General features: G+C 44.2%; 1 long non-coding RNA gene across 1 annotated transcript; it reads right to left on the bottom strand.

Moving 5' to 3' along the window:
- Nucleotides 1-46,064: 46,064 nt before the first annotated feature.
- LOC146784138 (uncharacterized) lies at nt 46,065-235,106 on the bottom strand. The gene is made up of 3 exons (XR_014970675.1): nt 234,985-235,106; nt 234,762-234,882; nt 46,065-46,223 (listed from the first exon to the last, which is right to left on the bottom strand). It is a non-coding gene; the product is annotated as an uncharacterized LOC146784138 (long non-coding RNA).
- Between the last annotated feature and the right edge of the window lie 53,252 nt (nt 235,107-288,358).

Genomic DNA, 288,358 nt, shown 5'->3' with positions numbered 1-288,358 from the left:
TACAGAGATCTGGGCCTGAATCCATCGTTTTTTTTATCACCATGCCATTCCAGTTTGGACCCAGCCATGTGCAAATCAGTCTTGACCCTGTTTCCAATGGAAACAGTCCAGCCCGAACTGCCAGGCCAGGTCCTCTCTGTACTGGAAACAAGGATCCTAGGACCGGTTTTGGGGGTTTCACCCCTCTTCAGCCAGGATAGCGTTCGGGCTAGACTTATCCCTTGAGGCACAGGGTCAAGACTGATTTGCATATGGTTGGGTTCCAACTGGAACGGCATGGTGAGCAACAAAACAATGGATTTAGGCCCAGATCTCTTTACTGGGGTGAATGTATGACATTGTTCTGCATTCTGTCCATCTACTGTTGTTTTTGTGTTTGTCACCCCGAGTGGAAAAGGTATGCCCAGACGTGGGTCCCGTGCTCTCCATGCCACTGGAATAAAGCTATCCTGGCTGAAGAGGGGTGAAACCCTGAAACCGGTCCTATAATGCTTGTTTCCAGTCCAGGGAGGACCTGGCTTGGCAGTTCGGGCTGGACTGTTACCAGGGTCAAGACTGATTTGCACATGGCTGGGTCCAAACTGGAATGGCATGGTGATAAAAAAAACGATAGATTCAGGCCCAGATCTCTGTACTGGGGTGAATGTATGACATTGTTCTGCATTCTTTCCATCAACTGTTGTTTTTTCGGATCTCAACTGGTAGCACGGCATGAACGTGGAATTAGGAATTGAGTCTGGAAACCGGGTTCCCTAGTGTGGGGCCCCAAAATAATTGCCTGGATTAAATGAGTGTTGTCCCTGAATCGTGGAGTCTTCAATACACATAAGCATGTTTTTGGTGGTAAGCAGATTCATTTGTTGTTGAATCCTGCGTGGCTTGCTTCATCGATCGTGTCCCATCTCTTACTTGCGATTCGCTGACTGCAAGCTCATTGCGTATGGTGTTCAATCCGCAGGTAGAGATCCTCGGGTAGAGGGTTTACCCATAAGAGTGCCTCATTCTACCGCATGTAGCACTGCTGAAATTGCATCTGTATGTTTCACCAGAATTGCCTTGTGCGACCAGTATCAATGTGCACCAGGCATTGTGCCTCATTTCCAGGGTGGTACAGAATTTGCAACTCTTCTTAGTGTGTGACCAGAACTGTCTGGGGGCAACTCAGAGCAACTGACAATAGACCTTGTGCCTCATTTCCAGGGAGGTAGTATGCTTGCAACTCTTCATTGTGTGAGACCGAAGTTGTCTGGTGCAGCTCGTATTACCGCACACCAGATATTGTGCCTGCTTTGCCTGGGTGCTGCTCTGTTCGATGTGTGCCCAACAGGGTGGCTCTTTCTTCTGAGAGGCCCCCCTGCTACATTCCCCATTCATCAATGCATCCCTTGTGGGCCCTAAGTGTGGGAGACAAATTGCCCTCGCCTCACCCAGGCCCCGAGGACATTGTGCTGCCAGGGATTATTGCAGGGATTGGGCCTGGGTATTGAGAGTGACTGGGTTAAAGGGAAGCTTCTGAGAACAGACAGAAGTGGGTCAAGAGACTGTGCAACCATCCCACCCTCTGAGCTTGTGCCGAAAGATACCTTGTGGAACCCCTTTGAGTGACCGACTCTTGCCCTCAGCACGCTTCTGCTCTGCATCCTATGGGTGAACTTCACGAGTGGTAGACAAACCCTTTGACGGCTGCTTCCTAATTAGTCCTGCTACTTACCCCCACCTTCTTACCTGGGACTAAGTGTGACTTTGGCTGAGTGCCACCTAGTACCCAGGGGAGGGCTGGTTGTCTTCAATTTGTGGGCGTAGGGTTATCAGGATGAGTTGGAAGGTGGATGGAGGCTTGGACCATGGGGTCTGCAGTGTGCAATCAATTGATCTGCCAGGTATCAGTTGCACCGTATTATGGTGCTGTGGGTGCATATGAGCAAGCGCTTACTGTAAAGACCTGCCTTATATCCGTTGCACCGCATATCGATAGTGAGTGTGTGTGTGAGTGGGAGTGACAGTCTGCAAAGCTGGTAAATAATGACACTGGCCAGCAGTGTCGCCTCACACGTTGATTTGTTGCCGGAAGAACACTACTTTTGACATTGGTTTTACCCATGCAGCCTGGGCCCGCAGTGCTGCTTAAAAGAGTTATAATTCTTTGTATGTACATATTTCTTATATCATTGTGATCTGGGGTGCACCCTGTAACTGTGTGGTGTTGAACTAGAAGAATTGACAAGGTGGACCTAGGTTTGACAAGGTGTTGCACCGCATAAGGGTGCTGTGATCAAACAAGGTGGGTACACCACTGATGTCATTTTAACAAAGTTGGGCCTAGTACTGCTAGTGATATTTCCAATTGTGATTTAGGCCCATAAATACATGATGTTCATGTTGTGTTGATTATTGTGTGTGTTGAATACAAACGTTATTTACATACATCAAGTGTGAAGTCTCTTTTGTGACACTCAGTGTATTTATTGTGAGTGAGTGCTGTGCGAATGCTTTACACATTGCCTCTGTGATAAGCTTGACTGCTCAGTGCCAGGCTACCCAAGGATGAGCGCAGGTTATACAGAGAGTGTCATAACCTGCCTGTGATGGGAGTGGTAGATTCTGCCTGGCGAGGGCATCGCCTCAGCCTAGCAGAAAGTGCCAGTTACAACATAGATGGATGGATGGAGAGTATGATGAATGATGGATCCTCAGGGCAAAGGAAGGAAAGACAGTCAGTGTATGGATGGAGACAAAGGTGGTTGGATAGGTGATTAATGAATCTAAGAAATAGTATGGATGACAAGGACAGAAAGATGGATGGGTGAATGGATGGTTGGATGGATGGATGAAAGGAAACCAGGAGGAGAGCAAGATGGAAAACAGAAATAACAGTCAAGAGAATGATGGAAAAAAGAAATATGATATAAAACAAATGAGTTGTTAATGTTGTAAGAACACGTGACATCTCATCTGCCACATGGAGTGTATGTACCGGCCAACACTTTACTTTCCTCTTCCATTGCAAGTTCAAGGTTAAGGACACAAAAGGAGTTGGCAAGAGCTTTATATACCCGGCTCTTACGGTCCCACTCTATGGCTGTGGGGGTTCAGGCTCCACCAAGGGAGGTGTCATGGCTTTCAGGGCTGAACTTGAGGATGGTGCTGCTCCTTGAAAGGCCTTGTGCCGTCCTGGGCCCTCCCAGATCTGGTCCAGCCTACTGCCAAAGTGGGTGTCTACTGCCTAAGATGCTATATATGGCAGGAAGTGAAAACAAAGCAAGCATGACCCTCACAAAGTGTGCAGCCGATTAGATAGACAGTAAATCTCTCTTCCTCACTGAGTTTGTTATTAGGTGAGTGTAGTTGGGATCGGAGTCCAGCACTCCTACTATGCTCTACCGGAGCATGAATGAAAGATGCTAAATCACCAGTGTAATGCAAGAACTCTACACAGTACATGCACTGCAAAGGAAGCAATGGCAAGGCGACTGGAAGCACCGCATCTAGCAATAATGTGTCTGGATCCTTATGCAGAACACATACTCCTGTGATCTGATCCTCAATATGAATAGTACTTTCTTCGAAAAATAAAGCAATGGATGACACAAAGATCTGTAATAGATGCCATTTATTGGGAAGGGTGAGCAGCATTACCATGCTGCACAGCCCAAGGTGGCCGCTTAAGTTCAAATGAAGATGCCAACGGTGGGCACATCCCTACTTGCACCCCTGCCACTGATCTATAGAATGAAATATGAGCGCTCCAATATGTATTTTTATGTGAATGTCTTCTCTAACGGCGAAGAAAACAGAGGCACTGTGTAAGAAGAGCAGAACACATTGATTTGCAACCTGTACCAAGCAACCATAGCGCGAAACCCATGTCAGACAAGGGCAATATTCAGTACAATTGTTAACGGTTCTAAAACGTGTACATTTATTGCACTAAAACATGTTGTCAAAGGTTGATGCGTTTGTCACTTGCTCTTTCCAAATCGTATGTATAAAATCTCACTTAATAGCTTCACAGCAAAATGCTAACTCCGTCTTCAGGCAGTTAGCAATTCAGAACACCTCTTTAGAAACTGCATTTCTTTGCAGCAGGCAGTATATTAAGAAGCAATTTCCCTTCAATGGAATGTTGTGACAGCCTAATGGCCTCCTGCCTCCATTGACTCAGCATAGACACCGTGCAGCAGTGGGGGATCATTATGCTGTCACAACATCCTCCTGGGTGAGGTTACACTTACACGGAACGCCTCTCTGCAATGAAACCAAACAAAAACAGCGTCAAGAGAAGCAATGGGAAGCCAGCAGATGCTCGGGGGTGGGAGAGCTGCACAGCAGCTTTGGATCGGCCTACAAATAATACAGAGAACATAAAAGGGACGGAGAAGCAATACTGGACGTTTACAATTTCACGTCAAGTCTGTCATGTCTATGGTTATTAAAGAACGAGAGCTTGAGCGTAGCCATGGCCCAGGTTATGACACTAAAAAACAGGAATATGGCGGACAGTGTTATATTTAGAGCCTTTGTTAGTGCACTATCTTCAAAATGACGTCGGGAAGGAAAAGGTGGGGGTTGTGGGTGAAGGGGGAACTTGGCAAGAACACTCTTGGGCCCATTCACAACGATTCTGGTGTGAGTAGGTATGACTTCCAATTGCAATGTCCAGGCATACTCCATAATTCACAGCAAAATATATTTATGAATAGAGCCCTGAATTTGTGCCATATTTATGAACACCTGGCAGGGACGAGAGCCTCGTGCACCAAATCAAAATTCTACTCTGAAGGTGGCCAAATCAATTTCTGCTATGTGAGGAGCTTGCTCGAGCACATCACAGCAAAGCAGCCTGTAATAAACGGGGGAACAGAAATATGTTAAATGTTGAGTGGCAGATATTCGGGGCCAGCCAGTGCTGTATGTAAAATTTGGGAAGAGAAGCAGGCAATGCATCACAATTAAACCATCAAAAAGTATGTGTGCGATGCACGGATGCATCTTTGGTATAATTCAGCTGTCAGAAAAGGATTTTGTTAAACACTGCACTTCAATAGTATTTGGATGCAATGTACACATGCCACACTACTAACCTCTGGCTGTTTGCAATTTGCATCTCTATGACAATGCTGTAGCACAAGGGGCCTTTCATAGTAAAACTAGGTGAAGTAATTTCACAAATTTATGAAAGGTGAAAATAGAGGAGTGGGTTCCATTCACAAATATGTTGCTGTCAGTAGGTGTGACATATTCTTGTTGTTCCCTTGGTTTACTTCAGAATTGAGCTTCTAATCCAGCCCTAATCCTAGAATTCATGTGTAAATCAGGAATTCTAGAGGAGTTAGTCAGGGCAAAATCTTTGTGAATTGGGTCCAATTTGTGTTAAGTTGTCTTGAATTAGGTTTTGGCCTGGATCACAGAGGACTTTTGTCTAAAGGTATTACTTGTCCATAGTGATAAACAGTACAGTAAGTACACATGTATGTCTGCATAGCATTTGCTTTAAACAATGTCTTGCATTGTACAATGAAGCATGGATTTGTGGTGATGGTATGGTGTGACTGCAACAGGGGTAGCTCCTCCATTGGAGCGGAGGAGCGTTGCCCCACTTAAATCACTCCCAAAGCCCCAGAGAAGAAAAATAAAATGGTAATTTATTACCATTTTGTGTTACATTCTCCATCCAGAAATGCGTCAGGACGGGGATATGGCCGCTCCTGAGTGAGTTTAAAGTGTGCATGGCATTTTGGCTGGCTGTCTTGCGATGGCCAGCCACACATGCACACTTTAAACCTCTCAACCCAGCTGACTTGAGAAAGCTGGGCTGAGAGTAAGTGCAGTCCTCCAGAGCGCTGTGGAGCACCGAGTGAGGCTGCTCACTCCAATCATGGAGCAGATCTCACATTAAGAGTGCAGCGCCAGGATTGATCAAAGGAATTTCCTAGTGCCGAGCTGCACTGCTCTGTTGTGCCGCTATACGCGCCGTGCTGGTCCCCCGTAGCCCCGCCCAACGTCTTGACGTAGACGCTGAAGCCAGCGGCTGAGACCGCCACCGCAGGACGCTTTAGGACGCCGTAGGAAAGACTGTAGTCGAGCCGCTGCGAGAGGGTATTCCCCAGTCGGACCGCACGCCGGTCTGCACGCCGGCTGAGCGTGACAACTGTTTTGGTTGTATAAAGGTTTTAAGAATGGCCCCCAGAAAGGCTAAAAATACCCAGGATCCAAAGATGAAGCTAAAAGAAACTTTAGGAGATCTGGGTGACTCTGTGGAAAGAACAAAGAGCCCAGGGGTAAGACCAAAAAAAAGATGGAAACAAAAAGGAAAAAGGAACGATGATACAAATATAAGCACAAGAACAAAAAAGGGGGACACAGCCTCAAGTTCACTGAAAGACTTTGTGGGGAAGCACTTTAAAAAAGCATTTTCACACGCAAAGGCCTCTGTAATAGATGAGGACGAGGCAGAGCCCGGACTGCGGATTGGGAATAGCTCATTAGCTTATAAGGAGTCTACTATGGAGTCAGTAAGTCCAGCTAACCAGTCTCTCCAATTTTTGGACTAAAATAGCTAATAAAATAGTTGCTGTTAAGAGTTTTATTGCAAAAATAGGTAGTACTATTATAGGTAAGATATTGTTTCCTTTAACTTGTATAATTGTTGCTTTATTGTTATTGAGGTTGGTGTGTTTGTGTTGTAAAAACAGGGGAGGGAAAAAGAAATTAATTAAAAGAAACAACGAAAAGAGAAATAAAAGGTTGAAAAGAGGACCACAAGAAATTGAATTAGAAGAATTAAGGGAGAGTGTCTACTTAGAAACAAAGAGGGATGATGAAAGGGTGTCTGGTGTGTAGTGTTGTATAAGGAGAAAAAGACATTTCCAATTTCTCCTAAAATGGGACTAAATTTCACTAAATTTTTTTTTTTGGGGTTATTTGGTGATAAAATCACCAAAGGGGGGATTGCTGGAGCAGGATTTTCTGATGAAAATCTATTGGGTTTTTAAGCTCTGGTTTGTCTATTTGTCATAATTAAAATGACTAATTATTAATCACTAATTATTTGTTTTGTGTATATGTTTAAACTTATCAACGTGAACTAATGAGAAGAAAACCGACACGAGGGAATGCTTTTGTATTGCTATTTAGTAAATGTGCATGTTTTATTAAATAAACGTTGCTGAGTGCTATTTATTTTAAAGCAGGAAACGCTTTTGAATTAATGCTTTTCTGTGTTGCAAAAGCTAGATAATTACATACACATAAGGGTATTAGTGGGGTTAACACTGTTTAATCACTATGCTGTGGTAACGTTGTTTTTGTCTCTTTTAATTAAGATGGTCCATTTTGGCCTAGCATAAAATGTCCGCCGTTTGCAGCCTGGCCTCGAGTGAGAGATTTGTGATGAGAGGGCCTTGCTGAATATGGTTGAATCATCTGACCACAGTCTTCGCCTGGTTAAAATTTTCCGTGAGGACAGTAGCAGTGCTGGGCAAATCTCCAAGAACCAAGAAATGTTTGAATAGCCTTGGAGGACAAAGGAGCCATAAAGAATGAACTGAATGGACTCTGAAGTCATCATGTTAATTCCGAGGAAATGTGGATGTTGAAAGATACATTTTTTAGTTCCTGTTCTGTCTTTTTATTTTTGTGATTTTTTCTGAGCGGAGATTTTCCAAATGTAGCGATGCTACATCCTTTCCTGCTCGCTCTGCTCAGCGGTTCGGCGGACGTGTAGAACATTTAATGTTTCTATAATATTGCAAGTTTCATTATAAATATTGTTAGCCTAGAGAGGGTGGGAGGCCACTTTGCCACTTCTTCCCAAACCTGCGTTGGTGAGGATCGATGCTGTGAGGACGGTGACTCGGGAGACTTCTATTGAGAGACTTGTCCTGATGACCCATTCTGACATTTAGCTAGAATAGGTAATTATGAGAAAATGATTTATTCTGATTAATTTCTTTTGACTAATTTTAGATAAAGAATCTGTTGGAAACAGCCCACTCCCACTCCGCAGGGTGGTGGTGGACCTTCCCGACACAATGGGGTAGCTTGGCTCGAGTGGTCAGGAAACAGGCGCAGTGCTAAGCATACAATATACCCATACAATAACCATGCGTGCATCCGTTCCAAAAACGACTCTACACCGTAAAAATTATGAAAATATGCTTTCTTTATCTTTTTCTCTTAGTTGCTGATTGGGAAAATAAATAAGTCAATCACAATATATACATTCTTAAATAGAGCAGGTCAAATAAATATTTGCTGTTTGATGAAATAAATAGGGGTGATCATAAATAACAGGGCATAAATACAAGTGCAATATATACAGACAATTAAATACTTTGAGGCAATAAATACTGTACCAATAAATACTGTACCAATAAATACTGTACACCAACAAGTCCTGTGGACCTATAAATATAGTGCAGCAATAAATAGGTAAAAATTCAATAAATACAGTACCCCCAATAAATAATTAACAGTATACAGCAACACTCCTGTAATCAGATGACACTTCACTTCTGAAGGGCTGATTCGGCCCAGGCACAGCTTGTAGGGTTGTGGTAGACTTGAGGGGTACTACTCCCTGGCTGAGGCAAAGGCTGAGGCCTAAACTGAGGTAGATCAAAGGGGGGGGGAAATTCCAATGCCCTGGCTTCCCTCTCCACACAACCTCTCTAGGTTAGTCCCAGTTTACCCCAGGCACAGTCAGGTGGGTTTCAGCACCTCCCTAGCCCCTTAGAGTAGTCTCTCAGGTCTCCACAGGGCCTAAGGCGCCCTCTACTCCACTTACTGCCCTTTTCTGATGTTCCGACGCCGCTGGAGTCGTGTCGACGCCGTGAGGCGGTTCCGGTTCGGTCTCGGCGGCCTCGGCACAATGTCAGTTCTTTGACGACGCCGGCAGGCGGTTCCGGTCCGATGTCGGTGGCCTCGGTTCGACCTCTACCTTCGATTCGACGGCGTCGGGCAGTCTCCACACGATGTCGACTTCGGGCGGCTCCGGTCCGATGGCGCTCTCGGCTCCGATGACGTCGGCCGGCCTGGCCTCGCTGTCGACTTCCGGCGACTCCGGGGTGCGATCCTCACCCCGACCTCCGGTGCTCCTCCTCACAGGTTCCGGGCGACTCCGGAGTGCGATCCTCACTCCCGATCTCCGGTGCTCCTCTACCTCGGTCTCCGACGACTCCGGAGGGTGGACTTCACCCTTCCGATGACGCCGCTCACTCGACCTCGGTTCACTTCCTTCTCGACCCTTGGTATTCCTCTCGACCTCCGTCGGCGCCCTCTTACGACCTCAGGCGGCTCCGGGTACGACGTCTGCTACCTCAGTCAGCGCCGCTTCTCCACCTCGGGCTCCAGGTCTTCGGCTACTCGACGCCAGACTCCAGGGAAACCAGTTCTCAGGTCAGAATCTTGCTGCTTTCTTAGTTCTAAGGCCTGTTCCTGCTGTCCAGGTCCTTAGGATGGTTTTCTTCTGTCTTCTTCCCACACAGGGCTATAGGCTGGGATCCATCAGTAGGGACAAGTATCAAGGGTGGGTTTATGGACCCCACTCCAGGCACAAGTTTCCACCCCTGCTGCTTCACTCCTTCCTCCTTCACTGTTGTGCTCCTCTCTCTTCACCAGTCAGGTGCCAACTGCCAGCTCCAACTGCCAACGGCCTCTCTTATCCTCCCAACATTCTAAACGGTTTCCAACTGTCACACAGTTCTGGAATCTCCTGGAAGGTTCTGGAAGGTGCTGGTAGGTTCCAGTGGATGCTGGTGATGTCACAGGAGGCCACCATTTTGTGCTTCAGGCCCTCAGACAGAAGTTTCAGGGGTAGCTAAAATGGCTCCCTGAATCTGTAGCAACACTAAAAAGTCTGGTGGTTCCCAAAAAGGAAAAATTCAAACAGGGTTTGAGGCACAAGTGGGACAAAATAAATAATGATGAGGAGGGACCACCCAAAGGGCTGACAGGTCTAACACGCGTCCCCCCCAGCTGAAAGTGGGGAGAGCTACCCAACCCCTTGGGAGTTCTCATCACTAAGGCGGAAATATCTTGAGAGACCGTCTGCATTGGCGTGGTCCACTCCAGGCCGATGTTCCACCTGAAAGTCCATCCCCTGTAGGGAAATAGACCACCTCAACAACTTGGGATTCTCCCCCTTCATTTGCATCAGCCAACAAAGGGGTCGGTGGTCGGTCTGAACCAGGAAGTGCGAGCCAAACAGGTATGGCCGCAACTTCTTCAGAGCCCATACCACTGCAAAGGCTTCACGCTCTATTGCACTCCACTTCTGTTCCCTGGGAAGTAGTCTCCTGGATAGGAAGACCACGGGTTGATCCAGACCCTCTTCGTTGAGTTGCGATAACACTGCCCCAATGCCATGTTCTGATGCATCTGTCTGGACAATGAACTTCTTGGAAAAGTCTGGGGCCCTTAAGACCGGGGCCTCGCACATGGCTTTCTTCAATTTCTCAAAGGCTTGCTGACAAGCCTCCGTCCAGACTACCCGTCGAGGTTGTTTCTTGGACGTGAGCTCCGTGAGAGGGGCTACGATGGTACCGTACCCCTTCACGAAGCGGCGATAGTATCCCGTGAGGCCCAAAAATGCTCGGACCTCAGTCTGTGTCTTGGGGGGTTCCCAGGCCATGATGGCCTCGATCTTCGCCTGGAGGGGTTGCACCGTTCCCCTACCCACCAAGTGTCCAAGGTACACTACCGACCCCTGCCCGATCTGGCACTTGCTGGCCTTGATCGTCAATCCAGCTTGTCTCAGGGCCTGGAGAACAGCTTGCAGGTGACGCAAGTGATCCTCCCAGCTGTTACTGAAGACGGCTATGTCATCCAGGTAAGCAGCAGAGAAACTCTCCATCCCGGTGAGGATCTGGTTTACCAGGCGCTGAAACGTGGCAGGTGCGTTCTTGAGCCCAAAGGGCATCACACAGAACTGGTAGTGGCCATTGGGCGTGGAGAAGGCTGACCTTTCCCTTGCTCCATTAGTCAAAGAGATCTGCCAGTACCCTGAAGTAAGGTCAAAGGTACTTAGATATTGGGCAGCTCCCAGCCGGTCAATTAATTCATCCGCCCTAGGGATCGGATGAGCATCAGTCTTTGTCACTGAATTCAGTCCCCGGTAGTCCACACAGAACCTCAGTTCTGGTTGGGCACCCGGTGGTGCAGCTTTTGGTACTAACACCACCGGACTGGACCAGGGGCTGCTAGAAGGTTCAACCACTCCTAGCTCCAGCATCTTAGTGACTTCACTATGAATGCTGGCCTTCACCTTGTCGGACATCCGGTAGATCTTGGACTTCACAGGTGGGCTGTCTCCTGTGTCCACGTCATGGACGCACAGGTGAGTCCTACCCGGGACAAGGGAGAACAACGAAGAGTACTGCCCCAGGACCTGGCGACAGTCCTCCTGCTGTTCAGGAGTTAGAGATGGGGAGAGAATCACTCCCTCCACCGACCCATCCTTTTCCTGAGACGCAAACAGATCAGGGAGAGGCTCGCTTTCCACGTCCTCTCCTCCGTCAGTCACCATCATCAAGATGACTTCGGGCCTCTCGTGGTGGGGTTTGAGGCGGTTGGCATGCAGCACCCGCAGGGGCTGACGAGGGGTCTTCAGGTCCACCAAGTAGGTAGCCTTACCCTTCTTCTCCAACACCTCAAAGGGTCCTGACCAGCGATCCTGGAGGGCACTAAGCTCTCCAGGTTCGATCACCCACACCTTCTGGCCAGGCTCCAACTCCACCGGGTGAGCGTTGTGGTCATACCACGCCTTCATTACTGCTTGGCTGGCTTCCAAGTTGTCAGAAGCTTGCTTCCACAACTTAGCCATTTGGCTCCGGAAGGCCAGCATGTAGCTCACCACATCCTGGGGGAGCTTTCTGGGAGTTCTTTCCCATCCGTCTCTCACCAGGTTAAGAGGTCCGCGTACAGGGTGCCCATACAGAAGCTCGAAGGGGCTGAAGCCCACTCCCTTCTGTGGCACTTCCCTGTAAGAAAAAAGTAAACAGGGTAGGAGGACGTCCCATTTCCTCCGCAGGCTTTCAGGCAGACTTCTGATCATGCCTTTTAAGGTTTTATTAAACCTCTCCACCAGACCATTGGTCTGGGGGTGGTAAGGAGTTGTGAACCGGTAGGTCACTCCACACTCCTTCCACATTGCCCGCATATATGCTGACATGAAGTTGGTCCCCCTGTCGGACACAACTTCCTTGGGAAAACCCACTCGGGTAAAGATTCCCATCAGGGCCCTAGCCACAACAGGTGCTGTTATGGTCCTCAGAGGGATTGCCTCTGGGTACCGTGTGGCATGATCCACCAGAACCAGGATAAACCTGTGACCAGCTGATGTTGGCGGATCTAACGGACCCACAATGTCGATGCCCACCCTTTCAAAGGGGGTGCTAACGACAGGAAGTGGTTCCAGGGGAGCTTTCAGCTTCACCCCTGTTTTCCCACTGGCTTGGCAAGACACACATGTCCGGCAGTAGGTATCGGACGACACTTTCATCTGAGGCCAATAAAAGTGTGGGACAAGACGGGCGAAGGTCTTGTCTTGCCCCAGGTGTCCTGCCAATGGTATCTCATGAGCCAACTCTAAAAGGAAGGCTCGATAACGTTGAGGGACTACCAAGGCTCGTGAGGATCCATGTAGGGGTGCCTTGGGTTCACTGTAGAGGAGGCCATCCTCCCAGTAAACACTGTAGTTCCCTTCAACGTTCCCTGCTGCCTGGGCTTCGGCCTGTCGCCTAAGCCCCTCAAGGGTAGGGCACTCCCTCTGGCCCTGGCAGAATTCCTCCCTGGACGGGCCTCCCTCCACGTGCCACTCGGCCGGGATGGGCAGGTTCTCCAGGTTGGTAACGTCCCCCTCCGCAGACTCCTGGTCCACCACCTCCGGTGGCCTATCCGTCCTACGGGGTGGAGACGCCGAGGCAGGCTCCTCCTGACCTCGGTTCTTCCCTTGACTGGCAGCTGGCTGGGCCTTTGTTCCAGGCTCCAGCCGGAATGAACTCCCTCTTCGGGTAGTCACGGACCTTGTGCTAACACAGGCCCAGTCAGGTGTACCCAGCATCTCGGTATGAGTCCGGTATTCCACCTCCTTCCAAGCGTTGTGCTCCATGTCATTGCCCAGCAGACAATCGACTGGCACGGCAGGGCTTACGGCAACTCGAAGTGAACCTGCAACCCCCCCCCATTCAAAGGGAACCTCAGCCACGGGATAGTGGCCGGTTCTGCCGTCAGCCATCGCGGCTGGGTGGAGTACATCGGGAATGACTTGCTCTGGAGACACCAGTTGGCTACGTACCATAGTCATACTGGCTCCTGTGTCTCTCAGAGCCTCCCCTCTTTGGCCGTTGATGGTGATCCACTGCCCATACTTTGCAGTATTTGCGGGCACCTGGATCTTAGGAACCATCTCCCGTTCTCCCAGGGACACTAAAGTGACACCCGCCCACTCCCTTCCCTTAGTTAAGGGCATCTCCTCCCCGAGCACTACACTAGCTACTCCGGGGGGCTTTCCTCCAGTGGGAGGGGGTGATCGTTTCTGACACTTCGGATCTCCTTTATAGTGTCCAACGCCACCGCACTCATAGCAATGGACAACCCTTGGCTGCTGACTCTGGCCAGGATTAGGGTTTCTGGGTGGGTTAGCCTTAGAGGTGAATCCTGTTCCCTTCCCTTGGAAGTTATTTTGGGGGCCTTTGGAGAACTCCTTTTTCTTTTCCCCTCCCTCTTTCTTCTGGGGGGCGCCCTGTCCGGCCTTTTGAGTATCCCCTCCAGTCCCCCTTGTGGACACCCGGGTACTAGCCCAAATGTCCGCCTCCTCAGCAAGCTTCCGGGGACTGGTCAGCTTGCTATCCACCAGGTGTTGCCGCAGTTCAGGGAAACATTTCTCGAGTAGGTGTTCCTTCAATACTAGGTCAAACAGCTCCTCGTAGTTCCTTACTTCACTGCCTTGAATCCAACCTTCCAGTGCCTTCTTTGCATAGTCCAGGAAGTCCACCCAATTCTGTGTGCCCAGTTTGTGACTACCCCTGAACTTCTGTCTGTACTTTTCCGGAGTTAGTCCAAACTTTCTGATGAGCGCCAGTTTCATGGTGGGGTAGTGGGTTTGCTCATCCTCTTCGAGGGCCAATAAAGCATCCCTACCAGCTGGAGGCATGTACTTATACAGTCCCCCTCCCCAATACTTCACTGGAACCCCATGGGCCCTCAATGAGACCTCATAGGCTGCTAGCCACTTGGCGATGTCGTCACCTGCCCCATAGCTCGCTACAATGTCCTTTGGCAGGTAAGGTTTGGATTCCCTGGTGGACTCTTGGTTTTGGCTGCCACCATTAGGAACAGGTTGTGCCCCGATTCTCAAAATCTGAAGATCTATTTCTTTCAGTCGCAATTCATGGGCCATCCTCTGCTCCTCTTTCTCCTTTTCCAGCCTTGCTAAGTCCCATGTGAGCTGTCTCTTCTCTCTCCGGTCTGCTAACTCCACTTCGGATAAGCCCCCACTAGAGACAGTGCTGCCCTTCCTAGAAAGTGTCCTGGGCCCTGCGGACAGGTTCCCCACCTCAGGTTGGTACATCTCAGCCCCCTCGGGGTCAGGCTCTCCATCCCTGTCTTCTTCCTCAGCCTTGCTTTCCCTGCGTGCCTCCCCCCAAGCCCTTAAGCTGGTTTGAAGTGCACCCTTCTTTGCTCCTGGGGGACAGTACACCCCCTCTCGCTGGCAAAACTCCCTGAGTTGGGCCACAGTGTACGTGTCTAGATTTTCAAGAACAAACTCCATCTTGCCCACTCAGGTTAGAGGACAGGTTTTGTGCAGTAACAATGCAGGGGGGTACCTTTAATAATACCTCCTCCCACCACCAGAGTAAATTTGGAAAAAACAAAAACCCACAATTAGGAAGGCCGCTTTGAGAAAACTCCCGGTGTAGGCCTATGGACTACCCACAGTTATTGTTGAGTATATGTAGGCACAGCTCTATCCCACCGCTGAACACCAATTTATGTTGGAAACAGCCCACTCCCACTCCGCAGGGTGGTGGTGGACCTTCCCGACACAATGGGGTAGCTTGGCTCGAGTGGTCAGGAAACAGGCGCAGTGCTAAGCATACAATATACCCATACAATAACCATGCGTGCATCCGTTCCAAAAACGACTCTACACCGTAAAAATTATGAAAATATGCTTTCTTTATCTTTTTCTCTTAGTTGCTGATTGGGAAAATAAATAAGTCAATCACAATATATACATTCTTAAATAGAGCAGGTCAAATAAATATTTGCTGTTTGATGAAATAAATAGGGGTGATCATAAATAACAGGGCATAAATACAAGTGCAATATATACAGACAATTAAATACTTTGAGGCAATAAATACTGTACCAATAAATACTGTACCAATAAATACTGTACACCAACAAGTCCTGTGGACCTATAAATATAGTGCAGCAATAAATAGGTAAAAATTCAATAAATACAGTACCCCCAATAAATAATTAACAGTATACAGCAACACTCCTGTAATCAGATGACACTTCACTTCTGAAGGGCTGATTCGGCCCAGGCACAGCTTGTAGGGTTGTGGTAGACTTGAGGGGTACTACTCCCTGGCTGAGGCAAAGGCTGAGGCCTAAACTGAGGTAGATCAAAGGGGGGGGGAAATTCCAATGCCCTGGCTTCCCTCTCCACACAACCTCTCTAGGTTAGTCCCAGTTTACCCCAGGCACAGTCAGGTGGGTTTCAGCACCTCCCTAGCCCCTTAGAGTAGTCTCTCAGGTCTCCACAGGGCCTAAGGCGCCCTCTACTCCACTTACTGCCCTTTTCTGATGTTCCGACGCCGCTGGAGTCGTGTCGACGCCGTGAGGCGGTTCCGGTTCGGTCTCGGCGGCCTCGGCACAATGTCAGTTCTTTGACGACGCCGGCAGGCGGTTCCGGTCCGATGTCGGTGGCCTCGGTTCGACCTCTACCTTCGATTCGACGGCGTCGGGCAGTCTCCACACGATGTCGACTTCGGGCGGCTCCGGTCCGATGGCGCTCTCGGCTCCGATGACGTCGGCCGGCCTGGCCTCGCTGTCGACTTCCGGCGACTCCGGGGTGCGATCCTCACCCCCGACCTCCGGTGCTCCTCCTCACAGGTTCCGGGCGACTCCGGAGTGCGATCCTCACTCCCGACCTCCGGTGCTCCTCTACCTCGGTCTCCGACGACTCCGGAGGGCGGACTTCACCCTTCCGATGACGCCGCTCACTCGACCTCGGTTCACTTCCTTCTCGACCCTTGGTATTCCTCTCGACCTCCGTCGGCGCCCTCTTACGACCTCAGGCGGCTCCGGGTACGACGTCTGCTACCTCAGTCAGCGCCGCTTCTCCACCTCGGGCTCCAGGTCTTCGGCTACTCGACGCCAGACTCCAGGGAAACCAGTTCTCAGGTCAGAATCTTGCTGCTTTCTTAGTTCTAAGGCCTGTTCCTGCTGTCCAGGTCCTTAGGATGGTTTTCTTCTGTCTTCTTCCCACACAGGGCTATAGGCTGGGATCCATCAGTAGGGACAAGTATCAAGGGTGGGTTTATGGACCCCACTCCAGGCACAAGTTTCCACCCCTGCTGCTTCACTCCTTCCTCCTTCACTGTTGTGCTCCTCTCTCTTCACCAGTCAGGTGCCAACTGCCAGCTCCAACTGCCAACGGCCTCTCTTATCCTCCCAACATTCTAAACGGTTTCCAACTGTCACACAGTTCTGGAATCTCCTGGAAGGTTCTGGAAGGTGCTGGTAGGTTCCAGTGGATGCTGGTGATGTCACAGGAGGCCACCATTTTGTGCTTCAGGCCCTCAGACAGAAGTTTCAGGGGTAGCTAAAATGGCTCCCTGAATCTGTAGCAACACTAAAAAGTCTGGTGGTTCCCAAAAAGGAAAAATTCAAACAGGGTTTGAGGCACAAGTGGGACAAAATAAATAATGATGAGGAGGGACCACCCAAAGGGCTGACAGGTCTAACAGAATCATAATTTTAAATACGGTGTTGGTGATTATTTCTTGTCAATTATTGAGTACTCTATTTGATTATTGTTGTATAGATTGTTTAGATTATGACTCAGGACAATTACAATAACTAGGTCTTTTCGACCTCAGTGTAGATATGGGGTGTTTAGGAGTTTTCTTTCCACAGGTTCAGTGCTGGTGGAGTATTTGAGTGTATGTTAGTGAAATGGGCCCTAGTGTATGGTGAGTGTATGTGTGTGTAACTGTGAAATTACTCTATCCGTGGAAGTAGGGAGATTTTGTACACCCCAATCTGCATCAGAAGCACCTCATCTAGCAATAATGTGCCTGGATCCTTATGCAGAACACATACTCTTGTGATGTGATCCTCAATATGAATAGTACTTTCTTCGAAAAAGAAAGCAATGGATGACACAAAGATCTGTAATAGATGCCATTTATTGGGTAGGGTGAGCAGCATTGCCATGCTGCACAGCCCAAGGTGGCCGCTTAAGTTCGAATGAAGATGCCAACGGTGGGCACATCCCTACTTGCACCCCTGCCACTGATCGATAGAATGAAATATGAGCGCTCCAATATGTATTTTTATGTGAATGTCTTCTCTTACGGCGATGAAAACAGAGGCACTGTGTAAGAAGAGCAGAACACATTAATTTGCAACCTGTACCAAGCAACCATAGCGCGAAACCCTTGTCAGACAAGGGCAATATTCAGTACAATTCTTAACGGTTCTAAAACGTGTACATTTATTGCACTAAAACATGTTGTCAAAGGTTGATGCGTTTGTCACTTGCTCTTTCCAAATCGTATGTATAAAATCTCACTTAATAGCTTCACAGCAAAATGCTAACTCCGTCTTCAGGCATTCAGCAATTCAGAACACCTCTTTAGAAACTGCATTTCTTTGCAGCAGGCAGTATATTAAGAAGCAATTTCCCTTCAATGGAATGTTGTGACAGCCTAATGGCCTCCTGCCTCCATTGACTCAGCATAGACACCGTGCAGCAGTGGGGGATCATTATGCTGTCACAACATCCTCCTGGGTGAGGTTACACTTACACGGAACGCCTCTCTGCAATGAAACCAAACAAAAACAGCGTCAAGAGAAGCAATGGGAAGCCAGCAGATGCTCAGGGGTGGGAGAGCTGCACAGCAGCTTTGGATCGGCCTACAGATAATACAGAGAACATAAAAGGGACGGAGAAGCAATACTGGACGTTTACAATTTCACGTCAAGTCTGTCATGTCTATGGTTATTAAAGAACGAGTGCTTGAGCGTAGCCATGGCCCAGGTTATGACACTAAAAAACAGGAATATGGCGGACAGTGTTATATTTAGAGCCTTTGTTAGTGCGCTATCTTCATAATGACGTCGGGAAGGAAAAGGTGGGGGTTGTGGGTGAAGGGGGAACTTGGCAAGAACACTCTTGGGCCCATTCACAACGATTCTGGTGTGAGTAAGTATGACTTCCAATTGCAATGTCCAGGCATACTCCATAATTCACAGCAAAATATATTTATGAATAGAGCCCTGAATTTGTGCCATATTTATGAACACCTGGCAGGGACGAGAGCCTCGCGCACCAAATCAAAACTCTACTCTGAAGGTGGCCAAATCAATTTCTGCTATGTGAGGAGCTTGCTCGAGCACATCACAGCAAAGCAGCCTGTAATAAACGGGGGAACGGAAATATGTTAAATGTTGAGTGGCAGATATTCGGGACCAGCCAGTGCTGTATGTACAATTTGGAAAGAAAAGCAGGCAATGCATCACAATTAAACCATCAAAAAGTATGTGTGCGATGCACGGATGCATCTTTGGTATAATTCCGCTGTCAGAAAAGGATTTTGTTAAACACTGCACTTAGTATTGGAAGGATGTACACATGCCACACTACTAATCTCTGGCTGTTTGCAATTTGCATCTCTAGGGCAATGCTGTAGCAAAAGGGGCCTTTCATAGTAAAACTAGGTGAAGTAATTTCACAAATTTATGAAAGGTGAAAATAGAGGATTGGGTTCCATTCACAAATATGTTGCTGTCAATAGGTGTGACATATTCTTGTTGTTCCCTTGGTTTACTTCAGAATTGAGCTTCTAATCCAGCCCTATTCCTAGAATTCAGGTGTAAATCAGGAATTCTAGAGGAGTTAGTCAGGGCAAAATCTTTGTGAATTGGGTCCAATTTGTGTTAAGTTGTCTTGAATTAGGTTTTGGCCTGGATCACAGGGGACTTTTGTCTAAAGGTATTACTTGTCCATAGTGATAAACAGTACATGGGCCAGGGAAGAGCATCATCGTTTGGGGTTTGCTTCATTCTCAGTCCCAGCTAGGTGGGGAGGAAGGGGCCGATCATCTGGGGGTTTAACAATTTGGGTCGCTACCCATCTGGGCTGTAGTCCTACTGTTCTAAATACAGGGTCTGAGGACGTCCAGTGTGTACTTTTGGACTGGCGTTCCGGCCTTCGAATGGCCTTGATTAATGTTTATTCAAGACCGGTCAGTTTTTCTGCTGAATCAAGGACCATTGAAGAGTTATCTACGGTACTGATCAATATTCCTGACGATACTCTGATAGTGGTGGGTGGAGATTTTAACTCTCACTTTGAACCACTCGAAGGCTTGTTGGACGCCATAAACCAGGAGGAGGATGACTTATGGAAAATTCCATCTGTCTCAGGCCCCACAGTACGAGTTTGGGCACCTTTGGCTGTCCAAGTTACTTCCCTAGCACTGGCTCACTTGATCAGAGCATGTAATGGACGAACAAAATCTGATAATCCCTCCAGGCCCACCTTTAATACATTTGGTAGGGAGGCTCGCCTTGATTACATTTTTGTCCAATGCAAGGAGTGGAGTCGAGTCCAGGACTTTAGGGTGCTCCCTAGAGGAGAGAGCGACCACAATCCCCTAATCTTGGACTTTCTACTACCAGCCTTGCGCAAGGGTGAAGCCCTATTCCAACCCAACAAAACTAACAGCCTTACTCTCTCTAACAATAGACGTAGGGTAAGATGGGAAAAATTGGAGAGTAACCAAGATGACTTGGCAAAAATATATGCTAGGGTTAGTTTAGCTCTGGAAGATATGGTTGCTCTCATGGAGGAACAACCCCAGTCTGATTTCTTTAGAAAACTGGGTGAACTTACCAAGGCACTATTTCTTACCCTAATAGATATTTTAAACCCCGTAGTTCCCAGTAGAAGAATTGTTCAAAGAAAGCACTCCTGGTATAACCAGGCATGCAGATTAGCGAACAGTGAATTGTTGGATGCTCTAAAAGAAAACTCAAAAAAGGAAGTCATCCAACTTAAGAGACGTGCTTATCGATATCAAATCCACCACGCCAAGCTTGAATGGGGTAATGAGAACTGGGCTGCTCTTACAACTGCCTTAGCTAATAGGGACTCAAGGAGGTTTTGGCAGATTGTGACTACTGGTTCAGTTGAACCCGATCCAGCAATTAACCCGAATATTGCTCCAGAAGGATGGGAAGATCACTTTAGCATGCTTTATAGGGGGGACCGTTCCTGTGGGGAGGTTTTATCGGCACGATTGTTGACGAGTGATGTTGCAGACACTCCAGTGATTACCTTTACCTTGGGTGAGGTTTTGACCGTTATATCTAGGCTTCCTGCTGGCAAAGCTCCAGGGCTGGATAGGGTCCCTGGAGACCTCTATAAACACCAGCCCAGGGTATGGGCGCCATATCTTTTAGCAATATTCAACGCAATTGCTGAGGGTATGTCGGTCCCCCTTACCTGGCTTGGAGCGGAGGTAGTCCCTATCTTTAAGAAGGGGTCGCCTCTGCTCCCGGCAAATTATAGGCCCATCAGCTTAATAGATGTTGGCCAGAAGCTTTTTGCGAGGTTGATTTTAGATCGTCTCCTGGATTGGGTCGAGGAATTTGAGATTCTCAGCCACTATCAGGCGGGTTTTAGAAAATGTGTTTCAACTACTGATCAAATCTTCAGATTAATGATGCTTTTTTGGAAGGCAGTTAAGGTTGAGGGTGGTTCCCTATATACCGTCTTTGTAGATCTTCGTGCGGCCTTTGACTTGGTCCCACGTATGAAGCTCTGGATTGTACTACGAGACCTAGGCATCCCACCATAACTCTTGGATATTATAATACGACTTCATACTAATAACTTTGCAAGGGTCAGATGTGGAAGAGATGGAAATTTATCATCTAGTTTCCCCGTTCAAAGGGGTGTCAGACAGGGTTGTGTCCTGGCGCCAACCCTGTTTTGTCTCTATGTAAATGGAGTCATCTCCCACTTGAATAAGGTTACCAACAGAGACGCACCAAGACTCGCTGGCATAGGGATCTCAGCGATCATGTTTGCTGATGATACCCTCCTACTTGCTAAGTCACCTATGGGCATACAGCGAGTCTTGGATGGCTTTGTCTCATTCTGTCATGAACGGGGGCTGGAAATAAATGCAGCCAAAACAAAGTTTATGGTTTTTAATCCTCCCAAGACCTCTCGCCCAAATCCGACTATAGATAGTGTAACCCTGGAAAGAGTCCAGATGTTTGAGTATCTGGGACTGACCCTAAATGAAAATTTGGCCTGGACTCAACATCAGATTAAATCTCATTTAAAGTTATCTCAAAAGGCTGGGGGAATTATTAAACTCTGGAATCAATTCCAGATAAAACCTATTGGTCCCCCACTTAAGATTTATAAAATCCAGGCTCGTGGGGCAGTAACCTATGGCGGCGAGTTGTGGGGACACGACTGTGCTCCTGCAATTGTTGCAACGGAAAACAAGTTCCTTAGGAATTTACTGTCCCTTCCTACCAGTTCCCCCCTTCTGCCTCTCAGGCTTGACTTGGGAATTAGATCGATAAAGGAGGAACTAGGCTTAAAGCCCTTATCTTTTTGGAGGCGTTTATGGGTAACCCCAGAACTCACCATCTATCGGCAAGAATTTGCGGAATTATTAAAATATCCAATTATTCAGAAACTCCCTTGGATAAATTACATAAAGAATGAGTTTCAGAGGTTGGGTTGTCCTTTATTATGGTCCAATCCGGAAGAGGCTTGTATGAATATCTCTCGTAAGAATTTGGACAGCATCTATTATGAATGTAATCTGTCTGTTCACCTATCAAGTGTTAAAACGGGCTCAATGACAAGCTCATTCCTATTGATGAAAGATTACTACAAGTTGGAGACAGTGTTAGATGACATTAACCCTATCGGTCTCAGGAAACTGTTCCTTCAATGGAGGTAAAATTCTCTACCAATCAGAACTCTTACGAGTAGATGGCACCCACCAACTACCTTAAATTGTCCTGCCTGTTCAGAAAAGTTGGAGAACGATATCCATGTAATGTTTTTCTGTTCCTCTTATATGAGGCCCAGGAAAAAGTGGATTGTTCCCATATGCAGAAAATGGGGGTTCAGGAAACATCTGGATGCATATCGTATTCTAAAATCAGATTTATCTCCATTGACTGTTTTTGCTGTCAGTAAATTCTTAGATGCTATATGGAACATTAGAAGAAGTTTAATCTCCCAATGATATTATTTTCATTGTATATGATAACAATGATGGAGTACTATCTTTCACAGGCAATGATGATGACTTTACTATTGTGGTCAACTATGTTATTTAATGTATATTGCATTGTGAATTTGTTAATGATTTCTGTTAGATTGCATTTAATTCTTTTATGACATATGTATGTCGAAATAAAGATAATATGATGATGATAAACAGTACAGTAAGTATACATGTGTGTCTGCATAGCATTTGCTTTAAACAATGTCTTGCATTGTACAATGAATCATGGATTTGTGGTGATGGTATTGTGTGGCTGCAACAGGGGTAGCTCCTCCATTGGAGCGGAGGAGCGTTGCCCCACTTAAATCACTCCCAAAGCCCCAGAGAAGGAAAATAAAATGGTAACTTATTACCATTTTATGTTACATTCTCCATCCAGAACAGTGCGTCAGGACGGGGATATGGCCGCTCCTGAGTGAGTTTAAAGTGTGCATGGCATTTTGGCTGGCTGTCTTGCAATGGCCAGCCACACATGCACACTTTAAACCTCTCAACCCAGATGACTTGAGACAGCTGGGTTGAGAGTAAGTGCAGGCCTCCAGAGCCCTGTGGAGCACCGAGTGAGGCTGCTCACTCCAGTCATCGAGCAGATCTCACAGTAAGAGTGCAGCGCCAGGATTGAGCAAAGGAATTTCCTAGTGCCGAGCTGCATAGGACAACATAATAGGACGGAAAAAGTCTTGTGTGTCTCAGGTGCTTAATTTTTTGTTTTTATTTGCGCTTGCTCGTGTGCGCGCACCCTCCCCTCCTCCCGGGAGATGCCAGTTGCCACTGGGCTAGAATGTTCCTGCACATTAATCAGATAAAGGTGCGTAAAGAGCTAAACACTAACACAAACCAGTCACTTTTAGCTTCTTCTTAACTATGCCCTCCTGTTCCCATGTCTCCACAAAGATAGGTGCTCAAGTGGTGGCCCTTCATCTAGAGTGCTATCCTGTCCACTTGTATGTGGACGATTGGCTGCTCTATGCTCCATCAAATGTACAGAACCGCTTTTATCTCGTAATCAATGAAAACGTATCTGTAGTAGTGGTGGGATCCAGTGAACTTGTCCATGTGTATTCTTGTTTACACCAGAACTTGTGTAGTAGAAAGCACTTACAGACGTCGCTGTGAGTGGCTTGGAGCAGAATAGTATGCTTTATTGTATTTGACTATTTTAAATCATTACAAAAATAAAAGCAATAGTATAAAACTGTTACAACTCTGAAAAAAATCTACATTGTATAAAAGTGTGCAATTCTTCAGATTGGTCATATGTCCAGTCATATAGATCTGTGAACCAATCGTAAGTCATTGTATTGAAAAAAACATGTTGATCTAACATCTTCAGTCTCATCAAGCCTCACCAATAATGGCTTCAGAGGTAATTATTTGACCAGTGTTCAAGGTCTTGAAAAAAAACTTGTGTAAGGTCGTTTTGTCACATCATCCTTCATCAACTTGTAAGTTTAGCAGTTATTCTCTAAACAAAGGGAAAAATTATAAAAATAACTATTTAAAACTTCAATCCTTTTAGCTGCAACCTTCACCTGCTTCGTCTTCCAGTCCATCATTTTTCGGCAAGTCAGGAAGCTAGCATTATGCATTAACTTTTATTCACTCCTTCTGAGCCACAAACACTTTAAAGTTCCATGAATCAGAACACTGAACTGCCACACAGATAAATAAAATCCTCCTGTCCTATATAATCCTCTTGTCCACTGTTCTCTTCCTCTTTTGCTTATTGCTTCTGGGCAAATAAGTATCAAATCGACAGATATTTGTTTTTAAAATATTTTGAATGTTTGAAAAGAATTTGGTGTGTTAATTGCCCTTTATTTAGGATTGAACTAATTTTTTTCATTTAACTGATTTTCTCACTTTATTAAGTAATCTTTATGTGCATAGGTTGCGATTTATGATAAGTAGGGAAAGATCGATATATAATGATTTACGTTGTGGGCATCCGTGCGTCCTTTGATGGAGGTGAGGGCAGTTTAGCTTTAATTGAAAAGAAGAAACACTTAGGGGTCGATTATGTTGGCGGGCGGATTGCCAGCCCCTGCATGGCAGTGGCGATCCGCCGCCAACATTCACCGCCAGCTTCTCATTTCCCCTCCGCCACATTACAATGGCGGGGGGACCCCGGCAGATGGATAGACCGTCCGCCGGTTTTCCGTGGGTCGACTCTCCGACTGGGCGGAAATAGTGTCTAATATGGTGGCGGTGTCTGCACGACACCGCCATCCATATTACGATGCAGGCGTTCACTCGCCTTTCCATGGTGGCATTGGCGCCATGGAAAGGCTTGCGGACTTTGCTGTTGGGGGCCCGTAGCAGGCCCCCAGTGTGTTGGGGGGGGTAGGTACCCCCCCCCCAGCATTTGCATGCACAAGGTGGCAGGGACCGCGCGGTGCCTGTCACGTGGTGCATTCAATGCACAACATGCATTTTAACCTTACGGCGGGCGCTGCTTGCAGCACCTCCCACCGCAATGTAAAAATTGCAGGATGCGCCTGCCAGTGTGGCGGGCGCATCCCAATGCCAACTGCTGGACCGCCGCACCTATGGCGGGCGGTCCCTTTAACAGTTGCGGTGTCGCAATAGACCCCTTAGCTTCCATATCGGAAAGGGGCATGCTTATGCCTCTGATGTTTTTGTCAGTTCTCATCTTTTCGTTTTGGAAATAGACCTTGTTTTTAAACATTAGGGCTTGTTTTAAGGGCTTATGGTGTACCAGGCAGGTATCCTAGCAATGCCCATTTCGGCTTCAATTGTTGCAGGAATCTGTGTTTAGTATGTTGAGAACAGTAAGGAGATGTTTAGAATTCGACAATAAATAAATACATTTTATTGGAGAACTGAATAAATATTATTTAAAAAAGAAGCAAGCTTGGGAAATAGATTGGTGACAATGACAGCACAGGAGTCTGGTGAAACAAGCCAGGAAAATATTATAAGGAGAATTTTCTCACAGGAATTAGAGGAGACAGTTCAAGAAACAGTAAAGAAAGTGTTCAGGAATAAAAGAAATTTAGTAAATGTGGATGAGGAAGAATATTTTTCAATTTCTGAACGAGAAAATATAGTAAATTAAGATCTAGGCAGCAAGTGTATCAAAAAAGGAAGGCATTTGGATTATGCAACAGAAAAGAAGGGAGTCCAAAGTGGCTCAAATAGATTGGATGTCCAAGGCAGCACGCAAGATGGGCAATTTAACTCTGCAAATGAGAAGAAGAATTCAATGTTTTGGAGCAGGCGGGTGATGTAACAGATTTGGATTAATATATTTTGGAGATGACATATAATGCTTGCTTAGATGATGAGTATGGAGATGGTGTAAACTTTGAGAGTAAAGCAAAAAAGGTAAATTATGGATCTATAAGGTAAATACATTTTGATCATGAGGAAATGCGACACCCAAGGGGTATATATTGGTGACCATTAGAACATGTAGCAGAATATATCAAAGATTGGTTAAGAAGGCCAATGGAAAGCGTAGAAAGAAATATTATGAGGGTTGATTGCTCTCACCCTGTGATAGATGAAAATGTGTATATGATGCCAAATTCTGATCCAGAATTAATTATATGCCTTTCTAAAATGAGCAGAGACTCAAGGAAAGGGTTAAAAAGGTCATTAAAACAATGCCAAAATAGATTTTGGTATAATTTTCGATTTAGTTGAGGAGGAATATTTAAGAGAGCTTGATTTGGACATTCACCTACTAAAAGGTTGGTGTCAGCGTGCAATTTGTTTCTTAGGAAATGCCAGTGCTGGTTTGTTAGCAGTAAGACGTAAAGCATTAGGCCTTGGAAGCACTCGTGGAGTTTTGCTCCACAGAATTCCGTGGAGCTAAAAAAAAACTATGCAAGAGTCCGCAGAGATCCGCAAACAGGTGGAAGAATGTTCGTCCGCCCATTCGTGCTGATTTTTCAGGCCGGTAGCACTTTGAAAATTCAGCACAAACGACGATCCCCATGGGTAAAGCCATTTTGTTTTACATGCTTTCTGATATGTGCATGGTGCTAGGCTTACTTTTATAATCTGATTTAAATCCATTCCAATCCTTCCCCTATCCACCACTCATTTTTTTTATCAGTGTGTGTCTTTGTGTTTGTGTATTTTACGTTTTGTCTTTTTTACTTTTTCTTTGACTTTTTGTACTTTTTTTGTTTTCCCTTTCTTCCTTGTGTTCTACTTCCTTTAGTTCTTCCTTTCTGTGTTGCTGTTATCTTTTTTATGCTTCTTTTTTTCCACCCCAGTGCCATGTCTGAGCAATAGACAGCAGGCAGCGGTGCCAGTGTGTCTGTAACAAGCCACACACCTTGCGGTTGGCAGCACTGCCAATAGGTGCAGCAATGCCCCAGGCGAAGGTGGCGATCCTTGTTTTTATGTGCAGAATCACCTTCCATCCATGCTGACAGCAGGCCTGGGAGAGGGTATGCTCTGCTGGAGCATCGACGGCTGTGGGGGAGAGTGCACCAGTGGGTGCACTGGTGCATGCGCTGAAGCACTAGGCTTCAGCCCACGCAGCAGTTGACACACTGCTGGGCCGCCCTGCTTGACCGAGAACAGGACCTGCTCAACCTGCTAAGTGTGTAGATTACGGTGAGTGATTTTTATTATTTCTATAAAAATATGCTAATATTTGTTTTCAAATAGCAAGCTGCTCACATTCAGAGAGAAGTTAAGTTTACATTACGAATAATATGTGATCCAGCTTGAGTTAGCCAGGTGCTATCTACCCATACTCATCGTGCTCATTTGGGCTGATTATTTAGGAAGTCCTGCAGACTCTTCTGTCCTCTCACTAAGATAGTGGTAGTATATCAGTAAGTTAACATTCTCTGTGCCTTTCTTTATGCAGTTCATACAGTCCAAATCTCCCAGTGATGTGTAGCATGCATCTATACATTGAAAAGAGAGACTGAGTTGGCCCACTAAAGAGGCTTGAGAAGGAAAAATCATTTGTTGCAATGCATTCGTAGTTCTAAATGTAATTTAGGTTTAGGAAATTAAGTAAAGGACTTAGATTAAGGAAATTAGGAATAGGTCAACTGAATGCTAGTACTATAGGCAATCTGATTTAGAAAAGTACAATACTACTGCATCCCCTTCTCAAAATAGTTTGGAGGAGAAAAACTGTACCGCTAATCTATTTATTTTAATCTTCATTATTTCTTACATAAGCACCCCACAGCAAGAGGGCATCACAGGCAGATAAAGGGACTGCCGCCACAGTGCTGTGGTGGGTGGAACCACCACCAGCTCTGTGGCTGATTGTTCTGCTGACCCCAGGAAGGCCTGTTATTATTATTATTTTCCTAAATTTTACCTCTCCCCATTATCAGAATAATTTTGCATTGTTTATTTTTTTATTCTTTCTCCTTATTTTCAACTCCTCTATCTAACGCTTGTTAAAATCTTGTTATGTCTTAATTTCCCTTTTTTTCTTTATTTCATGTTTCTATAGCTGTCTTTCTCTTGTCTATAATAGTTTGTACTTTTTCTGCTGTCAGTAAGCTTTCCCTATCTCCTTCTATATCTTATTGACTGGTACTGTCAGACTAAGAGAAGATATTTTAGGTACTCTACTGTGAAGATAGCAAACCCAGGTAAGCTTTTTTGCACATATTTGTTGAGAAGGCTTTCTTTTTTGTGCTCTTGCTCAAACAGTAAAATTAGATATTGGTCATGGTAGACCCCCTCCCCCCAATGTCGCCAACCAAGACCATATGTCCTTCATTGACCAATTTATTCCACCCTTTCATTGTGCTTAGTTGACTCAGAGTCATCATAGCTCTGCCAAACATTACAAAATGTTTTTGGTTGGCTTGACTACCTGGCTTTTCTAACATTGTCAACCAACAAAATGTTCAAATTGATATTTTTGATAAAAGATACTGCTAACCCAACTGTAATTATCTATTACAGTTGTATGTTGTTAAAACAAAATACGGGGAGGCGTAGCTGGGATCCAAAATGGGTATGATGTTTCTAGCTGTAGAGATCCCCAGTGCAAGGGCTAGCTGCAGCGTCTGCTCCTCAGACACAGAGGTGGTTGGAGAGGGAGTCACAGCAGAGGCAGAGATGGGTGCTGTAAGTCACATTGCTTGCTTATTGGCATCTACTAGTAAACTGACTGTATTTTCTAAGCGTGGAAGATATGTATCCCACCCACCATCATTCATCACCTTCCTGCTCATGGCATTTTGCCACCCATGATATAACTGCAGAATGGTTCAATTCAGCACTGCAGTGTTGGCTGTGCAATGTGTATCTGCTTTAGGTAATGCAGCATTTACAAAGTTTTCAATGCATTGAAACCGAAAACAAGGTGTGTTTCCTTTCCCACCCAGTGCCCACTAAGTCAGCTCCTAGTACTTCACTCCTTTATTCTTTCCTAAGTTCTGTTCAAGTCTACCAAAAAATAGAAAAATCTATTCTTGGCATGTGCCACATTTTTGGCCAAATGATTTATATATTTGATGTTTTCCTTAATGGATTTGCGCCTGTTCAAATTTTTCTCTTCTGACCTTCCTTGACTACAGTGACTGACTAAGCCAAAGCTTAGGCACATGATGATGACAACGCACTATTCTATAGCACACCTCTACCTACCCAGCATAATCCCTCTAACTTACCTTGCAATAGAGTAAGTTAAGTTCCCTTTCCTTAATGCAAAGTGAATGCATTTGTTGGAAATCATTTATGGTTGTTGGAGAGGCCTAGAAGGAAAGTGGGACTAAGTGCCTGATTTTGAGTTTTGTGAATGGGATACTCTGCGAAGAAGGTGTCAAATAAAATCTATACATCCTGTTTCTTTCCATGTACTGCACTGCATCATTTTCCCCACATCTACCTACTGCAGACAGTATATCCTCATTTTGTATGTAACATGTGTGATGTAGTTGTATAGTTATATAGCTTCCTATTTGGAGTCAGGCTAGACTTGAAAGGTATTTGCAGAAGAGCAGGGCCATTGGAATTAAAGTAAGATAATTGTCCATTGCAGCTGCCCCAGCTGCAGACTTCAGAGAGTAGCAATGTACCCGATGTGCTTGCTAGCATCCCTCCATTAATTTAGCACAACAAGAAGACTTGTGCTCCATAGTTCACCATGCCTTATTCATAAATAGGATGTCATTTATTTTTCTACACTATGAGCTCTATTACGATGTTGGTCGAAGTTGTCTCTGTGGGACTCTCTGGACCAACTGAGCTCTGGTAGGCCGTCCCAACACTGCAATCACAATGTGACCGCACATGGTGCGATCCTATACTCCCATTTCGCAATGGGAGCTTGTGCTGCAGCTGTAAACCAGCCGTATCACAAGCTCCCATTGATAAATAGGAGATTCTGTTGATCCCTGCACCGTAGGTGCCTGACACATGGTGCAGGGATTAACGGGTGCACAATACGAGCCCCCTCTGCCCCCATTCAGAGGCCGCGTGGAGAAGGGGGCCCTGCTAGGGGCCCCCAAACTTGCTTTCCAACAGGCTTTCCATGTTGGAAAGACCGGCATGGAAAGCCTGTTGGAAACAGATCATTGTAATCCCAACTACGGAAACGCCATCCATTGGGAGGTCCTTGAGACTGTTGGAATCCAGCCGGAATGACCAAAGGTTTCACTTTCGAATGCCTAGATTGTGATTAGGCAGTCGGAAGTGAAACCGCAATGAGGCAAAGAAAGCCTCTGACCTGCGGTCAGAGGCTTTCCAAGCCTCATCGTAATATGGCCTAAAGAGTCTGTTTGGATTGTAAGAAATCCTTTAAAAGAAAAATAATCAACCTTTAATCTGGTGTTATTTTGTGTTCATTCGCTTAAGCCAGTCAGTGCTTTTATCTGAGGCATGTGTGGGTAAAAAATGTTTCTGTGACACTCCTAATCACATCAACTGTGCCCACTAAATAATTTTAAACAAGTGTTTGCACAGAGCATTTTTACAATTTGTCTTTTTCTTTCATGATATAACAACTCCGGCTGGCCCACAACCGACACGGCAGAAGATAGAAGCCCAGCTGTGGTTGCCGAATTTGGAAGATATGTGGGCTGAATATTAATGGCTGGTGGCTCTGGAGGAGTAGGCTGAGGATAGCTGCTGCCCAGGGCCCCAGTTCCTCCAGTGAGCCAGCAGTATCTCCAACCTCCCGGCAACAACATTGCTAGCACTGCTGGCAGCTGGCAGCAACCCATACCTCTGCTGCCCACTTCTACTCAGATAACCAGCTCCAATGCTGCGTGCTGCAGAGCTGGCCCAGCTGTGGCATCAGATGGCATGTCTCGAGGCCCAACAGCAAGAACCACAACCCCGCATTTTGTTTTAGTGCGAGGGACATTTGTTGTGGGTGGAGAGGGTGGGAATTGTGAAGGGCAGCTGGGGCAATTTTGGACTCTGTTTAGGACTCTTCACTAGATCTTTGGGCATTGGTTGGGGTAATATTTATTTGAGTGGGAGATGAGTGGGCCTGTTGTGGGTTGAGAGGGTGTGGTTTATTATTAAAAAGTAAAGAGAAAAACTATTCTATCATATGTTATGCCCGAAGTATTTTTTTATGTTTTACTTTTACTTTGGACTGTTGCCTTTTCGCACAGCCTGTTTTTTATACACTTATCAAAGTATATACCAGCTAGTTATAGTTAGTTATACTCTTGTCCTACTATCCTCTATAACTGTAATGGCCATTTGGGGGGTATGCTGCCATTGTCTATAATGCCCACAATAACATAGACAAACAATTACTTATCTGCAGTAGAGGTTTGTTACTAACTAAACTAGCTCACTCACAGCAGGGTTTCCCAAGGTGCCTTCTAAATGGAGGAGGTAGTAGTAGCAGGCTAGTGCGTCACAAGCTAGGTCCCAACCCACCTAGGTGTACTCCAACTGTAAGATTAATCAATAGGATTATCCGTCAAAAGCAACTAAATTGAAAGAAAAACACAGAGTTAGTGGGTTATATTCATATCATAGCTTAACAATGACTGACACAAAACTACTACCAGAATGAAACAATAAAGAATGCCTGATATTATATCAAGCAATAGTAACTTCTTCTGAGAAATGGGGAGCTAATATTTAATTAAAACTAAAGTTACAAAATCCTTGAGTCAGGAAAAGTGGACTCAAAGTCTGGAGTGGACAATGTTAAACATTTATACAACACAAGGCCTGAATAATGATATTGATGAATGATGTTCTGTATCAAAAATATTGATCCCTTCTATACGTGGGTGGGTAAGTGGGCCTGGTGTGGGCTACTGCTCAGGTCATAGAAGATCCTGCAGCAAGTTTTGGGGAAAGGTGTGACAAAGACAAACACTAGACAGCAACAATATTCATCAAGATGATGAGCAGCACATAATCATCAATGTGTTGTGGAAGGAAATGAAGGAATGAGTATGACACAGTTCAGTTAAATGCATTGTAAACAGTCCTTCAGTCTTAGAGACCCAAGTTAGTGTTATGTATCTAAATGTTCTGTCATCTGTGTTTGAAAAATACAAATTATGGAGGAGTGAAGTGAACCCACACAGTTCTAAAAATTATAATTGTTAAAAGAAAAGTGATTTTGCATTGCCAAATTTGGCAGTGCATCTGCATTCTTTTCAGAATGTCTGTCACTTTTGGGTACCAGGTTAAACCGTTCTGGTAAGATAAGCAGTAGTTTTCTAGAGCTTTCACCTTTAATGCAAGAGAAGAGAAGGCATGTGGATTGTAAAGCAGAAACGTTATTGTAGAGTCAAGGAGAAAAACAGAAAGTAAGCTTCATGAGGAGTGTGCTAAAAAAGACTCAGAGGCGAAGCAAGAGCATAGGATGCTGCAATCACTCATTTCATTTTATGACTCATGTGTGATCAATTAACTGAGAAGTGAGAGCAATTTACATTCAATCACGGACAAGTAGCTGCATGTACCGGGCTGATCAATCTCACAACCATCATCACAACATTTAGCCGAGTGCGTGCATCATGTGATGATGTGGCATCACAAGTCTGTCTCCAGTTACAAGCAACAGCCCCTCCAACTACAACCACATAAGTGCAGTTTCACATTTGAGACAACACACACACTCAGCAGAATCTCCAAAGTTAATGCACCTCTCTCCAGTCCACCAGGGTGAGTAGACCCCAGAGTCATCATCATCATAGTTTCCCTTTGGAGAAAATAACTGGCTGTTGAGGTAGTCCCACCTTGAGTCATTTCATCTTTTTCCGAGTAATCAGTCCAACTCCATCCCTACCCAAGCAAGATAGACCTATTGTGCACTGTTGTTGAAGAACAAGAAGAAAAACAGAATTTGAGTATTTTGTGTAGATCTACGTTTGTTAACTAAAGTGACTGCTCTGGACTTTGAAGAAGACGAAAATAGGAGTGGAAGTGTGAAAGGACCAGTTACCTTCAGAAAAAATGATCACCCATCAGGGCCCAAACAATGCAAATCATTGAAACAAGTTTCCACCCTCCACACTGTCTGCCACCACTTGAATCATCAATCATCACTCACAGGTCTAAACTGAGGTGGCATGGTGAGCAAAAGAATGATGGATTTAACCCAGATCTCTTGACTGGGGGTGAATGTTTTGATTTGTTCTGCATTCCGTCCATCAATTGTGTGTCTTTTGCTTTCTCACCCTAAGTGCACCAGGTATGCCCAGACGTGGGTCCTGTGCTCTCCATGCCACTGGAATCAAGCTATCCTGTCTGAAGAGGGGTGAAACCCAGAAACCGGTCCCAGGATGCTTGTTTCCTGTCCACGGAGGACCTGGCTTGGCAGTTTGGGCTGGACTGTTCCCATGAGGCACCGGGTCAAGAATGATTTGCATATGGCTGGGTTCAAACTGGAATGACATGGTGAGCAAAATAACAATGGATTTAGGCCCAAATCTCTCTACTGGGGTGAATGTATGACATTGTTCTGCATTCTGTCCATCAACTGTTGTTTTTGATTTTGCTGTAAAGGCATATTTATTGTAAAGGATCTGTGGTAATGGTCATGCGTGGTAAAGGCATGTTCATTGTAAAAGGTGCATGGTAATGGACATGCGTGGTTATGAACACATTGTAATGACTGTTTCCCTCCAAGCTGATTGAAGCTACTGTGAAAAAGTTTGTGAGTCTAAAGTGCTGGTGCTTGAAGTCTTTTCTAGGTAACTGCCAGTCTCAATTGTATTGCTCAGTGGGATTCAACCAAACTGCTAGTGCCATACAGTACTTGGAATGATAATAATGGAGAGGGTGGGCCCTAAGATGGCAGGTTTCTCCTTGACTATCCTTCTGATTTAAGCTACAACTATACTAGTGATCTCATTCTCCTCAATCTCCTCCAGTGCTTTATCTGGTTGTGCAGAAGTTGCAAATTGAGTAGCTGTGCAAAAATCGCAAGTAAATAATTTTTTCGCTAGTTTGAATTGCTTAAAAGATTTTTCTCGGTAAAGTACCAGTCTGAAGTGCGTTGCCCTTTATGTGGGATGCCTGATAACAATAGAACTATTATCTTGGAGTTTTCTCAAAGCTTCCCTTTCAGCTTTGGTAAGATTGTCAGAATACCAGGAGCTCTTGTCAGCCCGTTTTTTCAGGTCTTTGATAAACATCAATTCAAAAGTGTCAATGTCATCGTAGTTTGTCTTGGGATTAAAGGTAAATTTGATTTTGAATTCATTGGGGCAGAGACAATTTCTGGATGACTTGGAAATTGAGCTTGAAAAAACTGCTCCAATACATTTTTCTGTGGAGTCCAGCGCTTGTTTTAGTAAACTCTAGGGGGTGGGCCAGGGCCCTTAGCGGCAATGCAGGACATCATTTGGGAGGAGGGGGACACATGGGCCCCCTCCCAAAGCCCTGAGAGGCCCCAGGGACCCCCCCCCCCATGCAGCTGAGGCAAAAAGTAAGAGAGGGGGACTCGTGGGACCGCATTCCCAAGGGCCAAGCAATTAAATATAGGGATGGTGCACAAGCCCCCCAACCTCCAGGAGCCGAATGTGGCCCTGGTGACTTCATCCCTAGGGGCTAAATGTTTAAAAAAAGGGGACTGTCCCCTCCGCAATACGTTAAAAGGCCCTGGGGACCCCAGCCCCACGGCCATCACTTCCTTTAAAAGGGAGAGACCACACAATGGCCCCCTCCCAGTGCCTTTGATGGCACTGGGTACCTGCCCCCTGGGGCAGGGTTGCTTGCTGGTGCAGGCAGGCAGGCAAACATTTGTTTGCACCCGTCCGATGGAGCATTATCAAATTTCCTGCCAAACAGGAGCAACAACTCAGGGAGAGGATGTGGCATAACAGCCCAAGATGCCGGCTTCTGGGCCCGTACAAAACAGTTTTGAGTCTTGGTGCCAACATCCTGTGAATCTGGACAAATACTTAATCTCTCTGTGCCTACAATTCAGTGCCTTGAGACACTCATGGGTGATTTTCCTTGCTTAAAAATCATGGAGTCTAGGGCCCCCTTTGTTTCCTCTCTGACACGGTTTTCAAGAGAAAAGTTGCAATATGCTTGGCGGGACTGCAACGGTACCATGAAGCATAATACTGCCTCTACACTGCCGTACCACCGCCAGTGAACGGCGGTTCCCTGGTGGTGGGAAACGGTGGTCTGGCTGCCCTAATTGTAAAAAGGGAGGTTTGGCAGTCTGTGGACTGAGAGGCTTGTAATCAGGCCTTAGGCTGCTTCCAGCTGGCGGGAGCTTTCAAAATGATTCCACCTGCTGGGAGCAGACATGTGATCTGTTTCCCTGCCCTTACTGATGTGAGCAGGGAAACGGAATAACTTTTCACTCCTGTCTGCAGGGAGCAGCATAAATATCTGCTACCTCCAGGCAGGAGCAATGCCGGCTCCCGCAGCATGGAGGGAACCAACTAGGTCTGCAGGGACCCTGAGACTCCCCTTGTGGTGCCCAATGTGTGCTTGGTGGGTTCCCTGATTGGGCACTGGGGGCACACATCAATTTAAAATTTAAGCCCCAGTGATGGGATTCCAGGACCCTCTCCTATTTAAAATAGTTATGTCCCGGGGGGGTGTCCCTAGGTCCTAAAAAGACTCAGGGAGGTGGGCTGTGTGGCCCCAGGCCCTTTATTTATTACTTGGACCAAGGGATGGGGTTTCCAGCGCCCAGGAAGGCTTAGGGAGAGGGATGCATGCCCCATCCCTTGTTTAATTGTATTTGGCCCTGGGGAGGGGGTCCCGCGGCCTAATAATGCTCAGGGAAGGATAGCCATGTGACCTTCCTCCCCTGTTTTATTGGCTTTGGTCCCAGGGATGGGGTCCCCCGGGCCTGATTAGGCTCAGGGAGGGGGTCTGCATGTCCCCTCCCTTTTATGTTGAATGTGACTCCCAGGGATGGGATGCTCAGGCTTTTTTTGGCTTGAGCAGATAGGTTTGGCCGCAGGAGACGGGGTCTCCGGGGCCCAAAGGCCAACCCTACATTACGTCGCCAAAGCCCTGCAAAGCGTCAGGATGGCTGCCTGAAGGGATTGGATGCAGGGCAGGCCATGTGCCCAACCCTGTGCCATTCAAAGCCAAAGGCTGTCGAGGCGTGGGGTTGGGTGCCGGTGGCTGTTGCCTGCAGGCAGGGCCCGGCAACCAACCCCTCACCCCACCTAGCAGAGCAGAAGTTCCTCCGCAGGGGGGATTGGGTTTATGTATAGTGATAAAATATTACTTTCTGTAGAAATTCACTGAAAAAAAAACAGTTTAAAGTAACATTATAGCCACGCACTGCTAATTACCCCAATATTACATCACTCATGACATATTCTATGACAACATTGATAACATCACTGCAACATTTGGTAATTATAATTACCCTAGCACACAAGTTTCAATTACTTCGGATAACTATAACTGATGAATTTCTGTGTTTTTTAGAGTTTAAAATGTTATGTTCTTACTGAACATTTCACCTAAATAAACGTTATTTATATATTATGTATAAACAATATTGTAGCAATTTTTTAAATATATTTAATATAAAATATTAACAGTAACGTAAAATTAAAATTAACAAATAGATATCTAACTTAGTCTAAACATTAAAATGAACTTATACAATATTTTATTTAATATTTTAAGTAAATGTATAAATTAAATATATACATTTTTACATACATTTTCAGAAAACAATATTTAAATGATTACAAAATGATAGAAAATTATAAAGATAAAAATTATATTAACAAAAAGTACATTTAGAAACATATCTTAATAAAATATATATATATATATATATATATATATTCACTGAAAAAACATAGGTTTTACAGACGTTATAGTTAGGAATTAGCATTTAAAAAACCTTAGAAATTCACTGAAAAAACCATAGGTTTCAGGGACATTACAGTTAGTTGGATATTTGACTCATATAATACCAGAGAAATTTGCCAGTTATAGTTAGTTAAGCTAACTATAACTTGCGCGCCCGCAATGCACTGCTGGTGACATCACATATTACATCACTCATGACATGGTCAGTGACATCACTTATGACATCACTGATGACATCTCAAATGACATCGCTGATGACATCATCCAGTGAATGTGTGTTTCTCTAAACTTTAAATATTTTTCATATATATCTATGCCAAGGTGTTTTGAAGAATGAGTGGATTTACAAGTGGCTGAAGGGATTATTTAGTAGGCACATGACTGACTGTATAAGTGAGTAAATGAACATGTCTTACTGAATGCATGGGTTAGTGACTAAACTGTGTGAAATTCTGTATTAGTCTCTCAGTTGGTGTGTAAGCGGCTGCATGCGTTGGTAAGCATCTACATAGGTGTCTATATGGGTTATTGATTTCTTGTCTGAGTATCTGTATGAGTGCCTGAGTGTCTGTGTGGGTCAGTGGAGGGGGGTGTGACTTTGTGCACAGATGTCTGAGTGGGTAATTCACTGGTTGTATGGATTCAAAAGTGCATCTGGGAAGGGCTGTATGGTTGACTTAGTGTGTGTATGGGTGTGTGGTGAGTGAATGAATGTCTCAGTGGTATATGTGTGAGTAACTACATATGTTTTAAGGCAGTATATGTGAGTGTTGGAGTATATAAATGACTATATGTCAGAGTAAGTTATTTGAAGAGTGGGTGTGTAAATGAGTGAGCTCAACTAACTATAACTGGTGGATTTTTCTGGTTTTATATGAGTCAAATATCCAACTAACTATAACGGCCCTGAGACCTATGGTTTTTTCAGTGAATTTCTAAGGTTTTTTAAATGCTAATTCCTAACTATAACGTCTGTAAAACCTATGGTTTTTACAGTGAATTTCAAAGGTTTTTTAAATGTTAATTTCATATTTTAATATAATAAAACCTATATTTTTTCTAATTGTTTATTAATATTTTGCAACTCTATTATCCTTTTTTAACTTTAAAAATGATGTAATGTTTTATATCTTCCCCCAAAAATATGCATATCAACCCTTTTTTTTTGTTGAGAAGACTACAGTACCGTACCGGTACTCTACCAACCTCGATCAGCACGCAAATCCTATCCACCACATTTAAATGATGCACATTTCGTATCTGACAGGTTTGTGACACCACGTCCCGCGTAACATGTACGTATGAGGTTGCGCCAGCTGCTACTTTAGTATGCGACGGGTACGCACTACCAAGCTGTGCGTTACATCATGTACGTATGGGGTCGTGCCCGTTGCGCATTGCGAATGCAACGAGTGCACGCTGCCACACCCTGTGTTACATCATAAACGTATGGTGTTGCGCCGCGTACGACATTCCCTCAATTATTTTTGCCACAAAACTATATCGAAATAACTTTAAAGTGTATATGAGAGCAAGCAATAATCTAACATATTTTAAACATTTAGATATTTCTAACAGTAATAAACTTATATTTTACCAATTACATTTTCTCAAAATCACGTTGGGTGCAGTCTCCTTGCGCACTAGGTGCGCGATTGCCATGTGACCCTTAAAAAAGCACTTCATTAGTTCATAACATTTCCCATTGTAACAGTTGGAAACCGCCACCCATTTTAGTCAATCTCTGTACTGCATTTGATGAGACACACCTCTTCTTCTTAGAGAGCTTTTTTCTAAACTTTTTGCAATGTACAGATATCTTACACTACACACAACATGCAACCATCATCTTCATCAATATTCATGGTCTGTAAAGTAGCCTTCCACCTGTGATAGCCATACACCTACAAGTTACATAACCAAAGTTTTCCCCACTACCAGAGGTAACATAGTTACATGCACTGCCCACAGCACAATGTAATATCATACAGCCCAGGGGCACTATCATGCATAGATAATGAACACACGGACACAGATAGATAGGGGAAGTGGGTATGAGCACATGCGCTCAACACCTTTTTATTACCAGGGTCGCATATCCAGGAACGTCTGTGGTGGATGCGCGAGTCAGTGTAAACCATTCCTCTAGGAATAGTTGCTGCTATCATCTACTACAACAGTAATCATTGGATCACACACAGACATTCAATAATAAAAGAATCAATTGTTTGTACTGCAGTAAGGTAGGGACAGCAGATGTGAAGTAATACAAAATATTCGATCGTAAAAGAAACACAACTTATGGTATACTGAGACACAATTAATAGATCTGAAATAATACACAAAACGATTTTATCATAAAGGGTCCATCAGTTTTAGTGCACTCAGAAAGCCACATCAAAATCATTCAGCATGTCAGCAAACAGCAATGATGTGTGCTGTAGACAGGACGGCCGTACTTGGAGTAATATCTGTTGCCATCAACAGAACATCATCAGCAATAGCAACTCAATCTAAATTGTGAACACTGCTGTCTACAGTGTAGGCCAGAGAGAGTGGTCAGCAAGGGCCAGCAGCTACATAAGGTGGAATTCAGCTACACAATTTGTCGTACGCGAAGCAACAAAAGCGTGTCTGGAGCCTGTAATAATACACATTCATGGTGTAGACAGAGCGCACAGGAGCAATGTCTTTTCCTACAGAACTGCATCATCTACAAGACCAACTCGATCCAAATTGTGAACACTGCTATCTGCAGTGTTAATTGTAAACAGTACTCACACAGACATCTATGAATACTTTCTCTCACTTCCTCTTAACTAAAGACAACAACATCAATTGCAGAAAAATCTGCAATAAATAAAACAAAACAATTCAAATACCATTATTATTATTATTATAATTTCAAAAAATGTCTTCAAAGAAGTCTACTAAAAACATAATATGTATATTCCAATAGTCGTTGTAGTTACTTGACTATTGGATTCTATAATTAAACAATCAGCTCTCGATCTGAATTGTGAACACTTTTGTCTGCATTGTAGACCAGACTCACTATTCATTAACACCTGACAGCCATGTACCGTTCAATTCGAAAGCATGGACTTGCTTGCAGCAGATCAAAATGGGTACACAGAAATAATATCAAACTTCAACTTCTGACATCCTCAATAATACAATCAAGACCCCATTTCACTGTTCGGACCTGCTGTACCACAGTGTACTCCACCGACTAGTGTCAACCAAGCACAATAATTATGTGCAACAGTTAGCTACGGAAACACCGAGTCTGATGCACCTCAATGGAGGGAGTTCTATGAAAACCAAGCAACAAGTAATATCGGACATCTCCCACTGTGGAATCAAGACACTGTTCCACTGTTGTGCCCTACAGTTGCTTGCAACTGGTCGAAGGGAGTACCTTCATCTCCACTCTCAGATGAAGTTCTAACAGCCTCCATTGTCAGGTCAAGACACCGTTCCACTGTTGGGACCTAGAGTTTGATGCACCTCGTCAGAGGGGGTAACACAAATTATCACAAACTGTAACTTCTGACATCCTCAATCATAGAATCAAGACCCGTTCCACTGTTCGGACCTGCTGTACCGTGGTGTACTCCACCAACTACAGTCAACCAAGGCCATTAATCATGTGCAGCAGTTAACTATGGAAGCACAAAGTCTGATGCACCTCAACAGAAGAACCTCTGAAAACTCACCTGCACGTTATATCGGACATCGTCCATTGTGGGATCAAGACACCGATCCACTGTTGGGACCTAGAGTTGGTTGCACCTGGTCAAAAGGAGTACCTTCATCTCCACCCTCAGATGCAGTTCTAACATCATCCATTGTGGGATCAAAAGACCATTCCACTGTTGGAACCTACAGTTCGTTGTACCTGATCAGAGGGGGTACACAAAAATCATCACACACTTTAACTTGTCACATCCTTAATCACAGAATCAAGACCCCGTTTCATTGTTCGAACCTGCTGTACCACGGTGTACTCCACTGACTGGTGTCAACAAATCACAATAATCATGTGCAACAGTTAACTACGGAAGCACAGTGTCTGATGCACCTCAACGGAGGAAGTTCTATGAAAACCAAGCAACAAGTAATATTGGACATCTTCCATTCTGGGATCAAGACACCGTTCCACTATTAGGACCTAGATCTGGTTGCACCTGGTCGAAGGTGTTACACAGAAAAAAACACAGACTTTAACTTCTGACATCCTCAATAATAGAATCAAAACCCCATTTCAGTATTCAGACCTGCTGTACCGCGGTGTACTCCATTGACTACACTCAACCAACCCCAATAATCCTGTACAGCAGTTAGTTACGGAAGCACAGAGTCCGATGCACCTCAACAGAGTGAGTTCTGCGAAAAACAAGCAGCAGGTAATATCAAACATCATCCATGGTGGAATCAAGACACAGTTCCACTGTTGGGACCTAGAGTTAGTTACACCTGGTCTAAGGGAGTACCTTCATCTCCACTGTCAGATGCAGTTGTAACATCATCCATTGTGGGATCAAGATACCATTCCACTGTTGGGACCTAGAGTTGATTGCACCTGGTCAGAGGGGGTACTCAGAAATTATCACAGACTTTAACTTCTGACATCCTCAATCATAGAATCAAGACCCCGTTTCACTGTTCGGACGTGCTGTACCGCATTGCAAATTCAACTTCATGCATAGCAATGGCTGCTTCATTTTCCAGTATTGCTCGTCCAAGAAGATCTTGTCTACATGGACCACTACTTTCACTATCTTGAGAACTTTCATTACTAATTTCAGCTGTAATAGTTTTTTTCTGTTCAACTTCATCATTCAACATTTTTAAATATGTACATGCAATGCTACTTTTACATGTATTACAAGAATCTTCGTAACAGTCAAAGTCTCCAAATAATTCACTTTCACTACACCATGAATTAAAGCGTTGCAGAAGTGCTAAATAGTAAAATTCTCAATTATCTAAACTTTCACAACTAACTTTCTTGTTGTTTATGAGGCTACTCTTTGCATGTTTTCCTAAACAACCATGATATCCAACTACTGCATATTTTCTTTCTTTTTTTCACATTCTCTTTAACATTTCAAGCTGTAATGTTGAAGTACATCATACAGACATAGCTGTTCCAGATGTTGACTCCTTTTTGGTTAGTAAGTGTCCAACATATTAGTTTTAAGATTGTCTGTACTGTCTGCTTCATTTACTGCTAATTCTTCAATTTCTTCAAATCATTTCAAGACTCCATTTTGTTTGCAGGCAAGACCTAAACTTACCCAAATGATTCCTCGTGACTTTGAATGTAAACTTGAATAGCACAATCAGTCTGAACATCCATACAATCCAATTTCTCAGTGGGAAAGCATTTTCAAAGTAAAGCTGTACAATACTTTACTAAGGCTTTTCTCTTGTGTAATTTCTTCCCACAGTTCTTTCATCTCTATTTTTTCAGATTTTGTTATGTACGATGTAACGTAACATGCAACAGCAATTGAGTTATCTTAAACATACTGTAGTTATTCTTTTGAGATTTCCGAGTTATTGTGTGCCTTACAGAAGAAAAAAAAAATTACTCTTCCTTTACTAATGGCTGGACAGGAGAAACCAAACCGACATCTGGTGTAAAATTTTCCTTTAAAGTTGTAGTTTCTTCTGCAATACTTTCAATAACTGTGACTTTGGAAACGTAAAACTTGCTATCTCAAGCTTCTATCTCCTTCTTCTCTTGGTATCTCACATGTCAAATACTATTCAATGAAGGACAATACTATTTCATCAGAATCATTTCCAAATTTAGGTTCATCCTTGATCCATAGTAGCATATGTATATGAGGTGCACCTCTTGCTTGATACTCCTTTCTCCAAAAGAAATCAGTAACCTCTCCAAGAGCTGTATTTGTTTTATTGCAGATAAAAGACATTATAGGTTGAAACCTATCATTACAATATCTGCACACATATACAGGATCCAATGAACACAGTTCACCACGAGTCTTTATTTCAACATTTTTTATATTTGAATTCGCTTCTCTTAGAAAGTCAAGCAAATCTTCCCATGCATACTCTGCACAGCTAAGTGAGACAAACCATGTTCTTGTACCTACGTTCCGGAACATACACTTGAGTTCTTCATGACGACAATACCAGTACTCACTTGTTCCACATTGACATGCCATCAAATTGATTAGGGGTCCTTCTCAATTTTCATTTCTTTCTTGAAGTTTCCCCACAAATTCTTTCGCAGAAAAAACTTATTGATGAACTTTAGTTTTAAGTATGTGGTTCACTGCATACAATAAAGAAGACAGATCACTTTCAAACAAAAAGGTGAACTATGTATAAAATGCACTGTCGAAATCCTGGATCTTCAGAATATAATCTGAAATTTCAAGTGGTCAAATAGAGAAAGTGGGCAAGTCAAGGACTTAAGATATTTATGAACATTACACAATATGTCCTTTGCATTCAAAAGAAGTAAAAGGAAGCAGCATTGAGTTATTTGAAATGAAAAAAGCACAGGAAACTCCAATAAGTGTATGAGAGAAAACATTGCCAGGTCATTATTTTCCACAGCTGTTTCCTACAGGAAAAGGTGGACGGTAGAATGATCCACCTGTACTGATTTCAGCTTCAGAATATTGATCAATAAGATTCATCTTCTAAACTTATTACCTGTTCACCCACATTTTCAGTTTTGTAATAAATATTGTTCAATATCAGATATAAGGTAGGCTTTTCAACTTTATTAACACCCACAAAATCTTTCCATATATTCCGACTTTTTGTTACTACAACATTTACTAGAATTGCTACTGCCTAATTTTCCTCTTTCACTCCAGCAATAAATTCAATATTTTTCTTAAATTCCAAAGGTAAGTACACCACTCTTCCTTCAAACCTCTATGCAAGTCTGTTGGTGACAGTTTACATGTTTTAGGTTCCATCTGAATTATAGTTTGAAAATAATTAACACATTGAATTAGAACAGACTCATATGTATTCAATTCTGCCAGTTCCCCTGGAATAGCTACTAATTCTAAGTTATTATGTACTGCTCTAAAAAGGCATTTTGTTCTCTTCTAATTTGTTATAACAATATTTACATATACGTTGACCACTACCTAACTCAAATTGACCTACACCAACAAGTAAATTGTAAATTCTACACACTTACCATTGTTCTCCTCTTCACTTTTCAAATACAAATCAACATTCCTACTTTGACTTTTATAATCAGTACTTCGACAACAAACACAAACATAGTCTCTTATTTCACACCACACTACATTAAACTTTCCAATTTCTTCTCCAAACTGATCAGTGCTCATCACTTTCCCATCTCCTCCAACATCTGTAATTGTCAAACTTTCACATTCTATGAACTGCTCCTCTGAACCAAAATATTGCATTTCAATATCATCACACTTTTTTTTAACAACTATTAAAGAAGCATATAAAAGACTTGTACTCAGTTCACTTAAAAATAATGCAGAACTTTTTACATAGTACACTTTCCTCACAAACTTCCGCATTTCTGAATAACATACTGCTAACATCCTCAACTGATAAAAAACACTTATACAAACTTTTCTTCAAAGACAAGCCAGAGAATGCCCATACTTCTCAGTATATTTTCTTACGTGACATAGATCTAGTCCTTGTAACAACTTAATGTTCTGGTTAATACTTTCTCTTCAAAATCACAATGAATAACTTCTGTTTTAAATTGAAAGCGGATGTATGACGTTACAACGCACACTTTTACAACGCATGCACTTACAATGCATTTTTTACAACGCATAATCCATTACAACGCATGACATTACAACGCATGACACTACAACGCATTTTTAAAAAATACCTTTACAACACACTACCATTACAACGCATACTACCTTTACAATGCATACCATTACAACGCATAATATTAAATTACATTTAAGGTAAGTATTAGATAGTATAGGGGTAAAAATTACTATTCTAACTCCAGGGTGTGCAACAGTAGGGTAAGTGTTGGATAGTATAGGGGTAAAATTTACTATTCTAACTCCAGGGGGTGCAACAGTAGGGTAAGTGTTGGATAGTGTAGGGGTAAAAATTACTATTCTAACTCCAGGGGGTGCAACAGTAGGGTAAGTGTTGGATAGTGTAGGGGTAAAAATTACTATTCTAACTCCAGGGGGTGCAACAGTAGGGTAAGTGTTGGATAGTATAGGGGTAAAAATTACTATTCTAACTCCAGGGGGTGCAACAGTAGGGTAAGTGTTGGATAGTATAGGGGTAAAAATTACTATTCTAACTCCAGGGGGTGCAACAGTAGGGTAAGTGTTGGATAGTATAGGGGTAAAAATTACTATTCTAACTCCAGGGGGTGCAACAGTAGGGTAAGTGTTGGATAGTATAGGGGTAAAAATTACTATTCTAACTCCAGGGGCTGCATCAGTAGGGTAAGTGTTGGATAGTATAGGGGTAAAAATTACTATTCTAACTCCAGGGGGTGCATCAGTAGGGTAAGTGTTGGATAGTATAGGGGTAAAAATTACTATTCTAACTCCAGGGGGTGCATCAGTAGGGTAAGTGTTGGATAGTATAGGGGTAAGAATTACTATTCTAACTCCAGGGGGTGCATCAGTAGGGTAAGTGTTGGATAGTATAGGGGTAAAAATTACTATTCTAACTCCAGGGGGTGCATCAGTAGGGTAAGTGTTGGATAGTATAGGGGTAAAAATTACTATTCTAACTCCAGGGGGTGCATCAGTAGGGTAAGTGTTGGATAGTATAGTGTAATATTATGCGTTGTAATGGTATGCGTTGTAATGGTAGTATGCGTTGTAATGGAATGCGTTGTAAAGGTAGTTTTTAAAAATGCGTTGTAGTGTCATGCGTTGTAATGTCATGCGTTGTAATGGATTATGCGTTGTAAAAAATGCGTTGTAATGGTAGTGCGTTGTAAAAGTTGCGTTGTAAAGGTTGTTCCCCATTGAAAGCACTATCCACTATAGTTTCAATACGCTGTTTCTCTTTCAATTCAAAAACATTCCTTTTATATTTGAAGCATTCTTTCATTGAATCCTGAATCACTCTAGATCGTAAAAGTCTCTGACGATTTTCATGAAACTCCTTTTGTCTCCGAGTAACAGATACTATTTCTTTATCATCTTTCCTTTTCCTGGTATTTGAAATTGAACTCTGCTTCACCTTACTTGAAAAATTCCTATTTTCCTCTTGTGTGATCCTTTTTTCATCTTGTACTTATAGTAGAACAAAGTTTTTCTGTACTACTCCCATTTTTTCCAAATACAAACTTTTGTCTTTTGCACAAATATATATTTTTCTTCTCTTCTCTTTTCTTCTTTTTTTTACTTCTTCTTGGCATTTCCAAATTTTAATCTGAACGAAATAATTTTATGAAAAAAAAAATAGATTCAATTATTTTTCACATTTGTTCACTATGTTAAAATTATAACATACAATTACAAAACTTCCACTAACGACTTCCACACTCAGTGCTGCAACGTGATTGAACACGACAGAGTAGGACTAACATGACAAGTAGTGCCATAGAACATACAGCAAGTATTTATTTAATTATTTACAAACACCTTTACAATTTATATGTAACTGCACTACCTCGTACTTTGCACCTCTCCGCCGCACCCCACAACCCCACACCACTCTCTCTGCAACCCACGACAGACAACTTTATAGATAGTATTTTTTTAAAAAAATTAATCTATGTACTTAAGATGATATTATCAGGCAAAAAGCACACACAAAAATTACCATTATTAGCCTACAATTTTATCTACAACTTTCCAAACATAACACTGCCCCCCCAGTTTTAAGTGCAGGGGGGAGGGGTGTCTGTGGGTGTCTGAGCAATAGCACATTATTTTAGGTGGCCTTGAAACAGGTCTTTATGGGGTCTAATTTCAGGCCTCGCAAACCTCATCCCTTTTTCTTTTTTCTTTATTGCACTGCAGTGAGACTGTGAGAGTCTACACATTACTCACTACTTAGAAGTGCAGACAATATGCCAGGTGACGCGCATTGTAGGAGAAGGGAAGTCCTTTAAAAATACACTTTTTTCTCAGAATTTCCCTTCTCTTTTTGCAACACAGGAGCAACATCATCGTGGGGTAATTAGCAAACACACCACCAGGCGCACATCGCCAATTGCCCCGGACTCTCTCAAACAGCTTCCTGAGCGCCAACACACACACTGCCGCACCCGACTTCTTCACAGATTTTGAAAAGATCAGTTTTTGGTAAAGAAGACTCTGGTCTTTTTCACCCCTTTTTACAGCCCCTACATCCCCATCTGCCTATTGCTGAGAGGCTCCCCCAAAATGTTGCTCTAGTTGCGCCTCTTGAGACGACCACAAGCAAGCAACTCCCGCACGAACCTACTCTGACCTTACACAATCTCTTGTTTTAGGGCTACGAAAACACATGCTTTGCCTGCCTCACTTAGTTCTCACACCCCCTCTTTATTATGAACATAAAATCTTTCCACTTACTTTTATATTCCTATACTGTACTTCACATAGAAATATAGAAATCAACGTTCTCACCACCCCAAATTACCTCTCTGGTATACTTTCTCAAATGTAAGAAATACAGGTATTCAGTATCTGTCAGTCACGGCCACTTTTAAACAGTGTACCTTTATACAACTGGACAAAACATTATGTTTCTAAATTAACGTCTTACACTTAAAAGCTCCTTACATTTCTTTCGCTATATGTACCTTTCTTTAAAACACCACCAGAGAAGGATGGTGAAGTATGCTCCACAAAGAGAAACTCAAAGCTTTGTTATTCTTTATAAAATAATCTGCATGTCAATGTTTTTCGCAAACCTTTTCGACCCCTTAACAGGCTGGATGGATGAGTATAATACATCCTATTTAGGATCGGGGCAGACGATGCCCGATAAATAAGAACGTATAGTTGAATAAAAGGCGAGTGGATGCATGGCCAGATGCATCAATGCATATATACATAGCTGATATTACAAGGCTTTATACCTGCTTACACCACCAGAACGGGTTGAAAGCAGTCAAATGTTTTTTAAACAAAAGGGCTCCAAAATTTCACACGCACAACATCATGTTATTAAAAATATTGATTTTTGTTTACACAACAATATGTTTTTATTCTCTGGCAAATTGTATCAGCAACAACACGGTACCACCATGGGCATGTGCTTCGCCCCCAGCTACACAAATCTATTTGTGGGCTGGTGGGAGAAGCACGTGGCCTGGGGGCAGGCAAATTAAATCTGGCTGGATAGTATTCTTTTATGGGCCAGGTATATTAACGACCTATTTGTTGTATGGAGGGGAAGTCGCTCCTCGGCCGAGGAGTACATATCCTCCTTGAACAACAATGGGTTAAATTTGGAATTTACAGGCCAGATCAGTGAGGTCTCGGTGAATTACTTAGATTTAGAGGTTTTTATCGAGAAGGACACTTTACAAACTAGACTCTTTCGAAAGCCAACTGCTGGAAATGCGGTGTTACACACTGCTAGCCATCATCCTAGAAGCCTGATTAGGAATATCCCGTTTGGTGAAGTGTTGCAAATTAAACACAATTGTTCTAACAAAATTGATTTTAAATCAGCCAAAGATGCAGCAATGGAAAGATTTAAAAGATGTGGATATGGTAATTCCATCCTAAAACAAGCTGAGGCTAGAGTTGAAAAACTGGAACGAAGAAGTCTATTGGTGGCCAAACCTAAAATACCTGACACTCAGGACAATAATGTGTGAATGATCACTACTTACAATAGCAGATCTAATGTAGTGGTGCATATTTTCCCCAAAAATTGACATATTTAGCAGACTGACAACATTTAAAAAATTTACTTACCATCTCGTCCTTTAATAACTTATAAACTTTGCCAATCTCTAAGTGACCATTTAACACACAGCTATTTTGATCCCATTATGACAACTAGAAACAGGTTCAGTGTTTCGGGATTTTATTCGTGTTTACGCTGTAAGGCTTGTAAATTCAGTAAAAAAACTACTACCTATATGGGAAGGCCAGGGGATCTCAGACCGATTAGAGTAATTAAAAAACTTCTCAATTGTAACTCAGATCACGTGGTATATTGTCTAGAATGTCCATGTACAATGACAAATAAAGATGCGAGCTATGCAGTGGCACGTCACTTCGAACAATTCCATCACAGTGACCGAGATCTCCTAAAATATTATTGTATAGACCAGATAGAGAGAGGGGAAAGAGGAGGTGATAGGACTAAAAGGCCACGCATATTGGAGTCCAGGTACATCATAGATCTCCAAACAAAGGCCCCAATTGGGCTCAATAATGACGAAGAGCTCTGGGTTTATTTGGAGGCATAGGATATGAATTGCGAATGAGTACTACTGTTGTAAAGATACTTTTGTAGAGAGGATTGTGGCCTATTTATGACTAATGGATCAGAATAGAACATTGTGCCCATTTGGGCGAATTAAAACGTGGGTAACTCAAATGCACTGAGAAATGAAATCGCTGCTTGATAAATGCCCATTGAGGGCGCAATTATGATGTAGTTGGGATTCGAAAATAAAGTATAAATACACAGATGATTTTTAAGGTAAAAGGTAATGGCTTGTTTAATCTGCCAGCAGTCTAGAAATTGTATAATGAATTTTTCATATAGACATAACTTGGCAATGTAAATAGCTGGTAACCTATATGAGTCAATATGGATCCCAATACACAATGATTTTAAAGTTTGATTAACTTTCTGTATATTTATTTTGACTATTGCACTTACGCACTTTTCTGTTTGAAAGAGGCAGTATAGAATTCACAAGCTAAATACTATGCTACAAGATGGCCACCAATTGTTGAAGCTGGATATAGTAAAATGATAGTGCATCATTTATGTCAATGATAAGTCATGTGACACTTTGTTGTGTGAAATACTGCCATTTCCATACAGGGTAACTCACATTGAAAAAGCCACAAGGTGAAATGCGTCTGTCAGGGGGGGGGTCTGCACTAATAAAGTATTTGATACTTTAATCCACTGTCCCCGCGTGTGCTTTCCACCCGATATTGAAGATTGTCCGATACCTGTTGTTGCAATATACATAGATGGATGTTTCAATGTATGAATGGAAGGATACATTAATATAGGGACCAGTACTTACGAAAGACTGGTGGACTGATAGATGCTTAGGATTGGTTATGGGACAGATGCATCTATGGATATATAGGCGTATGACTGAATGAATGACACAGTGCATCTATGAGTGCGCTCATAGATGCTTAAGATAAGTGCAGGAACAGATGTATGTATGTATATAAGTAGGAATGTATGCATCAATTAAAAGATGGTTGGATGGTGCAGTGCTTAGGATAGATGAATGCTAGGCTTTAAATGGGCCGGGTCTGAGGACTAGCACTTATTTTCAAGGAGCCTCCAAAAGGGTCTCTATAAGGTTCTATTTTCATCCCTCGCAAACATAGTACATTTTTTTATTGCACTGCAGTGAGAGCATGCACATCGATGTACGCATGCTTATTTTGCTCACTACTGAGAACTGGAGACATCACGCTACGTTACCCACGTTGTAGAAGGAAGGGAAATCCTTTAAAGAATGTTTTTTTCCAAACGTAGGATAATTGGAGAGGATTTTTTAAAGCACACAATGATACTTATCTTGATTTAGACCACTGCCCAACTTGCATAGCCCACACCCCTTTAAGAGCTTTGCCCCGCCCCCTTTTAGAGCACCCCCACTTTCTGAAACGCTCATAAGCAAAGCATATTAAAACATGCAAATTTGCGAGTAAAACATATGCCATGCCACACGGCACTTTATAAGTGCTCCCAGTGGTACTACTTCATCTTTATTAGTTCGACATCTGCACGTTACTGTATTCTGTGTTTTAATCAGAAACATACCCACCTCCCCCACACCCACAAACACTCATGCCCTTCTTTAACTGTGCAAAATAAAAAAGAACCACCCACCATTCCTAGTAGCACCACTATACCCATACACAGGCTTAATTTTAACAGGTGTGTGCCGGAACACTTCTCAACAAAAAGTATTCAAACATGCAAATTCGCTGGAAAAACATAGACAATACCATAGCATGGTTAATAAATGGTCCCAGTGAAACTACATTACCTTTACTAACACCACATGCCCACGTTACAAATGTCCGTCTTATAATCAGCAACATACGCACATCCCCCACCCCCACCCATACCATGCTTAACCTTACGAAATCAAACAACGAGCCCCTGCACTCCCGTTACTGCCACTATAGACATACATAGACTTAATGTCAACAGGTGTCTGCCGGAACGCTCATCAGCAAAAGCTATTAAAACCTGCAATTTTGCAAATCACACATACACCATACCATAAGACGGTTTATAAACAGTCACAGTACCACTACACCACCTCAACACCTGCCCTTGCTTAACTTTACACAATAAAAGAAAGAGCCCCACAAACGTAGAAGCGCCACTATAGCCATACAGAGGCTTAATTTCAACAGATGTCTCCTGAAACTCTCATCAGCAAAACGTATTAAAGCATGCAAATTTGCGGGTAAAACATATACCATGCCATATGGCACTTTATAAGTGCTCCCAGTGGTACTATATCACCTTTAGTACCTCCACATCTGCACGTTACTATATTCTGTGTTTCAAGCAGCAACATAACTACCTCCCCCACACCCACCCCTGCCCTTGCTTAACAGTACAAAATCAAACAGAAACCCCCAATTCCTAGTAGTGCCACTATACCCATATACGACGTTAATTTTAAGAAGTGTCTGCCGGAACACTTATCACCAAAAAGTATTCAAACATGCAAATTGGCGGGTAAAACATAAACCATCCCATAGCACGGTTTATAAATGGGCCCAATCGAACTTCACCACATTCACTAGCTAGATATCTATATGTCATGAAAGTCGTTTAAACACTCTGTAGAGTGTATAGCAGGGCATGGGGAGAGTAAACAAAGTTCTAATTCCTAAACTTTTGATATACAGTCCCTTTACTGTATCTATATTCAAGATATTAAATCCAATGAATAAATTGACGAATGTCTCAAAAGGGATAGTGAAGCTCACCATCAGTAAAACACAAACCACTTCAACACCTACATATATCCGCCAAAGCGACACAGCATGACAAATAGTATCACTTATAATCACATGAAGTTCTCTAATGTCAACAAAGTCATACAGAAAATATAACACACATTTACATTTTTTTTATCTCTCACACATTTATAAAACATCTCTTCTAAAGAAACACTACCCAACTACTTCTATTCCATAAGAACAGACAATAATTAATATGTTTACTACCATATATTTTAGTATATCTACCTTTTTATTATTCACTAGTCAGAAACTACAAAAACTATTAACTATACCCAAATGCAAAGCAGAAACCATGGGCCATATTATCAAGGATAGCGTTAAAATTATTGCCGCTTTAGCGGCAGTTTCCTGCCGCTAAAGCGGCTATAATGGGCTTGATAATATGCCCTTGTGAATTCCCATAGAAGCCCATTTTCCGGTGTGAATTTTAACGCCGTCCTTGATAATATGGCCCCATATTCTTATTATATCTCAACTTAGTATCACATGATTCAAACTATGCATACATATAAAAGGAATGTATCACGTTCCCTATCTCCATCTCCTCTCCATGTAATCTCCAAACACTGTACACGGCCACACTGTACAACAACCTACCCTGACTTACATTCAAACCTACCTCTCAGTGTCAAAAATAAGACCACAGCCTGCCCACATAACATTTCTGCATTTCATTTTATCGCTTTTAATTTAATAACACACACGTCTCCTACCACCACCCCCACCCCACTATTTCCCCAAAAAATATTTAAAAATGTGCAAGATTTTCTTTATCTCCCCAAATACATTACAAACTCAAATTAACGCTGTAACAAATTTTCAAAACAATACAGTCCAATAAAGATGACAAACTACAATTCTTCTCTATGAAAAATTCCTACACATATATAAAATACTTATATAACAACAACTCAAATTTTATGCATATTTCATAACCAATATCAAACACCACACTTTACTAACACTATATTACTTTGAAATAAAAATACTTTCAAAATTAAAAACATCACCTCAAATACTTAATCAATACTATAAAACACATAACACACCTTGTTCATTTGTAACTCACCTTTGTAGTTGTTATCCAGATTTCAAATGACACACGCATACACTTCTCTCTTTCTCACATAATACATGTAAAGCTCCGACTTCATCAAGAATGAAACCAGGAATGGCACAATTTCTCTGTGGCTCCACACATAAATACATGTAAAGAACAAATCAGAATACTTCATTCCTTCAACGACATTCCAAAACTTACCTCCATTGTTTAATTTTGAATTTTCGTTCTGAAAAGCTACTTATTATTCTGCGCCACATACAGGTCAAAAGTTCAACCTATTTTATCACTATACTTTCTGGAACCTTCTACGACACCTGCAGGTTAAAAGTTCATCATTTTTTTTTTTACCTAACTATATACTTTTGCAACATTTTAACGAACTTTTAACGGCACATACACATAAAAAATTCACAATAGGGGTCAGTGGTTCATCAGCTTTATTCCCAGCTCTAGCAGCACCTCACCTTATGCCCCCAGCACCATCAGACCCGTAGGAGTCAGTGCTTTCCACTTTCCAAATACCAAATTCATTTCATACACACAAATTTACCTTCGCACTCCCTATATAACACCCCCTAAGCACCATACACAAGTTACAATGTTACGAAACAAAAGTTCCTCCAAGTAGCTAAAACTACATGCTGACACTACTTGCACAGATGTGGCACAGCGGCCAGAGCACATTACTTCACAGCATATGACACACAGTTTGGGCTCACGCTTTCATCCCCGACTCCGGCAGCAGCTCCGCTTAGCTGCATGATTTTCTACACACTACCTCACATATTTTCCGTACCCCAGAACTTTCAGACCAGTACGGGTCAGTAGTTCATCCTAGTAGTTATAAACACATGCTGACACTACTTCCACAGCACATGACTTCACAGCATAAAACACACAATTTAGACTCACGCTCTAATCCCCGAGTCCTGCCCCACCTCACCTTAGCAGCATCACACTCTAGGCAATACCTCACTTAATGTTCGTAGACTAGCACTTTTACACCGGTAGGTATGAATAGTTCACTTTGCACCCCCTCTATAGCACACCCTAAACACCCCACAGAGGTTACAGTGATCCTATTTCCCACTTTTTTACCCTTTTTTACCCTTACTCGCTTCAACAGAATCACAAAATGGCAGCCAACACTTCCTCCTTCCATGAGACTCTAGACAATACCTCACATATATTCCGTACCCCAGGACTTTCACACCACTACGGGTCAGTAGTTGATCCTAGTAGGTATAAACACATGCTGACACTACTTCCACAGCTGTACTGCAGCGGCCAGGGCACACGACTTCACAGCATGAGACACACAGTGTGGGCTCACGCTTTAATCCTCGAGTCGCGCACAAGCTCACCTTAGAAACATCACACACTAGCCAATACCTCACTTAATTTTCGTAGCCTAGAACTTTCACACCAGGAGGTATGATTAGTTCACTTCGCACTCCCTCTATAGCACACCCTAAACACCCCACAAAGGTTACAGTGCTCCTACCCTCCTCTTTCCCACATTTTTCGCCCTTTTTTCCCCTTACTTGCTTCAATGGAATCACAAAATGGCCAACACCTCCTAGTTGCAAACGCTTGCAGCGCTCGCAGCCAGTCAGCAACAAGCGCGTGCTCGTAACGCCTCAGCCAATCAGATGGCAGAATTCCCAAATATCGATATCTGGAAATTTCGATATTTCTCAAAAACTACAGAATGGATTTACACCAAATAAACAAAAGCGTGTTTTCTAGAACAAGACCCTTCTCCCTGCCAAATTTGGGGTAATTCCGTTCACCCATTCGACCTGTAGCCTTGTCTAAAGTTTCCTAATGAAATGAACATTGAAAAACATGTTTTGGGATCCCCTTTTTTCTCGGCCCCCCCTGGACGAATCACCCCCAAACTTTCAACATAGAAGCTGATATCAACAAAGAATTTGTTTTGAAAATTTCACGAAGAGTCATCAGTCGGAGCCAAAGTTATTGCGAATAGAATGTTGCCATTTTCCTATAGTAACTAGGTCCTAACTATAACTACCTACTGGCGACTGCCAGTAGGTAATATATATATATATATATATATATATATATATATATCCTACTGGCAGTCGCCAGTAGGTAGTTATAGTTAGAACCTAGTTTCCATATGAAAAGCATTTTTTGATTTGCTAATAACTTAAGCATCGTTTGACGAATGTTCACGAAATTCTCCAATAAAACAGGTCTAGCCAGGAAAGCTCATATCCTTAAAGTTTGGGGGTGATTACCTCTAGTGGGGGCTGAGAAAAAGGGGGGTGCCAAGAAGTGTTTTCTCAATGTTAATTTCCATAGGAAATTATATTATACACTACAGCCCGAACTGCTGAACTGAATTACACCAAATTTGGCAAAAAGGTAGAGCGTGCTTCGGAAAGCGACCTTTTTTAAAATTGTGTAAATCCCTTCAGTAGTTGTTGAGAAATTCAAAAAATAAAAGTTAAAAAAATCAATTTCCCATGGGAAAATTTAACCAAGGCTACAGCCCAAACTGCTGAACAGAATTACCCCAAATTTGGCACAAGGGTAGTGCTAGGTTCATAAAGTGACCTTTTTTAAAATGGTGTAAATTCGTTCAGTAGTTGCTGAGAAATTAAAAAAATAAAAGTTTCGATATCTAGGGCAGCGGTGGATTCGCGAACCCTCCTGACCACAAGCTTCACTGTGATTGGCTGCCAACACTCCAAACCAGTCACAAGAAAACAGTAAAACAAACATAAAAAATAAGCCTGAGCAAAGCACCACGCTACGCTCGCGTAGTTTGCGAAGTTTGCGCTACTTCGCACAATGCGAATTGCACGTAGCAGAGTGCAATCACGCGTAGCATAGCGTAGCGTAGTGCAGCGGTCAGTTTTTTGCTTGCTCGCGGTCCTCAACGTCAAGTTGGCGACCACGAGCAAGCAAAATGACTGCCTGGCGAGACTTTTTCCTCGTTCGCGATCAGCAACATCAAGTTGCCGATTGCAAGCGTGGAAAATAAACCACTCGGCGAGATTCTCAACGCGGGGAGGTCAGGTTTCTCATTACGAGTGGTCACGTATGCTCGCGACCACTCGCGATGAGAAACTACCAGACGGCGTTGAGAAAGCTGCTGCTCGAGTAAATTCTACTTGGGCGGCAGAAAACTACAGCTCGCACTGTGCAAGATGCCATTTTCAATGATTGCACAGTGCCGGATGCTTGTCCGCACTGTGCAATAATTGAAAATTGCATCTTGCACAGTGCGAACAGGGTACTACGCAGTTCGCGAAGTGCTACGTGTGAAGTTCACTTTGCGTAGCTACGCGTAGCGCTACTTCGCGAACTACGCCTAGGGTTAATAAAAAACAAGAAAAGGGGGCAGGGTAGAAACACCCTGACCCCCTAGGCCTGCTCAGGGGGTCCCACAAGGACCCCCAGGGCCAAAAAAGCATTTTTTTAAATACTTTTGGTGGAATTCATGCTGGGGTCGCGAATCCCGCCGAAATTACAATTTACAATTTGTAATTACGGGGTCAGCGGGGGTCCCAACATCCCTGGGGACCGCCACCTCCCCGGGGCTATGCTAATGATATGCAGGAGGGCACTCAGCCCTCCCACAGCCCCTGGGACCGCCACCCCCTGGGGCTTGTTTCTTAATGTGTGGGGGCCTCCAAGGCCCCCTCAAGCCCCGGGGACCGCCACTCCCAGGGGTTTTCTAAATATTCATGAGGGCACAAGGCCCCCCCACAGCCCTGGGGACCACCACCCCCGGGGCTTGTTTTTTATTGAGTGGGGGCATCCAAGGCCCCCCAAGCCCCAGAGACTGCCACCCCCGGGGCTTTTCTAAAATATTTGCGGGGGCTCACGGCCCCCCCACTGCCCCAGGGACTTCCACCCCGGGGGCTCTTTTTAAAAAAAATTAATCCTCCCCGGGGCACTAAGTATGTAAATTTGGGAATCTGTTACGGACCCCCAAACCCCGGGGACCACCACCTCCCTGGGGCTTTAAACACATTGGGAGGGGGCCGTGCGGATCGATCTATCCAGTGACTCACCTAGTGCAGCGCTTTTTGACAACTTTGATCTTCAGGATGACTTTAAGTAACTATTGGTGAAAAACCTAATCCAGGTGTGCCATCTATGCCATACGGTATGGCTCCACGCTGGAATTACATGCTGATACATACATACTTTGACTGGTGACTACACATCGTGGATTTGGATCAATCCTATGCCTCAACGAGTAATCCAATGCCACGATAGCCCCAAAAATATATCCTTCTTTCATCAGTTCCATCTCATCAATTGGTTGCTTCCCAACCTGCGTCCTGATGATGACCCTGTCTGAATTGTATGCATGGTGTCGAAACATTGACACAATAATAGTGTACTGCTTTTATTTGATTCTGGAACATTTCACTCTGTGTCAGAGTATGTATCAACCACCTTTGCATCCTGAATCTGTCACTATTTATGTACATAGACTGTATAGCACCCATGCACTTTACACTCACCTATCTCATTTGCATTGCACCGCAGCACCGTTTTACAAATTGTCTTGACTATGAAATGGCGATTTTTTTCTGGTATTGAGCCAATTGAATAAAACTGTAGTGTTCAGAAATGGAATGAATCTGTTGATGGTTAAACGATTTTTTTCCGTGGATTTAGAGGCTCATACTTCCCCCTAGAGCGACCACTGTTTTTCTTCATTACATTCTGGTGTAGGTCACCAAAAAGGCTACGATATCAGTATCAACCCCTAGAGAGATTATTAATGGAAATAACAGGAGTTCATGCTGTCGAACGTAGAAATAAGATCCATGAACGCTAAATGATTACTACCCGACCTTGCACCATAAATATATTAATGAGTGAATATAGGTTCAAGGCCTGATCCATGTACTTTTCCCTTGCCTAAAGCCTCTGTGTTTTTGCAAGTATTGCGCCTAACTTGATGGGGCTAATGTCAAAAACAATGTTGGTATGAAGCTTTGATTCAAAATATGGCATTTTAGTAATGTTCTCAACAGCTAATAGCGCGTTGCCCCCCCTCTCTGCCCCCGGACACTGACCTGCCCTCCCGGCCTGTGTGGGGAGACCTGGGCCTGGCAGCCACTGCCCGGACTCATACTGCCGGCCCAGCTCCCTCCCACATGCTGCTTTCCTCCTCCCCGGGACTGCTGCACGGCCTATCTTGCTCTGCTGCTTTCCGGGCCTGCTGTTGGGGTGGGGCGCCCGCAACATAACTCTGCCTAAAACAACCAGGCACACACCCCGGCACTGCAGAGCCTGCCGTCCTGCTCTGTTGGTCGAACCTTCCGACTGCCCGTATTCCTCCGGAGAACCCATAATACGTGACCCCGCCAGCATCTGACCAAGATGTCCGCTCGGAGCTGATGCTCCAAAGTAAAACCCTCTTACCAGCTTCCAGAGCAGCATTCCAACGCGCTGTTACCCCATCCAGAACAGCGTTTTCGAAACCGGAATGCAGGCCGATCACATGAAGCCTGAAATCGCCTATCTCCGACCTTGCATCCCGGAGATCTGAACCCCGGCCCCGATGCTTGGGTTGCGGAAACTCCTGCTGACACTTGTGAACTTTTGCACCCTAACTAGCCCCCGCTGCATGATGCTGGGTGTGCGGCAAGGGGTGCGGCCTGCGGTGCCAGTCCTGCCCTGCGCTACTTGTTTCATCTCTACGTCCTTTCTTCCTCCTACCCCTTTACCCTATCCCCTTACCCTTCCTTGCACCTTTAACCTTGTCCCCTATGTTCTTTAAATGCTTTTCTTGATACTTATGTAACATGTCACTGTTGTAAAATTGTAACATGAGTGTTCCTCATTTAAAACGCTCGCTCCTATCCCCTCACCCCCGAATCTCTCCCCTTACCTGCTACACCGCCTAGCCCCCTGTCCTTTGTGCCCTTTGACTAAGCACTCCTTCTCCCCTTGTTGGGGAAAGATCCAATATTTATAATCTGGAGTCTCAGCGAACCCACTGAGAGAGTCCACAGCACCAAGGGAGCCACTCACAACTGAGGTATGTTATGGCCCCCCTTGCCAAAGCACTCCCTCTCCCCTTTTTGGGGAAGGATCTAGTATGTAGGCCTTGGAGTCTCAGAGACCCCTCTGAGAGAGTCCACTGTGTAAAGGGAGCCTCTCGCAACAGAGATGGGGAAATGATTCCACTTCCCCTATGACCACAGCTTACTGGACTTTGGACGCAGCTTTGACTCGTCTACCGGTTTGTGTCCCCATCGCCCTACCTCCCCTCTTTCCATGCTGTGTCTCTCCCCCTCCCCTCCTCTTTCCCTTCTTCATTCTCTGTCTGCTTCCCCTGCTCCTTACCCCCTCCCCTGAATTTCTCCCCTTGCCTGCTTTTTCCCTTACGAATATTTGCTTATTGTTTATCTTGACCTTACAAGTAACTATGTTGCCATGCTCTAATAACTGTGTAACCTTTGTAACGATGTAACCTGCAACTATGATCTTATACTCATGTAAAGCGCTCTGATACCTCCGGGTCTAGCCAGCGCTATATAAAACCTTTAAAATAAACAGCTTGATTGATTTTCTTAAACTTTTGCTCACTTTCATGTGACCAAAGAAATTAAATATTCTTTTTTATCAAGTCTCTTAATGGAGCACTCACAGTGGCTACATTGCGTATATATCTTGAACAGTAGTTGGCCATACCAAGGAATACAAGTAACCTGGAAGCATCTTGTCAGGGACTGGCAGTTAACAAGATAAGGCCAAAGAATTACAGCTTTATCTTATTGAACTCACGTTTCTTAGCATTCAAAGTTAAACAGGCATAATTGAGCAAACTACACACTTGCGAGAGAGGTTTATGATCTTCCTTCTGAGTAGCTCCGAAAACCAATATTTCATCACTATAATTAAAACATTCATGACAGGTTGTATGATACATCGAAAGACCACTTGAAAAAGCTTTGCAACTGATGACACACTGGAACATAAGACCTGTTTTAGATCTCAGCGGACAGGTTTCTCCATCACAACAGTGACAGATATCCCGTCCGCTGAAATATAAATTCTGTAGGATATAATGGGATTTATATTTCGGTAGACGGGATATCCATCAACAGATCTACATCAGGCCCTTAGTCTTCTATAATGAAACAGACCAATATTTGTAGAATAGGTTGTAATGTAACTGTAAATCTTCTCTAGGTCCAACAGATGATATCCTCTGTTCAAAACAAGGTAAGAGAATACCTTCATGTCATTCAATTGTGTCATCATATCAGAAATGTGCATACCTGGATGCCGTTCTCTTTCAATTGCATTGTTCACTTGATGCATATCCACGCAGATCTGTACAGCTCTTTCACTGTCCTTTTTTGGGTACTACTACTATGGTGTTGGACCAGTGGAAAGCTCAATAATATCATGTTTCAGTAAGGATTCAAGTCCTTTTTCAATTGCTTTCTGTAAATAAAATGTAATTTGTCTCTGTCTTTTTAGCAATGGAATGGACATCGTCATTAATGTGTAATTGTATTTTCATAGTCTTTAGATTTCCCAACCCGTGTAACAATGAAGGGAATTGGCTATTTCATCATGAACATTCATGTTAGAGTGCACCGATATCCCATATCAGCAGCTGTGATGAAGCTGAACAAACAAGCATGTGATGCTGTACCTTGAAGTACATGAATGGGTGCTTGTAGTTTTGTTTTCTTGTGTTTCTTTGTTGCTACAAATGAACCTTCTCTTTTTATTGGTGTCTATGCTGCCCATGTATACACTTTAGTTTTCAATGGTGTAAGTCAGTGCAAAGGAGATAGTTCATTTTATTTATCCTCAAGCATAATGTTTATCAATGCACCACTGTCGATAATAAAAGGTATTGAACTGTTGTAGTGTGATTTTCAAACAATGTTTGCATGACATTGGTGCTTTGTCATGTCAACCTTTCTTTGACCTGTATTTTTCCTTACGTGCTGGCCATCCAACATGCTCTCATTTCTCTGAGGTAAACATTGAAATGGCACAACTATCTTATTTGCTTTCATTTGAAAATAGAACTAAAGAACTTTTTGATGATGATTTAGATGATGATCTACTTCATTTGGTGTCGACTTGCCTCAGCAGGTCCTGTCGCTTGGCCTTGCGTCGAACGTTGGTTCCTGAATGTTGGGACAGCCATTTTGTCTTCACGCCATGATGCACTTACTGTTTTCTTTGCCTTGCAGGCAATATGGGTTTCGTTCCCACAGCATTTTCAGATCTGTTCAATGGCGGGACATTTACCTATGTGTGGAAACGAAAATCCACACTTAAACACAATTTCTTTCTCCATAGAGACATCACTCTGTTTTCTTCGTCCCTGTGATTTGGCCTATTTTTCATGCTCATGACTGACTCACTCTGGGCACCTCCGGCCTCCATGCAGCAGCTTGTTGATCAGCACAATTTTCAGATCTGGCAGACATGAGAACTTGATCCAGACTAAGGGTTTATCTCAGCATTAATCGTCTGCATGAATCTGACTGGCATCCATTAGGAACTCTGAGGCATATAGTTTCCTCATCATTAAATTAATTGAACTTACAGTGTTTGATGAGTGTATCCAGTCTCTCAACAAATTTGGCGAGGGTTTCACTGACCTTCTGTCTTTCTTGACTGAAAATGTATCGTTCATAATCAACATTTGGCATTGGATTGAACTTGAGATTCAGGGCTGCTCTGATTTGACAGTATGTGATTTCATCAGCTTGCAGTATTTTCCTTATGACTTCTTTTACACCTTTACCAGTGATCCAGTGATCAGAGATCGATCATTTTTCACTAACATGGGCTCATTTACACTACCCAACTAATCTCTTCATGCTGGGGTTCAGTGTGATGCAAGCTTATACCTAATTTACCAAATACACTATAAAACCTGCATTTCTTCTTACAAATGTATATAAATGTGGTGATGAAACTTTTGTATATTAAAAAGTTGAGAGCAATAATATGTAGTCATCAATACTACTAAATAATAACAGACTCAGTGTGTAATTTATTATGTTTATCGAGAAATAATGCAAAAAGAATGATCATCAAGTGCCGTCATACAATGCAAATCATGAACCATTACAGAGAACATATATTAGCAATGAATAGAAACAAACTAATTTCAAATAAACAATGCATTGATGGAGTGGATAGGCGTAGAGAGAAACGTTTCAGAGACAAAATACATTTGCAAATGAATCTGCAAAGTCAGAATATTATCTATACTAACCCAAGTAAGATGCAGGAAAATCTACTCTCTGGCCAAAGGGTAGTAGGGCCCTCGAGAAAAGTCGAGTGGCAAAGATTAAATCAGGAAACAGGTAGGCCTCTATCTGGAAACAGCAAAAACGACGACAGCGACAACCTACCGCTAACTAAACACCAGCGGACCTCGTAACCACACCCACCAGGGACCATCAATTATACCCTAAAACCTAAATGTCCAACCCACATTTGTTTCAATGTGAGAGCAAACTCCATCTCTCATTGGCTAATAATGGGGGTGCACTGTCACATCACTCACATCATGACCATTTAATTCAATGTCTTTTGTCTTAAACTTTCAGCAGTACGACAGATTCTTCCCAGGAAACAACTTTGAACACAATCATAGTACATCTTTCCTAGAGCACACCCCATGTTGCAAGTCTCTGCACTTCCATTGTTTGCCTCTGCCATCTCGAGAAGGAAGTTGTGTGCCTTCCCTGATTATCTCAATTTCTTTTCCATATCTTGGCAGCCACACAGTACGCTATAAAGGTCACGTTTCTGACTTTGCATTCTCTCTTCTTCATTCGAAACCCTCTTTTAGTCATTTAATTTCTCTACCAAATATTAACTCCAGACTGGCATACAGAAGAGTAGGCCCATGCTTGCTTTTTCTACAGAAAACAAACACATAACATTTATTATTTTCATGAAATGTAATTTCATTACACACCATCCCAGCATTGCACTAACCCATGCTCAACCCGTGTATTTTTGTTATTTTCTTGGCCATCATTATTAACGTGCACAAAAGCAGCACTAGTCTCTTAATCAAAGCACTTGCAGCCTAGTTTTCATGCATTAGTACACGCATGCGCAAAGCATTTCCCCTTAATTTAATTTTCTTTAATAACATTTTCACAGCACGCTTTTAATATATATTACTGAGAGGTTTAATCCGAGCAAGTTTTATTTTCACAAAACCCTACTCCATCTGCCGCAAGATTCTTAAGGTATTTGATAATGTTCTTGATATCTCCTTGTTCTATTCCATTGATGAAATCATCAAATGTCTCTATACAGACAATCTATCTGCCACCAATATTTTCCTTTTTGGCGGTATCGAATTGTGGTGGTGATGTCAGGAAGGCGGTGGGATTGTAGCCTTTTATGAGATTGGCTGACACTGAGATTGGAGTTATCTCCAACACTGTCCACTAGGACCTGCTTCATCAATACCATCTCTAAGGCCCTTTGCTGTGCTGGCTTTGAGGTCATCCTGGAAAGTCTTTAGACCCAGGATCTCACTCTTGATCGCCATTGAAGTCCTTCCCCTTTATGGAGACCTTTGGTGTTATTCTGAGCCGTCAGCTGGCAGCTTTGGTGGTATGCTGCTTCTGATATCAACAGCTCCGTCAACACAACCCCGGACTTGACAAAGGTCTGTAGAACTGGGTCTGCTGGTTGTGCAAACAAATCAATAGAACTTAAGGATGCCTGATTGCTCTTAGAATAGGATGTATTAGCACTGGGCCCTAAAAACCTCTCCAATCTCGAGCTTCCCAAGCCTAGCTCTTCTTCCACATATGATCTCATCAGCTAATGCCACCACCATAGAGGTCAGTCAGATAAGACATAATAGAGAAGGAATTCATGGAAACTCCCCTATATGTGGGCTGCATTAGTTGTGGCACCTCTGCTAAGGCAGAGAAATGTCTCTCCACTGCTTGAAGCTGTGAAATAAAGAAAACATAAAATGATAATAACTTGTTATTATCATTTTGTGTTTCCCTGCTGCACTTTTGTGGGCGGGCAGGTGGGGCTGCTTTGCTTACAGAGCAGGAGAGGGGAAGAATTGGTTTGGACTGCCTACCTGCGCATTAATGTTTGGCCAGCCCGTCATTCATTTGCACATTCCCTGTTCTCAATGCAGGCTGAACTACATCCTCATTGGGAACATGCCCAGGCCGCCATTCCCTTGCTGAACAATCACAACACTGCATTGCAGTGTTGTGGTTGGCTCAGGGGAGCCTGGGAGCTGGGCTCTTCCTCCTTCCCTGTTTCGGCTGGAGAGACGATGGAGGGACGACAGAGGAGAGACCCAGTAATCAGGTAAGTTTAAAAAAAATTTTTTGCCTTCTTCCCCCCCTCCCCCTGACTCCATCCCCCCGCCTCCGATCCCTGTCAGCCGCCACTGGGTTGCATACAAGCAGAGACTGCTTTGCGCTTAACCATAGTAATGTTCCTCAAGCCTTCCTTATAAATACAGATCATAAGGGTTTGCCATGGACCAATGGAGTGAACTGCTTGGCCTTGATGAACTGAATACTCACACTCGATCAGCCTTAAAACAAACAAACACCTCAGAGGTAAGGTTTCAAAGTACCCCAAGAGGGGGTACCAGTGGCTGAAAGTAAGATTTATATGGCTGGCCAGTAGAGAGAAAAGCCCAGGTGAAAGAGATGGAGCCCAACCTATTTAACTCCAAGCTCTAACGGGCACAGATGAGTGTGGTCTTCATCGGGGCACGTCTGCGTTATACCCACACTGCGTGCTACAGGTCAACTTTAAGTAGCCCCAAGTGCCAAGGAAAGTCAGCCCCACCTCCTCCTCTGACCTGTAGCACTGTGGCACTGTGTAGTCCACCCATTTATTACAAGTATAGTAAAGTAGACTTTATTAAACACAATGATATTCTTAAAAACGAAACTATGCACAAAAACAGTGCTCTTTCCTTAATTATTCTGTCCCACTATATTTTTGAACAGACGATATTTTGGACTCGAGATCCATGTCACACAGTATTCTGAAATCAATAGTTGGGCCATTCACCTCTTGCACATAGCACTTTCCGCCGGATTCTGTGTTAAATGAAAAGTCAGTGAAGGAGCATCACTGCTGAGGTTTTTAGAACCACAAATAAGATAGCTGCCTTGTTCTGCAGCATTTGCTAATTTCAATACTCCCATTTTCTCTCGACCAGCATAGATAGAAGTACACGAGTTCAGTCCAGATAAATTAAACAAAGGCTCTTGTGAGTTCAATAATATAATTGTTCTGTAGGAATAAGTGCAATTTACTCAACCTGGATAGGGAGTCTTCTTTTGTCTAATTATTTGTGGGAAACATTATGCCATTGTTAAAGCTATGCAAAACATTATAATTGCTTTCCCCGTGGCATGACAATTGTATGGGGTGATTTCTTTTAATCGTCAGGGTATTTTCATTCTGGTAAATGTCACAACTCTTTAGGCATATGGACTGCTAATGGCTCATATGAAGATACTTTAGGAGATAAGGGAGATCTTATAACAAAATGTGGTTTTCATTTATTAAGTAAAATGTGTCCCAAGACAGACCAAGGATGAACTGTTGTTTAAATATTGATGGGAAAACGGATAAATATCAATGTGAAGATTTGGCAGTCAGCCACAAGACCAGAAGGGACGTAGATATTCATTGTGCAGCAGGTGCAGTGGCTCCTAGACCCAAAGCCCTGGTGGGCTTTTCGAACCTGGAATATGCTGTATTTTACTACCCTGACAGCTGTCCCAGGGGTCATTTTTCTTGCTTGCAACACGGCCCATGAAATCCTTTTTATATAACTGAAGACCAGAGCCTGGGTTTCATTTGAAGATCAGAGCCTAAGCCTTAAAACTGATGGAACTTTAACCTGGTAGCAAATAGGCTTTTGTGACTGATCTTCGACAGCTGCAGACCGAGAAGCAATGCAGAATGAAATATAGGTGCATCTCTCATCTTAGTACACGAAAGACATTCCAAGGAAGATAGAAATAAGCGCAGAACTATTTTAGAGAAAGGATCTTCTCTTTGATACAATACAAATCAGAATTTATGAACCTGACAGGCTTAAGAGAGAGGAGGCCAGACAATAAATATACAGTAAATCATGTGTGTTTTCTGTCTAGTAAAACCATATGCAAATCTGTATGCTAATATGCAAAGCTGTGTCTTCAAATTAATGAATTCAGTACGTTTCACATTCCCACTTCTTTAGCTCCTCTCTCGTTTATTATGAATCCCAAGCTGTGGGTGAACGTTTTTGTGACTTGAAGATTACTAGCCTTGTGCACTATCGAACACAGTTAGTCTAGTGATGCCTTTAATGTATTATTTATGGTGGAAATCACATTGATAATCCTAATATTGTGTATAGTTTAAATAAAATTAATATACCACTGTGACAGAGTAACATATTAATATGTGATGCAACCATATTTCACATCAGTGTTACATATTTCCCTCCTGTCCTTCCTTCACAAATTCCTCAATCTTGAGTTGAAACTGCTTTACCAGACAGGCACCACACTGCCTGCTAGAAAAACAGTTGGTTCTTTCTTTTCATCCTACTGATCAACCCCCTTTTTCCTCGAAGGGGAGCAGTATAAAGGAATCCTTCCATCCTGAGCCCTCCAGTATTGATCTATCGCTGTGAAAGACAAGCATGTCATGAATGAGTCAGTGCAGACAGTCACTATACAGACAGTATCCAGTACATGATCTTTAGAGTGGAGGATCATCTCTCTGGGTCAAGAACTTTACATCTAGGTGAGGGTGTGGGGAGATTCTTTCCTCCTTTTTAGGTCGAGCCTAGAGCAGCGTATGTGCTGCTTGCAGCTCAACTTTTAGTAAGGGGGTTTTAAAAGTGCTACCCACAAGCTTTTCTTGGCCTAAAGCTTGAGTGCACGCTCGCGTGCACGCGCGCAGCCTCCATCTGCCCGCCATCTGTCTTTCTTATCTCGTCCTCCGCATCGCTGGCATGTACTTTCACTTTCACGGCCGCGCGGCCATTGCCTGTTTTACATATTCAACTCTGCACCTACGCCCACTGCTCCAAAATATGGGGTGGATAAATCTACCCTGCCCCCTCATGATTCCTACACCATACGCTGATACGGCACCTCACTAATCAGTGCATGCAATATTTCTAAGCACAGCTGTGTAGTATAAAAGCACTTAGTGTGGAAAACTGAATCTACATTTTCCTCTGTGTTAAACGCACCACTGGGTGCACGCGTACTCCCCTCCTCGAGCTCCCCAAGCCGCACCAGCTGCGTTCACACGCAACGTCTGCAGTTATTAATAAAGCACTCGGAATCACCCCCAGTGCCAGCCAATGAGAGGAGCCACCGTCACCCAAGCCAGTGACAGAGTGTGCAAATTAACCATTATTGTATCCATCCAATAAAAGCACTCCGGTGCTCTCCTTGGCTCAGGCGTCCCTGGTAACAGGTCCGATGCAAGCGTAGCTCCTTCCCTCTGTAAGAGAGTCACGTGTCATCGCTGCAGTCTCTATGTAGACGATTTATTTCAGCCGTATCTCCAGCTGGACCTCCACCCTAGCCATATGTTGAGTGTCGCATGTGTGAGTGAACAGACTTTTGTAACGCTGAACTGCAAACTCGCCCCTAGCACAGGCAGTCGACTCATACAGGTTTATACTTGGATCAGTCCTGATGTTGAGTCCATTTCTAAGCGTGCCGATTTTGGAACTGGTGAATCATCATGTTCGAATCTTGGCGCCGGCTTAGCATCCTGTGATAATGGGCAAATAATTTATTCTTGCGGTGTAAACAAATCATGGATGTGTCCTTGTATGATATAGCTGGTGTTCACGTAAAGTGCTCCAATGCTTTCGGGTCGAGTTCGAGCTACATAAAACTACAAAAGAAACGGCAGAAATGCAGTTTGTAGCCAACGTCACACCATCTGGGAAGGTAAGTTATCGTTTAGGATTCTGTGGCAAAGTCTGCACTAGCCTCTTAGCACTTGAGATTTACAGGTTCTTTCATTTTCATCCTGTTCAGGATTTTCTTTGATTTCTGATACTTGAAGCCCCGTTTTTCCCCATGACTGAATCAGGATTACAACTACATTCAAACCTCAAGTATGAGCGGCTGAATTTGACACTAGCTCATGGACCAGGGAAACTTTCTGCATTTTATTACCATGCATTACTACAAAAAGACATATTGCTGTATTTGGGTGTTTAATTGGTACTAACGTAATGCAACCAATGCCCAGAAAGTGTTAACAAGTTTCACAAGCATTGGCATAGCCAATAGGTCTCACCTTTGGGACCTTATAAAGTATTTAGTTATGCAGCACAATATCCTTGGTGCAACTACATCAACTGTTGCATGGCTAAACACTTATAAGGTCCCAAAGGCGAGACCTATTTGCTATGCCATTGCTTGTTGTCTTTGCAAAGGGGGCCAGGAAAATAAAGAAAGGACCCGATTTGTGGTTCTGGGTTGGGATATGCTGATTCAGATAAGTGCTTTAGCCTCACTTCACCCACAGTCAGGTGATACTCTGCAGTAGTTTTGCTTCCCTGCATAAGAGTGGAGGGGCCTTTCAGGCAACTGTAATCATACATTCAGCAATCACTCGTATGGAAAACCCAGAGCACCATTAATGCCACCCGATATTGGCATTAGTTTCTGAGGCCATGCAACACTTCGAGTGCCTGTTAGAGCGATGAAATGAGTAGTTCGTTGTGATTCAAATAGTTCAGAAATGAGAAGAAAGTGATTTGAGAAAAGCTGCAACTCCTCAAATTCGTCTTTTGAGAGTTATGCAAGTTACTTTCACCTCCCGGAGGGTCAAGTGATGGAAATGAGGGCAGACAATGCCAAAACCTAACATTATGTGAAGAGACAGAGGGGTACCAGAGCTATTCCACTGACAGAGGTTGCTTTTCTCTCAACTAACACTATGAGGGCATACTGTAGCTGACTAGCTTAGCAAGACTTCTTGTTCACCAAGGAGCTTTTTTTGCAAAGACAGAGATTTGTTTGCCAAAATCAGCTGCCAGTTTTGTAACCTGGTTATAAACTGGAGCACCTGTCTGTAGAATACCCCTCAGTCGTGCTTCTGCTCTTGATTCCAGGAGTAAAGAGGAGGAGAGAGATTGAGGGTTGGAAACTCCCTCCCCTACCAGTAATGATCAGATTTTGAATCTAATTGTTTTGGGGTTCCCATCTGTGAGATTAGTGGTTTCCTTTTCAGATAGGGCATTGTGGAACACTCTGCACAGGGGACAGACAGTCGGGAGGAGTCATTTGAGGTTTTTCCTCTTGCCACCCCAATCATACTGGAGGCTGCAACTGCTGGTCTAGAGTTTGAAAGATTTGGGCTCTAGAGAAATGAGTTATCCATTTTATGTAGCAGTCCAGCTCCCAGAAGGACATCTGATTTAAGACATTTGTCCAACATTAGTCTTCCATTAACACGTGGTGTGAGCCAGTAGAATATCACACACGGACATGTGAACCTCATGAGCTCTTGGAGTTAATGCACAGAGGGTTTTAGCTGGATTTGACCTTGTCCATATTGAGAGTTCTGCTGGTAGCTTAACATTGCTGCGTAACATATTGCATGAGGTCCCACCAATATAGTAGGCTTTGTTTTGCAGCCACCTAACGGGTTATTGCTCGCCACTCTTAAGGTTTAATTAACTGTTCTTTTCTAGCACCTTCATTTGATCATAGGTAAACTTTGGCTAAGGCCATTGCAATCTGGAACTGAAATCTATTTACAATGTATTTCTTTTAGGGCACCATTCCTATTACCCATTAGCACTACTAAACATAGGCAACAATTGAGGTAAATGTATATATGGCCTCCTATTTAGGGTGTTCCTGGACACATACGTTCTCTTTGGTAGTCCATGATTTGTCTTTAAAGTTGTTTCATCTTTTCATAAAGACTTTCTGGTCATGTATTTGCATTTTATATTATGAAGTGAACTGATATCCAAGGGTGTCCTGGCGCTGCAGGATGTGAGGGAGCATATACAATAGAAGGAAAAGGAAGAAAGGAATCCAGAGATTCGGTTTAAAAAGATATGTTTTTATGAATTTGCAGAATTTTAAAAGATGAGCCTTTGTACGGATGGCCAAAGACAGGTCAGGGTGGTCTGGATAGAAGGAAAGCAGACTCCCAGCCATGTTCTATGGACCCTGGAACCAGGGATCACATTAGCTGTAGAAGAACCAAACCTTCTAGATTGAATGCAGTTGATAATTAAGTGATAGAGTTAGAAGGAGGGAGGGTATTAAAATGTCCTTATGACAAAAGTATAATTACCAGCCAATGTTTTTGGACATGGAGCCAATGTTAATTGTTCAGATTTGTGTGGAAATTCTGGCCTGTTTAGGCATGCCCATCAAAAGCCTGGTTGAGCATTCTGTATCAGTTAGAGTTTTTATTTTTTGTTCAAATAATTTTTATTTTCATATAAAAGAACAAATTAAGTGACAACAGTATATCATACACTCTTGTTACAGCACAGCTGGAGAGAGAAATGCCATCGAATATCAGGCTTGATGAGTATGTTGGGAAACCTACTAAGATATAGCCAGAACCGTAAGCAGTGCGAAATATAAGATGTAACAATGTAGTACTATGTATCCTGGCTCAACAGGAGTGTAACTTGGCAAATAAATTGGCTCATAGAGGAAGAGAGATAGAAATATAGGAAAGTCCAGCATGAAGAGAGGGAAAAAGAAACAGACAAGAGAGGGGCACAGAGGGGAAGGGAGGCTACTCTGGGATGGACCTGCACTTAGGACTGAAATTGCCGTTTGTCGGGTGCATGAGTCCAAAATAGGTGGGGGAGGCCTTTGTTGGTCTGTAGAGTGAGGTTAAGGCTTGGGGAAAGTTCAGGGTGGTTTGCTTTCTTGTAGGTATTTGTCTAAGGCATCCCATAGACGTATGGGTCCAGTGGAAGTGTGTAGTTTAGAATGTAGTACATTGTCAGCGTCCCGGATCAAGCATAGTTAGTTCCTCCTTTTGTCAAAGGAGCTTGTGGATGTCTTTTTCCAGTCTGCAAGTACAGTCTTTGTCCCCAATGATATGAGGAGATCAACTAGTAGTGCAGTGTTTCCAGTAATTTCAGAGGAAAGGGGATTATTATAGAAGCCCAGTACTGTCATCAAGAAGTAAATTTCTATTGCTGACCCTGATGTTTTTTGTATCAATTATTGTATTCTAGACCCCAGCAGGAGAGAAATGTTTCAGTTCAGAAACATGTGTTGTACTTCTCCTGTGGTTTCCTCTCATCTCCAGCAAAGGTCCAAATCTCTTAGACCCCTTTTATGCATTCTGGAGGGGGTCCAGTACATTTTGTGACTTGACCAGAACCTTGATTGTGCAAGGGCCAGTGTGATTTTTGCAGAGAAAGGGGACTGCCATATACTACCCCATATCTTGCCTGTGAAATCCGCTGGGAAGGATGAATTTATGTGTAGTCCCCATTTACGGAAAAAGAGTCTCAATGACAAGGTTTTGGGTGACTTGTGAGGCAGTGTGACCCTCTCTTCTAAGTTTTCTAAGTGTTTTTGGTAGGTCTGGGTAGTGTGGATGCTTCAACCTTCACAATGCGCCTTTCAATCTCAGGAGTCTGTAGAATTCTTTGTTTGGAAGATCGAAACTCTTCTGCAAAGATTAGAATAGGATGGGGTTTACACATGAGCCCAGGCCAGTATTGAATTGATAACTTTCTGAGCCCATGATTCCCAGTATATTGTTTTGTTTCCTACTTTGATTCCACGGTTGTACCAGAGGAAGGCTATGGTGGACGCAGATGTGAGGTAGTCTTATCGTTTGTCCAGTAGTAGAATAGAGGCAACCATATCCATAATGATGCTCTTGGAGTGTTCTAGGGAGAGATTTGACAGGTTGTGTATTGTATGGAAGGAGGAGAGAGGTATAGGGTAGATTAATTCAGATTCTATAGCAAGCCATGGGGAGATCCGCCCTCATGCGAGCAGAGCCTCCATGCGCCTTGTGAGATCAGAAATGCCCTTTGATATTGGGTATAATCCAGGAGTTTTATGAACCAGAGGGCTTATTCCTCTTCAGAGTTTTTATGGATTCTTAATTTCTTCTCTTTCCAGAGAAAGTCAGAAATGGCTTTATCTAATGATATAAAGAAGGTGGGGGAGTGTGTGACGGCAAGCGTACTTGGGATAAAATTGATGTGAGGGGTGATCTTCATCTTTATAGTGTCCACCCATCCCCACCAAGTGAAGTTCTATGGGGAAAATGCATTAAGGAGTTCTTTGATTTTGATGAGTATTTTCTGCTTGTTGATGTTTCAGATCTGAACCAAACCAAACGTCAAGGTACTTGATAGCATTTGGTAGCCACTGTAGACCGACATAACCAATTACAGCTGAAGTTCGATGAATGCTTAGGGGGAAGACTTTGGTTTGATCTTTGCTGAGAGAATGCCCTGCACAAATGAATATCTCTCTATTTCTTCAATGATAATTGGGATGGCTTGTGGGAAGTCTTCAGTGAACAAGAGGACATTTTCCACATAAGCCACCTCCACTTGTCTATCAGAGCAGAAGTTGATGCCCGGAATACCTGGGTTATCCCTAACCTTTGAGATTAAGGGTTCGATGGCAAGTAGGAAAAGTAGGGGAGAAAGGGGGCAGCCCTGGAGAGTGCCATGGGAAAGATTGAAGGGTTGGAAAAAAAGTCCATTGACTCAGACTGTAGCTTTAGAGTTGGAGTAAAAGGCCATAATCATGCAGATAAGATCATTGCCAAGGTTATATATATAGAGAAAGCCTTGCAGGAAAGGCCAGGAGTATCCTTAGTATCCTGTGATAATGGGCCAATAATTTATTCTTGCGGTGTAAACAAATCATGGATGTGTCCTTGTATGATATAGCTGGTGTTCACGTAAAGTGCTCCAATGCTTTCGGGTCGAGTTCGAGCTACATAAAACTACAAAAGAAACGGCAGAAATGCAGTTTGTAGCCAACGTCACACCATCTGGGAAGGTAAGTTATCGTTTAGGATTCTGTAGCAAAGTCTGCACTAGCCTCGTAGCACTTTAGATTTACAGGTTCTTTCATTTTCATCCTGTTCAGGATTTTCTTTGATTTCTGATACTTGAAGCCCCGTTTTTCCCCATGACTGAATCAGGATTACAACTACATTCAAACCTCAAGTATGAGCGGCTGAATTTGCCACTAGCTCATGGACCAGGGAAACTTTCTGCATTTTATTACCATGCATTACTACAAAAAGACATATTGCTGTATTTGGGTGTTTAATTGGTACTATCGTAATGCAACCAATGCCCAGAAAGTGTTAACAAGTTTCACAAGCATCGGCATAGCCAATAGGTCTCACCTTTGGGACCTTATAAAGTATTTAGTTATGCAGCACAATATCCTTGGTGCAACTACATCAACTGTTGCATGGGTAAACACTTATAAGGTCCCAAAGGCGAGACCTATTTGCTATGCCATTGCTTGTTGTCTTTGCAAAGGGGGCCAGGAAAATAAAGAAAGGACCCGATTTGTGGTTCTGGGTTGGGATATGCTGATTCAGATAAGTGCTTTAGCCTCACTTCACCCACAGTCAGGTGATACTCTGCAGTAGTTTTGCTTCCCTGCATAAGAGTGGAGGTGCCTTTCAGGCAACTGTAATCATACATTCAGCAATCACTCGTATGGAAAACCCAGAGCACCATTAATGCTATCCGATATTGGCATTAGTTTCTGAGGCCATGCAACACTTCGAGTGCCTGTTAGAGCGATGAAATGAGTAGTTCATTGTGATCCAAATAGTTCAGAAATGAGAAGAAAGTGATTTGAGAAAAGCTGCAACTCCTCAAATTCGTCTTTTGAGAGTTATGCAAGTTACTTTCACCTCCTGGAGGGTCAAGTGATGGAAATGAGGGCAGACAATGCCAAAACCTAACATTATGTGAAGAGACAGAGGGGTACCAGAGCTATTCCACTGACAGAGGTTGCTTTTCTCTCAACTAACACTATGAGGGCATACTGTAGCTGACTAGCTTAGCAAGACTTCTTGTTCACCAAGGAGCTTTTTTGCAAAGACAGAGATTTGTTTGCCAAAATCCGCTGCCAGTTTTGTAACCTGGTTATAAACTGGAGCACCTGTCTGTAGAATACCCCTCAGTCGTGCTTCTGCTCTTGATTCCAGGAGTAAAGAGGAGGAGAGAGATTGAGGGTTGGAAACTCCCTCCCCTACCAGTAATGATCAGATTTTGAATCTAATTGTTTTGGGGTTCCCATCTGTGAGATTAGTGGTTTCCTTTTCAGATAGGGCATTGTGGAACACTCTGCACAGGGGACGGACAGTCGGGAGGAGTCATTTGAGGTTTTTCCTCTTGCCACCCCAATCATACTGGAGGCTGCAACTGCTGGTCTAGAGTTTGAAAGATTTGGGCTCTAGAGAAATGAGTTATCCATTTTATGTAGCAGTCCAGCTCCCAGAAGGACATCTGATTTAAGACATTTGTCCAACATTAGTCTTCCATTAACACGTGGTGTGAGCCAGTAGAATATCACACACGGACATGTGAACCTCATGAGCTCTTGGAGTTAATGCACAGGGGGTTGTAGCTGGATTTGACCTTGTCCATATTGAGAGTCCTGCTGGTAGCTTAACATTGCTGCGTAACATATTGCATGAGGTCCCACCAATATAGTAGGCTTTGTTTTGCAGCCACCTAACGGGTTATTGCTAGCCACTCTTAAGGTTTAATTAACTGTTCTTTTCTAGCACCTTCATTTGATCATAGGTAAACTTTGGCTAAGGCCATTGCAATCTGGAACTGAAATCTATTTACAATGTATTTCTTTTAGGGCACCATTCCTATTACCCATTAGCACTACTAAACATAGGCAACAATTGAGGTAAATGTATATATGGCCTCCTATTTAGGGTGTTCCTGGACACATACGTTCTCTTTGGTAGTCCATGATTTGTCTTTAAAGTTGTTTCATCTTTTCATAAAGACTTTCTGGTCATGTATTTGCATTTTATATTATGAAGTGAACTGATATCCAAGGGTGTCCTGGCGCTGCAGGATGTGAAGGAGCATATACAATAGAAGGAAAAGGAAGAAAGGAATCCAGAGATTCTGTTTAAAAAGATATGTTTTTATGAATTTGCAGAATTTTAAAAGATGAGCCTTTGTACGGATGGCCAAAGACAGGTCAGGGTGGTCTGGATAGAAGGAAAGCAGACTCCCAGCCATGTTCTATGGACCCTGGGGCCAGGGATCACATTAGCTGTAGAAGAACCAAACCTTCTAGATTGAATGCAGTTGATAATTAAGTGATAGAGTTAGAAGGAGGGAGGGTATTAAAATGTCCTTATGACAAAAGTATAATTACCAGCCAATGTTTTTGGACATGGAGCCAATGTTAATTGTTCAGATTTGTGTGGAAATTCTGGCCTGTTTAGGCATGCCCATCAAAAGCCTGGTTGAGCATTCAGTATCAGTTAGAGTTTTTATTTTTTGTTCAAATAATTTTTATTTTCATATAAAAGAACAAATTAAGTGACAACAGTATATCATACACTCTTGTTACAGCACAGCTGGAGAGAGAAATGCCATCGAATATCAGGCTTGATGAGTATGTTGGGAAACCTACTAAGATATAGCCAGAACCGTAAGCAGTGCGAAATATAAGATGTAACAATGTAGTACTATGTATCCTGGCTCAACAGGAGTGTAACTTGGCAAATAAATTGGCTCATAGAGGAAGAGAGATAGAAATATAGGAAAGTCCAGCATGAAGAGAGGTAAAAAGAAACAGACAAGAGAGGGGCACAGAGGGGAAGGGAGGCTACTCTGGGATGGACCTGCACTTAGGACTGAAATTGCCGTTTGTCGGGTGCATGAGTCCAAAATAGGTGGGGGAGGCCTTTGTTGGTCTGTAGAGTGAGGTTAAGGCTTGGGGAAAGTTCAGGGTGGTTTGCTTTCTTGTAGGTATTTGTCTAAGGCATCCCATAGACGTATGGGTCCAGTGGAAGTGTGTAGTTTAGAATGTAGTACATTGTCAGCGTCCCGGATCAAGCATAGTTAGTTCCTCCTTTTGTCAAAGGAGCTTGTGGATGTCTTTTTCCAGTCTGCAAGTACAGTCTTTGTCCCCAATGATATGAGGAGATCAACTAGTAGTGCAGTGTTTCCAGTAATTTCAGAGGAAAGGGGATTATTATAGAAGCCCAGTACTGTCGTCAAGAAGTAAATTTCTATTGCTGACCCTGATGTTTTTTGTATCAATTATTGTATTCTAGACCCCAGCAGGAGAGAAATGTTTCAGTTCAGAAACATGTGTTGTACTTCTCCTGTGGTTTCCTCTCATCTCCAGCAAAGGTCCAAATCTCTTAGACCCCTTTTATGCATTCTGGAGGGGGTCCAGTACATTTTGTGACTTGACCAGAACCTTGATTGTGCAAGGGCCAGTGTGATTTTTGCAGAGAAAGGGGACTGCCATATACTACCCCATATCTTGCCTGTGAAATCCGCTGGGAAGGATGAATTTATGTGTAGTCCCCATTTACGGGAAAAGAGTCTCAATGACAAGGTTTTGGGTGACTTGTGAGGCAGTGTGACCCTCTCTTCTAAGTTTTCTAAGTGTTTTTGGTAGGTCTGGGTAGTGTGGATGCTTCAACCTTCACAATGCGCCTTTCAATCTCAGGAGTCTGTAGAATTCTTTGTTTGGAAGATCGAAACTCTTCTGCAAAGATTAGAATAGGATGGGGTTTACACATGAGCCCAGGCCATTATTGAATTGATAACTTCTGAGCCCATGATTCCCAGTATATTGTTTTGTTTCCTAATTTGATTCCACGGTTGTACCAGAGGAAGGCTATGGTGGACGCAGATGTGAGGTAGTCTTATCGTTTGTTCAGTAGTAGAATAGAGGCAACCATATCCATAATGATGCTCTTGGAGTGTTCTAGGGAGAGATTTGACAGGTTGTGTATTGTATGGAAGGAGGAGAGAGGTATAGGGTAGATTAATTCAGATTCTATAGCAAGCCATGGGGAGATCCGCCCTCATGCGAGCAGAGCCTCCATGCGCCTTGTGAGATCAGAAATGCCCTTTGATATTGGGTATAATCCAGGAGTTTTATGAACCAGAGGGCTTATTCCTCTTCAGAGTTTTTATGGATTCTTAATTTCTTCTCTTTCCAGAGAAAGTCAGAAATGGCTTTATCTAATGATATAAAGAAGGTGGGGGAGTGTGTGACGGCAAGCGTACTTGGGATAAAATTGATGTGAGGGGTGATCTTCATCTTTATAGTGTCCACCCATCCCCACCAAGTGAAGTTCTATGGGGAAAATGCATTAAGGAGTTCTTTGATTTTGATGAGTATTTTCTGCTTGTTGATGTTTCAGATCTGAACCAAACCAAACGCCAAGGTACTTGATAGCATTTGGTAGCCACTGTAAACCGACATAACCAATTACAGCTGAAGTTCGATGAATGCTTAGGGGGAAGACTTTGGTTTGATCTTTGCTGAGAGAATGCCCTGCACAAATGAATATCTCTCTATTTCTTCAATGATAATTGGGATGGCTTGTGGGAAGTCTTCAGTGAACAAGAGGACATTTTCCACATAAGCCACCTCCACTTGTCTATCAGAGCAGAAGTTGATGCCCGGAATACCTGGGTTATCCCTAACCTTTGAGATTAAGGGTTCGATGGCAAGTAGGAAAAGTAGGGGAGAAAGGGGGCAGCCCTGGAGAGTGCCATGGGAAAGATTGAAGGGTTGGAAAAAAAGCCCATTGACTCAGACTGTAGCTTTAGAGTTGGAGTAAAAGGCCATAATCATGCAGATAAGATCATTGCCAAGGTTATATATATAGAGAAAGCCTTGCAGGAAAGGCCAGGAGTATCCTTAGTATCCTGTGATAATGGGCCAATAATTTATTCTTGCGGTGTAAACAAATCATGGATGTGTCCTTGTATGATATAGCTGGTGTTCACGTAAAGTGCTCCAATGCTTTCGGGTCGAGTTCGAGCTACATAAAACTACAAAAGAAACGGCAGAAATGCAGTTTGTAGCCAATGTCACACCATCTGGGAAGGTAAGTTATCGTTTAGGATTCTGTAGCAAAGTCTGCACTAGCCGCGTAGCACTTTAGATTTACAGGTTCTTTCATTTTCATCCTGTTCAGGATTTTCTTTGATTTCTGATACTTGAAGCCCCGTTTTTCCCCATGACTGAATCAGGATTACAACTACATTCAAACCTCAAGTATGAGCGGCTGAATTTGCCACTAGCTCATGGACCAGGGAAACTTTCTGCATTTTATTACCATGCATTACTACAAAAAGACATATTGCTGTATTTGGGTGTTTAATTGGTACTAACGTAATGCAACCAATGCCCAGAAAGTGTTAACAAGTTTCACAAGCATTGGCATAGCCAATAGGTCTCACCTTTGGGACCTTATAAAGTATTTAGTTATGCAGCACAATATCCTTGGTGCAACTACATCAACTGTTGCATGGGTAAACACTTATAAGGTCCCAAAGGCGAGACCTATTTGCTATGCCATTGCTTGTTGTCTTTGCAAAGGGGGCCAGGAAAATAAAGAAAGGACCCGATTTGTGGTTCTGGGTTGGGATATGCTGATTCAGATAAGTGCTTTAGCCTCACTTCACCCACAGTCAGGTGATACTCTGCAGTAGTTTTGCTTCCCTGCATAAGAGTGGAGGGGCCTTTCAGGCAACTGTAATCATACATTCAGCAATCACTCGTATGGAAAACCCAGAGCACCATTAATGCTATCCGATATTGGCATTCGTTTCTGAGGCCATGCAACACTTCGAGTGCCTGTTAGAGCGATGAAATGAGTAGTTCATTGTGATTCAAATAGTTCAGAAATTAGAAGAAAGTGATTTGAGAAAAGCTGCAACTCCTCAAATTCGTCTTTTGAGAGTTATGCAAGTTACTTTCACCTCCTGGAGGGTCAAGTGATGGAAATGAGGGCAGACAATGCCAAAACCTAACATTATGTGAAGAGACAGAGGGGTACCAGAGCTATTCCACTGACAGAGGTTGCTTTTCTCTCAACTAACACTATGAGGGCATACTGTAGCTGACTAGCTTAGCAAGACTTCTTGTTCACCAAGGAGCTTTTTTGCAAAGACAGAGATTTGTTTGCCAAAATCAGCTGCCAGTTTTGTAACCTGGTTATAAACTGGAGCACCTGTCTGTAGAATACCCCTCAGTCGTGCTTCTGCTCTTGATTCCAGGAGTAAAGAGGAGGAGAGAGATTGAGGGTTGGAAACTCCCTCCCCTACCAGTAATGATCAGATTTTGAATCTAATTGTTTTGGGGTTCCCATCTGTGAGATTAGTGGTTTCCTTTTCAGATAGGGCATTGTGGAACACTCTGCACAGGGGACGGACAGTCGGGAGGAGTCATTTGAGGTTTTTCCTCTTGCCACCCCAATCATACTGGAGGCTGCAACTGCTGGTCTAGAGTTTGAAAGATTTGGGCTCTAGAGAAATGAGTTATCCATTTTATGTAGCAGTCCAGCTCCCAGAAGGACATCTGATTTAAGACATTTGTCCAACATTAGTCTTCCATTAACACGTGGTGTGAGCCAGTAGAATATCACACACGGACATGTGAACCTCATGAGCTCTTGGAGTTAATGCACAGGGGGTTGTAGCTGGATTTGACCTTGTCCATATTGAGAGTCCTGCTGGTAGCTTAACATTGCTGCGTAACATATTGCATGAGGTCCCACCAATATAGTAGGCTTTGTTTTGCAGCCACCTAACGGGTTATTGCTAGCCACTCTTAAGGTTTAATTAACTGTTCTTTTCTAGCACCTTCATTTGATCATAGGTAAACTTTGGCTAAGGCCATTGCAATCTGGAACTGAAATCTATTTACAATGTATTTCTTTTAGGGCACCATTCCTATTACCCATTAGCACTACTAAACATAGGCAACAATTGAGGTAAATGTATATATGGCCTCCTATTTAGGGTGTTCCTGGACACATACGTTCTCTTTGGTAGTCCATGATTTGTCTTTAAAGTTGTTTCATCTTTTCATAAAGACTTTCTGGTCATGTATTTGCATTTTATATTATGAAGTGAACTGATATCCAAGGGTGTCCTGGCGCTGCAGGATGTGAGGGAGCATATACAATAGAAGGAAAAGGAAGAAAGGAATCCAGAGATTCTGTTTAAAAAGATATGTTTTTATGAATTTGCAGAATTTTAAAAGATGAGCCTTTGTACGGATGGCCAAAGACAGGTCAGGGTGGTCTGGATAGAAGGAAAGCAGACTCCCAGCCATGTTCTATGGACCCTGGGGCCAGGGATCACATTAGCTGTAGAAGAACCAAACCTTCTAGATTGAATGCAGTTGATAATTAAGTGATAGAGTTAGAAGGAGGGAGGGTATTAAAATGTCCTTATGACAAAATTATAATTACCAGCCAATGTTTTTGGACATGGAGCCAATGTTAATTGTTCAGATTTGTGTGGAAATTCTGGCCTGTTTAGGCATGCCCATCAAAAGCCTGGTTGAGCATTCTGTATCAGTTAGAGTTTTTATTTTCATATAAAAGAACAAATTAAGTGACAACAGTATATCATACACTCTTGTTACAGCACAGCTGGAGAGAGAAATGCCATCGAATATCAGGCTTGATGAGTATGTTGGGAAACCTACTAAGATATAGCCAGAACCGTAAGCAGTGCGAAATATAAGATGTAACAATGTAGTACTATGTATCCTGGCTCAACAGGAGTGTAACTTGGCAAATAAATTGGCTCATAGAGGAAGAGAGATAGAAATATAGGAAAGTCCAGCATGAAGAGAGGGAAAAAGAAACAGACAAGAGAGGAGCACAGAGGGGAAGGGAGGCTACTCTGGGATGGACCTGCACTTAGGACTGAAATTGCCGTTTGTCGGGTGCATGAGTCCAAAATATGTGGGGGAGGCCTTTGTTGGTCTGTAGAGTGAGGTTAAGGCTTGGGGAAAGTTCAGGGTGGTTTGCTTTCTTGTAGGTATTTGTCTAAGGCATCCCATAGACGTATGGGTCCAGTGGAAGTGTGTAGTTTAGAATGTAGTACATTGTCAGCGTCCCGGATCAAGCATAGTTAGTTCCTCCTTTTGTCAAAGGAGCTTGTGGATGTCTTTTTCCAGTCTGCAAGTACAGTCTTTGTCCCCAATGATATGAGGAGATCAACTAGTAGTGCAGTGTTTCCAGTAATTTCAGAGGAAAGGGGATTATTATAGAAGCCCAGTACTGTCATCAAGAAGTAAATTTCTATTGCTGACCCTGATGTTTTTTGTATCAATTATTGTATTCTAGACCCCAGCAGGAGAGAAATGTTTCAGTTCAGAAACATGTGTTGTACTTCTCCTGTGGTTTCCTCTCATCTCCAGCAAAGGTCCAAATCTCTTAGACCCCTTTTATGCATTCTGGAGGGGGTCCAGTACATTTTGTGACTTGACCAGAACCTTGATTGTGCAAGGGCCAGTGTGATTTTTGCAGAGAAAGGGGACTGCCATATACTACCCCATATCTTGCCTGTGAAATCCGCTGGGAAGGATGAATTTATGTGTAGTCCCCATTTACGGAAAAAGAGTCTCAATGACAAGGTTTTGGGTGACTTGTGAGGCAGTGTGACCCTCTCTTCTAAGTTTTCTAAGTGTTTTTGGTAGGTCTGGGTAGTGTGGATGCTTCAACCTTCACAATGCGCCTTTCAATCTCAGGAGTCTGTAGAATTCTTTGTTTGGAAGATCCAAACTCTTCTGCAAAGATTAGAATAGGATGGGGTTTACACATGAGCCCAGGCCAGTATTGAATTGATAACTTTCTGAGCCCATGATTCCCAGTATATTGTTTTGTTTCCTACTTTGATTCCACGGTTGTACCAGAGGAAGGCTATGGTGGACGCAGATGTGAGGTAGTCTTATCGTTTGTCCAGTAGTAGAATAGAGGCAACCATATCCATAATGATGCTCTTGGAGTGTTCTAGGGAGAGATTTGACAGGTTGTGTATTGTATGGAAGGAGGAGAGAGGTATAGGGTAGATTAATTCAGATTCTATAGCAAGCCATGGGGAGATCCGCCCTCATGCGAGCAGAGCCTCCATGCGCCTTGTGAGATCAGAAATGCCCTTTGATATTGGGTATAATCCAGGAGTTTTATGAACCAGAGGGCTTATTCCTCTTCAGAGTTTTTATGGATTCTTAATTTCTTCTCTTTCCAGAGAAAGTCAGAAATGGCTTTATCTAATGATATAAAGAAGGTGGGGGAGTGTGTGACGGCAAGCGTACTTGGGATAAAATTGATGTGAGGGGTGATCTTCATCTTTATAGTGTCCACCCATCCCCACCAAGTGAAGTTCTATGGGGAAAATGCATTAAGGAGTTCTTTGATTTTGATGAGTATTTTCTGCTTGTTGATGTTTCAGATCTGAACCAAACCAAACGTCAAGGTACTTGATAGCATTTGGTAGCCACTGTAGACCGACATAACCAATTACAGCTGAAGTTCGATGAATGCTTAGGGGGAAGACTTTGGTTTGATCTTTGCTGAGAGAATGCCCTGCACAAATGAATATCTCTCTATTTCTTCAATGATAATTGGGATGGCTTGTGGGAAGTCTTCAGTGAACAAGAGGACATTTTCCACATAAGCCACCTCCACTTGTCTATCAGAGCAGAAGTTGATGCCCGGAATACCTGGGTTATCCCTAACCTTTGAGATTAAGGGTTCGATGGCAAGTAGGAAAAGTAGGGGAGAAAGGGGGCAGCCCTGGAGAGTGCCATGGGAAAGATTGAAGGGTTGGAAAAAAAGTCCATTGACTCAGACTGTAGCTTTAGAGTTGGAGTAAAAGGCCATAATCATGCAGATAAGATCATTGCCAAGGTTATATATATAGAGAAAGCCTTGCAGGAAAGGCCAGGAGTATCCTTAGTATCCTGTGATAATGGGCCAATAATTTATTCTTGCGGTGTAAACAAATCATGGATGTGTCCTTGTATGATATAGCTGGTGTTCACGTAAAGTGCTCCAATGCTTTCGGGTCGAGTTCGAGCTACATAAAACTACAAAAGAAACGGCAGAAATGCAGTTTGTAGCCAACGTCACACCATCTGGGAAGGTAAGTTATCGTTTAGGATTCTGTAGCAAAGTCTGCACTAGCCTCGTAGCACTTTAGATTTACAGGTTCTTTCATTTTCATCCTGTTCAGGATTTTCTTTGATTTCTGATACTTGAAGCCCCGTTTTTCCCCATGACTGAATCAGGATTACAACTACATTCAAACCTCAAGTATGAGCGGCTGAATTTGCCACTAGCTCATGGACCAGGGAAACTTTCTGCATTTTATTACCATGCATTACTACAAAAAGACATATTGCTGTATTTGGGTGTTTAATTGGTACTATCGTAATGCAACCAATGCCCAGAAAGTGTTAACAAGTTTCACAAGCATCGGCATAGCCAATAGGTCTCACCTTTGGGACCTTATAAAGTATTTAGTTATGCAGCACAATATCCTTGGTGCAACTACATCAACTGTTGCATGGGTAAACACTTATAAGGTCCCAAAGGCGAGACCTATTTGCTATGCCATTGCTTGTTGTCTTTGCAAAGGGGGCCAGGAAAATAAAGAAAGGACCCGATTTGTGGTTCTGGGTTGGGATATGCTGATTCAGATAAGTGCTTTAGCCTCACTTCACCCACAGTCAGGTGATACTCTGCAGTAGTTTTGCTTCCCTGCATAAGAGTGGAGGTGCCTTTCAGGCAACTGTAATCATACATTCAGCAATCACTCGTATGGAAAACCCAGAGCACCATTAATGCTATCCGATATTGGCATTAGTTTCTGAGGCCATGCAACACTTCGAGTGCCTGTTAGAGCGATGAAATGAGTAGTTCATTGTGATCCAAATAGTTCAGAAATGAGAAGAAAGTGATTTGAGAAAAGCTGCAACTCCTCAAATTCGTCTTTTGAGAGTTATGCAAGTTACTTTCACCTCCTGGAGGGTCAAGTGATGGAAATGAGGGCAGACAATGCCAAAACCTAACATTATGTGAAGAGACAGAGGGGTACCAGAGCTATTCCACTGACAGAGGTTGCTTTTCTCTCAACTAACACTATGAGGGCATACTGTAGCTGACTAGCTTAGCAAGACTTCTTGTTCACCAAGGAGCTTTTTTGCAAAGACAGAGATTTGTTTGCCAAAATCCGCTGCCAGTTTTGTAACCTGGTTATAAACTGGAGCACCTGTCTGTAGAATACCCCTCAGTCGTGCTTCTGCTCTTGATTCCAGGAGTAAAGAGGAGGAGAGAGATTGAGGGTTGGAAACTCCCTCCCCTACCAGTAATGATCAGATTTTGAATCTAATTGTTTTGGGGTTCCCATCTGTGAGATTAGTGGTTTCCTTTTCAGATAGGGCATTGTGGAACACTCTGCACAGGGGACGGACAGTCGGGAGGAGTCATTTGAGGTTTTTCCTCTTGCCACCCCAATCATACTGGAGGCTGCAACTGCTGGTCTAGAGTTTGAAAGATTTGGGCTCTAGAGAAATGAGTTATCCATTTTATGTAGCAGTCCAGCTCCCAGAAGGACATCTGATTTAAGACATTTGTCCAACATTAGTCTTCCATTAACACGTGGTGTGAGCCAGTAGAATATCACACACGGACATGTGAACCTCATGAGCTCTTGGAGTTAATGCACAGGGGGTTGTAGCTGGATTTGACCTTGTCCATATTGAGAGTCCTGCTGGTAGCTTAACATTGCTGCGTAACATATTGCATGAGGTCCCACCAATATAGTAGGCTTTGTTTTGCAGCCACCTAACGGGTTATTGCTAGCCACTCTTAAGGTTTAATTAACTGTTCTTTTCTAGCACCTTCATTTGATCATAGGTAAACTTTGGCTAAGGCCATTGCAATCTGGAACTGAAATCTATTTACAATGTATTTCTTTTAGGGCACCATTCCTATTACCCATTAGCACTACTAAACATAGGCAACAATTGAGGTAAATGTATATATGGCCTCCTATTTAGGGTGTTCCTGGACACATACGTTCTCTTTGGTAGTCCATGATTTGTCTTTAAAGTTGTTTCATCTTTTCATAAAGACTTTCTGGTCATGTATTTGCATTTTATATTATGAAGTGAACTGATATCCAAGGGTGTCCTGGCGCTGCAGGATGTGAAGGAGCATATACAATAGAAGGAAAAGGAAGAAAGGAATCCAGAGATTCTGTTTAAAAAGATATGTTTTTATGAATTTGCAGAATTTTAAAAGATGAGCCTTTGTACGGATGGCCAAAGACAGGTCAGGGTGGTCTGGATAGAAGGAAAGCAGACTCCCAGCCATGTTCTATGGACCCTGGGGCCAGGGATCACATTAGCTGTAGAAGAACCAAACCTTCTAGATTGAATGCAGTTGATAATTAAGTGATAGAGTTAGAAGGAGGGAGGGTATTAAAATGTCCTTATGACAAAAGTATAATTACCAGCCAATGTTTTTGGACATGGAGCCAATGTTAATTGTTCAGATTTGTGTGGAAATTCTGGCCTGTTTAGGCATGCCCATCAAAAGCCTGGTTGAGCATTCAGTATCAGTTAGAGTTTTTATTTTTTGTTCAAATAATTTTTATTTTCATATAAAAGAACAAATTAAGTGACAACAGTATATCATACACTCTTGTTACAGCACAGCTGGAGAGAGAAATGCCATCGAATATCAGGCTTGATGAGTATGTTGGGAAACCTACTAAGATATAGCCAGAACCGTAAGCAGTGCGAAATATAAGATGTAACAATGTAGTACTATGTATCCTGGCTCAACAGGAGTGTAACTTGGCAAATAAATTGGCTCATAGAGGAAGAGAGATAGAAATATAGGAAAGTCCAGCATGAAGAGAGGTAAAAAGAAACAGACAAGAGAGGGGCACAGAGGGGAAGGGAGGCTACTCTGGGATGGACCTGCACTTAGGACTGAAATTGCCGTTTGTCGGGTGCATGAGTCCAAAATAGGTGGGGGAGGCCTTTGTTGGTCTGTAGAGTGAGGTTAAGGCTTGGGGAAAGTTCAGGGTGGTTTGCTTTCTTGTAGGTATTTGTCTAAGGCATCCCATAGACGTATGGGTCCAGTGGAAGTGTGTAGTTTAGAATGTAGTACATTGTCAGCGTCCCGGATCAAGCATAGTTAGTTCCTCCTTTTGTCAAAGGAGCTTGTGGATGTCTTTTTCCAGTCTGCAAGTACAGTCTTTGTCCCCAATGATATGAGGAGATCAACTAGTAGTGCAGTGTTTCCAGTAATTTCAGAGGAAAGGGGATTATTATAGAAGCCCAGTACTGTCGTCAAGAAGTAAATTTCTATTGCTGACCCTGATGTTTTTTGTATCAATTATTGTATTCTAGACCCCAGCAGGAGAGAAATGTTTCAGTTCAGAAACATGTGTTGTACTTCTCCTGTGGTTTCCTCTCATCTCCAGCAAAGGTCCAAATCTCTTAGACCCCTTTTATGCATTCTGGAGGGGGTCCAGTACATTTTGTGACTTGACCAGAACCTTGATTGTGCAAGGGCCAGTGTGATTTTTGCAGAGAAAGGGGACTGCCATATACTACCCCATATCTTGCCTGTGAAATCCGCTGGGAAGGATGAATTTATGTGTAGTCCCCATTTACGGGAAAAGAGTCTCAATGACAAGGTTTTGGGTGACTTGTGAGGCAGTGTGACCCTCTCTTCTAAGTTTTCTAAGTGTTTTTGGTAGGTCTGGGTAGTGTGGATGCTTCAACCTTCACAATGCGCCTTTCAATCTCAGGAGTCTGTAGAATTCTTTGTTTGGAAGATCGAAACTCTTCTGCAAAGATTAGAATAGGATGGGGTTTACACATGAGCCCAGGCCATTATTGAATTGATAACTTCTGAGCCCATGATTCCCAGTATATTGTTTTGTTTCCTAATTTGATTCCACGGTTGTACCAGAGGAAGGCTATGGTGGACGCAGATGTGAGGTAGTCTTATCGTTTGTTCAGTAGTAGAATAGAGGCAACCATATCCATAATGATGCTCTTGGAGTGTTCTAGGGAGAGATTTGACAGGTTGTGTATTGTATGGAAGGAGGAGAGAGGTATAGGGTAGATTAATTCAGATTCTATAGCAAGCCATGGGGAGATCCGCCCTCATGCGAGCAGAGCCTCCATGCGCCTTGTGAGATCAGAAATGCCCTTTGATATTGGGTATAATCCAGGAGTTTTATGAACCAGAGGGCTTATTCCTCTTCAGAGTTTTTATGGATTCTTAATTTCTTCTCTTTCCAGAGAAAGTCAGAAATGGCTTTATCTAATGATATAAAGAAGGTGGGGGAGTGTGTGACGGCAAGCGTACTTGGGATAAAATTGATGTGAGGGGTGATCTTCATCTTTATAGTGTCCACCCATCCCCACCAAGTGAAGTTCTATGGGGAAAATGCATTAAGGAGTTCTTTGATTTTGATGAGTATTTTCTGCTTGTTGATGTTTCAGATCTGAACCAAACCAAACGCCAAGGTACTTGATAGCATTTGGTAGCCACTGTAAACCGACATAACCAATTACAGCTGAAGTTCGATGAATGCTTAGGGGGAAGACTTTGGTTTGATCTTTGCTGAGAGAATGCCCTGCACAAATGAATATCTCTCTATTTCTTCAATGATAATTGGGATGGCTTGTGGGAAGTCTTCAGTGAACAAGAGGACATTTTCCACATAAGCCACCTCCACTTGTCTATCAGAGCAGAAGTTGATGCCCGGAATACCTGGGTTATCCCTAACCTTTGAGATTAAGGGTTCGATGGCAAGTAGGAAAAGTAGGGGAGAAAGGGGGCAGCCCTGGAGAGTGCCATGGGAAAGATTGAAGGGTTGGAAAAAAAGCCCATTGACTCAGACTGTAGCTTTAGAGTTGGAGTAAAAGGCCATAATCATGCAGATAAGATCATTGCCAAGGTTATATATATAGAGAAAGCCTTGCAGGAAAGGCCAGGAGTATCCTTAGTATCCTGTGATAATGGGCCAATAATTTATTCTTGCGGTGTAAACAAATCATGGATGTGTCCTTGTATGATATAGCTGGTGTTCACGTAAAGTGCTCCAATGCTTTCGGGTCGAGTTCGAGCTACATAAAACTACAAAAGAAACGGCAGAAATGCAGTTTGTAGCCAATGTCACACCATCTGGGAAGGTAAGTTATCGTTTAGGATTCTGTAGCAAAGTCTGCACTAGCCGCGTAGCACTTTAGATTTACAGGTTCTTTCATTTTCATCCTGTTCAGGATTTTCTTTGATTTCTGATACTTGAAGCCCCGTTTTTCCCCATGACTGAATCAGGATTACAACTACATTCAAACCTCAAGTATGAGCGGCTGAATTTGCCACTAGCTCATGGACCAGGGAAACTTTCTGCATTTTATTACCATGCATTACTACAAAAAGACATATTGCTGTATTTGGGTGTTTAATTGGTACTAACGTAATGCAACCAATGCCCAGAAAGTGTTAACAAGTTTCACAAGCATTGGCATAGCCAATAGGTCTCACCTTTGGGACCTTATAAAGTATTTAGTTATGCAGCACAATATCCTTGGTGCAACTACATCAACTGTTGCATGGGTAAACACTTATAAGGTCCCAAAGGCGAGACCTATTTGCTATGCCATTGCTTGTTGTCTTTGCAAAGGGGGCCAGGAAAATAAAGAAAGGACCCGATTTGTGGTTCTGGGTTGGGATATGCTGATTCAGATAAGTGCTTTAGCCTCACTTCACCCACAGTCAGGTGATACTCTGCAGTAGTTTTGCTTCCCTGCATAAGAGTGGAGGGGCCTTTCAGGCAACTGTAATCATACATTCAGCAATCACTCGTATGGAAAACCCAGAGCACCATTAATGCTATCCGATATTGGCATTCGTTTCTGAGGCCATGCAACACTTCGAGTGCCTGTTAGAGCGATGAAATGAGTAGTTCATTGTGATTCAAATAGTTCAGAAATTAGAAGAAAGTGATTTGAGAAAAGCTGCAACTCCTCAAATTCGTCTTTTGAGAGTTATGCAAGTTACTTTCACCTCCTGGAGGGTCAAGTGATGGAAATGAGGGCAGACAATGCCAAAACCTAACATTATGTGAAGAGACAGAGGGGTACCAGAGCTATTCCACTGACAGAGGTTGCTTTTCTCTCAACTAACACTATGAGGGCATACTGTAGCTGACTAGCTTAGCAAGACTTCTTGTTCACCAAGGAGCTTTTTTGCAAAGACAGAGATTTGTTTGCCAAAATCAGCTGCCAGTTTTGTAACCTGGTTATAAACTGGAGCACCTGTCTGTAGAATACCCCTCAGTCGTGCTTCTGCTCTTGATTCCAGGAGTAAAGAGGAGGAGAGAGATTGAGGGTTGGAAACTCCCTCCCCTACCAGTAATGATCAGATTTTGAATCTAATTGTTTTGGGGTTCCCATCTGTGAGATTAGTGGTTTCCTTTTCAGATAGGGCATTGTGGAACACTCTGCACAGGGGACGGACAGTCGGGAGGAGTCATTTGAGGTTTTTCCTCTTGCCACCCCAATCATACTGGAGGCTGCAACTGCTGGTCTAGAGTTTGAAAGATTTGGGCTCTAGAGAAATGAGTTATCCATTTTATGTAGCAGTCCAGCTCCCAGAAGGACATCTGATTTAAGACATTTGTCCAACATTAGTCTTCCATTAACACGTGGTGTGAGCCAGTAGAATATCACACACGGACATGTGAACCTCATGAGCTCTTGGAGTTAATGCACAGGGGGTTGTAGCTGGATTTGACCTTGTCCATATTGAGAGTCCTGCTGGTAGCTTAACATTGCTGCGTAACATATTGCATGAGGTCCCACCAATATAGTAGGCTTTGTTTTGCAGCCACCTAACGGGTTATTGCTAGCCACTCTTAAGGTTTAATTAACTGTTCTTTTCTAGCACCTTCATTTGATCATAGGTAAACTTTGGCTAAGGCCATTGCAATCTGGAACTGAAATCTATTTACAATGTATTTCTTTTAGGGCACCATTCCTATTACCCATTAGCACTACTAAACATAGGCAACAATTGAGGTAAATGTATATATGGCCTCCTATTTAGGGTGTTCCTGGACACATACGTTCTCTTTGGTAGTCCATGATTTGTCTTTAAAGTTGTTTCATCTTTTCATAAAGACTTTCTGGTCATGTATTTGCATTTTATATTATGAAGTGAACTGATATCCAAGGGTGTCCTGGCGCTGCAGGATGTGAGGGAGCATATACAATAGAAGGAAAAGGAAGAAAGGAATCCAGAGATTCTGTTTAAAAAGATATGTTTTTATGAATTTGCAGAATTTTAAAAGATGAGCCTTTGTACGGATGGCCAAAGACAGGTCAGGGTGGTCTGGATAGAAGGAAAGCAGACTCCCAGCCATGTTCTATGGACCCTGGGGCCAGGGATCACATTAGCTGTAGAAGAACCAAACCTTCTAGATTGAATGCAGTTGATAATTAAGTGATAGAGTTAGAAGGAGGGAGGGTATTAAAATGTCCTTATGACAAAATTATAATTACCAGCCAATGTTTTTGGACATGGAGCCAATGTTAATTGTTCAGATTTGTGTGGAAATTCTGGCCTGTTTAGGCATGCCCATCAAAAGCCTGGTTGAGCATTCTGTATCAGTTAGAGTTTTTATTTTCATATAAAAGAACAAATTAAGTGACAACAGTATATCATACACTCTTGTTACAGCACAGCTGGAGAGAGAAATGCCATCGAATATCAGGCTTGATGAGTATGTTGGGAAACCTACTAAGATATAGCCAGAACCGTAAGCAGTGCGAAATATAAGATGTAACAATGTAGTACTATGTATCCTGGCTCAACAGGAGTGTAACTTGGCAAATAAATTGGCTCATAGAGGAAGAGAGATAGAAATATAGGAAAGTCCAGCATGAAGAGAGGGAAAAAGAAACAGACAAGAGAGGAGCACAGAGGGGAAGGGAGGCTACTCTGGGATGGACCTGCACTTAGGACTGAAATTGCCGTTTGTCGGGTGCATGAGTCCAAAATATGTGGGGGAGGCCTTTGTTGGTCTGTAGAGTGAGGTTAAGGCTTGGGGAAAGTTCAGGGTGGTTTGCTTTCTTGTAGGTATTTGTCTAAGGCATCCCATAGACGTATGGGTCCAGTGGAAGTGTGTAGTTTAGAATGTAGTACATTGTCAGCGTCCCGGATCAAGCATAGTTAGTTCCTCCTTTTGTCAAAGGAGCTTGTGGATGTCTTTTTCCAGTCTGCAAGTACAGTCTTTGTCCCCAATGATATGAGGAGATCAACTAGTAGTGGAGTGTTTCCAGTAATTTCAGAGGAAAGGGGATTATTATAGAAGCCCAGTGCTGTCGTCAAGAAGTAAATTTCTATTGCTGACCCTGATGTTTTTTGTATCAATTATTGTATTCTAGACCCCAGCAGGAGAGAAATGTTTCAGTTCAGAAACATGTGTTGTACTTCTCCTGTGGTTTCCTCTCATCTCCAGCAAAGGTCCAAATCTCTTAGACCCCTTTTATGCATTCTGGAGGGGGTCCAGTACATTTTGTGACTTGACCAGAACCTTGATTGTGCAAGGGCCAGTGTGATTTTTGCAGAGAAAGGGGACTGCCATATACTACCCCATATCTTGCCTGTGAAATCCGCTGGGAAGGATGAATTTATGTGTAGTCCCCATTTACGGAAAAAGAGTCTCAATGACAAGGTTTTGGGTGACTTGTGAGGCAGTGTGACCCTCTCTTCTAAGTTTTCTAAGTGTTTTTGGTAGGTCTGGGTAGTGTGGATGCTTCAACCTTCACAATGCGCCTTTCAATCTCAGGAGTCTGTAGAATTCTTTGTTTGGAAGATCCAAACTCTTCTGCAAAGATTAGAATAGGATGGGGTTTACACATGAGCCCAGGCCATTATTGAATTGATAACTTTCTGAGCCCATGATTCCCAGTATATTGTTTTGTTTCCTAATTTGATTCCACGGTTGTACCAGAGGAAGGCTATGGTGGACGCAGATGTGAGGTAGTCTTATCGTTTGTCCAGTAGTAGAATAGAGGCAACCATATCCATAATGATGCTCTTGGAGTGTTCTAGGGAGAGATTTGACAGGTTGTGTATTGTATGGAAGGAGGAGAGAGGTATAGGGTAGATTAATTCAGATTCTATAGCAAGCCATGGGGAGATCCGCCCTCATGCGAGCAGAGCCTTCATGCGCCTTGTGAGATCAGAAATGCCCTTTGATATTGGGTATAATCCAGGAGTTTTATGAACCAGAGGGCTTATTCCTCTTCAGAGTTTTTATGGATTCTTAATTTCTTCTCTTTCCAGAGAAAGTCAGAAATGGCTTTATCTAATGATATAAAGAAGGTGGGGGAGTGTGTGACGGCAAGCGTACTTGGGATAAAATTGATGTGAGGGGTGATCTTCATCTTTATAGTGTCCACCCATCCCCACCAAGTGAAGTTCTATGGGGAAAATGCATTAAGGAGTTCTTTGATTTTGATGAGTATTTTCTGCTTGTTGATGTTTCAGATCTGAACCAAACCAAACACCAAGGTACTTGATAGCATTTGGTAGCCACTGTAGACCGACATAACCAATTACAGCTGAAGTTCGATGAATGCTTAGGGGGAAGACTTTGGTTTGATCTTTGCTGAGAGAATGCCCTGCACAAATGAATATCTCTCTATTTCTTCAATGATAATTGGGATGGCTTGTGGGAAGTCTTCAGTGAACAAGAGGACATTTTCCACATAAGCCACCTCCACTTGTCTATCAGAGCAGAAGTTGATGCCCGGAATACCTGGGTTATCCCTAACCTTTGAGATTAAGGGTTCGATGGCAAGTAGGAAAAGTAGGGGAGAAAGGGGGCAGCCCTGGAGAGTGCCATGGGAAAGATTGAAGGGTTGGAAAAAAAGTCCATTGACTCAGACTGTAGCTTTAGAGTTGGAGTAAAAGGCCATAATCATGCAGATAAGATCATTGCCAAGGTTATATATATAGAGAAAGCCTTGCAGGAAAGGCCAGGAGACTTTGTCAAAAGCCTTATCTGCGTCTATTGAGAAGACCACAGCTGGGGAGTGAGACAATGTGGGCCTCTATATGACATGGCAAAATGTTCTAATGTTATCAGTAGCTAGTCTTCCTTTGAGAAAACCTGTTTGCGAGTTTGCAATCAGGTTTTGAATAACCGGTTCCATTCTGTGGGCTACAATCTTAGCGTAGATTTTGCAATCAATGTTTATGAGTGAGATTGGTCTGTAATTTTCAATGTTTAATGAGTCTTTCACTCCTTTAGGGATTACTACGATTGTGGCTTCCATCGCCGAGCCAGTGATGTGCCCCGAGGAGGAGTATTGATGGAAGAACGCATGGAGAGGTCGAGAGATCTTGCCGCTAAAGGCCTTCTAAAACTTTGCTGAGTAGCCATCTGGGCTTGGAGCTTTCCCCATTTTAAGAGTCTGTATAGAAGCTCTGATCTCCTCTTCAGAGACAGGTTTACTAATATTGAAGCAATTTTGTTCCCATAGCCTGTGGAGGAGTCAGGATTCCAGGTAGTCGTTAATTGTTGCAAGCAATGTGGGGGTAATAGAACTGTGGTAAAAAGACTTGAAAGTGTCAAGGATACCCTGGGTTGATGATGTAATCACACTATTAGAGTTTTTTATCACGGTTATTAGACTTTTGTTTAAGTATATTTTAGGTAATTGGCCAAGGTTTTCCCTGCTCTGTTAAATATTACAGAGTCTCCCCACGTTCAGTGCGTCAATTCATTTATGCACCCTCTGACTCAGCATTTGATTGTACTCATACTGCAAGGATCATAGTTTGTTAAGGGCTACTGAGCCTTGCATGTATAAATATAAGTTTAGAAAGCAGATCTCCAACTCCAGTACCTTGAGACTGTTAGATAAATCTTTGTTTTTAGTGGTCATGAGCCTTATCAACGTGTCTCTCAGGGAAGCTATGAGGGTGTCCCAACTTATAGTGGGTAAATGTTTTAAGGAGGGGTTCAATGAGGAAGCATTCAATGGTGGTTGCAGTTTCTGTTCTGCTGTTAGGGTCATCTAGTAGTTTGTCATTCAATCACCATTTTCTAGGAGGAGGAGTTGGGTCATTGAGGGTCAGTTACACGGACATGCAAGCTTGGTCAGAAACCACTATTGGTTCTATTTTTAGGCAGTGGGCAAGATGCAGTAGGAGTTTGCTCTCTAAAATGTGGTCTATCCTCGAGAAGATATGGTGTGGAATTGAGTAAAAAGTGTAGTTGTATCCTGTGGGATTGTATTGCCGCCATACGTCTCTCAGATAATTGTTGTAGCAGCAGAGTTTCATCTGTTTGTGTGAATTATTGCCTATAAATTTATGAGCAGCGATACTGTCAAGGTTTCCATCCATTGGGAGGTTGAAATCTCCACCCAGAGTCACGCCCACGTTGTCTGGGAGTTCTGAGAGATGTTTGTCAAGGTCTTTCTAGGAATTAACGGCATTGTCATTAGGAGCGTATATATTAACTGTAAAGGACTATAGATGCCTTTTTTTCACTGTAGATATGAGCCACATGCCTTCTTTGCCGTGCTTGTGTGATATAACTGAGAAGCCTGCATTTTTTAAAATCTGTGTGATAACTCCATTCTTTTTTTGTGGAGTTAGAGTTTATGCATCCTGAATGAGGGGAGTCCAAGAAATTAAGCATTCATGTAATCCATCCTGCCTACAATCAGCACCTGGTTGAGAAGATGCCTAGCAAAGAGCCGAGTAAATGGTAGGATATTTCTCATAACCTTCATCATTACAGATACAAAGGCTAGTTTGATGAAGTGGGCTTCAAAACAAAGCTTGCTCTCAAAAATGTCACTGAGGTTGCATTAACTAGTGACAGGAGAAAGTCAGGAGTCCAAATCCTTAGTCCACCATGCTGGGGACCAAATCGAGGGGTAGATAAAACACCAATATGTCTATTTTATCTGAATTAATTATATAATGGAATTCATGTTCATCTAGCTGAAGATCTGAAAGCATACAGCTTTGAAAATGTTACTGAATGAACCTAATGTCACCATCTAGCCTCAGGATAATTTCTGTATCATCTCCTTAAGCAGAAACTTGGAGGACTAATGTGGTAATCATGTCGCCTGGGGAGCCACAAGCGAAGAAGCATGCAGCTTAAAGCATAGCAATGAGGTAATCTACATGGTAACCCTTTAAAGGTGGAGAGAAAGGATAGTAGCTGGACTGCCTTAGACTTAGACCTTAAAAAGAGGAGAATCAGACTAAGACATTTCCTCCAATACCTGAGGAGCAAAGTTTGCCCAGTAGAATTTTATAAGAGACTGTGTCAAAGGCTGTTGATAAATTCCAGCGAATCAGAGCTGAGGAGTCTTTTGCATCCAGTGTCATTTGAATATCAAAAGTGGTGGCGATTGACTTAGTTTCTGTACTGTCAAAACATTCAGCAAAAAACTACTTTCAATGTAGTGCGAAAGATGAGAGTTCACACAACTTTCTAACACTTTGCTGACAAACAAAGCAAGAGAGATGGGATGATAATTAGGCACATTTTTTGCTTGTGCTAATGAAATTGATTCATGCAAGGAGGCTAAAAAAAGACTTTGGTGATCCTGAAGGTGTGTAAAGTAAGAGAAAGTTCTGTTAATTTTTAGGGTTAAGACGATTACTCACTTCCATGTTGTCTCCTTCACATAGAAGATGTATTATCCAAGGGAATATGGTGATGTCTTTTTTGTAAATTATCGCAATCGCCCTACCCCCAGAACAGACAGGTCAATTGTCAGATTTAACAGCTTAGCCTAGCATGATTGCAAGCTCAAATTAGGAGCAGAGTCATCTTTAATCCATGTTTCCATGATGAAAGGAAGTTTTGTGGTCTTCGAGAAGGCAGCAAATTGTGAATGCATGTTTAATCATAGATTTAGCAGTTATGCAATGGAGAACCTTACCACAGCATACAGCCACCACAAAAGCAATTTGATTGTGTGAGAACCACTATTATCTCTCCAAATCCTTTAAAGACCTTTTGTAGCAAATCCGCCTTTCCTGCACAGTAATCCCAGATTTTTCTCCTTTTTTCAATAATCTATTTTTGCTGGCATTACAATTCTGTGCACTTTACCCTTGCTAAACAGAAGAAAAGTGACCGAGGTCTCCCTATCCAAAAGTCCTTAGTATATGATGTAGAAAGCAGACCCAGTTGCCACCTGTGGACTGTAGCATCTATTATGCCATCCATAGAGTGGACCGGTAAATCATGGCTTGCAGTTGGCCATGTGTAGTCTGACAGCAACAGCCTAAAAACCTGCTGTTCAACTGGGCAAATAAACCCTTTCTGACAGAACGGAAACTCTGCTTTTAAATATTAATAAGTCACCTCTAAGTACACCTTGTTGCCCACAAGGTAGGATACATGATATTTAGAAATGGAATATGCGCAAACTTAAATTTGGGATGTTCCTCCAGTGACTAATGTTTTATGCTAGCAGGTCTTTAGTGCAATCCTCTAAAGGGGAAGTACAGATGATAAACTCTAATCTGTAAGTTTTGACAGGAAATGGATGCACATTCATTCAAAGTCTATTTTTAGTAATTATTAATAATCCAATGGTAAGCGCAAAAAAGTAATACCATTTCTGCCTTAGGTCTAGTTAGACTAGTTAGCATTGACCTAAAACAGCTGGACTGCCAGTGCCTACCTAACATTGAGATGTGGAAACAATAACCTGGGTGTGTGAAGACCAGTTAGGGGGGGAACAGCAACTTGACTAACATGTAAAGGACCAAGGTGGTAGTTGCCTTTTCACAAGTAAATGTAAGGTTAGACATCGGCGAACACAAGATTGTGTCCCCTAGGCCAACGCCAGCCAGGCAGGCCTCACAATCAGTAGGATGGAAGCTGCCCCCAGAACCGATTCAGAGTAGATAGAGGGGAAGGAACTGCTCATTTCACTGGACACATCCCTGGGTGGGTACAGATTTTACATTTTTAAATTTTTATTTATTTATTTATGTTTTATAGAGCATGAACTTGACCTGTTAGGGTATCAGAGTTCTTTGCAGGATTACCAAATTGTATACAAGAGACATAGAAGAGGGGGTGGAAACATTTGGGATAAAAAACATGTAAATAGATTTTACGAGAACAAGAGATCCCACATCCCAGGCTGGGATTCCCGTCGGTGCCGGGTGGCTAGCATCCGCTTAATTCAAGGTGTGGCAGTAAACGGAAGTAGAACAAAATCGCTAAGGTGATCGCAAGGCAAGAGTTAGGAGAGGAATTTTCCCATTAGGAAGGTTTTGGCCTCCTTTTTAAAGCGTGCCAGGAATGGAATTCTTCTAATGGTGGGCAGGCGTGAGTTCCATATTCTTTGTGCCGGCCCAGAGAAGGCCCAATTAAAAGTTTTTTTCCCCCGCAAGCGTGCTGGTTGGAGCAAGAGGTCTCTGGCGGACCAGGAGTTTCTGGTTCCTGGGAAATGCAGGGAAATTTGAGTATAGATCATTGTGAGTGATACATGCCACTTTAAGTTGGATTCTGGCCTCAAGAGGAAGCCAGTTCAGAGCTTTCAGGTGTGGTGAGATGTGGTCGAAATTCCTTGAATCTGTTAGCAGTCTAGCAGCCGCGTTGAGACAGGCTTTTAATGGGGCCAAGGAGGTCTTGGGTAGACCCGAGAGGGTAGAGCATCCATATTCCAGTCTAGAGATGACTGGTGCCTGGACTGCCATTGTTAGGTGCAGAGTGTCAAGGAATTGTTTCAGTTTTCTTAGGTAGCTCAGGTGAAATCTGGCTGCTTTAGCCATCGAGTTGAGTTGATGTGGTCATGCATGTTCAAGCTGCAGTCTAGGGTATTTTTTAGGGATTTGGTGGAGTCCATTATGGTCGGTGGGCAGTTTAAGGCTTTGATCATCTTAATCCATTCCTGAATGTCAGGGTTGGTTTTGGGTGTGGAGATTTGGAGAAATTCTGTTTTTTTTGCATTGAGTTTGAGCTGGTTAGAGGTGAGCCATTGGACAGTCAACTTCAAGGCCTCATTCAGGGAAAAAATCACCTCAGTAGAAGAGATTTTGATTTAGATCTGGTTGTCGTCGGCATACATGTGGTGGGAGATATTTGCGGTGCGTAGTACTTCAGCTAGCGGTTCGAGGTAAAGATTGAAGAGGGTAGGAGACAGGGTTGATCCTTGGGGGACTCCTACCATGATCGGAGAGGGAGCAGACAAGTTACCGTTGATTAGGAATCTGTGTGAGCGTTTTTGGAGAAAGGACCTAAACCATTCAAGGACAGGGCCATCCAGTCCAATCCTGAGTTTGAGGTTTTGAAGGAGTTTTTCGTGGTTGACCGTATAGGATAGATCTAGGAGGATTAAGAGAAAAGCTTTGCCTTGATCAAGGGCTTGGAGGGCATCATCCACGATGTGGAAAAGGGTGGTTTCAGTGCTGTGCCCAGGCCTGAATCTGGATTGGAAATCGTCTAGTAAGTGGAAGTTGGTGATGTGTTGGCTCAACTGCAGTTGCACACATTTCTCTAGAACTTTAGCTAGGAGTGGGATATTAGATATAGGTCTAAAGTTGTCAAGGAAAGCGGGATCCAGGGTAAGTTCTTTTAAGATGGGGAGGACTTGGCTGGCTTTCAGAGAGTCAGGTATTGACCCCTGTAGAAGGGAGGCATTGATTATTGCAGTCCAACTAGGAATGATAGATTGAGAGGCAGTGGCTAAGCAGTTAGAGGGGAGTGGGTCATTAAAGTGGTTGTTCGGGTTTAAGAAGGATAGAATTTTCGAGACGGAATGTTTGTCATCAACTGTGAAGTTGGTCCAGTGCGCTTGGTTTTTGGGTGATGTCTGGGGGGGCAGCGCAGAGAGCAGAAGTAGATCTGGAAAGGGTTGGGAGCAGGTGGCGGATCTAAGTTCGTTTCCTAGGGCAGTGATTTTGTCAGAGAAAAAGGAGGATAATCCCTTGCATGATATTAGGGATTTAGGGGTTTCTTTAGAGGTTTTAGCCAGTTTGTTGGATTGGTGTTTGACCATTTCGAAGAGCTTGCGAGGTCTGTTCTTGGCGTTCCCCAGTTCTGATCTGAAGAATTATTTTTTTGAGTTGAGGATGTGCCTATTATAGGCATTTCTGGACAGGCGGAGAAGTTTTAAATGTGCAGCTGTGGGGTGCTGTCTCCAGTTTCTTTCTGCCTGCCGGAGGGATCTCCTCTCATTGTTGAGGGACCCATTGAACCAGGGGTTTCTCTCTTTAATTTGGGTTATTTTTAGTTTTAGTGGAGCAAGATCATCAAGAATGTTAGATATAGTCGCGGAGTAATGTTCAATGAGGTCGTTGACTGTTGTGATATGAAGCGGGGCAAGGTCAGACTTGCAGCGAGCAGCCAGTTCCCCGTGATCAAGGTTCTTGGTGTCTCTAACCCGACATTTCAGAATCACAGGTTGCGGTGCCCATGTCTTGTGGGTGCCAGGTAATAGGAAAGTGATAGCATGGTAGCCAGACCAGTCGCATAGGTCTATTGAGATAAGCTTAACCGCTGACTCCTTGTTGATGATCCAGTCTAGAGTGGCACCTTTCGAGTGTGTTGGGAGTGAGCAGACTTGGGTAAGGGCTTGGTTGGCCAGGAGGTCTTTGATGGCTTTGACCTGAGGGTCCTTGCGGTCGTTCCAGTGCAGATTGCAGTCACCAAAGAAAATGTCTTTAGAATTGGGGGGAGCCTTGGCTGTGATGATTTCCATGAGGTGGTCAGTGAAGGTGTCATTCATGCCTGTGGGGTGGTAAAGATGAGCAGTCTACACAGTTGGGTGGCATTGCTGCATTTGGAAAGTGCAAGGTATTCGCAGGAGTCTGTGGAATTTGTCAAAAGTTCAGTGACGGGAGGTTAGAGCGGTAGATGCAGGCAATGCCTCCCCCTTTTTTTTGGATTGCCTGTCCAGCCTTGCGATGTTATAGTTGGGCGGACTAAGAGGTCTAAGCAGGGAGATGAGGATTCATTGAGCCACGATTCGGTCAGGATTGCTAAGTCAAGTTTTTGGCTCAGGATGAGATCGGTGACATCAGCGGCATGCTTAGCTGCTGAGCGGCAGTTAATTAGGAGGCCAGACAGAGGGGGGTCGGAGAGAGTGTTGTGAGATGGGGCAGACAAGGGTACTAGTGCTAGGTTGCTATCAAACACTCCTCCGTTGTGGAGGGTAGCTGACCTGGTTGATTGCAACCATGCGGATAGCATGTTCGTCACTCACATCTAGTAGACTTGGTGTTACCGGGACAGAATTGCATGTAAGGAGGATGGCTTGAATTTCCTCTTCTTTGAGGTCTAATGGACTTGGGGTTACAGGGGTACATTTGTAAGTAAGCAGGACGGCTAGAATTTCCTCCTCCGAGAGGTGGAAGATCTGCTTGCGAGGACGATGGTGTCTCAAGGATAGAAGTAACGGGTGATGGGGTTCTTGCTGACAGGGGGGGAGTAGAGTTCAGCTGGAGCTCTAGATAAGGGAGGAATGGTTCTTCCGTCATGGATTTTAGGAGTAAGATGGACTGGATTTGTTTTAGAAGTAGAGCAAAGAAGAACTAGTGAAAAAGTGACTAGGGTAACCCCTGGGAACTTTTACAATATTGGTCAAGAAGGAGCCAGGAGTCATACCCAACCCCTAGCGAGGACAGCCTATAAATGTGACACCTCGAAAAACCCTCCAATAACACTTTCTGGACCTTAGGAAGATCATTCACTATTACAAAGTATACTGCAGTGGAGTCCAATCTGACCATCCTCCTATGATTGCTGATGAGGGACTGCCTCTAACAAGCATTATGTTACATTATGTATTTCCTGGATCCCACAACGACCCGCCTACTATGGAAAAATACTAGTAACTGTTGTAACAAAATGGGGGTACAAAACAGAGGTTTCAATTCCGCAGCCTGGTATGAGCTATCTACTACTTAATGTCATCTGGCTTATCCTCCCCACTAGATATGTGGGAGAAGGCCTCCATGTAATAAAATTGATATGTGTTAATGAGCAAGATTCCGCTTTGAAGAAATGAAACTTACCAAGGACCTTTTCTCGTAAATGATCTTGTAACAGTTTCGATTATAATAGAAAATGGCATTATCGAGAGGTAAAATGGTGGCACAGATGTCAACCTAACAAACGTAGCATCTGCATTTACTAGTTGCGTATACATACAGTATGCATATTTAATGTATTAGCTATATAAATGGTAACATAATATTAGGTAAAATAAGAGTAATATGACAATTTTATGTTTCAATTCTAACACTTGTACTGGACTTTTCGCAAGGTCTTTTCTGAAAAGCACTAAAAGTTCTAAGATACTCCTCTGAAGTCTATCAGCTATAGGTCAAAAGTTGAGGAAAAAAGAATTACCCCAGCAAACCTTTGAGACAACCTATCAGAGTCGATTAAGTGAAGGTGCGATCACACTGGGCTAATGAAACCGTTTAATCATGCCTAGAGCTTCTCTGCAGTAGCAAATCCATTTCATTAGACCCTCAGTGAGATGGCATCCAGTCCTGTGAAGCCCTTGTTGTCTGCAGTCTACTGCTACATTCTGTTGGATGAATCTGAGCTTCATTTCAGAAACTAAGTCCCATGGAAAAAATTGCAACCGGACAAAGGAGTTTGAAGTATCTGATGACGGTCAAATGTCGGAGGATCAGAAATTAAAATCTCTCCATCTCTGACCTTTTTATTTCTAAACCACTAGCATCAGCAGGATTGTGTCCGACAACTGTCCGACATCGGTGAGCTCTTCTCAGAGGCAGACTACTGCCTTGCCTCTGTAGGATTCAGAATTGAATTTTGCAGACTAAGGGCCTGATTCAGATCTTGGCAGATATGGTCCCACCTTCACTTTTCTAACTGTTTTGCCAACTGCCTACTTTAGATGTTGGTGGGTCCATGGATGAAAGACTGTTCGAGTGCTATTGTATCTATCAGGATTTCCATCCCGTGTCGATGTCGGTATAGGCAAAAGCGGCTGCCGGAGGAAGTCCAGCCAGGATTACCACCGGCCTAATCACAATATGTGTTTCTGTCAGGACAGCTGTGGTGGGGATCCTCCAAGCTTGAGTTGGTGGAATTGAAGTAAATGAGGTAATAACAAATGCTCCAGGAGGCCTGCAGCACTGGTTGTGCCCCCTAAATATGTAGCCTTTCAAATATCTAGGACCTAACACTGCAGTGTCTGTGCGCACATTTTTTAACTGCCATGTGTTCCTTTTGCCAGGCCATAACCTTCCCTTTTCTTATATGTAAGCCACCCCTAAGATAGTCCCAAGGTGGCACCATGGGCAGGGTGCAGTGTATATAAAAGGTAGTACAAGTAGTAGTGTGTTTTACATGTCCTGATAGTGAAATACTGACAATTTTGTTTTTCACAATTGAAAGGCTGTCTCACCCGTAGGTTATCATTGGAGCTGCCTTGTATTATTTTACAAGGGTAACTTTCAATTGGAAAACAATAGAAATTTGGACTTTAGGATTCCTGAACTCAGGATTAAAAAATACATATTTGTGGTAAATATATTTAGTCTTTAAATTGTGTGTTTTGAAATACCACTTTCAGGAGGTTGCCATTTTCTTGCTTTACAATTCTGTGTGCCTCTGCCTCCCTAAGGAATCAAATCTGGCTTTAGATTGAGAAGTGCTGTTTGTTCATTCACTCCACACACTCACTCAAAGGGAGCTGAGGTGTGCCCTGCATATCCTGATGGACCTTCTTGGGTTAGAGTGGTGGAAGGAGTTGTCACTGAACATGTGAATAGGCTACGCCCCCTGGATTGTGTCTGGACCAGAGAGGGCAGAACTTGGTTTTACTGAGCAAGAGAGACGTTCTTAAAAAGACTTCAAAGGGAAAATGGGTATAAATATTAGACTGAAAACCCCAGAACTTTAGATTACTTTTGGAATCAAGAGAAACCTCTGCCAAGGAAGAAGAGCTGAAGAGCAGGGAGGAGGAGTACTGCCCCTTTGCTGTGTGTTGCTTTGCTGGGTTGCCCTTCAGTTGCTGCTTCTGCCAGGGAGAGATCAAAGGTGGGACTTTGCTGTGAAACCTGCTTGATAAGAATTTCCCAGGGCTTGTCTGTTTGCTGCTTCCTCTTTTCTGAAGTCTCAGGGCCACAAAGTCTTCACCAACAGTTTCCTTGAACTCCACTGCTGGGAGATCTGACCTGCTAGGTGGTGCCAAGTCCAGTTCTGGGCCCATGGAGGTTGCTCCTGCCACAGAAACCTGTGAAGAACAGAAGATGCATCTCCCTTCTTGAGGCTGTTTTATTCGATGCTGCACCGCCGTGCGGGAGACAATTCTGACACATGGCCCTGTGCGGCCAATTAATCGACGCAGGACCTGTCAGCGTCCCGAAAAACCGCTGCACGCCGAGTCCTGTGCAGTGATCTCTGAAGTCCGAGTTCCCTGCACCGACTGATGCAGGCCCTGCTGTGCAGCTAAAACATTCGACACATCATTGGACCGCATCTGAAGAAATCAACGCAGTGCCTGCAAGACCGCCACTGCATTGACCTCCAGCATGTCTGGATTTCCACACAACATACCTGTGCACCAAATATACCTCAATGATGGGGCTGCAGTAAGAAATTCACACTTTACCTCCCCGCACAGTACGAGACTGACTCATCATCTCCTCTTCAGTAAGGACCCTGCGGGTCAGTCAGGAACCAATGCATCACCTCCCCTGGAGCAAGGAACCGACGCATCACATTACCTGCATGTAGGGGAAAAAAGCATCACCTTCCTTGCGCCTGTTTGGCTTGTGATTTTTAATGCATCCCAGACACTTTGCCACAAAAGTGACGCACCCATAGCATTCTGTGGACAGAACTTTCTTTACCTTTTAAAAGTCATATTTTTTTATCTGTATGTTGGATTTTTGTCAGTTTGGTCTTGTTAGGTTTAGATAAAGAAACTTTATTTTGCTAAACGGGTGTGGTGTCCATTTGAAGTGTTTTCACTGTTACTGTGTGTTATGTGCAAATGCTTTATACACTGCTTCTGAGATAATCCTGACTGCTCATGCCAAGCTACAAAGGGGTTGAGCAGGGGACATTTTAGGTGTGTAACTCTCTCATCCGGACTAGAAGGAAGGGTCCTTATTTGGACAGGGTGCATACCACTGCCAACTAGAGACTCCCATTTCTTACAATTTGCTTTAGCCTTGTGTACTTTTCCATTGCCCTTACATGCACCTTTTTCCTTATGTGCACTGCATTAGTTTTCATTTTACAACGTATCAATGTAAAATGTACACACCTATACTGAAACTGATAATTTTATTTTTGTTGTAGTGTTTGTGGGTGTTGCGTTGTGTTTGTGATGCATGTGGGTGTTCATCCAATAGTGTTTGTATGTTGTATGTGTGCTATGCTATATGTACAAAAAGGGTCATGACCATTATATTACCTACATATTTTCAAACCAAACACAACTTACATGTATAGTGACACATTTTTAAAGTGGTGCTTGCCAGTCTCTTCTCCACCAGGGACACTCTCGGTCAGTAGTCTGCCGCTATGACAATGCCGGCACAACTGGGAAACCTAAATTGGCTTGGCACAAACCCGCTGGCGTGATGGAGCACTGCTAACCAGCAATGGAGTCTGAAGATGAGTTCGGTGGTTCAGCCAGTCCACATCAAAATACGGTGGGCGGAACTCCATCAGCTTAATCGTATTAGGCCTGGGCGAAGCACTACGCTATGCTCGCGTAGTTTGCGAAGTTCGCGCTACTTCGCGCTACGCGAACTGCACGTAGCACAGTGCGAACACGCGTAGCGTAGTGTTGCGTAGTGCTGCGGTCATTTTTTGCTTGCTCGCGGTCCTCAACGTCAAGTTGGCGACCGCGAGCAAGCAAAATGACATCCTGGCGAGACTTTTTCCTTGTTCGCGATCGCGAGCATGGAAAATAAACCTCCCGGCGAGATTCCCAACGCGAGAAGGTCAGGTTTCTCATTGCGAGGGGTCGCGTATGCTCGCGACCGCTCGCGATGAGAAACTACCAGTTCGCGTTGAGAAAGCTGCAGCTCGAGTAAAAATCTACTCGAGCAGCAGAAAACTACAGCTCGCACTGTGCAAGATGCCATTTTCAATGATTGCACAGTGCCGGTTGCTTGTCCGCACTGTGCAATCATTGAAAACAACATCTTGCACAGTGCGAACATGTTACTTCGCAGTTCGCGAAGTGCTACGCGTAGCTCGCGTAGTGCGAACTTCACTTTGCGTAGCTTCGCGAAGTGCTACTTCGCGAACTACGCCCACCCTTAAATCGTATACTTGTAACCGACACCATGGAGTGACAACGGGAGTCCTGCCAAGATCTAAATTAGGTCTTAGTCTGAAGGTAAAACCATTGACCAGGCTTTCACACTTGGTGCATCAGACCACTTAATCCATCGCAGTCAGCCTCACAGTGCACCTGTTTTACTGAGACTATAGACTATCATTGGTGCTTGGTGCTTTTTCGAACTATTTCACTTAAACCTTTAAGGACTCCTAACTCTCATTCCCCTTTTTGAATGTTTTCCATTTTTGTGTCATGTTTCCTTTGAAAAGCACACTAATTTACTAATTCGGATTGGGATTTTTATTGGTTTTTTTTTTGCTTTATTACTGTTTTGGTATTGCACACATAATATACACATTACAAAAGCCTGCCTGCTGTGTGCCATAGCTACCAGGAGGCTGAGCACAGGTAAATTTAATAACTTGTGAGGTTCACCCTGAAAAGCTAGTATTATTATTCCTTGAGGTGGGCGACTACTCACTGCAAATAATAATCTACTTTCTTACACCCTTCTTGACATTGATGCCAAAAAATTCTATAATGGTCATTCTTGAAGAAAGTCAGTTGATAGTTCAGGGAGGCTATGAGGGAGAAATAATTGAGTAAGAAGAAGGATACATTAACCACTAATTTCTGTAAGATGGCTTCTGGAGCCACCATTATCTCAGGCACACCCCGTTGTTTATCTGGACTACTGACCATTATGTTTGATTTGGGCTTGGTTTAGATGGAGAGATTAGGGTGTAGTAGGGGTTCTAGTGATAATAGGCTGGGGTAAGTAATAGGTTTGATCTGTTTTGAGTTAGAGTAGACTCCTCAATAACAAAATACATGTAAATCTTTTCACAGAATCAAGGAAATAGGCTCCCTTCTTTCTTTTGAGACACCTTTTCTCAGCAAAAGGGTCTCCACAATGTCTTGATTATAAGTAAAATGGTGCTATTTTATCTGACTCTATGTCTGTAAAAAGGAGGCTGCTATTGTATCAGAATGTCTGGGTCTTTGACATTCTGGCAAATATTTGATCTACTGGATATGTGAGTAGGCCATGGTTTTCATTAATTATTTATTGATTTACTGGAAGGTAGAAGCAAAAATGTCTTTTGAAATCCTTGAGTGGTCAACCATGGGCATCCATCCATGTTGGTCGAAGGCCCAAGTGCTAATTCAATCAATCAATCATTCAGGGAATTGTAAGTGTGCTACTCACCCGTGAGGTGTCTCAAGGCACTGAGGAGGGGGTGGGGGGTCCGCAGATCAGTTTAGCTGAAGAGCCAGGTCTTGAGGGTCTTCCTGAAGGTGTTCAGGGAGGGGGCGCGTCTGATGTCTGCCGGTAGCTCGTTCCAGGTCTCGGCTGCAATGTGAGAGAAGGATCTTCCGACTGCTCTGGCTCTGTGGATGCGCGGGGTTTCGGCCAGTGCGAGATTGGAGGTTTCTTTTGGGTACGTGGAAGTTGACTCTGTCATTGAGGTATTTGGGTCCGTTGTTGTTTAGGCATTTGTAGGCGTGAGTGAGGATTTTGAAAGGGACTCTTTTCTCCATTGAGAGCTAGTAGAGACTTCGTAGGTGTTGGTCAAATCAAATTGAGATCAAATTGTAAGGCAGTAGGTGGGCTTGTTCTTCTGCCTTCACTACAAATGACAATCTGGAGATGATGATAAAAAAAGCTCTAGGTTTTAATAATAACGTTCTATTTGTGACATTTCCTATATGGCTTTTGTTCTCAGTAATTATTTTTCCCTAGTGTAATCGACTATCAGTCATTATTTTTCTTTGATGCTATGAAATCTCAGCTACCTCTTTTGGATGCATCATCAATATTTATTATTGGGTGGTAAAAGGACATACAAAGATAATATACTGATCACCAGCGGATAATCTTCTTGGTCTCTGTCTTAGTTGAGGGTGAGCTGTCAGGCACGGATGGCAGTTTGCAGTAACAAGACTTAGCACTGCCCTTTCTATCACTGCTCATGAAGACAGCAGGAACTGAAATGAAATAGGACCCTTAGTGCCCTATTAAGTTCCCATTCTTTATTTTCCAGCATTTACTTGTCATGTAGTAAAGGCCCAGGACTGGATTTGGCACCACTTGGCAGAGCAGGACTTACAGAAGAGGATCCCGGGTGCTGGTGGCAAGATGCAGGTGAAATCTTTGATATCCAGGATACAACAAACACAGGAGGCAAGCCCAACAAGCTCTTGGAGAGCCTTTAGAGATGCATGATGTAACGAGTCAAGTCCAGTCCTCTCACACCCATGCAAGAAGCAGAAGGCCAACACAGCAAAGCAGGCAGCAAAGTGGCAGTCCCTCCTGGGGGCACACCAGTTCTTCTTCCTGGTAGAATGTCCTCAGTTCCAGTAGTGTTCTGAGTATATGGTGTCAGAGGTCCAATACAAATACCCATATTATAGTCTTTGAAGTAGGGAGACTTCAAAGAGAGGGCTTTGTAATGTACAACACCCTGCCAATTCCTGCCCTGACTTCAGACTCACTACAGGGGGGTATGCAACCCTTTGTGAAGGAACAGGCACAGCCCTATTCAGGTGCAAGTGTCAGCTCTTCCCACTCACTCTAAATTAGGAAGATCTATCAGCCTGGTGATGGGCCATCAAAATGTGAGTGGCACACCTCAGCTCCCATTATGTGTGACTGTGTAGAGGGAATGCACAAAGCTCAGCCGTCATCCAACCCAGACGTGTATTTTAGAGACAGGCAGAAGGGACAGGACAGCTATAGTAAGAAAAATGCCAACTTTATTCAAGTCAAAAAAAGAAGAGTGGGTGTGTTGTACTCCCTCCCTTTCTTGTTTTCCAGTGTTAAACAATTTTAAATGGTGCTCCAGGCAAAACTTAGCGTGCATGCTTGAGAATATACTCTGTCCCACAAGCACAAAATGAATAGCAAGCGAAAGTCTGGTGCATCATCACGAACCAGTTCCCAGCCGCAGAGCCATCTCAGTGAACTCAGTAAACCATCCTAAATAATCCATAATTTATTCGTTTTTATCTCTCATCTTTATGTGTAATTAAAAGGAAGGTTTAGGCCTTACAAGTAGGTCGAGATGGCAGTTTAAACTGCACATGGAGGCTCTGCAGTGGCAGGCCTGAGACATGTTTGAAGGGCTACTTATGTGGGTGCCACAATCATTGCTGCAGGCCCACTAGTAGCATTTGACTTACGGGCCATGGGTACAGGTAGTGCACTGCACTAGGGATTTATCAGTAAATCAAATATTCCAATCATGGAGAAACCAAGTGCCATTAAATTTAAGACACAATGCACATGCACTTTAGGACTGGTCAGCAGTGAAAAAGTGCATAGAGTCCTAAAGCAGGCAAAAACGAAGTTCAGCACACAGGCAAAACGGGAGGTCAGAGAGCAAAAAGTCAGGGGAAACCACGCCACAAGATACAAGGTATAACAGGGCTGTTGAGGGGTTAGTGGTTGAGTGACTGTCTGACGTCTTTCTGCATAGTTTCATTTCTGCTACCCTTGGCATTTTTGGTGACCAGAGGAGAAATTTGTTTGGTGAATAGGATCCTTTTTGATAGGACAGAGTTGGCTACTGGGGTGAAAGGTGCAACAATGTATGAATATTTCTTCTCTGATGGTAGCTAACTTAAGTCTAAGCAACAGCATGAAGAAAATATAGTAAGCAATCAGAGCATTTAACCTACATCAGCATGGCGTAATTTAGCCGTTGTAGCACTTGAATCTGTGACTAGCAGGTTACATACAAAACTCTGCAATGGGTATTTCAACCAACTAAGCTTCATTATATGCACTGTGCCAGTAGGGAATGCTTTTTTGTCAGTGGGAAAATCATGTCTGTACCAAGGGTTATTTATACCGTCCAACATATAAGAATTTTGCACTTGCAATACACATATCAAAAATTTGCAACTCTCTCTGAGGTGTAGAGATCGCTGTGCATCTGTCACTGAGTTTAGTTAACTTGCACAACAAATGAGTAAAGGTTTTGAAATCTGATGACCAAAGCAGCAGTGTCCTACTAAAGCATTCTTGAGTTATCGACAAATACACCGTCACCCTCTGAATTGCTTAGAATCCTCTATTCACAAAAAACAGCACTGAAATATTTACAATCTGTAGCCTTATGTACCATTATATATTTAATCTATAACAAAACGGTTAACTACCGGAGGGTCAAAGGGAACATTTGTTTAAAGACCGCACAGGATTATATCCCCAAACAAAGTATTAAAGACACTAAAAACCCTGAGGTCTGGAATAGCAAAGAAATAAAGATGAAAAGACGCACTTAAGGTGGAGCCTGCAGCCTCCGGCTGCAGGCTCATTCCAGCCCGGTTCCCCGACGGAGAGAGCGGTGTTCCTTCCTGAGCGGTTGCCAGGTGGAGGTCAATTTTCCACCCAGTTTTTACGGGTGATGTTTGAATCATAAAGGAGACGTACACCCTACAAGCAACTTTGGGGTGTCCACGGTATCCTTTGATACGTAATTCTTTCCCCTTTTTTTGCAGTAGCTAACTAGGTCCTGATGAAAGCCGAGCCTAGTTAGGCGCCTTGGCTGAAACATGTCGACCATTGTCTTATTTAATGCACCATTGGTTACATTGAACTAGTGGGGCTCTCACCTTTTTAATCTAGCATCGGCACGGCGGCGTTTAAAGAGATTCCTCCTTGCCGTCCCGTAACTAGTTTTAACACACTCTTATTGCACTATTATTTCATTAGCACTGCACCCCCTACTCACACCCAGCTCTTCATATGTGGATTTAGTCCACCTTTCAGTGCATAACATATACATTGTTGAGCTCCTACCTCTCGCAGAGGGGCTTGCGGCCCCCAGAGAGACTGAGATTTTTCTTTGGGATGAAAATCCCATGTGATGGGGGCGTGTTACCCAGGGTGAGTTCCTAAGGGATCTCCCTTTCACTTGGTGCATTGGGCTTTTGTTCCCCATTATATATTTAGCCAGGAAAATGAACGCGATATTTCCTTTCTTTTATAACCTTTTTCAATATTTATGCTACCGTTTTCAGGGGTCATGAAAGGTCGAGTTCTCCTATGGAAATGTTACTGTGGGCCAAAGAAGCACATGCATAACATGATTTATCAAATGCCATGAAACAGACACAAGGTACTCGGACGGATTTAGAGTTGGACGCAGCACTCCATCGTAATGGCGGAGGACATTACCTTCGCCATCCAGAGGGACCTATGCATGACAAATTTACAAATGTTCCCCGGCCTACGGATATCTCCCTACATTGACAGGTACTGTTCATAGTTTCAAAGATGTTTGTTTAAACAAAACAAAAAACAAAACTCCTAAAGTGGGAGTATGTTAACAATTGATGCTCCCAACACCCTAGGATTTCTCTCTCCCAGGGTGTTGGGGAATTTAGTTTTCTTTCTGTCCCTCACGTCCAGGTTTTTCCTGGCGGGGCCAGACAAGAATAAAAGGCAAAATGGCCTATTGTCATTAACATAGGTATGTGTTTTTATGTCAGGGTTACTAAGCCCATCTAGATTTCACAAACTACTGCCTTCCCAGAAACCTTCACTCTTCTGATCCTCTTTTCTGCTGATTTCGGTGTTATTTTGGCTTTCAGTTTTGCATCACATTTACTGCCCTATTCACTGGGGGGCATATTCACAAGAACGTGTGATAACTACCTCAAGAGTAGCGTAACACAACTTTCAATATCGCAGCACATCACGGGAAAATAACCCTGTGACAACGTGGGATTCACAACAAGGCGGTACCATGTCATAGTATGCCGAAACGGCAGACAATTTCTGCGATGAAACCAGCTCGATGGAGATAAACACAAACCACAACACCAAAAAATCTGCGATAAGCAGCCCTAGGCCTGGAACACACACCTGGCGGGTGGCAAAAATCTCCGTAAAAGCAGAAATAACACTCACACACAAACTGACATACACCCAAGCACCATGGAGGCAGCCGGAGCAGGCGCAGAGGACAATCGCAACCCCACAAGCACCCCAGATGACCAGCCTGTGACCTTGGGGACAGGGAAGGACGAGGACAAGAAGACAAGGAAGATGAAGTTCAGTCCGCAGGCGAGCAGGATCATAGTCACAGAGGTGATGGAACACCATCAACAACTCTTCGTCACCTCCAACGTGTCACTGGGCACCAAAACTGCAATGTGGCAGGACATCGTCGACAAGGTGAATGCCTTCGGAGAGCACAAGCGGACAATGGATGAGGTCAAGAGGCGATGGAACGACATCAAGCGGAAGACCAAGGAGAAACTCTCGCCAACCAGAAGGCAGCAACGCAGACCAGAGGTGGGGGACCAGCGCCACAGCTAGAGCTGGATGACATGGAGGAGCTGGTGTCAACAGTCATCAGTGTGGAGACTGTGGCCCGAGTCGGGGGACCGGACACACTGCTCAACAGGACACAACACAACGCAACAGGGTGAGTGACCACCAGGTACTGGGGGGACGGGTGGAGATGGGCACAATGGCACACATGCACAATCAAGCAGGCCATAGTAGACACCCACAATGACACTGGGTCATAGCCCAGATCCACAGACTGCCACAATGTACAATGCCATGCTGTCAGAATGTCAACCTGTACCATGCGTCTACACACATGTGGACACATCGTAATACACCATCTCCCCTTCACATCGCAGGGGCACTTTCAACACCTCTTGCAGAGCAGTCCCTGCCACTCTTCACGGATGACGAGGAGGACAACGCCAGCATCGACACCCAAACCATCCAAGACATAATTGACCTCATCCGCCACTCACCTTCAGGCTCAGGGGAGCCCAGCTACATCGATGAGACCCCACCCACCACCCAAACCACCCAGCAGGAGGCACCCACAGCCCCAGCACCCTCCCAAGACCCTAGGAACAACACATGGCCTTCCAACGCCGTGTGCTGGAGTGCCAGATGGAGACGGCTGAGCAGGTGCAAGTGGGCTTCGGCATCATGACTGCCAAACTGGACGCCATCCTTGGGTGTCTGTGTCTGCCCCATGGTCTCCAACGAGCCCTGACTGACATCGCTGGAGTCATGACAAGGAGAGAAGAACTGAATAAACAAATTGAACAAGTCCTTGGTAGGTGTAAAGGTCATAGTTTGTGACCTGTACCTACGCAGGAGGAGCGTAAACAACTGTTTTTTGTTTTAAGAAACCCCTCACCCACCTACCTGGTAGGTGGCATGCTTCATCATCGGTGTCCAGCTGGATTACCGAGTGTAATCCAGCTGTGCTTCAACGCCTGAACTACAGCGGAGCAGGTTTTTTTTTTCAGGGTCTAAAATCGGGCGTACCTTTGTAAACCGGATCCATGAGGCAGTTAACTTACTGAACTAAAGTGAGGCCACTCCTATGTTTGTTGTCAGTTAATACGTCCTGTATGTCTCTCCATGTTGTATATTTTCTATGGATTTATAATGCGCTATCACGAGTTACATATTTCTTTAAAAACACTACACGATGTGCCATAACGCGTACCTTTTCTTGGAGCAAAAAACCTAATGCATCCCGAGTACATAAGTAAAAAAAATGTATCGACATTTCACCACTACACAAAACGTATTCATCACTCTCATATACCAGTTTGGTAGTCGTTTTGTCTACCAAACACTACTGGGGCACATTGTAGCGATGCTTGGTTATTTATCAATAGCCATCATGCATGCTACCACCAAGTCACATGCATGATGCTTCCTACAAACCAGTCCCCACTACTCTATGCACATAGGAGCGCTACCCAAGTAAGACATGCATGATATACCTACAGAGAATTAAAATGTGACAATACAAGTTTTACTATGCATTTTCTCCTTAACAGGTATTCGCTGCATAGGATCTGTAAGTAACAAGATCCCACAACACTCACAACGCACGGTAGGGTGTGCGTTGATACTCACACTTACGTGCCCCCTCTTTTAGGTCACGCACTTATGGTCCTGACAAAAGCCTCTTGAACATTTTTTTGAAGGCTGAAACTAGTAGACCTACACTCCCCTTTTAAAATAAATAAGATATAGAGGTTCAATTTAAAAACCTCCAGTATATCGTGATTACATTTTTTAACTCATGTCCTAGGACCCTTTTATTAAAGCTTTCACAAGGGAATTTCCTAGAGACATTTTTAGCACATAATTTCACTGCACATAGCCCTGTACACTTTACACAAAAAAAAACGCTCCGCTGTAGTTCAGGCGTTGAAGCACAGCTGGATTACACTCGGTAATCCAGCCGGACCCGATGATGAAGCATGCCACCTACCAGGTAGGTGGGTGAGGGGTTTCTTAAAACAAAAAACGGTTGTTTACGCTCCTCCTGCGTAGGTACAGGTCACGAACTACGACCTTTACACCTACCAAGGACTTGTCCAATTTGTTTATTCAGTGACTACCCAGGGAACGGGACAAGTAGCCTTCCTATTTTTCCTTACTCTCTTTTTGTTTTGAAGTAAAGAGAAGAACACCTGTCCGCTCAGAGTGGCTCCAGCGATGCCAGCTGTGAGCTGGCAAACATACGGAGGCTCATGGATGACATGGTGCGGATGGAGGCGGAAAGGATGGCTGCCACTGCTGCACATCATATGGCATGGCGTGGTGCAGATGAATGCTGCTGCCCCCACACCATCCACATCCCCGCCCCCTGGTATGTCAGTGCCACCCAGTGCGGCAGCCATATCCACTCCGGCCCCTGATGTGTCAGTGGCACACAGTGCGGCAGCCGGTTCTGCAACACCCACGGGTGGGGCAAGGCACACACCCGGGGACGAGGATGTGGATGGGATTGTGGTCCAAAGGACCAGGCACTAGCATTCATTACCGCCACCTGGCCTGTTTCTGCTTGGTGTCGCACATGGCCTCATGACCTTACACTGACCCACGACACACTCCAATGCACTCACCTTGGACCCCGACAAGGACTGCCACTTCCGGATTGGTGACCAATGACACAGTGACCAGGCTGCTGATTGAACCCTTCTCTACAGCAGGACTTGTCATCCCCGGATGGACTCTGGCTGGCCGTCCATGGACCCAAATTTGATTGGTGTGCTGGGCACTGCCCTGAACCGATCCAGCTGCATAACTGCACTGGATGTGCAATAAACATCCATTGACGCACTTCTGTGTCATGTCTTTCAGCAGTCATGTATGCATGTGTGGATGAATGTTGGGGCAGTGATTACCCTTGCATCAATGATGCTCATCCTGTGGGATGCCAGTCACAGGGTGCTACATTGCATTTTGTGTACAGGGTCCCGTAAACATTACAACAGGGACGCACACATCACTCAATTCCATGTCCGGACATGTGCTGAACCACGCCCAGATTCCACGTGTCATTGTGGCAAGCCCTGAGCTGGTCCAGCGTACGGCAGGCCAGACTACTCCGCTTACGCTCAGAGGGGGGCACACATAGCTACCTTTTGCAGGCGTACTCGCTGGTGGTGTGCAGGTCACTGGTCTAGTTGTCAGCATGTTACAGCCACTCCCTGAGGGCAGATTTGTGCGCACACCACACCCATCTGGCACAGGCGTCATAGGCCATGTGACTCCGCCCACAAAAGCTGACTGGGGTTGCACAGGGTTAGTTGCATTAGGTGCATTGCGCCAGGCACAGGCACCCCGCACAGGACGGTGACTTTGGGTGCACTGAGTCAGTGGCACCTTAAGCTGCTGAGCTGGTGGGCACCCTGCAATGATGCCCCGTCCCGGCGGTCCGGAAAACTCAGGCTTCGTGTGTCCTGCTGGACTGCCACAGCCAGCAGGCAGCGTGGGCCTACTGCCTCGCGGCCTGGCTTCTGGGTCACAGACTTCGTGGCACCCATTGGTCTGATCGTGTGTGCAAAAGACAAACAATTGATGTACGTAATGTTGAACAAATCAAACCTGAGCGGGTGTGTAGACTGCGATGTTGCCGGGTGCACTGGTATGTCCTCTGCCATGAAGTAATCAAGACCCAGCACCAAACGTGAGACCTGTTGGCCTGCGTAGAGTTGGCTGCATGGTGTGGAGGGTGCCGTGTCCGCGGGCCCCGGGCTTGTGGCTTGCAGCGGCACGTGGTGGGACATCCAGTCTACACGCCGGTGGCGGAAGGTGAGCAGTGGGGCTTGGGTATGCATAGGTGCGCATGCTCCGTGGGCGGCGGGTGCCTTTGTGATGCTTCTGCCTGGGTGTGCATGGGCAGGCAGGCACTGTTGTCTTGTGCAAGTGTGTGTACTGTGCCAGTCATGTATCTGAACTCTGTTTCAGATGATGGCTCTGACTCAGATGTGTGTCCTGGTGTATTGCTCTACATTTCGGCACGTGGTTGGAGACACACCGGTGGCAGCAGGTGAGCAGTGTGGCCTGGGTGCCCGGGGCAGCTCTCTCTCTTTCTCTCTCTCTCTCCCCCTCTCTTCTTCTCTTCTTCCCTTCTTCTTCTCTCTCTCTCTCTCTCTTTCACCCTCTCTTCTTCTCTCTCTCTCCCTCTCTTCTTCTCTCTCTCTCTCTCTCTCACTCCCTCTCTCCTTCTCTCTCTCTCTCTCTCTCTCTCTCTCTCCCTCTCTCTCCCCCTTCTTCGCTCTCTCTCTCTCTCTCTCCCTCTCTCCCTCTCTCCCTCTCGTCTTCTCTCTCTCTCTCTCTCCCCCTCTCTTCCTCTCTCTCTCTCTCTCTCTCTCTCTCTCCCCCCTTCGCTCTCTCTGTGTCCTTTGATGTGTGCAGGACACACCTTCTCATCATGTTTTTTGCCTTGCAGGCTGTGACCTATGAACTGTGCAACGGGGAGCCGTCATGTCTCTTCATTTAATTTCGGTGTTCATGTTAATAAAGTTTTATTTGTTTCTTCGAAAGAGAATGTGTGATGCTCATTTCTGTAACGGCACATGCATTTCAACTGTTGTGATTGTGCGACATGATGCAGAATAAATTGTACATGTTTTTGTGTAGCTGATGTGATATGTCTTTGTTGGTGGGGGTCAGGGAGGGTTGGTCCGCGTGGTGGTGTATGTGGGTGTTGTGGCCCTCTTGGGTGTCCGGGCCGCATGATGTGTGGCTCCATGGCATCTGTTGCCCTTCCGATGTGGCCCTGGGCTGGTCTCCCTTTTGTGGTGCTGGCTGCCATCCGACTTAACACCAGGTCAGAGCAGGTGTAGATTTCCTGGTGCTAACGCGCCTTATTGCCAGTTTAGTGTTTTTATCGCCGATCTGTCTGGTCGTTGAGCATGGTGAGGTATGGTGTGCTCACTGCTTTTGGCACAGGAACGCCTACTCTGCATCTCATTAGCGATCGTTGCGGTGGTCCTCTGTGGCAATGTTTTTTGCTGCTGCCATCGCAGGTAAACTGGTGCTGTGTTAGCACCAGCTTGTGAATGGGGAGGTAAATTTATCGCCACTTTGGCTGCGATAAAGTGCCAATGACTTGGCGATAAATCTTTGTGAATATGCTCCTGGAAGTATGAATTCCTGTGTTATTGGTTCTTGTGTTTATTCTCTTCATGTGCTGGTTGGTCCTGGTGTCTTTCTCTAACCCCTGCTCTCATGCTGCCCACCCACCCGTGCTAAAGCCAGTCAGTAATTTCGCTGAACTTCTGCTTTTTGTGAGTTCATTATATTTTCTACTAAAGTTTAAAAAAAAAACAAATTAGCATTTAGGAAGCCTGCAAATTGTAATATCTTAACTTGGCTTGAGCAGGACATTTTTAACACGTGTTTACCAAATGTTAATACCATACAAAGACCGAAAACACATGCCCCCCAAAACACTTGAAGCAATGCGCCCCCATCCAATAATATCCATCTCTTGCTTCAAGTATGCACCACTCTTGGCCATGGGACCCTAGGCAGGAAGTAAAATAAAACTGCTTTTTCATCCAGTGCATGATGACACTTTTTTCTCCAAGACCAATCTTGATACGGAACGGGGGATTATTTGGAAAGGCTAAACAAATATTATTTTAGTGGAATCGGTGTGAAGCAAACCCCTGATTGCTCAGTTATGAACTGCGGGGTCCTATCCATGAATACTGGATTCGGATTCATATGCTCGCTCGTCTTGAGATGTTGAGCCGGGCCGGTATCCCTCCCCTGGGATGCGCTCCAATCCATTATGCAGGGCCTTTCATTTCCCACTGCTCGCCCTCAGAATTAGGACTTTGAACGAGTCTATTTATTCTTTGCTTGTGGGACAGACGCCATGAATTATCCATGAAACTCTCAATGGAGTCGTGTGCTTATTAGGTAATAACCCTGCATGTGACTGTCACTCGTGACAACATACCTTCCACATTCTGAAAGATGAGAGTGAGTTGAAAAGGGAAGCCTCGCATCTATCTGTCTGCGGAGGGGATCATTAAAACAAGAGATCTCCTGCAGTCCCTGACAGAGAAAGTTTGGCGGGCTCTGGTCACCCACGAAGAGTCAGGAAAAAGTGACACTCTGGTCAAGGGCTTTGTAATGTAGTATAGAATAAAACAGGATTTCATTGCAAGATTTGAAATCCATAGTAAACAGACTAGGATATCAGACACTTACTTGCTCCTGTTCGTATAGGACTCCGGAAAATAACTGCAATTACTATTGCCGCGCAGTACCATTCAGAGGACTTGTGACTGGAACACTCTCGCCCTCTGTCGGTGCTTAATTTGAACCGGTGGTCGCCAGTGGGGGTCATCACACTAATTTTTAGGGACCGGCACTTCATTTTCCTCATTAGACAATTTCAAAGAGCAAGAGCTGAAAAAAACACAGAAACTGGAAAGAAGGTAAAAGAGAAAGACGAAAAAACTGTAATTAAGGGAAAAAGCGAAACCTGCAAGAGTAAGATAAAGGGGCAGGGAGAGTCTGATAGTGGATTAAAGAGGTCTGAGGTAGATTCAAGGCTACGCAGCCTTGGTATTCGGTGAGCTGTCTTTTAATAGCAAAGGTGATGGGCTTCTGAGCAAAACTTTGGGCACCATTACACATTCTTCTACACGCTGAGGAATGCCCTAGTATTCAATTATAAATCTTTATTCATGGCATCTTTAATGGCACAAAAATGCATAATACACAGTGTAAATTCCCAGGGCAACTCAAAATTGTTGATACTAGAGGTTCTGGGTTTTAGTTTATAGGAAGTAATGGCGCTCAGCAGATTCAAGTCAGTGTATATGGGTCACAATGGTGAGTATGGTGATAACTAGGAAGGGGAGACCCTTGTAACCCCTTATTATGTCTAGGGAAACCCTACAGCAAACAAGTATAGCTAAATCCTATGCACACATTCATAGTTAAACAAGAAATACAAGTGTCATTAAAAAGCAAATTGTACAGAATTCTTGGGTGATGTCGTGATTTCTTTATTCCGATGAAAAAATGCAACCAGCCGACACGTGTTTCTTCAGGGAAAAGTAGTCCCACGACTCTTCAGGGGTGACTGGAGTTGCCAGAACTCTGTGATGTCCCTTGGCCGGTGATAATTCCAACCCGGTAGGGCACTAGCGCAAGTTATATTCAGGATTTCAAGATAATAAGAAGGCGTCAGTGGGAACTTCTCCCAACACTCAGGAGGCCCCTCATTCTAGTGATAGGCCACAGGATATGTAAGGCACACCTCAGCTCCCTTTGTGTGACTGTTTAAAGTGAATGCACTAATAGCCCATCGGCCATCCTCCCTCAGATGTGGATTTCACAGACAGGCAGAGGCACAAAATGGTAAAGCAAGAAAATGCCTACTTTATAAAAAGGCGCATTTTCAAACATGCAATTTAAAAACCAACTTCACCAAAAGATGTCTTTTTAAATTGTGAGTTCAGGAACCCCAAACTTTAAGTATCAATCTGTTTCCAATTGGAAGATACACTGGTAAGGCATTACATGGCAGCTCCAATGATAACCTATGGGTGAGATGGGCCTTGCAATAGTGAAAAATGTAGTTAGCAATACTTCCCTGTCACATTCGATTTACAAGTCCAGGGTATGCCTGGTGCAATTTACCAGTGACTTAATAATAAAGCAAATATGCCAATCATGGATATAACAATCAGCAAAACGCTTTAGACAGGGAGCATATGCACTTTATCATTGGTTAGCAGCAGTAAAGTGCCCAGAGACCTAAAACCAACAAAAGCAAGTCAGAAATAATCGGAGGAAGAAGGCAAGCTATTTGGGGACAACCATGCAAAAAGGGCCAGGTCTGACACTGGTCTTCCCCCAAACATTTGCCTACTGCCTCCAATGTTGCTGAATTCGTTTTGTTGGCCTCAGGACTCTGTGCACTTTTTCACTGCCAACCAGCGCTAAAGTGCATGTGCTATCTGCCCTAAACATGGTTTGATTAGATTATCCATAATTGCCACATAAAATTTACCTATAAGTCCATAGTACAGTGCACTACCTGCGACCAGGAACTGGAAATGTAATGCTACTGGTGGGCCTGAAGCACTGATTATGACCACTGTTCCCTCTAAGGTGTGCGCACCCACACATGCACACCTATGTCTCCCGTAACGCGCATTGTAAAATGTAAATCACGCAAGGCAACTGAGGACCTTCGCGCCGCCGCTTTTAAAATGTGTGCAGCGCAAAAATGGCCAGATTGTTTGGCTTTTTGTAAGTAATCTTGTTAGTTGCAGCGCCCATCATGCGCTGCAATTGACATGATTACCTTAACAAAGGCACACAACCTGCCCTACAGTTGTGCCTTACTAACAAAGAAAGGCAGCAAGTCTACAAGCACGTCGTGCTTGTAGGCTTGCTGCATTTCATTTGTGAATAGACACATAACAGCTATAACAGGCTTATCTCTTTAATGCTGATTCAAACATAGTCTAGGACAGAACATAGAAGGTATGTATGTTGTGTTTACAGGTACATAATATAGTTTTTTTTAAATTTTGTAATATGTAATATAGTTTTATTTATTCTAAAAATATTGAGGTTTAATAATTTTGATAAATATTAGTTATTATGGCAGTATCATGTTAGTATTATATTATTCGTTTTTTGTATCGTTTGGGATTTTTAATCTAATATTTAATTGTTTTGAAATGTAATTAGGACTTTCTGACTTACTAGTGGGTTATAAATTATTGCTTTTAATTTATCGTTAATTATTAATTTAAATGAGTGTATTAATTGATGATTAAGTAAATGAATAAATAGATAGCGTAATTGTTATTGTGTGTTTTTAACTATTTGTTGACTGATTAGTTTACGATAATGTGATTTTTATTATTTGTTTTAACTTTTTTGTTTTATGTAATAATTATTCGAATATTAATGTTTCATGTTTATATTTGTTTTTACTCTTTTTAATTGTTTGTTAGTGGTTGTTTGTTTTTTGGTAGTAATGAGGGAACTGCATATATTTTAAATATTTATCATTTTCATAGTTTTCATTTATTTTTCATATAAAAAGTATATTATAAAATGTATTTTAATTTGATTTAAAATTAATGAATGCATGGTTTGTTTTAAATATGTTTAATTTATTATTTTGTTCACTATTTATATATTTTCATTAAAAAAGTAGGAGTTGCTAATAGTATATCTAAACCCTTTAAAATCCAGAACGTTCCCTACGTTTGTTTATGCTACAGTGGAAACAGTAAATCTAACCTCTTCAAAGTCCAACACTTTCCCAATTTTGACTTACTTTGGAGTGGGAACAGTAAATCTAACCTCTGGCTGGGAGTGTTAGCCCTGGGCCTCAGAGGTTCGGGTCTATTTGCCCCCTGAGCAAGCACACAAAATTGGAAGGGCACTAACTTAGCTACAATGATCGTACTGCTAAAAAAAGGATGTGACCAATACAGCCCTGCATCCACAGGCTCGCACAGAACTTAACACCACTGGCACTGACCAGGCTGGTGGCTCTGCTGACTTAACGCACTGGTGCTAAAATTAATTGGACCGGCACCAGGGGGCGGCACACTGGTGCTATTAGTAATTGAAAGTGCATTTTGAAGCAGTGAGAGAAATGCCTCATCGAGGCATTACTTATTTTGCAAGAGAGAGGCATCTCTCAAGAAGCAGCAATTGGTATACGCCGCTTCACCGTAACGACTGCCTTGGCAAAAGGTGGCCAGAGCATTATTCTATGGCTCAGTAGCAGCTGCACAGGGACAAACTTTATCCTCTCAAGAAAACTGGACAAACGGTGGTATGTTTCTCAATGTGGAAACCATACTCCCAACCAAGATGTCCGCCTCCTCTCTGTCAATTATATCCTGACTTGCCCTCTCGTATAAAGCAAATATTCTAATCTACAAAAGGCCTAGCAGACGCAGTGTGAAACACGCGAAGCAGGCGCACGGTTAGCAGTCACACATTCAACTTGCATGTCGCACTCTTGACTCCACGGCGAAGAGCGGCTCCACCATTCCATCAAGTCATACTTGCCCAGCGCGCATGAACATGATCCCGTATCATTCCCCGTAATTCCCCCTCAGTCACTCGGAACTTACCACCAGTTTGCCTTTGACAGCGTGGGCTATAGCTTCTTCTGCACCGCTTGGTCAGATTGTCTGCCGACCTACTACAGCCTTTAGCCACTATGGCTCTGCCCCGTCTTGCTGCGCTCATGTGAACGCTCACCCACTGCCTAGTCCCACCCGTATCTAGGGAAAATTGCGATTCTGACTCAGCTTTGCTTGGAGGGGGCAGTCAGTAGAAAACTGAAATAAGTGCACAGGAGTTAAAGCCAGTCAGTAAAAATAAGCAAAGTTAAAGTTAGTCAGTGAAAATCAATCAATCAGTATTAGTGCATGATTACTAGCGCTCCTGAGGACCCGCAATTATGCATGACTTTGCATTTCAGTGCAGTGATGTGGACCTTACACTGAACTGCGTTAGTCTAACACCTGATGCGTGGTACTTCGTAGGGCTGAGACTTCAGAGACGATTTAAGGCATGGCCCAAGTGGGCTCTGGCCCAGGGCCCCAGCCTTTAAGGGGAGCCTCCTGATATTCTTGCCTTGATGACCTTGAATAATTACTAAACCGATTGTTTTGAATACCATTATCTCTTAATTGATTTTTAGGTCTCGCCTGACCCAGCGCATGCGCTGGTCTGGCAAGACTTATTGAGAGGGCTCCAAAAAGTGCTACCAGGCCAGCCTAGAGCTACAGTGCATGTGCCCGGGTGCGCGCGCCACGCTTTACCGCGATTACTTTCACTTTCGCGGCCGCACGGCTGCTTTGCATAGCCAATAGGTCTCGCTTTTGGGACCTTATAAGTATTTAGTTATGCAACTTTTGCATAGCTAAACACTTATAAGGTCCCAAAGGCGAGACCTATTGGCTATGCCAATGCTTGTTAAGGTGGGTGATGTGTGAGAGTTTATTATAGCCATTCTGCAGAGAAATGTTTATTTTTCATGCAACATCCATAAAAAGGTTTCTATTAGATCGCAATAGGTCCAAACATATGAGAAATGTGAGTGTGTCACAGATATTATTTGCAGTAATATTAGAGAGCTGCTGATGTGTTACAATATTGATAACACACATCACTATCCCTGAACATTAGATGTAAACACATTTAGAATTCAGACAATTGCGCCTGTATACTGTCAGTGACCATGCCGAAGAGAGCAAGAAAGAACTGAAATGAAATCATAAATTCAAACCTGTTCTGAATAGGGGCCCCCAAAATAGGTTTGGCCCAGGGCCCCCAAAATCCTTAAGATGTCTTTGGTAGATTTGCTGCATTTTAGGATCGATGTTTCATCATCGTGATAGAATTTGGCCGGCAGAGCACACAAGCTTTAAGTGTTCAGTATTTTCTGGAGCACTGGCTTAGATGTGAGGGCCTTTTACATTTGTGGCATAAGCACGCTAGAGGGTAGACTGATTGCAACACGTGACGCGACTTTACTTGCTTTCGCATACTTCATATGGTATAATTACGCATATTATTACTAGCCAACAACAGCGTGATACTTAATTAATGTGTCATGTGGCTTATGATACGAGTGACTAGCTTGTATTTTATCCTTACACTCGGTAACTTTTAAATCTTAGATTTGTTACGATCCACTGACAATGTTTATATATCTAACATACCCACTATTACCGATCATGGGATCAGAATAGGATAGCATACTTTGTGAATGTTGCCATGCTAGAGCAGAGTTTTCAGTTTGAAAATAACTGGGTTTTGAAGCTCTGGTATGTCTATTTGTTATATTAATTTACTAATTATTAATTATTAATTATTTGTCTTGTGTAAGTGTTTATACTTACTAATCAACTCGTTTGTTTTAACAAGAGAGAATTACACGTGGGGATGCATAAATGTGCTATTTAACAATAATGTGCATGTTTTCATGTTTAAACGTTGGTGAGTGCTGTTTATTTTTAAGCACGAAACGCTTTTCGAATTAATGCTTTTCTATGTTGCAAGAGCTAGATAATTGCATACACATAAGGGTATTAGTGGGGTTAACACTGTTTAATCACTATGCTGTGGTAACGTTGTTTTTGTCTCTTTTAATTAAGATGGTCTATTGTGGCCTATTGTGGCCTAAATAAAGATGGCCGATACGAAAGGCCTGGCCTCGAGTAGAATTCGTGATGAGAGAGAGCCTTGCTGAATATGGTCCTGAAGTCAGGTGACCACAGTCCTTGCTTTGCCTGATTGAAATTTTCCGTGAGGACAGCAGCAGTTTTGGGCGATCTCCAAGTGAAATGAAGCGTCCTTGGCAGCTTTGGGAAACAAAGGAGCTTTAAAGAAAGACTCTGAACTGTGATCTCATTGCCGAGGAGACGTGGAATTACACGATACAAATGTATTTTTTGGTTCCTGTTCCGTTATGTTTATTTTGTGATTTTTCCTGAGCGGAGATTTTCAAATGTAGCGATGCTACATCCTTTCCTTCTCGCTTTGCTCAGAGGATTGACGGAAGAAGTTATTGCAAATTATGTTTTTCTTTGTTCGACTTGCTATAAGAATTGTTAGCCTAGAGGGGGCTTTGTCACTTGCCATTTGCCTTTTGCCGCGTTCCGAATCTGCGTTGGTGAGGATCGTTGCTGAGAGGACTTCGTCTTGAGAGACTTTACCGAGAGACTTGTCCTGACCCGTTCTGACATTTAGCTAGAATAGGTAACTATGAGAAAAATGATTTATTCTGATTGATTTTCTTTGACTAATTTTAGATAAACCAATATAACTTTGAATATGGTGTTGGTTCTTATTTCTTGTCAATTATTGAGTATCCTATTTTGATTATTATTGTATAGATTGTTTAGATTATGTTTAAGGGCAGTCTCAATAACCAGATCTTATCGACCCCGATATAGATGCAGGGTGTCTAGGAGTTTTTCTTTCCACAGGTTATTGCTGGTAGAGTATTTGAGCGTATGTTAGTGAAATGGGCCCTAGTGTATGAAGAATGTATGTGCGTGTAACTGTGAGATTACTCTATCTGTGGAAGTAGGGATATTATATGCACCCTGATCTCTATCAATTTCCTGGTAGCAGAGGATGGTTATTGATGATTGTCTTGATCTGATTAGATTACATATTGATTATTGATTATTGATGTTGGTATATGTACTAATACTATATGTTGGAGTTGTCATGTTGAGTTATATGTAGTGCTTCTGGAATTTGGAAGCTGGTAGCAGTTCCGTAGTAGGGCAGAGGGAAGTATATGCTGCTCTCGGAAAAGACGGGATTGTTGGTCCTGTATGTATGCAGGAAAATTCACATTGTCTGAGTTCGGAATCAGTGACATTATTGTATGTTACTATTAGAATATATTTCTGGTAAATAAGGAGTGTGTATGATAGTGAAGGTTATCTGTGAAACTCTGGTCTTAAGTCCCAGGGATCCGTAAGGTTTGCCGTTAAAGCTTATCGCGGGAGGAGTAATAGGTATTCTCTAAGCTTGTTTGAGGAACTGGGCAGGGGAAACTGTTTGGTTAACGTGTGTTATAATTCTGTAGTGGAGCAGATTGTTTGCTGTTCTCGGGAAGCAGGATTCTGTGTGTATGTACTATATTTTCTTGTATGGATGTGCGTGAATGCATATACATTTAGTTGATTGTAAGACTCTTTGGATAAGTCCTAGAGGAAACAGTTAATGAATGTATGTTAGAAGGGCAGAGTAGAGGGAAGTGCTACTGTGTCAACGAGAGGTTCTTGTGAAATAGATTTCTTTTACTATTCTGTGGTTAGCGAAGCAGACAATGGAGATGTTTATATGTCGTAACTAATAGATTTTGTAGAAATTTTGACACGAAGTCTACTGAAAAGATTTTGTAAAGGAGGGGTGGACGAGTGACAGGAGACAAGAGACAAGCGACTGCAGCGACTGCTGACGTCAGGAAGACCGCGCTCTGATTGGATAATAGATCAGAATAGTGTTCGCGCTGGGATTGGTGTGTTGGTGTGAGCCGCGCAAGGATTGGAAGAGCTATTCTAGTGACGTAGACGCTCCAGGATTGGTGCGTTAGTGTGAGTCGCGCTATTATTGGTTGAAAATCTGTATTGTATATTTATAATACGGAAAAGACTAGAGAGCTTTGGTAAAAACTAAAATGTATTACCAAGAAGAGAAAAAGAAGAAAACATTCTTTGGAAAAATTAAAAAGTGGTTTAACAAGGATAAAGATGTTAAGACGAGAGAGGGTGAATTGTTACCTCCATCGAAAACACCTGCATCCTACATGGCTGCAAGATATGGGTATCATACCTGTATATGGTTGGAGAATTGGGTTAGGTATACTAAAGAGGATGGTGTTCTAGCATTTCCAGAACATGGTTCATTTATTTGGCCGTGTTGAGAAATTTATGGGGAAAAGATGTTATGTCTTGACCCGAAACCAAGACCTACACAGTTTGAGGCTTTAGTGGAATGGGAAGAGGAAGTACATGAGCGAGAAAAACAGAGATCTGGAGGACAGTACAGGTACATGTTTGGGAGGAGACATGATCGTGAGACTCATCATGATCGAATGAAAAGGTGGCGAGATGCTAGTATGTCAGAGGGATCATATCCAATGAGAACAGTTGAAGAAGGAGCAGAGAGGGTTCCTGAGTCAGAAATGAGAAGATATGGAGTTAATGAATATGAAGATGAAGTCTTGAATGACATGATTTACAAAAGACCACCTCCATATAGACCAGAACCAGAAGAGAGTACACCAGTTGTTTCTCCAATAAGAGATACAGTTTGTATCATTGAGACAGAAAATGTGACACCTGAATCAAGAAATGGTAATTCTTTCAGGGAGAAAGTAAATCGAAGTGGTGATGAAAATGCAAGAGAGTTAGCTAAAACTACAACAGAGCTGACTGAAAAGATTAGGGAGTTAACGAAAAATCTGGAAGCTGTTACGGTGCCTGTAACAATAGGTCCGGTTATGCCTGTGTTTGACAAGCAGAGAATAGGTGAAAATGGTTTGGTGATTCCATATGTTGGGAATAATTTGATAAGTTCAGTTGGTCCTTCAGGAGATTCAGGAAAAAGGACAGAAAGTAGTGACCTGAGACAATCCAGACATGATACATGTAGTGAAATATTAGATGCTAGTGAAGCTAGTTGTTCAGGGATGCCAATTTTAGAACCGCAAAAGAGAGTGGTCCCAGTGAGGAAAACTTCTGCAATAACAGCTGAAGATTTGAATGATTGGATGAAAGTTCTTCAGAAAAAGGATAAAGATTCACAAACAATTGATGTGGCTAGGTTACGGGTAGAATTAGAAGAGCTTGTTACAGGGACAGTTCCAACAGAAATTCTTAAAAGTCATCATGATGGTGAATTAATGTTTATGTGTAAAAATATTACCTGGAGAGCAAGAAATACACATGACAGGTTAAGAGCAATAGCGAATGAGCAGGGAGTTGACATTGATAAGGTTAAAGCTTTGCAAAAAACCTACAGGATGGATTTTTCAGAAAAGGACATTGAAAATTTGAATGCAACTGGTAGAACAGGACAGATTAAAGAAATGGTTGCATTATTGCGAAGATGGGGAGATGTAGAAAAATGGAAGGATAGGTGGTATAAGAAAAGAGAGGAATCTGAAGATAGAACAACTTATTCAGCTTTTCCAGTGAGAGAAAAAGAGAAATCAGTGGATAATTATCCTATGAGAGAAATACCTGGAGGAGGATATGTACATGTTCCATGGACCAGACAGGATATTTTATCATTTACGAATGATTTTCCTCGATTGAGAGAAAAGCCCGTCGAGTGGTATAGGCAGGTAGATAGGTTTGTGAAATTGTCAAAAGTGCTGTGGATTGACCTGAATAGTCTGTTTGATATAATTGTTCCAGCAGATTTGTAGACTGAGTGTAAAATAGTTGTGAGTTGGCCTACTGAGGAATATCCAAGAGATCCAAGAACAGGAGCACCAGATCCAGAAGTAATGAGAAAGTATGATCAGGTGATGGTATACCTGAAGAGTAAAGTACCTGCAAAAGAGACAGATTGGGTAAAAATAGATAGAACACAACAGGAAGCAAAAGAATCAGTTCATGCTTTTTACGAGAGGCTGATACTGGCGTTTAAACAATTCAGTGGAGATGAACACCTGGGTGACAAAGATTTGAGTCATTTTGTATACAGATTTGTATATGGCCTAAGACCTGAAATTGGTGAGAGAATTCGTGAGCATACAGTGGATTGGCAGAGTAAGAAAAAAGATGAAATTCTGAGACATGCTAAATACTTCAGTGATGAAATTGAAGCAAAACAAAGAAAGCTGAAAGAGAAAGCAATGTGGGCACAAGTGAAAGTTGCAGAAAGACAGGAAGCACAGTTGATGGAACAGGTGAATAATCCAGGAAATAATGCAGGGAATAGACCTAGATATGCAGGGAAAGGAAAGGGGAATCTTGAGGAAGCGAAAAAAAAGTTTCCTTGTCACAACTGTGGCCAATTGGGACATTGGAGGAATGATTGTACGAATCCACCATTAGTGAATAATGAGGGTAAAACCTTGAATCAGCAGGTGCAGAACGAGGGGAATAATCAACAGCAGCAACAGCAGAAAGTTGTGAGACAGCAGAGTCAAGAGCCAAAACCGCCCTTGCCGCAGAATAGAGGAGCACAAAAGTATAATCAGGATTCGGGATTCTACAATGATGAGCAGGTAAACAAACCAAGGCGTTCTAATCAGGTACAACAGTACTTGTTAAAGAATGAAGGGAGTGAATCTGAGGGTGATTATTGACGGTGCCGAAGAGAGGAGGAAGAGTGCATACTTGGTGCAACTCTAGAAATAGACCAGGCAGGACCATTTGTGGATGGGAAAATAAATGAAGAAGGTGTTACTTTTTTAGTAGACACAGGTGCGACAAGATCAACTGTCAGGTCAACAGATATTAGAAATCTTCCTCTCTCGGATGAAGCAATCCAAGTAGTTGGTGTAGCCAATACACAAATCAGAACACGTCTTACGGAACCAGTAAGAGTACAGATAGGGAAATTTTCAGACATGCACAGATTTATTGTTTGTGACACGAGTCCAGTGAACCTGTTAGGTAGGGATCTGTTATGCAAGATGAATTGCACAATTTTCTGTACACCGGATGGAATAGCTTTTGAAACACCAGATGAGGATGTTTTGTACCGAGTGACTCTAGAAAACAGGGAAAGTGAGTTAATTGGTGCATTTGCTGTGTTTGATCCAGAGGATTTGCCTCGAGAGCTGAGGAACACAGTGAAAAGGACAGTTTGGGATTTTACTGGAGAGGATGTGGGATTGATGAATAATGTAGATCCAGTGAAAATTGCAGTGAAAGAGGGAATTACATATCCTAACATTCCTCAGTACAAAATGACACCAGAAATAATTGAGGGAATAACTCCTATAATTGAGAAAATGATTCAGCAGGGAGTCCTGAGAGAACTATTGAGTAGTCCGTGTAATTCACCGATAATGGGGCTAAAGAAGCCTAATGGGAAATTTAGGATCGTACAGGATCTGAGGAAAGTTAATCAAATTGTGGTGGCATGTTGTCCTATTGTGCCAAATCCATCAGTGATCCTGTATCAGATTCCACATGATGCTGAGTGGTATACAGTGATTGATTTGTGTCATGCGTTCTTTTCAATTCCATTGCATCATGACAGCCAGCCGATTTTTGCATTTAGGTTTGGCCAGCGTATTTTAGCATGGTGTCGAATCCCACAGGGGTATACAGAGAGTCCTTCGATATTTAATCAGTTGTTGAAAAAATCGTTGGAGAGTTTGATCATGCCTGAAAGTTCAGTACTAGTGCAATATATTGATGACCTACTTGTGGCATCAAAGACACGAGAAGCTTGTGAAGTAGATACCATAGCTTTACTGAATCATCTGGCAGATGGAGGGTTAAAGGTATCTCCAGCCAAATTGCAATTTTGCAAGAAAGAGGTGCATTATCTTGGACATAATATTGAAAAAGGTCTGAGAAAAGTGACTGATGACAGAATCAGAATCATCAGGGAAATGAAAGCTCCAAAGACCCAGAGAGAAGTGAGGATGTTTCTGGGGATGGTGGGTTATTGTCGTCAGTGGATAATTAATTTTTCGCTGATAGCAAAGCCACTGATTAAACTGACAAAAAGTGAGATGACAGACCCATTGGAACTAGATGGGGAACAAATGGCAGCATTTGAAGAGCTTAAAAATAAAATGTGTGAAGCTCCAGCTTTGGGTATGCCTGATTACGAAAAGGAGTTTGAGTTGTACTGCAGTGAGAGAAATGGATGTGCACTTTCAGTGTTAATTCAAAAGCATGGATTACTGAGAAGGCCTATTGCGTACTTCTCATCGACACTTGACCCTGTAGCTGTGGGTTTACCAGGTTGTCTAAAATCTGTGGCTGCAACATGCAAGAGTCTGGAACAGAGTGAGGGAATCATAATGGGATATCCTGTAAGGGTATTCGTACCTCACAATGCGGCAATTCTTTTGACAAGAAGCAGAACTCAGTACATGTCACATAGTCGGTTGACTAAATATGAGAAAGTGATTCTAGGAGCATCAAATGTGACTCTTGAGAGATGTGTAAATGTGAATCCAGCGACACTTTTGCCGGATATTGAAAATGTGGGTGTGAAAACAGAAGATGATCATGATTGTTTGGATGTGCTTGAGTACTGTACAAAACCGAGACCAGACATAAGGGATCTTCCCTTACATGAAAGTGATCATGTGTTGTTTGTGGATGGTTCATGCCTGAGAAATGATGATGGTGTGCTATGTGCAGCATATGCGGTGTGCAAAGTTTCAGAGGTTATGGAAGCATCACCATTGAAAGGAGTGAAATCTGCACAGGTTGCTGAATTGGTGGCATTGATAATTGCATACACATAAGGGTATTAGCTTGTGAAATTGGGAAAGATTTGAGGACGACTGTGATGACTGATAGTCAGTATGGATTTGGAGTGGTGCATGATTTTGGCCAGCTTTGGCTACAAAGAGGTTTCTTGACATCGAGTGGAACTCCAATAAAGAATGCTGAAGCAATTGGGAAATTACTTGAGGCGATACAGCTGCCTAAGGAGTTAGCAGTTGTAAAGTGTGCTGCCCATGGACAAGGGGAGGATTTTATCACAGTTGGAAACCGGTATGCAAATGACATTGCTCAATACTGTGCAAAATCGAATCAGTCGATTAATAGGGAACGAGAGGGGGAAATGTCTTTTTGCTCTGTGATGTTTACTAATGCCTTAGAGACATGGGATGAAGTGAAGCAGTTGCAGGATGAGGCAGGAGAGGAAGAGAAAAAAGATTGGATTAAGGCAGGATGTGCCCCAAGAGAAAAAGACCATGTTTGGGTCTATAGGGATGGCAGACCAGTAATGCCCAACTCCATTTTGTCGTCAATGGCAAGGATGTATCATGGCCAGGGACATTTGGGGAGGGATGCGATGATAAGGTCGTTCAAGCAGACCTGGTACAATGCAAAGTTCAGGACAATTGCAGAGAGCATCTGTCAAAGGTGTTTGATTTGTCAGCAATTTAACACTGGGAAAAAGACAGTGGTGAGTCTGGGAACAATAGGCAGAGAAGGAGGTCCTTTTACAAGAATGCAGATTGATTTCATTGAAATGCCCCAAGTGAACAGACTGAGATATGTACTAGTTGTAGTCTGTTTGTTTTCAAGATGGGTTGAGGCCTATCCGACTAGGAGAAATGATGGAGTAACAGTGGCAAAATTACTGTTAAGGGAGTTGATTCCTAGGTACGGGTTTCCAGTGACGATTGAGTCTGATAGAGGTGGACACTTCTATAATGAACTCATGAGTTTGATTTGTGAAGCATTAAGCATACAGCAGAAGCTACATTGTGCATACAGACCAGAGGCTTCTGGTGAGGTTGAGCAGATAAACGGCACAATCAAGAATAGGATTGGTAAAATGTGCTTAGCCACTGGCATGAAATGGCCGGACGTCTTGCCTCTAGTGCTAATGACTATTAGATCTACTCCAGATAGAACTACTGGTTTAAGTCCGCACGAGATAATCATGGGACGTGCAATGCGCCATGCATTTGTACCTGTCAATAAGTTGATGACAATAACTGATGACATGATTTTGGATTACTGTAAAGGCCTGGCTGACGCAGTTCATTCTGTGTGTCACCAGGTTGGAGAAGAAGCTACCACACTTGAGAAGAAGCAAGCTCATGATCTGAGTCCAGGAGACTGGGTGAGGATTAAGGTGCACAGAAGAAGAAATTGCTTAGTTCCAAGGTGGGGAAGACCGAGACAAGTCATTCTAACAACGACAACTGCAGTGAAGTGTGCTGGTGTGAAAAACTGGGTGCATGCGAGTCATACTCTGAGAGTTCCAAACCCAAAAGAGGGAACTGGTAAAGAGTATTTTGAAGAATCAGATTCCAGTGATGATGAAGACCTAGAACCAGTGAGAAAAGAAGCAGAAAAAACCCCAAGAGAACAATTGGGAGTCTCAGAAAGGAGATCAGATTCTGTAAGAGAGCCGGAAATTTCAAAAAGCAGTGAAGAAAAAAGAAAAGAAAAGAGCAATTCCACAGAGATTACTCCTGAATCAGAAGAGGAGGAGACTGAAGAACCACTTGAGATTATACTTGAAGAAGCAGGGTCAGAAGAAGATAGAGAGGGACAGATTGCGGAAGACCCCCGAGGAGGTGTAGGGAACTCTTCTAATAAGCTAGGTGAAGGGACAAGTAGACAGCAAGAAGATTGCGTGTCGGAGACCCGAGGAGGGACAGGAGTAGGGAAGTCTCAAATAGTGGTGAAAGAAACTGTGGAGGAAAAGAAAACTGCTAGAAAACGAAAACAGAAGGCACTTGAAACAGAATTGGATGAGAATGAGAATGAACAAACAGAGGGTCGAGTTCTGAGAAAGAGAACTTGGATTGGAGAAAGAAACAATAAAGAAATTAGGCCGAAGAAGGTGATAAAAGGAGATCGTTGGCCTAACAACAGAGTAAAGAGATTGAGATACAGAGTAATAAGAACAAATACATCAAATGCTGAACAAGTGAATGAAGTATCGAGTCAAAATGAAGTGAAAAGAAATGAGCAAGAAGAATCAGGAGAACCTGAAGAAATAAAAAGAATAAGAAGACCCAACCAAAAGTACAGATCACCGGAATGGTCTTATGTGGCACTGTCTGAAGAAGGAGAAGAAGAAACAGTGACTCGAGATAATCCGGAGGGGATCTTGAGAAAAGTGGTTGAGGAAAAAGAAGGAATCTTAAAAGTTATTCTGACTGACATTGGAGAAGAGTCAGATGCACAAGATGTTGTTGATGATCTGATACAATTTGATGTTACTGAAGAAGAAGGAGTGAAAACTGATGAATATCCAAATTGAGTGAACTGAAAAATCACTTGGAGGAAAAGTGAAAAAAGAAAGTCTGAAATTCAGTTGTCTGAAGTAATCCAAAGCATAACAGTAGTGGAGTAGTAGAGGCTAAGTCAAAAGACAAGGTCAAAGTAATAAAATGGCTAACATAGAGGATAATCAAAGTAGATGTGCCTTCTTTAAAAGATGGTGTAGAATGTGCTGCTGCTGTACTGGAATATTAATGCTACTATGGGGAGTTTTAGTTTTATTAGTTACTTTTAAAGTTACATTTGAGATGCATACAGAAAATATGACAGATATAGAGAAGAATTCACAAAAAGTAGTTTTGAATAGAATTAGTAATACTTACATACACAAAGATAGGTCAATTAATAATTGTTCTAGTAATGTTTTTTCGAAGTTGTTGTACGAAAGTAAGGGATTGCTACGTTTGTATGCAATTACCTGCATCCGTTTCAGAAGGTGTTACTTATCATCATTTGCCAGCTACATATGGTATTTCATGTAGTATATTAAGTAGTGTTTTTTATTTGTTAGGGAAAATAGATTATAAGATGTCTAACAGAGATAGTATTTTTGGGCATTTGCCAATGAACAAAGAGCTGAATCCAGCTAAAGAAGCTAACACTTTTGGTGAAATTTTTATTGAAGAAAAAGGATTAACATTAGATTACATTTTTAAGAATAATTTAACTTGCAGTCTGAAAGAAGAGGAGAAAGCTTTCCTGGATATGGTAGAGGAAAGGAGATTGAACATGCATGAGAAAGCAGGGAAATATGAAGTGAGTGAAACAATTTGGGACATTGAGATGGGAAAAGAATTGAGAAATGGGGCTAGTCCAACTTTAGCTCTAGATGTACCACAAAAGGGTAAACTATGCATTACAAGAAGGAAATCCCAATATGATACATATTTTGTTGGGACTAGTGAGTGCCATGATACATACTTCATTGCAACAGGTTGGGGTTTCAGAGGTGGAGAAGATACAGTTTTCCCAGGAGTGTATTATGTTTGTGGGAATAAGGCTTATTACAAGTTGCCTGACCATTGGTATGGCACGTGTTATGTGGGTTTGGTCTTTCCAAAGATTTTTCATATAGATAAAATAACAGATGTAGAACATATTAATTTACTAATGCGTTTCAAGAGAGAAACCTGGTCTGAAATTGTGGGTGATATTTTTTGGGTTTTAATTCCAGCAGTGGGAATTTCTTTAAATGCTTATGGAATTCGGAAACTGTCAACAGTGGTGGATCGCTTATCGACAAATACCGCTGGGGGGTTTCTTTTAGTGAATACAAAATTAAGTGCCGTACGTGCCATGTCTATGCAAAATCGACTTGCCCTTGATATTTTATTGGCCAAGGAGGGTGGAGTTTGCGGAATGCTGAAAGTTCAACATTGTTGCACTTACATTCCAGATGAAAGCAAAGACCTGAAGGTCTATATAAAAAATATTACTGATTTGCATGAAGAATTAGTACCACTTGAAGCTGAGAGTTTATGGACTAAAATAGCTAATAAAGTGATAGCTGTTAAAGATTTTATTGCAAAAATAGGTAGTACTATTATAGGTAGAATATTGTTTCCTTTAACTTGCATAATTATTGCTTTATTGATACTGAGATTAGTGTGTGTGTGTTGTAAAAACAGGGGAGGGAAGAAGAAACTGAATAAAGAGAAGAAAAACAAAAGGTTGAAAAGAGAACCACAAGAAATTGAATTAGAAGAATTGAGGGAGAGTGTTTATTTGGAAACAAAGAGGGATGATGAAAGAGTGACTGGTGTGTAGTGTTGTGTAATGAGAAAAAGACATTTCCGATTTCTCCTAAAATGGGACTAAATTTTCACGAATTTTTTTTTTTGGGTTTATTTGGTGATAAAATCACCAAAGGGGGGATTGCTAGAGCAGAGTTTTCAGTTTGAAAATAACTGGGTTTTGAAGCTCTGGTATGTCTATTTGTTATATTAATTTACTAATTATTAATTATTAATTATTTGTCTTGTGTAAGTGTTTATACTTACTAATCAACTCGTTTGTTTTAACAAGAGAGAATTACACGTGGGGATGCATAAATGTGCTATTTAACAATAATGTGCATGTTTTCATGTTTAAACGTTGCTGAGTGCTGTTTATTTTTAAGCACGAAACGCTTTTCGAATTAATGCTTTTCTATGTTGCAAGAGCTAGATAATTGCATACACATAAGGGTATTAGTGGGGTTAACACTGTTTAATCACTATGCTGTGGTAACGTTGTTTTTGTCTCTTTTAATTAAGATGGTCTATTGTGGCCTATTGTGGCCTAAATAAAGATGGCCGATACGAAAGGCCTGGCCTCAAGTAGAATTCGTGATGAGAGAGAGCCTTGCTGAATATCGTCCTGAAGTCAGGTGACCACAGTCCTTGCTTTGCCTGATTGAAATTTTCCGTGAGGACAGCAGCAGTTTTGGGCGATCTCCAAGTGAAATGAAGCGTCCTTGGCAGCTTTGGGAAACAAAGGAGCTTTAAAGAAAGGCTCTGAACTGTGATCTCATTGCCGAGGAGACGTGGAATTACACGATACAAATGTATTTTTTGGTTCCTGTTCCGTTATGTTTATTTTGTGATTTTTCCTGAGCGGAGATTTTCAAATGTAGCGATGCTACATCCTTTCCTTCTCGCTTTGCTCAGAGGATTGACGGAAGAAGTTATTACAAATTATGTTTTTCTTTGTTCGACTTGCTATAAGAATTGTTAGCCTAGAGGGGGCTTTGTCACTTGCCATTTGCCTTTTGCCGCGTTCCGAATCTGCGTTGGTGAGGATCGTTGCTGAGAGGACTTCGTCTTGAGAGACTTTACCGAGAGACTTGTCCTGACCCGTTCTGACATTTAGCTAGAATAGGTAACTATGAGAAAAATGATTTATTCTGATTGATTTTCTTTGACTAATTTTAGATAAAGCAATATAACTTTGAATATGGTGTTGGTTCTTATTTCTTGTCAATTATTGAGTATCCTATTTTGATTATTATTGTATAGATTGTTTAGATTATGTTTAAGGGCAGTCTCAATAACCAGATCTTATCGATCCCGATATAGATGCAGGGTGTCTAGGAGTTTTTCTTTCCACAGGTTATTGCTGGTAGAGTATTTGAGCGTATGTTAGTGAAATGGGCCCTAGTGTATGAAGAATGTATGTGCGTGTAACTGTGAGATTACTCTATCTGTGGAAGTAGGGATATTATATGCACCCTGATCTCTATCAGCCACACATATTAGGATTTGATGTACCTCACATTTGGATTCTTGGTGTTTCAATTTGATGTACAATGCGTCCTGTGACACGTCTTTACACATCTCAACATTAATTTCAGGATACACAGAACTTTCTCTCCAGGGACGTATTTGGACCCCTGGTCATCTTTTCGCATAGTAGTGTGACGTCGCGGGGAACAGAACCCATTATTGTGGGTTGGAATTATCACCACAATGCAAGTAAGTCCCTTATGTTTAAGTTTGGCGTCACAAATTCATACATAATCTGACCACGCACGACCTTCATTTATACAATCTCATTATTCATAATTCTAGAAGACTGTCAAGCAAGACAGAGGTAGTTATATTTACAAGATTTCTCTCAGCACTTCTATCGCTGAATCTTGGGCTTAAGGGTCTACGTTGTATAGACTTGACATCATCTTCATCTGCACCATTTGAAATCCTTTGACCTATATATAGTCCCACTATGCGATCGTGTCACGGTGTAATCACAAAATCACGCTATTAATTCTGGGATTCTCTCTTCCATCGCTGTAATCTTCTTTTGGGTCATTTGCCCAAATTGGTAATTGTTTTTTTTTTTTTTTTCCTGGCCTACCACGCATTTTCTGACTTCTTGCTTGTGTTTGTTTTTGAGCACGTTCTAACGTTACTATGGTTAAGCATTATGTACACCTTTAATTGTGTAAGGTAGTACATTGTTTGTTTTGTTTATTTTATACAGCCTTGATAAAGTCGCGGGAGATTGCCCATTAGCGACGAAACATGTGTTGGCTGTGGCTGTCAGGCTGCCAGAAGAACGTGACAATAAAAGAAAGAAAAAAGAAAAAAAGACATTATTCTTTATTTGATTGTTTCGAACATTGCTAACAAAATGCTATGATATTATCTAAAAAAAGCGTTTACGTGTGCTGGGGATAATCATTCTTGTTGCTGCTGGCTACTGCTGGCAAATCTTGCGGGGGATAAGTGGTGTCCCTCACCCTACAGCACCGGTATCAATCCAGACCAAACTGACACACATATGTGATAATCTCCTGAGTTGCGCCATTTTTCCTAATTTTTAACCACTACCATACAATTTCTATTTAGTTATGCAACTGTTGCATAGCTAAACACTTATAAGGTCCCAAAGGCGAGACCTATTGGCTATGCTAATGCTTGTTAAGGTGGGTGATGTGTGAGAGTTTATTATAGCCATTCTGCAGAGAAATGTTTATTTTTCATGCAACACCCATAAAAAGGTTTCTATTAGATCGCAATAGGTCCAAACATATGAGAAATGGGAGTGTGTCACAGATATTATTTGCAGTAATATTAGTGAGCTGCTGATGTGTTACAATATTGATAACACACATCACTATCCATGAACATTAGATGTAAACACATTTAGAATTCAGACAATTGCGCCTGTATACTGTCATACTGTCAGTGACCATGCCGAAGAGAGCAAGAAAGAGCTGAAATGAAATCATAAATTCAAACCTGTTCTGAATAGGGGCCCCCAAAATAGGTTTGGCCAAGGGCCCCCAAAATCCTTAAGATGTCTTTGGTAGACTTGCTGCATTTCTTTGGTTACTAGGGCTCAGCCACGGGGCCAGGGCCGCCACTCTAGAGGGGGTGTGACTGGTGCCACTGTACTAGGTGCGGACTTTGGGGAGTGGGTGGGGGGAATGCCATGGTGCAGGTATATTATTGTTTTATTAGCACCTGCTGCAATGTTTCTTGACTCCAACAATTGTCATGCAATAATAAACATGTCAAGATAACTCTCTGAGTTTTCTCTAGTGGAAGTTTTAAGGTAGAGCAGAGGGTTAATATGCCTGCTGCAAATAATGTGCACCATGCGGATCTCAAAGTGCCCAACTGTCCCACGGCAGTACCTATAAAAAAGGCACCTAAATGGGAATGCCAAAGCAAATTCCTGCAGGGCATGGCCAGCCAAGTCCATGCCCTGCAGGAACTTGAGGTGCATGCACACAGAGGAACATAACATGTGCCACCCTGCATGTATCCACAGGTACGTGATCTTGTATAGGCTCCCGACATTTCTCCACCCTATGAACAGAGCTGTAGTTGAAAATCTTTGGTGAAATCTTATATCGGTACCACAGTTGGAGTCCTGTGCTTTTGTAAAGCCGATGCGTTCTTGCCTGTGTAAAAAATAATGTCATGGTGTGTGTATGTAAATCGCAAACCTGCCTTAAGAGCCATAATGTGGCGCTGTATGTGTGGAATGCACCGCATTTCCATTTTTTAAGCAAACGTTTGGAGTGATGTTTGCACTGTTATTTGTATGTGCACCCATATGCATGGTCCGGTTCTTGGTGCACCCAGCAGTGGCTGCAGCGCACAGAGACTTTACACTGTCAAACACAGAGGAAAAAATTAGAGGGTACATTGATTGTGACACACACTTAAGTAACCCTTTAAACATGTCCCAGGCCTGCCACTACAGAGCATGTGTGGGCAGTTTAAACTGTCATGTTGACTTGGTGTTAGACCCGGCACAATTGTCGTGGGTCTCCCCTGCATTTTTGCCTTTGCCTTTTGTGTTTTTGCTGTGCGTTGGACTCTGCTTTGCTGGTCTAGATGCTTTGGGCACTTTGCCACTGCTGTTCAGTGCCACAGTACAAGTGCTCCCTTTGTAAATTACTGTTATGGATTGGTGATTCTATGATTGGCAAATTTGAATTACCAGTCAGTCCCTAGTACAAACATTGTGTGTGCCCGGGGATGGTAAATCAAGTGCTGCTAGTGGGCTTGCAGCACTGGCTGTGCCACCCAAAGAAGCAGCCTTTAAAATGTAACTCTGGCCTGCCATTGCAGAGCCTGTGTGCAGTCAACTGCCATGTCGACTTGGCATGTGCACACACTTGCCAGTCCCTAAGCCTTCCCTTTTCTACATATTAGTCACCCCTAAGGTAGGCCCAAGGTACCCCAGTGGGCAGGGTGAATTGTATGTGAAGGGTAGGACATGCCCTGATGTGTGATGTTATGATAGCGAATACTGCCAATTTCGTTTTTCACTATTGCAAAGCTACCTGTTTCCATAGACCAGAATGGTGAGTTTGTTTATAACATATTATAAACATAACTGGCCCTGGGAACAATGCAGAAAAAGAAAGTTTAGAACAGTTGCGGACAACGGCGGAAATGGTGACCGCACTTCCTGCTGTGTTCCCTTCGTAATTATGTCAACACTATGTCCAGATGAGTGTGCACATCCAACTCCAGCACCTGCCGTTGTTGGGTGCCAGCTGCTAGGCAGAGGGAGAACAACCAAAGAAGATTGGAGTGGTGCACTACATCAGATCAAAAATTTTCCTTCAATAAGTCATTTTTCTTACCTAACCATCCAGTGTGCCTCTGCTAATTTTGTGTATTGCATGTCTGGCTTTTGGATGACAGGGTCTGGAGAGTGGCTCCAGAAGTCTGATGAGTCAGGGCTGGGCTGAATAGACCTGGGCTGCATTTAGAGTGGGGGAGGAGATTTCCTTTCACCTGAATGGACCTGGTCTGCCTTCAACAATGCTGTCTCCACCTCCTCACAGGAAGCTGCACCAGTGAGGACAGAACTGGTTTTGGCTGGGTACAGACACTCTCTGCATTCAGAGAATAAAGGTTTTTTTTGTATAAAAGAGGGGCCCAGACCCCGGACCTTTAGGTCACTTTTGGGAATCAAGAGGAACCTTTGCCAAGAGGAAAACCCAGAGAAGCTGAGGAGGAATACTGCCCCTCTGCTGTTTGCTGTCTGGGGTTGGCCTGTGATGGCTACTTGCTGCCAAGGAAAGGAGAAAAAGACTTTGCTGTTTGCTTTGTCACCTGCTTGTAAGAAGATCTCCAAGGGCTTGAAACTAAGCTTGCCTCCTGTTCTGAAGTCTCGGGGACAAAAAGACAACCACCAGCTCCCCTGAATTTTCTTGCTGTGAATTCTAATCTGCAAAGAAGTACCTGCGGCTGTTTTGGACTCCTAGAGACTGTTTTTCGCTGGGAGCTGGAGAAAATGCCACACACCGCATCGTGTGCACTGATCTCTGAAGTCCGATATCACCTCACTGAGTCCGACGAAAGGCCTGCTGTGCGGCTGCACGAGTTCACGCATCATCACCGGATCGTCGCATTGTATTGAGGTGCCGAGTCTGTCGCATCGTTGGGGGGTGCAGCAAGAAACTGACACCTCACCTCCCCACGCACTAAGAAACCGATGCATCACCTCCTCTTTGGTAAGGAACCAACGCATCACCTCCCTTGTGCTGCAGTAAGGAACCGACGCACCACCTCCCCTGAAGCAAGGAACTGACGCATCACCTTCCCTGAGTGTAAGGAACCGATGCATCACCTTCCCTGCGGCCCATTTTGTTTGTTTGCGTGATGCATTGCAGGTACTTTGTGAGAAAATTGTTGCATCTGCAATTTTGCTTGAACTGAACTATTTCTACCATCTGAAAGTCATATTTTTATTACTGTATTGTGGATTTTTGTTGTTTGGTCTTGTTTTGATTGAGATAAAGATTACTTATTTTTCTAAACTGGTGTGGTGTCCCTTTGTAGTGTTTTCACTGTATTACTGAATGTGTTCACAAATGCTTTACACACTGTCTCTGAGATAAGTCTGTCTGCTCGTGCCAAACTACCAAGGGGGTGAGCAGGGGTTATTTTATAAGCGTATGCCCCTTACCCTGACTAGGAGCAAGGGTCCCTATTTGGGCAAAGGTACCTACCTCTGCCATCTAGAGATCCCCATTTCTAACACTTTGTCAGGAAACGCGATGTTCAGCGTCTGCCTAGACATTAAAATTACATTTACCAGAAGGCCAGGAGGAGGTGGAGCAAGCGTCTATAACAAGACGCAACGCACGCTCATCAGCGTGCGTGATACTGATAGAATTGTTGATTCGGCTTGGCTGGCTGTCGGTGCCAAACCGTGAAGGAGCGTCGGTTACATCGTGATGTTGCAGCTGAGAGAAGTCATTGTTTGGAGCTTGGTGGAGCTCGTTACGGTCCTGGTAAGGGCTGTAGATGTATTTGGACATCCCACGGGATGGTGAGTGCACACAGGATCAGAGGCATGGGCTGGCAGTGAGTAAACCACAGAGCCCTTCACTATATTTCCTGTAATTCTAGCAGTGCCTGGGACAGCGGTGAGGAAACCGCTAAGGCAGTTAAAAAAACACCTTGGTACTTATGGATATTACTGCCACTGCTAATGAACTTGGATGGTATTGCCATTTGTTGTTTGCCTTCTTTGTCTATTTTCGTAGGGAACAGCGTTTCAATTTCTTGCTGGATTACTGCTGTCAATTGATTATTTCACGGTGTGTGCCACGTTAAAACACTCCCGCAGTATCCTCGAACTATTAGTACTTTGTGCTCATTGACTTGTTTTGATGCAAGGCTTTGGCATTTATCACCTTTTATCTTTTTGCTGACTGCTGAGAACCGGTAAGCAGGGGGAATCCTGAGTCTGGGTGTGCTAGGCACAAGGTCATGTGGTGCTGGTATAAGGATGGAGCATGAGTGTGGTTTCACTTAATGTGTTATGTTTTTGTAGGATTATCCACCAAAATGTACTGGTTATTTTCTGAGGCTAGACGCAGGCGTGCAATAGTACTTCAATGGATAAGGTATTTATGTCCCATTAGTGAGACTCTATGAGAGTAGCATTATGTGTATGTATTCTTGATCTCTGTTATTTTTTGTCTGATAGGTTCTCCTCCCTGGTGTTCCCAACTTTTCCTTGATCGCCCTCTCCTGCCTCCTCCTCGCCGTCCTGCTTCACTGCTTCACTGATAACACCTACATTGTACATCTTGCGCGTGCACATGCACACGCGCAAGACGTACAACGTACGGGGTATTAGTGAAGCAGGACGGTGAGGAGGAGGCAGGAAAGCAGCGATGTCCAGGAGGAGGCAGCCACGGGGCAGGTAGGTGCCTTTTAATTAATTGTAATTATTTTGGGAGGGGGGCACGGAGTGGAGCGGAGCGAAGTTCCACTGAGTTGCTTTCCAACTCCGTGAAACGTCACATAGAGGCACTACACCTGCTCTGCCCAGGGTTAATCCTGATGGGTCATCCTGGGCATGATGGGAGGGAGGAACTGACACTTACACCTGAATAGGCTGTTTTGTTTCCCCATACAAAGGGCTGCCTACCCCCTGTAGTGAGTCTGGAGCCAGGGCAGGAATGAAGGATATTTTTGCTCTTCAAAGACCCTTCTTTGAAGTCACCTCCGCTTCAAAGGCACCACTGAGAATAAGAACTAGACTTCTGACCCTACCACTTCAGTACACTGCTGGAGCTGTGAAGAACTCTGCCAGGAGGAAGGACTGCTGTGCTGCTAAAATGACTTGCCTCTGCTGGACTGCTGCTCTGGAAGAACTGCTTTTCTGCTGTGCTGCCCTGCTGCCTGCTACCCTCTGCCCCGAATAAGAAGGACTGGACCCATCTCAATTGAACCCAGAGTGACTCCAAGGGCTTGCTGGCTGTCCCTCTCTTCTAAGTCTCATGGACATCAAATACATAAGCTCACCCTGCCACAGCGCCTGCACTTTGCTTGCTGACAAGTGGTGCCAACCTAGTCCTTTATAAGGCTTTGTAAGTGGGTATGAAGTGCTGTTCCACCAAGAAGCAACACATCAACGCTGTTGTGCCGCTCAAAACTGATGCATTTCCATCTACTCTGATGCATCATTATATCCGCAAGGATCGAGTACCTCACTTTGCTGACTGCTCGACACATCTCCGACTTTGCTGGGCTCAGCACCCACGCACCCCCATCAATGATGATGCATCACTGCAGCTGGGAGGATTGAGTACATCACTTGGACAGCTGCTCGATGTATCACCTCCATTACTGATGCATCCTCTACTTTGCATAGCCTCTGAAACGAAGCATCACCACCATCGTAAGGATCGACAATGACGCATCGCCTCCACTGCTCCCCACATTGTCCTCGACGTTGACTCATTTAAGGCACTTTTTCAGTGGGCCAAGTCTGGTCCCTCTATCCAACCCGCGCTCCACTGTGGTCAGCCTGAACTTTTGATTTTGACCTGGTCTAGCATGACCAGATAACCCCGGTTGGCAATTTATGGTTTTAAGTACTATAATTCAGTTTATTCTTTAAAAATTGTTAACTCCATTTATACTTGTTGGATTTTTGTCGTCTTGGTCTGGTTTTTTTTACTTAAAATAATCTATTTTCCTAAACTTGCGCGGAGTCTTTTGTGGTGTTTCCACTGTGTTTCTTTCTGAAATATTGCACAAATACTTGACTCACTGCATATTAAATTAAGCCTGACTGCTCTGTGGTAAGCTACCAGAGGGTGAGCACAGGTTAATTAATGGTGTGTATCTGATTTACCTTGACTAGGATTGTGTTGCCTGCTTTGACGGGGAGCATATGTCTTTCCACCAGAAACTCTCTCCATCGACTACCACACTGAAAAAATGCCATACTTTGAACCAGATCACGTCTCGCCCCAGGACCCTACACAAGTAATAACCTTTCCTCACTTAACCACAGTCCAGTCTATCAATACGATAACTTTGCCACCTGACCCTAGACTCGAGGAGATATTTCTATCTCTACAACAAATCAAAGAGGACATCCTAACTCTTCATGACCTGATCCTGCAACAACCCAAGCCACAAGCGAAACTCACTCATCAGCCATGCACCATCTCCTCATCTCAGATGTTCCCCAAATGGAAAAGAGCATCTTACCCAAATGCCACATCCCGCCCAAACAGAAGAAAATACCCCCTATCATCGCAAGATCTAACTTCCCTACTCCATTGTTACAAGTTCATGTCTTCGCACCCTAATTCTGCGTACACGGCTAACACACGGGAATTGTCCCTAATACAATCCATCCATCCCAATGCCTCTAGAGTTGCAAGACACATTTCTAGAGGTATTGTTGCAAACAACCTCAAGAGAGTACCCATTGTATATGACCCCAACTCCACTCCTGCCAAGGTCCAGCTAAATTGTATCCTTCTAAACTGTAAATCAGCCGCACATCATGCCGCTGATTTAGCTGACCTCATACTAAACAATGAACCCGACCTTATAACTTTAATGGAAAATTGGCTAAATAAATCATCCACACCCATCATAGAAATACTAGTTCCCCAAAACTATTACATTACAAGACTAGATAGACTTAATAGGCCAGGTTGTAGTATTGCCTGCATACATAGGAACAACATCTCTGTGAACCGCCCCAACTCCCCGGTGTTCTTTTCCTGCAAATACCTATGTCTTGACATCACTAATAATAACAAGCCAATATGCTCACTACATTCATTCTACCATCATCCAGGTAACAACCTCACCTTCATTGAACACCTAATGGATATCTTAGCCACAAATGTCGGACATCAGAACACTTAGATCTTTCTTGGGGACTTCAACCTCCACTGGAATGACCCTGATGACCCCGAGGTCAATAGCCTCAAAGCTTTCCTATCCAACCTTAACTTGTCCCAAATCTGTGACCGCCCCACCCATGAAAAAGACTCAACCCTCAATCTAGCAATTTCCAAAGTGGACTCCACCCAGCTGGCATCAATCCTCCCCGCCGACTGGTCCGACCATCACATCATCACTTTCCATATCAATGAAGCAGTTGAACTACTCTCTGTCCAACCCACGAGAATGAAAATCTGGAAGAGGAACCTAAAAAACATTAATCCTGCCTCACTCGCAAAAGCTAGTCCTATCTTCGCGCACCCACTGGTTCGGATTAAATGATGAGCTAAACAATGATGGACGAACCCACTATGTGTGTGGTACAATCACTAGTTGGGCAGTATTTGGACCCACTGGGTTTGTTTAAAAGACCCCTCACACACCAACCTAGTTGGTATCATGCTTCATCATTGTGGTCCCAACCTGGTGGCTGAATGCCCCCCGGTTGTGCTACGATGCCTGATTACAGTGGAGCTGGTGTGGTGCAGGTGTGTGATGTGATGTGAGTTAAAAATACCTCTGAGAATCCTTGCCTGTAACTTTATTTGCGGCGGCCCAGGATATGATTAAAAATATGTGTGGTGCAACTGAATAATAATTAATTATCTTTTAGTTGTCTATGTGATGGGTCTACATGTTTCAGCCCGCAAGGGTATGTAAAGGGAGCTTTCTTCAGGACCGTGTAGTGAAAGTGGTGAGTGGCAAAATGTGTGGTGCCACATGAAAAAGAAATAAATGTACCTACACACGCGCTAAGGTGTGTGGGCTAAGTGTCCACGTACTTACAGACACTTTAAAAAGAACCTGTGGGAAAGGAAACAGCACAAAGCATATATATACACATTACTGTTAAGCAATATATACACATGATTGTTAAGCAACATAAAAATGCAATCTTAAGTGCTATAGTCACACAAAATGACCAACCTGGTGATTGTACGTTAGACCTTACATGGTGGGGCATGCTGCATGTGGGAGTGTGCAGCAGCCTGTAATGTTACCCCCAGTTTTAGCACTGCTATGAAGCTATGGAGCTTCTGGTGATGAGGAGACTAGGTGATGGGCAACCCTATGTTGTCGCGATGTCATCACGCTATTAGCTGTGATGAGCCAGCTGTGACCAATGTGATCTACAGTGCTGTGGCGCGCTGATGTGGAGGTTATCCACAGTGGTGATCGTGCCATGCGTGGGCGTTTTGGCAGTGAACGCACATGTGTAAACAGGCACAAAACAGTCATGCAGAGCGTGCAGGTTAAAAATGAGCGCTATTAAAAACAAAGGAATTGGAGATCGTTTCCACTGGCAACGCTGTTGGAGAAATATAATTACACTATGGTGGAGTTTAGGCAGCCGATCTGGGCTCAGGAGTAGTTCACTCCTATGTCAGACTCTAGGGAAAGAAATATTGGAGTGAGAGGTATGTGAGCATGAGGATCGTGAGTGCTCACGTAGGTCTATTCTCGGTATCAGCAGCGCAACCTTACTTGATCTCAGAGCATAGCCGCATTGAAACCTGATGTGGTCTCCCGTTGTCCTGGCTGATAGTGGGCGTGGTGGAGGTGCGGTTTAAGTACCGGTGAAGCAGATAGATTACATGCCGGTATGGTCGTAGGAGGGCAGGGCTGCATTTGTCTGCGTTGTGGTAGGATGCTGGGTCATGGGGCGCATCGATGTGCATGTGCAGTTGCTCCCGCTGCGCTGTGTGATAGGATCGTCCATAATGGAATGGGCAGATCGCGGTGCTCGCGCTAAGAGAAAGTATCAATTGTGCAAAATAGATGATAAATCGACTCTATCAAGTAGGAATCGGTAGCGAAAAAGGGCACTACGATGTGAGAAAAATTAAATAGGCCACATGGGTGTACAAATAATGGAGGCAACACTATGTGAAGTGCAATTAGGGTGTATGTCCTTGTCTGAGAGGCCAAATCAGCGGAGCGTGACACGGACTACAGACTGCGTGTAATGCCATGCTGAAGTTTTGGCCTACAGAATGAGAAAAATGCCATTCTGATTGATTTTAGCCAATTTGAATGTTTTACCCCATTCAGGTTGGTGTGGAGCGGTGTGGGTTGCTGCAGGTTGGCACTGATACACAGGTGTAGGTTTGCATGAAGTAACTACGTTCTTCTGAGACTATTTCAGGGGATATTATCGTTCAAGCCTGTGATATGGCTGGACAGACAATATATCCATCTCTGTTCCTTCTCAAGTAGGCGGCTCTGGTTGTTCAGTAAATTAGGGTCTAGTGCTTCTATGATGACCCAACGCATGTCATTAGTCATGTGTCCCGTCTCAAGAAAGTGGTTCGTCATCCTGGTTGTATTTTTCTTGCACCGTATGGTGCTGCGATGTTCGCAGATCCTTGTTTTGATCTTGTGATTTGTCATGCCAATGTATGTTAGGTTACAGGGGCAAATGATCCGGTATAAGACATGGTCAGTGTTACAGTTTGTATGTTTTCTCAGTTCCCATGTCTTTCCTGGTTCTAGACTAAGGCTTTTAGTGGTCTCGTGATATGACATACACTGCAGTTGCCGCACAGGAAATGGCCTACAATGCCAGGGAGCCCCCAGGCATTGAGTACAGTGCTGGCTGGTCTCTGTTGCGGTGTGGGTCGTGTGGACACTAAGGCGTCTTTTATAGATCTGGCTCTCTTGTTAGAAGGAGGGGAGGTGCCCAATTGAGGTTGCCTGTCTTCAATATTTTCCAGTTCTTCCGGATGATCTGTGAGACTTTCTGAGAGATGGTGTTGTATGTTGTCACACATGTGAGTGGTGGCAGGGTTGGTTTTCGCGCCTGTGTCTCGATTAGTCCTTCGCGGTTCTGATTCCTGGCCCTCTTGTTGGCTTTGTTTGTGATACACTTGGGGTAACCCAGTTGGTGTAGTTTATTACTCGGATCTGTGGCTTGGGATTTTTAGTCTCCTATTTCACTACAGTTTCTACAGAGCCGAAGATATTGAACGTAGGGGAGGTTTTCTCTGAGTTATCTTGGGTGGAAATCGGTGAAATGAAGTAGGGAATTCCGAGCGGTGGTTTTGAAATGGGTTTTGCACTTGAGTCCTCCTCCTACTGCTTCAATGTCCAGGTCGAGGAATGTGGTTTTTTGTCTGTGGAAGCTGTGTGTGAAGTGAAGATTGGGATCACACGTGTTGAGCCATTCACAGAATGTAACAAGGGATTCGCTGGTTCCTTCCCAAATCAATAAAATGTCATCAATGTAACTTTTATAAAATTTGATTTGGGGAAAGCATGGTTCGTTGTTGTCAAGTAGGTGTTTGGTCTCAAAATCATATACATAAAGTCCTGCCACACTGGGGGCGAAAACACTCCCCATGGAGGTACCGTACTTCTGAAGGTAGAGCCGGCCTTCATACTCAAAGAAATTTTCTTTGAGTGTGAGTGTTGCACAGTCAAGAACAAAAGATGTGGAAGTGCGGTGTTGCCAGTTGGAGTTGTTGAGGGCAGTTTGTAATACTAGTAGGGTATAGTCTTGTGGGAGACAAGTGTATAGGCTCTCCACGTCGAGACTTATCAGAAATGAGGTATTTGGGTCATAGGGCAGAGACATCATGAGGCCTAATAGGTCTTTTGTGTCTTTCAAATAAGTGCTGGTTGATTGTAGCAGGGGTTGCAAGAAAAGGTCACAATAGCGCGACAGGGGTTCCAATAATGATCCGATTCCCGATACTGTCGGACGTCCGAGTGGTGGCATCACATTCTTATGAGTTTTAGGAACAATATAAAAGTATGGTGTTTTGTCTGGTGCAGTGGTCAGGAATTTGGCCTCACTTTTGGTGATCAAACCTATATTGTCAGCCTCCTCCACAAGAGTGTGGATGCCTGTTTTTGGAGTTGCACTGGGGTCGTGGGGGAGTCTTTCATAGTTCTTGGTGTCATTGAGTAATCGGTCACATTCCCGATGGTGGTCTTCTTTATTGAGTATGACAGTCCCTCCACCTTTGTCAGCTGGTTTTATTACGATCTTGGGGTTACACTTCAGTGACTGTGGTGCAAGACGATTGGATAGGCTTGTGTTTTGATAAATATTGGGTTCTTCCATAGCTTCAATCTCTTTGAACACACTTTGTTCATACACAAGTATCTCTGGAAGTACGGCACTGGGTGGTGGGATGAATGTTGACTTGACTCTAAAAGGAGTATCCCCCTGTGGTTCCGTTTCAGATTGGGTAGGAGAGTTCTCAATGAAAGCTTTTAGCTTGAGCTTGTGGAAGAACTCCGCTAATTCACAGTGTAGCATGAATTTATCAAGTCTCGCTGTTGGTGCGTAGCCAAGCCCTTTCTCTAGGAGTGCTTGGTCTGCTGGCATGAGGGCATGTGTGGAGAGATTGGTAACAAGGCTCAACGTGTGCTCAGGCCCGGTTGCTGGTCTCTCGTTTTGCTCCTCATTAGAGCTCCTTGTTGCGGGTCGTCTTCCCAATGTAACTGGTTTCCTCTGCGCCTCCTTCCACATCCACGTCGGCCTCTTCCTAAAAAAGGTTGCTGTTGATTTTGGTTCATATATGGCGGTGGTGGTCTAAAAGGCGTGTTCCAACCATATTAAAAATGTGGATGCATTTGTGGATACATGGGGGGGCACTGTATATTGGGTCCTGGTGGTCCTTGGGTCCATGGTTGTTGCCAGCCCATGTTCACTCCCCTTCCTTGTTGTCGTCTACGATAGCTGCCTGTGCTGGAGCCGCTGCTGCCTGATGAATCATCTTCGGACATGATGTTCATGATCTGACCAATCATTACTTCCACTCTATGAACATGGTACAAGACAACCTAGCTCTCCTACAACTGAAAGGAGTTACCGCAAAAGACGCAAACCCCTGGTATGATGGTAGGCTAAATGAAGACAGAAGATCACTAAAAGCAATTGAAAGAAAATGGAGAGCCGCACCATCCTTGCCCACCTCAGATTACTAAGAAGCACAAGACATTCCTATTACAGAAAGATTAGACAATCAAAAGCTGACAATCTCCAAACAATTAGACCAAGCCAAGAATCGTCCCAAAAGATTATTCGAAATAATCAAATCTCAATCTAAGGGTGTCTCCAACACCCCCCAAGTTAATTCAGAAACACTCCCCAATTGCGAAGAGTTTGCTTCCTTTTTCACAACAAAGACAAAAAACATAAAAACATACCTACTTAACGATCTATTATTCCTTACCGACCCACACATGACCTCCTCACTGACCACGCTAGTGACCCCGCTTAGCTGTTCTGCAAAGCTCAACCTCAAGAACAATGCCTCCTGGACCACATTCAACTTCTACAGTGAAGAAACTATCCTATTTATTTTATTTTCATTTATTTTAAAGGTTTTATATAGCACTGTCTAGACTCGAGGGTATCAGAGCGCTTTACAAGGGCTGGGTGATACAAAAGTTACAAAGTAAACATTTGAATGCAGAGATAAAAATATAAAAACAATTATAGCATTATAAAAGTTGCAAATCTTGCAGGTGTTCATACATAAAGAAAACCATTAGGCAATAACAAGATTTGGGTAATAAAACAAGTGAGGATGGTAGGAGGTGAGGGGGTGGAAGATGAGAAGGTGGGGTGGAGCTAAGGAGGATGATGGAAGAGATGATAAAAAGAAGGGGAGAGGGATAACTACAAAAGAAAATAGAGGGGGAGGTAGTAGATTAGGTATGAATGAGTGGGGGGGGGTGGAACGGGCAATCAGTCATGGGAGCCTCGTCGAGTTAGGGTTGGATTATGATCTGTTTTGGGTGAACAGGCTTAAGACCCCCAGAATCTGTTGAGACAATGCAGCTTGAGATCTTTTTTGAAGCTGTGGTAGGAGGGATTACAACGTAGGTCTTTAGGGAGAGGGTTCCAGATGGTAGGCGCATTCCCGGAGAAAGAACGTGACTGCGTAGATTTCTTGTTTAGCAAGGGTGGCACTAGGATGAGGGCATTGGTGCTCCTCATTGCTCTAAAGCAGCCAGCTTTATGGAGTTTATCGGAGAGATACAATGGGGCATGTTGATGGAGGGTTTTGTGCGTAATGCAAGCAGTCTTATAAATGGATCTGCCAGCGACGGGAAGTCATTTAAGACCCTTGAGGACGGGTGAGATGTGATCAAACCGCTTACAATCGGAAAGAAGTCTGGCCGCAAGGTTAAGGACCGATTTGATTGGGCCTAACTGGACTTTCGGCGTACCAGCAAACATGGCATTACCATAGTCCAATCTAGACAGAACTGGTGATTGCACAACTAGTTTAAAGTCATCAGCGCGAATGAAGGGTTTAACTTTCTTGAGGTTAGAGAATGAAGAGAGCTCCTTTTGCCACGTTTTTTTATGTGAGGAGTAAGACTTTTGTTTTGGTCAATGTTTATTCCAAGGGATTTAACTGAGTTAGAGAGGGAAAGAGTGCAGTTGAGAGCTTTAAGGTCAGGGATCCAGTGATGGATGGGTAGCCTGTTGTTTTTGGGAGAGAAAAGAATGAATTCAGTTTTTTTAGGGTTGAGTTTGAGGATATTTTGATGGAACCAGCATTGAATTTTAGTCAGGATATCATTGAGGTGTAGAATGTCCGCGTGAGATTGAATCTTATAGTAAAGCGGGTTTCATCCGCATAGAGGTGGAAATTAATTCTTGCTTGTTTGAGAATGAGGGTGAGGGGTTCCATGAAGAGGTTGAATAGAGCGGGAGACAGTATAGAACCCTGGGGGACAACCAAGGAGACGGGCATAGGTTTAGAAAGGCAATCATTGAGTTTAATTTGTTGGGTTCGGTGTTGGAAGAAGGAGGTGAACCATTTGAGGACAGGACCATTGAAGCCAAAACAATCTTTGAGTGTGTTGAGTAAGGTGGAGTGGTTAACAGTATCAAAGGCAGCAGAGAGGTCAAGGAGAATTAGAAGGGCGGTCTCCCCCTTGTCGAGGGAGTGGTGGGTGTCATCCATAATGTTGAGCATGGCAGGTTCTGTACTGCAGCCCTTTCTAAAGCCTGACTGTAATGGGTCCAAAAGGTGGAAAGAGTCGATGTGTTTGTCCAGTTGGAGCTGGGCTCATTTTTCAAGGGCCTTAGGAATAAGAGGCAGGTTGGAGATGGGTTGCAGATTGTTGAGGTCATTAGGATCTGCTATAGTATTTTTGAGGGTGGGGGTGATTTGGCCCATTTGGAAGGAAGCAGGGACACAGCCCAAGGTCAAGGAGGCATTGATGATGGTGGTCCAAAGTTGGGCAATGATGTATTTTAAATCTTTAACAAGGTTAGTGGGGAGAGGGTCCCTGGTATGAGAGGAAGGTTTGAGCTTAGTGATGATGTTGAGGACATCATTCTCAGTAACTGGGCAGAAGTTATGCCAAGATGCATTATTTTTGAACTGGGGGTTGGCAGAGTAGGGTTTGGGCGAGACAACAGCGAGGGGGAGAGGAACCGTGTCCGGAGAAGGAGTAGGGACGAGGTGGGGTTTGGTGGAAATGTTGGAGGCGGGTGAAGAGCAATGTGGAGGGGGGTTAAGGCAAAGGACTGCTCAATCTTGGCAATTTTTTCTGTGAAAAAGTTCGCGATTTCTTCGCATCTCTCACTAGTTGCAATCATTTTAGGTGGTACAGAAGCTGTTTGGTTTTTAATAATGCTGAAAAGTTCCTTGGTCTATTTTTAGCCCGGTCAATTTGGGCACAGAAGAAGGCGGCCTTTTCTTTAAGGATGTGTTTTTTGTAATAAGCCCTTGCAGTTCTAAGGAGAGCAAGATTAGAGGGTGAAGGGTGTTGTCTCCATGTACATTTGGTCAGCCTACGGGAGCGTCTCTCATTATTGAGATCGGCATTAAACCAGAATTTAGCGGGGTTATTTTTTTGAAGTTTTAATTTGGCTGGGGCTAGTTGGTCCAGGACTTCGATGATGGATTTGTTGTAATGTTTGGCAAGGTCGTTTGCTTTTTGGGAGGGTGGGGTAAGCTGAAGTTGTGCTTTGATCTTAGTCTCTAGCTGGCCTGGAGTAATAAGGTGAAGATTTCTAGTTAATTTACTGTGTTTGATGCTTTTGTGGGTGGGCGAAGGCATGGCACTGGAGATCGTGAAGAGGATAAGTTGATGGTCGGACCAATCAATGGGTACAATGCGGGAGAGGGAAGCTAAATCTTTGCTTGTAACAATGGCGTCAAGCATTGCTCCTTTGAAATGTGTGCGGTGCCTGGCAGAGTTGTATCAAGTCATTAATGTCGAGGAGGTCATTGAGGAGGTTTCCCGCAGAATCATCTTTTTTGTTCCAATGGAGATTAAAGTCTCCAAGGAAGAGGTTTTTGAGAGGGAAATCGAGGATTGGATGAGGAGGTCAAACAGTTCCTCCACAAAGGGGAGATTGTCACCAGGGGGATGGTAGCTATTATGTAGTCGGATAGGAGGGGAGCCCTGTACTCTGAGTTCTGCACCAATGTATTCAAAAGTAAGATGCTCAGGGATCTGAACAAGTGAGAGTTGAAGTTCATCCTTGTAGATAATGGCAAGGCCCCCTCCCATTTTATCAAGTCTATCTTTTCTGACAATGGAGTAACCCGGGGGAGCAAGCAGGTCGAGAATCGAAGAGGAGTGGGCATTGAGCCAGATTTCTGAAGGAAATGCTATGTCTATGGTTTCATTAAGAATGGTTGCAGAGATTTCTGAAGCATGTCGGGCAGCTTATCGGCAATTGACCAGCATGCAGCAGAGGGGTTTAAGGTTGTTTTTAGGGGGGGAGCAAGAATGGATGGTAGTGAGTTGCGAAGGGGGTCTGGGCAAGACTGGGGGGCCTGGGAGGAGGCCTTTCCCCAGAATCACAGGAATAATTGAGCGGAGAGCGGGAGAGTCGGTCATCTTGGAGATGGGGGAGCAATATTAAGTTCCTGAGGGTCAGGAGAGGAGAGATGGTTCTGGGCGTGGGATGGTCTAAGAGAACAGTTACCATGTGGTGGTCCGTAGAAAGAGGTGTTGCAAGCTGTAGTACTCCCTTGCTGAGGGAGGGAGGTGTTGGATTGTGCGGAGCCAACGATGTCTGTGTTAATGATGCGATTGTTAAGGGAGAGGGACTTAAAATCTTGTCTGAGGGATGAGAGTTCCAAAGCCAGGATTGAGAGGTGGAGTTCGCTATTGAGAAGGGACTGGGTTAGAAACGATGAGGGTAGGGTGGTAGGGAGGATGGGGGGGAGGTGTATGTATCATTTTAGCCGGGGGAGGGGTCTGGGGGGGAGGACATGGAGGAAACCCCTGTGGCGGATCAGGATGGGTGTTGTGGAAGCAAGATTGAGGGCTGAATGTAATGGGAAGGCCCGCCTCCACGGGGGTCACAAAGGTGTCATGGGATGCAGTGGGGGTGTACAGCGAGTAATGAGGGATGCCATCTTGGTTGTGGGGGTGGCGGTCAAGTAGATTGCAAGCAATTGGAGTCCGTAGAAAGGCAGTAGAGGGATTAGTGTGAAGGGGCTGGGAGGAAGGGGAGGGAAGAAGGGAGTGATTAGGGTTGCATGGGGAAAAGTCAGGAGGAGGAGAGGGGATTGGGGCAGCCGGGTGTGCTGTAGGACTGTCAGGAGAAGGAGGAGAGACAAACGAGGTGAGAGGAGAGAGGGTTTGGTTGACTGGGTATGAAGTAGGAATGTCGGGCAGGGGAGAGGATTCCAAAGGGGTAAGGGGACCTTGAGTCAGAGATTGGGAGGTTTCCAAGGTTATTGCTATGTCAGGGAGTGGAAGGGTTATCGTTACAGGGGGAGAGGACGGGAGGACTTCCTGGGATGAAGAGGTTGAAGGGATATGGGCAGGCGTAGACAGAAGGTAGGATAAAGTGCTAAAGTGGCGTTCAAAGCTAGTGAAGTGGTTTTCGGAGGCTTGAAATAGGATATTTCCTGATTTGAAAATGGATATGGCAATTTCACCTGGAAAGTTGGCGGAGGGGGAGGTAGACAATTTTACACCGTAGGGGATTTTGCAAGATTTTGTTATGGGGAGGTGATGAAGAAAGATGCTTTTCCATTTAGAGGGGCGTTTGGAGTAGAAGATGTAGTTGGTTTTGATAAGGGAGGTGAGGTGAAGATAATTATCTACGAATAAGGTTTCTTTGTGACTTATTAATAGTTTTTGTTTAAAATTCTTCTTTGCATTTTTGGATAGGTTGGGTGGGTAAAGGATGGTCCAGGAGTTCGGGCCATGTTTAGTGATGGGAGAGTCCGATGCCACGGGGGTGTGATTGTGGGGAGGCATGGTCGTTCGACTCACAAGATCTGGGGGAGAGGGAAGGTTGAGAGGGAAGGAGAATAGAAAGGGGGCACTGGGTGGGGGGAAGAGTGGTAAGGGGGGACAGGGGACAGGCCTGTGAGTGTGAAATTAGCCCCAAACAAGAACTAAGGCCGTGATAAGATGACGCATGAGACAGGGATACTTTGGGGGGCCAGGCGGACAGGGAAAAAAGGGGGGGTCCAGCAGTCGAATAAAAAATCAACGTCAGCCCAGTGCGGTAGTCAAGAAGAGAATGGAGGTGCCTCAATAGAGGGGATCAACTCGTATAGCGGAGCGGGGGACGGAAGGGGCGGAAGGGATACGCAGAGGAGAGGTGAACAATGAGAGGAAACAGTTCAGTAAAATACTAGGGTGCAAAGTGGAAAGTGCTATTGTGGGACTAATTTAGTAGCCAGCCATTCCACAATCAAGAACATTGATCAGAACATGGAGGGGGGGTTTGTTAGGGGGCAAGAAGTGCATTAGGTTAAAACAAAGTACACATGCAGAAAAACTGGCAGCAGGCTAAGGTTTAAATTGAAATCTAGCAGCATCACACTGAGGTAGTTCAAATTGGGTGTACGTAGTGCCATAGGTTCAAAACATCTTATCGCAGTTCATGAAACATGTGAAATGAAAGAGTATCACAAAGAGGTAGATTAAATTGTAAACAGATTGCGCCATTAGGCTAAAACATCAAGGAGCCCAACCCCAAAACAAACAGATAGTCAAGCAGTTAGCGAGGAAACATTTAAAAACTATACAGGCGTCAAAATGAGGTAGAAAATGTTGGTGCATAGCTCGCATTAAGTTAAAAACATCCTTGGGCAGCTCTGAGTAAAATGCCGAGTGTCAAGCAGCAGATGAAGAGATGATTGAAATGTGAAAGCAACACAATGAGGTAGATCAATATTAGCGCGCATGGAACAATAAATAAGAAGCAACTAATAACGATTCAATAAAACATACAGTAAACAATAATAGGGTGAGAAACAATTAAAATCTATGATAAAATATGAAATTATGAGAGTGTGTAGCGAGATAAGTGGGGGTGAGTAAATTTGGGTGCACATAGCATGGGAAGAAAAAAATTGCTACAATTGCTCAGGTAGTATCAAAAGATGTACATATAGCAAACCTCAGTGCAATATGTGCTTAAGGGCGCCCCACAAGCTGCATAAGCCAAAAAAGGGATACCATTATTAATGTAATGTGGGATCAAGAAAGTGGTTTGTCCTCTTCGTTGAGCACCATTACAAGATGGCCACCCCAGGATGGTAGTGGAGGGGGTCCTTTCTCAGTCTCAGTTTCTATGCTCTTGGGAGACTCCAGACCAGGGAGGTGACCAGTCCAGGGCTGGGGAAGGAGGACAAAATGGCGGAATTACAACCACAAGAAAAGCAAAAACACAAAACAGAAAGTGGGGGCCGAGAATAGAGGGACCTCTGTTCAGTCCGGGTCCCTAAAGAACCAGTGACGACCCTCTCATTCGTATAAATCCTTCAAGTGGTAATACAAAAATAGACCAGCTTCTTTCATAATCTGTGCTGGTGGCCCTATCACCACACACAAGACAACACTAATAGCCAGCATAAGGAGGTAGCAGGGGGGAAAAGATGTTTTTGGGGACCCCAGCTTTGCCTCCCCCTGATCACAAAAAGGTGGTTCCAGATTGACTCACATCAAGAACAGGTCAGTGGTATAAGGGCATCCTGCCGAGCCCCAGCAAGTCAGGGGCAGATGTCCTTGCAGTGGTCGGGGACCCCGCCGCGATCCAGCCACAATGCCCACGACTGTTTAATCCGGCAGAGGGGGGGAAATTGCACGCCGGCCTCACCGACAATCCTAATTCAATGGGCTCTGTCCTGCAGGGGCGACTGCGCCGTTTAAGGACCTCATTCAGAGAAACCGCCCACCAGCAGCCCAAAGCAGTGGGGGAGCTGAATAGCCTGCAGGGGAACCTACAAACAGGATCCGAGCGGTCCCCGATCAAGTGAAAGGCTCGTCAGGCGCCAGGCAACTGCACACCCTGCCGTAATGAAGTGCGATCCCATCGGACAGCAGTCAGGCATGATGATACTCAGGATCCTAAAAATGCTCACGGCCCTGAATCCCTCCAATCACTTCACTGACTCTCTCCCAGCAACCCATTTAAAACACTTTCAATGTTAGTGCTCCTATAGACTAGGATTATAAATACCTCTCTGCTGCAAGAAACCATCCCAGACATCCTCAAAGCTTGTCAGGTATACCCCATCTTAAAGAAACCTTCAGTGGACCCGTATGACATGAATAACTGTCGCCCAATATCCAACATCCCTACCCTGGCAAGCTACTAGAAAAATGTGTTCACACTCGGCTTAGAAACCACATAGACCATTTCAACCTGCTCGATCAATTCCAATCAAGTTTTCTCTCAGGGCACAGTACCGAATCAGCCATGACCCACATAATAGATGATGCATTACAAATACTAGATCAAAACAAAGCCTGCTTGCTGATCCTGCTTGACTTATCCTCAGCCTTCGACACAGTCAAACACAACAACTTATTAGACCTCTTGAAACATAGAATGGGACTATCTAGAACGGTTCTAAACTGGTTCCCTTCCTTCCTCCAAAACAGAACACAAAGATTCAAGTTTAATCAATTATTATCCAAGCCCACCCCAGTCTCTTTGGGAGTACCCCAAGGATCCTCTCTCTCCCCAATACTCTTCAATTTGTTTATGGAACCACTCACCGAGCTTCTCAAATATCCATTATCACATGTACGCAGACGACACACAACTCTACATTAAGGTCCACTCACTTGAAGACATCAAGTCCCTTAATTCAACGCTCCATAAAAAACAGACCTGGCTGGCAAAAAAACACTTAAAACTAATAACCCTCAAAACAGAATTCTTCCTCAACACTCCCCCTAGCCTAACAACCATCATCTGTGAGTGGATGAAGCACCTAACAGCACTCGACGGTCAAACTCTCCTTATTGATTCTGCAAAATCACCAGGAATAACTCTGGATAATAAGATAAATATGCAGAATCACATCAGCTCTGCAACTAAACGAGCACATTTTCAGATGAACACCCTGAGTGTCGCTCTCTGCGGCTTCCCAGATCAACGACCGCCCCTCTAAGAGCCTTAATCAATGCAGCTGCTAGACTCATCACAGGCTCCAAAAGAAACTGTCACATCTCTCCTGACCTTCGTGCCCTCAACTGGCTAAATTTTGAGGCCAGAATCCATTTAAAAATCGCCTGTATGACACACAAGGCATTGGATCACAAAACCCTGAGATACCTAGCGGAGAATCTAGTACTATCTGGTGGTAACAGCACTACTAGGAGTTCCAATAATCTTCTACTGAAACCACAACGATTTTCCAAGAAGAAAACTTACAACCATACCTTCTCAGGAATGGCTCCCAGGATTTCGAACGCCTTGCCCCCAGAAACAAGACTGAACCCATCCTCAGCATTTTTAAAAAAATAAGTGAAATCGATTCTCTTATCCAAATTCACCTGAACTATTTTATAAAATCTTGTAGATATGTGTCAGTCTGTAATAGTTACCACCACTTTATTCACATGTTATTGTATTTTTATGTATATGTCTATCACCTATAACTGCCCTGTAAAGCGCTCTGATACCCGCAAGGGTCTTGTTAGCGCTATTCAAAACCTTCTAAATAAAATAAATAAAATACCAGTCTATCTCTTCACAATTGGAAATTACACTTCTAAAATGCAATAAGGTAATTCCAATGTTATCCTAGGGGAGAGATAAGCCTTGCAGTAGTGAAAAACGATTTAGGAGTTTTTTGCTATCAGGACATGTAAAACTTCAAAGTACATGCCCTGCCTGTTAAATACATGACATCCTGCCCTCTGGGTTGTCCAGGGCTTATTTAAGGGGTGATATATGTGTATACAATGGGAAGGTTCAGGCCTGGAAGAGGTTTATCTTGCCAGGTTGAACTGGCAGAGTAAACTGCACACACAGGCTCTGCAATAGCAAGTCTGAACCATGGTTAGAGATGTTAGAGGGCTACCTAATTGGGTGGCACAATACGTGCTGAGGCCCAGTAGTAGTATTTCAGTTACAGGTCCTGGGCACAGGTAGTGCACTTTACTAGGGAATTATAAGTACATTAAATAGTCTGTTTGGGGATGAACACAAATTACCATATTTTAGGGAGAGCGTACATGCACTTTACCACTGTTTAACAGCGGTAAAGTGCTTAGAGTCCAAAGGACACCAAAATGAGGTCATAAAAAGATGGGGGGAAGACCACCCCAAGGCTGTTAGGTCGGAACCTTTAGCAACTCATCATGCTAGAAATGGGGTGATTTGACATTGCAAAGAAAAAGAAAAATATTGGACGAAAGTGATAATTCACACTAAAACCTAAGAAAACATTGCAATTTTGGGTCTTGTTGGAAAACTCCATGGGCTAAAGGAAGAGAATTATTGCTCCACCAGTGGCAGAAAAAGATTGGACTGCTTACATAACCAACCTATATAAATTAAAAAGTGATGAAAATGAGACAGGTATGCAACTGACAGACAACCCTAGAAGCAAGGTAAAGAGCTGCCGAAGTGTAGCTGGTAGTGATAGTAGCCGTAGTGCTGAACAGAAAAGGAACTTTAGGACTTTATAAGATCTACTAATTTCCACTTGTGCTTAGGAACCTGATAGAATTTCCATGCTTATAATAAAATACCAATCAAATCTCAGGGTATTCACTTCATGAACTTATTAGTCACAAAGCACAAAAGCACACTAGACCGCCTTGTTTCCTGATAGACAGAGCATACCGGGCCACCCCCAGGTGTGCTGCCATGACCTACGATTGCTCTCTTTCTAATTTATGGGGAACACGACCTAATACTGCAGATGGTGAGAGGTGAGCAAACTTCTCTTAAGCTCCCACAAAATCTTCCTCTTCCCCAACTACACAAAAATGGTGCAGCAGAATATATGTTGCTGTAGACAATGAAATTGAAAGTTATATTCCAAGGAAAGGCCTTGGTCTCTGACCATCCAGATCGGGTTTGGGAATGGCTTAAAGAGAGACCGTATGTGCTGGGTTGATGGCAGAGAATCCTGAAATAATCAAAAGAGATGACAAGAAGTCAGTAAGGTAGACTGAGATGCAAGCTGCTCCTGTAGGAGGGGAAGAACTCTCTGGGCATCCTCCCCAAGAACTCTGGACACATATTCGCAGATACAGATGGAGGCAGTGTGAATGCAGATGGCGATTTTACTACATTAATCCTTCCCCTTTGCATTTTTTAAGACACAGCTAGACAATGTATATGTGTCCTTCTAGAAGGGATATTAGAAGGAGCCCAATTGATGCTAACTAGTATGTACACCCCCCTGGTTATGGTTGCTAATACCCTGGAAGAACTCGCTGGTTATAGGGAGTAAACACAAGGAGATGATGGACAGAGCGCTGAAACTTTTCAGACACTCACCCACAGTCACAGATCTGGGTTGAATCCATCATCCTTCTTTAGCTCACTTCACCACCCCAGTTTAGACACAGCTATATGCAAATCAGTCTTGACCCTGTGCCTCATGGGAACAGTCCAGCCTGAACTGCTAAGCCATGTCTTCCCTGGACCAAAAACAATCATTCAGGGACCGGTTTCGGGCTAACAGCCCTCATCAGCCAGGCTAGCTTGAATCCAGTGGCAAAGTGAGCAAGGAACCCACGTCTGGGCATACCCTGCCAACTTAGGGTGAACAAAGCAAACACAAGGAGATGATGGATGGAGTGCTGAAAATTTTCAGACACTCACCCCCTGTCACAGATCTGGGTTGAATCCCTCATTGTGCTTTAGCTCACTTCATCATCCCAGTTCAGACACAGCTATATGCAAATTAGACTTGGCCCTGTGCCTCATGGAAACATTCCAGTCCTAACTGCCATGCCATGTCTTCCCTGGATGGGAAACAAGCATCCTGGGACCGGTTTCGGGTTAACAGCCCTCATCAGTCAGGGTAGCTTGAATGCAGTGGCAAAGTGAGCAAGGGACTCACGTCTGGGCATACCCTACCAACTTAGGGCGAACAAAGCAAACACATGGAGATGATGGACGGAGTGCTGAAAATTTTCAGACACTCACCCCCAGTCACAGATCTGGGTTGAATCCATCATCGTTCTTTAGCTCACTTCATCACCCCAGTTCAGACACAGCTATATGCAAATCAGTCTTGACCCTGTGCTTCATGGGAACAGTCCAGCCCGAACTGCCAAGCCATGTCTTCTCAGGACCGGAAACAAGCATCCTGAGACTGGTTTTGGGTTAACAGCCCTCATCAGCCCAGTTAGCTTGAGTCCAGTGGCAAGGTGAGCAAAGGACCGACGTCTGGGATACCCTGCCAACTTAGGGCGAGCAAAGCAAACACAAGGAGATGACGACGGAGAGCTGAAACTTGTCTGACACTCACCCCCAGTCACAGATCTGGGTTGAATCCATCATCGTTCTTTGATCATGACTTTAATACAGTCCTCGTTAGGCACAAAGATGTAGAATCCCGAGCCCAAACTGTCATGCCAATGGTCCTCACCAAATGACCCGCTTCCCTGGTTCTGAAAATTTCTTGGTGCTTACACCCTAATGAGTGACATTACACCCACTACTGCTTTCTGCCTAGCTGCCACTCATGACTAAAATAAATGTAATTCCAGCAACACATTTAGGTGTCCTAAAAAGGGTGGCAATCCTTTCAAAATGCCTTTTACACCATGTACCGTTAGAAGCACGACTCTCTCATCTTCAAGGATGTACTTCAGGAATATGTCATCTCAATGCAAAGTGACTGAGGGATGAGACATTTGTGGATTATCTCAAGGAGGTAGTCCCCGAATACTTCGAGTGGAATGCCCCATCACTTGCTTCCCGAGTATATTGTGGAAAACCTTTAAAACTATGCTTCGAAGACAGACTTTCCCCTACATTAGAGACAGAGAAAGAGACAGGGAGTAGAAGATAGCAGATCTTGAGGTAGAAATACATGCCATTGAGTGTGGGTCCAAGATATGTCAATCAGACACTGTGACCAGGCACCTCTTGCAGTTGCATCAGGAGCTGATTTACTTTTACTGGATACAGCTATATTGGCCGGGATACTATCCCAACATGAAATGGGAAACAACCTTTACAACACAGTCATTACATCGCACTACCTTTACCTAGCAGTCATTACATCGCAACATCCTTTACATCATCATGTCACTACAACAAATGTCATTACAACACATTTCACTACAACGCAGGCATTACATCAAGTCAGAACAATGCACACCATTGCAACACATAATACCCTTACACTATCCAACACTTGCCCTACTGTTGCACTCACTGGAGTTAGAATAGTAATTGTTACCCCTACACTATCCTACACTTACCCTACTGTTGCACTCACTGGAGTTAGAATAGTAATTATTACACCTATACTATCCAACACTTACCTTAAATGCGATGTAATGGTATGCATTGTAATGGTATGCGTTGTAAAGGTATAATGCGATGTAATGGAATGCGTTGTAAAGGTAGTTTCTGAAAATGAGATGTAATGGCATGCTAAGTAAAATAATTCATTGTAAAGGATGTTGCGATGTAAAAACTGCATTGTAAAGGCTTGCGTTGTAAATGTATGCGTTGTAACGTCATACATTCACATAAAATATATGCATATGGCATCAACATGAGTAAGCTGCTATAATGACTGGTCCAGAGTAGGAGGGGAGAAGAATTGTCCTATTTATCTGCTCTGCAACTGATCAGATGATTATGTGCACAACTGGGATAATGGAGGCATGTGCTTTTACAAGGCATATTACTAGGCATTGTATCAGGCACAATCCCCTCCAGTAGTAGATTTTATTCACCCTATATCGAAAGATCTTGTCCTTACATCGCTTACTGGTGAAGATGGATCTGAGTTTGACCAACCACATACTCTAGAAGAGCTTGAAACAGCCATAGTGGGATTCACATCCCATAAAACAACCAGACCCAATGGCCTGCCTGTAAAATTATATACGAAAGTCTCCTTTTGTTTGTCACCACATTTGCTGAATATGTTTGAAGAGAGGGAGGTGACAGATTTGATCCCATCAGACCTCCGGAAGACTACAATCACCCCCATTCTCAAACCTGGTAAACTGCCGGAAGACAGTACGCCCTACGGGACCATTTCCTTCTTCAATTTTGAACCCAGACCACTTAGGCCTAAACTCAAACATAACGGAGGAAGCATGGACTAAATACCTCTTTAAGCATTTTAACACCAAAAACGCTGCCAATGAGGACAGCCTTGTAGAGGTGGGGGAAAAGAAGTTCAGCAAAGAAGTTCAGAAGGAAAAAATAGATAAATACTATACAACGGTTAGGACCCAAGAAATTGTTACTAATGGAACCATGCTATCATCTCGAATAGAGAAATTAAGGCCTGACCCAAGTTCTTCTTTCCACACCGAGTCTGGACACCTGTTTATTACACCAGCTGATGTCAAAAGGCAAATAGCCAGGGGCAGACCGACAGGCGCCCCCGGTCCAAATGGCATCCCGCCAATGCTGTATAAATCGGATGCGGAATTTTGGAGCCTAGTACTAACACCAATATTTAACAACATAAAGAACACTCAAACTCTTCCGGCTTCCTGGCATGGGTCAGTAATCAGCTCAATTTTTAAACACGGCAACAGGAAACACCCAATATATTATCGGCTTATTGCCCTTATAGACGTGGAGGCTAAGTACTTTGCAGGAACTATACTGGAGGAGATAACGATATGGGCATCTGAAAACTCAATAATCCCGATCAATCAAACTGGTTTCTGCAGGGGCCAAGGGACAACAACTAACATCATGGCACTGACCCTGCTGATGGACACAGCAAAAGAGACCAAATCTCCCCTTTTCCTCTCCTTTATTGATTACACTGCTGCATTCGACCTATGGATCGCAATAAACTCTGGCAGAAACTGGATAACTGGGGAAAACCCAAACATCTTTTAGACATGTTGATACTACTCCACTCAAACACCTGGATCAAAGTTAAACTTGGAGTGGGTACGCACCTCTCTAAACCCATACCGACAACAAAAGGATTAAAACAGGGCTGTGTGTTAGCTCCAACCTTATTTAACCTTTTTCTTGCTGACCTACCAGGGGAACTAGATAAATGCCTCTGTCATGAACCGAAATTAGGGAAAATATTACTGTCCAATTTGCTTTACGCGGATGACCTGGTGCTGACAAGTCGGACACCAATAGGCCTTCAGCACATCCTAAACGCAGCCTACTCCTTCTCAGAAAGGAATGCCCTGCAAATAAACTTCAACAAATCGAAGGTTATGGCAGTGAACTACAAAAAAAAAAGGAAAATCAACTGCCACGTAAACGGTCAAGGGCTGGACTTAGTAACCACCTACAAATACTTGGGAGTAATTTTGGATGTTAAGAACTCGTTCAAGCCTCAAGTAGACTCACTACGAGGAAAGGGAACTGTAACTTACTTGGCAATAAAATCTTTAAAAGCCAAACTTCCCGATCTAACGTTCAACCCTCTTCTTCAGGTTTTGCGTGCAAAATTACAACCGACTCTCACATACGGGAGTGAATCCCTTCAAGGGAAGGATGCCGCACTACTGGATATAGTAATAGCTAACGCATATAGGGCTATTTTTAACTTGCCAAGATACGTCTCGCCTGCACAAATTTGGTTAGAATTCGGCATTTTGAAACAAACACTAGAAAGGCGGTGTGCGTATGTTACCAGCTGGCACAAGATTCGCAGAGCTGAGGCTGGTTCTTTAAATTCCAATGTATGGGAAGAGCTTCTCCGACATCGTAATTCATCAGCCAGAGATTATCTTTTTGACTCACTTGAAGTTCTGGGTCTGATAGATCTCTGGGACACTCCAACAGATCTCCTGTCCTTCAAAAAAGTTGCAAAAAAATCAGCACAAATTATCTCTTCTATTGAGGACAAGGAGGCATTAACAAAAAGAACGCACGGTTGGATCACGCTTAATGACTACGGAAGAACGCAGCCACAAGCATATCTCAACATTGGAATGAACCAAAAAATGAAAGAAAAGTTTTTAAAACTACGCCTAGGCGTAATTCAGGTAACTCCGCATTTACCACCCTGGGTGAGAAAAAACTTCACGCAGCAGTGCCGCCTGTGTAAAGCTGACAAGGAAGGTATTGTCCATATCATGTGCATTTGTCCTAAACTAAAGTATTTGAGGTATAACTTATTACGTCCCTCCTTTAAATTACATGGCATCCGGACATGCAGGCAGGCTGTTAAACTGTGTTTTAACCCGGCAAAAACAAAATTAAATTGTCGGGTCGTAAAGTTTTTTGATTTAGTAGAAAAAAAGATACATGAGGTTTTATGACCGTCGAAACATTTTATTGTCAATTACAAATTGATACAAATCAAATTTGTAAAATTGAGGAAATCATGTATAATGAATTTTTAACACATTTTTAGCTTGTTTTTTTTATTTCACTGTTTTGTAAAGATTTTAATTAATCATGTACAAATAAACAATTTACTTACTTACTTACTTACTTCTTCAATTTTGAGGTGAAAATCCTTGCTAAAACTGCTGGAAGACAGCTCACCCTATGGGACCATTTTGCTCTTTAATATTGAGTTGAAAATCCTTGCTAAAATTCTCACCTCTGGATTGAATAGGGTCATCAAAACCCCTATAGATAAGCTAAAATGGCTTTTTGGCAGGGAGAAATTCCAGGCACACTCTGAGATGTTTCTCTGTTGCCTTGGTCAGGTATTCGAGTCTCTTTGATCCAGCGGTCCTGGTCTCCATTGATTATTAAAAAGCATTCAGCACGGTGCACTGGTCTTTCATTCTCCCCATTCTGAAGGGGGTGAATATAGGCCAGAACTTTACCACCGTAGTGCCCCAAAGGATCAGGTCAGGGTGAATGGTGCACTGTGCCCCCCACCCCCCATTTTCTACAGAACACAGTATCCTGTAAGGGTGTCTGATGTTCTCACTCCTATTTGCCGTAACTATAGAACCCTTAGAAGTATGGGTCACACGGGATGCCCAGCTAAAGGGCTTTTGCAGGCCTAATGCACAGGAAGATAGGATAGACTTATATGCTAATGACTTACTTATGTTTTTCCATAATACACAGGAATCTTTCCAGTGGCTGATGGAGATCCTTCAGGCATGTAAAAATGCCCTCAGGGGCAAGGGTTAACTGGCCCAATTCTACATATATTACTATATAAGGGTTCTTTGCAACAGTTGGTCTTTTGGTCACACCTTTGACACACTTCCACTACCTGGGGCTTCCCTTCAAGTGTGACTAATGGGAGGCATGGGATTTAAATATTGCCCCTCTGCTGCAGCGTATGCTGTGGGGCCTGGATGCCTGGGCCTCGCTCCAGCTCTCCATAGAATGTAGAGCTGCACTCTTTAAGATGATTGTACTCTGAACATTTCTGTATTCTGTGCAAAACATCCCTTTTGTTCTCTCTCCCAAATTCTTTGCTGATGTGTAGACCATGCTTATGAGATTCCTATGGGCAGGAAAGTTTCTGTAAGGTTCCTATCAGAAGTGCACCCATGTACAAGAGTGGTCTGGACATCCCGGGTCTCCAAGAGAACTAATGGGCAAACCAGATAGTGACCACTGAGGACCATTTGGGATTGCCATGATTGTCTGCTCTCTCTGGAATTAGAAACCCTTGAAAACCCAGAGGTTGTGGCCCTGCTGTTTGGCAGCGTTCCCCCTTTTGTACTTTCCCAGGTCATCCAGATATCAATATTATGCTGGCAAGAACCATTGAAGTACATTACTTGCCTGAATAAACTCACTAATCAAGCACCTTTATGGGCTGGTACTGGACCGAAACAGGCTGTGTAATTGCTCAGTTTTTAATGCTGGGGCATTATTGGCATTACTCTCCTAGGGGACGTCTGGGCCATTGACCATATCAAATCATTTCAACAGATGACAAAAGATTTTCAGTTACACAAGCTTCAGTACCACTGTTACCTGCAACTGAGCCAAGTTCTGGCAACACATGCCCAAGATTTGGTGGCAGTGCTGAATTGTAACCCCTTTGAGGTTAAACTAGTTATGGAACCACTGGGACATGGAGGGATATCAAGACTATAGTTCCTTGAACCCAAGTTCCCCTAAATCCACTCACAGCCCTCAGGACTGCCTGGTGCAAAGATCTTGGTGAAAATGATGATGAAGACAGGCAGGAAGCAACAATGTTGAAGGGAATCCTGGCTAGCCCCTTTAATTATAGACTTATCCAATTCATTTACTTCCACAGGATCTGCTACAGTGACCATAGATTGTGGAGGATGGATCAGGCAAGCGGCCCAACATGGAGTAGACACGGGGAAGAAAGTACTTTTTATCACAATATTGAATTTGCCCCCTAAATCGTGACTACTGGCAAAGGATTTACAACACCCTAGTGGATGTACTTGTTACTCCCACAAAGCTAGACCCCAAGGTTGCATTGCTGGGAATACTGTAGAGATGTTTGATTCAAGGTGCCTGAGGTCATTGGCTATGCAGTGATTTTCAATCTCTAAGTGAGGCAATGTTCTTTATTAGAGATCTACCTCCCTACGCTGACGGATTGGTATCAAGGCATGGACTATACTGGGGCTGTAGAGCAAATGGTGTATAAATGGATGGAATTTGCAATGAAACATGCCAAGATCTGGGACCCTTGGACAGCTTATCAAGCTTGTAACTGAGGCTGGCTTGGTTTTACTGTGTCCTGCTGGCTTGGTTGTAATTATACACCAAATGAATGTGTTGACTTGCATTCCTGAAACATATTTCCCATGTTGCAGATGTTTTGCTATATTTTGCTTTCTCATTAAAAGCAATAAAAAAATATAAATACCAATTTTTTTTATAAGTACACTCTTCTTATATGAGGAGTCTATTCAGTGCAAAAATTGTATAGTTTTGAGACAGTTTGAAAGTAGGTATAGTTTATACGTTTTTATGGCCTGGAAAGCATAATATCAAATAAATAAATACAATGTAAACTTGAATTTCATCACAAGACCGGAGGCTACCATTATACATTATTATTTTAATGTAACTTCAAGTACATATGTTACGATGACAACAGAAACACACAGATCTGCCTCTTTTAAATGTGGCTTTGAGCAGATAAGTTGCCTTCTCTTTACTCTCTGTGCTTTCTATCGCATTTTACAGCGTTTTTCTTAATAATGGCTATTTACTTTATGCCCTATCATTCAACTGGTAGTGTCGCATAACTCGCACTTCCATTTGCGCCTACTGCTTTTATTTTAATAATGCTATTTCTCAAATGCCTTTATCTTGATAGTGCCCTTTTTTATGTCATGACATTCCCTACTAGTGTCGCATACCTTGCACTTCCTTTGTGCCCACTCGAGCTTTCATCTGCTAATGTTTTTTGGTTAAACATACCCCGCATTCGGTTTCGTGCAACTCAGCCCTTGCCTCACTCCTTCAAAGAGGCTGCAATTCTCTGCGGCCTCTCTGCGTGTGCCTTTCTCTGCCAACTCGCTTCCTGATTGAGGGCTCGGTACGACGTGACCCTCCCTCACATCTCCAATTTACGGAAAGTGCGGTTCACCTCGAGTCCCCTTTGTTTCCGGCATCCTCCGGTTTTTTCTGTTCCCCTGATTTGCTTTAAGGTTTCTTTGCTCGTCCATTAAATAAAATAAAAAAAATTAAAAAAAGAAGACCGCATTAAGTCATTACTACCAATGGCTCTCCTGTATTAGAGGAGGGAACCTTGGCAATGCCCTACGTGCGCTTCTCCATCTTACGTTTTGTGACGTGGCTTAGCAATGCTTTTCTTCAACAGCTGTTCACTTCCCTGACGGTTAACACGACAATCAGACTACGTCTCTTTCTGGCTCCAGTTCAAATTACACTGATTGAATGAAATGAAATGAAATGAAAATGTGACTTGTAAAGCGCTGCAGCTGCCCTGAGGCGTCCAGGCGCTAAAAACAGAAGAAAGCACTCTTGAGGTTACTTTTAGGCATTGAATAGCAGGGTTTTTAGCTGTTTCCGGAACGTAGTCAGGTTAGGGTTGTTCCTCAGCTGCAGATTCCTACCTGAAAGTGCATATTTTTACCTAAAAAATATTTTTATTTAAAATACATCTGTTTAAAGTAGAGCTATTCTTACTATCGCTTTTTTACCCTATATATCTTGGGCTTTGTGACCTTATTCCTTGAATTAACCTAACTAGTGGTTTTTTCTCTATTATATTATGTCTGATGCTGAATCTGACGATTCTCAGGCCCAGGCCGCCGCTCCTAATACTAATGAGGAGCTCATTAAGAAAATAATCCAAAAGGAGTTGCAATCTTGTATGAGGGAGACTGTAAGTAAAATTGTTGCTGGTTAGAGAGCCCTTCCCAAACCTACTAATCCCACTGCTCTGCACGGAGTAACATTGATAAACTTAATAAATGTGGGAGTAAAAGATTAAGAAAAACCTACAATTTGGAGCGAGAGAGCACACTGGGAGGTCCATGAACCTCGAACCTATTGGGAGGTTTACGCACCTCACAAACTGAAGGAGGCCTAAATACTAAGGGAGGCCTACAAGATCATGTGTCCTCAGCGGCACAACTTATTCGGATGCCTTAAGTGGCTCACACTATCCAAGTGCTCTAACTGATGATGAACAAGTTACAACTGAATCCTTGGATGAGTATATTTTTAACTTAGACGAAGTCGATAACAATGATGATTTTGATCTCTCGGAAGATGAACGTCCCTCCTCCTCAGAAGAGATTATTTTTGACCCCTTAGGTGGGGAAATTTTCTCCCCCAATAATATTCAACAACCTAGGAGTTCCCAATGGTGGCCCCATAAACATGTTCCCAAGTTTATCAAGAGGTGGATAAGGAACCCTCTTGAAAGAGAGACAAGAAACATCCTAAAGGCAGAATGCCTAAGACCCATTGTAAAGGATACATTTTGCCTCACCCCTAATTTGGACCCTGAACTTATCAAGTTCCTATTCAAAATGAGCAGGGACCCTAGGAAAGGGATGGAGCACTGCCTCAAAAACTGCAAGATCGCATGCTTTGCCCTTTACGCTGAATGATCGGCCTAATCGAGGAGAGCTACATTAATGGTTCTTCACCCAACACTGATTTATTAAGAGGATGAAGCCAGAGAACACTAATCCTCCTCGATAATGCTAATGCTACAATCAATACTGAGAGAAGGAAATTGTTTTATCAACAATCGACCCCAAGCTCTGTGACATGGCAGAGAAGGAACCATCAAACAATCCCAATGGGCTTCTCTTTGGGAAGGACATGATCAAGGGACTGGGTAAATATGTGACAAACTTCACGGCTTTGGATAAGGTGCAAGCTAACATGCGCAGAGTCTTTAATCTGAGTGTTTTTGCTAGGGCCAGGAGAAGGGGTCGCTCTGCTGGCCACCTCTACTAAAGACCCTTCTTCAGGCAAAGAGTATTCGGTCGCCCCTACCAGACCAACTCTTTCTTCTACGCTCAATGAGGATGATCCTCCCGCTCAAGAGGCTTCAGAGCCAGAGGCGTTAACTCCTCCAACACTTCAAGTAAGTACCTTTTTTCCTTATCCTTCCTCTTCAACAGGGAAAGTGGGGGTCACCTAAAACATTTCCTACATATCTGGAAACTATTTACACACGATCCTTGGGTACTAGAAACTGTTCAGGGTTTCAAAATAGATTTCATGGAAAAAAAACATTCAAGGTATAACACCCTAAGTGTTAAATTTGACTCTAGAGCAACAGTCTATCATGTCAAAGGAAGGAAATTCTATGCTGACGAAGGGAATGATTGTAGAAGTTCCTTGGGAATGCAAGAATTTCCTGAGCAACATTTTCCTGGTGGAAAAGAAGGAAAAAGTGTGGAGATCAGTAATAAACCGAAGGGAACTAAGCAAATCTCTCACCTACAATCATTTGAAGACGGAAGGTATCCATCTCCTCAGGGACATGCTTTTAGAAAAAGACTGGTTAGTGAAACTAGGCTTAAAGGATGCCTACTTTACAATTCCAATGGCAGAAGAATCCCAGTCCTTTCTACAATTTGCGTGGAACAACCACCTTTATCAGTTCCAAGCTCTCCCCTTCAGTCTATCATCCGCCCCTTGGTGCTTCACCAAAGTTATGAAGGCCATTACCACAGTTCTGAGAGAAAGGGGTATCTGCCTTATAATCTATTTAGACGATATCCTCATCATGTCTCAAGACCACTCTCAAATTCTGAAAGACTTGAATACTACTGTAGAATTATTAGAGAGTACAGGCTTTATTATAAACAGGGAAAAATCCATCATGACTCCCTCGAGGTCTCTAGAGTTCCTGGGCTTCACGGTAGACACCGTGAAGTCTATGCTGTTACTTCCCCTGAAAAAGATTTCCAATATCTGGAAAGAAATACGTCATGTTCTGAAACTCGATCCTGTAACCTTAAGGGAACTAGCAAAGGTATAGGAACTGGACCAGTCTGATCATCATCAATCCAAACTATTTTCCCGGGTCCTTTACACTATCAGGCCCTTCAAATGTTGAAGGGCAGAGCCCTTTGATCTTGCCTTTGGTACAGAGGCAAAATTCACCTAGACACAGAAGCCAAGACAGAACTGACTTGGTGGTTAGAAAATCTGGATTTATGGAATGGCAAAGCCATTTTGCGGATTCCCCTAGAATTTGTGCTAGAATCAGATGCCAGCCTTCATGGCTGGGGTGCTTGCTTTCAGGATCAGAACACTGGAGGTTTATGGTCCTATTCGGAGAGTTTGCACCACATAAACTTTCTGGAGTTAACCGCCGGATTTATGCCTTAATGAGTATCAAACAATCACTTCAGCGGAGGTCAGTCATTCTCAAAATGGACAATATGTTAGTGGTTGCCTACATAAATTGTCTAGGGGGCACCACGTAACCAGACCTTTCCAACCTAGCCCAAAAACTATGGATGTTCTGTTTGGAACACAAAATGTTGTTAAGAGCAGAATACCTTCTGGATCAAAACAATGTTTGTGCTGATTGGAATTTAGGGTTCATCCTAGATCACACCGACTGGAAACTAAACTCAAACGCGTTCAAGAGTCTATATTATCTTTGGGGTCCCTTAGAAGTAGACCTCTTTGCGAGCAGACTCACGTTCCAACTTCCCATATACTTCAGCTGGATGCCAGACCCGGGTGCTCTGGCAGTGAATGTCTTTCTTCAACAATGGAAAGGAATTCGGGGCTATGCTTTTCCCCCCTTTGCAATGATCCAATGCGTCCTTCAGAAGTTCAGAATGGAACCATCTTCAATAGTCCTAATAACACCCTTTTTGTCCGTCCCAAGCCTGTTTTTCAACGACTTTGGAATTAGCTTACCAAATACCCTTTGTACTTCCAGCTTCACCAGGCCTCCTAAGAGACATAGACAGTTTGCAACATCCCCTTCTTCAGAACGGGACTTTGAACCTTCTTGCCTGGAAAGTGTCAGGCGAGCCAATGAAATCTCTGGGCTTTCGGCGCAGGCTTCTTCTCTCCTCCAAGATTCATGGGACCCTGGTACACACTATAGATACAACAGCATCTGGAAAAGATGGTTTCGTTGGTGCTTAGAAAGGAACCTGAATTCTGTGGAGGCTCCTATTGTGCATGTAGGCAATTTTCTTGTTGAACAATTTGAAAGAGGTCTTTCCTATAGGTCAATTAACTGTTATAGATCAGCCATTTCTGCGGGTCACTCCCTTTTAATTGGTAGAACTATCTGCAATAATTCAATAATATGCAGAATTATGAAAAGCATCAGGCTGAAAAAGCTCCTAAACCTAAATATGAAACCCTATGGGACGTAAAATTATTACTTGACCTATTTTCTAACTGGCCCAATAATAACTTGCTAGATAATAAAAAAACTCTATTAATCTAGCTTCTCCTATGTCTAATATTCTGCCGTAGGGTTTCGGATGTTAAAGCTCTGGAAATATCTAACATCTTATGACGCCTTCGGCATCAGATTTGAAAGTATCAAAAGAATAAAGACATTGTCTTATATGACTTTTTACCCAATGTTCAATGCTTGTAAAAAATTGTGTGTGGTAGATTGTATGAAGGAGTAATATTCAAGGATGAATCAACATCGCACCGCTGGTGTAAACCAACTTCTTATTTCCTTTGTTTAACCCTTCAAGCCTGTCTCTTCGTCTTCCATTGCTAGATGGGTTAAACTGGCTATGCAGGCATTGATCTCCAAAGATTTCAGGCATATTCTTTAAGAGGCACTATGGCTAGCCAATCCTTTTGGAAAGGAGGTAAGTTAGATGACATTCTTAAGGCAGCAGACTGGTCCAGTTCCTATACCTTTGCACAACATTACTGCAAACCTGTTGAACACATTTCGGATGTAGTTTTACTAGACTACCAACATGCATAATGGTAGCTTTCGTTTTTGTAATGAAATTGTGATTCCCCTATTACCATGACCTGAGAATCTGGATTTCATTAAAGACACGGAGGCTAACATTATCCCAACCCTCCCTTCCGGGAGTGGATTTTAACATCTTTTCAATTTATTGCATTTGTCTTGTTCTTGGAATTTTATATTAACTTAATGCTTTGTTAAGAACATAACTCAGTTTTCATTGTATTTTGCCTTTTTTATACACTATTTATTATCACCAATTCTCTTCCCCCCTTTTACTTAGGGCATTAAGTTCAATTCCTAATATTTTGTCCTTTTTCAGATAATTCAACTTGATTGGCTCCTCTTCAAGATACAGTTCAAACAAGTCTTGTCATCACGCCTTCTTTCTATTTGGATTTCTTCGTTGCATCAAAGGAGAAGCCTTTGCCATCACGATTCTGTCTCTTGGATTTTGTTACCTTTAGAAGAACTTTACCTTTTTACTCATTGCATTTAAAAGAGGCAGATCTGTGTGTTCCTGTTGCCATCGTAACATATGTACTTGAAGTTGCATTGAAAGAATAATGCATGGTGGTGGATTCTAAGGCGGCAAGGTGGCGCCTGAGTAACAGTGATTTGGCACAGCTCCACCGGTCTGGCTCCAGAATAGTGTTAGGAAATCTCACCTAACCGCGGCACCCGCATCCGAAATACTGGGAGTAAAAAAGCCGAAAACTACCTGTAAGCCACGCAGTCTATTGTGTGGCTCAGAAGATCTGCATGACTGCTACCTTCAGTTCGATTTTCTCGTCGCACTGGGACCGGAATGGGCGCCGAGGAGCAGAGCGTCTGACAGCATCGCGAATAGGGAGCCGCGCTGACCCAGCTCCAGCATCCTCGCACCACGCTGCCCTGCGGCCGCTCACAGTGACGTGCAGCCTAGACGAAAAGCTATCGGCTTTCGTCGAGTGCCTGGCGGCCTTGCAGGCTTTGCAGAACTTGGGGAAAGCACGGAGATACGATCTCCGGTTTCAGTGGAGGATACTTTGTTTCCTGAACTCTCATGCTACGGAGAGAAAACAAGTAAGGATGTCGGCGCGAGGGAGGGAAAAGTATTAAAGCTAAAAACCATCATTCATTAGCCCCCGCAATCAGTAAAACAATGCTGGCAAATCGACTAGATAGCTCACAGAGATGCCCTGAAACACGGGGGCGGAAAAATAAGGAGCAAATCGAGCAAACAATGCCAGAAGAGATCACGGAAGATAAGGCAGATCGAGTAGCTAAACAGAGTAAAAAGCTACAAACAAAAAAAGCTAAATCTTTGAACACTGCTCAATCGCATAATCTTCCACCTTTAATTTCTAATATGTTTAGCCCATTAGAACCGGGAAGATCCCAGAACGAATTAGCTGATGGGGGTATGCCGGAAGCTCAACATGCAACAACTGCTCCAGAGCCATCCCTTGCAGCCGGGGGTGCCCCTCAAGACTCTCTCGCCTCTCCATTAATGGTAAAAGCACTAATGGCATCAGACTTTCCCCTACTCTACGACAATACAAGTGTAGCCCTGGGTCAGGAGCTAACGCTTGGACCACGCAACCGAAGAATACAGTCCTAGCTGTTCTCTCAGACCCGGACCTGAAAGTTTCAAAGGCGGTACCCGACACAACAAATAATCAGACTGGAAATTGTGGAAGCCTTGATACACTGGAAAATCAAGATAATCAGGATAAATCTTATCCAGTCACAGACGAGACAGAACTCTATGAGACAGATATATCTACGTCCAGTGAAGGGGACGATAATGGAGGGAAACACGATTGGGGAAGCAGCACTGACTCAGAGACCTCATTCCAAACTTCAGCACAAAGAAAGAAGCTGGAAAAGAATAGGAAAAAAAGACTAAGTGGACATATAAATGGGGAGACTACAGACCAAAGAAGCAATGCCGAGCTTATATGGGACTACTCAACCTCTCAGTTTGCGACTCCATCAGATTGCACTGTTCGTTTAGGTGGCAACATCTCAGCAATTGCAGATCTGGGGAGTGGGAACACTAAAAGCAAAGAAGAACCTACCCTAGCAGAAATATTACATTCAATTAAGGGGTTCCATGAAGAGGTAAAGATTGATAATCAGAAAAATCGTCAAGCCACACAGAAATTGCAAGGCGTAATCAGGAAAGTGGGCCACACGTGCACTGATATTGCAGATAGAATGTCGTCTGTTGAAGTGTGCACTGAGAACTTAGAGAAAGATGTCTCTTCATTAAGAACACAGGGGGATGCCCATGAAGGCATAGTCACAGACTTAATGATGAAGATTGAGGAGCAGGAAAACAGATTGCATTGCAACAATTTTTGCATTCTTGGGGTCCCGGAAGGCTTGGAAGGAAGTGACCCTAGAACTTACATAATATCACTCTTCAAAAGAGCATTTCCTGAATTACAATTAGGGACTGGGATAAGGAGGTACAGCGCGCACATCGATGTCCTTTAACACTTTCAAAACGTCCCTCAACTCAAAATCAATACCCCCGGGCAATACTAGTTTACTTTGGCAACTTCTTCTTACGCCAGGCTCTTTTTGATCTAGCAAGATCCACAAGTAAAGAATTCAACAGCGTAGCTTTTTTCAACAGGCCTGACACAGTTGAGCGTAGATGGAGGCTGAAGCATTTATTCGAACCCTTTCAACAAATCGGCGCTACGGTATATTTACAGAACCCAGCACGTCTAAAAATTGTCCATAATGGGGTCATCCGTACCTTTATTTCTGAAATCCAGGCCGAAGCCTATTTGCAAGAGATTACAGAGACAAGAAGAGATAAAACCAAGGTCTAATAACTATGGACTCAAGACAATGTTAAGATAATGTTGCAAAGTCATGATGTAGGAACCATATAAAGTGATTTGATAAAGAGCGGTTAGGGTTGGCTAGGAAGGGGCCAGACCGGGGGAGGGGGGACACGGGAGTCTGACTGCTCAGATGACCTCACCCTGGTTCTGGGTTGCCTCATTGGTTGGTAGGGAAAAGGGTGGGGGAAGGGGTTGACTTCAAGAGTTCTGGTTTGATATCGTTTTTCATAACCTGTCCTGGTATTTGTGAGCTGGTTAAATTTAATGTAATGAATGAGTAAACTATGCATAGTAACAATTAATGTATGCGGTCTAAACGACCCAAAGAAACGTCGAAATACTGCTGTAGCGCTTAGATTACTTAGAGCTGACATCCTATGCCTACAGGAAACACATATTGACAGGACACAGATCCATCTTCTAGGCACACTTGGATTCACAATAATAGGGGGCTACTACACAGAGTGCCAGGACACGGGGGGTCACAATATTATCCGCCAAAGGCTCACTTCAATTTATACGTACATCTGTTGATCAGAATGGGAGGTGGGTTATCACCAAAAGCCGCAGGGAGAACAGCGATACAATCACGATATGTACGGTGTATGGCAGTATTGCTGACAACCCTGCAATCTTTGATAATTTAAATAATGAACTGGCTCAATGGCCCCTACCCATGGTTATCTGCGGAGATTTTAATATAAATCTACCAGCTAATCAAAGTATATCTTTAGATAAAAACTGGAATTACAGCGGCAGGAAACCCAAGGTCTTTAAGGCCTTGAGGATTTTAAGCCAGGAACAGGCACTAATGGATATCTGGCAATTATATTATCCTACAGATCCCGGTCACACTTTCTATTCTTTCCCACACAATAAACCGGTGAGATTAGATTATTTCTTTGCATCTCACTCTATTTTTCATAAGTGTACAAAAGAAAAGACTCCACACATTGTGTCGGATCTTAATCCCTTAGTTCTGGCAATTAGAGGAGAAATAATGGATAACCGAGATATGATCAGGTGGACTTTTGACCGATCTTTACTTTCAAATGATGAATACTGTGAGTATATGAGGCATTGGATTCCACAATTTATTAAGGAAAATCTCAGCAGTACCGGGATTGAAGTGGTTTGGGACACATTTAAAGCAGCAATAAGGGGAGAGACAATGATTTTTTCGATAGCTTTAAATAGGAAAAAACTTCAAATATTGGATGCCTTGCAAACGCAACTGGCAGTCGCAGAAGGAAACTTAATCATTGCACACAGGGATGGCAATGGCCCGACAGAAGCACTGGGCAAAATAATGTCAGCTAAATCAGCGGTTATGGAAGTAATAGCTAAAAGGGCAGCAGATAGATTGGAGACCTGGAGAAAGGAAGCGTATGAGTGTAGTGAGCAGGTTGGACACCATCTTCCCATTAGGGCCAGACCAAAAGTCACAAGGAATACTATTACCGCAGTTAAAGATGCTACCCAGGCTATAATCACTGACCCAGAAGGCATTCGTAGAGAGTTCTAACTTATTACCAAGATCTATATCATGAAACCACCAATACTCACTCAAATGATATTATGGCTTACTTCAATCAAACTCCAGCAGAGCAACTATCTCTAGACGAACAGGCACAACTTGAAGAGCCCCCTCAATGGGTTGATGCTCTACTGTGTATTAATAGTTTCCCTAATGGCAAAGCAACTGGTTTAGATAGCATCTAAGCTGAATACTATAAAAATTATCTACAGAAATAATAGAAGCCATCTTTCCCTTGTTTGTACACGTTTTTAAGGGGGGGGGAGACCTGCTGAGACATAAATCAGCACTACATCCCGCTTCCTATTGCCCCATTACATTAATAAATGCGGATAGCAAAATCTACTCTGTTGGACTTGGCCCTTCTGGCCGGTTCACCCCCGAGACTTTTTGCTTAATATTGTGACTTGGTGTAATGGATTTTGGTTTCTGCGCACTTTACCGCTGTGTCTCAGGGTAAAGTGCGTGTGTGTTGTGAGGTTGGCCTGCCCTCCCATAGGAATGCATGGGGGGATGTATGTGTCCCGGTAGTTCCTGATGCGTGGGGTGTGCAGGCCCGTGTTTGGTATGTGCGGACTCGTGGGAGTGAATGCTGCGCGCTGATGTGTGCGGCGTGCATGTACCTGGTGTGGAAGTGCCACTTCTAGAAGTGGGCACTTCAGTGTGCAGTCTGAAAAGTGTGGCTTGTCTGGTGATTGGCTGGTGAGGTCAGGTGACGGACTAGGGAATTCCCCAGAGTCAGGAGGAGTCACCCAGTGGTGAATGGGGAGTTAGCATGTTGATGGCTGGGGAGGAGTGTACCTGGGTCCTGAATAGGACAGGGATTCCCCCACACAATGCTGGCGCCGGCCCCTGTGGTGCGTCTAATGACCCTAGCCCTGCCAGTGAATAGGGAGAGGGGCTGAGCAAAACAAAGTGCTCAGGAACCTGTTGGAACTGGTTCGCCCCTTCCCTGCACCTTAGACAAAGGATTTGACTGTATAAAAATGGGGCTGTGTCCCCACAGAAGTGTTCTCTTGCAGGATCCACTTGAGGGGGGGCCTGCTGCTGCTGGGCGCCAGGAGAGACCGCCACTGGGGACTGCCTCCCTGCTGGAGGGCCCTGTGAGCTGGCTCTGGGCCCAGCCTTTGCCCCCCTCCTCTCTGAAGGACCTCTTTGTTGCTGAACCCTGCTTGCAGCGCCTGGGAGCGCTTTTTGGACTTCCTAGCGCTGGGCGCGCTGTTTTTGCTGGACCTTCCTTTGTTGATAGCGCTGGGAGCGCTGGTTTACTTTATAGCGCTGTGTGCGCTGGGATCCTGATAGCGGGTGCCCACCCCGCTTGTTTTCGTATTTCGAGGGCCGGTGCCCACCCGGCATTTACCCCGCCAAAGATTGCCTTTATCGAGGGAGCCTACCCCTCTTATCGCGGAAACGATCACCGCTGCAGCCCGGAGTTCCCGGACGCGTCATCCCCCTGCCGCGCTGTGGTTGGACCAGCGGGAGGGGGTGTGGCCCACGTGATCGGGGCCGCCAGGAGGAAGCCGCGAGGTAGAGGGAAGCGGACGGGAGCCTACCCCGCGCTTCCCGGAGCAGAGAGAGAGGAGAAGTGCGGCCGGAGCTGGTGCGGAGGGGGCGCGAGGCACATTGTCGGTGCCTGCCCCTCCGCGTTGCAGAGAAGCTCCAAAGTCCATCGCCGCCGGGAGGAGAGACGACGCGGGAGTCCCCGGAGAGCAGCCTGGTGAGTGCAAAGGGCTGGGGGACTCCGCGCATGTGTTGTGGGTGCGGGGGCAGTGTCAGAGCCCCGTGAAGGCTCCAACGTTGTCTGGCACAGTGGCTACATGCTAGGGCGGCCCCGGAAGGCAGTGGGTCGCCCCCACGTGTTCCCGAGCCCCGAGAGGCTCCAACGACGGGGCATGGTGATTCAGAGTCCAGTGTGACTCCATTCAGACGGGGGCATTTCTTGTTTAGAGCCTGCGAGGCTCTAGAGGGCATTTTTGAATAGCCAGAGCCCAGAGAGGGCTCCAGAGGCACGCCGAGTGCCTGAGTTTCATTCTACAGCTGCCCAGCACTTAGTGGGCAGCTGCAACGTTTAGGTTGAGGATGATTTACTCTTTAGCTTGCGCAGCTGGCGCAGCTTGACCGAAGACAGAGTGTCCTAGCTTGGACAAGGCCAGTTGGCCTAGGGACTGCCACAGGTGGTGGCTCATGTGAGTTCTCGCTAATGTTCCTCTGCACCTCTGAATGTTTTCATGCATCATGTGTTTCCTTTGCTCTGCACCTCTGAATGTTTTCATGCATCATGTGTAACGTTCTCTTACCCCTATAGGTATTGTGATACGTAGGTGGTTGTTGCTTTCTCCTAGTACAGGTGGTGCTAGTGAGGTTCTAGTCCCCTGCGTGACAGTCTCCTAAAGTAGTTAGGGTTACGTAGGTGGTACTTCCCCGATACCAGTAAGTACTGGTTGTGTGCTATACCTATTATTTTTGTGCTACAGTGATTTTATATATTTTGTGTGCTAAATATCTAAAAAGTGCTAATTCCTGACAGTGGTCCAGGTGGCCCTGTCTTGTACATAATCCCTTGTAAATTCTGCCCGTGCCTGTTGGCACATTGTAAAGTGTGTATTTTTATCTAATGTGTTGGGTATAATACAAAGGTTATTTTTATAGAATACCTTGTGTGGAGTTTCCTTTGTGGTGGGCCTTGGGTGTTGTTGCTGGGTGCGCGCGCAAACGCTTTACACATCGCCTCAGAGATAAGCCTGACTGCTCGTGCCAAGCTACCAAGGGGGTGAGCAGGGGTTATCTTTGGCGTGTAACTCCCCAGCCCTGACTAGACTGGTGGTTTCTGCCTGGCTTTGGCGCAAGCCTTAGCCAACCGGAAATCGCCAGGTCTAACATACTCCAAAATATTAGCGGTAAGATTATCAAGAGTAATTCATAAAATTATATCACCAAGGCAGCATGGGTTCATCCCTGGACATGGTAGTATAGACCACACAAGGAGAACCATCTCACTTTTTGATGCAGCACATATCTCCGGAGACCCTATAGCACTCATTTTACTAAACGCCAAGAAAGCCTTTGACAGAGTCTCCTGGCCGTTTCTTTTTTCTTTGGGAGTCTCTGTCGAGGGTTGGGATAGGCCAGCAATTTATACAGGCATATTTTCAACCTTCTGCAAAATTATTTATAAATGGTGCACTCACTGACCCCTTCAAACTAAGGTACACACCAGGGATGTCCTAGTTCACCCCTGCTATTCACCACATATATCGACTCCTTCTTACACGCTCTGGAAGGCAATCAAAGGATTAGCCCGATTATTACTCAAGGTTGGGAAACTAAAGTATCGGCATATGCCGACGATATTGCGCTGGTAACATCTAATCCAGAAGTGTCTATGGGAGAGATTGAACGAGAGGCGAGGAGATTCGGAATCTTGTCAGGGTACTCCCTTAATCTAACTAAAACCCAGATTATCTGCAAAAATGTCAGCATGGGCGATGACATTAGGCAGGTAGAAAGCGCCACATATCTGGGTGTAGACATTACTGACAGTGTTGAATAGCTAGCCCTTGATCGATAAAATCAAACCAGAACTGAGGCGATTGCATAATTTGCATCTTTCAATAATCGGGAGATGTAATATAATCAAAATGCTCTTCTTTCCTAAGATCCTATACCTTAAAAGGGCTATTCCACTAGAATGTAATACCAAATGTTTAAAAAAGATCGAAGACATGTTTTCACGCTTCATTTGGTCCTATGGGAAACCTAGAAGAGCATATAAGTTTCTTTCTTTACCAAAGGATAGGGGTGGATTTGCTCTCCCAAACATCCGACTTTACTATTGGGCAACTACCCTTCTGCACAATCACACTCTTTATTCTGACAATCCACCAGATGACCTACCAGGAAACATTCCCACACCTGTAGATCTCATAATGGGCAAAGATGCCTAGGGATGGGCTTGGAGGTTTCTGAATGATTCCCATTACAAAAAGGTACGCTATAAGACGCTGGCCGCGGGATATAAAACCATGAAAGCAGTCCGGAGAATATTAGGATTGGGCCGCCTGAACTATTACACACCGATATATAAAAACTTTAATTTGCCTGAAATTCTCAGAGACTCAATATTCAAGAGATGGCTAGATAAAGGCCTAGCCAAACTCGGAGATTTCTATTCTCTCTCAGATATAATTTCTTTCGAAAACCTTAAGATACAATATGAATTAGATTGGAGGGATTTTTTTAAGTATCTACAAATACGTGATTTTTTCAGCAAGAAATGTGGCGATCCACTAGGATTTATAGATAATGCTTTTAGAGATAATCTGAGGCAGAATCAACAATCTATTGGAGTGGTGTAGAACTCTCTTAATTCTTTAATGACAGATGACTTGGGACTGCGGGCCAGAAACTGAAAAGTGGAAATCGATATCTCAGAGGGTTTATTCCATTATTACACCGTATTAGCACAAAAGCTTTTAATACCAGCACGGCTTCAGGCGCAGTACTATAAAACTTGTTTTTCGCTCTATTACATGCCAAAAAGGATTGCTAAATGAGGAACAGGAAAGGGGACCTTATGCCCCCGATGCTCGCTGTTTCAGGCGGACCTAGACCACATGTTGGCTTCTTGCGCTATGCTAAACACTTTAAAATCAGACATAATGAAATTTTTTAAAGAGGTCCTAGGCGGGGATATAAACCTTTCATCAGCCCTGACCTGTCTAGGGGTGGACCAGGAGATTCAAGGGAAGCCTGGCTAGCAGCTGATCTTCATAGGTATGGCAATATATCACCTCTCCCTAACCTCAGCTTGGTTAGATCCATCTCCCCCTGGTTATTGTCAATGGCTCAAACGATTAATTGCGAACTACAACTTTGAAAAAGCAATATATGGAAAAAGAGGGATCCAATCCCGTTTGAAAGGCTTAAAAATTTGGGAACCAGTGACCAGATGGCTCGGGAGATAAAAGCAAGGGAATATGACAACTTAGGTATAGTATAGTATATTTTAGTTTACTCAACACAAAATTACATTTAGACAGATGGTCAACCCCGGAGAGGGAGGGGTAAAAAATGCTTTATAAAAATGTGCATGAGGTAATGCTACAGAAATGTTACAGATATAATTTAACCGTTTTTCTTTGTTTTCCGTTTGTTCGAAGGATATTGGCTCTAAAGGCACGTAACACCATGAATGATGAATTTGTAACTATATAATTGTCCTTTCTTTACAAACCAAATTTGTTCGAAACTGGAAAATTATAATGTCATGTGTAACATTGTAATCATCCACTAATAAATAAAAGAATAATGCATAATGTTAGCCTCAGTGTCTTCATTGAAATCCAGATTCTCTGGTCACGGTAATAGGAGAATGGCAATTCTTGACTCCTTGTGGTCCTGGCAGATGCATGTTTCGTAGTTTCAGGCGCCATGATTCTTGTAAGCTGCATAACTATGATCTAATGGTACACCTGGTGTTTCTCTACTTGTTGGATGTGCCTCTTTGGCACATGTGTGCATTGTTACCAGTTTGTGATGTCATCCTCCTTTCAGTATGTAGAATATTGATCCAAATTTTTGACTTTACGCAGTTTGAATTTATTTAGACACTGGACGACACTCCGCTATTGATCTTGAGGGGCTGGAGGGTCATTGGCTTCTCCACACTGGCAGAAGACCTCCCACCCTATTTAGAGGTCCACTCCAGCTTGGGGTGGTCACTGTGCCGTGAATGGCGCATTTCCATGGTCAAGTTTGACATGCATACATAGCACAAACAGGCAAGGAACATTTTTGATGGATGGCCCTCCCTCAGCTGGGTGAGGAGACACTCACTATTACCTAGTGGTCCTTTGGCTGATGGACAACGGTGTCAGGACTTACTGTCAGCAGAGCCAGTAAAGGCTCCTCAGATGGTAACCCAGCAGTTCCATGTCCGCTAAAAGGGAGGGGTACTGCAGATGTGGCAGTAATTTGTGTTACCTCCCAGGCAAAAGAGCCTGCAACTTAGACAGTGTATTGTGACATCTCAGGAAAATAATAAAATGTATTTTGAGTCGAAAAACAAAGTAAAGGAGGCTTATTTGGAGGAAGGGCAACGGGTAAGAGTGAAATCGGGTAGGAAGGTGGTCAAAGGAGAAAGCAGTTTTAGTGATCCCCCAAAAATATTCAAGGTCATGAACACTGCAAAGCTTGAGGATGGGAGCATTTGTTACATGAGCCGTTTGGCTATTGTCAAGCCTAATGTGGTGGAGAGTTGTCATGAGAGTGAAGGAGAGGTTAAACAGGATGTTAGGAAGTATTGGTGATTGAAAATGGCACCAGATCTGAGAAGGGGGTTGACTGTAGTGTAGCAAATTAAAGGGTTGGTTTGGAAAGGGAATTGTGTGGTGAAAGTATGCAAAGACTGGATGGTGATGTTGAGATGGCTCAACCTGATGGTACCACTTGTCAAGATAACATGACCATTAGGTTTGGTATACGGAAACCAAAAAATTTGAAAGATTTTGTATGTATATGGGGTAGTCTTATACATCTTATATGTTAAGTTTTGCGTTGGAAGAAATTGTGTTTCAAGGGAAGCGGATGTGTAGTGATGGTAAGTTTACTTTAAGGTAGAGCCTAAGACTGGAGTATTCTGGTGGTTCTGAAGGTCGATATAAAATGTGGTCCAACTGAGGTAACCCAGAAGAGCAGCACACATTAATGGCGAGTTTTCTCATTAATCTAATTAACCTATATTGCAACTTCTAAGGCACAATTTTGAATCTAGCATGTTAGATTCAGTCCTTCAATCTTCTAAGGCTGGTAAATCGAGTACCATTACTTGCTTGAAAATGGTAACAATATGGTATAATATGCTATCTAAAAATATGTATTTACATTATGTTATGTCAAAGCAGTGAAGTATTAGGCGGCAGCTAGAGTTTGAATTTCAATAGCAGGGTCTCATGGAACATGCGCCTTGCGCCAAAATGAACATTCCTCTTCTGAAATCTCGAAAGGAATTGTGCAGGTTGCTGTCACTAATTAGCACTTCATCAGAACGAACTTTACAGCATACATTATACAATACTGTGCACTATGTTACCCATGATACCAATTTTTCTTGATGGGATTTAGAATACTGTAAGGGATTAATACAAATATGTTTCTGTAATATTTCAAAGTGATTGATATAATTTACTGACAAATGCACGTCTGAAAATTTTATATTTGCACCACAGCAACTTAATAGACCACTAGTTTGTATTTACCTAGAATCCCAGATACATAATTAACTTTTTTGAGGCGGACATAAATACCTCAGACACCTTGTTTTAAGTCTTGCTGTAGACTTCACACAAAAATAATCAAATGCGATGGGAACTACCAAAAAAAGAATTTTTGAGTGCCAGTAGTGCTCTAGTAGTAATCCTTCCCATACTAATAAAAGCCATTCCTGAATCTCCGTCCCGAGGTCACTGCCTCGGCATGTCCTGTCTCTTCTGTGCAGAGATCCCCCCAACCCCAGCTGTATATGTTTTTGTAGCAAATGTAGGAGAAACAAGGGGGAATGCTTAGAAAATGGGAAATATTTACTACTAAATAAGTACGTTAAGGACATTTTAAGAAGTGATTTAGCTGAGACATGCAAATACTAAAGCAGACTCATAAAACAGTAAGGCAATTGCTATTCACTGAAGTTACACCTAAATCGGCTACAGTACAGGGGGCGCTAGAGGGCGCACAACAAAACGGGCACCTAAATTACGAGCTCCCAAGATCGGAGCCACAATTCACCTAATTCATCAACCACATCTACTTATGGGCTTCTACAGATAGCACTAATGTGTGCCGAAGTTGGTGTGCTGTGAAATAATCTGTGGAAGATGGCGACTGGAGGCGCGAGGGGACTGCAGAGCCGGTGGAAGCGTGCAGCTCAGCGAGGCTGAGATGGTGAGGCCTCCAACAATACTGACTGCAACATGTGAGTCCCAGACTGAGCACGGTCGAAGATGATGGTCGAGGAAGGGCACAGCGATGACCAGTGAGTCAGCGCCTTCCTCCACCCCCTAACCCCCACAGCGCCCAATGCCCACACAGCAACTTTACTCAACAGTCAGCCTTGTCGACTGAGCTCCCTACTGCTCGCAAGAGCTGGAGGTTTACAGGAAGGCAGGGTGTGGCGAGTGGAGTAAATGGTGTGGGGCATCTAGGTCTGCGGGCCATGATGAGGACATCCTGTGATTGGTGCCCCGAAGAAAAACTGGACCGGCTGTACGACCTGGTTTCATTTTGGGCCCCTGCGGGACTGGGGTCGCCTGAGGGGGCATCTCTGTCTGCTTGCTTGTACGCTGGGGAGTCCTCTGGGCAGCTCTTGAGCCTCGCAGCCTCCTAGTCTCATTTACTTGTGCAGCAGGTCTGGGTTTAGCGTGGACTCCCAGGACGTGCCGCTATTTCGTGCACGCTGTGAAAGGAGGCCCTGCCTGGTGTTGCTATTCCTTCTAAGACATATGCATGCTCCTAGTACCATTTGGTGATCTCTTGAATATACAATTCAACATGGGCAAGTCTGACAGGCACCAATCATAAATAATTTTTTAAGGGAACAAGTGCACTACCAAGGATCACATACAAATTGCGGCCTCCTCTTATGGATCAATGGCCCAGGAACCCTGCCTGCCCGAGAGGATCTGGATGTCAAGACCCTGCTGTTGGAAATGTGGAGCAGCCTGACTTCCCTTAATAATAAAATGGACTCCCTAACTCAGTGTATGAACGTAATGAATGAGCGCCTAGACCTACATCAAACCCGACTGGATTTGGATGAAAGGATGATCTCTGACATAGAGTATGATGGCGGAAAACAGTGTAAACTCCATGGTGAGCTAATGTGGAGCTAGAGCTAGAGCACCTCTCCCAGGTGTTCATGGTGAAGAGAGCACACTGTTCCCTTGCTCCGCAACTGGTGCCTGGAGCCTGCCACGACCAATAGTCATTAAACTTCTCAATTACTGGAACAGAGACCCTATCCTCTGTCTGGCTCGAGAATGTAGATCAATTCAACACAAAGGTTCTAGTCTGTCCTTCTATCCAGGCTTTACCAATGCAAGTCAGGAAGTTAGGCACAAGTTTCTTCCAGGGAAGAAGAAACTTCTCTGCGACCACGGAGTGCTAAATGCTATGCTCTGCCCGGCCCAATTGCGCATTATGTACAGGAATAAGTCCCATATGTTCAACAGCCCAGAGGTGGTATCTAAATTTGTGAAGCAGGTCCCTTGCTTACCAGAGCCTCAGAGTTGTCGCTCCCCTCCATCCTCGGAGACTCACTCAATGGAAGATGTGGAGTAAAAGCTGGGAGCACTATGACCTGGATAGAGTGACGCCTTGGGATGGCATATGTGGCCTGCAAGTTTGATGGACTCCTATGGGAGGAGCGATGTCCTAGATGAGACAGAGTCAAATGACTATCACAAATGACCATAGCCAGCTTCACCTTACAGCTAGGCTGGTCATCAGGTGCACTGCAGCTGACAGTCCTCATAGATTCAGCACCTCTGGCCAAATGAGTTGCTATGAGGCAACTTTAAATGTACATCTGTCTGTTACAACCGTGTTGTTATGCTACAGTTTAATATGGAGGAGTTTGGGCTCGATGTTGGTGGGGGTGGTATGGAGGACAGACGTTTTCGCACAGTGCATTACACAGTGAGCTTGCCTGATTCTCGAGATCATCACCCATACCTTTGCCCCATCATCACTCATCGAGGTGGGGTTGGGCAGTTTTCTGAATCACTATAGACAATGTCTGATCCCACTAACAATTTAAGTTCCATATGTGGAATGTGAGGGACGTGAATGACACTCGAAAGGCCCGGCTTATACTTTCTTATCTTACTCGTCACAAAGTTGATTCTCACTATGTATTCTACTTATGCCAGAGGGGTTGCCATTTTAATCGGGAGAGGGGTGCAGTTGCATCCTCTTGGGATTCTAGCATATGAACAGGGAAGTTATCTTGTACTCTGTACACACGTAGCAGAGAATCACTGTAACGATGGTTAAGCATAGGACCCAAATATTGATGACCCTGATTTTTATGGAACCCTAGTGCGACAGCTTCTATTAGATGACCACTGCATGTTGCTGTAGGGTGGGGACTTTACCCTCTCCATGCAACGTTACATGGATACTAATGGTATGGAAGTAAGACACCACACACATGCCCAGACAGTACTTAGGGGTGTAATGACTCAGTGGATGCTAGTGGGCCTGTTTTTTGCCCACTCCCCCAAAGCATGAGCCTCCTCCTTCTGCTGCACAGTACACAACTCTCACTTGAGACTGGACTACTGGCTAGGCACTCGCGATGTGCTGGGCTGTTTGGAAAAGAATGAACATATGCACAGACATTATCCGATCATTCCACAGCGGCCATCATGATACATATTCCTGATTTGACCTCGCATATTAGAATCTGGTTGTTCTGCATGGAGGAATGACGAGGAAAGGTTTTTAACACTGAAATTGGGCAGGCTATATCTTCCTACTTTGAGACCAACACTGGCACCACAAATACGATTGGCATGCTCTGGGAAGCAGTCAAGGTGGTACTAAAGGGAGAGTGTATTTCCAAGGGACAGGGTATACTGAAGTCAATACATAGGGAATTGGTCCAAATAAAGATTGAAATTCTCCAACTTGAAAACAGACAGTGATAGGACGTACTGCCAAAAATTACCCTAGTTGGACGCCAAGTGGATGGCTGTCAGGGACACTGCAGAGCGTGCAGTTAAACTCTTAGGTAAACATGCTGTGGCTCAATGGTATGGGGAAGGGAAACATCCAGCAGAATCCCTTGCTGGAATGCTATGCCCCCCGGTCTGCAGCAGGCATAACAGAGATCAGTCCAACAATGGTACTACACATCATAGGTGTTGGACTTGGCCCTTTTTGGCTAAAGTTCCCTAAACTCTTTGCCTTCCCACTAGACCCTTTTTCTGATGTGGTGTTGCCAACTTAGATGCTTTGGGCACTTTGCCACTGCTGATCAGTGTCAAAGTGCAAGTGCTCCCTGTATAAAGTGTAATGGTAATCAGTTGTCCATAATTGGTATATTTGTTTTACTGGTAAATTCCCTAGTAAAGTGCACTATGTGTGCCAGGGCTGGTAACACAAATGCTACTAGTGGACCTGCAGCACTATTTGTGCCACCCACTCCAGTAGCCTTAAAGAGGGAACTCAGGCCTGCCACTGCAGTGCCTGCGCGCAGTTTCGGAAGCTGCCTTGTTGTCCTGAAAAGTGCACCCACTTGCTAGGCCTTACCTTTACCTTTTTATGCACATCAGACACCCCTATGGTAGGCCCAAAGAACCCCCCTGGGCAGGGTGCAGTGTATGTGAAAGGTAGGACATGTACTGAGGTGTGTACCATGTCCTGACAGTGAAATCTCTCCATTTCATTTTTCACTGTTGAAAGGCCATCTTGCCCATAGAACAGAATGGGGGAGGCTGTGTAATATGTTTCCAACCTATCTTCCCATAGGCTTAAGATGGAGCGGTGAAGTTTAGTGTGCCTGAACTCACAATTTAATAACAAATCTTTTTGTGAAGGTGGTTTTTGAATTGCATGTTTAGAAACCACGCTTTTAGAAGTGGCTGGTTTTCTTGTTCTAACAATTCTGTGTGTCTCTGCCTGGTTGTGGATTGACTGTCTGGATTTGAATTAGATAGGATCTGGGAAATGTCTTGACCCAGGGGAGGAGTAGGTGAGACATCCACAGCTGACCTGTGTCTGGAGTGAAGGGGGGAGGAGTAGCCCCTGGAGGTGAAGACGCCTGGGCTGCTGCCATAAAACAATGGCCCCATCTCCTGCTGAGTGATTGAGGAGCCAGACCCCCACTATCAAAGGAAGAAGGTGCCACTGGCAGGGAGACCCCAGAACTGATTTAGACAAGGGTCAGTGCCCCCTGAGCACAAAGACTTCGAAAGCTTGGAGGGATATAAGTATTAGAGCCTCATGTGTTTGGGCTGTTGTTCGTCTGGAGGAGGAGAAAGGCTGCTGCTGGGTCCCAGGAGGAGACCACCACAAGGGACTGCCTCCCTGCTGGAGGGCTTTGTGTGCTGGCCTGCCTGGACCCAGCTAGGCCCCAAGGACTTCTAAATCCTGCCTGCTGGATTCTTTTGCCAGCTGGGCCCCAGAAACTTTGGGGGGCTTAGCGCCTCGTAAGTGCTTTATCTTTGTTGCCCACGAGAAGAGGAGAACGTATATCTTGCAGCGCGGGGCTGCAGACAGGCTGCAAGGGAATGGCGTGTGGGATTCCCCCACGTTTTGCCAGCAAGAGCCAGTGCCCACCCCACATCTGTGCTCCTTCCTGAAGCGGGAGCCCACCCTGCATTCTGTGCGGAGGGAAAGCTGCCGAACTGCTGCCAATGCGACCCGGCCGTCCGGCAGAGCTACCTGGAGGTGGGTGGGGCCTGCTGTCTCTCGGCCGCCCGGAGCCTCGCTTGCTCCACGTCAAAGTCCTGGGTCCCCGGAGGGGGCCCGGGTGAAGACCGTAGAGGCCGAGCGTCCCGAGAAGAAGGCGGGTCTCCCTTGTGCTGGTGGGAGCCCTGCAGGTGGCAGAGGAATCCGGAGCCGGTTGCGGGCTCCATCACCGCCTCCCTTGTTGGTGTTTACCAGAGGCACAGGGGTGCCGAGTTATGTCCTAGAAGGGGGGACTGTCGAGGCACATTGTCGGTGCCTTCCCCCATGCAGTTAGGAGGCCCCGGTGAGTGGGGTTCCGTTTTTCATGTTGTCGGTGCCTCGCCCCTGCCAGAGGAGGCACCCAAAGATCCCAGTGAATGGGGCTCACAGGGCATAGTAGTGCCAGTGCCTGATTTTCTCAGCTGCACTGCAGTTGTGGGCAGCTGCTCAGAGTCCCGAAGTGGGGCTCTCCCGGCACAGTGAAGTGCCAGTGCCTCATTGATCTTCCCAGCTGCACCGCGAGAGCGTGGGCTACTGCAATGAGGGGGCCAAGGAGACGGTCCTGTAGGAGCCCTGACTTTCTGGATATAGGGCATCGAGCCCGAGGGAAAGGGCAGTGGGCCCATTTTGTGTGATGGTTAAAGGGTGCAATGCCCTAAGTTGATGTACGCACCTTGTGGCAGTGTTACTAGGGTGCACTGCTGAGTTACTGCATAATGTGTTTTAGGATGATGCATAATGTGTCTATGCCTACAGCTTTGGCCTAATGTGATTTATACAAAGTGTCTGTGCCAATAGTTACTGGTTGTTTCATTTTACTACTAAGTGAGTTCTAATGGTTCTGACAGTGACCCGATTGGCCCTGTCTTGTATACAATCCCCTGTGAATATTGCCTAGTGCCAGTGGGCACAGTGTATATTGTATGAGTAATATTCTAATGGGTTTTGGATAATACAAAGGCTATTTTTATATATAACCTTGTGTGGAGTTTCTTTTGTGGTGTGCCTAGGTGCTGCTGTTGTGAGTGTGTGTTGCGCAAATGCTTTACACATTGCCTCTGGGATAAGCCTGACTGCTCGTGCCAAGCTACCAAGGGGGTGAGCATGGGCTATCTTCAGCGTGTAACCCCCTTGCCCTGACTAAGCAAGGGTCCCTATTTGGACTAAGGTACCTACCTCAGCCAACTAGAGACCCCCGGTACTAACAATTTTTTGGCAGCGATGAGGATAGTACTTGCGTTTGAGCAGTACCACAGCGACAACTGGTTGCACTACAAACTCTGCATTTAGATAATTACAGGTTTGGGGATTATTTTTCCTGAGTTGCATTTTTCACCTGAGAAGCGTCATTTCTGAATTGTCTACTCTTGCTTCAGCCCAGATGCCTAGGAGTCTTGTGTTTCACTAGCGTGGGGTTGTGTGCCTTGCCAGAATGGAACCTACATTTAATGTGCATGATCTTTTGAACTACAGTCTAGCGGAGCTAAGGGCGTTCTGTGGGAAGAGAGGTTTAGCAGTGAGTGGGGAAGACACTCAGCTATTCCTTTGGAAAACCCTGCTACATTGGCAACTGCATAGCTGGAGACGGACTGACAGGGCCCAGACCATCAAACAAGAGGGTGGTGGGTCAGAGGGTGGCCCTGAAGAGTCTGAAGTTGATGTACGCACCTTGTGGTAGTGTTAATAGGGTGCACTGCTGAATTACTGCATAATGTATTTATGCTTATGGGTTGTAGGATGATGCATAATGTGTCTATGCCTACAGCTTAGGCCTAATGTGATTTATACAAAGTGTCTGTGCCAATAGTTACTGGTTGTTTCATTTTACTACTAAGTGAGTTCTAATGGTTCTGACAGTGGCCCGATTGGCCCTGTCTTGTATATAATCCCCTGTGAATATTGCCTAGTGCCAGTGGGCACAATGTATATTGTGTGATTACTATTCTAATGGGTTTTGGATAATACAAAGGCTATTTTTATATATATAACCTTGTGTGGAGTTTCTTTTGTGGTGTGCCTAGTGTGTTGCTGTTGTGAGTGTGTGTTGCGCAAACGCTTTACACATTGCCTCTGGGATACGCCTGACTGCTCGTGCCAAGCTCCCAAAGGGGTGAGCATGGGTTATCTTCAGCGTGTAAATCCCTTGCCCTGACTAGAAGCAAGGGTCCCTATTTGGACTAAGGTACCTACCTCACCCAACTAGAGACCCCCAGTTTTAACAATTTTTTGACATCGATGAGGATAATGCTTGCATTTGAGCAGTACCACAGCGACAACTAGTTGCACTACAAACTCTGCATTTAGATAATCACAGGTTTGGGGATTATTTTTCCTGAGTTTTATTTTCCTCCTGAGAAGCGTCATTTCTGAATTGTCTACTCTTGCTTCAGCTCAGACGCCTAGGAGACTTGTGTTGCACTAGCGTAGGGTTGTGTGCCTTGCCAGAATGGAACCTACCTTTAATGTACATGATCTGTTGAACTACAGTCTAGGGGAGCTAAGAGGGTTCTGTGGGAAGAGAGGCTTAGCAGTGAGTGGGGAGGACACTCAGCTATTCCTTCGGAAAACCCTGCTACATTGGCAACAGCATAGCTGGAGACGGACTGACAGGGCCCAGGCCATCCAACAAGAGGGTGGTGGGTCAGAATGTGGCCCTGAAGAGTCTGAAGAAGAGGATGAGAATGACAGAGCAGGGATGCCAGTAGGTAGTGAGGATCCCATGGATAGGGAGTCCCTTGCTGGGTCCAGTCCCGGGGGCAGTGCATCATCCCTTTCCCTGTCCCCCGAGGAGTGGGTGGATAGGAGGGAGGAGAGGGAGCACTGTCTGGCTTCAGAGAAGTTCAAATTGGAGCATGCCATGGGGCTAGCGCAGCTGGATGCGGAACACAGGCAGGCCCAGAGAGACTTAGAGGAGAAAAAGGCAATGTTGGCTCAGGAGTTGAGTCTCAAAGAGTTAGTCCTTGAAGAGAAGAAGCAGCGCACCAGGAGGTTCTTAGCTCAGGAGAGGATGGCGGAGGCAAAGAGGGCCTTCGCCAGAGAGAAGCTAGCTTGGGAGGGTCAGTTATCCCTGGGTGTAGTTCGAGTGTTCTGGATTCACCAGTGAGGGTGGGATCCAGTGGTGGCAGCGAGCATGAGTCCAGTGCAGGAAGTCCCACTCCCAGAGCCCAGAAGACAGTACCTAGTACCCGGGAGGAAGGTGTCACACCTGAGGGGTATAGGTTAAAATTCAGGGGCAGTAGGAAACTGTTTCACCAGTCTTGGGGGGAGTTTATGAAGGGATGTTGTGAGGCACTGGAAAGATGGGTGATGATTAGTGCAGCAAATGATTCTGAAGGGCTGTTCAATCTGATTGTCAGAGTGTGAGGGAAGAGGTTCACTGTAGCAGCCGCAGTCAGTAGTGGGAGTAGCTGCCAGGCGGTGACGTGGGGAGGGTGAGGGGCAGGCTGGGGGGTATAAAACTATGGATTATGGAGGTTTACAGGTAAGTAAACATAGAAATTAATAAAACAAATTTTGTTGGGCGCACTGCATCCCCAAATGCGATGCAGTACAAGCAACGAAATTCGCTTTATTAATTTATATGTTTACTTACCTGTAAACCTCTGTAATTCATAGTTTACTACCCCCCACCCTGCCCCTCCCCCTCCCCACGTCACTGCCCGGCAGCTACTCCCACTACCGACCGCGGCTGCAGTGTAGGCCAGCTAGGTCCCAGTATGGTGGGATGGGTGTAGGGGCTCACGTCCTGTCTCAGAGGAGAAGGAGTGAGTGTGGGCTTTGTCCCAAGGTGCCTGAAACCCAGTCTCAGGGCCTGGAGGGTTCCCTTAGGAAACGCCAGGTCAGGGGCCTAGGCTGTACTTGTGGGATACCGGATAAGATAAGTTGCGAAAGCTATTTGCACTACCACACCAAGTCAATCCAGGTTGGGTAGCGGCTGCAGCATTTCTTGTCATGGACAAAGTCTTTGATTATATAGAATGTTCCTATCTCTTGATGGTGCTGGACAGGATGAGTGTGGGTAGGCAACTGGTGCAGTGGGTCACTCTTCTTTACACAGGACCTCATGCTAGGATCAGTGTTAACAGTCTCCTCTCCTGCCAATTCCAATCACTAGAGGAATCCAACAGGGGTGACTCCTGTCACCAATCTTGTTTGTATTGGTGACGGAATCACTGGTGTACATAATTAGACAACACAACTCCCACAGAGGAATACAATTCTATGCACTTAGGTTAATTATATCCTTGCATGCAGACAACATCCTGTTGATAATGAAAGATCCTGACAAAAATCAATCTCCAGTGGTGGTGGATATTGTTATTTTTGGAATTCAGTCAGGTTTGCTGATTAACTGTGATAAGTCTATTATTAGGCCTCTGATGGAGAAAACTGAATTACCAGATTTAGATTATCCATTACAATGGAAAACGGTGCCTATACGCTTCCCGAGTATCTGGTTTCATCTTGACACTGAGACACTGTTCTGAGAAAACTATGGAAAATGTGTCTCTAAAATGGAACAGCAGGTGAACATATAGATCAAGCTTCCCTTATTGCTGGTGGGCAGAGTGGCCATAATGAAAATGGTAATCCCCCGAAGATTACTACACCTCTTCCAGAACCATCCGAAACCGTGGTCAAGGACATTCTTATCACATTTAACAACCCTAATGAGCAGACTGGCCTGGGCTGGTGGGCAGCCTAGAATTGCTTGGACAAAACTAATACAATCATACGGGTAGTGTGGATTTTCTGCCCCTGTTTTGACCGTTACTATCTGATGGCACAGGCCCAGTTCACATACTATTGGCTCCATGACACTCACCAATCGCCTCATAGATATTGTGAGGCGGGATTGTTTGTCCCTCTTTCACTCAAGGCAGGGGAACTGTTGCGGGTCTCCAGACCTCAGGCCGAAATTGATGCGGTGCACTTCACAGCCTGAATCTGGTCTCGAATCTCCATACGTACTGGCTATATTGACATGTATTCTCATAGCACTCCCCTCACTGATAACCCTAGGCTGTCAATGATGTCTGAACTCTGCGTTATCCTAGAATTGTACAGTAGGGGCCTAGACCTGATGGTAGATCTGTTTCCCAATGGAAAGTTCTTTTTATCTGAGGGATTTCTGGTGGGCTCTCCATCCTATTCCATGCAGATTTTATTACATAATAGACTCCCCAGCTCATTACAGACCATCTTCCCCATGTTTCCTAAGGAGCCACAAGAGTGGCCACTCCTGACTATGATTACAACTAATCCCAGCCCATATAAGCTCATCACTAGAATTTACTATAGCACCATCCCTGCAGCCCCCACTGCAAGACCCACCGCTAAAATGCGATGGGAAACAGAACTGGGGTATAAAATCCTGGCCCAGAGTTGGGCATACTGCAGTGAGCAGACTAGACAAGTCTCCTCTAAAGGCATGTTTCACCTATTACACATCATATTCATACATAGGACATATTATACTCCAACATCTCTCACTAGATATAACCATATCTACCGACACAAACTGATGGAGATTCGGTGTCCCAAATACAGATTTTCGACTCTTGGTATGGGACTGCCCTCCCATCTGGGCTTACTGGAACAAGATGGCTCAAGAACTCTCTAATATGATCTCCCTCTCCCTCAATTTTACCCCTACAGCTGCTCTACTTGGTTATGTTAAATATATCACCAGTGCACACAGATGCCACGTGGTCAAGCCCTCCTGCTAGGGAAACGGCGGTTGGCAATGAACTGGGGAAGTCCTCTGATTCTCGCTATGTTCAGTGGCTGAGGGATCTCAGTACATGCTCTACACACTCTGAGGTCTATGCAATTCGACAACCGCAGGTAAAGAGACCAGTAGTCATTTGGGAACCGATGCGTCAGTACCTCTTAGCGCAACATACCGACTGTAAACCCATCCCATCGAGGAACAAGGACCTCATGCCCTCACTTACATTGACTGACAGACTCCCATAGGGACTGAAACTGCTATACCCACCTTTCGTGGTTAGAGATTGATTGTCAATACTGTCTTCTCTCCCAATTATCTCTTGTTGTTGTACTGATGTGATACTGCTGTAGATAAGCTGGTGTACACTGTAAAGCTGGCTGCAATGATGCCAGATGTTATGCTGTTAAATGGTTAAATAAAGGTTTTTTTAAAAAAAAATCTGATATAGTACCACTACTAACAGATTGTGCTCAAATCTATTCCTTCCAAGTCTTGGAGTAAGTCAAGCACTGTACCTGGTTAATCACTGGTACTGAAACACACTCTCACAGTAATCAATGAAGGCAAGGAATAACACTAAAACACCTTGTAAAATAGGGGAATATCATTTTGAATGTCTAAAAATGTAACATTCTATATTTGTACTATAATTTTGTAATAGTTATACAATATTTGATACAATATTTTTATATGCAAGTAAAATAAATCACATAGTCTAAAAAAAAGCAAATGCATACCTGCTATTGCAAGGAGGCAGGAAGTGAACAACCAGGACTCCATCATATCTATCAAAAGGTGAAACACACTACAAAAACAGCCAAACACACTTACTACCCACAAAAAAAGCAAATCACAGACCAAAAACAGCTCTGGTTCATCATATAGGTTATACCTTTGTTGCTTTACCCCTCATTTTGAGGAATACTGTTTTTAGGAGATTTATAAACAAAGAAAACATAATATTTGGGATTCCCTCAGAAGCAGCAATTATTGCTAGATACCACTTCTATCCAGATGTGATCCTTGAGATGGCTGAAGACTGTGATCAGGATCTCAATTCATCCACAGTCTTCTCCCAGGCCATCTTGCTCATGTAAAATACTGACTATACTCCATTTTCTGGCCATTGGAATTTTCCAGAGAGTGAATGGGGACACTGTGTGCATCTCACAGACAAACCAATCATGGTGCTTGCAACAGGTACTGAGATCCATCACTAGCAAAGAGCACCAGTTTATCACCATGTCACATTCATGCATGGCAAGATAATTCTATGCCAGTGCCCACATTTCTCTGCTATTAGGTTACATTGATTGCACCCGTGTGTTACTTGACTCATCTCACCATAGGGAATTTCAATATCACAAGAGATACCTCTGGTTCTCTATCAGTCCCTTCGCAGATGTGCACATTGCCATTCCTGCGAGCGTACATGACAGGTACATATTCTGTCGGTCACTTCGTGCATGTCAGTTGTTTTCAGGAGATTTCAGTGACATGTGGCTAATAATAGATAAGTTATAATACCACATGATGGTGATGCAAGTATACTTAGGGAATGACATTTCAAAGAAGGTTACTTTTACCTTTACTCTCTTACTATGCACGTCAATCGGATTATCAATGCATGCATGGATAGAATGTCTGAGACGGATTCAAATAAGCTACATCGAATAGAAATATCACGTCTTTGGGGCAAGTGTTGCTGGGTGTGCCATCTCTGCCCATCTTCCAAACCCCCTTCCTATATCCAATCACAGTTTCAACAGAAGATACTAGGCAGAGAAACACCTCAAGTAATACTTATAATGTCTTACTTGTGCTCCAAGACTGGACTGAAGCTATGAGAGAGAATGTTTTGTCAGTTGTGTTATATGATGGGGCTTACATGTAGACATAACATGGTCCAGGAAGGAAGTCTTACACTCTCACTATTCAGGTATGGGGGTTCAACTAAATCCTAGTGGGATTCTTGGCTCTTAGGCTCTAGGCTCTAAGACTCTAGGCTCTTAGGCATAGGCTCTTTCGCACCTACTCACATGCTAGGTACACTTAGGTACAATTAGTCAGGCATCATAGGAGTACGCACTTTATTTTATAAATGCATTTTATATTCATGTATGTGTTTATGACTATTGCAAAATGGTAGAACAATACTATTCCTTTTTATTCACTGTACTGCTGGTTCTATATCTCTGCTACTGTGTCACAGTTGTAGCAACGCATTTATTTTACATGAGAAGAATAACGGTACAATAAATTCTTATTGTAAAGACGCTCAACTGTTTCTTCTATGTCTCTCTTTGAGAGAAAAACAAGCAAGCACGAGTGACTGGGTGAAAAGTTGTATATTGTTTCCACGAGTCTGAGGAATCGGGGTTTGTTGTTTTCTGAGGTTAATAAAGTTTTGGGCACGCACCACCACTTGGTCAATCAATGTTTAAACAGTTCAAACAGTTGTTGTGTGCAAGCTGGGGCTTCGCTGTCTGGACAACTCAGCGATTCAAATGAACATCAATACTGCAACTCCCGTTGGGAGTTGTCCCCCTGCGCACCACATGATATTACCCGTCGGTATATCCAAATAAATACAAACTCCAAACGAAATTTTGAAGAAAATCTTTAGTACTCCATTTCAATTTAAGTTCATTGAAAATGTATTCAACTTATTTTTTCATTCCATCCAAAGGATTAATGCAACATATCCCTATGCATTTCGGGCATAACTTGCCCTTCGTCAGGGGAAAATTCTGCGGAAATGTAAAAATATGGGCTAATTAGGATAACATGTCAAGTGTGTCTACATCGGAGTCATATAAAACGGGAAAGGGAATGTGAGAATGCCTCTACTGATAATATCTTCATATATGCGACCGTTAGAGAAAAAACGTGTAATAGTTCTACACGACATCACCGTGAATTACACGCAATTTATCGACCTAAGTATTCAAAACATGCGGGCACGATGTGAGAGCACCCACGCTCCGAGTACTTACAATTAGATGGATCAACCACAGGACGCATACGAACACGCGTTCCGAAAACATGTGCAACTTTCACTCAGTGCTCCTCGAACAAAATCACAGTGATAGTAGAAACAAAAGATGGACTGAACGTGCTGACGCGGAGCGCCATTTTGTTAAGTCATGAGGCTAAACAGTAAAGTAAAGTAGATTGTGATGGTAGACATAATGTAATGAGCAAAACTAATCAAGACAAAACATCATACAGAAAATATGAATCAAACAGTGATGAATGACACCCATGATGTTCCATGAGACTCAAAGTCAAAAGTTTAGAGATAGCACAGAAATTCCATGCGGTCATTAAGCCCTGTAGGCTGCATCGTGCTGAGGAATCTGATCCAGAAGTTTTCACGCTGCAGCAGTCTGTTTTTGGGGTTCACCCCCTCAACGATGTTCACGTTCTCCAGAACAGTAAATTGCAGTTGAGCAACATTGTGTCTACGATCACAAAAATGGGCAGCCACAGTGGATCTCATGTTTGCAGTGCGAATATTACTCTTAGGCTACAAGATTCTTATTCTTAACTTGCGTTCAGTGTGTCCAACATAGCAGAGGCCACATGGACACTTGAGTAAATAGATGACATTCATACTGTTACATGTGGCGTTGACCCTTAGTTTAATGTTGTGACCCTTCATGGGGTGATGTAAAGAGTTTCCTTTGATTGCGTTGTTACAGTTACTACAGTTGAAACACGGTTGCATACCACGGTATCTGGTGACAACACTGCCCTGTTTGGGCTTGGTTAGTAGTTCTTTTATGTTGGGCCCTCTAGTGTGTGCAAAGATGGGAGTTTTTTCAAACAGACCTTTGAAGTCAGGTTCCTTACTGAGTAGATGCCAATGTCGAAGTACAATTTTTTTGTAAGCTTTGCTGATGATGGAATATTTAGAAACAACGATCATGCGCTTGTTATCCGTTTTTGGTCTGGTTATCAACAGTTCTTCCCTTTTCAGTGTTTCACATTTCTGTTCAGCAGCCGTCACCACCTCCACTGGGTATCGGGGCTCATGAAATCTTTGACACATTTCCCTCATGTGTTTCTGACGTTCATTAGGATCAGAGACGATCCGTTTAACCCTCATTAGTTGCGATAAGGGCAAGTTGTTCTTCAAGTTCTGTCTGTGAAAACTATGATAGTGCAAAGTACTATTGCGGTCATTTGTTTTTCTGTACAAAGTGGTTTGAATAGAATTGTTCATGATGTTGACCTGTACATCCAGATAGTTCACTGTCTTGTAGTCGACAGTCCAAGTGAATTGTATCCAATCGTTGATAGTGTTGCAGTGAATCAAAAATTCCAACAGTTTATCCTTCGATCCTGACCATAGCAGGAAAATATCGTCAATGTACCTGATATACAACTTACCGTGTTCCAACCATAAAGGTAAACTCAAAATGTTGCTCTGCTCAAAATAATGCATGAACAAATTAGCGTAGACGGGCGCGGCACAGTTGCCCATAGAAGTTCAGTTCAGTTGCAAGTAGCAAGTATCCTGCCAAATGAAATAGCTCTGGTAAAGTGTGAAATCCAGTAGTTCCATGAGAAAAGGTTGTAAATCAGTATCAATTTCTGAATTCAAGATGGCATGTTCAATAGCCTCTATGCCTAGATTATGCGGGATGGAAGTATATAACGCTTTGACATCAATCGTGCATAGCAGATAATTCTCCTCGGGTGATATTTGAATTTCAGACAATCTGTTGAGAAATGAATTCAGAAATTGATACTGATTTACAACCTTTGACTTTGAGTCTGAGGTTCTGTAGCAATCCGAACCTGTGTATTCGGTATCATAGTACTGACACGATTTTGGAACCAATGAACCGTAAATGATCCATTATATGCATGACAGTGTTTTCGCTGCGCAACTAGCATGAATTCACTGAGAAATAGGGCATTCTGTTGCTAAGTCATGGCATCCATTTTAGTTACGGCATCCATTTTGTTTCTTGCCCTCACATAGTCAATGAACGGGCGATGACCCCGGCAGAATCACCTTGTTAAGGATACGTAAGCTCGAGCCCCGAGAAAGGCTGACGCTGCATGACTAGGCAGAATCAAGCTGCCTCCCTTGCCTGAGGCCAGTCCTGCTATACTGGTTCTCGTGTCCATTGTCCTGACTGAAAGGCCGAAGACGGTAGCCATGCCCGTTTATGATCCATAAACACCTCTTATCCTACTTTTCAATCCTTTGCACCTGGCTCTGCTCCTCTCCTTCTGGGCTTTTACAATGGGGAGGTTACGATTTTTATGATGGGGAGGATCGGGCAAAGAATGGAAAACTGACAAGGGGACCTGATCGAATACCGAAAACCTACGACTAATTATTGTTTGATGTCTATTTACTGTTTGTTTGGGATAACGGGTTGGGCATGAGAAATATTCGTGTAATGTTGCCTAAAGACATTTTTCGTGTATTTAAGGAACAACCCACTTAATGCAATTTGAACAGTCTCGTAGATTCTGCCTCTGTGTGGTTCCTATGACTTCTGTGTCCCTGCAGTGAATAAATCTTGGTCTCTGACGCCACCATCGAGAAACCCGCGTCTCTGTTTATTTGTGCACCGAGACAGGAAGGAACTCAGGGGTCTTCGGGTGTTGTTTCCCTGACACCTCTGGACTCTTAAAAGTCCAGAACCTCAAATTGGCACCCAACGTGGGGCGACGTCATCCGGTACCGGTCCAAAGCCTGAAAAGTTCGAGGAGTTTCGTGTGAAGATTCCGGAGGGAGGTACCCCGCTTCATCGATCCCTGCATGTCGTAAAAGTGGCCCGACGATCTCTTCCACGAGGGTTCCCGTTCCTAGACGGCTACAGAGGACCGCTGCCCTGACTGTCGCCCTGTCTTGGACCCGAGGTGCAGACCTTAGTACGGCGAGACGTAGACGGGTTCTCCTTGGTGACGTCTTCCACATTTCAGTTAAGTATTAAGTGGGTTACGCTCAGTTTGGTTGTTCTTTGTTGCTCTGGTTTAATTCGTAGATTATCATTGGTTGCTCTTGTTTAGATAATCTTTGTTTTGGTATTGGTTCATTTTAGTAGGCCTAAGTTCTCTGCGCATTTTGGTTGGAATTTGTCTTTGTTTGTCATGACTAACAGTAGTAATTGTTTCCTGTCCTGGTTACGTTGCAACGGGGATTCCCGGTTGGAGGATTCGTGTTCGGTTCCTCCGATTGGAACTCCTACATATGAGCTCTATTGTAAACATGGTGTAGGTCCTATTGCGTATAATGAAGTATGGGTCCGTTATACCAGAAAAGATGGTGTCCTTAGTTGGCCACCGCATGGTAGCTTCGAAAGCGAAATTCTAGACAATCTAGAAATGAAGTTGTTTAAAAGAAAAGCCCGGCCGGCAATGTTTGATTCTTTTCGCGTATGGCGTAAAGAAGCCAAACAGAGAGAAATTAGGAAGACGAAGAAAGAACAGAAAGAGAAAGGGTTGACTTTAATGGAGTCTGCTAGGCAGCTGCATGTCAACGAGACTGAGAAAGCAATGGAGATGGCGAATAGAAAATATAATTTGGCAATTGATAAATGCTACCCTGTATTGCCATCTTGTCCTACTAAGCCGATAGAGGACCATGAAAAGGATCCTCTGTTGTCTTACCTGCTGAATTCACCTCCACCATATGCACAGGGTATTACAGCACCACAGTTACTACCTGTTGTACAGCCAGCTGCTGGTCAGCCTGGAATAGTTGCTCCACTTCCTTTGATTCCAGCTCCTGTCCTTCCCGTGGTTAATGTTCCTTCGGCACCCCCTCTTCCTGGGTCGCCTGTTCCGCCTTTGCCTGTCGTTTCGCAAACTGCTTTACCTGCTACTCCCACCCTTACTATTTCATCTGCTCCAGCTGCCCTGTTCCCGAACCCTGTGAACATTCTGACTCCGCTTTCCGTTCGTCGGAAAATAACCGACTCTGTAACTAATATCTTAACTCCTCTCTACAGGTCTTTAATTGGGACCCCCGTTTCTGACTCTATACAGAGACGTAGCCAGCTTCCTGGTCCCCAGGAACGAGAAATGTTAGATTCGACAGCTCTTAGGTGGATGTCGAAAGCTGCGAAGTATGATGCACGAAGAGTGTTAGATACATTTATGCAATGGAATGAACCAACTCAACGTTATGTTTTTGACGTGATGTGTTCTCTTGTGCGTGAGGAATGGGAAGATGATGACTTAGATTCCGTCCCCTCTGATCTGGTAAATGTTCAGCAGAAATTTGCCGCAGGAATGGTGATAGGTTCAGAAGTAAGGGAAGCGATAGAACTGATTTTAGCTTATAGGGATGATTCCCCTCTTCGAACGCCAAGGGACCCTGATGGTTCACCGATTACTAGGAAAAGACGAGGTCAATATCCGATGAGGGAAGTTCCACCGATATGGCGTGATGCAGTTCAAGCTGATGGGGCTAATGGTATTGCAGCTGCTCCGGCACAATTCCAGAGAGTGTGGATACACATCCCTTGGAAGCGGGCCGAAGTATTAGCAGTAAAACAAGCGCTGCCGGACCCGCGTAAAAACCCTGCTGGTTATTATAAAGAGTTAACGCAGACAGTTCAAGCGTGCGTCATGAATTTGGCAGACATTGAAATGCTATTTGGCAATGTAGTGCCACAGCCTATATGGGCCAAGATTCGGCAAGAGAACCACCCAGTCGCCCTAGGAGGTGATTGGCCAGCTATTGTAGCGGCAGATGCGCAACAAGTTGGCGGTGCTAAACCTGAACCTCTGATTGCTGCCTTACCTGGCAGAATAATTAATATGATGAAAACGCTGATGCCAGCGTTAAGAGTTAATTGGGATAAACTATCGGCATGCAAGCAAAAGAAGGACGAAAGCGTCTCTGACTTTTTCACGAGATTTGAAGAGACCTTCCTAGACCACAGTGGGCAAGATATGAGTACTGAGGGAGGCCAGAGGTTGTTTGTCGACAAGTTCGTGTTTAATTTACTACCTGAGCTTAGTAACAAGTTAAAGGATTCTGAAAGTGCATGGGCAGTGTCGACGACAGCACAGATACTTGCAACTGCTCAGTATTACGAGAATAGAGGGAAAGAAGAGAAGGAAAAGTCAGAAAAGAAGACAAAAGATTTGAAGACTAAAGTACTATTGCAACAGGCGTATCCGCCTCGCTCGAATCAGTCAGATTCACAGCAGCGACCCCAGTTTCAGCAACAGCCACAATTCCAGCAAGGGACGTCCCAAAGATTTAATTATGGTTTTTCCCGACAACAGTTAGCATGGAATCAGTGTGCCTATTGTAAAAAGGAGGGTCACTATAAGAATGAGTGTCCGGTACTGCACGCACAGACTAGTGGTGTCCCAGCTCAAAGAGGTAATGTTGGGTTTATGCAAGCTCCTAGAGGTAGAGGACGTGGTACAATGACACCACAGGCCGATCGCCCACCAAATTATTTCGATCAGCGAAATGTACAACCTGCGCAACCGGTTAGATCTCCACAGTATCATGTTGAAGATTATTATGATCATAATGAAGAGATTCAGAGAAGCGAGTACTAGGACAGCCACAGGCAAAGAGAGGGAGTAGTATCAGTTCCAGTTGATCAGAGTGGACCTTATGTCGCAGTAGTTACATCAGGCGTGGTCGAACCGTTTCTGTTGGATACTGGTGCGGCAAAAAGTTCAATTATGCATGCGAAACTCCCTGGCGCACCTTTGTCTGGCTTAACGAACACTTCAGTAGGTTTCTCAGGCGCCCCTGTTCACAATCCTGTTTCTAGTCCTTTATCAATTTCTGTTGGGCCATGCGAACTAGAAGCACCCCTTATCCTAACAACCGGTTGTAATGAGAATCTGCTTGGTTTAGATCTGTTGAAACGCCTGCATGCGACACTGTACTGTTCTCCTTCAGGAGTACAGCTCACATTAGGCAAAAGAGTCATCTCTCCAATGTACATGTCGATGGATAAGCTCCCACCGGAGCTGCGTTCTCTCCCTGATACTCTTTGGGTGACTGGTCCTAACGATGTGGGCCTCTTGAAAATTCCCCCTTATGTGGTCAGTCTGAAAGCGAATGTTAGATTCCCACGAATCCCACAGTATCGGATTTCGAATGAAGGTGAACGTGCACTTTTGCTGATTGTGAAAGACTTAATACAGAAAGATGTGATAGAGGAAACTAGAGGAAATGTCTGCAATAGTCCTGTTCTGCCAATTTTAAAACGCACTGACCCGTCCAAACCTCCAATCTACAGATTTGTGATTGACCTCAGAGAAGTTAACAAAATAGTGATTCCGCAGTTTCCTGTGGTACCCGATATCACTGCATTATTGACGTTGATTCCTGCCTCAGCCTCATGGTTTACAGTGATCGACTTGAAGAATGCCTTCTTCAGCATTCCGATAGCCGAGGAAAGTAGAGACATTTTTGGTTTCTCCTTAGGAGGTCGCAGTTTCAGATTCAAACGCGCTCCACAAGGTTATTGTGAGAGCCCTTCAATTTACAGCCAAGCATTGAAGAGTCAATTAGATGCTCTTGTACTTCCTCCTGGTGTTGCTCTGATCCAATATGTAGATGATCTTTTACTGGCTGCTGATGACAAGGAAACTTGCAAAATAGCTACAATTTCTTTATTACGTCATTTGTCAGACTTACACCACAAGGTTTCACCTTCTAAACTGCAATATTGTTGCCAAGAAGTGACCTACTTAGGTCATCTTTTGTCAAAGGAGGGAAGAAGGTTGACCCCAGAGAGAATCAAAGCAATTTCGAAGATGACTGTACCAAGCACACAGAGAGAAGTGCGTGCGTTTTTGGATATTACGTCATACTGCAGGCAATGGATCCCAAATTTTTCTCTCATGGCGAAACCATTGGTGGCCCTGACTGGAAAAGGTGTTCCGAGCCCTTTGCCATGGTCTGATGAATGTCAACAGAGCTTCTCCGACTTACGTGATGCGCTGTGTTCAGCTCCTGTGTTGGGTACTCCTGACTACAGTAAGCCGTTTACTTTATATGTCCATGAAAGAGAAGGTTGTGCGTTGAGTGTATTAACGCAACAATTTGGTGACAAACAGCGGCCTTTGCATATTTCTCATCCACATTAGATCCGGTAGCCAGAGCATTGCCAAGTTGTTTAAGAGCTACAGCAGCAGCTGCAGTGTCTATTCGACAGTCTGCTGGACTAGTCATGAACAACATGTTAGTAGTCATGGTTCCACATGCTGTGGATACACTCATGAATCGAACAAAAACTCAGCACCTCACCAGTGCTAGACTATCAGGCTATGAGCTGACGCTTTTGGCAAGTCACATTCAGATCAAGCGATGCAACATATTGAATCCAGCAACGCTGTTGCCGACTACTCAGGAGTCGAGTGATCCAGAGCCCCATGACTGTTGTTTTAGAACTGAGGAAGAGACAAAAGGTAGGATTGATTTAAAAGATACTCCGTTACTAGATCCAGATGGTACTTTGTATGTCGATGGATCGTGTTTCAAGCTACAGAATGGTGATGTGACGGCCGCGTATGCAGTTACGACTTTGAGTACGATTGTTGAGACCGCAAGAGTAAGTCAGAATTCTGCCCAAGCTGCAGAATTAATTGCATTAACAAGAGCGTGTGTTTTAGCTGAGGGAAAGAGAGTGAATGTGTTTACTGATAGCCAATACGCCTTCGGCGTAGCACATAGCTTTGGACGTCTGTGGAAAGAAAGAGGTTTTCTCACGTCCCATGGGACTAAGATCCAACATGGACAGTTAGTCAGCGATCTATTGGAATCTCTGACCCTACCGAATGAAGTTGCGATTGTGAAGTGCAGTGCACATCGAAAGATTACGGATGATGTTGGCCGTGGGAATGCGTTCGCTGATGAGGTCGCCAAAGAAACGGCCAAGAACATGACGAGCCGAATGTACGTTGCAACGTCTGCAAGATGGATTGCTGAATCAGGGATGTGTGAGAATACGATTGAAAGTGTGAAGACAATCCAGAATGAAGCAACTGAAAATGAGAAGAATGAATGGAAGGAGAAAACGGGTAAAATGGATTCAAGTGGATGTTGGGTTGATTTGTCTGAGCAGCAGCGTTGGATGTTACCTGATGCGTATGTGCTCGCAGTAGTCACGATGGCACATGGAGCGGCGCACATCAGTTCGAAAGGGATCTGTAAAATCTTAGCTCCAGTATGGAAGAATGATGGAATTACTAAGTGTGCGGAAAGAGTGGTGAAAAACTGCATGATATGCCTGATGCATAATCCTGGCAAGGGAACCCCAACCTCAACTGGTCATTTTGCTCCCCCTTCTTGTCCCTTTGAAGTGATTCAGTTGGATTTTATCCACATGGACAGGTGTAACAATCTTAAATATGTCCTAGTGGTAGTCTGTGCCTTTTCAAGATGGATTGAGGCATATCCATTAAAGGATAACACTGCTATGTCCACTGCCAAAATCCTCCTCAAAGAATACTTCCCCAGGTATGGTATGCCACGGATTGTTTGGTCGGACAATGGAAGTGAGTTTGTAGGGAAAGTCATGAAGAGTGTGTGTACGGGTCTGGGTATCACCCAGAAATTCCACAGTGCGAATCACCCACAGTCAGCAGGTTTGGTTGAAGGGTACAATGGTACCCTGAAGCTGAAACTTGCTAAAATTCAAGCTTCCACTGGTCTATCTTGGCCAGATGCACTGCCTTTAGCTCTACTGTCCACCAGAGCGACTGTACACTCTCGAGTAGGGCTTAGCCCATATGAGATTGTGTTCGGTCGTCCTGCTAATGTTTGGGGAGTCCCTAGGCCAAAGGAATTCAAACAGATCGAATATCCAATGTTGATTGATTATCTTTATGACCTGACTGCTAAACTAAGCCTTATTCATCAACAGGTATTCGAATCCTTGCCTAAACTGCCAGAGAGTCCAGGCCACACGTTGAAACCCGGTGACCAAGTGGTGGTGCGGAATTTTGAGCGAACCCGGAACCTCCAGCCAAGATTCGTGGGCCCGTTCCAAGTGCTCCTAACAACGAGAACTACTGTACGCCTAGCTGGAAGGAAGAATTGGGTGCACGCTAGCCATACGAAGCGTGTCCCTCTCCCACTCCCCTATGACAACTGGGTTAGACAGGGATTTGGTGTATCCGAGACAGAACCTGTTCCTAGGCTCATCCCTTTCAGTGATGCAGAGTACATAACGGACCCACGAACTGAAACGCAGAACTCTGACACCTCAGCAGGAACCGCTCCTTTGAACCCTGGACAGAGTGTTGTACAAAGTGAACATTTGTCACCTGTGGAGTCGAACATTTCTGCACCTGTAGACCAGCTATTTCAAGATCAGACAAGACCCGGGAAGTACAGATATAATCTACGTTCTCATGCTATGAACTAATGACATTGCATAATTACCTTTCTGTTTGAAGACTGTTTTGATCTTATCGCATTCCATTCAGTCAGGAAGTTTGCTCTAAATTTTTATCTTTTTGTTTTTGTTGTTCTCTCACCTTGCCGTCTGGGTTACCGTAGGGTCGTAACGTGTGCCTTGTTTTAATTTGCAGGGAACCAGACACAAGGTCGGTTTCTTCTGTTTACTTTGGGAACTCCCAGGGTAGACAGAGGCAATTTTTTTAACAGGTACAAACCATCCGTTGCGAATGGTTGTAGAAGATGGAGCTTCCTGAACTGCGACGGGTTAACGTCATAAATGTGCACAAGACAAAACTATATGACATATTGTATAGCAAATGTTTTCTAATGCAATGTGCTCTGACACTTCTGATTGTTTTAATAACTTTGGTAGGCGGAATTATTTTTGGTATTCAGTTGATCTTTACACCTGTTACATCTACAGTATCTCCCCATGTTCCCGTTTCTCCGACTGTTGTTTCTCTTCATTCTTTCCATCCTTTTCCTGCCCACGAGCAAGCTCGACGCTCTGAGTTTATAAATAACACTTTCATTCAGCTCTTGCACCAACATCAACTAGTGGTTAACACAACAAACTGCTGGGTGTGTGGCTTGATACCACATACCATGGACAAGGGCATCCCTTATCTGGTTCTGCCCTTTAGTTATAATGGATCATTCTGGGAATTTCAGACCATGTTCGCTTATGCCCTAGAGACCTATCCTCCACGACCTCCGCGTTCCACTAGGTATAACTCCGCTAATAGAGCCTTGGTAAAAGGAATCACTGACATGGTTAGAGACGTCAATAACACTCCGTTCATTCCCAAGGATGAATTGCGAGTTTACATGGGTTGGAATGTTACGGAATATGGCATTACTTTGGGTGAGAACAAACGTAAAAGCTCGACTCCGATCTGGGTCGTACCCCACCAAGGTTAGGTCTGTTTGCAAGGAAATGGGAGGAATCCGAAAGCTCGACTAGGGAAGAGTGACTGTATCGAAACATACGTTTTCCCGTCACAGTCTTCCCCTGCATTTTTAGCTGCTAAGGGCACCTATTTTGTTTGCAAAGACAGAGCATACACATGGCTGCCTGCTGACTTCTCAGGCTCATGTTATATCGCCCAACTGTTACCTCCGACATACACTGCTGCACCGGACTATCACAAAACTAGAGTTGTGAGAGGTGTTTTCAGTAAAGAAGATACTGCTGGCCAAGAAGCAGGAGACTTCTTCAAAGGTTTCCTTCCATTCTGGGGGCCTATGACCAACAGTAGAAACGTACGTCAACTAACACGGGTAGTTGAATCCACTATCACCGAAACTGCGGGTGCCCTTAGTAACCTGACAGCTGAGCTTCAAGCGGATCGCCTCATGACGTTACAGAACCCTATGGTCCTTGATGTGTTACTTGCAGATCGAGGTGGGGTATGTAAGATGATCCAATCGAGTTGCTGTGTTTTTATCCCAGATAACGCGCCAACGGTATACAAGGCCATCTCTAAGTTACACAAAATCTCTGATTCTATTCATGTAGAGGAAGGTGACTGGTCAATAATGGGATGGTTCTGGAGTCTGTTATCTGCGTGGGGATGGAAGGTTCTGATAGTCACTGGTGATGCGTTGGTATTTTTGTTTTTGTGCTGTCTCATTGTCCAGTGTGGTCCTGCCTTATGTAGCCTTTGTGTTTCGACATGCGTAAGAAAACCACCTGTTTTTAGAGATACGCCACGGGATAGAGTAATGCTTCAGCAACATATCAGTGACCTGATGAACATAGAAATGGACTATGACATAGAGTAAGTTATTTCCTATGTAAGGGCAAAAGGACGGTCTGAGGTTCTGTAGCGTTCCGAACCCGTGTATTCGGTATCATAGTACTGACACGATTTTGGTACCAATGAACCGTAAATGATCCATTATATGCATGACAGTGTTTTCACTGCGCAACTAGCATGAATTCACTGAGAAATAGGGCATTCTGTTGCTAAGTCACGGCATCCATTTTGTTTCTTCCCCTCACATAGTCAATGAACGGGCGATGACCCCGGCAGAATCACCTTGTTAAGGATACGTAAGCTCGAGCCCCGAGAAAGGCTGACGCTGCATGACTAGGCAGAATCAAGCTGCCTCCCTTGCCTGAGGCCAGTCCTGCTATACTGGTTCTCGTGTCCATTGTCCTGACTGAAAGGCCGAAGACGGTAGCCATGCCCGTTTATGATCCATAAACACCTCTTATCCTACTTTTCAATCCTTTGCACCTGGTTCTGCTCCTCTCCTTCTGGGCTTTTACAATGGGGAGGTTACGATTTTTATGATGGGGAGGATCGGGCAAAGAATGGAAAACTGACAAGGGGACCTGATCGAATACCGAAAACCTACGACTAATTATTGTTTGATGTCTATTTACTGTTTGTTTGGGATACCGGGTTGGGCATGAGAAATATTCGTGTAATGTTGCCTAAAGACATTTTTCGTGTATTTAAGGAACAACCCACTTAATGCAATTTGAACAGTCTCGTAGATTCTGCCTCTGTGTGGTTCCTATGACTTCTGTGTCCCTGCAGTGAATAAATCTTGGTCTCTGACGCCACCATCGAGAAAGCCGCGTCTCTGTTTATTTGTGCACCGAGACAGGAAGGAACTCAGAGGTCTTCGGGTGTTGTTTCCCTGACACCTCTGGACTCTTAAAAGTCCAGAACCTCAAGTCTCATGGAACATCATGGGTGTCATTCATCACTGTTTGATTCATATTTTCTGTATGATGTTTTGCCTTGATTAGTTTTGCTCATTACATTATGTCTACCATCACAATCTACTTTACTTTACTGTTTAGCCTCATGACTTATCCAAAATGGCGCTCCGCGTCAGCACGTTCAGTCCATCCTTTGTTTCTACTATCACTGTGATTTTGTTCGAGGAGCACTGAGTGAAAGTTGCACATATTTTCGGAACGCGTGTTCGTATGCGTCCTGTGGTTGATCCATCTAATTGTAAGTACTCGGAGCGTGGGTGCTCTCACATCATGCCCGCATGTTTTGAATACTTAGGTCGATAAATTGCGTGTAATTCACGGTGAAGTCGTGTAGAACTATTACACGTTTTTTCTCTAACGGTCGCATTTCGGCGAGGCGAACATGTTATGGTTTCTTGTATGTTCTGTTTGTAATCGGACATTGTTGTCTTGGTTAATTGGGACTATTTTCTTTGGTTATTTGGGACTATCCTTTCACACGCTATGAAGATATTATCAGTAGAGGCATTCTCACATTTCCCTTCCCGTTTTATATTACTCCGATGTAGACACACTTGACATGTTATCATAATTAGCCCATATTTTTACATTTCCGCAGAATGTACCCCTGACGAAGGGCAAGTTATGCCCGAAATGCATAGGGATATGTTGCATTAATCCTTTGGATGGAATGAAAAAATAGGTTGAATACATTTTCAATGAACTTAAATTGAAATGGATTACTAAAGATTTTCTTCAAAATTTCGTTTGGAGTTTGTATTTATTTGGATATACCGACGGGTAATATCATGTGGTGCGCAGGGGGACAACTCCCAACGGGAGTTGCAGTATTGATTGGTTTTCTGAGGTTGCCAAAAACTAATCTCTCTGATAATAGTAGATTCTAGTGGCACTGCGAGCTAGCTAATGCAAAATATAGGCTAACATATTCGGCGGGGGTGTACAGAGTCAGTCTGCCACCAGACCCACAGTATATGTTATCCGTAAACAGCGCAGGTCCTGCATGAAGGGTAGTAAAAGAACTGCACTACAATTTATCATAAGTAAACAAGTAATATGCATACACTAAGGCATTACAATCTCACATTTGCATACATTAATTACATATTATGACTAGAAACATGATTCATAATCAATACACAAATTCAGGCAAACATGTTTTACACTTTAAAATATCATGTCCTCACAATATTTATACTAAGGGGCCGATTACGATGTCGTTCGGACACTTTTCTGACAGAATGGGTTTCGGAATCGTTTCTGACTGAATCGGGTTCTGTGAGTCCGACTGACCGATTAAAATGCTTCTGAACATCAGTTGGTCGGACTCACATTGGCTTCAATGGTTGCCTGTGTTCCAAATGAGAACACACGCTCCCATTGAAAAAAGGGGTTGTTGGGGACAACCTTGCACCCTGTATAGGACACCTTACGGTGCCTGTCACAGTGTGCATTGTTGGAAAAAGGGGTCCCTTGGGTAGCCCCACCAGCCCCAACCGGAGAACTATAGCTGAAGGGGTACCTGCTACGGCCCCCAAAGTCAGATTCCAACAGCTGTTTTATGTTGGACATACTGATTTGGAACAGCTGTCAGAATCGGACATCGTAATCACTTGGTCAGAAACCGTGTCCATAGAGCTGTACGATTCAGTTCTGAACAACTCGGGCTGCACGAATGCGGCTCGAAACAAAATCGGACAGCCCGAACAGTTTCCTTGCATCGTAATCGGTTGTTCAGAAATGTATCCGATTCGGTCGGAAACATAGGTTCCGAATCGGATTCAGAGAATTCAAATCCCGTTGGGAGTCTTTCCGAACAACATCGGAATTGGCCCCTAAGAAGTAAAAACCCTACACTTGCAATGTAATTAATAAGTATTACATGCTCAAAACAAAAAATACTGCATTCATGGTTTTACTTTTACAGTGATAAGGGTAGTATGACATTTAACCTCCTCTTTAAGATTATTTGCAACATTTGTAACTGCATATGTCACATCTAGGGTGAGGCCATGAGCAATGCATTTATGTATGAGTTATGGTTTGCATGCCTGTTGTGTGAGTTATGCGATCCTAAACACAACTTGGGAATTTAGGTGATGTTTCACTTTTAATCTGCAACCATAACTGCACTTTAACTTTGTTTCTTTCAGTCAATTTCCAAGGTTTTTTAAATGTACTTTAAGGTTTTATAGCTAAAGCTAACCATAACTCGTGTTATTCTTATTCTTGGAAACTTTTGTTACTTATTATTTACGACATCTAACAGTTTTCCAATCTGCTGCAGTTGGCAAACTCTCTCTGTGCATGGCCTTTGGCCAAGCACAAAGCAAGCTGGCCATGGCACTGGCTTACATCCAGGCTCTGTGCCCAATCTGCCAGAGGTGCACATAACCCTCTATGCATGGACTTTTGCCAAACACAGTGGGGGTTGGCCGCAGGGTCTATCGCCAGTGCCAGTGCCCGACCTGAGGAAGGAAGCAAATCGTCTTTGTCCACATCTTGTTTTATTTTTTTTTTCCTTTTAGGGTTCTCAGGCAACATAAGTGGGTTCGCAATCCTAGGACAAGCTTCATGGCCATGTAGTAGAAACCTGGGGCAAGCTTCAGGGGCTCATGTTGGGCACTTTTGGTTCCTCAGACATGGTTTGGGTTTGCAAATTGCACAAAAGGACTAAGACCCATGGAGCTTGATGTGATTTCATGGCGCACAGCAATGATGTTTACCATGGCCGGTGTTCAAATACCTCGATATCACATTGGCAGCCACAAACCCTCAAAAGGAATCTGTGAACCTTGCAACAAAGTTTATATCGATTTTCTTTTTAAAAATTGGACTCTGACATCCCTTTTGGCTCCCTGCCTAAGCTAAAGCCTCAGGAGATGGTCCTAAAGGCCATTTATGGCTCCTTTGATTTTTTTTGAGGATGCTAGGGCAAGGTTCCCACATCTTCTATTGGTGGCCACAGCGTTTTATCCAAGTTGTGACTAGCCATTCAGATCATTCTAAGTTTGCGGGCACAGATATGGGTTCACAGACAATTGGAGAGAAAGCTGCCTCATTCCATCCAATCCAAACATATTAGAGCATTTGTCTTTAACTTTAGGTACATGGCATTCGCGGAACCGGGTGTTTGTGCCTCTGAAAATTTTTGGTCCAGAACTCTTATAAAATTAACCTCTTCCTGCCCAAACTGGATCACTTTTTAGACGTGTAGAGCTTGATTTAGAAACTGCAGTTTGTAGTATGTTTTGTAGTACTACACTAGTACTAAACATGTAGTACAAAGTGATATTCACAAACTGCACTTTTGTAGTAAGTTTTATTTTTTTTGGTCTTCTTGGGAAACCTCCCTTACGAATGAAAAGAAAAGTTTGCAATATTGTTGTTTGTTGGGGGATGCATTTAGACATGTACTCTTATTGTCTCTCTGCACTGTAGATGGTACTTCTACATAAGTAGAAGGTACCACTATGCTTGGGAAAAAAGGGGGGGTGTTAACATTAATTGTGGCATAATGATTATTTGTGAATACCTTGAACAGGCTAATAAATGTGTTTGGTGATCATGTTAGAACAGTGTGCTCCTCAATCAACTTTCCGTCATTAGAATGAACACAAGATTCATTAAGCACTATTGAAAGAGAATAGATCAATGTTATATATAATGTGGGAAAAGGATTTCAGAAGGGATTGACATTTATATGTTAAATAATAATCGCTGATTTATCCACATTTGTTTCTGTCAGCCAAGCAAACATACACCAAACATTATAATTGTGGACCTTCGCTCTTGCTTAAAATTGTGACTCCACCAAAAATGAAAATCATTGGGGGCATAGCCTAACGGCCCGGCGAAGATTGCTGCATAAGATCTCCGCTTTGGGCAGTCGACACTGTGAAGACAAGATCCTGGTGCCCCACTGGGTGACCCACCGGGTAGGGAACGGGCCAGGGAGCTCTGAGAGCAGTGACAGTGCCTGCCGTGCAGGTTGCTGGGGGCCTGATGGTGAGAGATGCCGACCAACATCTCCTTGCATGGCACGGCAAAATGGCAGCCACGAGGAAGCACAGTGTAAAGGGCCAGGCAGATATGTCCCAGGTCCTGATAGGACAGAGCGTAGATTTTGTGGCCCACGAGTGGGGATAGCCCCCACCTGGGTAGAGGCAAGGAGAGGGACTAAGGTCTGGCAGTTTGCTCCCTCGGGCGAAGGAGGGGGTCTGTGGGACTGCCTGGACATCCGAGCATGAAGGAGAAGGGCCTCCACTTATCCTAGTGGACCTGACGACCACTACATTGGTCCCCCTGACTGAGGGGAGGGAAATAAACACAGCTTCGGAGGGCCCGGCGGGCAGCAGAGGGCAATAACCCAGCTGGGTTTCATTAGCGAGGAAGGACACCACAGCCCACAGAATCTACCCCGTGGCCACGGAACTGGGTCTCACACAGACCAACCACAAGAAATTAACGAAAAGAATGGGGGAAACTAAATGTGTGCTGACCTGCATGAGCTCACATCTCAAAAGGGGACAAGATGATCCGCGCACTACAAAAAAAGGTGGCACACCAGCAGGACATTGTGGAGGATGCCGATGGACTTTCCCCGTAAAATGTGAGACTGGTGGGTTTCCTAGAGAAATCAGATGGTCCAAGCATGGAACTGTTCTTAGAGGACTGGCTCCTCTCAGAGGTGGTGGGAGGCAAAGCCTCGGAGATTGTCACATCCAAGAGGGTGCACAGGAAGCCAGGCAGGCCACCGGCACCACGGGCACCTCCCAGGCTGATAGCTCCACAGCTGCTTAACTTCTGCAGCAATATCCTACAAGTGGTTTGAGCTCATGGCCACTGGATGTATTAGGGGGTCTATGGTGAACATATACCCAGACTACACCACTGTCGTGCAGAGGCAATGAGAAACTTTCAAGCAGGTGAAATGGCACCTTCGGGCACTGAACCTAAAATATGCACTGTTCTTCCTGGCACAGTTGCACATCAGTGACAAAGGGGACACACACTTTTTCCAAACGGTCACTGCAGCATTGCAGGATCTACACTTAAATGACCCTCATGGGGCCAAACTGGTCCTTTCCATTTCACTAGAAGCGAATATTAACATTTGCTTGCAATGGTGTTCTTGCTGATTGGGTTGGGGCGACTTGCTGATGGTGTGTGCATGGGGGGTGGGGCTGGGCCATGGCAGGAAGGAGTGGTCCGGACTTAGAAGTGCTCATGTAAGTTTGGTCAGCCGTCTTAGGCCTTCCAAACAGACATGCACACTTCTATTCCTCCAAACCAGCTGTGTTCACAGCCGGGTTGGAGAAAAGCTGCAGGCTCCGAGACAGTGTCTGAGCGGCAGATCAGGCCCTTCAGATCAATCCTGGTGCTGCTCTCATAGCATGAAAGCAGCGTCTGGATTGGCTGGGGAGCATGTACCTTCCCAGAGACTGCCAGGAGTGAAGCACAGAGGCGGTCATCAGAGGAGCCAAAGGGTACATAAAAAAAAATATATACTTTTACCCCCTTGTCCTACCACTCCCATCCCCCCAGCACTCCCACTTTTGTTGTGTGGCAGCTGCCACTGCTTTGTGCTCTCCCTTAAGTTTTTAAACTGGAATTCATGGCCTGGGCCACAAATTGAAGACAGGGGCAATGTGGAAATACTTAGCGAGACAGAACACCAATATAATCATCCTGCAAGAAACACATATCTAGGGAAACAACTTTAAGGTGTTTAACCATTGTAGGTATTCTCTGCTAGCACACATGGGTTTCTCATCCAGATCGAGGGGTGTGGGTCTAGTCGTCTGCCAGTCTCTGCTATGGGTAGACAGCCTAGGCTGCCAGAGTGCAGAGAGAGGAGGCTGTAGAATGGGGTAAGCCTGACACTCGCCTCCTCGTATTTTCCTGTGGGCCTGTAAATCGAGGAGATGGGCAAAATGAGAGCCTGTGTGGCGGAAGTGCTGGAAGCCTTACTCCTAATAGGAGGAGACCTCAACATAACCTATCATGGTGACTTGGATAGGATGACAATGTCTGGGGAGAGGCCTAGAATAGACTCACTCCTGGCGTCCTTCCTACACACTATGGGCCTGATTCACAAAGAGCCTCCATAGTCATGGCAGAGGCTCCACAATCGTGGGTGAATCTCCACAGTCATGACGGGTTACCCATACTGCAGTTTCTCATTGTGAAGATCCTGCCATGAGTGCGGGGATCCCATCACGAGTGGAGAACCTCCACTATGACTGAGGAGGCTCTTTGTATATCGGACCCCATGAAACTGCCACACTTATGGCTGGAGGAACATCCATGGAACATGACTATACACATACAGTTCCAACAAGATGCACTTGTTGTCCTGTCTTAACTAATTCCTGATGCAACAACATCAACTGGGGAGGTTTGGGTGCACCACCATCCTCCCATGGACCATCTCTGACCACTCACTCCTGACAACACACCTTCAAACAGACATCTAGAAACGGGGGGAGTAAAAACTAGATCCCTGTAACCTGACTGATTAGAATACTAGAAAGCCTACAAGACACTCCTGTTGGGACAACTCATACCTCATGTCTCAGGCAAACAAAAGGAAAGGAACAAAGAGGCCACTGAGAAAGAACACCCTAGTGACACAATGGGAGGCTGAATACATGACAAATCCTACCCATAGCCTAATGAGCTAGCTAGAAGGAGGGAGAGACGACTCAAGAAATCTGGTACACCAGGAAGCAAGGGTGATGTATAGGTTGAAACAGGGCAAAATCTATGGGGTCGGAAACAAAGCAGGCAATTTGCTAGCATTGTTAGCCAAGAAAGAGGATGGTCAAAGATGGATTGTCGCTGTTGATATGGGGTCTGGGAGAAGGGCAGAAGCCCCAGGAGCCACAGAGCACCCCTTTATATTGCACCTGTATCAAGACAGGGGAGGGACTCATGGGGACAGCCTAGAGGATTTCACTAATGACATGGCAGTACCCAGACTGCAGTGATAAGTGAGAAAATCCTTCGTCGTGGATTTGCTGAAGCGGGAGATTGCAGATGGCTTAGAACAGATGAAAAGAAGGAAATACCCAGGCCCTATCAGCTTTCCCCCTGAATATGCAAAGAAATCACAAATAGTAGGCCCACTCAGGGCAATATTTATCAGCTCAAGGAAGGATCTTGCCCTGAGTCTTTTGACGGACCACGATAGCCATGATATGTAAACTGGGGAAGCGCAGGGACAATTGTGCCTCCTACTTGCCTATATCATGCCTCAATCTGGAAACCATGCCCTACAGGGTGACATGGCATGACTTTCAAAGTCTGGCCAGTTGACTGGCACTCTGTGACTGGCTTTCCTGCTCCCCCTAGATGCCCAAAAGGTTTTTGATTCATTGGAGTGACCCTACCTGATGGCAATACTATGTAGAATGGGGATAGGCAAGGAGTTCATGTCTTGGGTGGGCTTCACATAAAGCGACCCTGTGGCCAGGGTCAGAGTGAAAGGAGCCTTCTCCGGGGGGTTCACCCTAGGTAGGGGCACCTGACAGGGGTGCCTGCTGTCCCCTTTACTGCTCATGATGGCAAGTGAACTGCTGTCCTTTTGGCAGCGAACAGAAGCATTGATACTGCGTGTATGGTGGGACACAGACTGGGAAGATGTTGTATTTCTATACGCAGATGACATTCTTCTCTATTTAGCTGGCCTGGAACATTCTGTCTCCAGGGTGCTGGAAATTCCTGAGGTGTTTGGCTCCTGTGCAGGGTTGGGAATCAACTAGCATAAGACATTGCATTCCAACTGTCGGAATGAGAAAGTGCCTGGACCTGGCACTACCCTCCAGCATGGCAGCCCAGTGGTTTCAAATATCTTGTATTTTTATTGCAAAGGATTGAGAACTATTTCTCTTCGAAAACCTGGGGAAAAGACTTGATTCCTATAAAACCGAGGCGGAATGGTGGAAGAAGTTGCCACTTTCTCTCATGGGCAAAGATGCCCTCTACAAAATGATCTATGTTCCAAAATGTCTCTATGTTCTACAGAATGCGAGTTTTAAGAATCCTGGTTGTGTTCTTTTGGGCTGTTGTAGATGCAATGTGAGACCTGCTGTGGGACGGCAGGACAACACGGATTGCCTGGACATCGCTCACCAGAAAACTTTGGAAGGCAGAAAAGCCCTTCACAACCTAGCCTCTACTACTGCGCATCTCAGCTTCAGGTGATAATTGACTTGGCCTTCTACCCTTAACGGGAGCCCTCTGTGGTTGCCGACAGCGGTCAAAGGACCCAGAGGGATACGTCCGGTGACAATATGGGGCACAAGGGATGGTTCAGTTGCTTGCTCCAATGGCAGTGGTTGTCACGATCTGGCACAAAGCAACCAAAGTCCTGGACTGGAACAGCATACTTACATTAGAGACATTGCTCTGGACCTCAGAGATACTGAAGGCACTGCGTGCTATAGAGCGTCATGGTAAATGGCACTGCTGAAAAACTCCAAAGTGGGTGATATCTGGCAAGGACACGAGTTAATACTGTTCACAGAACTACAGGAGCAATATGAGTTGTGTGGCAGCCAGTATTTACGTTATCAGCAACTACAATATCTCCTATGGCTCCTAGCTGAAGCCATGCAGGAAGCCCCTGGAATACAGCATATTTGGAGCTCCCCTCATCAGCCATGCAGTCTCCCGACTATATTCCACCCTCCTACATACCAGCCCCCCTCTGGACTGTCTCAGGGAAAAATGGGAGGAACATCTAAGCAGAATTGAAGATGACGATTGGAGGCCCACCTGTAGATACCCCCGGGCAGGTGGTCATAAGGCGTGGATGCCAGCTAATTCAGCTGAAACCTCTTCATGGTGCCTACTTCACGAGGACAAAAATGCTCTTGATTGGGAGGCAGACACAGACCTCTGTCTGAGGAGTTGTAGGCAGAAAGGGACACAAGTACACACCATATGTTGCTGCTCGAAGATCCAGACATACTGGGGGGAAACAGGTTAACGGTTATCAGCAGTCCTGGACTTTGCACTAGAGCTTTCTCTGCTACTGATAACCCTGAACATTAAGGGAGAACAAATCCTGGCCCTATATGCCCTGCTTTTTTTGTAATACTGCCCTGATGTTGGTGAGACACGTCTTGATTAGATTATGGGGGTGAAAAGAGATCCCGACGCTGCGTGCCTGAGAGTGCATTGTGGACTGGTACATATGATCAGAAAATCTGGTGTACTGGGCACGAGGCTGCATAAAATGTTTGACAAAACACGTGGTCCACTTAGGAGGAGGTCTGGGCGGGAGCCTTGGATGGACACATTGAATGGTGATATATACAATGGAATGGGGAAAGTCATTGTGTGGTAATATGGGGCATATTAACAAGGAACAGGGAAAATTTACGCTAAGGGCGATTAACGTTAATTTTTTTAACGCCCGCTATCGCTGGATAATATCGCCTGGTTATCGCGTTATTAACAACGCTAACTGCCTAGGCGATAAAAAATCCAGCGATAGCGGCATTTTGGGAGGTTATCGCTGGTAATGCAGCGATAAAACTACAAGGATAGGGATATCCTTGTTGATAGCCCATGGTGGACTTAGCCATGTAATCCACCTCCCATTGGATTACGTGGCTAAATCTGAAAATTAGCAGACGTAAAAAAGCAGCGTTAACCGTGGTTAGCGCTCTTGTTTTGTCTCTAACAGGGTTAGCTTGAAGCGTGATAATAGGAGAAATGTCGCTAAGCGACATTTCTCCCATTATTTTGCTCTGGAACACCCACTTTGCATCTCATTAGAGATGCAAAAGGAAGCGTAGTGAAAAAGGGTGCAAACATGCGATTTTGCATGTTAGCACCCTGTTGTTGATAGGGCGATAATTTTATCTCCGCTTCTTTGGCTTTTAAAGCCAAAAAAGCGGAGATAAAGCCCTTGTTAATATGCCCCATGTTTACTAGAATCATCTTGGAGTCCACTAGGGCGTAGGTTGGTGTCTCTCTTTGGTTTCTCACTTTAAACCTGCTAGGTGTGTCTCATGTTATTGTTTGCGGACTAGTGGTTGCTTTGCCACCCGGTTTTATTTAAATCAATAAAAAAATTGCAAAAAAAGAAAATCATTCCTTTTACTTTCATTGTGTGGTACTGTCTTTCTTATCACTGTTTGCCACTTTCCTTACATCAAACCAATACTTTGGAAATATAGCGCTTATTAGCCTCACACACTTATAAAAATGCTGTTTTATTTCCTGGCAAATCAGAAACAGCTTTAGCTTCTGACTTCGAACTGAAAGCTGTGATGGCGGATAATATTATATCTGATTGGTTTAGATTAGCAGGTGGATTGTGGTGGCCAAGGGAGTGGACTGAAGCAGAATCTGTGAGAGTGGTTAATACATGTCAGACTGGAAGTGTCATAATAACAGAGTTTTGCTCCTGAATTGACATTACAAGCCACACACAAATTTCGAAGTGACCCAGAGATTATTCCTCCCATATATTTCACCAATTAATCTCTAGCAAAATTTGTACATGGAATAATCACAATATTCACTGATTTTCAGCTAGGAATGGGGCAAAATGTGTGGTATAACTTTGTTAATCTCCCATTCCAACCTGCTAACTCGTAATAGAGATGTGATACTGTAGCAGAGAAAAACCTGCCATGAATCAGTATTTCCCTTGGTGTTATTAACATTTCCAAATGCCATGTCTCTAAAAATTAATGATTAAGTGTACTTTCCCATATTGAAAGTAAAATGGCACTACATGTTATGTTATGTTATGTTATGTTATGTTAACCAGATTTATATAGCGCAAAGCTGCCCCAGCAAAGGGGCGTCCCGGCGCTTTTGAGCAAGAAATCGGCACTCAAACAACCCAGTGAACAGGCCATAACTGTACTAAGCGTCCAGGGAAAACAAGAAGGTCTTGATAGCCCTCCTGAAAGTCAGGAGTTCATCAATGGCCCGAATGTGGGCTGGAAGTGTGTTCCAAAGCTTAGCAGCAAGCACACTAAAAGAGCGGCCACCGACTCTGACCTTTTTAAAGCGTGGAACAGAAACCAAATGGAGCCCTGAGGATCTTAAAGTGCGCGGAGGTACATACGGCAAGATAAGATGTTCCAAAATTTGGGGGGAAAAGTGTTTCAGAATTTTGAACGAAAGGCAGAGGGATTTAAATGTAATCCTCTGAGATACAGGGAGCCAATGGAGTTCATAAATTGATTTTTTGGCCGAGCAAAATCTTGGTAAGCCAACCAGAGCCCTGGCGGCAGCATTTTGAACTCGCTGGAGTCTACTAAGTTCGGCCTGATTAGCTCCAAGTAAAAGGGAACTCGCATAGTCCAACCGAGACAAGATAGTAGCCTGTACGATAAGTTGTCTGGTTGGAGCATCGAAAAATTTGAAAATAGGTCTGAGCCTACGAAGGATCCCGAAACACATGGCGGCAGTTTTCTTTGTATGAGAAACAAACAAAAAAAGTTTAGAGTCTAGCCAAATACCTAGATTTTTAACCTCGGTGACCGGAAGAGGGGTAGGGCCAAGCTCAGATGGCCACCAGTGGTCACCCCACAGATGGCTCTGATTGCCGACAATAAGCACCTCAGTTTTTTTTGCATTCAGTTGCAGACAATTATCTGTCAACCAACAGGCTACTGCCCGGATTCCGTCACGAAACTTTGTGGCCTCTATGTCAGATGCCCCACTTATGGCAACCGCCAGCTGCGTGTCGTCAGCATAGGACACCATGGTCAGATTGAAACATTTGACGACCGCAGCCAGCGGCTGAACACAGATATTAAAAAGTGTGGGGCTGAGGGTAGACCCCTGCGGAACGCCCTGAGTGATAGAATGGGGTTTAGACTGATAAGGAGAGGTAACAACCCTAAAAGTACGACCAGATAGAAATGATCGGAACCATTCAAGTGCCACGTGATCGACACCAATCTCAACCAGACGCTGGAGTAAAATTGCGTGGGAGGCGGTGTCGAATGCGGCACTAAGATCTAAAAGCACTAGGGCTGCCGTTTGACCAGAGTCCACCAAAGTTCGTAGGTACTCAACCATAGAAAGAAGCGCAGTCTCCGTACTATGGCCAGATCGAAAGCCATTCTGAGAAGGATCCAAAATATTGGCAGAATGGATATAATTACTGAGAGTAGTGTTAACATGGACCTCAGTCAATTTTGCCACCCAAGGAAGGAGAGAAATAGGGCGATAGTTCTCAAATTTTAAAGGATCCAGAGCAGGTTTTTTCAGAATAGGCATCACCTGCGCTTGTTTCCAACTGTCAGGAACAGAGCCAGACATCAAAGATAGGTTGATCAAATCACGAAGCGGAGGAAAGCAAAATAGAGCAGATTCTCTAAATTGGGCAGGTCGTAAAGGATCCATAGGGGAGCCTGATTTCACTTTCACCGCGATTTTATTAAATTCCTCCAGCGAGAGCGCAGGAAAGGAGTGCAAAGACAGAGTGGTGTTCGGGCCAGAATCCAATTTCTCCAGAGATGCAGATGAGGCAGGGAAAGAACGATAAATGGCCTCCACCTTTTCCACGAAAAAGGCTGCCAAGCCCTCACAATGAATGGCCGAACAAATGTCAGCGACTGGGGCTCTACTGGTTGTCAAATCCTTAAGCACCTTAAATATTAGTTTGGTGGGATTGGTGCTGGTATTAATTTCACGAGAGAAATAAGTAGCACGGGCTTTACAGATCGCCTTATGATAGGTTTTTATCCTGGCCAGATGTAGAAGTTTCTTATCAGACGAATAAGACCTGCGCCAGGCTCTTTCTGCTTGTTTGCAGGATTTCCTTTGAAGCCGAAGCGAGTCATCATACCAAGGACTGGGTCCGGCGCGTCGGCGCTTACTCTCAGCCATAGGAATCAGGCAGTCTAAGGCTCGCATGAGAAATGTCTTTCATTCTGACACTAATGTTGGAATTATTGATGCAGGCACCTTCATAGTGAGATTGTACTTTTTCAGATCAAAAACATACTTTAAGGTCACAAATATGAGTGATATAGAAAGAAAAATAGTAAATATCTTCTCTAAAACCTTAGTTTGTTCCAAAAGGTATACACAGGAATATGATTAATTTGTGCCAACTGTCACTTGTACGCCACTGTGACTCGACACACAAGACATTTGCACTAGTAATTTTAAATTTACGAGAGCACACAGCAGGAGGTGTAGTTAACCTTGTAAGTTTGTAAACATCCCAAAACTCCACTGTTTTTGATCATTCACAGAATTCTCTCCTACCCTTTTCCATCCTGGAAATGGTTAGTCCTTTGCTTCGGCAAGACCTGGAATATATCCCTGCGTGCAACAATAAACACTCCATGACTCTTGAAGTTGTGCAAAATAAAATAAAAAATTATTAGGACATGGTTGAATATATATTCGTCAAGCGGGGGCCGAGAAAAAGGGGGGGTCCCAAAATGCATTTTCCCCATGCATTTTTCCATAGGACCTTTAGTCGAAGGTACAGCCCGAACGGCTGAACAGAATTAAGTGAAATTTGGCAGAGAGGTAGCCATAAGGTCAAGCAAGTGCCTTTTGAAGGTCTCGTGTAAATCTGTTCAGTATTTCCTGAGAAAATAGCATTTAAAAGCATATAAATATCTATACAAGTCTGCATACCTGTATTAATCATGAACATGGACTAAAGGCAGTGGAGTTCTTTCTGAACAAAAGACCACTTAAATTTCTGGAACATAATACCATGTTGATCGAACTAATTGAATTTTGTCTTTCTAACAACATATTTTTATTCCAGGGGGATCTATACAGACAGATCTCAGGGACCGCGATAGGCACCTGCTTTGCCCCCAGCTATGCAAATTTATTCGTGGGCTTGTGGGAGGAGCAGGTGGCCTGGTCTCCAGATAATAAGATATGGACTAAAGATGTGGTTACCTGGTATAGGTACATCGATGACCTCTTCCTAATATAGAGGGGGTCTTACGATAGAGCAGAAACATACATTAAACATCTTAACAACAATGATGTTAACTTAAAATTTTCGGGTGAGATTAGTTCAGTGGGAGTGAACTATCTTGACCTTAGAGTGGAGATTTTAGAGGAAAAAATTTCAACTAATCTATACCGTAAACCAACTGCAGGCAACAGTACGTTGCACGCAACAAGCAGTCATCCAATCAAATTAAAAAATAGCATACCGTATGGAGAATTCCTGCGGTTAAAAAGGAACTGCTCTAGGAAATGCGATATTGATATAGCAGCTAGAAACAGCTTAGAAAGATTCACAGCAAGAGGGTATGACTTGGACCTGTTAGAGAGGACTCTAGCCAAAGTTAATACCATCAAAAGAGAGAATTTGATAAAAACCACACAAGAAAATCTTAAAGTAAAGAAACTGGATGAGGGCAAATTTCGGGTGATCACAAATTACTCGGAGGACGCCGACTCAATAAGAAGAATTCTACGTCAGAATTGGCATGTCTCAAAAACGGACATGATTATTGGAATGGATATTCCACCAATTCCACAGATAACTTTCAGAAAAGCCAGATCAATAAAAGATAGATTGGTTCATAGCCATCTAGACCCAATCTCAATCAAGAAAGGAACACTGAGTGAAATGAAAGGTTTTTACCCATGCGGAAAGTGCAAAGCTTGCGCTTTCAGTAAAAGAGTATTAACATACAAGATCAAAGGAGTGAAAAAACACCAGACTATAAATAAGTTTATGACATGTCAAACGAGCCATACTGTCTACTGTTTAGTGTGTCCTTGTGGCCTAAGATATATTGGTAGCACCATACACAGTGTAAATGTAAGAGTTCTGGAACACATGCGCGAAATAGCAAATAGGGATACAAGTTATCCTGTTGCAAAACACTTTGCGATTAAACATCAAGGCAATTGAGACCAGTTACAGTACTTCAGCTTAGATCATGTGCCCCTTAACATCAGAGGGGGGGATAGAGTAGCAAAATTGAGGAGATTGGAGTCCCGTTATATAATTGATTTACATACGAAGACTCCAAATGGATTGAATAGTGGGGAGGAATTGACCTCACACCTAGGGACCTAGGAAATTATCCACCTGTTACTGACATTTTGTAAGAACTGTTGCCTATAAGAGTCGATTCTGAATATGCAATTTCCATGTATATTTTATTGATGATGTTTTCTGTTATTTCTTTTGCAAACAATGATCTATTTAGAGAAGCCGATACACGGTTTGATTATGAATAACAGAGTAGAGTAATCTAAAGGAATTTAGGCAGAACCAACAAAGGTTCTGCATCACGCCGATCCACGGCATTAATAATCGAAAAGAGTATTAAGATTTGCGAATTCTTGGTTGTATAATTTGCGTTAGATGTCACAATTATTTATGTGTTTATTATAGACATTATGTCTAGATAATTTTGATGACCAAGTAGAATCAATAAGATTCAATGAATTTGTAATTATTGTATTTACGATTTTTTACTAATAGGATTGGCAAGAATCAGGTATACTCTAAGATGGCACCTAATAATTTTGCAGCGCTTTTGTCCTTTGTTTGTTTGCATGCTCGTAACATTCAAAAATGGCGCCTCCCAGTGCAAAGTGTAAACACTGAGGAAGGGAAAACCCCGAAACGCGTTTGTTTTGATTTGGCAACGCCGTAATTTGAATTAAAAACTGGGTTGCGGAACCTTAAGCCCGTGAGTGCTAGCACTTCTTTCGTAACGGGAGAGAGTGTTGGAGCGGACATTTTAAGATGGGCACCACCGTGTAAGAGCACCCACCATATGAGTGATCCGACAAATAAAGGTGCAGCGGAGCAGGAATATGTATATATATATATATATACCCAAAGATTGCTCACTTGCTTGAGGCCGCAACCCGCTGTAGGCGAAGGAACATCCTTTATTCAAACAAAACAGGCAGCTTGTGATTCAGTTTGCTCTCCCATGGCCTGACGCGTTTCAGAGATACAATCTCTTTCCTCAGAGGCCTTCGTATCACAAACGGTAATTCTTCAAGCTCTGCAAATGCCTCTGCGTGTTTTTTATAAAATGTTCTTAATTGGCACCTGGTGTGTCTTTCAATTCTAATTGTTTCACATTGCACGCTGGTATTTGTAGTTGTTGAAAGCTTAGTTGCACCCTCCAGTGGGCCCGTTTGCGTCGAATGTTTTCAGGGTTTGTTTCCAGCCCTCCATTGGGCCCCCAAATCAGACTGTGCCTGCTTAATTATAGTTGCCTGCAGCGCCAATTCACAAGAGAGAATTCCCCTGTGTGGTTCCTTTTCATTCTCGGGACGGCGCGATCCCTCTGTGGCTGGAGCCGCCACATGTAAACATATCCAAAGATTGCTCACTTGCTTGAGGCCGCAACCCGCTGTAGGCGAAGGAACATCCTTTATTCAAACAAAACAGGCAGCTTGTGATTCAGTTTGCTCTCCCATGGCCTGACGCGTTTCAGAGATACAATCTCTTTCCTCAGAGGCCTTCGTATCACAAACGGTAATTCTTCAAGCTCTGCAAATGCCTCTGCGTGTTTTTTATAAAATGTTCTTATTTGGCACCTGGTGTGTCTTTCAATTCTAATTGTTTCACATTGCACGCTGGTATTTGTAGTTGTTGAAAGCTTAGTTGCACCCTCCAGTGGGCCCGTTTGCGTCGAATGTTTTCAGGGTTTGTTTCCAGCCCTCCATTGGGCCCCCAAATCAGACTGTGCCGGCTTAATTATAGTTGCCTGCAGCGCCAATTCACAAGAGAGAATTCCCCTGTGTGGTTCCTTTTCATTCTCGGGACGGCGCGATCCCTCTGTGGCTGGAGCCGCCACATGTAAACATACCCAAAGATTGCTCACTTGCTTGAGGCCGCAACCCGCTGTAGGCGAAGGAACATCCTTTATTCAAGCTTTCAACAACTACAAATACCAGCGTGCAATGTGAAACAATTAGAATTGAAAGACACACCAGGTGCCAATTAAGAGCATTTTATAAAAAACACGCAGAGGCATTTGCAGAGCTTGAAGAATTACCGTTTGTGATACGAAGGCCTCTGAGGAAAGAGATTGTATCTCTGAAACGCGTCAGGCCATGGGAGAGCAAACTGAATCACAAGCTGCCTGTTTTGTTTGAATAAAGGATGTTCCTTCGCCTACAGCGGGTTGCGGCCTCAAGCAAGTGAGCAATCTTTGGGTATGTTTACATGTGGCGGCTCCAGCCACAGAGGGATCGCGCCGTCCCGAGAATGAAAAGGAACCACACAGGGGAATTCTCTCTTGTGAATTGGCGCTGCAGGCAACTATAATTAAGCAGGCACAGTCTGATTTGGGGGCCCAATGGAGGGCTGGAAACAAACCCTGAAAACATTCGACGCAAACGGGCCCACTGGAGGGTGCAACTAAGCTTTCAACAACTACAAATACCAGCGTGCAATGTGAAACAGTTAGAATTGAAAGACACACCAGGTGCCAATTAAGAACATTTTATAAAAAACACGCAGAGGCATTTGCAGAGCTTGAAGAATTACCGTTTGTGATACGAAGGCCTCTGAGGAAAGAGATTGTATCTCTGAAACGCGTCAGGCCATGGGAGAGCAAACTGAATCACAAGCTGCCTGTTTTGTTTGAATAAAGGATGTTCCTTCGCCTACAGCGGGTTGCGGCCTCAAGCAAGTGAGCAATCTTTGGGTATGTTTACATGTGGCGGCTCCAGCCACAGAGGGATCGCGCCGTCCCGAGAATGAAAAGGAACCACACAGGGGAATTCTCTCTTGTGAATTGGCGCTGCAGGCAACTATAATTAAGCAGGCACAGTCTGATTTGGGGGCCCAATGGAGGGCTGGAAACAAACCCTGAAAACATTCGACGCAAACGGGCCCACTGGAGGGTGCAACTAAGCTTTCAACAACTACAAATACCAGCGTGCAATGTGAAACAATTAGAATTGAAAGACACACCAGGTGCCAATTAAGAACATTTTATAAAAAACACGCAGAGGCATTTGCAGAGCTTGAAGAATTACCGTTTGTGATACGAAGGCCTCTGAGGAAAGAGATTGTATCTCTGAAACGCGTCAGGCCATGGGAGAGCAAACTGAATCACAAGCTGCCTGTTTTGTTTGAATAAAGGATGTTCCTTCGCCTACAGCGGGTTGCGGCCTCAAGCAAGTGAGCAATCTTTGGGTATATATATATATATATATAACTTTAACAGCAATTTAACTTAATACACGAAAACTACAACCTCACTCGTGGAATCACATCTCACAACAGCTTTCAAACCCCCCATATCTTTCTTCATTCCATTTTTTCCCGACAAGGTACCGCCCCCGGCTTTTCCTTCTTTGCACCATTCTTTACCCCCTAAGGTGTGTAAGAGCATGCATGTGAACTTTCACCCCCAAGAGTTCCGCGCCACCCACTCAGCTGTGCAACCCATCCCAATATTGGGTTAAAAAAAGACTTTTGCAACCCAAAGAGACCCCCACCACTGAGCCTCTTATAATGTAGGGTGGGTGGGTGGACAAACGGTAACTTTTCCCCTCTGAAAGACCCCCTCCCCGGGTGATGCACTGGATCCGAAAAAGCCGATTACACCTCACCAGACCCTTATATGCACACAACTTGAACCTGCGCCCCCCCCAACTACCTATCCATAACCATGTCCTGTTTGGTGCACGAATACTCCCGGGTAACCACTAGACTGTGTCTTTCTTTCCCCAGGGGCCGTCATCGTGTAACAATAAACACTCCATGACCCTTGAAGTAGTGTAAAAGGCCATTATTTTTTAGGAAATGGTTGCATATATATAACTTCATTAACTTTTTACAGAAACTTATAACTTAATCCACAAAAAAAACAACCTCAATCGTCCAATCACATCTCACAGCAGCTTTCAAACCCCAACCATCTTTTCTCATTCCATTCTTCCCCCAACAAGGTAACGCTCTCAGCTTTTCTTCTTTTGCACTGTTCTTCCCCCCTTAGGCTGTGTGTTAGCCCGCATGTGACCTTTCACCCCCAAAAGTTCCGCCACCCAGAATGAACCCCAAAGGGTGTTTTTCTGCCCCCCAACCTTCTTTGCTCCTTCAGAGGTGATCTTGTTTACACCATATATTTTCCTTCCACAGTCGGCTCACAGTGTCCCTCAGCTTCATCATATATTACGCGTTCCCCATTCTGGACAAATGCACTCCATCGTCTCGAAACAGCCATGCTTCCGCTTCCCCAAATTCCCTCAAGTGAGATCACCGTAATCCCCAAATCAGAACAAAAAACCCTCATTGCCCTGTTTAGCTTCCTGCGAGCTTTGTAGATTGCCCCATGCCATATTGCCCACATCCAGCTCCGACGTGGCACAAACTCTGTCCATATGATGCAAGTCCTGTACAAATTCCATTTAATAGCCTCGAGATCCCTCTGCAAATGTTGCAAAACAAGCAGCTCGGATAATATCAACAGATCATTCTCCCCACATGACTCAGCGACATGTCCCTCTCTGTGGAACCAGCTCAGCCAACCAAGGCAGCAAATTTCCCCAGCGCATTCCACTCTTTCCCCAGCATAGCACCTCATGCCAACTGCTGTGCAGTCCAACATTCCTGCCATAAATATTCTGGTCCACATACTTGGCTGCCCAGTGTACCCGCAAATGTCCCATGATCCAGGTCACCATCTTGGCCCCTGGACCACTCACACATCCTGCATTGAAAAGAAGAACATAATTATCTCTAGTCCCCAGCTCTTTCCTTCTCCCCATTTACCCTCACACCCCCTTTCCAATTCCTCCAACAAAATAGAGATCTCACTAGAAATCTTCCTCACGTAACACTGACAACAATGGGACCGCCATCTACCGATCCTCTGGATACTCTCCCAACCCCACCCCAGTCCAGCCGCTGCTGTCGCTGCCCCTATCCTAAACTAATGCATTTTGAAAGACATCTCATTCCGTTCCGACCTAAACTGTGAAGCCCCATATGCATCACCGCCAATAGCTGTGATGCCAACAATGGCTACCCGGTTCTGATGGCAGAATACCCCCCTAAACTGCATCCCGGCCAAATCCTGAAATGCCATTACTCCCGTACCGGAGACACCAACTCCATCCCTCCCTCGCACAGCCAAACTCACTTGCCCCTGCCCTATTGGTCTGTCTTAGACCAATTCAAGAATATCCCAAGCGCCCATATCTATGCAAACATCGCCCACCTGTAACGCTGTTGTCCTTGCATACCCCAGCAACTCTCAAACACGAAAAGTACCAAAAATCACCCACACCATGCAGAGCCTAAAAATAGTTAATTCGAACTTGTTGTAACAATATACAGGAAGGACTGCCAGCAACTCCCCCAACAACTCAAACGTGATGGCCTCTCTCAGTGCCATCCTTCTCCTATTCCTCTGTTTACCTCAACCTTTCAGCATACGACTTAAAGTTTCGTCCCCGGCAGGGTCGAAACCCCAATGCAGCTTGCCCTAGAACAAAACTCCAGACAGTTTTCCATCAATCGTGGTAGCTGACGGATCCTTGTCAATGCAGAACAATACATAACGCAAAACTCTCCTTCTTATCTCCTCAGGATCATGATCCCATCCTTGTGGTATTTTCCCTTCAAAGGCCAAGAAATCAGTCCATGCCAGCCTATAGGTCTTCCTTGTGGATGCCACTAAAGCTTCCTCCACCAGGCTGATGACACTCATTCGCCCAGCTGCCAGACCTCGACCGGCAGTGGTATCATGACTGCATCCGCTCCAGGTGCCAGTGATCAGAAACGCTGCCACTGCGAACTAGATAAAGCATCCGCAATGTCATTTAGGGCTCCCGGGACGTGACGCGCCCTGAACACCATGTTCAAACGCAGACATGTCAGCATGAAACAATGCAGAAGCTTCAACACCCGTAGGTCCCTGGCCCTCTGCCTGTTGACAAGGTCAACAACAGACATATTATCTATGTGTAACAGTACTGACCTGTTCCCCATCTCCCCTCTCCGCAGATGTAATGCCACAAGCAAAGGAAAGAATTCCAAAAAGGCGATGCTGCGCCCTTGACGTGCCCAGTGTTCTGGCCAGCATTTCACGCACTAGCTGCCATCCGGGAAAAGCCCTAAAGCATGAGCACCTGACGCATCTGAGAAAATCTGCATTTGCCAAACTACCCTGACTGCCTGCGAAATTCTGAACCTGTGGTGCTGCAAAGTCACCTGGACATAGCCATGCCCACCTGCCGACAGAAAGTTCATCCCACACCCACCACCCTGGTGGCAAAATGTAGGTATCCCAGAAGTGACTGCAGCCTTCACAGCTCGATCCTTCTCTCAACCATCACCTTCAGCAAGAAAGCCGGAATCTTATTCACTTTGTCCTGTGGCAACCGTGCCACCATCAACACTGTGTCCAATTTGATGCTTGGAAAATCAACATCACCTTTGGACCCTCTGATTTCTCAGGTGCCAACGGCACCCTAAAATCATTTGCCATTTGTTGAAAATGGTGCAGAGCCTTCAAATAGTCACCTGAGATTTTTCTGCCCACAAATAAGAAATCATCTAAATAGTGTTACTCAAAATGGTGCTCACTGGTCCTACTGAAAAACCCACCGCAAAAAGTACTAAAAACTTTGAACAATGCACACAAAATAGTGCAGCCCATCGGCAAAGGTGTGTCAACATAAATGAAACCACCAAACTGCATGCCCAACAACTGAACACCCTCTGGGTGTATGGGTAGTAACCGAAAAGCAGACTTGATGTTGCACTTTGCCAATTCGGCCCCCTGACCACAACTTCTCACTAGGGCCACCGCATCATCCACTGATGCATTCAACACCTTGTAGTCTGCCTCTGCAATGTAATCATTCATGATAGATGATGAATGAGCCAAAATTCCCTTTCCGTTTCCTTTTGTACCACTCCCAAAGGCAAGACCATCAAATCAACCATGGGCCGACACGCATAAGGACCTGCTATTCTCTCCTCCCTTACTTCTTTGTCCAGTTTTTCTGCTACCACTTCTGGGAATTCCTTGCCTGATGGCAATTTGTCAGGCCACCACCTCCTCCTCCTATGACCTTGATACCCAATCCGAAAGCACCATTCCCATCATGATGCATCCCTCCTCTGCAGATATATCACCAGCCAAGGCTCCAATGCTGCCAGTTTAATGGGAGTAGTTGCCTTTTGTCCCAGGGTGCTGCTGTTGTCCCCTCCCTCAAGCACTCTTCCATTGCTCGGCCGGTGTAGCCAATGTGAAACATTGAGTCATGGAGTGCCTTCCTCGACTTTTTGAGCACTCATGTTGCATGGGTGCCTGGAGCAGTAGCCCTTATTGTAATTCTGTTATAAAACATCAATGGGGTTTGCCCTAACCCTCCTGCCACAAATGGGCAAATAATAACTAACATAAATGAGATGATGTAGAGGAATAGATACCACACGAATTTCAGTAGGAAGGACACAAATGAATTCCTATTTGTTGGTGCTTAGTCCCTTAATATTATTGACACTTCTTTCTGTTATCACATACCAGCTTCAAATCCAGGTAAAAGAAATTCTTTATACTTCTTTAATTATAAATAATTTTATCATTTCAGGATTTCAACCATTAACACAAAAAAATTAATCAATACTATAGAGTCACTATTCCTTCCTACCCATTCTTAATTAAAAAGAATGGCTGCTACATGTTTTCAAGCAATCCAACATTGAGGTAGTCCAGTACACACAGGAGGGGATAGATCAACCCTCCACTCAGTTTAAATAAGTGTATATCCAATTTCTTTTTGTGATGCTAATGTTCTGTCGGACTCCTCTGATCTGTAGGATCGACGCATTTCAGCCCACAAATTCGGACCTTATCAGGCAAAATGAAAATACAACCTACAAAGTACTATACAATATGAGATTCAACTCTAATCAGCTGCTTATACCATACATATTCATTTATGTATCAAATGATATCAAGTGTACAATAATTAAGTGAGGAAGCATTCTCCGAAGCTCCTTATATATAGCGAGGAAGCACTACCAAATTGCGTGATATAACCTAGAAAAACGGGTAATAAAGACCCCTGAATCCAACACTAAGAAAGGGAGACACCGAGCTGTGCACGGTTCTGAAAACAAAGTGCATGAATGACTGGTATCCACACCAGATTAAGAAAGTGAAAATAGACATAAGAATAAAGTATAACATGCTGAAGCGCTCTGATTTAGACGGCGGGGTCAGTCCCAAAAAGCTTCTGGGATCAAATCACCAGCACATTTGAATATATGTATATAATAACAGATGATGATCTGTGGAGAAGAGAAAGACTACAATTCAGCCATTATATACACCGGTGGTGTAAACATGGAATAGCCCAACGATCACTTTTAAATACCTGCTAGGTATCCCGACGATTGATGAGTCCCCACATAGGCAACGACTTCTAATGGGGGAGGGGGCGCTAAGGAGCTGAACAAAGAACCCCCAGGCGAGTCTGTGCGGTAACTCAGATAGTTCTGAAAGAGAGAGGAGGCGGAAGAACAATGAGTAAAAAACGCCCTCCCCTGTTTCCGCAAGCTATTTCACCGGTTGTGCAGGAGCGTAAGTCCTAATCATACCTATCAACTGAAGACAGCTTCTAATACCCTCATCTTCTTTGGGACTGTCAATGTCGTGGTGTGGCTAAGCTGGCCGGCAGGCTTGCAACAGTATGAGCGGCACAGAAGCAGAACGCTGTTCATTCCTAAATGTGTGTTAGCTAGCAATCACGTGATGCAGGTCAAAGAGCGCGGATGCAGATGTTAAAAGCCTGGTGTCTGTGGACCGGTTAGCTAATCACTAACCCAAAGAAAGGACTATGGAGTGTCTCTAAAGATGTGGAAAGTGCACGAAAGGATAGACTTTCCTTCCTAACCCGTCACCGTGTACAATACAATAACCCTCAGAGTGGGTCACCCTAAAAATATTAAAAGGAGAACAATTATCAAAAGCAAAACGTACAAGGAATTACATATAAACAATACAATTCGGCCATATTTACATAGGGATCAAAACAAGGAACAACATTGGTGGAAGATCACATATTCAACACAAAGAACAATGAATTGTCGAAAATCACATATTGATCATGCAAATTCTGAGTGAACATGTTAGAAAATAATACTCATAACTGTCTGCAGGTAACACTTTAGAAAATGTACAGACTGTGAACTAGTCAGTATACAGCAGGGAACATAACTCGAGAAGAAAGGGAAAAGTTAAGCTAAATTTCACAACGAAAGTTAAAAATTGGTACAAAAACTTAAAGATAAACAGTTATTCAACCTGCAAATAAGTTATATAAATGCCCAGATTTCATCATGGTCGTTCAGACCTTGTACTGTTGTTCTGTATTTCTCAACTATTCTTGCTTCTAGTTTGTTAAGGGTCATCTGCAGGTTGGATGTGTTCTTGCTTTGAACCACAATCAACACGGACCACTTAATTTCGTTCTCTAATTCCAGCACGCCCCAACATTGGCTCCTGCTGGTTTCGGGATGTAACCTGCCCCCTGTGGGGCAGGCTTTGGGTGAAAAGGCCGGAACGTAACTGGCAACCCACTAGCCATATGCGTGGATGCCGCTGATTGCGTGGATGACATCTATTGCATGCAAAGTTAAGAGTTAACCTCTTCCCATGGTTTGTCTGGGTTCAAGCTCACCTGCACCCAGAACTCTTAATCATAGCTAAGCTATGCAAAACATCCAAAATGCATTTGGGCCTTCCTGACTATATGCACGTATTTTAACAACACTATTGCTCTGTCTCAATGTCAATTTTCAATTTCAGTTTCAAAATAATTTATTCGGCTTTAACCTCTTCGACGTCGATGACGGAACGGTTCCGTCATGCACGTCGGTTGGGCTGTGCTTATGATGGAACCGTTCCGTCATGGCTCCGCCCGCGCTCAGAACTTTCAGCACCGCGCGGGAATCCGCGCAGCGCTGAAGAGGTTAAAGTAAAACCATAAAAGTTGCACAACTCCATGTAGAAAATAAAACATACAATTCATAACAGTAAAAGAGAGGGAGATAGCCCCTTAAGAAGAATATATACATCTAATACAATGAATGATAGAGAGGAAAAAACAAGCGACCAATGGCCAGTAATTCATCTTCATAGGTGGTGATAAGGGGTGTCTACCAACGTTAAGGGTGTACTAACTCTCCATATAAATCCTAGATCTCAGTGAGGATTTCAGAAAACCTAATATAAATGTTAAACATTCTGGTTTCAGCAATTGTAAATAAAAAAGAGCTGGGTGGACCTGGATAAAATTCAGCTTCTTTAAAAGAGGTGTTAAAAAATATCTGCGAGGTACTTCATAAAATTTACAAAAAAACATAAAGGGCCTTATGTAGGTAAATTACATTTACCACTTCATAAATACCGAATGTTACAGATTCGGTATTTATGAATCGGTATATGTAATGTAGGAAAAAAAATACCGAATCGGTAAGTGTCGGTATTTTAGAGTCGGTATTTACCGATTCAGTAATGGCAACCTGTATCTCATTGATTCCTATGGGCCAGGAGGCCCATAGGAATCAATGGGAAGCCAGTTACCATTACCGAATCGGTAAATACCGAATCGGTAATGGGGGGAGCTTAATCAAGGGTGGCAGGGTGTCACATTGACACCCTGTTGCACCCCTGATTTCTGCATGTGTGCACATGTGGCACACATACATGCCCTGAGGGCATGTGTGTCTGCCACATTGCACACATCTAAGGGCTAAAAAATGCATTTACTGAGTCATTTGTCATTTACCACCAACTTACAGTTGGTGGTAAATAACGACTCCCCCTACATCTCATTTCTGTATTCGGTATTTACCGAATCGGTAAAATTACCGATTCGGTAATTTTAACGATTCGGTAAATTACCGAATACAGAAATGAGCCCCCTACATGTCAAAAGCCTAAATACCGGTCGGTAACGGTATAATTACCAAAAATCGGCCGTTACCGACGTACGGCTACGTACATATGGCCCAAAGTGTATCAAATCCTGAGGAGACACTCCGTCGCAGCCACAGGATGCTAACACCTGGCCTCTGCAGCTCCCTTTTGGGACAGCAAGTAGCAGATGGAAATCAATCGGAACCTGATCAATAAAAACCGCTCACGGGTCGTCAATGGCCACAAAAGATATGGCTTTATGGATGGGGTTGTTTTAAGCATCACATATTTATGGACGCTAGATTTTCCAATTTCTAGATCATCTCTACCAAGCTTTTTTAGGGTAGTAAAAGTTTGCTTTACAGATTTCACATCCTTCAAGGTAATAGAATCAGGCTTTAAAAAGAGGTCTGGCCGCCCCAGCTCTTCAAAACAGCCCTTAATGTATTTTAACCATGGAATGCGTACCATGTGATTGAGGCTCATATTTTCTCTTAAGATCTGGTGGTTAAGAGCTAAATATTTGTTTAGCCAACAATTAAGCCAAAACAACAAAGGGCCCATGGCCAAAGTATCACATATAAATGGCAACCCCAGTTCTTCATGTACCACCAAATTTGATGTTCCACTGGGCACTCGTAGGAGACGTTTTAAAAAGATGTTCTCCGCCACCTGCAAAGCATCAGTTGCTGCGTAGCCCCAAATTTCGCTCCCATAGCTGGCTATAGCGACACTTTTGGCCTGATATATTTTCACCATTGCCGCAATTGGGCGCTTACCCATCTTCGCGGCAAGTTGAAGATTGCAGCATTCGCCCTTATGACCTCCCCCCCTTTTCCTCGGAATAAGGGCCCCCCAATTCAGGCGGTCATCAACTAAAACACCCAGGTAAGAAAATGTCAAGGTCATTGGTACTTTCTCATTACCCACTTTGAAAGGGTACTGTTTCTTCGGTCGAGTCCTGACCTGCATAATATAAGATTTAGAAATGTTAATTGCCAGGTCACGGGCATCCATAAATCCCCGGAAAGTGTCACGCAGGGTCTGAAGTCCCCTTGCTGTCCTAGCAATGAGGACCGCGTCGTCCGCAAATAGCAGGAGGGCAAACCTCGTCGCCCCACATATGGGAAATCGACCCCTGTTTTTACCAAAGTCTTATCCAAGTCATTGATGTATAAATTAAATAAAAAAGGGGCCAGGATACATCCCTGGAGAACCCCCCTCTCAATTTTAAAATCCCTAGATACACGGAGATCCTGGGCGTATCTGATATTAGCCTTGGTGTCCCTATGCAGATCCTCCAGGAAGTCAACCAAGTTGTCCTCCACCCCCATGGCCCTCATGGATTGCCACAGTTTGCCCCGATTGACACAGTCAAAAGCAGAGGAAAGATCCATGAAGGCCATGTAGATCGTACCTTGGCGGGCAATTGAATACTTCTCCAGGATCATGTATAAGTTGAGGCATTGGGCTAAGGTGGAACGCGCTGGACGAAACCCATATTGTATATCAGAGATGATCTTATTCTCTACCGCCCAGGAGGATAATCTTTCCAATAACACCCCACCCACAACCTTGACAATCGAATCAAGAAGGGAGATCAGTCTATAACATGAGGTGCTATTATGATCACCCTTCTTGAAGACCGGCACAATGGTTGAAGTGCCCCAGGAATACGGGCAGTCGACCCTGGCTGCCGCGTTAGACACAGCCATCAGTACCGGAGCCCAAAAAAGTGGGTTTGATTTGAAAAGGTCTGGAGGGATGCCATCCGGACCTGAGGCCTTATTGCATGTCAGCCCTAAAATACCCTTCTCCACCTCTTTCTGCTCAAACATTACTGGGGCATTAGTGTCAACCCTGACTTGGTGTTGTAGTTGATCCGTGGGACATTTGAAAATAGATTTAAAATGAGACACCCATTCATCCTCAGTTATATTAGTGCCTACATCTCCATCCCTAGCCTTCTCAAACAAAGGTTGGTTAATATTGCCCCAGAACCTTGAGCTGTTCCCTAAGGTACTTGGCTCCAATAAGTCTCTCCACATTTCCTCCTTCAATTCACCCTTGCGGGTGGCAAAGGCCCGTTTATACTGAAGACGGCGGGCGCAAATCAAAGATTAATTTCTCGGGATAGCTTTTAAAGCTTCCTTTAGTTGTCTCGCAGCCTTAGAACATAATGGGTCAAACCATCTAGGGTCAGATAGCACTGTCCTATGTGAGGGATCATTTAAGAGTGCCCCTATCTTGGTGATAATGACATCGAAGGCCTTGAGAACACCCCCCAGGTAGGAGCCAGGTGACACACAGGAAGCTTATTCAGTTGCACATGACACTTGTACCTCGCCATAAAATGAGTCTGGGGATATCTGCGACCATTTTAGGCGGCGCCGTCCATCCGTGGATCTCAACATGCCTGGTGCTATCACCCTGACTTGTTTTGACAGCAACCTATCTCCCAAGTGCACACAAATAGGATTGTGGTCGCTAAAAACACTATCCACGATTGTGAACCACATGCAAATTGGACTAAAGATCAGTTGAAATCAGGATGTGATCTATAAAGGAGCCATCACTTTGTCCTTTAAAAGAAGGGACGGACTGTATGCTAAGGGGGGCAGAAAGAGACATTGATGATAGCAAGTCAAATTCGTTGAGCAAATTATTCAGTGCGTCCCCCTGAACAGAATGCTCGAAGTGGATTCCCTGCATCCTGGCACATCCCAGCTCTACCATACGTGTGGTTTTGGGATCTCCACAGGGGTGAATATTAAAATCCCCCGCCACTATAAGTTTATATGCAACAAAACCACAGGACTGCCTTATGAGACAGCCCAGCTGGGCAATCTTGCACTCTCCCTGTGCGCTTGTTGCGTTATAAAAATGAATGATGCCCATGCTATCATTTCCTCTCCTTAGGGCGATAGCTTGAAAAACCTTATTAGCAATTGGAAGTTGCTGGATCCTAAAGGTCACAGCCAATGATATAAAAATTACCAAACCACCCCTAGCTCTGCCACAAGCTGACGGGGACGCAGGGACAAAGAAAGCTTTATATCCCTCCAAAAATAGGTTACAGTTCACCAGCCAAGTCTCCTGGAGGCAAATCACAGAGAATAGTCTGATGAACTGCATCCATAAGGGGTCCTGAAATTTGGCCGCCAAACCTGCAATATTCCATGACAGGACATTATATGTGTCTACACTAGAGATCATCCCTTGATGTGCAGCCGATGAAGGTACCCCCTGCTGGGGGCTAATTTCCCCAGACGACTCCATAGCGCGGGGCACAACACTTTGGGCCATATGTAGGTAGCTAAATACCGGTCGGTAGCGGCCGAAATTCGGTAAATATCCCGTTACCGACCGGTATTTAGTCAAGTGAGATGTAGGAGGCCAAAAACCAGTTTTCAGTAAATATGAAGCGGTAAATACCGATTCATATTTACCGATTTCTAAAATACCGATTCAAATTTACCGAATACATATTTTCCGAATCGGTAAATATGAAGTGATAATTATGAAGTGGTAAATATGAAGTGGTAAATATGAAGTGGTAAAACGGAAAAAGACATGTAGGTAAATTCGGTAATTAAGAAATCCATGAAATTCGGTAATTAAGAGTCGGTAATTAACACAGATTGAAAGCAGATGGTAAGCATCAACAGTGCACATAAGCAATCCCAAAATGCAACAGCGTGGACAACATGGCCGCTCTGTATGTCATTGCAAGGCGCCTACGTCTACAGGCAGCAGGTCTGAGGATTTGGAGACGGGAGGAACGCATCTACAGACAGCGCATCACACTCTTTTAACAGACTGACGCAGAGATACATGAAAGGTACAGGCTACACCCACAAACCATCATGGACCTGATAAGGGACCTGCACCCACTCCTGGACCAGCCAACAAGAAGGGCGCTTGCCATACCACCACATGTGCAGGTGCTCTGCAGCCTACATCTACTCGCATCTGGCAGTTACCAGGGGGTGATAGCTGCTGTGGGCGGTGTATCCCAGAATTGCCTGTCCCGTTTCTTCAGGAAGTTCCTGGATGCCATGATGCAGAGAATGCACCACTACATCAGCTTCCCAAACACACAGGCTGAACTGCAGAAAACTAAAACTGACTTTTATCACATGGCACAGTTCCCCCATGTCATTGGCTGTATTGATGGCACACACATCCCAATCTGCCCACCAGCTCCCACTGAGCACATCTACAGGAACAGAAAGTCCACCCACTCCATCAATGTGCAGGTAATCTGCGATGCAGGGAACATCATCACTGATATTGTTGCGAAGTTTCCTTGGAGCACCCACGACTCATACATCTTCCAGAACAGTGGGATCTACACACGACTGCTTGCCGGAGAATTTGGAGAGGGATACCAGCTAGGTAAGTAACAGTGACGCCCCATGAAACTTGCAAATCATAGTGTATTGAGGCATGAGACTGATGGTTCCCTTTTACTCACCTAGGCGACAGTGCATATGCCGTGCGGTCATTCATCCTCACTCCCTACCTACACCCATCAACCCAGAGTGAGAGACGATATAACGTGGCACACAAATCTACACGCAACGTGGTGGAGCGCACGTTTGGACTATTGAAAAGCAGGTTCCGCTGCCTCCACAAGAGCGGAGGCGCACTCCAGTACACACCCATCATCTGTTGCAAGATCATTGCCACTTGTGCAATGCTGCACAACCTTGCCACGAAGAGAGGTACAGAGGTGGAACTAACAGATTTTGAGGACAATGAGGATGATTCAGGTCAGCCAGAGGCCAACGCTGCTGGAGTGCCAACAGCAACAGATGGGAGAGAGAGACGGGCAGAGATCACATGCAACTATTTCTGAGTAAGTAAGGGTACACAGCCAGTTGTGGTATGTCATGACGTAGTTTTAATGCGGCACTACGCTACAACACCAAGAATATGCCATTCTGGCAACATTGCGTAATCACAAGTAGTAAGTCCAGGGTTACGTCACCCAATAGTCATTGGCTATGCGGTGCTGCATTAATGCTTGCGGCCACGCGCTACAGTGTGGGATGGCACGGATTGAGCCTCCTCACTAGTGCCAGCCCCAAGCCGCCTGCTGCTCCTGCGGGTATCTGGGACGGGGGTGTTATGCTGCTCCTGCTACTGGTGTCGATGCTTTCATCAGCATCCCCTGCACCAGTTATGGCCGCCTGACTAGTCAATAGCACCTCAAGTGCACTTGTGACCTGCACCATCCCCCGAGACACGTCGCTGCTGCAGTGTGTCAGGCCCTCCTGCATAGACACAGAGCGCCGGCAGAGTAGTGACGTGGCAGTTGCCAGCCGGTTGAGTGCCCTGGTGTGACTGTCCCTCCTCTGCCGTTCCCGGCGCCGTGCAGCTCTGTCAGCATCATATTTGCTGCCCAACAGCTTGATGGACTGGGACATGTCCTGAATGCCCGCTGCCATGTCACCCATCCCCACCGCCATTGCGCTGATGTTCCTGTCCATGTTGACAAAAGTGGTTTTCAGTCCCCGCATATGTCGCTGCACTGACATAACTGCCTTTGTTTGCAGGCGCTGTTGCTTCAGCATGTTGCCCTCGAGCCCCGAGAAGACCCCATGGCTGTCGACGTCTGCTGGTGGACTCTGCACCCGCGACCTGCGGCGCCGTCTTGCACCCGTGTGTTCTTCCTGTGAGGTGGAGGGCACAGTGGCATGGCTCCCATCCTGGGGCATAGTGTTTGGCTCCGGGCCCCTGCTGTCGTCAGATGAGGTGTCTAACGCTCGCAACCTGGCAGCAGCACGCCTCCTCGACCTCACAAATGCAGGCGGTGATGTGGCCGGTGACTCAAACATGAGTGGCGATGCTGGCTGTGGTAGAGGTGACGCTGGCTGTGGTTGAGGTGATGCTGGCTGTGGTAGTGGTGATGCGGGCTGTGGTGGTGGTGATGCTGGCTGTGGTAGTGGTGATGCTGGCTGTGGCAATGCTCCCTGGGCAGAACTTGTGCTGACCAGAGCTGACCTGTCTTGCCGGTGTGCCCTCTCTCCTGTAGCTTGTGCAGTCCTGCGCGATGTTACATCTGTGGACAGAAATGCAACATCAGCTCAGTGTACCTGAAGCCCTGCATTGCTAGCATCACAATAAATTTATGTAACACTCTCACATTGTCCTCTGCCTGCTTTTGGCTAATGTGTGTACCATGAATTGTTGTTCTGTGCTATTCAGTTCATGGTTGGGGTTTCCCTGACTACATCTCCCATAATGCATTGTCTGTCTGCACTAACACATGGACTGGAGTGGGATACTCATTTCACAATGGGGGATGTGCGATAGGGGTAGGGGGGGCTACATTGCTGTGCATTCGTCTTACCTTGTTGGGTGGCGGCTCTGGCAGAGCTGTCGGCATCCCCAAGCCCCACAACACTCTCGGGCTCTATTGTTGACTCCACCAGCTCCTCCAGTTCGGTGAGGGCAGGTGCCCTGTTAATTCCACCTCCTGTCTGGCTGGCCTCCTTCTGTATTTCCCCCATCTTCCTCTTTGTGACGATCCTCAGGTCGTACCAGCGCTTTTTAAGTACCTCTATGTCCCTGGGGGTCACTCCAACAGCATTGACCTGCGCCTGGATTCCCAGCCATATATTGCGCTTCTCTGACTCTGGCACTTGCAGGGACTGCCTCCCAAACAGCTTCTGGTGCTGCTTCACCACCTCCTCCACTAGCACCTGGAGTTCCCTGGAGCTGAACTTCTGCTTCCTCCTCCTTTCCCCTCCATCTCTCTGTGTCCTCTGGCTGGACATAGTGATTTTGAGCTGCACAATCAGGCACTGGCTCCCTGCCTCTCCTCTGCACTCCCAGCCTCTCCAGGGTCTGTTGATTGTGTGCACCTGCCTGGGTGTGGCCACTTCCTGGTTGGGTGGGGTGTGGTTGCACAGGATTGGCTGTTTCATCCAGTCATGTGTTTTCGTTTTTCCGATTCGGTAAATACCGATTCGGTATTTACCGATTCGGTAAATACCACTTCGGAATTTACCGATTCGGTAAATACCACCTCGGTATTTACCGAATCAGAAAATTCCGATTCTTGAATACCGAATGTTACCGATTCGGTAATTATTACCGAATTAATACCTACATATAACTTACCGATTCATAAATACCGATTCGGTAAAGTTCGGTATTTAAGAATCGGTAAATTATATTTACCTACATGAGGCCCTTTGTGTAGAAAGGCGGGAAGACCCCTGTTGATGGGATATATCTCCAGCGGGCTCTAAGTTCTTAGGCAGTCAATTGCCCTCATCCAACCTTGAGAAAACTGAGAATCTATTGGATAGCTCTAGCCGAGGAGCAGGCTGATACCCAACCGTTCGGGACAGAACCCCTTGGGATTGAAGATAGCTACCATCTGTGGCTTCAAGAGGTCTTCGAATCCACCTATCGCCAGAAATGCTTGTGTTTGAGCACCTTATGTAGTCAGCCTTATTAAAAAATACAGAGGAAGAACCTGAATACCAGAATCAAGGTGTATAGGATCGATATAGGCATCCCGTAAAATTCTGTCCACAGGGAAGGATCTGTTGAAATTCACAATAATGCAATCACCCCCTCCAGGTTTCCTCGAACTCCCTATCCAACCCACACGACACACCATGATAATGTTACATTCCACCATTGGACCCACAGAGGTGTTGTTCGACAGCCAGTGAGTAACCTTGTTTTTAAGTTGAGTAAAATCCCCATAGGACCCTGGTGAAAGTGGTGGGACGTTCCCCAAGATTATTACGAGGGGTGTAGATTGTGGAGGGAGATTAATGACAGCTAAGTTCTGAGGGGCATTTGTTGGGTGACCCTGCATCTCATCCGTTGATATTCCTGATCTTTGGGTAGCCAAACCCTGGGGATGAATAGATGATGCTCAATCAGGCTTTCGAGCAGGCCGTAGTACGGAGACCGCTCTCCTTGAGGTGGCAGAGTCTGTTAGATGGTCACTGGATGCAGGAGCATCAGCATTGCTGGTGCTCCTGGATTTATCCGCCGCTTTTGATACGGTGGACCATGCTATATTGGTCCAGCGACTCCTGTGTGCAGGCTTTGGCGGGAAGGTATTAAGGTGGTTATCTTCCTACCTGACTGGTCGCACACAGAGAGTTGCTCTTCAACCTTTTGAAGCTAAACCAAAACAGCTTAGCTGCGGCGTCCCCCAGGGATCTGCTTTAAGCCCCTTACTTTTTAATCTTTACCTCGCTCCACTGTTCTCCCTTATCTCCAACTGGGGGGTGAAAGCAATCTCCTATGCTGATGACACCCAGTTGGTTTTTCCATTTAAGGAACGTTCAGTGGATGCTTTTAAGAACTTTAAGGGCTGTCTGCGCGACATAGCGCTGTGGATGAATACAAATAAATTAAAACTTAATGCTGGAAAAACTGAAGTGCTGTTTTTTGGCAAGGGCCACATACCAGATCCAGAGTTGTGGTGGCCGCCTGAATTGGGCACACCACCCACTCCTTCCTGTCACATCCGTAATTTGGGAGTGAGATGGGAGGCGGACCTTTCCTTTTCAGCCCAGATACAGCAGGTGTCGTCCATCTGTTTTAGTAAATTAAAAAACCTTCGGAAAGTTTTACATTTTGTACCGGAGGAATGCCGCAAAACCATAGTACATGCCATAGTTACATCTAGGCTTGACTCTGCGAATAGCCTCTATCTTGGCCTGCCCAAATATGCCATTGGTCGCCTTCAGATGGTACAGAATGCGGCTGCGAGATTGGTTCGGCGAATCCCTTTCCGCCACCATGTCTCTCCGCATCTACAGAAGCTTCACTGGCTCCCCGTGGAGAAAAGAATTAAATTTAAGACTCTGACACTGGCATTCCGGGCCATTAATGGAAAATGCCCTGGTTATTTGAAAGAAAGATTCTGTCCATACAGGCAAAACCGGGCACTGCGTTCAAATTCGCAAAACTTGCTATGCACCCCTCGCTTTGTAAAGGCTCGGTTGGGCGGCAGAGCCTTCTCGGTTGGTGCGGCCTCAATGTGGAATGCCCTTCCAGGCTTCTTACGACAGATCAATACGGAGGCTGGTTTTAGAAAAGCCTTAAAAACATGGCTTTTCACGTCAGTTTGATATGGTGTAATCATGTCTACTGTCTTCTTTGGCCTTATTTCTGTCTGATGTGTTCAGCGCCGGGACACCCCTGTTTGGGGTAGCTGTCGCGCTTTATAAGCTTCCGTATTATTATTATTATTATGCTCCAGTGGATACCTGTCTTTCTCTTGTATCATCAGCCAACCCCCCTCAATCTTTGGAAGCCATGTCTCTCGCAGTAAATGCATATATAAGGAATGCTAACGTCTAATTTTTCACATTAATCAGAACTCTCAGCCACCTAGTCAGCTCCCACTCTTACACTTTGGACCCCTTCTTGGCCTGTATGTCCCTATGTAGTAGTTTGAATATGTCTACATACTCATGTTTCCATATGCGGCTCTTTGTCTTTTCCGACAGATGAGACCCCAGTGGCATCGCTTGGCCTATATATGGTGATTTCTTTTTGTGTTTGACATCATCTGAATCAGTGTCGCCCTTGTCCTTATCTGTTTCTGACGAACTATCTGACCAGACACCTTTTCTTATCCTTATGCCTCGTCCCACTCACCTGTTTGCATGGCTCCTTGTTGCCCTTGACTGCCTTCTTTTTATCCTTTTTTACTATGGCTTTGCCATCTCCTACCCCCACCGACCGTCTCGCTGGCTTCTCTAGCCTCCCATCCCCTTTTTCCACACTGACCACCATTCAACCGTACCTTAAGGTAGTGGCTCAGTCTGCTGTCCGTCAGTATCCCATCCACCTCTGCTGCTCTTCTCCTTTCTTTTGCTCTGTTTTGCGTCCGTGCTTGACTTCTGTAAAATAGCAACTGGAGAACCTGTTGTGCACCGTTCACTGGCGCTATGGGGAGTGTTCTGGACTACCCCTTCCTTCTCACGTAACTCACCCTCTTCCCACTCATCACTTTCATAATCCAAAAGCAACTCATCCTCAAACACATATTTGGCACTATGCCTCCAACACCCTCCTTTCGCTCCATCCTCACAACCCTCATAGCCATTGAGTATGCCATCTCCGTCAATCCTGTAGCTGCTAGCCCACTCCCTCAACGTAGGGTTGGCCTCCGCGGACCCCTGTACCTTCCTGATAACATCTGAGGCCATAGTGTGCTCCGCTGGTGTTGCTCCATTTCTGTCAGCCTTTGCTGCCGACTCTGCCTTTGCCTCCCCTTGGCTGCACCAACCAAGGGGGCCCCGTGCATCACCATGCCCCTGGGCCACCATAGCCCGCTTGACGCCTTTCTTGTGACTCCCACTGGATGGCATCCACACTCACTGGCCCCTACCCTGACGAGCGACCCCTCTTGACTGATCTTCACTGCTGCGTCTCTTGCCTTCACTGCTTCTTCCTTCTCCTTAGCCTCACACATGGCAAACCAGCCCGCCTCTGTCTCCTGTACTAGGTGGCCCTGCTCCCTAATCTGTGCCTCGATATCAACATTAGCCCACTTACTCTTTAGTCCTGGTGGTCCAGCCTCCTGGGGCCCTATGTCCTTGGCCTGCTGCCCCACCCCGCATCCTTTAAGTTTTTTTAAGGCAGGCCCTCGGCCCCTGGCCCCTTGGCTCCCTCATGACTCAATTCTGCTGTAAGCTTGGGCCCTGTTCCTCCTGGGCCCCTTTGGCCCATGAAACTTGTGCCCTTATCAGTGTGCCCCGCCCCTGCTGCAGCACAGCCCTGCCCAGTGACTCTGTTATGTTATGTTATGTTATTTATTCTTTTGTATAGCGCACGGCTACTCAAAAAGAGTGTCCCGGCGCTTTTTTGGAAAATGAGGGCTGCAACACAATAACATAACACCGTTAAAAAAAAGGACAGAATGCCAGACAAATACATGCAGAAAAAACAGGCTACTGGGTAAACAGCCAGGTTTTAAGGCCTTTTCTAAAAACTAGTAGGCTGGTAGCTCCCCGCAGAGTGAACGGCAGAGAGTTCCACAACTGTGGCGCCAGTAGTCCAAAAGAGCGGCCTCCCAGGCGAGCTCTCTTCACACGCGGAACAACCGCCAAAAACAGGGATTTCGACCTCAAAGACCGGGTCGGCTGATAGAAGACCAGTCTCTTTTGAAGATACTTTGCTCCCACCGCGTGGAGAGCTTTGTAGGCCAGAGTCAGAGCCTTGAAGGCGATCCGTTTCCGGATAGGGAGCCAATGCAAGGTTTTCAACAGGCCCGATGCACTGGCCCGTCTATTTAATCCAAAGATTGCTCTCGCAGCAGCGTTCTGCACCACTTGGAGCCGCTGTAGCAAATACTCTGGCAGGCCCAGGTAAAGAATGTTAGAATAATCCAACCTGGACCCGATCAGAGCCTGCACTGTCAGTTTCCTATGCTCCTCAGACAGCAGGGGAAGGAACCTCCGCAGCATCCTAAGGATGCCGAAGCAGGTGCCCGACACCCCGAGGATCTGGGATTTCAATGTTAGCCCCTTATCCATCTTGACCCCCAGATTCTTGGCGACTTGGGAGGAGCAAGACGGAGGAAACATATTAATCGGCCACCAGGCCTGCCAGTCTGGCTCTGTGTCGCACCCAAAGAAGAGTACCTCAGACTTATCGGAATTGCACTTGAGGCTGTTCAGTTGGAACCATTGGAAAACAGCCCCAAGGCAATCCCGGATACTCTCCCCGTCAAAGTCTTCTCCTCTCTTACACGAGAAGAGGAGCTGGGTGTCGTCAGCGTAGGATACGATCTGGGCCCCATAAGACTCCGCCAATGCCGCCAACGGGGTCATGAAGATGTTGAATAGGGTCGGGCTCAAGATAGAGCCCTGTGGGACCCCGACTCCCAGAGGCGGCATCACGGCGGAATCTGGCGAGGCCCAGACCATTTGCCGGCGGCCGGCTAGAAAGGAGGAAAACCAGCCGAGCACCGTCCCCCGCAGACCTATCTCAAAGAGTCTTGCGAGAAGGCCATCATGGGGGACGGTGTCGAACGCCGCCGACAAGTCCAACATCACCAGCATGGCTTTGCCCCCAGAGTCCAGAACCCCTTTAATGGTTTCTGAGACCTCAAGGAGCGCAGTCTCTGTGCTGAGATGGGGACGAAAACCCGACTGGGTGGCGTGCAAGATCTCGTTGGTCTCAAGAAAATTGGAAAGCACAACCTGAACGTGCTTTTCCACGATCTTCGTGAGAGCCGGCAGCAGAGAGATGGGCCTATAATTGACCGGGGCCTTCGGGTCTAGGCCTGGCTTTTTGAGCAATGGAATCACCATCGCCTGCTTCCAGGCGTGCGGGACCACTCCCTGACTCAGCGAAAGATTCAACAGCGGGTTTGCCAGTGGATTGATCACCTCCGCAACTTTCGCTAAAAATTTAGCAGGGCATGGGTCGAGGGGCCAGCCCGATTTGAGATTGCCCATTAGCGCTAAAGAGTCAGGGGCAGAGAGCGAAGGAAACACACTCAGCGTCACACCAGGCCAAGCCCGCGGGGATAAAATGGCCTCAGGATTAGTCTGGCCCGTGGGCCCAGGCGATGGAAAAGAATCCTGTATGCGTTGGATCTTGCTCGTAAAGAAATCAGCAAGGTCCGAAGCCCAGGTACCAGACGGTTTTTCGTCCGAGGTGTTAGACCATGGGTAAATAAATTCTCTCACAATGGGGAAAATCTCCTTGCAGGAGTTAGAAGCAGCTTCTATTCTCCTAGCTAGATATGCTTTTTTTTCCAGGCGAATGTCCCGGTGATAGGCCTTGACCACCGTTTTATAGGTCAGCTTGGCTACAGTATCATATTGTGCCCGCCAAGCTCTCTCGGCCACCTTACACTGCTGCCGCGTAGCCGACAGTGCTGCGGTAAACCAAGGCGCAGAGACCCGTTTCGGTGTCAGGCGGGGTGTCAGACTCTCCAGAGTCCCCGTGGCCAGGCAGCTCCTTATGCCCCAAATGGACAGGGAGCCTGGAGCACCTCCTGCCCCTGTTTGCGCTGGCTCCTGCAAGCTTCCTTCCCCTCACCTGCCCGTGTTGTCTGTCTCTAATTCTTATAAAGACCACCCTAACCTGATGATGCACAGGATCTGGAAGAGGCCAATTACGCCTCACCGGACGCTTAAATGCATACCACTTGAACCCGACCTTTCCCCCCCAACTACCTATCCGTAACCTATTTGGTGCGAAAATACCCCTGGGGATAGACTAGACTGCGTCTTTCTATCCCCGGGCGTCATTCCAGGGAGAGAAGGGCAAGGGAACACCACAAATGGGTACAGGAGAAAATGTGGCATTGAACAGTGAAACTGCCTTTCCGCAATGTGCATAACTGTACTCTAGTTACAAGTATGCACTGAGAATTAGCTGTGTCAAAAAATGCCCCATGACATTCTCAGTGGTACGCCTGGAATACTGTGTCTGGTTCAGCCTTCCAGTCTTACTATTCAAATGTTTCTGAATTAGGAAAACTCATACATCTCCAAAGGTTTCCATTAGCCAGCACAATTTGTAAACAGTTCCTGAAGTACAGGTTTTTCTCAGTGCATGCTGGGATTTGTATTCCCGATAAGCCCATTATAAATACAAAATGTCAAGTCACAGAATTCAAAGACCATTCCTAGAGTAGACAAGCTATTCCAGCAGGGAACTCAGTAACTTGGGAACCCTGCATCTTCTTCCATGTGGGGGAAAAAGTACTTTTACAGGCACAGATTTGAGATTCAACTGTGCCCTTGGCTTATTGATTTAGATTAAATATGTGTCAGGGTCAATCCACACTGTAAATATTAAGAAAAGCATCTTGTTAAAATGTCATATAGCAAGTGGCTTTTAAAGAGGTTTTATGAACTGGCAAAAGTGTTGGAATAACATCTTCTATTCCCCTTATTCTCCGATGATGTTCTCACAAACATTATTGCTATCCATAGGATCAGTTGTTGCTGTTCGATCTGCAGTGTTACTTTAGCGAGCTGTACAAGTACAGGTTAATGGCAATTGAATTATTTCTCTTTGTGCTTACGGTAACAGCAAAGCCACTTGATGATTGAAAGGTCCTCAGACATATTAGGAAATTAGGTAGACTGGTGGGTACCTTTTCTGATAAATAAATTTTTATAGAAAATAAAAAAATAAAATTAACTCTAACTGAAAACTAAATAAGATCATGCTGTACCTCATTTTGACCCCTTGAATACTATTACTTTGACATGGGCTCTGTGACTGTTTGAAAATTAAATAAAATTAACCAATTAATAAAGGACATATACATAAAAAAGCTAAATTGAAAACAAAGTTTTAAAACTGCATGTATATGTGCAGGAATTTAAAACTGGAAGCTAAAAATGAAGATGTATACTTATCTTGATTTGTGGGAGAATTACAATTACTGCAAATTGAATTTAATACTGGTAGGTGCTGACAAAAATAGCATGCATCAGAAGCAAAGAAGACAAAGTGATATTCTAGACTCGAGCATATCGCGTTGCCTTTTGAAAAGCTCCAACCCACACTATAAACTAAAAATTTAGATTTTCACATTTTTTTCTGGGTAAATTAGAAAATATATTTAATTATTTGTGAATTTGTTTGATGTATACTAATTTCTGTATTTTAATGTCTATTGTTTTGAGGTTCAAATCATAGAAAGTGCTTATGCGGGAGACCCTGGCTTCCAGTAAAGATTCAGTTAGTGAAGAAGTCTAAAGTTTAAGAAGCACTAGTTAAACCACTAGAAATAGAATGGTAATTTAACTGGCTCATGGAAATGGTGAGTCCGGTGATGGTCAAGTTCAAAAGGTGTAGTAAGAGTGCTAAAAGCAACAACAAAATCTGCTGGAGATTATGAAAAACAGGGCATGAGAGCCAAATAGGTGAGGGTGCTCGTCGTGATTATTTGGTAGGTGATGGAGCTGGACAGGAAGATGATGCAGGGCAGCAAGGGAAGCCATTGGAATTCCAGCAGGTTGGCTGTGATATGGTCATTATTTCTTTGAATCTTGACATGAGTTTTCTGCTTCTATTAACACGTTGCTGCTGTTAAAAATGCATTTTAGAGAAATTAAGTTTCTAGTGAGTTGCCATGCTTCATCATTTAGAATGGGTTTTGTCAATGCCATAGAATTAAAAGACTATGAAACTGCAGTATACAAAATACAACATTTGATAGTTTACATCTCTTAACTTTAGATGTGGTTCTGTCCTCAAGGTCGACAGTGTCAGTGACCTCAATTCTACCAACCATCTCTGATTCTATGACTGCAGCCACCTGCTCCTCCAAGGGCATAACTGGCTGTAATAAAGTGCTTTATCTCATTATATGAAAATCACCCCCTTAATGATTTCTAAATTGTTGTATGTTGAGTTGCTGAGTGATGAGCCCCTAGCACCTAACTCCTGCCTTAAGTATGCCTTAAACTGTTCTTCCCGTCTACCCTCAGAGTCAAAAGCTAAAAGGGGTTCTTGGTTCTCAGTTAGGTGTTCAGCAGTATAGGGTGCCCAGGACACCAGTGGCAAAAGACCCTAGTCGTAACATTAGGGGCCAAGTAGCCCCTTTCTCCCATGGGGTTCTCCAACCCATATTCTTGACAGGAATGTGCACAGACTGTCCGCCAGGTCAGGAGGCAGATTCAAATCGTCCTTTCAGCCGAAAAACATGAGCTATGCTGGAACAGGGAAAGCAGGAATTAAAACAACATGGAGCAAGAGGAAGTAGGAAAGCGTTTAGCCATAGTAATGAGCTCCCTTAGCATATTTATGTTTAGAACAATGAAGGGCAAATCTCTACCTCTTTTGAGGCCACACAAGGAATCCCTGACTGACAAAACAAGTAACTTCCCCACAAGTGGAAAACGTGAAGAAGACAGCAAGCCATGATTAGCTCAAGATCTCCCTTCCACAGGTGAGACATTAGCAGGTGAATTGCAACCAACGGATACTAGCATCAGAAAATATGTAATCATATAATAGGGGATTTCCTCTGAAGTGGCTGCAACTAGTTAGGGACCCGAACCTACATTACTTACAGGGATGTTTCACGTCACGTCTACAACATGGTTTCATATGGATTCAGCTTCAGTATTGTAGTGAAGATCGTTATCTATATATGTACAATGCTAAGTTAGCACAACCGCGTTAGATGTTAGAAAGCCATCTTGCCACTTTTGCTGCTTTTGCACACGACACTGTAGTCACATGTTATTAAATTGAGAAATGCTTGCTCGACTTTGCTTCACATGAGAACTGTCTGTTGTTCACATCCCAAACAGTGAGCAGCGACCTTGGTCTGCACATCGTGTAAAGAAACAGTCTGGGTCGCTAGACGGTGCATGTTGTTGAGTTCAGGTTGATCGGCCCACTTTTTAGCCATAACACGCACGCAGCTGCAAATACCTGAAAGTCGGGTGCTTTTAATATTGCAGTGTTACATGTTTTCATTACATTCGGCAGAATAGCTTTCCCAGGAGCAGAGCCTAGCTGATCCTGTGTTGTGATCTCACTGAGCTGACCTTTACGGTATGGGGTTCCCCATTCAAGCCTAGAGACCTTTCACTAGTCTAATAATAATAATATTAGTTTGCTAGCGAAAGGAAGGTGGCTGAGATCCACTGTCATTTTAGTATGATTACTCCTTTCATTTTCTATGGTATTGTAACTATGCTGATGGTTTTGTTTTTAATCATTTGTCTGCTTATGTTAGCCAAAGTACTGCATCTTAGGACACGAGATTTATAAAATAAACTCTTTAAACTTTACCGTGTCTCTGTTTATTCTGTTGTGGACTGAAATGAGAATAATTACGAACAGCTATTTCTGATTCCCACCATTCTTGAGAAATACACTAAGTCGCTTGTTCTGGGTTGTCTATACATTGGGACCGCCGAGCTAAACCTCGGATAACGAATGGGACACTGATGCTGGTCAGATAAGGGGTTCTGGGTTCTGAGGTGAGTTTTTGGTACACCACAATTCACTGAGGTCCTGGTTTCCTGTGCATAGTTCTGTGCATAAGCAGAATCCCTGCAACAGTATTAGTATCTTTTCCTAAACCTAACAGTATGTTGGAATCTCAGGAGTGGGTCAAGAAGAGCAGGCATGCATTAGAAGGGAAACCCGAGACTTATAAGGAACCTGTGAAGGCCTTTGAAGCATTGCCTTCTGTAGACAGAAGTAGGGAACAATGTAAAGAGAAGTCTAACTTGGAAGAAATCGTGAAGGTGATAAAAAATGAAATAATGTCCTGATTTGAGCCCTGTGAGCAATATGAAAAAAGTTTCAGAAAACTTAACAATATGGTGTACAGCTTTTAAGCAGTGTCTGTAGAGGCATAGTGTGGATTAAGTTTAATTCTCATGCAGTTATACATGAGAGGTTTGTGAGCTCTAAATATCACATAGGCTAGAAAATGAAGAAAAAAAGGTTAGACTCACTCTCTGCATTAATGAGTACCACAAGCAGCAGATGGCACAGAAATTGAAGGGTTGGTAATACAACTGTTAACTACAACACTATTAAAAGACTTTGAGGATGATGAGATGCCCAAAAGCATTAAAAGGATGCACAAGAACCCCTTTTAAGCTAAATCTGAGCAAAGCTAAGCGTAGTAAGATTATAGACGTTTTTCCAAATTACACCATCAAAGAAAACGTGCTGACACACATTGGTTCGTATGAATTTACAAGGTGACAGCTTCATGTTTATAGTTCACTCTTACCTACATGCAAGATATAGTAGAAATAAAGGGCAAGATGTATGAAGATTAGGAATAGTGATTTCCTATTTGCGATTTCCTGTGAATCGCAATTAGGAAATCGATATTCTTAATGCATGAAACTCTTTTGAGTTTCATTAGTGATTCTTTTTCGATCACAAATAGACCGACCTCAAATATATTAATGAAGCAAGCAGTGCTTAATTTGAGCTGGAGCTTTCCGGTGCTGAGCACCGGCACTTAATTGGTTACCGGTGCTCGGCACCGGCACCTAATAGCCAACACCACACTTAGGGCAGTCTGCCACAAGGTGGCGCTGCTCGTGTAATTTAGAGGGGAGAAGTATAAGAGCTGTTTAGGGAACAAAATACATTAAAAAATCACTAATACCTGCCTCCCCAGACATTCCTTTAGCTTTGGAGACCGGGAATAACCTGAACTGACGCATTTACATGCGAGAGAGATTGTTAGTAGGTGTTTTGGCAGCGATGATAGGGGCGATGGATGGTCCAAGCTACAGTGGCCTCCTGGTCAGAGCCCTGGCACTTAATATTTTACAAATTAAGCACTAGAAGCAAGTGGCAATCTGACCCACTAAGATTTGCTGCCATCACAGGGATGGTGACATGCTGGGGTCTGCAGCCCACCATGTGGGTGATTGCTTTTAAATAGGGCAAAATATTTTTGTAAACTACAGAAAGAAAAACTGAATGTGTTTAAAAAGAAAAAAGTAAACATTTAAGTTTCATTTTTTAAGAGTAGGTAGTGGTCTGTGAGACCACTGCCTGCCATTAAAACATGTTTTTTTTTCAACATTCTAAAAGAGGAAGGTGTTCCAAAGGCATTCCTCATTTGGAAATGGATTATCACCACTGTGTAAATAGTGGTAAAGTATGATTGTTTTGCGACCACAATTCTGTTGCAAAACAGTAATACATACCATACTGATTCAGCATTTGGAAAGGAGTCCTAAAACACGCCCCTTCCAAATACAGAATGGCAAATGCAAATTGTGATTCAGTAATAAGTTACAGAATCACGTTTTGCATTTTGTACATCAGAAAAGGCATTTTTCCAATCGTAAACAGCCTGATTCTGCTAATCGGGCAGTTTGTGACCGAAAATGTCTTTGTACAAACTGCCCTCAGTGCCTTCTTGAAGAGTATTTGTATCGATAAAATTCACAATATGCTGCATGTCACTGAGTTATAAGAATTCTGAAAGCCATCAAAAATCTTTAAACAAGGCATGATTTCTAATGCTTATTATACGGCATAAATTGTGGCTTAATGGGCAAGATAGGGTGAATTAGATTTGGGTAAGAGCAATAGCGGATTTAATCCCATGGACTGATAATAGCCTTAGGACACAAAGAAGACATGAGAAAGGTTTCCGAGGGAGGAACAGCACTTCAGGAAGGAGTGGGTACAGTATGGGGAGCAGCAGGGGGAATAACCATGGAGGAACAATTGAAAATGGAACTCATATTAGCAGAAGAAGGGGAGGATGGGTAAAGGGAGAGAAGCATTTGAATGGTTCTAGTTAGTGACATCAGAAACAGTAGTAAACACCCACTATATCAATCATGGTTTGGAATGTTAATAATCTACAGAGCTGGCAAAAAAGAGGGAGAGTACTTCAATTTTCAGTCAGCAGGGGTGCAGGTTTCATTTTTTGAAACTGAGTAGCTGGGAGTAGAGCTTAAAATAGTTTGAAACCAGTGACATAAGACCGGGGCACTGCCTACACTTAAAAAATGAAACAGAAATGTTTAATTTTTCTTGTTGAAACGGTCCCATTTTCCTTTAATGAAATCGGGCTAGATATTCCCCCAAAAAAGTTGCAAACACAGACATGGGGGGTCTTCTATCCCCAGCAGGCCACCATCCCTGTGTTATTGTCTATTCTCAATGAGTCGCAAATTGCTACTTGTCTCATGAGACAGGTCATTTGAGTCCCCATTTGGAATCACAAAATGTATCTGAGACACATTAGTACATTCCATTTTACAAGTCACAAATTGTGAGTTGCCATATTCCGCAAATTGCGAGTCGCAAGAAGTATGGTTGTACATGTGGCCCCTAGTGTGGGTATATAAAATAAGTACAATGTAGATATATCATTTTGTTTAAATTTTGGTATTGGTTTATGACTGCCCCAATTCAGATGACGCAGAGTGATGAAAAAATGTAACATTATATCTAAGACTAATTGCATAATTGCATCTGCTATATATTACTTGGGGATTTCAATGTGGTCCTGGATGAGATGTTCGATAGGGCCATTCCTCTTTCACATGCAAGAATGAGCACAATAGTTAGAACTGCCCTTAAAATTGTAATGTGAGGCTCACTTCACTGTGAGGTTTGAAGGTTAAAGTCCTCAAAAAAAAGATTCTGAACCTTTTATTCATGAATACTTGACCACTTTGATTGACTTTTTACTTTTGGCTAGGTCTCTGTTAGTTGACATACCACCTGGCCAATCAACACACTGACATAAGCAGGAGGTGGACATGACTTAGGGTATTTCACTGTACCAATTTTCTAATAAAACATGTTGACAAAGACTCAGGAGTACTTCTGTTTAATTAAAAACGTATTTTCATGCATTCATGCATTTGACGCATATTTGAGAGGGATAACAAAAAACTTCTCAATCAATAATGCAGGAAATTTGGGATTTAAAGTGATTGAAGGGGAAATCGTTTGGACAAATATTTGTAGCCAGGGTAAAGAGATAAAGTTACAGGCTATAACGTCTCACAGGACTGATTTGGAACCTATGGTTGATGAAATAACTAGTGCAAGTGTAAATTTAATGAAGACAGAGATTCTGAATATAGGAACAGCGCTGGAGCTATTTTGAGGAAAAAACAAATGCTGAAAGGTCTTGGGATCATATTAACGGAGTTGTTGCTTGTATGTCAAAATATCATTTTCAAAACATATCAGGACACAAAAATATCCTGCCAAAATATTCATAACAAAAGTATAGATATTCAGTACTTAACAAGTAAATTACAGACAGTATAAAAAACAGAGGTAAAAATGTAGTAAGCACATAATACATGCATACATTGGTATTTAAAAATGTAGACTTAACTATAATGTTATTTTCAAAGAATTAAAATTAAATGTAAAAAATTCCAGATAATAAAATAAACATTTAGGGCATCATTGCGATGTTGGTCAGAAAGGCTGCGAACGGCATTCAGTTTGTTCGAACCCGATTCAGAACCCACGTTTCCCACCAACCCGGAAACACAACTGACCGACCGATTACGAAAGTCGGAAACTGTTCAGTCATTCCGACACGGTTTCCATCGGCATTTGGAGAAACCGAATCCGTCGGAGCTGAATCGTACAGGTCTATGGACATAATTTCCAACCAACGCATTACGATGTTGGTTTGGCACAGCCTTTCCAAATCGTTTTTTCTGACTCGGATCGGCTGTCGGATTCCAACTTTGAGGGTCCGTAGAAGGCCCCCTTCACCCGGAGACCTCTGGTTGGGGCCCTTGGTGGTACCCATGGGTCAACTCTTTCCAGTCATGCACAGTATGGCAGGCACCAAGAGTTGCCCGCCACAGTGTGCAAGATTTTCTGCAACCACCCCTTTTTTCTATGGGAGCCTGTGTTGTTGGTTGGAGCACAGGTGCCCATTGAAGTCAATGGGTATCCAACCAAACTGTGTTCTGAAACACCGTAATCGGTCAGACTCCCCAAATCTGATTCGGTTGAAAATGATTCTGAGACCGAGTCGGTCGGAATGACCCCTTAATGTTTTCTTAAAATGTAAAGCAAAATAATTAAAACACATTTATATAAACATTTACGAGCAAAAATCAATTTATTTGAACAAATAACCTATATCAAATAAAATATATTTCTTGAGATATGTGAAATTTACTTTTGCATACTTTTGTGAAATTTTGGTAAAATTGTTGAAACTGCAAAATATATATATGGCATTTAGAGCTATATTTTAGGGTGAAATGTGCTCCTGTGTTTATTTTGGAACTAATGTTGAAATTTGTGATAAAAACAGAACAAAAAAACGCAAATGCCGCAACCAACAGCTGCTCATATTTGTTTGTTTATGTTATTCCTAGTCTCTCGCAATAGGATTTTGTACCCTAATGAACTTGAAATTACACACTGTGGTGTATCAGCTAATTTCGGAATTTTCCATAACAAGTGTAGGACAAATTGCTGAAAATTACACAAAGTATTACCAGATTAATCCAAATTTCACCCTATCCTATTGTAATATGGCTTACTTTAATTTTTTGAAATATATTAAGAAATTTTAAAAATGCACGTATATATTTAAAATATTTTTTGCAGTTAATTACAATGTATTTTGATGTAATGCTTTATTAACTATAAAAAATAATATAATTCAATTGCAACATTTTTACCATATACAAAATGTTGTCAATTTAAAATGATTGTATTATTAATACAAAAATATTATTTAAATTAATGAAATCATTTATTATGGAAACATTTCAAACAATGCCTAACAAACGGAATAAACGTTTATGAAAGTGATCTAAAATTTAAGATGTAAAATAAAATTTGCACATTTTTAAAGTGCAAGTCTAGTAATTTAATACACTATCTCCAATTCCAGAAACATTAAAACAAATACTAGAAGATACATATTTACAAATCTAACTGAAAAATCAATAACATTTTACAAAAAAGCTTGATTTTTGAAATCATAGGTATTAAGCTAACTCCAATCCTACAAATCTTTGATAATACACATAAATAAAGAGGAATGGATGTAGTATTCTAACATCAGTATGATAAATATTGTGGAATGTGCATATACTGTAAGGAGTCAAATTTCATATTCAAAATCCAATCCAAAAACATTGCGGAAAGTGCACATTTTGGGGTAAGTCAGGATTTGCTACTCAAACCCCGCAAACTACTGTTGTGGATAGGAACTGCATACATTGGAGACAGTGTGCACATATTGGGAAGGTAAACAATTACTATTCTCACTCCAATCCCATATACATACGAAAAGTGCATATATAGTTGTGGCATGATCTACTATTCTAACTCCATACACCTGTGCATTGGGGAAAGTGCATAAATGGGGGCAGATATATTATTCTAACACGAGTCCCACAAACCTTAGAGAATGTGCATATATGGGGGAGGTGTCAGAATTTCATTCTAACTCCAATACCACATACATTTGAAGGAATCAGTTTTAATACTGAAGCTCCAGTCCTCCAGACATTGGGAAACGTGTACATATTGTTTTGACATGTATCCAGCACTGGATGCTGCAACTTTCTATTCAGTAACCTTATTGACTGTCTGAGGAAAGTGCAACTACTCTGGTGCCAACCTTTACAGAACAGTACTTGTGCAAGGAGTTAAGAGAGAACGTCATAGTTAGTTGCCAATCTCATCGCTCCTGAGTGACTGTTTATTTGAAAAATAATAGCAAGGCGCTAAACTCCTCCTAAATTCAGAAAGAAGAAAAAAAGCAAAGCAAACTCAGGACAAAGAACCCCAGAAATGATTGTAGAAACACTAGGCACAAATATCTGGGACAAAAATGTAAGCATGTGGTGCTGAAAGGAATTAAAAATAGGGAACAAATGTGTAAAAAACATCCAGCACTTGAAAATAGCCTCTTAGGTGATGCTAATAGGATCTGACCTTGCAAGAAGATCTGTGTCACATCTTAGCTTGGGAACTTCCATTCATATTCCATGACAATCTACTGTTGTGGATAGGGATGGTAAACAAGGCTTTTCCACACCAGCTTTGTAGAATTTGTGGAGTTCAGCAGTTAGTAGGCGAAGAAAATCAAAAATTACCCCATCTGTCTAAACCAGTAATATTTTTCTGTAAGGGTTATGCCCTATTGATTTCTTCCATACGCTACGTACATGCTTATGGCCAAGCTGCAGAACCTGAACATATGGGGCCCGATTCACAAGACTAGCTTTACGACTTTTGGTATTCACAAAGGGCATTTACGAGTAGTAAAGTTATACTTTTGTCTCAGTTTAACTCACATATTTGTCTTAAGTTTAACTGAGACCAAAACCTAAGTTACACTGAGACAAAAGTCTAGCTTTACTATTAGTAAATGCCATTTGTGAATACCAAAAGTTGTAAAGTTAGACTTTTGTCTCAGTTTACCTTTGTGAATGGGGTCCAGAGTGTATAGTTTCTCTAGGCTACAGGGGTGAGTGAGATCTTCACTTCGTGTTGGTAAAAGGAGACACCTCACGTAGCCACTTTAGGTAACATTGAACAAGTTCATTCAGTGCCCCTAGCTCATCATCACAGGTCACCTCCTGTGAGAGCATGTGTGAGGGGAAAGTGATAAATCTTCTTGTCTTCAAACTGAATTAGTAGTTCTGTATTCTAGTCAGTTGCGTCATGATTAGTTCAGCTACATGTCATCACCTCTCATAAACGTAGTGATCCTCTCTTAATAAAGGTACTAATGGTGTTGTTAAAAAAGGGGGTCTCTAGTTGGCAATGGTGGGCACCAATGTCCAAATAGGGACCCTTCTTCCTAAGTCAGGGCAAGTGGGCTATCCCCTTTGACAACCCCTGCGCAACCCTGTGGTAACGTAGCATGAGCAGTTAGGCCTATCTTAGAGGCAGTGTGTGAAGCATTTATGACCATGTAGAACACAGCAGTAATGACACCACAAAAGGACACAACTCAGGTAGGTATAGAAAAATAGTATCTTTATCTAACAGTTTAACTCGAAATTCTCAAAGCGTTTCAACAACTACAATTCACGTCAACCAGTAGGGACTCCAAAAGGCAATAACTATTCACAAGAACGTGACACTGACTGAGTTCAAGGCCGGGGCCTACGCGACCCGTTGGGCACCAGATACCTGTCGTTGAAAGGGGACACAGCACACAGCTTCTCGAAGAAGCGGAGACAATGACAGGTGGACTCCCACCGACCACAAGTCCAGGCTGCAGAGGTCCGTAGCATGCACCCACAATGATTCGGGCACTCGGGGACAGGCGGGCTCTCAGCGGCAGCAGCATGCGGCTGCGGTGTCCCCGGGCTGGTGGTGGTGATGACTCTCGTCGTGCAGCTCCGTGGTGGGCTCACAGTGGCAGCAGCTCTCTCTTAGCTGCGGCGGCCCATGAGACAATAGCAACAATCCTCAACAAGGGTGAACAAGGTGCAGGCACACAGCGGCAGCAGCTCTCTCTTAGCTGCGGCGGCCAACAGGACAAATCATGATGATGAAAAGTTGACAAGGGTACGGGCACTCAGCTGCAGCAGCTCTCTCTTAGCTGAGGCGGCCCACAGGACGAACCACGATGATGCCCAGTGGCAAAGGGTAAGGGCACTCAGCGGCACAAGCTCTCTCTTGAGCTGCGGCGGCCCACAGGATGAACCACGATGATGCAAAGTGGCACAGGATGCGGGCACTCAGCGGCAGCTGCTCTCTCTTAGCTGTGGCAGCCCACAGGATGAATCAGGATGATGCCCAGTGGCAAGGGGTGTGGGCACTCAGCGGCAGCAGCTCTCTCTTTATCTGCGGCAGCCCACAGGACGCACCCCGATGATGCAAACATTGGCAAGGGTGCGGGCACTCATCGGCGGCAGCTCTCTCTTAGCTGCAAAGGCCCACATGGATCCAGCGAAAGGTTCAAGGGTTCAGATTCAGGCGAGCTGTCAGCGGCGGCAGATCTCTCTTAGCTGGAGCAGCCCACACAGATCCAGCTAAAGGTTCAAGGGTTCAGATTCAGGCGGGCTCTCAGTGGCAGCAGCACGCGGCTGCGGTGTCCCCGGGCTGGTGGTGGTGATGACTCTCGTCGTGTAGCTCCGTGGTGGGCTCACAGTGGCAGCAGCTCTCTCTTAGCTGCGGCGGCCCATGAGACAATAGCAACAATCCTCAACAAGGGTGAACAAGGTGCAGGCATACAGCAGCAGCAGCTCTCTCTTAGCTGCGTCGGCCAACAGGACAAATCATGATGATGAAAAGTTGACAAGGGTGCGGGCACTCAGTGGCAGCAGCTCTCTCTTAGCTGTGGCAGCCCACAGGACAAATCACAATGATGCAAAAGTTGACAAGGGTGCGGGCACTCAGCTGCAGCAGCTCTCTCTTAGCTGAGGCGGCCCACAGGACGAATCACGATGATGCCCAGTGGCAAAGGGTAAGGGCACTCAGCGGCACAAGCTCTCTCTTGAGCTGCGGCGGCCCACAGGATGAACCACGATGATGCAAAGTGGCACAGGATGCGGTCACTCAGCGGCAGCTGCTCTCTCTTAGCTGTGGCAGCCCACAGGATGAATCAGGATGATGCCCAGTGGCAAGGGGTGTGGGCACTCAGCGGCAGCTGCTCTCTCTTTATCTGAGGCAGCCCACAGGACGCACCCCGATGATGCAAACATTGGCAAGGGTGCGGGCATTCATCGGCGGCAGCTCTCTCTTAGCTGCAGCGGCCCACATGGATCCAGCGAAAGGTTCAAGGGTTCAGATTCAGGCGAGCTGTCAGCGGCGGCAGATCTCTCTTAGCTGGAGCGGCCCACACGGATCCAGCGAAAGGTTCAAGGGTTCAGATTCAGGCGGGCTCTCAGCGGCGGCAGCTATCTCTTAGCTGCAGCGGCCCACACGGATCCAGTGAAAGGTTCAAGGATTCAGATTCAGGCGGGCTCTCAGCGGCGGCAGCTCTCTCTTAGATGCAGCGGCCCGCACGGATCCAGCGAAAGGTTCAAGGGTTCAGATTCAGGCGGGTTTTCAGCGGCAGCAGCTCTCTCTTAGCTGCAGCGGGCCACACGGATCCAGCGAAAGGTTCAAGAGTTCAGATTCAGGCAGGCTCTCAGGGGCGGCAGCTCTCTCTTAGCTGCATCGGCCCACATGGATCCAGCGAAAGGTTCAAGGGATCAGATTTAGACGGGCTCTCAGCGGTGGCGGCTCTCTCTTAGCTGCAGCGGCCCGCACAGGTTCAGCGAACATTTTAAAGGTGCCCAGTCCGGGGTCCTCACAGTAGAACTTGAGGCTCCGGATTACTCAACAGAGGCCTCACCTGCAAGCAGAATTCCTAGCACAGGAATTCCGACAGCTGACGGGGTGAAGTCTAATGTCCCTGAGACTTCTGCAGGAGGCGCTCTCGATTCAGGACCTTGGGTAGTTTCTTCGGCAAGCTTGGTGAAAGTTTCAAAGTCCTTTCCTCTGTTCACTCGGACAGAGTTTCGTCTTGACATCCAGAAGGAACACACCCGGACAAAGTTGCAGCGCAGCATTTTATACCTAAAAAGTCTTTGTTCTCTAAGGTTGCAAATCACTGACTGCAGTCAAAACCATTTCGGTGGGGTCGGGGAGCACTTGGTTTACGAGGTGACATCCTGCCCTTTCAGAATGAGGGGGTCTGCTATCAGACGCCCAGTGGGAGTTGGAGCCATCATTCACTTTGCCAGGCACAGCCCTGCTCGGATCAAACAGTCACCCCTCCCCAGGCTCTGAATACCGATCCCTCTCACCAGCCAGGTCTGAAACAGCTGGCCCTGCTGCCCCAAATCCAGGCGGCCAATACACATACTCGCAAAGCCTACAGTAAAGCTTAGGCAAGAAACTACCGCGTTTTCAGAAGAGGCATTTCTAAACATGGGATATATAAACGGTCCTTACTAAAAGTTGTCTCTCAATGGCCTGAGCACAAACATATCAAACTCGAAGTTCCTATCAGGTTCCTGGGGCCAGATAGGATGATAGAAAGTAATCCTCAACCGGCCCAGTCTGGCCTATGAGAACGGATCGTGTCACAGTAGCGACAGTGAAATGGAGGGTAACTCACTATTGGACATGCTACACAGATCTAGGCATTATGGTTATCCTAAGTCATACAGTCATTTATATAGAGGGAGCATTTGCGCTGTGGCACTGATTAGCAGTGACACGGCGCCGAGAGCATCTAAATCCAGCCAACATAAAAAATAGGAAGAGGAGAGGGGAAGGGAGACCCATGCCAATGATGCCAGGTCTAACAGGTGTTGTCCTTGGAGGTCTAAAAATGTGTCTAAGATGACCAGTGAATTGTATTTGTCTTAATCACTTAGGGCATTGCTGCAAATAGTATTTCATATTTATACCTGGTTCGTTTGGCAAACTCATCAGGGCTTGATGGCCAACTTCCTTTAGTGTCATCAACAACCTGTCACATATAGAGTAAAAGGGATTCAGGACACTTGTCTTGGTCCGTTTTTGTTAGAGAAGTGCTCTTGTGGTAATATAACATTAATATTATAGGCTACAATTCACCGAAGAGACCATAGCCATCGGTGAACAGCACTGATATGCTACCCATCTAGTGGATTATGGTTAATATTGAGATATGTAGTGTCATAAGGGCAACTTTTCTAAGAAAAAGAGTATCAAGGCAAGGTTCACGAATACCCACCCACATTAAACAGACTTGATCAGCGGTGGCATGTACAACAGCGATGGATCCTTTAGATCCTTGGTGAGCTACCTCTTTCAAGGATGCCTGTATAAGTCTGTGGTCTCAAATTTTAAAAGAAATTACATGCCATAAGTCATACTAGGGAATCTGCCACTGTGGCATGGAAGTAGGTGAAAAAAGGTACACAGTATTATGGCGAGTTTCAACTAGTGTGAAATTCTGCAGGCACCCGCACGTTTACTTGATTCACCTGGATTATTTCTTAGATCTAGGCGACTGGATGTGATTGGAGAATGTTTAGAGGTGTGGTCCTAGAAAAACATGAATCTGTGTGGGGTATTGATGCAAGGCCCCACAAAATGATGAGCGGAGACTATGGGGCTAGGTTCTGCTTACTTTATTTTAGGTACAAGTACTTTCTAGGGGAGAGCGCTCCTTCTTACTGCAGTGCCCGCAGTTGGAATGCCAGCCCCCCGCGTCACGTCCTCCCGCAATAAATCCTTGTGGGTCACGTGACCGCGGGGAGGCTAGACCACCACACTACACATCTTCCCCCTTAACAATGGCAGACATAACTGTAACTGTACCCACAGGTGTGGGGGAGAGGGAAAGTGAAAGAGGGAGAAAGAGAGAAAGAGAGAGAGAGAGAGAGAGAGAGAGAGAGAGAGATTCAGAACTGGAAGTCACTGAGGTGTTTCGGCAGCTTCATAGCACGGCCCTTGCGGTGGGCGTTCCAGTCCCTTGCTGTCTTCCTCCGCGTGGTCCGTCTGACCTCGCGCCCTCCTCCTGGTCTCTCTGGGAGGCGATGTGTGTCTCGCCCGGAATGCTCCATCCGTCGGCATCCTGGCTGGGCGGACACGGTTTCAGCTGTCCTGGTGATTGGCCCTCCACACTGGCTGCGGGTACGGCCGCACTCATGTGTTCTGTAGAGGGTGCTGCCACTCCCGCTACGCTGGGGCTTTCTTCTAGTTCACTGTTGTTCATGCCCCAATGCAGGATCTTATTTCACTTGGCCATTCTGGACTGGGACCAAACTTTTCCATCGCTCATTAAGGCTGAGCGGGTGTATGCTTCTACCACCCGCAGGGACTCGCTGAATTTGCTGTCACCTTTGAGCCCCGGTTGGCCCTTTCTGACTCGGACCCACTCGCCCTCTGCCAATGAGGCCTCACGCACACTGTTCCTTTTATCATAATGTGCCTTGTAGATGCTTTGTGCCTTCTCTATGTTGCTGCAGACCATGGCTGGGGACCATTTGCTTGTGAGTCTCATGGTCATCCAGGCTGTGTTGTCTCTGGTGAAGGATTCTTTGCCCCTTAGGATCTTAAACGGGCTGTAGCCTGTCAAGGTAGGTGTGATGCAGTAGGCCCATACTGTATTTCTGACTTCAGACTCCCAGTTGTTACCGGCACTGATGGCTGCTTGGATCGAACCCATGATCACCTGGTTAAAGCGTTCCACTTGGCCGTTTCCAGCTGGTTGGTAGACCGGAGTGCGCTTCGTCTGGATTTCGTTTCTGTTGGTGAAGGCTGTCCAGTTGGCTGATGTGAACTGGGGTCCATGGTCACTGGTAATGGACTTGGGGATGCCCTCCCTCAAGAAGATGCTGGTGAGGAAGGTGATGACAGCATCGGAATCAACCGCTTCACAGATTTCGACTTCTGGCGACTTTGAATAACGGTCCACAACGACGATGAGGTGTTTGGGTGTGCCCCAAGTGCCTAGGACTGGGCCTACGATGTTGATGGATAAGTCCTCCCAGGGGTTGTTGGGAGTGGAGAAATCACCCATGGGGGACCTCATGGTGATGAGAGTTTTGTCAGCTCTGGCACAATGGGCGCAGTCCCTCACAAACCTTTCCACTTGGGCATCCATGGCGGGCCACCAGTACAGCAGTTTCACCCCCCTTTTGGCTTTTACAATGGCTTAAGGCTTAGGAGCATTCCGTGTTAATTTCTAAAGCTGTTTCTCTTCCCCACTTTTTGGATGTTTTTGAACATATCTGATGGTTTGCCTTTTGCCAGAATTCGATTTTGGCTGACACTATAACAAAAAACGTCTTCGCCACTTTCGTCCTCTGGCATATGTCCTTTGTTAGGCACATTTAGCTTCAATGGCACTTCCCTATCAAAGTTACATATTTAACGTTGCAATGCATTTTGCCTTGCTCAAACCTGCACAGAACTAAAATTAATGAAACCAAACTTAGAAAAACGACATAATTTAAGAATGTATTCAATGCATACATGAGGACCATAAAAGGATTAATACCGATTCAGCATGATAACAATTGTAAAACTGAAAAGCATAGACAATGCACAAGATGAAAAAATAGTCCATTATTAAAACTGGAGCAATATCAGTGGTGAGATTCATTCAACACTCTGGGGGATATGTACTAGGAAGTCGCGCAGCATGTCGTTAGCCTCCTTGGCTTAACTACATGCTCCGCCACTTCTGGATGGACCATATTTACAAGAATGTGGTGTAGCCTTACGTTTCCCCCTGCGATGGCGCTAAGTTTGGATATGTGTAGGAAGATGTCATTTTGTAACTTTCATGTGTGCTGCTTCATGCAGCACACATGAAAGTTACAAAATGACATTTTTTTTAAAGGTTTGTTTAGTACAGGAAGGGACACCTAGTGTCGGACAGAGCCACACGTCAGGAATCCTGAGAGGGTCCTGCCGCTGATAAGACTCTGGAGTTGGTATAGTCGGTTTATACACAGTGATTACAGGATCGCCAGATCTTCAGAATTTTGATTATGACAAATCGAGTATGGTTGGTCCTATTTATTATTTTTGATGGTTTACACAATTATGCAGCGTGACTAGATACTATGGTCCTGATGAATGCCCCAAAAAATGTATTGTCATCTAGGGCAGAAACCTGTTGACCGCCATACAGGTTAGACATCCATAACCCTTTACCTATGTTACTTTTTAACTCTATCCAGTGGGACGTTAGAATAAAGCTTATCAGTACCTACTGAGATAGTTTTAACTTACACACTACACTTTCATTCGCACTCTGCCCCTCATTTACACCATAGAGGTGTCATGTGCATTACAAGAACGCTCCCGCTCCTTCCCTGAGGGGAAGTTGTAGCCCACACTGGGTACCTTGCGGTCCCAGTGTGTTGGAGGAACCCAATGATGAAGCCTGTCACCCTTGGGTGAGTGAGGGTTTACGTCCATTTAATGGTTATGCCCACATTACACACACTGTTGTTTTCTTACTTTTCTGCCTTATTTACTTTGAAGCTAGTTCACTACCCATATTTAGTGTGAGTTATCTATATTCGGAAGTAATATAGGATATCGTAGTACTTGGCTTCCTTTCTGTTGTACTACACACTTCCCATTGACCCTCTGTGTGAGCAATCATAAACAAACCATGGCATTTTGCTTTTTCCATTTATGCTGCCCAAGGCACCACACATGGAAAAAGCAAAAATGAGGAGAAATAATGCATTTCTCCTCGTTTTGCCAACTTAAGGTCAGGATTTTCCTGGTCTTAATTTTGGCGCTGCCTCCTATGTACACCACCCTTGTACATAGGGGGCAGCGTCAAATGCAATGGTTGTTGCGGTGGTACACCCACCACAACAACCACTGCACGCCCCTTTCACGCCAACCATAGTGTGAAAGGGTGCCTTATGTACAAAGCAGCGTTAAGCCACATTAAGGGCCATATGTAGGTAAATATAATTTACCGATTCTTAAATACCGAACTTTACCGAATCGGTATTTATGAATCGGAAAGTTATATGTAGGTAATCATTCGGTAATAATTACCGATTCGGTAACATTCGGTATACAAGAATCGGAATTTACCGAATCGGTAAATACCGCGGTGGTATTTACCGATTCGGTAAAATCCGAGGTGGTATTAACCGAATCGGTAAATTCCGAAGTGGCATTTACCGATTCGGTAAATACCGATTCGGTATTTACCGAATCGGAAAAACGAAATCACATGACTGGATGAAACAGCCAATCCTGTGCAACCAAACCCCACCCAACCAGGAAGTGGCCACACCCAGGCAAGTGCACACAATCAACAGAGGCTGGGAGTGCAGAGGAGAGGCAGGGAGCCAGTGCCTGATTGTGCAGCTCAAAATCACAATGTCCAGCCAGGAGACACAGAGAGATGGAGGGAAAAGGAGGAGAAAGCAAAAATGTAGCCCCAAGGAACTCCAGGTACTAATGGAGGAGGTGGTGAAGCAGCACCAGAAACTGTTTGGGAGGCAGTCCCTGCAAGTGCCAGAGTCGGAGAAGCGCAATATATGGCTGGGAATCCAGGCACAGGTCAATGCTGTTGGAGTGACTCCCAGGGACATTGAGGTACTTAAAAAGCGCTGGTACGACCTGAGGATCGTCACAAAGAGGAAGATGGGGGAACTGCAGAAGGAGGCCAGCCGGACAGGAGGTGGGAGTAACAGGGCACCTGCCCTTACCGAACTGGAGGAGCTGGTGCAGTCCACAATAGAGCACAAGAGTGTCGTGGGGCTTGGGGATGCCGACAGCTCTGCCAGAGCCGCCACCCAACAAGGTAAGACGAATGCACAGCAATGTAGCCCCCCCTACCCCTATCCCACATCCCCCATTGTGAAATGAGTATCCCACTCCAGTCCATGTGTTAGTGCAGACTGGCAATGCATTATGGGAGATGTAGTCAGGGAAACCCCAACCATGAACTGAATAGCACAGAACAACAAGGCATGGTACACACATTAGCCAAAAGCAGGCAGAGGACAATGTGAGAGTGTTACAGAAATTTATTGTGATGCTTGCAATGCAGGCCTTCAGGTACACTGAGCTGATGTTGCATTTCTGTCCACAGATGTAACATCGCGCAGGACTGCACATGCAACAGGAGAGAGGGCACACCGGCAAGACAGTACAGGGCTGGCCAGCACAAGTTCTGCCCAGATATCATTGCCACAGCCAGCATCACCACTACCACAGCCAGCATCACCACTACCACAGCCAGCATCACCACTCATGCTTGAGTCACCGGCCACATCACCGCCTGCATTTGTGAGGTCGAGGAGGCGTGCAGCTGCCAGGTTGCGAGTGTTGGAGACCTCATCTGACGACAGCAAGGGCCCGGATCCAAACACCATGCCCCAGGATGGGAGCCATGCCACTGTGCCCTCCACCTCAGAGGGAGCCCACACGGGTGCCAGACGGCGCCGCAGGTCGCGGGTGCAGAGTCCACCAGCACACGTTGACAGCCATGGGGTGTTCTCGGGGCTCGAGGGCAACATGCTGAAAATACAGCACCTACAAACAAAGGCAGTGATGTCAGTTCAGCGGCAAATGCGGGGACTGAAGCCACTTTTGACAACATGGACAGAGGCATCAGCGCTATGGCGGTGGGGATGAGTGACATGGCAGCGGGCATGCGGGACATGTCCCAGCCCATCAAGCTGTTGTGCAGCAAGTATGATGCAGACAGAGCTGCACGGCGCCGGGAACGGCAGAGGAGAGACAGTCACACCAGGGCACTCAACCGGCTGGCAACTGCCATGTCACTACTCTGCAGGCGCTCTGTGGCTATGCAGGAGGGCCTGACACACTGCAGCAGCGACGTTTCAAGGGGGATGGTGCAGGTCACCAGTGCACTGGAAGTGCTATTGACAAGCCAGGCGGCCACAACTGGTGCTGGGGATGCTGCGGAAAGCATCGAAACCAGCAGCAGGAGCAGCATAACCCCCCCGGTCCCAGATACATGCAGGAGCAGCAGGCGGCATGGGGCTGCCACTAGTGAGGAGGCACAATCCATGGCATCCCACACTGTAGCGCGTGGCCGCAAACAGTAATGCTGCACGGCATAGCCTAAGACAATTGGGTGATGTAACCCTGGACTTGCTAGCAGTCATTACGCAATGTTGCCAGAATGGCATTTTCTTGGTGTTGTGGCGTAGTGCCGCATTATTAAACTACGTCATGACATCCAACAACTGGCTGTGTCCCCTTACTTACTCAGAAATAGTTGCATGTGATCTCTGCCCGTCTCTCTCTCCCATCTGTTGCTGTTGGCACTCCAGCTGCGTTGGCCTCTGGCTGACCTGACTCATCCTCATTGTCCTCAAAATCAGTTAGTTCCACCTCTGTACCTCTCTTCGTGGCAAGGTTGTGCAGCATTGCACAAGTGGCAATGATCTTGCAGCAGATGATGGGTGTGTACTGGCGTGCGCCTCCGCTTTTGTGGAGGCAGCGGAACCTGCTTTTCAATAGTCCAAACGTGCGCTCCACCACGTTGTGTGTAGATTTGTGTGCCACGTTATATCGTCTCTCACTCTGGGTTGATGGGTGTAGGTAGGGAGTGAGGATGAATGACCGCACGGCATATGCACTGTCGCCTAGGTGAGTAAAAGGGAACGATCAGTCACATGCCTCAATACACTATGATTTGCAAGTATCATGGGGCGTCACTGTCATGTCGTGTGTAGATCCCACTGTTCTGGAAGATGTAGGAGTCGTGGGTGCTCCCAGGAAACTTCGCAACAATATCAGTGATGATGTTCCCTGCATCGCAGATTACCTGCACATTGATGGAGTGGGTGGACTTTCTGTTCCTGTAGATGTGCTCAGTGGCAGCTGGTGGGCAGATTGGGATGTGTGTGCCATCAATACAGTCAATGACATGGGGGAACTGTGCCATGTGATAAAAGTCAGTTTTAGTTTTCTGCAGTTCAGCCTGTGTGTTTGGGAAGCTGATGTAGTGGTGCATTCTCTGCATCATGGCATCCAGGAACTTCCTGAAGAAACGGGACAGGCAACTCTGGGATACACCGCCCACCGCAGCTATCACCCCCTGGTATTTGCCAGATGCGAGTAGATGTAGGCTACAGAGCACCTGCACATGTGGTGGTATGGCATGCGCCCTTCTTGTTGGCTGGTCCAGGAGTGGGTGCAGGTCCCTTATCAGGTCCATGATGGTTTGTGGGTGTAGCCTGTACCTTTCATGTATCTCTGCGTCAGTCTGTTGAAAGAGTGTGATGCGCTGTCTGTAGATGCGTTCCTCCCGTCTCTAAATCCTTAGACCTGCTGCCTGTAGACGTAGGCGCCTTGCAATGACATACAGAGCGGCCATGTTGTCCACGCTGTTGCATTTTGGGATTGCTTATATGCACTGTTGATGCTTACCACCTGCTTTCAATCTGTGTTAATTACCGACTCTTAATTACCGAATTTCATGGATTTCTTAATTACCGAATTTACCTTCATGTCTTTTTCCGTTTTACCACTTCATATTTACCACTTCATATTTACCACTTCATATTTACCACTTCATATTTACCAATTCGGAAAATATGTCTTCGGTAAATATGAATCGGTATTTTAGAAATCGGTAAATATGAATCGGTATTTACCGCTTCATATTTACCGAAAACTGGTTTTTGGCCTCCTACATCTCACTTGACTAAATACCGGTCGGTAACGGGATATTTACCGAATTTCGGCCGTTACCGACCGGTATTTAGCTACCTACATATGGCCCTAAGTGGCTTACAGCTGCCTTGTACATAAGGCGCAGCCCCTATCGCCACCACAACGTCCGTAAAAGTGACATTGTGGAAGCGATAGGGGCTTGTACATATGCCCCTCTGTCAATGTAAGGGTTTTGTCGGTCATATTGAATCCCTTCATTTGTCCTGCTGACTGGGTGCTGACCCCCTTCAGCTTTTTTCTCCCTTTGATTGGAATATGGGTGTATCCTCTCCCCTCTAGGTCTGTGCCTTGGTCCATTTCAAAGAAAGTGGAGAAATCAATATTCACCACTGTTCTGCCACTTTTCCATTCTTGCTCATAGCCTTTACTGCAAGCATTTGAAACCTCCACCTGTTTAAGCCGTTGGCAGAAGGGGTGGTGCGTGGCAGCAGGAAGTCTATTGGATTCTCCGCCTTAGAGTTGCAATGGCCCAACTGCACCCTTCCGTGACCAAAAACTGCAGGATTCTTCCACTCTATTGGCTCAATGCCCTACCACAATTTTCTGCAGTGCAAACCAAACATACGGTCCTAATATGCTGTGCAGATGGTAGTGTTGTGTGTTTCTTTTATGACCCATTGTTGTTTTCACTATGTTAGCCTAATTGTGCACATTGTAGGCCACTTTTATTTTGCACGTTACTATATTTCACTCTTGCTTTTGTGCCACATTATATTTTTACACAAAACCAGCATATTTTCAATTTTTTTTCTTTTCCTGAGATTTAGTCTGAACTACCTAGGCAAGGTCAAACAACATTGCCTCTTGTTATTCCTTCTGGTCGGACACTCGTACCTAGACATAATAAAAGAATGCAGCTGCAGTTTGGAATATACATATCTTGACATATAACTGAGGACTGGGGTTCTGAAAAAAGAGTGAAGGTCCTGAGACAAGAGTGCTGCGTCAGCTGAGATGTAGAACATCAACCTCTGCATGCTAGGGTACGGGTCTGCCACTAAACCCAGAGATCTATAGTTTATAACCTCTTAGCTGCAGTAGTACAGGAGTGTTTAGGCAGATCTTTCAGATAACATGACAGAGCTCTTTATTGTAAATGGATTATTAACCACGCTGATGACATTATTGACATGTATTTGTTGTATCTTAGAGCACAATAGTTTAAATAAACATTGTAAACTTCCTTTTTGTCTCTTTTTTATCTTATTGTGCACTAGTATGAGTGAGAGAGCGAAAGGGTGAGTCCTGTTTCCATGATCCCTGAGAGGGCCGGTAGTGTTGTATTCTGGGGTGCTAAATCACTTGTCTCTCTGGAGAGGTTAGGGCTAGTCGAACTCAGACTCATAGATACAGAGGTGGTATGGTGACTCAGTCCTCTAAATACTGATGTTCTATGGTCCCAAGCATAGTTCTGTTCCTGAGCAGAATCCTTGCAACAGTAGGCCAGTGATAATGCCAGGCTGAGACCCCACTCCTAGCTGGTTTCAGTTGCTTACCTCTTAAAGGATGGAGGGGTTCGCCCTCCTTATCGTGTGATCCAAGGCAGGTTGTAATCTGAATGAGAGCAAAACTTTAACCAGGGTTCTTAATTGGGCACCTAGGAAGTCATTTAGAAATGCAAATGCCACTTAAAAAATGACATCCTGTACCTTGCTGCTCAACCTGTTATTGTAACATACTGATAGTCTGACGTATTACACATTTGCTCTGAATTGGCCTGCAATCAGTGCCGGCTTTAATGCTGCTGGCACCCTGTTCAACAATGTTTGTTGGCGCCCCCCACCCCAATGACCACCTCGCCACGGATTCCCTCACTACCACCATTTGACAATGCCCCCCAAGTCTCCATAACCAACGTCTCTTAGATTCATTTAATTTTATAGCGCCACTCATACCAGTTTAAGGTGTCAGAACACTTCACATCACACATACATTGCACAGAGACAATCATAGGCGTGTAAATCAGTGTATAGGAAATGTTACATTAGACAGAGTCCCACAAGGTGTAGAAGTCACATGTCATCCATACTGGTAGGCAGTACAGTTTAAGAGTCCTTGGTCTGGAAAAGTACAAATTCAGAATTTAAAATGTAACACCATTGTTAGGGGTTTTCTTTAATAATAAGAATTGATTTCTACCCAAATGAACCTTTTTTTGCAATATTAGGATAAGGAAAGACTGGGCAAAAAAACATGTAGCTGTAATATATTCCTTGCAGTTTGCATGCTGCTCTTTGACAACAGTTAATAACTTACTGCTCTATATTAGGATTTTAACTCTTAAACTGCAAGTAACAAATGGGTCTCACTGACAAATGTGATAACTCATTGACCTATTTATAGTATATGCACTTTCTAATTTGAAGGGGACACGTTCTTGCAGCAGGCATATAACTCTCTGCACTAGGATGAGTCAAAACTTACAATACCAGTCAAAGCTCTGGTCTCTCTCCAGGAAGAACATTAATTACCAGAGTTATCTTGACATTTTATTGATGCTTGGAAATTGCTGGGACAAGGAACGTGGCACTAGGTGCTTTTAAAACAATAAACATAATGCCCCCAGCCCAAGTCTGCGCCCAGTGCGGTGGCACCGATCGCACCGCCCTAGAGCCGGCACTGCCTGCAATCACAGAGTTGTGTGAGATTTATGAATGGAGTAACATAGGGTGCTTCTTGTCAGTGTTGATATCAGTGGCGGACGGCATTGGCTCACGGGTGGCGAGGTGAGCGCAGGGTGTGAGGTGCTGTGCACTATGTAAAAAAGAAAATAAGCCGGTACCTTGCTGCCGAGTCCTGAGTTTCTGCTCCTGCTCTCCTTGTCTTGACTCGAGGAATGGGAGCACAGCCTGACTCCCCTGACCAATTACAATGCTGCAATAAAAACATTGTGATTGGTCTGATCGTCCTGGTTCGACGCTCAGCCAGGGAATGGGGGCCTGGCCATGTTCTCCAGAGGCTGTAATGCAGCCTGCATGGGGAACAGGGAAAGTATGCATGCCTGTTTGGGCGGCCCGAGTGCAGAGAAGCCCCGAACATCCGCCCGCTCACAAAGCAGCACAGAAACATAAAATGATAACTAAAAGTTATTAGAACATTGGAATGTGGAGCACTCCATTGTAGACAATGGAGTGCTCCATGCTTCTACAGGCCGGTAAAGGCCCGCAGAGCAACATTCCAATGTTTTAAAAAAGCCTCTCGAAGCTCGAGGGGATTTAAATCCCTTCGAGCTTCGAGAAGCCTTTGTTTAATTTATTTGAACATTCTGCCCTCTAGTGGCAGAATGTGCTAATAGCCTTATAGCCCTTCGTAGCAGGGCTATACCGCTATCAAAGTCTCGCTGCTTTTGTTAAAGTCCCTCGCCTGCGGCTCGGGACTTTAACGCTGCAGCGGGCCTTTAATAGCCGGTATAGCCCGCTACGGCGGGCTATAAGGCTATATTATCATTTTATGTTTCCTTTATGTTGCACTGCTTAAAAGCAGTAGGGCAACACTTCTCCGCCAAAGCCGATGAGGCGCCACTGGTTTATATGTATTAGCATTTGGAAGTTTGCTGTTTATAAGGACCAAGGTTCACTGGCAGAGTTGAGTGTGGGTCTTAATATTGGATTAACAGGATTGTGGGGAATTGAGGGTGTGAGGTTTCAAGAACTAAAACAGCTGGATTATACCAAGTCTGGATTTACTGCATTTCCTTCTAAAAATATAGAAAGCTAATGGGCAAGCATTTTGTACATGCTAACGAGGTTCATTAGCACCGTTGTCAATGAGTTCCGGGTCTAGTATACCAACAGCACTGTAGGATGAGATTGCAGTGTGGTGATTTTGTGGGCCAGGGTGGTCCAGTGCCGATGATACATTAAGATCGTTGTAGGCAGCTGTATTATGATGCCACGGCAGAGGGCAACATGAGATCGACAGATTGCAAACAGTGGTGCAAAAATGGCCCAGTTACTAGAGCAAAAGGAGTGAGAGCCCAAATGGCAAAATATTGTTTTTCCTTGCCTTCAGAAAAAAAGCATTCATTCTGGGGCTCACCCATTTGCAGACTCAAAATACCATTACACCTGGTTTGGGAATAGTCATTTGGGTGTAAGGAGACAGATGCTTAGGAAATTGCCAGGGAAAATGAGAGTGATGCAGTAGAGAGTAAAGAGGTGAAAGTATGAAAGGAAAAGTGCACCGGCAAGAGGAAATAGACATATAAGAAAATAAGTGGAGCGATGTAAGTGACGAAGGGGCGGATGTAGGTCCTGCAGAAAAGAGGGGGCATGGGGAATGGAGTTTCATGGGCAGTCCGGTTACGCAAGAGAAATCTAAAGGATAAAATAATTTGAAATCATTAACGAACCTAGGGGCATATCAGCAAGACATTTACTGCCTCTTTAGCGGCCGTTTTCGGCCAGAAAGCGGCGATAATTGTATCGCCCTATTAGCAAGGTCACGCTATCGTGTGAATCCTTGCCTCAGCGCCTTTTCCCTTAACGCCCAGCTTTGCATCTCTAATGAGATGCAAAGTGGGCGTTCCTCCCCAGAATAACAAGAGAAATGTCGCTCAGCGACATATCTCCTATTATCAAGCCTCACGCTAATCTGCAGAGTGATAAGAAAAGTAGCGCTAACCTCGGTTATCGCTACTTTCCTTACGCCTGCTTTTCATCTGACTTAGCCATGATATCTCATGGACGGTGGATATCATGGCTAAGTCGGTCCCTGCCCTATCAGCAAGCATTCGCCAAACGTTGTACGATTATGGCTGGATTTCCAGTGATAATCGCACATTTGGCAGTTTGCGCCTTGATTTTTATCGCTGTTGAGATGAGCGTTGCTGATAGCACGATATCTCAGCGATAAAAATCAGCGTTAGCCGGCAATAATTATCCTTGCGCTAAGCTGAGAGATAATTATCTCCGGTTCTTGCTGATATGCCCCCTACTTAGGGGCATATCTACAAGGCGGCGATATAACATTATCGTCGCTTTTGCGGCCGTTTTCGGCCGAAAAGCGGCAATAATTTTATCGCTATATCAGCAAGGTCATGTTATCGCGTGAAACCTTGCCTTAGCGCCTGAATTCCTAACACCCATCTTTGCATCTCTAATGAGATGCAAAGTGGGCGTTCCTCCCCAGGATAACGGGAGAAATGTCGCTAAGCAACATTTCTCCTATTATCAATCCTCACGCAGCAAAGCAGCATAGCGACAAGAAAAGTAGCTATAACCTCTGTTATCGCTACTTTCCTTACGCCTGCTTTGAAACTGACTTAGTCATGATATCCTATGGAAGGTGGCTTTCATGGCTAAGTATGTGAGGCCCTATCAGCAAGTTATCGCCAACCTTCGTGGGATTATCGCTGGGGTTCCAGCGATAATCTCACGTTTGGCAGTCAGCGCTAGGATTTTTATCACTTTTGAGATAAGCGTTGCTAATAGCACGCTATCTCAGCGATAAAAATCCACGCTAGCCGGCAATAATTATCATAGCGCTAAGTGCGCTTAGCGATAATTATCGCTGGTTGTTGCTGATATGCCCCTTATTTTCTGCACAAGAAAGGATGAGTAGGACTCGCCAAATATGTTTTACCTAGGCTCCACAACATACTGTAACATCCTTGGGCTACCTGGAGGCTGTGCCCCCCAATCACTATACACAAGTGAGTCCACAAACTTTAATCAAACGTCAGCACTGTCCTGTTGCTAAACTCTAAGGCCTCGTTGCCTGTTATCCTATGCTGTGCCAACTCTTTCCAGTAAGTGAGTCACTGAGCTACAGATCTCTGTGGAATTCTCCAAGTTCGTGCACGGCTGGAAAAGTGTCTGGATTTGACGTGTCACCGTGGCAGTGCAGAATTTGAAGAATTCCAGGAACACAAACCGTTTCAAGAGTTCTTATTACACAACACTGCCTCTATCAATATTTCAACGCATTAATGGACATTATTCGTATTCACAATCCCCATTCTACTTGTTCTGTTCGATCAAACCTTGGACAAGGTTGCCATCTAGTGGATCCGGTCTGAAGAACGGCAGAGACCAAAGATGCTTTTGTATATCTCGGTTTTGGAATATTTCACCCGCTAATAAAGGACGTTGTAAATAAAGAAAGAGGTGGATGTTGCACTAGGTTATAGTCGCTAACGTTGCTGTACCAGACTTTATTGATATAATAATGACCAGTTATAGACAGAGGGCAATAAACAACTTATAAGGTTTTAAATATCCCACTTGCGGATACCGTTTAATTAGCCTCGGAAGAAACAAAGCCCGCGTCCTGTAACAATGAATGGACACGTTATCTCGGGTATGATAGATTTTTTTCTTCAGAGGACACGTTTAGTCCTCGAACCTTCCTAGCGGTTTGTTATACGTCTTATTTGTCTGCAGATGCATGTTACTCAACCAATCAGAAGCATAAAGTTGTGTAGAAATATGTGTGCTGCATGATGTAATGATAATCGAATAACCCACGGGGCAGATTTACAAGCCCCGTGCGCCACTTTTGCCCCGCCGTTGCGTCACTTTTGTGACACAGCGGCGGCGCAAAGCTAGCGCCATGCTGCGACAGATTTACAACGTGACGCATCTAGGGAGATGCGTCACATTGTAAAGCCCCGCGCCACATTAAACCCGCGTCAGGTTTAATGTATGCAGGGTGGGAATTACGTCGGAAAAGGCCTCGCAAAAGTGACTGCGTGAAATCTTGTAGATTTCACTGCGTCACTTTTCCGACGCTGGTGCGTCAAATCATTACGCCTGCTTCAAGCAGGCGTAAGGCGTCACGCACCATGTTAGGGATAGGGCAGGTTGGAACAGTGCTGAAGTTGCGTCGCGCTTGCGACACAACTTCAGCACTGCGCCAACCTTACACCGGCAGATGCGTCACGCATCTGCTTGTCCTTGTGCCACGATGCACCGCATTGTAAATGTGGCGCATCTGCGGTGGCGCAAGGGCAAACTTGCATGATGCATCTTCCCAGGCGCATCCCTGCTAATTTGCAGGGATGCGCCAGGGAACATAAATCTGCCCCCACATATTTTAGATCCCATGCATAGATCTAGGGGCAGATTTACAAGCCCCTTGCGCCACTTTTGCGTCAGTTTTAACATAGAAAAAGTGATGCAAAAGTGGCGCAAGGGGCTTGTAAATCTGCCCCCTAGTTTCCACTGTCTCCTTCCAACCGGATGACTGCAATAACCCAGGCACGGTCAATGAACATTGGTACTTCTTACGTAATACAGTAGTGCGTCTATGTCTGCTAACATAAGGGCAGATTAACAAGCCCCTACATCAAAACTAGAGTGGATATTTTTAAGTTCACTAGAACGCTGAAACTAAAGGAATTTTTTGCGGTTGCTCCTCAACGTCCTGATGGACTAAGGAGAGAACCAATGGAAGAGGGACCTGGCAATCTAGCAGTTGAGGATATGAACTTAATGCTCATGAAGGCTGATTTGGACAATGAAGGTGCATATACATCCCAGCAAGTGCCTAGTGCCCTGCAACAGGCACTGGTTTTAGCACATGATGACATATGTGTCTTTCTGAAAAATAAATATTTGTAATATATGTATAGCTAAAGATTAATGGAAGAAGACATGGGTAAATAAGTGTCTAAATACAGTGATGTAATATCTGACGTCATCAGCAGAGGATTGCGGTCGCGTGAGTTATAGTTGCCTGCAGTAACTATAAGGGGGGAATATATATATATATATACATTATCTACTGGCGGTCGCCAGTAGATAGTTATAGTTAGGAAATCCGCAACATTCTATTTGGAATAACTTTGGCGCCGGTTGACGAATCATCGTGAAATTTTCAAAATAGGTGGGGCGCTCCGCTCCGCTCCTACCCTGAAAGTCTCGGGGGGAGTCGTCAAGCTGGGGCTGAGAAAATAGGGGGGTCCCAAAATGCGTTTTCCCCATGCAATTTTCCATAGGGACCTTTAGTCCAAGGTACAGCCCGAACGGCTTAACAGAATTACTTGAAATTTGGCAGAGAGGTAGTCCTCAGCTCAGGGAAGTGCCTTTTGCAGGTCTGGTATCAATCTGTTTAGTAGTTCCTGAGAAAATCTAAAGTAAAATCATATATATATGTGGGCGGAGCCTAACCACACATCTCATCCTGAGATCTGATTGGCTGTCAGCACTTCATCCAAGAAGTGTTGGCAGCCATCTTGGGACCAAAATACATGATAGCACCTCATTAAAAAGCATTGCAGTTAATAGAAGGTTTTAAGACTTTAGTTACATTATAAATTATTTGTTGATGGTACCATACTCATTTTAGGAATTGTGGTATGTTCTAGGTGATTTCACCATGTGAAAAAGCCTTCTGCTGGGATATCATGATTGAGAGAAAAATATTTTCTCATGCTTTTCCCACAGAGGTTTGGAAGGTGATCTATAAGCTAAACTGAGAGCTTATTTTCTGTAAATTCACATTATCTTTCTCAGTCATGTGAGAATGAAGTCTGACATTCTCAGTAAAACATGTACATCCAACAAGGGCAGAGACTGTCAGTTGATTCCTTTGTGTTCTACTGCAGCTTCCCAGAGTGTTCCAAAGAACAACTAGAGCGCTAACAGTCCTACTTATGATAAACGTATGGCACACCTGAAGCCATCTTGCTTGGATTAAAGTGGTAACTCTTAAAACATTTAATTTAAAAAGGAACAAAATGAGGGGGTTCATTTTTCCATAACAAGTATGATTAGTGCTGCAGAAAGAAAAACTAGGGCACATTTTGACTTCTGAAATCCTCTTTTATTTCATTCAAAAATTCTGACATGCAGACTGAAACATGCACTTTCAATACCAGCAGCAGTTTTCCCTGGTGAGCAGTAGCTTTACTACAGTGATCTAATGAGCAAAAAGAGTGCTAACATTCAGAATTTATGGCAAATGTGTGACACATCTGAATGCCTTCTTGATGGAATCAAAGTAAAAAACTGAAAGTATTTCCTACTGAGGAGACTGCAGTAAATGAGGAAATTAGGAAACTTCATAACAAATAAGTCTCCCAAGATGGCCACCAGAGACAAAAGAGCCCAAATGTAGCCCAAATATCACCCAGATGTAGCCCAAGTATAGCCCAATGACAGAATGTCCCAGAGTGTTCTTAAAAACAACTAGAGCGCTTACTGTCTTCATTATGACAAAAGTATGGCACACCTGAAGCCATCTTGATTGGAATAAACTGGTAACACTTAAAACATTTAATTTAAAAAGGAACACAATGAGGGGGTTCATTTTGCCATAGAAATTATGATTAATGCTGAAGAAAGAAAATGAGGGCACATTTTGAGTGACTTTTCAAATCCTCTTCTATTTCATTAAAAAATTCTGACATGCAGACTGAAACATGCACTTTTAATATCAGGAGCAGACTTCCATGGTGAACAGCAGTTTTACTACAGTGATCTAATGAGCAACTAGAGTGCTAACTTTCAGAATTTATGGCAAATGTGTGACATATCTGAATACCTTCATGATGGAATCAAAGTAAAAAACTGAAAGCATTTCCTACTGAGGAGACTGCAGTACATGAGGAAATTAGGAAACTTCATAACAAATAAGTGTCCCAAGATGGCCACCGGGGACAAAAGAGCCCAAATGTAGCCCAAAATCACCCAGATGTAGCCCAAATATAGCCCAATGAGAGAAGTGTGCAAAACACTTATTATTTTGTGTTTTTGCAGTGTTATATAGTGCAGACTTGTCAGGTATTGGAGTGCTTTACATGAGCATTGGTTACATCACACAAGAACAAATTCATTTTGGTTGTAGACATGGGGAGACTCAGTGATTTGACCAGAATCACAGAATGTCGAGCTGAAGCAGAAACTCCAACCTGGTTCCCCAGTTGCAAAGTCTGCAGTTCTGGAAGTAACACCACATCCTCTCCCCTAAGTGCAACATTTAATCAAGTGGTCAACTAGATAAAAAACATAAAGATAACAAATAATTTAAAAGTGCTTTGTCGCTATTTGAAAACTCAGAAAATATGTCCTTATTTTAGTCTTTTAGAGCACTAACCATAATTTTGATGCCAATAAGACCCTCTCATATATGTAATTTCTAAAGGAAATGCTCTAGGTATTACAGTTTTGATTACATCAAGATGACGTCAGGCGTTCCACACTTTTTGTAATAAATATAGAATGTTAGCAATCTAGTTGTTCATTAGGATACTGTTGAGAGGCAGAGGCCAGGGGCACGGACTCTGAAAATTGAAGGCAGGTAGGAGGGTGCAAAGGCAACAATTTAACCACACTGAGCAGGCAGGAAGGGCCGTGGCAGCACAACAGACTATGGAGGGCAGTGGTAAGGGGGGCAGGGGCAACAAACCAACAATACAGGACTTGCAAGAGAGGCTGTGGCAATGTAATAGACCATTGTGGGCAGAAGGAAGAGGCAATGGTAGTACAACCATACATGCCAACAGACCCGATTCAGCCTGGAAACGTCCAATGTTTTTAAGCTCAAATGGGCTTTATTTGATCTGCCTCCTGTCTACAATCTCCTCTTTTTCAATGTAACTCAAAGGGGAAAATCAATACCCCAGTTTTTTCAAAATCTCCCTCTTACCAAGTTCAAAATGTATGGTACATTGGATCATGGAAGAAAATGGGGTAGGGATATGGACTTGGATAACAGAGGACAGGAGGGACATGGAGAGGTGCACCTAACTGACCCTGCAGGGCAGGCATCAGTGTTTGCAGCAGCACAATACACCACACAGGGCATGCGGGACGGGAGTGCAGCACAACAATCCATAGAAAGCAAGAGGGAGGGGACAGGACCATGCACATGGACAACAGAGAACAGAGGGGCAAGAGGCAATGGTAGCTAGCTGACCATAATGGACAGACAGGAGAGAAAGCTGCAGCATAACAGACCATAAAGGGCAGGAGGGACGAACCAGGGGCATTACAATGGAACAGACAAGCCAGGAGGGAGGGAGTAGGGGTCTGCACATGTAAACAGAGGGCTGGGGGCAAGGGGGCAGGGCAGGAGCAGCAAGATAGCCATGGAGGTCAGGCAGGATGGGCACTAGAAGCAAGACACACCATGAAGAGCAACAGTGAGACTGTGATGGCATACACACAGACCATGGAGGGAAGGTGGGAGGGGGTCAGGGGCAGCTAACTGACCACACAGGGACAGTGGGAGGGGCCATGGCAGCACAGAAGACCATGCATGGCAAGTGGGAGGGTTAGTGGCAGCACAATGGCTATGATGGGCAAGAAGGAGGGTGCAGGGGCATGCACAAAGGACGATGGAGGATAGAAGGGAGGGTCAGGACCTATGCACAGACAAGAAAGTTCAGGGGAAGGGGCCTCACAACAGACCGCATGGTGCAGGCAGGAGGAGCAGTTGCAGCACAACAGACCAGGGAGGGAAGAAGGGTGTGGCAGTACAATGGACCATGTAGGACAGGAGGAAGAGGATAGGGGCATGGCATGTGGACAGGCAGGGTGGAGGTGGCAGGGACAGGTTACAGTCATCTGACAATGCTAGGCAGGTGGGAGGGGAGTGGCAGCTCAACAGAACACTCAGAGTAGATAGGAGTGGCAGGTCCATGGAACATGGTGGGCAAAAAGGATGGAGCAGGGGCATGCACAAAGACATCGGAGGGCAGGGGGAAGGAGAATAGGGGCAGCAAGCTAAGCACAGAGTTTAAGCAGGAGGTCAATGATGGGGCATAGAATTGGGCAATGGAGGGCAGGAGGAGGGGACTGGTACATCATACTAAATTTAGGGCAGTGGCAGCACATCAGACCATGCATGGCAGGAGGGAGGAGGCTAGTCCATGGATTCACACAACAGAGGATAGGGAGGAGGGGGATGGGGCAGCAAGCTAACTGTTCAGAGAAGGCGGGCATTAGGAACTTTATTGTTTTTAAAACGTGTGTCTGTGCGAACTACTTAAAATATGAACAAGTATGCAGCATAATCTCACTTTTATTCAGGAAGAAGAGGACGTTTGTGACTGTGACTCCGGGCTCACTTGGCAGAAACACCCCCTGACCCTCCACCCTCTATCGCAAAATGTAATGCCAGTGAAAAGGGTAGGTGAACACAGTGTTATATAGAACATAGTCCTGAGAGCACGATTGAAAATTAAAACTAGATATAGTGTATGGTATAAACTATGCACCATAAAGTGTGATATAAGATGAACCGGGCGTGAAATATAATATGCAATACATTGTGCGCAATGACAGATTCATTGGAGAGCGCGAGATAGCACAGGCACTAGTGCGTGCTATGCGATGTGCGCCTTGGAGTGTAATATGCACAGGGCAGTGTTGTGTAACCTAACTAGTCTCTAAAGTTGTAATATAAAATATGTGCTGGGGAGTGTAACGTTGCATATGCACTGTGACAAAGATATGGATCCCAGATTGTAATATGTATGGCATAGCACTGTGTGTTATAATATAGGCATTGAGGAAGGCACGTTAGATGGGGCAATATAACCCGTGCGAAGACAAGTGTGGCATGACATATTCACGGGGTGGTGTTACAGTGCACATGGGCTAGAGAGTGTCATAGCATATGCACTAGCTGGTGGAATACAACACAGAGGTGTGTGGCACTCGGCAGGCAATGGTGGGTGTAACACAGCATTGGTATCTGCCAGGAGAGCGCTGTGACTCTCAAGTGATGTGGATGTGTGTTTTATTAACCGTGAGGGGGGTTTCTTACATAGTTTTGGTCGAATTTTTGTCGAATCTCCTTTGAATGGCTTGGTGTGCATGTGTATTAAATGTGCCCGTCAATAGCTACCCATGTTTGTATAAATAAACGACAAGGGTGTCTACCGGGATTAGGCACGGTAGGGCATCAGACATGTCAGAGCTTCACTAGTGGTGTAAATACATTCCACGTGGATTCATTGTATGCATAGTCGCCTTTTAATGAATATCACTCAAATCGTCATGGTGATAGGTACGTACAGTTTGTCCAGCATGTCCTAGGTGTGTCTATAAATATATATTTTTTAAAAATAATAAAAAACAGTGGCCGGCCCTGGGGAATGGGGTCAAAAAAATATAATTAGGAGACAGGCCCTGGGGGATGGGGTCATCAGGGCCAATAAATTAGAATAAGAAGGGGAACCACACAGCCCCCTTTCTTAAAAAATTAAAATAAATAAAAGACTGGCATCGTGCCGGAGGCCACGCCCCCTCCTTGCAGCACTCTGCAAAAGCGCCCCCTGGCGAGTTGTAAGTTGGGGAATTAATTCCTCTTCAATACTGAGGGTCCCTGAGGGCCATCTAGCCCAACAGGCATCTCCAGTATGCGCCAGGGAGCTGCGCTGCAGACAGGTGTTCTGAGGCCAAGCCCCTTTTTACACCTCTCTGCAATGCAGCACTGTGGCACTTACTGGAGGTACCTAGTGGTCTAGTTTGACCCTAGGGACCCTTAGGATTCAAGGGAACTTAATCTCTTAACTTAGAACAGCCACAGGGCGCGTTTACACAGTGGTGAAGGGAGGGGACGGGGCCTGAGGTGACGTGTGCAAACACGCACTATGGCACGTTTTAAATTGGGGATATAATTTCCCTTCAATACTGAGGGCCCCTGGGGGCTAACTAGCCCACCAAGTGCTTCCAGTAAGCGCCACTGAGCTGCATTGCAGAGAGGTGGTCCAGGCTGTGCCACTTTTTACACCTCTCTGCAACGCAGCTCTGTGGCACTTACTGGAGGTACCTAGTGGGCTAGTTGGACCCTAGGGACCCTCAGGATTCAAATGAACTTAATCTCCCAACTAAAAACGGACACAGGGCGTGTTTACACAGTGGTGAAGGGAGGGGACGGGGCCTGAGTTAACGTGTGCAAAAACGCCCTGTGGCCTGTTTTAAGATGTAGTTTTAATCCCCCTGCCCTATTATATACTAGGGGCTTACAGAGGAGGTCATGCTAATCACAGGGGTACCCCAACGCATAATGTTCCCTAGTGTATGTAGGTGTTTTCACTGTATTCTAAGTGTCTTTTAACATAGGACTGGTTAGTCAGACTCAGTTACCACCAGTATCCGTCTGAAAAAGTTGAGGGTACAGGATGATTTTGCAACAAGGATTCTTTCTGCTCTTCTTTTTGTTCTTTCTGCACGTTATCCTTCTTCCTGCACTTTTCTTCATCTTTGAGGACTTCTGTTGCTTCTTTCTGCACTTCTTTTTTTTCTTTCTGTGCATTTTTTCTTCTTTCTTCACATATCCTATCTCTGTAGGCATAGTTAGAAATTAGCATTTAAAAAACCTTTGAAATTCACAGAAAAAAACATAGGTATCAGGCACGTTATAGTTAGGAATTAGCATTTAAAAAACCTCAGAAATTCACTGAAAAAAACATAGGTTTCAGGGGTGTTATAGTTAGCTGGACTTTTCACATGTACAAAACCATTGAAATTCCCCCGTTATAGTTAGTTTAGCTAACTATAACTCGCGCGCCCGCAATGCACTGCTGATGACGTCACATATTACATCACTCATGACATGGTCAGTGACATCACTCATGACATCACTGATGACATCTCAAATGACATCACTGATGACATCACTGATGACATCATCCTTGTGATAGAGTGGCAGACCTCCTCTCACCCTAATATAACCTTTGATACACACATTCAAAAATAGAGACTAAAATTTTCAAAACAATGGACATACCAATACCAGTTACAACAACCTCTTCAGTAATTCTAAGATCCACATACACATCCACTCATTCACCAACAGTCCTATACAGTCACTCATACATGTACTCACTCATCATATGTACTCATACACCTATACATCCTGTTACACAATGCCACTCATCCATAGAGTTACTCACACACATAGTCACTCATGCTAATAAAGAATCAAACATACATTTACTTGCATATACAGTTATACACACACCACCACACTTACTTCTACGGAAACTTACACAAACTTAGTCTTTTAAACAATCACTTATAGAAACACATACTTATTCATACAGGAACTCGTTCAATCTCTCACTCTCACATATACTCACTTATATACACCAATAGTCACATATACTAGTTTAAAACATATGTAGACTGATACTCAAAAAAACAACTAATAACCTATATAGACACCCATGTAGCTACTCACCAACCCATGCAGCCACTTATACACAAAGTGAGAGACTGATACAGATATTTACATATTTAAACATTACTCACTAAGCCATGTATTCACTATGATACACTTAATCAGTCAGTTAATCAATCAATTTTTCAAAAACAAATCATCCATTTAGACACTTATACACCCATTTATTCTTCCATCGACCTTGAGATCTACATATATAAAACATATTTAATTTTCAGAAAAACAGACATTCACTGGATGATGTCATCAGTGATGTCATCAGTGATGTCATTTGAGATGTCATCAGTGATGTCATGAGTG

This window comes from Triturus cristatus, chromosome 11 (assembly GCF_964204655.1).
Source record: "Triturus cristatus chromosome 11, aTriCri1.1, whole genome shotgun sequence".
In the NCBI taxonomy this organism is placed as follows: Eukaryota; Metazoa; Chordata; class Amphibia; order Caudata; family Salamandridae; genus Triturus; species Triturus cristatus.
This window is presented reverse-complemented; position numbering and strand designations above follow the sequence as displayed.